At 45.7% G+C, this 280,652-nt stretch overlaps 4 protein-coding genes across 16 annotated transcripts; 2 read left to right on the forward strand and 2 right to left on the reverse strand.

Moving 5' to 3' along the window:
- Window positions 1-1,094: 1,094 nt before the first annotated feature.
- SNX1 (sorting nexin 1) lies at window positions 1,095-34,310 on the reverse strand. 4 transcript variants are annotated; one of them, XR_011258212.1, is made up of 15 exons: window positions 33,865-34,229; window positions 21,294-21,405; window positions 17,345-17,472; window positions 16,737-16,803; window positions 13,268-13,311; window positions 11,410-11,551; window positions 10,480-10,558; window positions 9,946-10,021; window positions 7,581-7,694; window positions 7,285-7,378; window positions 5,986-6,191; window positions 3,389-3,532; window positions 2,716-2,796; window positions 2,157-2,392; window positions 1,095-1,531 (listed from the first exon to the last, which is right to left on the reverse strand). XR_011258212.1 is itself a non-coding variant. In XM_069596216.1 (15 exons), the coding sequence occupies exons 1-15, from the start codon at window positions 34,021-34,023 to the stop codon at window positions 1,481-1,483; spliced, it is 1,569 nt and encodes a 522-aa protein (XP_069452317.1). In that variant the 5' UTR covers window positions 34,024-34,310; the 3' UTR covers window positions 1,095-1,480. The 4 variants fall into 4 exon arrangements, 2 of the variants coding, with proteins under 2 accessions (XP_069452317.1, XP_069452316.1); XR_011258211.1 differs by having other exon boundaries at window positions 2,157-2,314; window positions 33,865-34,147; XM_069596216.1 differs by having other exon boundaries at window positions 2,157-2,228; window positions 33,865-34,310.
- Window positions 34,311-37,387: 3,077 nt separating this feature from the next.
- Window positions 37,388-56,218, forward strand: CIAO2A (cytosolic iron-sulfur assembly component 2A). 3 transcript variants are annotated; one of them, XM_069596244.1, is made up of 5 exons: window positions 37,388-37,798; window positions 41,336-41,500; window positions 52,387-52,436; window positions 54,879-54,924; window positions 55,751-56,218. In XM_069596244.1, the coding sequence occupies exons 1-5, from the start codon at window positions 37,675-37,677 to the stop codon at window positions 55,846-55,848; spliced, it is 483 nt and encodes a 160-aa protein (XP_069452345.1). In that variant the 5' UTR covers window positions 37,388-37,674; the 3' UTR covers window positions 55,849-56,218. The 3 variants fall into 3 exon arrangements, with proteins under 3 accessions (XP_069452345.1, XP_069452347.1, XP_069452346.1); XM_069596246.1 differs by lacking the exon at window positions 52,387-52,436 and having other exon boundaries at window positions 37,416-37,798; XM_069596245.1 differs by lacking the exons at window positions 52,387-52,436; window positions 54,879-54,924; window positions 55,751-56,218 and adding an exon at window positions 44,579-44,709 and having other exon boundaries at window positions 37,416-37,798.
- A 4,770-nt stretch (window positions 56,219-60,988) lies between these two features.
- Window positions 60,989-61,561, reverse strand: LOC138444397 (glycine cleavage system H protein, mitochondrial). The gene has a single exon (XM_069597891.1). It carries the CDS (start codon window positions 61,542-61,544, stop codon window positions 61,023-61,025), a length of 522 nt encoding a protein of 173 aa, XP_069453992.1. The 5' UTR covers window positions 61,545-61,561; the 3' UTR covers window positions 60,989-61,022.
- A 25,773-nt stretch (window positions 61,562-87,334) lies between these two features.
- DAPK2 (death associated protein kinase 2) lies at window positions 87,335-221,323 on the forward strand. Of its 8 annotated transcripts, none has more exons than XM_069596235.1 (12): window positions 87,335-87,708; window positions 97,344-97,441; window positions 167,868-168,089; window positions 175,439-175,577; window positions 192,344-192,473; window positions 197,904-197,952; window positions 198,636-198,662; window positions 202,555-202,707; window positions 203,727-203,772; window positions 217,144-217,233; window positions 217,354-217,443; window positions 220,640-221,323. In XM_069596235.1, the coding sequence occupies exons 2-12, from the start codon at window positions 97,365-97,367 to the stop codon at window positions 220,718-220,720; spliced, it is 1,104 nt and encodes a 367-aa protein (XP_069452336.1). In that variant the 5' UTR covers window positions 87,335-87,708; window positions 97,344-97,364; the 3' UTR covers window positions 220,721-221,323. The 8 variants fall into 8 exon arrangements, with proteins under 8 accessions (XP_069452336.1, XP_069452333.1, XP_069452339.1 ...); XM_069596232.1 differs by having other exon boundaries at window positions 87,390-87,708; window positions 202,528-202,707; XM_069596238.1 differs by having other exon boundaries at window positions 87,503-87,708; window positions 192,348-192,473.
- The last annotated feature ends 59,329 nt before the right edge of the window (window positions 221,324-280,652 follow it).

A 280,652-nucleotide genomic window follows, 5' to 3' on the forward strand; every position in this document is an offset into this window, starting at 1 on the left:
GCATATAAGTAAGATTGGAAGGGTAATATCAAAGGTGGTAATAAGGATATTAGGGGGAAGGGAGAGATTGAGTGACTTTTCCTTAAAAAAAAAAAAAAAATCAGCATATTGAAAAAAATACTTGCCAGCATAGGCACTCCCGTCAGGCAGGTATGCTGGAGAATACTGGAGATCAGTGCTACTGACTGCCTTCTCTTGCCTCAGGCTGCCCCACTCAAACCTTGACACCTATCCCTCACCCCAAGAACAGATAGATACTGTGGGTTTGGAGCGCCCTCAGCAAGGGCATCTGAGGGTGGTGGGGCTAGGAGTATGAGGCTCCCCTGCAGGCAGTCTGCCAGCCCTGCCCCACACAGCAGCTTCGCAGTCTGCTCTGAGCAGCGAGCTTAGCAGCTGCGGACACAGCTGAGGGGAAGCCCAGCAAGGGCACATCTGAGACTGGGCCTCCCTGGCCAGGCCAGCACAGAGACCCCTTTGAATGCCCTTGGCTTGTGCTTATAACACCAGGGCCTCTTGCCGACATGCTCTCTCCTGGGCATAGACCGTAAAGCTTCTCGGAACTCAGAAGGTTTAGGAACCCTGGGATGACTTTTATCTCAAGGCAGAGTGCCTGGTTCTGTTATCAGTGGGGTGAAGTGTTAAGTCCTTATCAGTTCTTTACATTTTTAACATAAACCAGTCTACTGAGCACCTGCTTTGATGGGTGGCAAAAAGAAGTTCGGAACACAAGCCTTTGCTATCAGAAGGCAAACTCTCAGAGAGCCCTGGGCAGCTGAGAGAAACAGGGCAGGAATAAAAATGAAAGTCTGCCTCCTTTCCGGGAGAACTGGTTTTGTTCCTCTTATTAGAAGAAACGTGTCTAAAACTCCTTCCCTAAAGAAGCAGGAGTAAGAGTTAGTAAGAGACCCTCAGAACAGGCAGCTGGGGTAGAGAGAGCAAAGGAAACCCCAGTCCTGCGGGGAAGCAGCAGCCAAGGCCCACGAGCTCCGGTGGAGAGGAACTCATTGCATGACTCTACCGGGCACTTCTTGTTTACAGCTGCTTCCCAACTGTTCCCCAGCCTAGAGCAAAAAGCACCACCATTCTCAGTCATGTGACCCGATTTTAAAGTATTTTATTACATAATCTTTTCATGGCACCATCAGGAGTAACAGAAAACGTTATCCTCAGTTCCTAACCACATCCTGAAAAATATACATTTGTATTTATATATTTATATCAATACTCCACCCCATCCCCTAATTCCACCACCTAGTATAGGACTTTTGCTTAAAGCAAGAAACTATTCTTTCAGGTAAGAAAATATATATGGAAGCTAAGTGAAGTAACGGTTAGAGGGACTGGGGACAGCTCGGTCGTGGGGGCAGGAGGGAAGGGGTGAAGTCCAGGCTGGGCAGGATGCATCGCTGGGCCCGGCAGAGGTGGAGGACAGTGTATAAAAAGGCAGCGTCAGGCAGGCGGCTCTGGTGTCCTCGGTCCATTAGGAGATGGCCTTTGCCTCAGGAAGGAAGGCTTCCCAGTACTTAGCCAGCTGCAAAGAAGTGGGCTCAGTAAGCAAGTGCTCCCATCGAGTGGCAGAGCCTGAGCCTGGAAGGGGAGTAAGCCAAGGCACTTCCCCAAGTGCCCTTGGCCAGCACAGGGAGGCCTAGGCTGACGCCAAGCTGAGGAAATGGGTATGCTGAGAGGAGACCCTGGGACAGACCGGCTGGCCAGCCACACTACCCTTACCTCTCTAAACTGAAGGAAGCATCAAGGGCAAGGTCTGAAGACAGTCCTGGTTCTGCCCCAGAGGAAGTACCCCCGTGGGGGCCACAGCTTGGCTCAGGTCAGTCAGCTCCTCACAACAGGGTCACTGTTCCACATACCGATTGGGACCTCAGCCTCAAGAGGGCCAGGTGGTATCAGGGGGTTACAGGGAGAGGAGAGTTGGGGTTTGTCCTTAAAAACTAACTCACTGTAGGATTAAGGCTATCCTGCTTATTAGCAAAAGACCCTACTGGATGCTCCACATTAGAGAAACAGGACTTATGTTCAATTATTGATTAAGCAGGGCCCAGACCCCTGATGTATGCCAGACCACCCTGTCACCAAAATCTCAAGTATGCAGCTGGCCCAAGCAAGCAGGAGAGGAAGAAAGCCATGCACAAGTTACATACCTGCTGCTGTGAATACAGGAGTGTCTCGAGGTACTTGATCACGTGGTTTCTGAAGTCCTTGGATTTCTCTTTCTAAAGGAGACAGGATTCTACACTGACCATCCGGACAGTTGCTCCTTCCCTTCTTGACAGGATGGTGATGTTTTTGCTGACCAAGGCTGAACACAGCCTCAGAAAGGAGAGGCGGCAGCTGGATTAGCTACAATTTCCAGCCCAATAACCTCTTGCAAGGCTTTCTTGAATGGTGGCAGGGTGGGAAAGCGAGGAAAAAGGACAGGGGAGTAGAGGGGTTATGACAGGGCAAGCTTTGTTTTGTGTCTAACTGCTCTGGTCCAGCAACCAGTGGAGGACAGCCACTTTGCCTCAGGAACAAACACACAAACGTGAGCGCGGGTGCACACACACACACAGACACATACACAGCCATGCTTGGTCATAATAACTGCCAGGTCGCTGGCACTGCCGTCTATCTCCCTACTCAGTAGAGATGTGGACAGAACCAGTACTACCACTAAACCAGGCACTGCACACTGGTGAGGAGGAGGATCTTCTACCTTACCTCAAACCGTATCACTTCTTTTCGGACCACAGTTGAAATCCTTTCAAAGTCCCTTTCATACTGAGTCACCCGAGACTCCCACTGGGAAGAAAGAGGAAAGAAAGGATCCTTTAACATATTATGGAGTTACTATTAAGTCTTTACCTCTGAACAGCAACTGTGTATCTGAAACCTCAATTGGTCATTTGTTTGTCCCTCTGGGTAAGATTAGATATGGAGATTCCACAGGTAATCCAGACTCCAGTAGAGGTCACCTCTGGAACTGGCTGGGAAAGAGGTGCCATGTGCCTCAGGCCAAGTCTGGTTCCTAAGAAATCTAGTTCCCCAGAGGCTCCAGTTCAGGTACTTGCCAGCAAGGCTGGGAGGCCCAGAGAACTGAATTTAGTTCTCACCAGAAGGGCACATATGAATCACCTTGGAGCTTTTCAAAGACCCAGGCAGGACCGCTCCTGCAGAGATTCTAATTTGGCAAGTGTGGGTGAAACAGGAGAGGAGGAGGAAGGCCCTGTCTCAGGGCAGACCCTGGGCCATTCGCAGAGGCTTTGCCGGCCACTGTCCTTTAGACTCCATTAGTTCTCCTGCCTGCTGAGGGGTTCTAAGCAGCTCAGTGGGGTGGAACCCAGACTCACTCAGGAGCTAGAACGTCCCTGCAGGTCTGCCTCGGGGGGCTCACCTCTACAATCTCATCCTTGGCCTGCTGCAGCTTGTCAGGCTTGTTGGCCCACAGCAGCCGAGCCTCAGCCTCCCGCTTCTTCTGCAGGGTGGCCTGAGCATCCTGCCAGCGCTGCCACGTCTTCATGCGCTGGTCAAAGGCGGCCTGTGAGGGTGAGGTTTGGGGAGAAGCACAACCAGCCCTTCAGGCGCTCTGCTGGCTCTGCCTTGGGAGGAGGGGGCTCTCCCAGCGACTGTGCTGGGGAAGGGCTGAGCAAGGGCAGGTTCCACAATCTCGTGTTAATGCCCAGCTTGAAGTGTAATGTGCTTACAAAAGCACAAGCTTGGGTAAGACTTCTCTCCAAGGCTCCAGTAGACCAGCGTCATGCTGCGTCATGCTGCTCCCAAGGCTGGATGGCCCAGCACAAGCAGGTGGTCTGATGCCCAGGCCCAATCTATGGCTTTCAAACAGACTCCCTGAGATCACTCAGTTCATGAGTCTACACACTTTCCTTAAATGCCTGCGCTGTGCCAAGGGCTAAGAATATAGTGGGAAATGAAACACACAGGCCTGCTTTCATGGAGCTTGAAGTCTAACAGGAAAGCCTGACACTGTATTACTAACTGCCAATAAGTAATTATAAGAATGCAGAGTACAGAAAAAACAAGCAGAGTACTGCAAAAAAACACTTGAGGACCTAGTTGAGCCTGGGAGACACATCAGAGAAGACCAACCTAAGGAAGCAAACTCTATACTGACACCCAAACAATATACAGGGTGAGCTCGACAGATCTCCCCACCCTCCTTCAGCTTAACAGATCTTTATACTAAGTAAACTTCATCTCATCCATACATTCAATTGCTCGCGGCTATCAAGGCCTTCAAGAAGCTCTCTGAAGTCCATTTGCTGGTCTTCCCTGTTTTCAGTTCCTTGATCACAATCAGCATGTCCAGAGGATGCCTGGTGGACTAACCAAACCATCTCGCACCCCCACTGGCTCTGTAGGCTTCAAGAGGCTGGGATGAAAGGGCTCTGCCTGGAGCAGCCTCCCAACACCGCTCCTTCTGCTCCCCCACCCTGTGAGAGAGTTCCCTGGATGTTTTTCAGGCCTCCTTAGTTCAGGCCTTTGCCAAGACTTGAACCTCAAGGAGTGAAAGGACACCAAATTTATCTTCCCCTGCACTGTCACTGGGGCTTATCTGCAATTTCTAAACAGCTGAATAAAGGATCAGGTAAAGTGTGACCTCAAATCCAGCCTAACACCCTCGGCTAACTGCGGTACAGCTGCAGGTTTCCGCAGAGAAGTAACAACTGTTCATCTCTCCAGTCCCACTGCCGGCACATGACCACGAGAAGGGCGGGTGAGGGGTCTCTGAGAAAAGACCAGTTTGCAGTCTGAGCACTAAGGCGAGCTGCCTCAGTAAGGCCTCCCTCACCCCTCTCCATACAGGGTCCCTGGCCTGAGGGTCGTATCCAAATGCTGAGCTCTCCAGAAGCCCCAGACAACACTGCTCTCTGAAAGCATCCCCAGAGAGAACCCTTCCCTGGGGTGGCTTTCTAGTCTAAGCAGTCTGACCTGTTCCAAGCATGCCAGAACAGGTTACTTTTCCAGCCTCTTCTGACTCTGAGTCAGCAGCAAACCAAGCAGCAATGGGAGAGGACAGTGAGCAAGCTTGCAGACTATATTAAGCAACTCTGCCACGGAGAAAATGCGCCCTGGGGGCAGCGTGGCTCCTGACGATGCAGGAGCTCTCAGGCTGGGGAGAGCTCGGGCATGGGGGTGCGGGGGGGAGAGAGAGTGAGAGTGAGTGTGTTTGTGTGGCTCTGTTCCAACTCAGAGGCTCAGATGTTCTGGTCCCAACCTGGATCAGGCAGATTCAGGCCCTATTAGGGCAGGTGCCAGGCTCCCTCTTGACTCCTTCCTCTGTCTCAGAGAGGCCACGCGAGAACTAATCTCACTGCCCAGTGAAGTTTCCTCAGCCACTCTGAAAGATCAGGGAAACCAGAGTGCCTTGGTCACCAGAAGAGAAGGTGAGGTGCCTGACCTGAGGGGCAGGCTGCAGTCTTCTCACCGGTGTGGTCAGCACAGCACAGCTCTGGTGACAAGCTCCCTCAGCCCCCTGGCCACCCTCCTCCATGTAGCAACACACTGGTTGTGTGGAGTTACCTAGTGGCCCACACTGGAGGGAAAAGTGGAAGCCAGCAAGAGCTCTTACCAGGGCCAAGCTGCTGCATACTATTAGGAAGGCAAAGGCCAGAGGGCTGAGGAAGTCACAGCTTCAAGGGGTCCAGACCTAGGCCTGGAACAGCCTTGCTTAAAGAAAGGAATATAGGATGCTGTCCAGCTTCAACAATAAGGAAGGGCCTACTTGGAAATTCAAGAGTGGTCTTTTCTTCAAGCTGATTTAAAATACTGGCTGCGGGCCTCAAAATGACTCAGAGATAACTAAGAGTTTAATGGATGTTTCAGTTCACAAGATACTTTCTCTTTTGAGAGTAGAAAAACTATACCTATTTCAAGCTATAATGGATGAAACCATCTTGGGAAGAAGAAGAGCAAAGGAAAAGACAAAGTAAATCCAGTGGAGGAAAAAGAGGAGAGGGACAAGATGCTTACGCGGACTATGGCCAGGAGGCGAATATAGTCACTCAGGAGCTCTGCGAGGAGGAAGAAGTCATTGTTGGCCTGTTCCTGGTGGAGCTGCTCGATCTTTTCTTCCACCTCAGCCAGCTGGGAGAGTGCCCGTGACAGTGCTGTGTTGTCCTCAGAGCTCCCAAGCATGGCGAGACTCTTGGCAAATTGGGCCGTGTTCAGCGCTAGCTCTGGCAGGAAGAAGACAGCAGAGCCTCTGATCTCCCGAGGAAGAGGGACAAGTCAGCTGGCACTGCCTGGGTGCCTGAGCGACACTGGCCCCTGCGTGTCTGGCAACCATGGGCTCTGCAATCTGGCCATTTACACCAGAGCCAACTGAATTCAGAAAGTGAGGGCGATGTAGCTCGGGCACATGAGCAAAGAGAGGTGCCTGCTGCCCTGTTTCCCTAGGCTAGGCTTGCTTGGATGGAGCAGTTCCGATGCTCCTGGAGAACTGGGGCCAGTTAATAGAAACGGGCCAATGGCACAGTTCTGATTTTCACATTAGAGCTCACAGTAAGCAGCCTGCCTGCCAAGAGAGAGAGTGCATGTACACACTGCAGAGTCTTGTGTGCACCAGAGTAGAACAACTTTTCTGTGAAGAGCCAAGTATTTTAACCTTTGCAGACCACATACGGCTCACTCTCCTTGCTCCCCTCCCCAACCCTTCCATCCCATCATCTCTTCAAAAATGTTAAAAACCACTTACAGCCACAGCAATAGGTCCAAGACCAATAGGTCTATGGCTAGATATGACCCAGCTGGGTCATATTTTGCCAACTCTTATATTGGTCTCCATTCTAATGGTTTTCTGCCTGTTTAGACTTCTGATTATCAGCATGATTAAAGCATTCAAACTTGGCAAATTTGAAGCTCTTAAGCAAATCTCACCAGAGAAAGGTGAAGAAGGGTCAGGAGACATATATGGTTTCCAGCATTTACATATTTCTCATTGGACCATGTAGCTAAGGCATGTAGCATCATTTTGGATATAAGCCACCGACTCAAATGCCATCAACCAAAGCCCACAATCCCAGGTCAAGCTGTAACTGGGACGGCTTCTCTGCACTCCCCCAGGTAGAGTACAGTGCCTTCGGCGGCAGAGGCATGCTTCCTGTCAGGAGATGCGTGGCATTGTTTCTGATCAGAACATCAAGGACCCAGTGGGTTGAGAATTTCAACTTGAACGGCTGAGAGGTTTGGGAACAGCATGCCCTCCCATCTCTAGCTCACTGGAGACATCAGCTTCCCCCCAGCTCCAAGTGTACGTCAGAAGCTTGTTACCTTTCCTGTGGTTGACTAGAGTTTCTACAACGGCATGCAGTTTCCGCAAGCGCTGCTCCTCACACTCTACCTCCTGGAGCTTCTCCTCAAACCACTGAAACACACAGGCCCAAAGCTTTAAAGGAGGCTACTCATCATAGAGCTGTCTTTTCCCTAGCAGTTTTTTCCTTCTTGTTTAAGGGACTGAATTATTGTAAAAAGAAAGTCTCTAATCTCAAAAATTTCAGGACTCCTCAAGGCTTCTGACACATAACCCTGAGGGGGCTGGGGAAGCTGAGAGGCCCAGTGCTACTCACAATGTCGGATTCATTCATCTTGATGGTCATTTTGCTGACTGCATCTGTAGCTTTGTTGAACATCTTGAGGAGACCAGCGCCACTCAATGCCTGGGTACCCACAGCACGTGGCAGCTACAAGAGCAAGAAGGCAGGGTGGCAAGTTATCTGCTGCCCCTATTTTAGGTTCAGAAGAATTAGTATCCATCAGATGGCATGCCCCAAACTTGCCAAATAAATTATCTGAACTGTAGGCTGTTATTTTCAAGGGCAATTAGACAAATCCTTAACTAACAATGTGGAGAGAAAAAAAAAAATCAAAGGACCACATTAAAGAGAATCAGCAAAACTGTCAGCTTTTGATACTGTGTGCAGAAAGACAGGCAGTGTGTGTTATGTGGCCAGGTGACCTCATATTGAGATTATCTGCCTACCCAGGCATAAACTGCTTAAATACCAAATACTTTTGTTTAAAAGTCAAAAGTTCTTTTTGGATGCATACTCACACACAGCTAGACTTAAAATCTTGAGACACTTTGAAGCTATAATTCCACTCGAATTTTCCTCAGGGAACAAAGGAGCATAATAGATTGAGGCTACTTTTATGGACATCTAGTTAAGTCAAGCATGCCAAATACTTAGAAACAATTTGACTAGTTCAGTCTTCCCACTCCTTTCCTAAGGCATGAAAAGGATGCTGAAGAATCCATAGTGTATGTAGTATACCACGCTGAACAATCAGATTTTAGTGCCCAGGACTCTTGAGAGTCTTAACTCAGGGCCATTTTGCCCCCTAAGGGACAGTTGGTCATGTAGGAGATAATTTTGCTTACTAAAACTGGGGACAGGGGACTTCCCTGGTGGTCCAGTGGCTAAGACTCTGTGCTCCCAGTACAGGGGACCCAGATTCGATCCCTGGTCAGGGAACTAGATCTCGCATGCTGCAATTAAGAGTTCACATACCACTACAAACGATTCCACATGCTGCAACAAAGAAAGATACTGCCAAAACTAAGACTCTGGACACAACCAAATTAAAAAAAAACCTGGACAGGAGGTGGGGGAGGGTACTGGCATCTAATGGATAGAGGCCAGGAATGCTGCTAAACCAACAGTGCACAGGACATCCCCACAACAAAGGATGATCCAGCCAAAATGTCCACAGTGCCACTGGAGATAAACCCTGCTCTAGGGGCACCAGGTGGGTATGAGGGCATGAAAAGGAAAAATGGATTTAGGAATCTCAGAGGAGAACTAAGATTTAGAGCAATAGACAGAATTTTTTATTAAAGAAGTTCATTTTGGCGGGGCAACCCATATACTTAGTACCATTTTCTTATTTTGAGTAATATATACAATATGCAAGTTAAAGAAAAATTTAAAAATAAAAAACAAAAAAGAAATACAAAACAACAGTTCTACGCTGTCACTTATTTCCTTCTACTTTTCTTCCCTATGAGACACACCATTGTTGTATTCCAGTGTTTGATTCTTAATGACTAATGTGTTTCTTCAGCTATGTTTCTATGCTGTTTCATGTTTCATTTTATAATTCTTGTTTTAAACTGAAGTACAGTTGATTTATAGTACTGTGTTAGTTCTAGGGGTATAGCAATGTGATTCAGTTGTATATGTGTGTGTGTGTATATATATATATATATTTTTTTTTTTTCAGATTCTTTTCCATGATAAGGTGATTACAAGGTACTGAATAGAGTTCCTTGTGTTATACAGTAAATCCTTGTTGTTTATCTACTTTATATATAGTAGTGTATATCCATTAATCTCATACTCCTCATTTATCCCTCTCCCTCATCATTCTTCAAATGTATGCTCCAATGAATTTCTGTATACTTTCTGTTTATGATGAGAATTAAGTATTTGTTGTATTGATATATTTTACTAACTCTTCAATTATTAGCAACTGGACTATCTCTAATTTTTCTCAGTCATGAATAGCCTATGCATAGCCTGTTAAAAGACTGTCCACTTGAATCAACACTTTTGCTACATGCTGGCAGTTCTGAGGTCCGTGGTTCAGTGGTTTTGAACTAAAACTCCACAGCTCCTGGCACAAAATAAGCATTCAATAGAAGCCAAGTAGTAACCTATGAAGGACATGCCAAGACCTGCCAAACAGATCACTGTGTTGATCCAGTAAGACAAAACTGGGTTGCAGTTTGACTTCTACAACCAGTTACTTTTGACTGCAGGCACAGCTGCTTTTATTTCAGAGGCTGAAAGACACTTGTCACTTTTGAGCACTTATAAACTAGGATACAGTCAGACTAGGCTATATGCATGTGCTCAAATATTTGTTGAAGGAACTAGTTTCATTTCACAGGGGTAGATATGAATTGTGAAATTCAGTTTGTACAATACTAACCTCTTCTTTTTCTAAGAACTCTCTGACATCAGGGTCCTGTAACATGGTAGGATGATTCACAATTCTCTGAAGGTACCTACAGGGTAAGCAGTTATCTGGTTAATTGGCTTGGCCTTACAAAGTTTGGGGTATTATAACATGCTGACAGGGGTACAGTGTCTTTCATTACTTTAAAATATCCTCAGGGCACTTATATGACTCTGCTTATAAGCACATGTAAGTTCATATTCTTCACATTTCCAGAAAGGAAAGAACAATAACTGCTTGGAAAGAGACTGCAGAGCCACTCCTGACTGACTGTTGAAGAAGGAGAATATGATTGCCTGCTCACTCAGGAGAGAAGAAAAGAGGATGCTCTGCTCCTAATGTGGGAAGGAAAGAGACTTAGGAAAGGCTACAGACAACACGGAGGTGGGAATCTTTAACCCATTCAAGTTTCACCACTACTAGCCAATGTCTCATGGTGATTAAGTCTCAGTTTTAGCGCCTCATTTGTTCTCGTGGCACTCAAGAAAATAGCTTTATTGTACTTACCTTTCTAGAGCAGCCCTCCGTTTTTCAAGAAATTCTGCAGAAGAAGAATCTTCTTTCCCAACTTTTACTTTTGTCATTCCTGGAACACAATTTAAAAAGAAAAAAACAAGAAAACTCATCATGAAAACACATCATGAAAAGCTTTAGGCTGCAGGAAAGTCCCAGGAGGAAGGCAATGAGGGAGCTCTACAAAATACAACCAAAGGCCACTTCTATGTCCTGCACAAGCATGAACAAAGTTCTTTATACGAGTCAGTTTTTTTTGAAGGTTCTCAACCTTGGGACTTCCAGAGCACATGTTTTCTAAAAGGGGGCTATGGGACTCTTGAGTAAAGATTAGCAGATATCAACTGATGGTAATGGGAAGATCCCTTGCCTGACCTCCTTCCCCTCATTCAATGAGTACATTTCAATTTGGAGGGAACCGCAACCACTGAAGACTCCAGGATACCAACACACACACACACACACACACACACACACGTACACTGTGGAAACTAAAACCAGAACCACTGAAGATTCTCACACACACACACACACACACGTACACACGTACACTGTGGAAACTAAAACCAGAACCACTGAAGACTCCAGGATACCAACACACACACACACACACACACACATACACATACACACACACACACACACACACACACTCTCTCTCTCTCTCTCTCTCTCTCTCTCTCTCTCTCTTTCTCTCTCTGTGGAAACTAAAACCTAGGCCTCCTACTGCACCCAATGAAAGAGACCATGTCAAAACATGCTGTATCTCTAACCCTCGTGTGATTTATAGGAAAACGTTGGAAATGGTTCCTTTCTAACTGTTGGATTCTACACTGTCATTAGAAGTAATCTCATACACTAAGTAGAAACTATATTGTAGAAAGAATGCAAAGGAAAAAATCTAAGCGGAATTAATAGGCTTACCTATTAGGCTCTTCTCAGGTGGAGGAGGGACAATAAAGCCATTCTGGGAGTGCTTCTCTGAAAGCTTCTCATAAAGACCCAAAAAGTCACTAAATCTTCTTTTCACTGCAAAGTGTTTACTTCTGAACATTGGTAAGCTTGTCTTGGGGACAGAAAAAACACAAGATTTCATTTCCAATAGGGGATGAGTATCTTGAAAAGTCATCCGGCTGACATCAAGGGAATCTTTCCCCAGATCTCTGGTCTTCTAGCCACTTTATAAATAACTTTCTCCAAGGCTGAGATTCTCAGCCCCTTTTCTTTTTTGGAGTTATAATCCTCTCTGGCTGTCTAGAAATCTATGGAGCCCTTCTCAGAATAATGATTTTAAATGCACAAATTAACATACATGGGATTACGAAGGCAACTAATTAAATTCAAATCGAGTTTTATTTGCAGGTTAAGAACCTTTGCTTTAAGGAAAGAGATGCTGTAATCTAGTTTAAAGCTAGAAATCTATGGTAATCTCCAATCCTTTCATCCTGCCCTGACTTATTAAGGGTATTGCTGCCAGAATTAAAGCAGCCAAACAGGAGAAAATGCACAGTAAACACTGCCCCTAAGGGGAGGATCAGACGAAATGTCTACACTGTAGACACTTGAACCTCCAAGCTATCACAGGGTCTAGAACACAGGGGCAGGCCAACAAGTAGTAGAAAGGTAATATAAAGGAAACGTCCAGTAAAAAGAGACAAGGCCTACATTTTATTGAGAGATCATTTAATACTCACCAGACAGGCAAAATTTAAGGAGGTCGGGCCTTGCCAACTGTTGGCAAGGAAGTATGTCAATGGGAACTTTTACATATTGCTGATGGAAGTATAAATTGGTACAAGGACTTAAAAACATAGTTTGTATTTCTTTTCTTCAAAATTTACACTACCTGTGACCCAGGGGAATTGCTTCTGATAATATACCCCAAAGAAACTCTTCTATGTGTAGGCCAGGAGACACGTGCAAAAATGTTCACAGCTCATAATTACAAAAACTGGAAACATGCCAAATATTCACAACAGGAAAATGGATAAATGCATTATGCTATAATCACACAATGGACTAATTAACTACAGCTACGCACATCATGGATGGATCTGAGGAACAATGGTAGTAAAGAAAGCACTATTTTTAGCATGATACCATTTTTATGAAACTCAAAAAAAAAAAGCAAAACAGTGTACTGTTTAGAGATACATATGTGAAGACTTTTTATAAAGGAAATGAGAGACAATTCAGGAGAGTGGTGGCCTCTAAGGTGTGAGGCAGAGGAAAGGAGAGGGAGAAACACGCAGTGGATTCAATGGTACTCATCTTAAGACTGGTGGTAGGTTCGGGGCTTCATTTTTTATGCTTCATAACCTGCATACAACAACGTGTAAGTTTTGTATGCATTAATATTATATAAAAAAGGAAGACCAGACCCAAGGGGCAAAAGGTTAGGGAGAATGTTAAAAGAAGCTCCACATAGGAAACCTCAGAAGAACTGATGATTTTTAGACAGGTGATACAGTTTGGGGTGATCCGCCAAACTAGCTCTAAGCCACATAGCTCTTAAGAGGGATGGCACTATATCAGATACACCACATGTCTTGATAAAACTTACAAAGTTTCACATTGAAGTGTTAGCTCTCTGGAAGAAAAGTGGAAAGGCTCAGATGAGATTTACCAAGGGGATGCAGACTTGTTCCATCTTGAGCAAACTTGAAGGAAGATGTTGACAAAGAAACTAAAGAAATACCCAGAAATAATCTGAATGATGACCTTCTTGGTATGTGCGCCCAAACCTATTAAGGTGGTCATCAGCAGGGTCACTTGGACTCACCTGTGTCGTAACTTTGTAGGCCACATAGGCATTCATACCGTCCCCTGTGGGAGAACAGAAAGCAGGAGAGGATTATTCTGTGAACTAAAGCAGGACCAATCTTGCTAACATTTAACTAGGAATCATAAGGCAGCCACAGGAACCGTGTGTAAGAACTCTTGTTTCAACTCCAAGCTTCAGATCCTATACTATAATCTAGTTCCTACTTTGCCTCGAGGACTCTATGGCACATCGTGGTCCCATGGATGCTGGCTGGGTCCCTGTTTGAGTTAGACAAGAGAGTCAGTTCCCTGTTTCAAAGCCAGGCTCTATTTATACCTTCCACAAAGCAGCACTGGACACTGACAATCCACTGGTTGTTACCATGCCAATATTTGGGCTAGTTACACACATCTGTCTAAATCCAAACAATTCTCTCGCTGTATAAAGCAGGAGGAGGAGAAGGAAGCAAATGATGTAAAAGGATACAAGTAGTTCTACCCTAAACTAGCTCTAGGCTCCCTTTGCTCTTTCAGAAATACTGTCCCAGCCCCTCCACCCACACTGACCCCTCTCATCTAGCATGTTCTCCTAGAGCAAAGGGCCTGGCAGGAAGACACTTGGGCTGCCTGATGTCACACAAACCTCTTTCCTGAAGGAATCATTTATCTGAAAAAGCCTTTGACTGTTACATAATTTGGGCTTCAAGCAATTGTTTTTCTCTGTGGTACTGTCCTAACCTCTACCACTTAGGAACATAAAGGCACCATCGACTCCGTGAGTAGTGAAAAGACACACATGCGACTTGAGACAGACACAGGTCCAGTGCCGGCCTCTGGAGCGCTGGGTTGGTTTCACTCCCTTCCTCTCCGCCCTGACCCTTCCCACACCTTCCAGGAAAATGCAGGTTAACAACGACTAACTGCCAAAGCCTCTGAAATGGTCCTGGGATGAGGGCAAGTTCTACCCCTGCAGGGTCACATATTACAATTTGGCCTGACCAAGATGGCGGGGAATCACTGCTTTTATAAACTACACAGAGAAGTTGGAGGCTGTACAAGAAGCTGGAGGCTGTACAGGAAGAGAGGGCTTATGTTCTCTACCCAGTCAAGCCCTGCCAAAAGAGCAACATATAAAACAAAATGTAAGCTTTAGAAATTACTTTATCTTGATTACTACTGTTAGTTCTCTTCTAAACCACTTAAACTGTATTGCCTAATACTACTAAGGACGTTTATCACTGATAAAACGAAAAATAAAAATCTAAATTTACTTTATAGAAAATGTATTCAGAATTTTATTCACAGTTTGATAGTTACGGTCAAATGTCCAAAAGGTCATTCCCATAATTTAGTGCCTGCATTTATTAAGCAAGACTAAGTGCAAATGCGTGTAAGACACAATAGCAAAGTGAGGTCTTCAGACACTTTGCCTGCTTACCAGCTGTTTTTATTGAGGCAGTGTTTGAGCAGACAGACATACTTGCCAGTCCAGACCTCGTAAGATATGGAAATGTTCTAGAAATGCAGCAGTTTTAAATTTACGTTAATTTCCTAAGTAATTTCAGGAAGCTGAAAATAATACATGCAAATTGCCAAGTCTCTAAAAAGCAATATCCTGGCAGAAGTGAGATTCTAATTAATTTAAATGTTTGTGGGAATGAGAAGTGCATGTTGAATAAACAGCCCACACAAACAGAAGGTGCTGTTATATGAAGATTGATGTGAATCTTGAAATATGAATATGAAAATGCTTTAAGCAGCTGGTTTCTTGACATCGATGTGACTAAGAATCTAGATGATGATGCAAGGGGATGAAGGTTTATCACCAAAAGTGATTTGTTTAAATAAATCTGATCCATGGGACATTTAAATTATTGTTATGGGCTGAACTGTGTCCCCCTAAATAAATTACATTGACGTCCTAACCCCTGGTACATCAGAGTGTGACCTTATTTGAAAATAGGATCTTTATAGAAGTAACTAAGGGAGAAAGAGGTCAGTATAGTAGGCCTTAATTCGGTATGATTGGTGCCACCTAAGAAAGGGAAATTTTGACACGGAGACAGACACACAGAAAGCAAAGATGATGTGAAGACACCCCGGGAGGATGCCCCGTGGCAGTGAAGGCAGAGTTGGAGTGATGAAGCTACCAGCTGAGGAACGCCTGAGGCTCCAAAAGCTAGGAGAGGGTTGAGCAGTTCTTTCCTGGTGCCTCAGAGGGAGCATGGCCTCATGGACATCATGCTTGCAGGTTTTCTAGCCCCCAGAACGCTGAGGGAATACACTTCTGTTGTTTTAAGCCATACTGTTTGTGATACTTCATTACAGAAGTCCTAGGAAACTAACATATTCCCTCCCTCTCCTGGTACAAACATCATGACTTATAAAACGTTAAATCAGTGTTTACTTATGATTTATTTTGTTCTACCAAGGATGTAAAGTAGCTAATAACTAGCCTAAAATCAATGTACTTACAGTAGAATATTCATAAATATTAGAGAGGTAAGAGAGAATTCTAAACATGTAATTCAAAGTTTTGGTCCAGGTTCTACCAAAGGCCATATGTTGTGACCTGACAGGAAAGCTACATTTCACTTATTGGTTCTCAGTTTACTCTGTTGTCGGATGAGGGAACTGTATAGGATGCTCAGAAACACCCTACCAGTGCGCCAGTCTAGGAAAAGTAAAACTCCACAGTTAACAACAAACCATTTTGGCATAAAGTCTAATCAGATTTTTATAAACTCTTGTTCCTAGTTCAGAATAGACAAAGGGTTGGAAACCACACTTTTCCTCTTAACCACACAAATATCACCCCTACTTAATAGGAGGAAAAAGCTCTGTGCAGCCTCTTCTCACAGAGACCACACCCAGAACAAGGAAAGTTGAGGCCTGTTGCTCTCTGCTCACTAAAAGGTCTCACAAACTTGCGACACAGGAAGGATATCCTAAAAATCCATGTTCTGGCCAAAGTTATGAAAATCTAATTTCTATTTGATCAAAATTCAACCTGCATTTTTTAATCTTTACCTATGAGAGAGAGTGGAAGACTTCCTCACTTTATTAGAATATCAAGAGTACATAATAAATGATATGTAACAAGAAATCCAAATGTCCTAAGGGAAAAATAAATCCAGCATCTCCAAATTTTAAAATGTGCTTTTAGGGTGGTTACATGGAGTTTATCTCAAGAGGGAATAAAATGGTCTCCACAACTCGGGGAGAAGGCAACGTGGGGTTTTTAAAAAGGGATTCGAATAGTATTTAATTTTCTGATTTTTCTTCTTAAAGCCAAGAAAAGCCTAAATAAATAGCTTAAATGCTGCTTCTGGCCTTGGAAGCATAGCAAAGAGCATCGTTTCACAGGAAAGATGACGACGAAGTCCTTCACACAGCTGGTTCAGCTCTGGAGGTAACCATTTAGAAATCAGCTAACTGTGCTTCTCACAGCCACATCTGAACATCATAGCAGTCCCAAGTACACTCACCTATCTTCTCAGGATCAGTTATACCGACTGTCAAATCAAATTGGTCTTCCTGTTCTTCTTCCTCTAGCTTTTAAAGAGAAAACAAGCAATGAGAGTAAGATACCCCCAAAAAAGGCTATTCATTTTACTCTGTATCACTATTACATCATCAAGATAATAATACCAGGATATATCCTTCTACACATCAGTCTTCAGCTCTGTCCATTCCCAACAATCTCAATGAAGCAACTCCCACGATTCTAAGTTGGTGCTTGATCCAAGGTCTTCATTACATCTATTCTCTTAAAACGCTATTTTGATCATACTGAATGATTACTAGGTTTTGGAAGACTTGCCTCTTTCAGGCTAAAGAGGGAATGGGGAGAGACTATACTCTTGAATATAGGAGCTTTGGACACTAAATATCACTAGTGATCACTGAAAGCCTCTGTGCTATCCTCTGGGTAACAGACACTTTGCCCAGGAAAGAATCCTTTACTGGATTCTGGCTGTTCATTAACCATAAAGGTCTTCTTCAAGAGTTATAAATATTAACTCAAGCAACTGAACTTCAGACTGGCAGCACAGTCCTAAACACCCAAAAGAAGACCAATAGCACAAATTCTCACCTCCTCATAGCTTGGCTGGGGCTTAGAAGAATTTGTGGCCTCCTGTGGAGGAAGAGAAATGAGTGTTTTGGCTGGCACCTTCTTCTGATTATTTTGTGTGCTGTCCAGGGATAGCTCCACTGTGGCATCTAAAAATAGTTGATATTTTATAATGAAGAAAGAGTCAGAAAAACTGTAAGCTAAAATAAATGGACCTAAGACAAACACAGTAACACTGGGGAAAAGCACTATTTGCCACATCTAACTGTTGTTTTACCATAGTTTATGAATTGCTCACAATTACAATTTTAGATCATCTTGTGAAGATTAAGTTATGTTTAATATACACTGTTCAAGGGGACTAAAAAGACTGTAATATCTAAAAATTTTTTTTGATTAAAATTGTTAAAAAACAAAACAAAACAAAACCACATGCTTAAGAAGTGCCTTTGTCTATCTGGGCAAACAGAACAACTACGTGTTCTAGACAGGATTTTTAAAAGAACACTATGTACCATTTTTAGGCATTAAAATTACTTATACCAATGATAAGAAGGCACTCTCACCTTGAAGCAATGGAGCTAGAAGTTCAAAACCTAAACAGCTCAGATTTTTTTTCTTTTTAATAAAGAAAACTATAAATATCCATTTGGGTTTGGCCTGGTCAGTACGTATCCAATTCTAGCCTTAGGGAATTCAAAGAGAGAAAATTCTTTTTCTTTTCTAGACTTTCATTTGGAGCTAAAAATGAAACCAGAGAGAGGGGTCTATAAGGCATAACCAAGTCCTAGATCAATGTCATAATCATTAAAAGTTAATCATGTCTAAACAAGGTTGCCAAACTGTTGGAATCATATTAGGATTCTTTTACTTATCAGGAAAAAGGCAAACATACATACAAAAATTCATGCAAAATGAACATGTTAAGATGACAGGATATTTGAAGCAAGAAACCAGCTAAAGTATGTTTAAGATAGTCATATCATGCAGGCACCACACAAATAAGTTATGCAATCCAATAAATGTGACTGAAAATGGAACAGAAAACTTAAACATCTAAAACCTTAAGCTTATTAGAGTATGCTACTGAAAGACTTTTGAAGAGCTGTGCATTAAAGAAATGTTTTTATTTCCTTATTTTTGACTGCACTGGGTCTCTGTTGCTCCATGTGGGCTTCTCTGTTGCAGAGAATGAGGGGCTGCTCTCTAGTTGCGGTGCCTGGGCTTCTCACTGCAGCGGCTTTTCTCGCTGCAGAGCAAGGGCTCCAGGTGCACAGGCTCTAGAGCACAGGCTCAGCCGCTGCAGTGCATGGACTTGGCTGCCCTGAGGCATGTGGGATCTTCCCATCAAACAGGTGTCCCCTGCACTGCAAGGCAGATTCTCAACCACGGGACCACCAGGGAAGCCTGAGGTGCCAATTTTTAATTGAAAATCATGTGACAACACATATCAACAATGGTTTTCTCTCTCTCTCTTTTTTTGGCTGTGCAACTTCTGAGATCCTAGTTCTCTGTTCAAGAATAGCACCTGGGTCCTTGCAGTGAAAGCATAGAATCCTAACCACTGGAGCGCCCTTTTCTCTGGACTCTAGGTAAGAGTAATAGCAAAGCCACAGGATTCTACCATAGAGATTCTGATCACCACTAATCAAGTAGAAAATAACAGAGTATTTTATTTAAACTTCCACATCTGAGAAACCACTTGAATCCTCAACTAAATGTATCACTGCAAGTATTTCTTTCCATAGATACCTTATGTTCCTTTCTTAGTAGTGAAGGCAGGCACTGGCCGCTTATGAAAACAGCTGGGAATGAAGTAAATCAGAACCCTCATTAGAAATAAATATGTCTCTAACAAAGATCTTCTACATGGTTGTGTATATAAAACCCAACCATGGGAGTAATTCAGTCAACACCAAGATTTCAGGTCTCCTTAAAGGGCAAATCATACAAATGTTAAGTTCCCAAAGATAAAAAAACCTTCTGTGCAATGTGCCATAACTAGATTATTATTTCCATTTCTTCTCCAGAAATTTTATCTAAAACATAAACATTAGCAGAATAAATAACAGGCACTTAAGTTTCAGAGAGGAAAGCAACGGAAAACTTTTGAAATCTTTATATTTTTTATTCTAAACTCTTCTCATGTCTTAATTTTCCAATGACTTCAAATGTGAGTCTTCCCAAGACCTTACCCTCCGCCCTCTCATCTCTTTCTTTCCTTTGTCATTCTCTCCTTTGAGGGTCTCATTTACATGGCAGCTTTAATCACCACCTCTAGGAGACTGATTTCCATATGTCCAGTTCTACTCCTTTCCCCAGGGACACTACTATAGTTCAAATCACCTCCTGAGCATTTCCCTTTGCATTTAAAACTTGAAAAATCTAAAACCCAAACTCACTCTCCCCACTCTCCAACTCAAAGATACTTTCTTCTGCAAAATGTAGTTCTCAAAATGGTACCATCTTCTTCCCAATCCTTGGGCTTGAAATTTTTGACTTTGTCTTTAATCTTCATTTTTGTACACTTGTTACATGTAATCACCAATACCAGATTTTGTTGATTCCACTTCTTGAAAAGTTTTCATCTTTCCTTTCCTATTTCTATTACCTTTACCATTTCATCCTTGAACTAATTTGTAAGATGCCTTCTGACATCTCTGGGCTTCCCTTGTGGCTCAGCTGGTAAAGAATCCACCTGCAATGCAGGAGACCTGGGTTCAATCCCTGGGTTGGGAAGATCCCCTGGAAAATGGAAAGGCTAACCCACTCCAGTATTCTGGCCTGGAGAATTCCATGGACTAGTCCATGGGGTCACAAAAAGTTGGACATGGAACCACTTTCACTTTCTGACATCTCCAGTCTTTGTCCATCACAATCCGTTTTATATAATAATTCTACCAGGTCAGTCTTTCATCACTCGCCCATTTCACTTTCCTTACTCAAAACTCAATTAAACCAATGGCTCTAAACTAACACTAGGATGAAAATTCAAATTCAAATTATTATTGTTGTCTAAAATCCTCTTAAACATTTCCAGACTTATCTTCCACGGTATCTCTAAGAAGCCCCTGCTTTTGGCCCGCTGAGTTTACTGTCCCTTAAACACACCATATTATCGATTCTCCCTGCCCAAACATCTGCACGCTTTCTTTTTTTCTAACATAAACCCTGCTTCTTTCAAAAAGTCTTACAAGATCATTGTAGACCAGTGCTTATTACTGAGGGCACTACCGACATTCTGGGCTGGTTAATTCTTTTGCTGAACAGCTGTCTGTGTACTACAGGGTGTTTAGAAGCATCCACAGCCTCTACCCAGCAGAAACCAGCAGCACTCCCAGGTGTGACAAACGAAGACGTCTCCAACCATTGCCAAATGTCTTTGAATGTCTTTGAGTGGGATAGGTTGGTGGGGGATGACCATACCTTGTTGAGAACAGGGAGTCCCTCTCAACAAAAAGTTATTGGGCCCAAAACGCTAAGAGTACCAAGACTGAGAAACTCAGTCCTAATGTTTTTCAAACTGCAGCTTGTTGTTCACTGGGGAACCGTGATAGCTATTTAGTGGGTTGCAAACAGTATTTTTAAAAAAGAGAAACAATAGAAAATTTCAGATTGTATGGAAAATAGTAAGGGCAAGTCATGCGTGAAAACTTTTGATTTCATTTTATATGTATATAAATATTTTGAATTATGACAGAAAGTGTATTTCTTACTATGCATCTTTGTCATAAAAGTCTGAAACCACTGCATTCGTCTCCTCTCAGACCCCTCTAAGTCCCCATCACTTAATTAAGTAACTGTATATTTGTTTTACTCACTAAACCTGTAAGTATCTTGATGACAGGTACTGCCTTTGGAATCCTCCACAATAATATCTTACAAAGAGTCTTTCTCATATATACACAACTTTTTACTTTAATTCAGCAAGTTAGAAGATTCCCAGCTTAAGTTTTGAGTCTATACTTGCCTGCAAAGAGATCCTGTGGCTCTTGATCTTGTTCCTCATGAATCCCATTTTCTTTGGAGCCACTGTTGATGGGAAGAAGGGAAGCAATTCTCTTTGGAGACTGGGGCTTACTCTGAAAACAAAGAAATACTTTGAATAAAATAGTACCATTAAAAACAAGCCTAGAGGACTTCCCTGGTGGTCTACTGGTTGAGACTTTGTGCTTCTACTGCAGGGGATGTGGGTTTGATCCCTGACCAGTGAACTAAAATCCTACAAGCTGTTCACCATAGGCGAAAAAACCCCCCAAACAAACAAACCTAGAAAGTGACTTTTGATGTATCCCTCAGTTGCTCTGCCAGGTTTTTAGGGGAAGACAGGATCACTAGTCAGCTAGTTCAATAAGCAGCAGATGGTTACTAGTGATGTAACTGGCCTGAGTGATCACAGCTAAAATAAACTCATAAAATTTTAGTGTTAATTTCTAACACTATAACCCTGCTTAACTGCCCTACCCCAAGACACATGATGCCAATGTGGGTATGTGTATACACAGACAATTTTCAAAAGAACCTCAGTTGATGACTTTTACTCTTTCAAATGCTGATGGGGCACAATCTAGTGTCCAGGATATCACACTAAGGTCCAGAATTCAAGCTCTGATCCTGACTTACTTTGTGGCCTTAGCTGAACCATTCACTGACGCCCAATTGTGTGGACATTACCAACCCTCCTCACAGGCGTATGAAGGTGTAACATTTTACGTCTAATGTTATTTGTAAATATAACTCATCTTTTCATCCTTAACTTATAGAGAAACAATTTTCAACCACTCATGTTAGGCTAGCAGAAGAAAAACCAACCACACTTAGCCAATGAGCACATGGTGAAAATACAGTCAGTCCATGGCTTTTATCAAAAGCTCAGTGATCAGCTACAAACAAGGGTGGGGTGAGGCCCCAGACCGGTACCAGAGTGAACAAAGCTGGATTGTGTAGAAAATGAACAAAAAGCTGGGAATCTGGCTTCAAAAGCCATGGTGTCATACTAGAAAGTTTTGAAGTCAGACCCCAAGGCCAAATCAGTTAAAAGACCTGACTTGAGGGATCTTTTATGAAATACTTCCTTAACAAATCTGAGGGCGTTTGTTCCTTGGAAACAGGCCCTTTCTGACCAGATGAAGTGAAATGACAGATTTATTGGGTGCTCTGAATTTGCCATGCCAACAGCTCTATCCCAGTATTAGTGCCACCCTCAGGGAAAGAAACTGCAACCAATACATAGATCGATACTAGCAAACAACATTTCTACTCAAATTGTTCACAGTAATAAAATTTAATGAGCTTTTAGTTGTATATGCTTAAATGTTACCAATTCTGTTAGAGACACTGATTCTCTCTTCTAGCTGCTTCCACAATCTTAAAGACAACCAAAAAAAATCACTGCAGAGACACAGACATCTACCAAAACCAAATCCCACACTTCCCTTCTGCCTCTTATGTTGCCAACTGCTTTCTTACATACACACTTCTGTCCTATACATGCTCTGGTAGAGTAAAGGGAATCTCATGAAAACCCATCTGACTTCTTTTAATTCAGTTCCACTAATACCAGTTGCCTCAAGATGGAGATCTAGGAGAGGCGAAACCTCAGGATACATTAAGAATATATGTATGTCAATGTAATTTACTAATAGCTCACCAGAGAGACTAAAGCAAGAGGAAAAGCACTGGTTAGACTTTACCCCTTTTAAACAACACCTAGAAGAACCCATTCTTGTGACATGGAGATGAATAAAATCAGCTTTCCATTTCTGATTTACCATCTAAACTTGGAAGTTTAAAGATTAGGAACATTTCTGGAGTAATGGTAGAACAGCTGTCTGGGAGAAAATATTTGCAAATGATTAGACCAACAAGGGCATAATTTCTAAAATATATAAATAGCTCATACAACTCAATAACAACAACAAAAAACAAGCAACCTGGGACTTTCCTGGTGGTCCAGTGGTTAACAGTCTGCCTTCCAGTGCAGGGGATGTGGGTTCGATCCCTGGCTGGGGACCCAAGATCCCACATGCAGCAGGGCAACAAGTCAGCATGCCACAACTAGAGAGAAGCCCGATCACTGCAGCTAAGACTTGATGCAGCCAAAAATTAAAAAAAAAAAAAAATTTTTTTAAAGAAACTCAATCAAAGAGTGGGCAGAAGATCTAAAACGACATACAGATTGCCAACAAGCACGTGAAAAGGTGCTCTACGTCACTAATTTTTAGAAAAATGTGAATCGAAACTATGAGATATTGCCTCACACTACTCACAGGGCCATCACGAAAGAGTCTACAAAGAACAAATCTGGAGCGGTGTAGAGAAAATGGAACCCTCCTACAACGTTGGCGGGAATGTAAATTGATGCAGCAACTATGGAGAACAGTACAGAGATTCCTAGAAAAACTAAAAATAGAGTTGCCATACGATCCAGCAATCCCACTCCTGGGCATAAACCCAAAGAAAACTCTAATTTGAAAATACACCCTCCCCTCAATGTTCATAGCAGCACTATATACAATAGCCAAGACATGGAAGCAACCTAGATGTCCATCAACAAGTAAATGGGTAGACAAGATGAGATAAATATATAAAAAGAATACTTGACCATATTGGATGGACTTACAGATCTTCATACTAAGTGAAGTAAGATAGACAAAGACAAACATAGTATCACTTCTATGTGGAATCTAAAAATATGATACAAATGAACTTATTTACAAAACAGAACAGATTCACAGACTCATTTTGTGGGGCAGAGGCACAATGATTACAGAGTGGCAAAATCAATACTAAAAATAAGGCTTGCTTTATAACCCATAAAATCTCTTAATAGTCAATAAGTCACAAAACTCAGAAGGGGGTTAAATTTCTAGGCAAGAGATAAGACTATTTTCTGTGATGAATATAGTTTGCTTATGATGTAGTTAACAAAGCCAAAGAATGGATGTGCCTACTTACCCTGACCACTCCCCTCTTTTTCTTAATAAAGGAAGCATTCTTTCTTTTAGTGACAGAATCCTAGTCTAGAATATTCAATGGTTGCTGACTCTGTGGCTGTTAACTCCGGTAGGTGGTTCTACTGATAAGTCTGTTTAAAAAAGTTCAAGTGCTTCTGTTTATAATTACAAGACAGCCTAATCCTAATTCTCAGAGAGGCCCTAGAAAGATCTGCCAGCAAGAGAGCACTTCTGTTAAGAGAAAACAGGTATTCCTTGCCAATTACCAGCTTTAAACCATGAGGCTCAGGCTACTAATACAATTTCTTAGTTCAGGGAAGGACAGATGTGGGTTCCTGTCCCTCAGAGCTGACACAGTCATTCATTCCTGCCAAGTACTGCTGTGATTCCAGGTCTCCTCTGTACAGGTTCAGTTCAGTTCAGTCACTCAGTCGTGTCCGACTCTTTGCAACCCCATGAATTGCAGCATGCCAGGCCTCCCTGTCCATCACCATCTCCCGGAGTTCACTCAGACTCACGTCCATCGAGTCAGTGATGCCATCCAGCCATCTCATCCTCTGTCGTCCCCTTCTTCTCCTGCCCCCAATCCCTCCCAGCATCAGAGTCTTTTCCAATGAGTCAACTCTTCGCATGAGGTGGCCAAAGTACTGGAGTTTCAGCTTTAGCATCATTCCTTCCAAAGAACACCCAGGACTGATCTCCTTTAGGATGGACTGGTTGGATCTCCTTGCAGTCCAAGGGACTCTCAAGAGTCTTCTCCAACACCACAGTTCAAAAGCATCAATTCTTCGGCGCTCAGCTTTCTTTACAGTCCAACTCTCACATCCATACATGACCAGTGGAAAAACCATAGCCTTGACTAGACGGATCTTTGTTGGCAAAGTAATGTCTCTATTCTTCAATATGTTAACTAGTTGTAATTCTTCCTCATGTTGCTCAACTGCTCTTTGCTCCAGGAAGAACTGCTGCTTTACATTCCAGGGACTGCAGAAGGGTCATATAGTTGAAATTCTCAATAGCATTTAGTGGATGAATCCATATAATAAAACTCTGGTAACAGCACTTCTGGAGAACAAGGGTATATATTCACTTTCCAATGGAAAAATTAGGATAATTTAGTTAAGGCAAGATGGAGCTACAGAATGGTGTGACAAGGACAACTAGGAATAAGTCAACCTCAGAAACTACGGCAGCCATTAAGTCTTTAAAAATTACCCTGGAATCATGGATACTGTTCCTTTTGCCACATTTACTTCTGGGGAGAAATGAGCTAAGTGGAGGTAGTATATTAGTTTTCTATCATGGCTGTGACAAGTTACTGCACACTGAACAGATTAAACAATGCAAATTTATCCTAGTTCTGTGGAAGTCAATACAGGTCTCACTGGGCTAAAATCAAGGTAGCAGGGCTGTATTCCTTTCTGGAGGTTCGAGGGGACAGTCTGTCTCCTTGCTTTTTCCAGCTTCTAGAAGCTGCCTATATTCCTGGGTTGATGGCTGCTTCCTCCATTTCCAAAGGCAAAAATGCTACAGCTCTCTGTGCCTTTTGCCTGAAGGCAGTCGCTCTCTGTCTCTGCCATTTTTAAAGAATCCTATTGTTGCACTGGGTTTACTCAGATAATCTGGGAAAATTTCCCTTAATGTTAGCCGGGGCTTCCCCGGTGTTCATGTCAGCCAGGGCTTCCCCGGTGTTCATGTCAGCCAGGGCTTCCCCGGTGGAGCATCAGTAAAGAATTCACCAGCAGTGCAGGAGAGATCCCCGGGCTGGGAAGATCCCCTGGAGGGCATGGCAATCCACTCCACTATTCTTGCCTGGAGAATCCCATGGACACAGGAACCTGGCAAGCTATAGTCCACAGAGTCCCAAAGAGTTAGACATGTCTGAAGTAACCAAGCACAAGATCAGCTTATTAGCAACCTTAATTACTTGGTAATATAAAACATTCACAGGTTCTGAGACTAGGAGTAGACATGTTGGGGAGGAGGCAGTTATGATTCCTATCACAAGTAGCGACTCCTTTCCACACCACATTTCAAAAATGGCACAGATACACTAAAAGTGCCTGTGCTTAAGAGAATGGACATTTAGTGTCCACTGGATTTGATGCATCTTATTCTACAAACTGGGTGAATATCCAACTAACCCAAATGATTTCACAGTATTACCCCATCTCATAATTTAAGGAATTAAAGTAGGGAATCTTATCTGGGGTCCCTGAGTCACAGAATTCAGGAGGGGGTCTATGAATTAAAATGAGAATAAAATTACAATTTATTTTTCATTAACCTCTAACTGAAATTCAGCATTTTCTTCAATTATAAAGATAGGCAACAAATTATGAGTAGCAGCAGTACCTGAGCATAACTAACAGAAATTAGATATTTTTATATGATCTTATAGTTATAGACCTCAAAATTTCATTTAAAAATCAGTTATTAGACCTATCCTTAGATATTAATTAAAGCACTTTAAAAAAAGCATATGTCACTAATATAAAATTGTTTTAATGTTTTGATAATTAGATTTCAGTATAATTGGTTTCCTGTGTAATATTATGTATTTTATACGTTTAAAAACATTATTTTGAGATGGGTCCATAGGCTTCCTTGACTGCTGATGAGTCCATGACATACAAAAGATAAAGAACCTCTGAGTTAGTTCCTCTAAGACTAATGAAAATGTAAAAGGGAAGCGAGAAGGGTAACTAAGTCTGAGGCTGGGTACTAAGCTAGTTAAGGAAAACCATGAGCAAGCGCAGTGGAGACCTCAAAGTGAAAGGTTACCCATGAGATAACAAAATATAGCTACAGATATTCTACTGAATCTTCTGGTGTAACTTCCATACCAAATTTTTGGAATCTCAAACTAATATAACTTAGAAGGGCCCAAAATTGCAGAAGGATCAGAGTACTAATGGTACATTAGCTTCTAAACTGAAAAAGCAAAACGAATCCAGTTCAAATCTGCTCTGAAAGCAAAATGAAGCCCCAGCTGTCCATTTGACTAAGCAAAAAAATAAGCCAGAAAAAGTTGAGCAACAGGCTTTTCCCGGAAATGAGATACTTACGGCTACTTGCTCTAGTAACTATAAACAAATCATGATTTACTTATGCCAGCAATTACTAAAGAGGGCTGAGAAGCTTTGATGGCCAAAGGAGAGAAATTAGAGTGCTCTTTTTCCTCTCTCCCCTGCCAACCAACCAAACAGCAAGACGCCAAGACAAGACACTAGAACTACCTTGATATCTGAATAAGCAAAGGGGCAGCAACTCCCTACAGAAACTACAAGTCAGATTGCAACCTTGTTGCTTCTTGCATAAGCCCTAAACTCTTAATTTTAAATAAATTTTAAGTTGGTTTCTTACTCAGTTCGGTGGCTCAGTCCTGTCCAACTCTTTGCAACCCCATGAACTGCAGCACGCCTGGGTTCCCTGTCCATCACCAACTCCCAGAGCTTGCTCAGACTCTTGTTCATCAAGTCAGTGACATTATCCAACCATTTCATCCTCTGCCATCCTGGGTTCTTATTAGTCATTTTCAAAAGTCTTCTCTCATGCTCTTTCCTCCAAAAGTACTTTATAACTACTTTTGTTAGCTTCTCCTCCATAATCTTGAAAGCTAACTGCTAGTACTAGTCTATGATTGAAACCAATGAGTCTATGTACTTCAGAAACCTACTAGAAGTTTACAATTTGAGCATTAAAATGAATCTTTAGCCATAACACCAGTTACTGATTTTCCAAGAGGGGCATCTGTATCAGACCTGTGTGGAAAATGTGTAATTTCGACTTCTGATCTTTTGATCAGAGCTGACCACCTGATGTGATGTCAGTTCCAAAAATAAAGTGTTTGAGACAACATGTTTATAGAAAATACCACACACTAGATGGACACTTACCCATGGCTACTTACTAATATTAGTCATAAATGACTATACCATTAGCTAAAGCAACAAAGCAACAAATCTGTTTTAAAACATACTGTTGTATAGATTAATTTTCAGAAGTCTGATTAGGAATAGAGAAGAGACAGCATCAAGAAACTTACTCAAGACATGTTACACCCTTGGGAATAGCCATCATATACTTTGCAAACGAAGAATTAAAATATTGCCAGCCAAACTATCGATTTCCTTAGGGCTTTTAATGAATCTACCAAAGTACATCCAGATCTAAAAAAGTTATCCTATAAGTACTCTAAAGGAAATAATCTGGTTTTAAAAAAGAGCCAAGATTGTAAAATGGTGCAACTGCGATGGAAAACAGTATGGAGGTTCCTCAAAAGCTTAAAAATAGAACTACTTTATGATCCAACAAACCCACTTCTGAGTACACATATCTGAAAGAACCAAAAGCAGGGTCTCAAAGAGGTATCTGTACACCCACAGCAGCACTACTCACAAGAGCCAAAAGGTAGAAGTAACCCACATGTCCACCAGGGGATGTTTGGATAAACAAAAATGTGTTAAACACATTTGATGGAATATTATTCAGCCTTAAAAAAGGAAGGAAATTACGATACATGTTACAACATGGATGAATCCTGAGGATACTGTGCTAAGTGAAATAAGGCAGTAATAAAAAGACAAATACTGTATGATTCCACTTATATGAGGTTATCTACATCAGTCTAATTCATAGAAACAGAAAGGAGAATGGGGTTACCAGGGGCTGAGGGGAGAGGGGTGAAGGGTGTTGTTACTTAACAGGTACAGAATTTCAGAACTACAGGAGATCTGTTTCACACAGATGTGAGTACACTTAACACTGCTAAAGTATACAATTTTAAATGGTCACAATGATAAATTTTTGTTGTGTTTTATACCATGATTCCCCCAGGGATACATGTATATTGATCATACAGGTAGGACTGGATTCTAAAAACACCATGTCCTATTTTGTCTAAATGTTAATATATAACTTTGGTTTATACAATTCTCTGCAGCCCATAAAACATTGTCAATCAGAAGCTAGCTGTTATCCTTGACTTCTGACTACCAATAAAAGCCAAGTGATACTGTTCTTTAGTCTTAAACACCAGTGGGAATATGTAAATAAGTCTTGATTAGCCAAAAGCAATCTTTTTTAAGATATGACTTTTCGAATCTCTTGCTATTCTGTCTTTATCCTATTTCTTTTTTTTTTTTTTTGGCCATTTCTCTAATTATGAGGGTTTCAATTTAAGAGTAAGAGTGGTGAGGAAAATCTAACTGGTGTAATAAATCATCAAACAAAGAAGTCACCAAATTTGCCAACATTTGAAGGGAGGATATCATTAATCTGTTTTCCTCCATTTTCTCAGTATGAGCAAGGCTGTTCATAGTTCTCTTATTTGGAGGGCAAGTCTAATGGTGATCTTGACATATTGCTAAAAAGAGATGGGCATATCAGAACTTCTGGAAGGGCAGATAAAGAACTTATTTCAATTTTATCATTCAGGTTTCAGTTCAGCCACTCAGTCATGTCCGACTCTTTGCAACCCCATGAATCATAGCACACCAGGCCTCCCTGACCATCACCAACTCCCAGAGTTCACTCAAACTCATGTCCATCGAGTTGGTGATGCCATCCAGCCATCTCATCCTCTGTCGTCCCCTTCTCCTCCTGCCCCAAATCCCTCCCAGCATCAGAGTCTTTTCCAAGGAGTCAACTCTTCGCATCAGGTGGCCAAAGTATTGGAGTTTCAGCTTTAGCATCAGTTCTTTCATTGAATACCCAGGACTGATCTCTTTTAGAATGGACTGGTTGGATCTCCTTGCAGTCCAAGGGACTCTCAACACCATAGTTCAAAAGCATCAATTCTTCGGTGCTCAGCTTTCTTCACAGTCCAACTCTCACATCCATACATGACCACTGGAAAAACCATAGCCTTGACTAGATGGACCTTTGTTGGCAAAACAATGTCTCTGCTTTTGAATATGTTATCTAGGTTGGTCATAACTTTCCTTCCAAGAAGTAAGCGTCTTTTAATTTCATGGCTGCAATCACCATCTGCAGTGATTTTGGAGCCCAAAAAAATAAAGTCTGACACTGTTTCCACTGTTTCCCCATCTATTTCCCATGAAATGATGGGACCAGATGCCGTATGCAAATAAGACCAGTGAGGTCAAATGAGATGTAAAAATATGTATGCCATTTAGTGTTTCCATATAATAATTTTAAGAGTTAGGAGACCCAAAGGGTGGCTCCAATTTAGTCTCTTCTTTTACTAAAGGAAAAATTAACCCTTTTCTAGAACTAAGAAAGTTTTAACTAAATCAATACATATCTAGATTCAGGTCCAAAGACTCAGGTAACATATTTAGAATTTTAGACCATTTTATTCCTAAGACCACAAAGTAAGAGGCATAAAGAAGGTAAGGCCTTAGGTATTCTTAAGAATCAGACCTTCCCCAAGCTGGTTTTCAGGTTTAAGACAATGATTTCAGATTTGTTTTAATAATTCTTTTAACTCCAGTCTATGGGCTTCCCAGATGGCTCAGTGGGTAAAGAATCCTTCTGCAATGCAGGAGACACAGGAGACTCAAGTTCCATCCCTTAGTTGGGACTATCCCCTGGAGGAAGAAACAGATACCCACTCCAGTATTCGCCAAAAAATCCCACGGACAGAGGGGCCTGGCGGGCTACAGTTTGAAGGGTCCCAAAGATGACTGAGCGACTAAGCTTGCACACCTCCCATTCAAATAAATGATTTGGATATCCTAAAATGCATATCATGGGCAGCTCCTTCAGTTATAAATCAAACCATATTTTTATTACTGAATTAACAAAGCCTCTTGGGCTCTAAAAGAGAGCAGATGGGATGATTAACAGCAGCAGCTGTTACATCAATGTCCAGGAAATCACATGCATACCATAAATGAGTTTTAAAATTTACATGCCTCAGCTTCTCAATTCTTCAGTGCTCCTTTCTTTGCCTCCAACATGTAATAAAACACAGTATGAAGATAAACTTAAATCAGCAAGATGCCACTGAAGTCATTATATGCCTACTTTGACGGCTTTTAATCAAATCAATCTTATTACTAGTTTGATACTAATCATTTTTAGGATTAACTTTTCTAATCCATTATTAGATTTTGTGAGTTTTTTAATTCAAGTAATTCCAGTTTACAAAATGCTCAATTGTTCTATGTGTTTTACAGGTATTCTAATTTAATCCTCATAATAATGGTGGAGGTAAAAACTCTGACTATTCACATTTTACACATGAGAAAACTGTACAGAGTAAATAAGTATCCTGTGCAAGTTTAAGCCAGCAAGTAACAGAGTCTGGACTTAAATCAGCCTTCAGGCCCACTTTATTAGTTTATTTTTCAATGATTTTAAGATACAGAAGCACTGCAATCCATCTCCTCACACTGGCTCACAAGTAAAGCCTTTATTATAATATAATCTGTATTAATGACTATTTAACACCCTAACTGGTGAGGAATCTTGGGGTCTTGGATTCCTGAAGATTAACTTCAGGACAGGCTGCTAAAATAAATTATTTATAGGTAGCATTTTAGGTCCCTCAGCAACTCAATTTTCCTGGATCAAAATCTAAATGAAATATAATTTGACTTTCTGTGGTAGAACAAGTTCACCCTGACCCCCTCCTCCTTCCCTTAGATGAAAATTATGCAAAGTATTTTCACTGTGTTAGGAGACAGAACTATCAATAACTCTGGGAAGTAACCTGGTGAGATCAATCAAATAACAATCTCTTGAACTTAGAGAACTTCAGAAAAATAACACTACATCCTTCCAGGGTCTTTTTTGAAAAATAAATATCATTTGCCTATGTGACCAATCACTTTCAAGGCCAGAGTATCAATTTTTAGATGTTCAGTTTATCTACCAGCCCAGCAGTTATCAACAGTGGCTGATATGAAAGAATTCTTCATGGTTTATGACAGAATTACTAAAGGAATAGACTAAAGATTTGTTTTAAATGGGATAGAAAACAACTAAATTAGCAGCAAAGGTTATTTCTTGGAATAACAGAGACTTCATTAGATAGTTTGAGTTGTTATATTAGCATCAGCAAATACTTTTTAGATGGGATTATGAACTTAATTCCTAAATCAGTGCATGTAAGTAAGTAAGTGAAGTCGCTCAGTCGTGTCCGACTCTTTGTGACCCCGCGGACTGTAGCCTACCAGGCTCCTCCGTCCATGGGATTCTCCAGGCAAGAATACTGGAGTAGGGTGCCATTTCCTTCTCCAGGGGGTCTCTCCCACCCAGGGATCAAACCCAGGTCTCCCACATTGGAGGCAGACGTTTTAACCTCTGAGCCACGAGGGAAGCCTCTTAATTATCCCAGAAGGTCCTGCGATGAAACAAACTTTTTCTAACATGAGACAAGCCTCAAATTTCTCAGATGCATGCCTATAAAGAATTTAAAGCTGTTTACTCATTCACATACTGTGTAGCTACTATGAATATAAGAAATATCCAAGATAAAAAAAACACCTAAATTCACTCCTAGCACTGAAGAAGTTTTCAACCTGGATGGAACTAACTGTACCAAACAATATGAGTCAGTATTCTTCATAAAACAGACCCAAACATCTCCACTGGTTCCAGAACTGATTACTGTACTGATTTCCGCATTCCACATATAAAGATTAGTTTTTCCAAATACCTAACACCCAGATACTACTATGAAAAACACCATTTCTTCCTTGCATTTACAGATTTGCTCCCAGTGAGGAACTTAAACACACATCCCTTTACAAGAGACAGAGCTTTCTCTCTCTATGTAGTGATTTACGTGGCAGGACCTTTTTTTCAACCAACATCTGGCAAAATTTTCCTGGAGATCAAAGGAGTCAACCTAATTCTCATAGATAAATATCCAGGAAGGACCTTTAGTAATAACTGGTAACTACTGAGTCAAGGACTGAGCGCAAACACACACAATGAGCTAAAGGGGACTTCCCTGATGCCTCAGGGGTAAAGAATCCACCTGACAATGCAGAAGAGGGTTTGATCCCTGGGTCAGGAAGATCCCCTGGAGAAAGAAATAGTAACTCACTCCAATATTCTTGCCTGGGAAATCCCATGGACAGAGGAGCCTGGCTGGATACAGTTCATAGGGTCTCAAAGAGTCAGACACGACTTGGCGACTAAAGAACAACAAACTGAGCTAAGGAAAGGATTTGTGGACAGGTCACTATCCTGGGCAACTCCAGATAACACCATTCATCCATCCTTGGTACAGTAAGGCAAGGGAAAGAAAAGTCAGCACCCCATTCCCTTATTTTGATCTATTAAATCAGCTGAGCAGGAAACCACCAGCAAAACAGCCCCGTGGGTCCGTGGGGTCACCACACGGCAGGGCCAAATGCCTGCCTTGGCAGCTCTTAGCTGTCCGGGATCTCTGCTGAGAAGCCACCACACCCCTCACTTCTCACTGTCCGCCCAGAAGTGGGGAAGCCAAGGTCCTCCGTCTCCGTGTTCATCTAGAACCCAAGCCACGACTACTGTCACCAACGCAAGGTCTTGCCAGGCCCGCTCTGCCCAGCCTCCCCGACCCTCGCTTAGCCTCTCTTTCCTTTCGGGGCGCTCCCCCACCTGCCCCGAAGGGTGAGAACTCACGACAGCCGCGGCGCGGGTGAAAATATCCTCCCCCTCGGTGTCGCTGTCCCCGGCTTCGGGTTCTGAGCCCCCGACCGCCCCCTTGGACTCCGGCTCCAGGCCGGGGAAGGGCGGAGGGAGTCTCTCCGAAGCGCTACAGCCACCACCACCCGACGCCATCTTCCTCCACCCGCGGCGGAAGCCGCAACAACAACTTTATAGAGAGATAGGACCGCGAGCACAGCGTTCCAGCGGAGCTAAGGGGGATGGCAGCCACTAGCCCCGAGGGACGCGCTGGGAGGAGGTGGGGGGGCGCGGGGGCGAGGCCTTCAGACTGGGGGCGGGGCGAGGCTGGCCGGCGGCTCCTGCCCAGCCAATCCGAGCCCTAGATGATTCTAACCAGGTGGCAGAGGAGCAGGAAAAAAGGACTTAAGTAGGCTGGAATCAAGATTGCCCGGAGAAATATCAATAACCTCAGATATGCAGATGACACCACCCTTTTGGCAGAAAACGCAGAGGAACTAGAGCTTCTTGATGAAAGTGAAAGAGGAGAGTGAAAAAGCTGGCTTAAAACTCCGCATTCAAAAAACTAAGATCATAGCATCCAGGTCCCATCACTTCATGGCAAAGAGATGGGAAAACAATGGAAACAGTCAAAGACTATTTTCTTGGGCTCCAAAAATCATTGTAGATGGCGACCGCAGCCGTGAAACTAAAAGACGCTTCCTCCTTGGAAGAAAAGCTATGACCAACCTAGATAGCATGACCAACCTAGATAGCATATTCAAAAGCAGAGACATTGTTTTGCCAACAAAGGTCCGTCTAGTCAAGGTTATGGTTTTTCCAGTGGTCATGTATGGATGTGAGAGTTGGACTGTGAAGAAAGCTGAGCGCCGAAGAATTGATGCTTTTGAACTGTGGTGTTGAAGACTCTTGAGAGTCCCTTGGACTGCAAGGAGATCCAACCAGTCCATTCTAAAAGAGATCAGTCCTCGGTGTTCAATGGAAGAACTGATGCTAAAGCTGAAACTCCAATACTTTGGCCACCTGATGCGAAGAGTTGACTCCTTGGAAGACTCTGATGCTGGGAGGGATTTGGGGCAGGAGGAGAAGGGGCCGACAGAGGATGAAATGGCTGGATGGCATCACCAACTCGATGGACATGAGTTTGAGTGAACTCCGGGAGTTGGTGATGGACAGGGAGGCCTGGGGTGCTACGATTCATGGGATTGCAAAAAGTCCGACACAACTGAGCGACTGAACTGAACTGAAGGTTTCTCACATCATGTATGGATGTGAGAGTTGGACCATAAAGAAAGCTGAGTGCTGAAGAACTGATGCTTTTGAATTGTGGTGCTGGAGAAGATTCTTGAGAGTCCCCTGGACTGCAAGGAGATCAAACCAGTCAATCCTAAAAGAAATCAGTCGGAACTGTTCATTGGAAGGACTGATGCTGAAGCTGAAGCTCCAATATTTTGGCCACCTGATGTGAAGAACTGACTCATTAAAAAAGACCCTGATGCTGGGAAAGACTGAAGGCAGGAGAAAGGGAGGTCAGAGGATGAGATGGTTAGATGACATCACCGACTGGATGGATATGAATTTGAGCAAGCTCTGGGAGTTGGTGATGGACTGGGAAGCCTGGTGTGCTGCAGTCCATGGGGTCACAAAGAGTCAGATAGGACTGAGGAACTAAACTGAACTGAGGGAACCCGAGGTTCTACAGTCTGTTTGCACTCTGGATCGCTATGGGGTCACAAAGAGTCAGACAGGACTGAGGAGCTAAACTGAACTGACGGAACCAGAAGTTCTAGTCTCTGCACTCTGGATTGCTTTAACTACTGGGTTTTTTAAGTGGAAGAAGCAGCAAGTTTGAAAACCTCCACATGGCACCAACTCATACCAAGCACAGTGACTACATATTCGATATATGTTTTTGATTGTGATCTCTGGACAGATAAACAGAAGTTTTGCTAGTTATTCTTTTGAGAATGTTTAGTTAATTCATTCAAGAAACAGATACTGAGGATCAAAGGATAATCCCATGGACAGATGATCCCGGCAGGCTACAGTCCATGGGGTTGCAAGAGTTGGACACTTAGGGACTAAACCACCACCCCCATTGCGTGTCTGGCACCCTGCTATGCATTTGAGATACAGAGATAAACACGCTTCTGGTTCACTAGGCACTTGAGGGAGATAGGCATGTAAACGGACAGTGCTAAATGTGCAGTGAAGTGACCTGATGTGAGCTCACTCAGTCATGTCCGACTCTTTGCGACCCCATGGACTGTAGCCCACCAGGCTCCTCCATCCATGGGATTCTCCATGGCAAGAATACTGGAGTGGGTTGTCGTTTCCTTCGCCAGGGGAACTTCCCGACCCAGGGATCGAACTCAGGTCTCCTGCATTGCAGGCAGGTGCTTTACCCTCTGAGCCACAGGGGAAGCACAGTAAAAGAGAGCAACTCTGCTTGAAGTCGAGAGACTTCAAAGAGGAAGTGAGACTTGAGAGTCCTAAATTTGGTCGCAAAGCAGTTAGGATTCTCTCAACTGCTGTGGAGTAAATGGAGTGGAACAGATGGTGGGGGACTTATTAAACTCTGAGCAAAAGCTTCCTGGGACCTAAACTATTCACTGGTTGTCTGGTGGGCCTAAAATCTAAAGTAGCTAGACAAGACTTTAAAGATAAATGGGATATGTTATCGTGGGATAATTTAGCAAGATAATCTTTACTTTTCCTCTCAATAGAGATGGTACGAAACTTGGCATCAACTTTGACAAAAGGTTTAGTTTGTTCTTAAGTGCCAATTCCTCACCATCAGAGATCTGCTCACAGACCTGCTTAAGGGTAGGTTCCGTATCCTATCTTTGTACCCTGGGCATCTATAGACCAAGCCTGGCAAATTAAGTATCCAATAAATGTTTGAAATCTGAATGGAGGGATGAATGGATAAAATTAAATTAACATCACCGACTTTGTTACTGGCAACCGTTACAGCCACCAGCACCAGAGGGCTTAAGAGATTCTTTTTAGGATGGCGATCTCCAATGTCACTATTGTACCCATGAGAAAGCTCTCTCGTTCTAAGTTATCTTGAAGGTGATTGGCAGAAATAGACTGTAATGGGAAGTTGTGCTGGCCCTATGAGTTGTGTTTTCCCTACAAGATGGGAAAACCAAAAACTAACTCCTTCTCCGGCCACGCCTAACCATCTTTACTAGGTTCCAAACACATCCCATTTCACTGCAACGGAAACTCACTTCCGGCCTGGCTAGGAAGTAAGAAAACTTCGAGTGGAAGAGGCCCCCTCGAAAAAAAAAATAGTAGGGAATCTCTGTACAGACGCTCCTCCAATATTAGAAATCAAGATCTTCTTTCCCCTACCTCTTCAGGGTTCATCTTTAGCTTATCCAGGCGCTAAGGCAATTAGCGGCGGGTAACAGACCGTTACCTCCCACCATCAACCCCCACCACCCCCGCCTCCACCGTCAGAGACTACAGGTTCCATAATGCAGCTCGCCGTCTTCCAAAGAAAACGCCCATATGTCCCAGCACGCAACGCGCCTCACGTGCCTCCAAGGATTTTTTTTTTCCCCCCCTTCTTGCTCCGCCGAAACCGAGCAAAGCATACTGGGGCTTGTAGTCCTTGCGCCTCCTTTCCCTAGGTCCTCCGCGACAATCCGTCAGGTCCCGCCTATTATCTGCTCCCCTGGACATATAGGCTTCTCTTGGCCCATTTGAAGATCAGGAAGTTGATAACTCGCGAGGCTCGGTACTGAGAGACGGTGGCTCGGATGGGACAGTCGCCAGGGATGGCGGAACGTAAGGATGGAGCGGGTGTCCGGACTACTCTCTTGGACGCTGAGCAGATTCCTGTGGCTCTCGGGCCTCTCTGAGCGGGGAGCTGCCCGGCAGCCCCGGATCATGGAAGAGAAAGCGCTGGAAGTTTATGGTAATTAATTTTGTCCAGGGCACCATTTGATGGTGAACGTGGAGGCTGGGGTAACGAGGGTTTGGAGTGTAGACTCGGGTGTTTTGCTGTATCTCCTTGGCAAGAGTAGACAACTTTTTGTCCCGAGTCTTAAATCACGCGGGCATGTGGGTCTTCCTTAAGACGTAGGCTCTTGATAAATCCGGAGCAAGCCGAGTCTGGGTTATTTTCCTTGTGTGCCCCCCATGTTCTAGTGGCCATCTCAAGACTTCTGGGCAGAGGCGTTTAAGATCCTTGATTAGGAAGCAGAACTGGACTAATTGCCGTACTTGAGCCTCCTTCCTTCTTATCCCTAACCCCGGACACACACTCCTCTTTCCACCATTGAGGATACTGCTGGCCCAAGGTCACAGCCAGTCTCTTCTGCAGAGGCAGTAGGCAAGAGGTCCCCACGAGCCTGGCCATAAAATTATAGTTCTTTAACACGCCCACACCTGGAGTGCAAAAGAATACACACGCACCGAGTTTTATATGTACATATAACACACATAGTTTTTATGTGTATATTGAACATAGAATATTCTCAATTCAACCCCTGGAACCATCTTCATTGTACAGATGAGGAAACAGGTTTAGAGAGGTTAAACAACTACCTGGGGGCCACTCTGCCCATAAGGAAGCAGCAAAAACCAAAGCTCTTCTGTTTCCTAACTTGGTACACTTTTCATCACTTCACGATTGCTTTATGAGTTGCCTTTTTGCACTTATTAGTATTGTTTTTGAGACTACGAAGACTGAATCTAGCGCTCAGAGATTCTCGCTAACCCCAACCTAGGGTAAAAGTCTAACCACAAGAATGCAAATAATGCAGTTAAGAATTATAGACCAGTAGAAGAAGCCAGGGATGTTAAAGGCCTTTGGCACTACTCTTGTTTACCTCTTGCTGGGTTAGGACTTAACCCTAGTCAGGTGACCGGTGTGAGTGGAATGATTTCCCCAAAGCAGTTAGACAGATTCCTGTCCTGTCAGGTCTCCATCTCCAGCATCTAGGGACAACAGGGCACTGGGGCTACAACCTTGGAAGAGGGAGATTTCTTGTCCTCAAACTTACCTTGAAGGGGACCTTTATACACAAAAATAGAATTTTTAAAAATTATGTGCAGTACAAGTACCTGTATGAGAGATACAGGCAGAGCGGAAAGAGAGTCAGTAATCTCTGACTAGGGGATCTGGAAGGACTTTAAGGAGAAGGGGCACTTGAATTGGGCCTTGAAGCATTAGGATCTGGGCCTGTAAAGGGTACATGGGTTACTAAGCCGAGGGAAGAAGCAAGATTATAGAGGTAAGAAAATAACTTGTTTAGGGAGCGGCAGGCAGGGCTACAGGATAGGGTTTGTGGTGAAAGGTGGATTGGATCCTGAAGGTTTAAATAAAATGAAAAATTTAATATCAGTGCAAAACCAGTAGAAGAATTTTAGTCAAGGGAATAATGTGAGGAGAGCACTATTGCTTTCTTTCTAAAGAAATTAATCAACTGTTCCAGATCACTGGAACAGTAGAGAAGTTGGATAAGGGGTGAGATTTAATTTCAGAGTCATTTAACATGTAAACAATATAATACAGCTTGTGTATGTGAGCCTTACAGGGAAAAAGGCCTAGGGTGAGGGGGAACAAACTCCTTTTAAGAAAGCTTGTTTCCCTGAGGCCCAAGTATCACCAGTCTTGCAAAGTTTCTTTTTTCTGCCTCCATTCTCAAATTCTGTTTCTAATCAAATGATAAGCTCAGGAGTTGCTGGGGAGAAAGTAGAGCTTGACTGATTTATTTTTCTCAGCAGGATTTCTGATTACAAGAGTGCTGTAAATAGTAGAAGGAAACCTCAGGCCTGAGAACATCAAACTTGTCCCTTGTGAACTCCTGCTTTTTTTCTACCTCACCATTTCTTATTCTCCTTTTCTATCTTCTTCTACAACCTTAGAGTAAGAAGGAAGCCTTTTCCTCTGCAATGCCAACCCCGCCTCCCACATCTGTGATCTGATTCATTCCTGTTTATTTTACCAGCCTCCTTAAAGTTCAGTGTCCCTTCCTCTATTTGGGTTGTAAAAATATACTCATTTCCCTTATTCTTGTCACTGTTCTAGCTTTTTTAAAACCCACTGCCCTTTGCCCTTTCCTTCTTCTCTTTCAAAGTCCTAGGATTATGTTTTCAGTTCTTTCTCACGTCCCCTTTTGCAAGCTGGCTTCTACCTTCACCCCTCTACTGAAAGTGCTTTCTTTCAGGTGACCTCCTGACTAATAAATCAGAGACCTGGTTTAGCTCTCATTAACCTGAATTTTTCAGCAGCATTTGATGTTAATAATCATCCCCTTTCCTTCTCTACTGCTTTTTGCTTTGCTTCCTTCTGACCCCAAATTAGGTGCTTCCTACAGATCTATCCTTGGGTTTCTTTCCCTTCACATTTGTGGTTCTCCAACCTGGCTGCACATAAGAATAACCTGAGGGATTTTTTTTAAGTCTCAGTGCCCAAGTCCTCCTATGAATCAGTTAAATCAGAATCCTGGGGAGGGCTCAGACACCAGATTTTGTTTTGTTTTGTTTGTTTTTGAAGCATTCCTAGTTACTCCCTTGTTTGGCAAAGGTTAAAAACTATGGTTATGCTCACTGTTGTTTGTGAATCCCATGTGTTCAACAGCCACTCTAGCCTTGGTTCTCTTAAACCTTATGCTACAATTCAGTGTTGCTGGAATGTTCCATTTTTTTGTCCCTTAAGCATCTCAGAATGATTACATGTGGGATTTAATCCACTTGTCTTAGTTCCCACCCAAATTTCTTCCTTGTTTCTTCTCATTTTATCTTGCGTGTTCCAGGCAGTTAGATTTACAATCTGAGTCATCTTCCTTTTCTCTCTTTCTTTGTCTTCTATGTCCAAACAATTGTCAGAGTCTGTCGATTCTGCCTTTGAAATTACTTCAGTGTCTGTCTTCTCCTCTCTTACTGTGGTCATGTCCCTGTTTTAGGCTTGGCTTTTTCATCTAGTATCCCTGGCTCTGCTCTTTAGTGTGAGTCTGCCAACTGGTGAATGAGTTACCAGCTGACAGTGTAACACTGTCTTGAATAGTTATTCTATTGCCTATAGCTGACTTTAAAAGACCCTTGATGGGCTGGCCTAAACTCTTAACTTCTTCACTTAATGCTGAGTTCCTGGCAAACTAAACTTGTTCATTTGGAAATGCTCCAAAATGTTAGCCATTTTTAAAGACAATTCAGATTGCATTTCCATAAATCCTGAAACTAACTTATTTCTTTCTCTTGAGCTTGTGTAACACTTTCCTATTTGCATATTCTCTCTGCAGAATTAGATCCAAGAAACTGGACATGAGGTACTAATAATCCACGAAAATGATTTTCTCAAAAGGAAATTTCTGTCAGAAATCTGGGGAGTGGCTGTATTATTTACTCAAACAAAAAGAAGTCAGTGTTTGGATTAAGACTGGCAAAATCAATTCTATTTAAAATATCCATGTTTTAACATAAGACCTTGTTTCTGATGATTCTTTAGATTTGATTCGAACCATCCGGGATCCAGAGAAGCCCAATACTTTAGAAGAACTGGAAGTGGTAACGGAAAGTTGTGTGGAGGTTCAGGAGATTAATGAAGACGACTATTTGGTTATTATAAGGTTCACGCCAACGGTACCTCATTGCTCTTTGGCGACTCTTATTGGTAAGGTTTTAGATAAAGATATTTATATATTGATACTGAATTATTCTAGCTGATACTGACCCACAGTAACAATTAGCATCATGGATCATACTTTATGGTTTACAGAATGTTTTCGGTAGTTCTCACAATCAACGTATGAGTCAATATTAGGTTTATTTTACAGATAAGAAACCTGAGGCTCAGGGAGTTTAAGGGACTTGCTCAGCATCGTATAGCCAGGAAATGATGAAGCTGAGGCTCAACCCTAGGTCTCCTGACTTGAAGTGTGTTTTTACTTTAGCTACACCATGCTGCTGCTGCTGCTAAGTCGCTTCAGTTGTGTCTGACTCTGTGCGACCCCAGAGACGGCAGCCCACCAGGCTCCCCTGTCCCTGGGATTCTCCAGACAAGAACACTGGAGTGGGTTGCCATTTCTTTCTCCAATGCATGAAAGTGAAAGGGAAGTCGCTCAGTCCAGGGACCCCATGGACTGCAGCCTACCAGGCTCCTCCGCCCTTGGGATATTCCAGGCCAGAGTGCTGGAGTGGGTTGCCTCCAGGCTAAAATTCCAGCTCTGTTAGTTCTGTCACTTTGTGGCCTTGGGCAAGTTACATAACCTTTCTGAGCTTATCACCTTACCTGTAAAAATAGTGATAATAAGGGTAACTGGAACCTGGTAGACTACAGTCCAGAGGGTCGCAAAGAGTCAGCCAGGACTGAAGTAACTTAGTGCATGCGTGCACGCTTGTGCATACACACACTGAGTTGTAGAGGTTAAGTAATAGAAAGCATGAAATAGATGAGAAGTGTTTTTTAGTTCTCCTTAAATATTATTCTTTAGTTATATGGCTATATAGGAACATGCTAATCACATTGATGTATTAGTTTTGTAACCATATGGACTACTTCTAGCCTTCCACAATTATGAATAAGCTATAATGAAAAACTTTACACATAAATATGTTTATTTATCTCTATTGCTTTAGGATAAATTCCTGTAAGTGGAATTATTGGGTCATATGGTCGAAATATTTTTAAGCCTTGGGGAAATATTAGCAAGTCCTTATTAAAAAGTTCATACTAGGAATTCCCTGGCAGTCCACTAAGTTAGGACTCAGTGCTCTCACTGAAGATGACACATTGCAGAGGGTTTGGAACCATTTGCCTCAGATTGGAACTTGAACCCATGTGCCAGGACTCAAACCCGGCCAGAACCCATGGTCTTCCAACTGAGATCACACTCCTGGTTTCAGGACGTGATGAAGCTCAGGTTCTTGATGTCTCACTGCAGAAAGAATTCAGTGAGAAACAAAGTGATAGGTAAGAAGTGGATTTATAGAGAGAAACACACTCAGCAGACAGAGTGTGGGCCATTTCAGAAAGCAGGAGCAGCTGTGGTAGAAACACTCCACAGACAAGAGTGTGGGCTGATGCAGAGGGTGAATGTGGCCTCGAAATGCAGTGTGGTTAGTGTTTATGGGCTGGGTAATTTCATAGGCTAATGAGTGGGAGAATTATTCCAACTATTTTGGGGAAAGAGTGGGAATTTCTAGGAGTTAGGCCACTGCCCACTTCTTGGCCATTTATATGTCAGCCCTGGGGCTGTCATGGCACCTCTGAGTGTGTATCTCCAGTATACAGAGTCATGGGTCTAGTCGAAGTTAGCTTGTCTGCCATCTTGGGCCCATTTGATTCTAATTAATAAACTGATTGTGTCCTCGGGCTATGTCACAACCTCTTTTGAAGGTTGTGCTCTGCCCCTTTCCCTCCTGTTTCAGGTTCTGTCCCTGGTCAGGGAACTAAGATCCCACAATCTGGGCTGTGTAGCCAAAAAAAGAAAAAAGAAAAAGAAAATTCATTCTCTTTGACCTAAGAAGTAAGGAACTAGTTTCCTAGGAGAAGACAGTAGCATTTACAAAACATACAGGGTAAATTTATAATAATAAATCTTGAAAGAAACTATAGTATCTATTAATAAGGATATGATATAATGCAATTTCTTAATTTCTGTTGAAAATGAATATAATCAAGGAATTAAACTATCTGTGTGAGAAGTGTATGAAAAAGCTTGAATGATAAGTTGAATTATTATCATTGCAGTTATTTTAAAACAAATGTTTGTGGATAAAGATTGAGAGAGCACATGAAATAAAAATAACTGTAAAGATGTCAAGATTAGTTTATGGTTGATATTTCAGTTCTGTACACTTCTTGAAAAGAGTTTTGTCACTTTTTTGGCCCTTTTGATATGGGTTTCAGTTGAGACCCTTGGCTTTTCAGTGGTTTGCCTAGTAATGTATCATAGTAACTGTGTTCAAGCAACATGATTGGAAAACTCGATGAAGAGAGTCATCTTTCTGTCTGATGCATTAGAAGGCATTTCGTATGAGCAGGTAATACTCTTGGAAGAAAGAGTGGGTCTTGAGAAGATGGTCATATCCCAGGTCACGTCTGAGTCCCTGGGACAGCCACCAAGTTTGGGTTCTTAGCTTCTCGCAGGAAAGAATTCAAGAGCGAGCAAGCCATTAATAAAGTGAAAGAAGGCTTATTCAGGGAGGAAATGCACTCCATGGGCAGAGTGTGGGCCACCTCCAGAATGCAAGAGAGACACCAAGGGTATAGGGGTAGTCAGTCTTTATAGATGTAGGTAATTTCATAGGCTAATGAATGGGAGGAGTAGTCCAGCTATTTTGGGGGAACCATTGAGGATTTCCATGAATTGGACCACTACCCACTTCTTGACCTTTATGGTTGGCCGTGGAGCTGTTGGGATGCCTGTGGGTGTGTCATATAGCTTGCTGATGGGTTATGATGAGCCAATACTAAGGCTCAAGGTCTGGTGGAAATCAACTTGTCCAGCATCTTGTATCTGTTTGGTTCTAATCAGTTTATGTCACGTCCTCAGGCTAAGTCATTCTTTTAAAGGTTGTGCCTTGCCCTCTTCCTGTCTCAGTACTAAGCAGAGAAAAGCACCTGAGTAGGAGTTCCACTCTGACTACTTAGGTTGTTACCTACTCAGTTACTCTGCAGTCCGTGGGGTCGCAAAGAGTCAGGTACGACTGAGCGACTTCACTTTCACTTTTCACTTTCATGCATTAGAGAAGGAAATGGCAATCCACTCCAGTGTTCTTGCCTGGAGAATCCTAGGGACAGAGGAGCCTGGTGGGCTACCGTCTATGGAGTTGCACAGAGTCGGACATGACTGAAGCGACTTAGCAGCAGCAGCAGTTACCTGGTATGTAATTCCAAAGACAAGGAAGACACAAAGAGGGTGAGTTTGTATGATCTTGAATGGCCTCAGTCTGCAACAGCTTAAAGTGGGGCTTCAGTTCCTGGTCAGGGATTGAAGCCAGCAAAAGCACTGAATTCTAGTCACTGAACCAGTGGTCAGTGACAAGGCCCAAAGCTTTGCAGAGAAGAATTCCCACAAAGACTGAAAGTAGTCAACAAGTAAAGTGTTTATTAGGAAAAAAAGAATACAGTATGTGTGGATAGACACACGGGCAGACTCAGAGTCATGCCCTAGTGGTAGTTTGAATACCTTTACGGGGCATTTCTTCCAGGTTTCCTTTGACCAGTCGTCTTGCTTGCCAGGTTCTGAGTCAATATTTGGTGCGTCTCAGGGTCCTCCCTTTTGTGCCTGTGCATCTTTTAGCCAGGATAGATTCTAGCAAAGAGGCCTCTGAGTAGTTGTATCACTTGCTCTGAGATGATGCCACTTCTCTTCTGACCTCCAAGGAGCCTTTCTGTCCTGTGTAGTCACGGAAGTCTCCTTTAAGAATGAGGAATATGTGGTCTTTTATCTCTTAACTTCCCTGATAGCTCAGTTGGTAAAGAATCTGCCTGCAATGCAGGAGACCCCAGTTCGATTCCTGCTTCAGGAAGATACCCTGAAGAAGGGATAGGCTACCCACTCCAGTATTCTTGGGCTTCCCTTGTGACTCAGTTGGTAAAGAATCACCTGCAACATGGGAGACCTGGGTTCGATCCCTGGGTTGGGAAGATCCCCTGGAGAAGGGAAAGGCTACCCACTCCAGTATTCTGGCCTGGAGAATTCCATGGACTCTATAGTCCATGGGGTCGAAAAGAGTCATAGACAGGACTGAGTGACTTTCACTTTCTTATCTCTTAACTGGGCAGAGCCCACCTCCTCCCCTCCATTGTCCTGCTATTTTTGTCTTAGAGTTTCAGAACAAACTCCAGCTGTTTGCCCCCAGGGCCCATCTATCTCCTGCCTCAGGTTAGGGCAGAAAAACCACTTGATAATCTTTTGCAAGAAGGCAGGAGATGAAGGGCATAGGATTTGCAGTCTAGATTTAACTTCTAGCTCCTTCCGCATGTTAGCTATGTGATGTTGAACAACTCACTTGTCTTGATTCCTGACTGTAAAATGAATATGATAAAATAGTAATAGCTAACATTTATTGGATACTTCATTATGTGTCAACTACTGTTTTAAGCATAAAAATATAGTTACTCCTCATATGTAATAACCTTATATTTAGTGGTACTATTACAATACTTATGAAAACAGACAATGAAACTGAACTTCAGAGAGGTTAAGTAACTTGCCTGGTGTCACATAGCTAGTGGTGCAGTGGAGCCAGTTTTGAACCCAGAGTATCTGTCTCAGTAGTATTCTATACTGCCTATCTTGAGAATACTGATATTCAAAAAAGTGCTTTGTGAATTATAAAACAGTTATTGTTTATGGGTAAAATACTTACCTGAAACCATTCATCTCAGATTGGGACTTCACTGAGACTCCAGCCCAGCCAAAATCCTGCCTGGGACTTAAGGCACATGGCCAGGACTCTAACCTAACCAAAACCCAGTTTGGGACTAGAACCCAAGCAGCCAGGACTTGAACCCAGCCCAAATCCACGGTCTTCCAATTGAGAGCATACCTGGTCTCAGTACCTAATGAAATGCAGGTTCTTGATATCTCATCACAGAAAGAATTCAGTAAGAGACAAAGTGATAGGTAAGAAATGGATTTATTTAGAGAGAAACATATTCCACAAATAGTGTGGGCCATCTCAGAAGGCAAGAGTGGCCTTGGGAGAAGCATGTGCCACAGACAAGAATGTGTGCTGTTGTGGAGGGTGAGTGCGGACTTGAATCTGGTGTGGTTAGCTTTTATAGACAGGGTAAGATTGCTGGGAGAAATATCGATAACCTCAGATATGCAGATGACACCAGCCTAATGGCAGAAAGCAAAGAGGAACTAAAGAGCCTCTTGACGAAGGTGAAAGAGGAGAGCGAAAAACCTGCCTTAAAATTCAACATTCAAAAAACTAAGATCATGGCATCCAGTCCCATCACTTCATGGCAAATAGATGAGGAAAAACTGGAAACGGAGACAGACTTTATTTCCTTGAGCTCCAAAATCACTGTGGATGGTGATTATAGCCATGAAATTAAAAGATACTTGCTCCTTGGAAGAAAAGCTTTGACAAACTAAGATAGCATATTAAAAAGCAGAGATATCACTTTGCCAACAAAAGTCCATATAGTCAAAGCTATGGTTTTTCCAATAGTCATGTATAGATGTGAGAGTTGGACCATCAGGAAGGCTGAGCACCAAAGAATTGATGCTTTCAAACTGTGGTGCTGGAGAAGTTGAGGGTCCCTTGGACAGCAAGATCAAACCAGTCAACCCTAAAGGAAATCAACCCTGAATATTCATTGGAAGGCCTGATGCTGATGAAGCTCCAGTACTTTGGCCATGTGATAGAAAGAGTTGACTCATTGGAAAAGACCCTCATGCTGGGAAAGATTGAGGGCAGAAGGGAGTGACAGGATGAGATGGTTGGATGGCATCACTGACTCATTGGACATGAACTTGAGCAAACTCAGGGAGATCGTGAAGGACAATGAGGCCTGCATGCGACAGTCCATGGGGTCCCAAAGAGTCAGACATGACTTAGCAACTGAACAACAACAGCAACAAAGTTTATGTTGTGTCCTTGGGCTGTTTCATTCTTTCAAAGGTTGTGCCCTGCCACCTTCCCTCCTGTTTGCATTATGCTCAAGTAACAGACAGTGTAGGAGCAGAGTGAGGCGAACCCTCTAGACAAACTTTAAGGCAGATAGATACTCTAAAGGGAGACTCTTCAGCCATGAAATTAAAAGACGCTTAATCCTTGGAAGGAAAGTTATGACCAACCTAGAGAGCATATTCAGAAGCAGAGACGTTACTTTGCCGACTAAGGTCCGTCTAGTCAAGGCTATGGTTTTTCCTGTGGTCATGTATGGATGTGAGAGTTGGACTGTGAAGAAGGCTGAGCGCCGAAGAATTGATGCTTTTGAACTGTGGTGTTGGAGAAGACTCTTGAGAGTCCCTTGGACTGCAAGGAGATCCAACCAGTCCATTCTGAAGGAGATCAGCCCTGGGATTTCTTTGGAAGGAATGATGCTGAAGCTGAAACTCCAGTACTTTGGCTACCTCATGCGAAGAGTTGACTCACTGGAAAGGACTCTGATGCTGGGAGGGATTGGGGGCAGGAGGAGAAGGGGACGACAGAGGATGAGACGGCTGGATGGCATCACTGACTCGATGGACGTGAATCTGAGTGAACTCCAGGAGTTGGTGATGGTCAGGGAGGCCTGGTGTGCTGCGATTCATGGGGTTGCAAAGAGTCGGACACGACTGAGAGACTGAACTGAATATCTATTTTGGAATTAGTATGTTGTAGACTTTAAGGTAGACCCAGGTTCATTGTAGCTCATCTAATCTTTTTTCCTTTCCTGGAATTTTTAAAATGATTCTGTTAGAAAACTGGGTGGTACTTTGTTTGATTTATCTTCTCTATCTAGGGGTTTATGTGCATGCATACTAAGTCACTTCAGTTGTTTCCAACTCTTTGCGACCCTATGGACTGTAGCCCTCCTGGCTCCTCTGTCCATGGGATGCTCCAGGCAAGAATACTATAGTGGGTTGCCATGCCCTCCTTCAGGGGATCTTCCCGACCCAGGGATCAAACCCCAGTCTCTTACGTCTTCTGCATTGGCAGGTGCATTCTTTACCACTAGTGCCACCAGAGAAGCCCATCTAGGGATGTAGGTTTAATTGTATTCCTTATTTTGTGGTGGGGAAGAAGTGAAACATTGCCACTGAGGCTCTGTTGCAAGGTGATTTTTAATTTCTCTTAGAAGACTCAACTAGAAGAAAAAAAAATTATTGAAATATGACTTGGTATTGGGGCAATAAACTGAACTTCAGAGGATCTTGAGGATTCCAAATTTGAGAGTGCTTTAAAAAGTGGCTCTTGAGAAACCTATATGCAGGTCAGGAAGCAACAGTTAGAACTGGACATGGAACAACAGATTAGTCAGTTGAGTCGCTCAGTCGTGTCCGACTCTCTGCGACACCTTGAATCACAGCCCGCCAGGCCTCCCTGACCATCACCAACTCCTGGAGTTCGCTAAGACTCACATCCACCGAGTCAGTGATGCCATCCAGCCATCTCATCCTCGGTCGTCCCCTTCTCCTCCTGCCCCCAATCCCTCCCAGCATCAGAGTCTTTTCCAATAAGTCAACTCTTCACATGAGGTGGCCAAAGTACTGGAGTTTCAGCTTCAGCATCATTCCTTCCAAAGAAATCCCAGGGCTGATCTCCTTCAGAATGGACTGGTTGGATCTCCTTGCAGTCCAAGGGACTCTCAAGAGTCTTCTCCAACACCACAGTTCAAAAGCATCAATTCTTCGGCGCTCAGCCTTCTTCACAGTTCAACTCTCACATCCATACATGACCACAGGAAAAACCATAGCCTTGACTAGACGGACCTTAGTCAGCAAAGTAATGTCTCTGCTTTTGAATATGCTATCTAGGTTGGTCATAACTTTTCTTCCAATGAGTAAGTGTCTTTTAATTTCATGGCTGCAGTCACCATCTGCAGTGATTTTGCAGCCCAGAAAAATAAAGTCTGACACTGTTTCCACTGTTTCCCCAGTTTCCCCATCTATTTCCCATGAAGTGATGGGACCAGATGCCATGATTTTCGTTTTCTGAATGTTAAGCTTTAAGCCAACTTTTTCACTCTCCTCCTTCACTTTCATCAAGAGGCTTTTTAGTTCCTCTTCACTTTTTGCCATAAGGGTGGTGTCATCTGCAGTTATTGATATTTCTCCCAGCAATCTTGATTCTAGCTTGTGTTTCTTCCAGTCCGGCGTTTCTCATGATGTACTCTGCATATAAGTTAAATAAGCAGGGTGACAATATACAGCCTTGACGTACTCCTTTTCCTATTTGGAACCAGTCTGTTGTTCCATGTCCAGTTCTAACTGTTGCTTCCTGACCTGCATACAGATTTCTCAAGAGGCAGGTCAGGTGGTCTGGTATTCCCATCTCCTTCAGAATTTTCCACAGTTTATTGTGATCCACGGAGTCAAAGGCTTTGGGATAGTCAATAAAGCAGAAATAGATGTTTTTCTGGAACTCTCTTCCTTTTTCCATGATCCAGTAGATGTTGGCAATTTGATCTCTGGTTCCTCTGCCTTTTCTAAAACCAGCTTGAACATCAGGGAGTTTGCGGTTCACGTATTGCTGAAGCCTGGCTTGGAGAATTTTGAGCATTCCTTTACTAGCGTGTGAGATGAGTGCAATTGTACGGTAGTTTGAGCATTCTTTGGCATTGCCTTTCTTTGGGATTGGAATGAAAACTGACCTTTTCCAGTCCTGTGGCCACTGCTGAGTTTTCCAAATTTGCTGGCATATTGAGTGCAGCACTTTCACAACATCATCTTGCAGGATTTGAAACAGCTCCACTGGAATTCCATCACCTCCACTAGCCTTGTTCGTAGTGATGCTTTCTAAGGCCCACTTGACTTCACATTCCAGGATGTCTGGCTCTAGATGAGTGATCACACCATCATGATTATCTGGGTCGTGAAGATCCTTTTTGTACAGTTCTTCCGTGTATTCTTGCCACCTCTTCTTAATATCTTCTGCTTCTGTAGCTCTATACATTCAACAAAAACAAGACCAGGAGCTGACTGTGGCTCAGATCACGAACTTCTTATTACCAAATTCAGACTCAAATTGAAGAAAGTAGGGAAAACCGCTAGAGCATTCAGGTATGACATGAATCAAATCCCTTATGATTATACAGTGGAAGTGAGAAATAGATTTAAGGGACTAGATCTGATAGATAGAGTGCCTGATGAACTATGGAATGAGGTTCGTGACATTGTACAGGAGACAGGGATTAAGACCATCCCCATGGAAAAGAAATGCAAAAAAGCAAAGTGGCTGTCTGGGGAGGCCTTACAAATAGCTGTGAAAAGAAGAGAGGTGAAAAGCAAAGGAGAAAAGGAAAGATATAAGCATCTGAATGCAGAGTTCCAGAGAATAGCAACAAGAGATAAGAAAGCCTTCTTCAGCGATCAATGCAAAGAAATAGAGGAAAAGAACAGAATGGGAAAGACTAGAGATCTCTTCAAGAAAATTAGAGATACCAAGGGAACATTTCATGCAAAGATGGGCTTGATAAAGGGCAGCAATAGCATGGAACAACAGACTGGTTCCAAATAGGAAAAGGAGTACGTCAAGGCTGTATATTGTCACCCTGCTTATTTAACTTACATGCAGAATACATCATGAGAAATGCTGGGCTGGAAGAAGCACAAGCTGGAATCAAGATTGCCGGGAGAAATATCAATAACCTCAGATATGCAGAAATAACCTTATGGCAGAAAGTGAAGAGGAACTAAAAAGCCTCTTGATGAAAGTGAAGGAGGAGAGTGAAAAAGTTGGCTTAAAGCTCAACATTGAGAAAACGAAGATGATGGCCCATCACTTCATGGGAAACAGATGGGGAAACAGTGGAAACAGTGTCATACTTTATTTCTGGGGGCTCCAAAAACTGCAGATGGTGATTGCAGCCATGAAAGTAAAAGACGCTTACTCCTAAAAAGAAAAAAAAAAAAAGACGCTTACTCCTTGGGAGAAAAGTTATGACCAACCTAGATAGCATATTGAACAGCAGAGACATTACTTTGCCAACTAAGGTCCGTCTAGTCAAGGTTATGGTTTTTCCAGTGATCATGTATGGATGGAAGAGTTGGACTGTGAAGAAAGCTGAGCTCTGAAGAATTGATGCTTTTGAACTGTGGTGTTGGAAAATACTCTTGAGAGTCCCTTGGACTGCAAGGAGATCCAACCAGTCCATTCTGAAGATCAGCCCTGGGATTTCTTCGGAGGGATTGATGCTGAAGCTGAAACTCCAGTACTTTGGCCACCTCATGCAAAGAGTTGACTTATTGGAAAAGACTCTGATGCTGGGAGGGATTGGGGGCAGGAGGAGCAGGGGATGACAGAGGATGAGGTGGCTGGATGGCATCACTGACTCGGTGGATGTGAGTCTGAGTGAACTCCGGGAGTTGGTGATGGACAGCGAGGCCTGGCGTGCTGCGATTCATGGGGTTGCAAAGAGTTGGACACGACTGAGCGACTGAACTGAACTGAACTTAGTTTTAAGTTTTTGCGTGGCCTGACCTGTTGTAAGCATTCCAAAGTTTAATGAATCAGTTGATCTTTGATGGAAGGTGAATTGATGTAGCAGAAAGGATCTGGGGTTTTGCAGTGTTTTGGGTTCTAATCCCAGCTCGGTCACTGTACTAGCTCTTTGATCTTCAGCAAGTTACATTGTGACCTTGGTTTCATGATTTGTAGAATGAGGTTGATAAAGCTGACTCAGTGGATTATCATGAAGAATTTTTAAGGTTGTGCTTATATGTTAAAGATGCTAGCTAAAGGTGCCAGCCTCAAAGGAGGCCTACAATGGATTGAGTCTAAGCGGTTTTCAGCTACTGTTTTGTATAGAGATGCCTACACATAGCTGTATCCTTTTTGAAAAACCAATAAAAGAGATAATTGATGCATTTTTTTTGCCCCCCTCCACAGGGCTGTGCTTAAGAGTAAAACTTCAGCGGTGTTTACCGTTTAAACATAAGGTAAGGAATGTATTTGTTGTTGTTGTTTTATAACAGCATTGTTGAGATTTGATGCACATATCATACAACCACCTATTTAAAGTATAGAATTTAGTGGTTTTTGGTATATTCACAGAATTGTGCAGCCATCACTACTGTACTTTAGAACATTTTCATTATCCCAGTAAAAACCCTATATCAATTAGTAGTCACTACCCATTTTTCCCAAACCTTCTCCCATCCCTGGAAGTGGAATGTTAGTCCCTCAGTCGTGTCTGATTCTTTGACCCCATGGACTGTAGCTCACTAGGCTCCTCTGTCCATGGAATTCTCTAGGCAAGAATACTGGAGTGGATTGCCATTCCCTTCTCCAGGGGATCTTTCCAACCCAGGGTTTGAACTCGGGTCTCTGCATTGCAGGCAGATTCTTTACCATCTGAGCTACCTGGGAAGCCTGTCCCTTAGTTCAGTTCAGTCGCTTAGACTCTTTGCGACCCCATGAATCGCAACCACTAATGTACTTTTGTTTGTATAGATCTGACTATTCTGGATGTTTCATTTAAATGGAATCATACAATCCGTGAGCATCAGGATCTTTTCCAGTGAGTCAGTTCTTTGCATCAGGTGACCAAAGTGTCGGAGCTTCAGCTTCAGCATCAGTCCTTCCAGTGAATATTCAGGACTGATTTCCTTTAGGATTGACTGGTTGGATCTCCTTTCAGTCCAAGGGACTCTCAAGAGTCTTCTCTAGCACCACAGTTTAAAAGCATCAATTCTTCGCCTCTCAGCTTTCTTTATGGTCCAACTTTCACATCTGTACGTGACTACCGGAAAGACCATAGCTTTGACTAGACAGACCTTTGTCAGTAAAGTAATGTCTCTGCTTTTTAATGTGCTGTCTAGGTTTGTCATAACTTTTTTTCCAGGGAGCAGATGTCTTTTAAGTTCATGGCTGCAGTTACCATCTGCAGTGATTTTGGAGCCCAAGAAAATAAAATCTGTGACTGTTTCCATTGTTTCCCCATCTATTTGCCATGGAGTGATGGGACTGGATGCCATGATCTTAGTTTATTTAATGTTGAATTTTAAGGCAGGTGTTTAGCGCTCCTCTTTCACTTTCATCAAGAGGCTCTTTAGTGCTCTTCGCTTTCTGCCATTAGGCTGGTGTCATCTGCCTATCTGAGGTTATTGATATTTTTCCTGGCAATCTTGGTTCCAGCTTGTGCTTCATCCAGCCCGGCATTTCACAAATTTCCCTAAATTACCAAAGTAATGAGTATATGGGGTCTTCCAGGTGGCTCAGTGGTAAAGAATCCACCTGCCAATGCAGGAGATGTGGGTTTGATCCTTGGGTCGGGAAGATCTCCTGGAGAAGGAAATGGCAACCCACTCTTGCCTGGGAAGTCCCTTGGACAGAGGAGCCTGGTGGGCTATGACTCTACAGTCTATGACATCATAAAAGTCAAACATGACTTAGTGACTAAACAACACCACCAACAAATGAATATAGATTGGTTTTATATCACCCTCTCTGTTGTTCACAATAAGAGTTACTGTAAATGACATTGACGGAATTTATATGCTGTTTTGTATTTTAAAGAAAACTGAACAAGATGGTCTCTAAGGTCTCTTATAGCCATAATAGGTTATGATTTTTTCCCCATCATGAAAAACATTTATCTCAGTAGTGAATAAGTATATGAGAATTAGATCATGTGCTCCAATGTTCCCTGAAGAATAGACATGCTATCTTCAGGGTAACTAAATCATGCTATCTTTATCATATAGCATAATTCAGTTACCACAGGATTTGCAATAATTTTGTGGGTTTGTCTCAAAAACTTTGGTTCTTGGAGATTAGCTCATTTGAGCAAGTGAGTGCAGCGGGACCCAGAGGGATAGCTTAACCAGTGGTGTACTTGAAAATAAATTTATCAAGATAATAGTAGATGAGAAAATGACGATACTGAAAACTGTATATCGTGACCCTGTTTAAATAAAATAATGCAATAAAAATAAACTTCTGGCCTTGGTGGGTGTGTGTGTTGTGAAAAATTACGTGGGTATAGAGAAAAGTATGGAAGAAAGTACACTAGGTTAATGTGACTTTCTTTTGGGGTGGGTCAGGGAGTAAGTTTAGATACCAATTTGGGAAGAAAAGGCAGAGTACAGGGGAGAGATATTCTGGAGCAAAACATATATGAGATCTCATCTGTGTAAAATCGTAGATTTGTGTTTATAAAAAAATAATGGGAATACCTCCTGTGGACTTTCCCCATGTGACCAAAAAAAAAAAAAAAAAATCCTTGTAACTTCAGCCTTCATTTTAGCGAAGAGTGTGAAGATGTGTCCCAAGTCTTTGATGCTGGAAACAGGATTGGGCTTTCATCCCTAGGCTCTGGAGTTTGTATATTCCACCTCACTCATCTAAATATTTTGCTTTCAATGTATTTTTTTTCCTAGTTGGAAATCTACATTTCTGAAGGAACCCACTCAACAGAGGAAGATAGTAAGTGAATTTGGAACCATTATTAGAAAACAACTTTATATAGTACTTTATCTTGGATATGGGGTTCTTCTGCCAGCCAAGTGTCTAAAACTGGGTCATTTGCAAAAGAGTACAAAATCAGCTACTAGCTTTTCCTTGAGAAGAAAGTAATTTTTTCAGTGGAACTCTGGGTGAACTAGAATTAAGCCCTGTGGATATTTACTGGTTTAGTCCAGGGGCCACACATCTGTAAAGAATATGCAGCTCTGGAAACCTTGACTTACAGACTCTAAGGAGAGCTTGACTCTTTTCTTTGGTGGCAGGATAGAGAGCTGTATATTTGAAACTGAAATCAAAGGTCCAGAAAACAAAGTGTTCGGGAATCTCGGGGTAGGGGTTGTCTTTGTGAGTTTGGATTAATGTATTATATTGAAATTTTTTTTTGCCATATTCTGTGGCATGTGGGATCTTAGTTCCCTGACCAGGGGTTGAATTGCAGCGTCGTCCCCTGCAGTGGAGTCTTCCTGGGTTAATGTATTAAAGTGGGAGTAAAGAACCTTTTTTTTTTTTTGAGAACCTTTTTTATATAAAGACTCTCTGGCCTACAGAGAGAAACAAAGTGGCAACCACTTAAAAACAGCAGAGACAGAATTCAGGAAAAGCAAAACTGGAATTACAGGAAATTTTTTTTTCTCTTTAAGTCTTCCTTTCAAAACTTACAAATATTTAGCCAAAACCTGCATCAAGTTTTCAAGGAATTAAATTCTATTTTAACAAACTAATAAAAATATTATCTGTTGCTGTATATTGACAGAGTTACACTAACTTGTGTGTGTGTGTTTTGCAGTCAACAAGCAGATAAATGACAAAGAGCGAGTGGCGGCTGCCATGGAGAACCCCAACTTACGGGAAATCGTGGAACAGTGTGTCCTGGAACCTGACTGATAGCTGTTTTAGAGCCACTGAAGTATAATCGTTTGATATATTTGTTTAAAGTCTTTGTAAAATGTAAAAGATTCATGTTTAATACATAGGTGATTTGTACCTCAGAGCATTTTTTTAAATGATGATTTCCAAGCAAGATTTAATTATCAGGTAGTACTTAGTTTGTTCAATGTCTAACATTCTCAGGATTTGTAACCCTTAAATGATCAGACAAAAATATTTTCTAGTTATTGTGTGTAAGATGAGTTGCTATTTTTCTGATGCCCATTCTGATGCTTTTCATGTCAAAATATTTACTGTGCCCAAGTGTATTCATTTTAAACCATTACTCTGTAAAATAAATAAAACAGAGATGATTCTTGTACACACATTAGAATGTTTTTATTTAATTGTAAATTTCAGTGTAAACACTCAAAGATACTTCCAAACCTTTATTTTCTGATTATTATGTAGAATCAGAGATAGGAGAGCTAAGGCTTCCCTGGTGGTCTAATGGTAAAGAATTCTCCTGCCAACACAAGGGACCCAGGTTCGATCCCTGAGATTCCTCATGCCATGGAACAACTAAGCCAGTGTTCTGCAACTACTGAAGCCCACACGCCTAGAGCCAGTGCTCCATAACATGCAAAGCCAGGGCAATGAGAAGCCTGCACACTGCAATGAAGAGTGGCCTCCGCGTGCGGCAACTAGAGAAAGCCCATGTGCAGCAACAAAGACCCAGCACAGCCATGAATGAATGAATGAATCAATCAATCAATCAATATTTTTAAAATCTATTTTTAAAAAAGAACTAAAAAGAGCCCTTAAGATCAAGCCTGGGCCCTGCTTTCCTTCAAGAAGAATCCTGGATCCATTTATAAATAAGGAACAAATGGAAAGAGGGCCAGAACTGCTTGAGGTTTCAAGCCTGAAGCAAGCTCAAGTTAGCAAAGAGTTGATGCCAAGTTTGTTTTTTTTTTTTTAAAGACTTGATTTTTTTGATGTGGACATGTTTAAAGTCTTTATTGAATTTGTCGCAGTATTGCTTCAGTTTTATGTTTTGGGTTTTCAGTTACAAAGCATGTGGGATCTTAGCTCGCTGACCAGTGATCGAACCTGCACCCCCTGTATTGGAAGCTGCTGTTGCTGCTGCTAAGTCGCTTCAGTCCGACTCTGTGCGACCCCATGGACTGCAGCCTACCAGGCTCCTCCGTCCATGGGATTTTCCAGGCAAGAGTACTGGAGTGGGTTGCCACTGCCTTCCCCGTGTATTGGAAGACAAAGTCGTAACCCATGGACCACCAGGGAAGTCCCAAGTTTGTAGTTTTGACTATTAGATGTGACTAGATACTTCAGTGCTATGAGATTGTATGGTTAAAAGTGATAGGACAGCATGCTCAGAAATAATGTGTCTGTCCAAGTCTTCACCATGGGCAGAGAAAGATCATGCCTTCTCAACAAAGTTTCAAAGGATTGTTGTTGTTTAGTCTCCAAGTTGTGTTGAACTCTTTTGCAACCCCATGGACTGTAGCTCACCAGGCTCCTCTGTCCATGGGATATTCCAGGCAAGCATATTGGAGTGGGCTGCCACTTCCTCCTCCAGAAGATCTTCCCGACCCAGGGATTGAACCCTTGTCTCTTGCATCAATGGGCAGAATCTTTACCACTGAGCCTGCAAGGAATCCTTCAAAGGATTAATGGGGGTGGGGGACAAAAATAAAACCAGTTCTGACACAATATCCTTTACAGAAATCCTGTTGAAACAATCTTGGCTTCTGCCGAGGCTCTGCACTGTGGGACGGTCACAACAGAGCTTCAACCCCATGATCTTGAGATGATTAAAAGTTGCTGCTGTCAGAGAAACCACTGACATTGTGGCATCAGTGCACCAGATTTGTGGAAATTTCACTGTCGATTCTTATCTTTTGCTGTGAAAGTTCTCACTGGCTCCTCTCTTCCAGATCTTTAAAAATCTGTCACCCAGCATACATAAGTATTAGTAATATTGCTGATTTTTAGTCATTATTGTAATCACTTCTTTCCAAATTACAGAGCCAAAGACTTCCCTGTTGGTCCAGTGATTAAGACTCTGCACTGCCACTGCAAGGGGTGCAGGTTCGATTCCTGGTCAGGGAACTAGCTCCCACGTGCCTCAGGGTATGGTCAAATAAATAAATAAATCACAAATCCACCAGGAAAGGTCCTTAGGACCAACACTAAGTTTCCAGTTTCATGGACTTCTGGGATCCAGGGCAAGAGCTAATAGTACCTAGTGTACACTCTGTCCCATATTCTCCCACCAGCTGCATACATGTGCACACAAACATGCTTCTTGACCAGCTGTCAGCTTCTGAAAGAAGTGACAGGCATCTAAGTGGGCTCTGGGGCTCACGGACCAGAGTCAAATACATGTTGATCCCCAAGTACTTGATGGTCTGGGAAAGCCAGGAAGCCTTATCTAGAGCTCCCAGAGTAGGGCTCTTTCTGTCTACTAATGAGACCCTGATACATAAACCTCTCATTGTCAGTTTCAGGTGGCTGGGGTTGATTGAAATCGGAGGTCCCTAGTGTATGCTCTTATCAGTTCAAGCGCTTACTCACAGGTGCTCTCATCCACAGATACTTAGTGAGCGCTTTTTAAGTTTCAGGCACTGTCCTGAGTGCTAAGGATTAAGAGGTGGATCAGCCACTATCTGTCCTCCTAGATTTCGTACTATTGACTTCTGCCTTTGACCCCTCTCCCTCGTAGGCAGTGAGTGAGGCAAGCTGTCTTGCTAGTGTCTGACCTTGTCCTAGCTAGGTAGGCGTGGAAGCTGATCAACCAGAACCAAAGACAAGATCATTCCCCTAAGGAACTACCTGACAAGGAAACCACTGATGGTACAGCCAGAAGTGAGTCTCTGCTGCAGGCACCCCGATCCTGCTGCCCTGCTGCTCTTCAAAGTTAGCTGTAACTCTCTGCTACTGCCAGATGTGATCTTTTTTATCTGTGCTATTTTATGTGACTCACTCCAACTACAGAGTCTGAGACGGGGTCTCTAGCGGTCCCAAGTCCCATGTCCAAACCCTGGCTGCCAGGGAGGTGAGAGAGTGGAGCATATGACCTATATGAGGATTCTGGCTATCTCCAGCAAGACTCACATGGTAGGAATTGCCCAAATACATCAAGAATATTAATTTAGTCCAATAACATGTCCACTTCAGTTCAATCGCTCAGTCGTGTCCGACTCTTTGCGACCCCATGAACCGCAGCACACCAGGCCTCCCTATCCGTCACCAACTGCCGGAGTCTACCCAAACCTGTGTTCATTGAGTCGGTAATGCCGTCCAACCATCTCATCCTCTGTCGTCCCCTTCTCCTTCTGCCCTCAATCCTTCCTAGCACCAGGGTCTTTGCAAATGAGTCAGCTCTTTGCATCAGGTGGCCAAAATATTGAAGTTTCAGCTTCAACATCAGTCCTTCCAATGAACACTCAGGACTGATCTCCTGTTGTATCTCTTTGCAGTCCAAAGGACTCTCAAGAGTCTTCTCCCACACCACAGTTCAAAAGCATCAATTCTTCTGCGCTCAGCTTTCTTCACAGTCCAACTCTCACATCCATACATGACTACTGGAAAAACCATAGCCTTGACTAGATGGACCTTTGCTGACAAAGCAATGTCTCGCTTTTTAATATGCTGTCTAGGTTGGTCATAACTTTCCTTCTAAGGAGTAAGTGTCTTTTAATTTCATGGCTGCAGTCACCATCTGCAGTGATTTTGGAGCCTAAAAAAATGAAGTCAGCCACTGTTTCCACTGTTTCCCCATCTATTTCCCATGAAGTGACGGGACCAGATGCCATGATCTTGGTTTTCTGAATGTTGAGCTTTAAGCCAACTTTTCCACTCTCCTCTTTCACTTTCATCAAGAGGCTCTTTAGTTCTTCTTCACTTTCTGCCATAAGGGTGGTATCATCTGCATATCTGAGGTTATTGATATTTCTCCCGGCAATCTTGATTCTAGCTTGTGTTTCTTCCAGTCCAGTGTTTCTCATGATGTACTCTGCATATAAGTTAAATAAGCAGGGTGACAATATACAGCCTTGACGTACTCCTTTTCCTATTTGGAACCAGTCTGTTGTTCCATGTCCAGTTCTAACTGTTGCTTCCTGACCTGCATACAGATTTCTCAAGAGGCAGGTCAGGGGGTCTGATATTCCCATCTCCTCCAGAATTTTCCACAGTTTATTGTGATCCACACAGTCAAAGGCTTTGGGATAGTCAATAAAGCAGAAATGTTTTTCTGGAACTCTCTTCCCTTTTCTATGATCCAGCAGATGTTGGCAATTTGATCTCTGGTTCCTCTGCCTTTTCTAAAACAAGCTTAAACATCTGGAAGTTCACAGTTCACGTATTGCTGAAGTCTGGCTTGGAGAATTTTGAGCATTACTTTACTAGCGTGTGAGATGAGTGCAATTGTGTGGTAGTTTGAGCATTCTTTGGCATTGCTTTTCTTTGGGATTGGAATGAAAACTGACCTTTTCCAGTCCTGTGGCCCCTGCTGAGTTTTTCAAATTTGCTGGCATATTGAGTGCAGCACTTCCACAGCACCATCTTTCAGGATTTGAAATAACTCAACTGGAATTCAGTCACCTCCACTAGCTTTGTTCGTAGTGATGCTTTCTTTTTTTTTTTTTTTTATTATTAAATTGTTTATTCTTGTGCAAGGCTGTTACTTCACTGTATAAAAATAGCACCAGCAAACACAGTATATTGCAAAATTAAGATAGTAATATTCTTCACTGGACACTATACAACTAACAAACTTTTCTCCACTGGCAGTTATTTCTAGTGGGAAGATAATTTTGACCCAAATCCAAGGATAGCTGTAAGCAAGTTACAGTGTCATATAAGGTTTAAGATAACCATGTTATCCTTGAATTACATAATTTTTGTAATTAGTTTTACCAGAGATAATTTCAGGAATTCTGAATATTATAACTGGAGCCTAGCCTAAAATTCACAGGATGCTGTGGAAAAGATGCACCATGTTTATCTGAAGTCATTAGAAAGGTAAGCGGTATTTTCTTCAGGAAACATTGTTACAAGTAGTTTCTTTTGCTAAAAGTTGCTTTTTAAATATCTATCCACCACTAATTTAAGACAACTATGCTAGATTAAGTTGTTTCAAAGTAGTTTATTTAGGGGTTCCATTTTCACTCCTCAATAGATTTTATGTATTTCTCATATGCTTCTTCACTCATTAGTTCATCTAGTTCTGAAGGGTTACTGAATGTCATCTTGATCAGCCAACCATCTTCATAACACGACTTGTTGACAAGTCCTGGATTTTCTGCTAGAGCTTTATTAATTTCAGTTACTTCTCCTGATAGAGGAGAATAGAGTTCACTAGCAGCTTTCACACTTTCCAAAGCACCAAACTCCTCTTGTTTGTTCAACTTTGTCCCAACTTCAGGCAGACTACAGTAAACAACATCTCCCAAAGCTTCCTGTGCAAAATTGCTGATTCCCACTGTTCCAACACCATTTTCTGTTGTTACCCATTCGTGTTTTTCTGTGAATTTCCGCACCGACAGCAGAGCAGGGCCGGTGCGCAGCGCCCGGACGGCACCCGCTCGCAGTCCCCAGGGCCGCAGCGAGCAGGGCGCGCTGGGTGCCGAGATGGCGCGCAGGCTGCCGACCGCGGCCCGCACGCTCCGCACCGCGCGCAGCGCCATGTTCGCACGGGTGCAGAGGGTCCCGTAGTGATGCTTTCTAAGGCCCACTTGACTTCACATTCCAGGATGTCTGGCTCTAGGTGAGTGATCACACAATTGTGATTATCTTGGTCGTGAAGATCTTTTTGTGTACAGTTCTGTGTATTCTTGCCACCTTTTCTTAATATCTTCTGCTTCTGTTAGGTCCATACCATTTCTGTCCTTTATTGAGCCCATGTTTGGATGAAATATTCCCTTGGTAGCTCTAATTTTCTTGAAGAGATCTCTAGTCTTTCCCATTCTGTTCTTTTCCTCTATTTCTTTGCATTGATCGCTGAGGAAGGCTTTCTTATCTCTCCTTGCTATTCTTTGGAACTCTGCACTCAGATGCTTGTATCTTTCCTTTTCTCCTTTGCTTTTTGCTTCTTTTTTTGACAGCCATTTGTAAGGCCTCCCCAGACAGCCATTTTTCTTTTTTGCATTCCTTTTCCACGGGGATGGTCTTGATCCCTGTCTCCTGTACAATGTCACGAACCTTCGTCCATAGTTCATCAGGCACTCTATCTATCAGATCTAGTCCCTTAAATCTATTTCTCACTTCCACTGTATAATCGTAAGGGATTACCCTTCAGGTCATACCTGAATGGTCTAGTGATTCTCCCTACTTTCTTCAATTTAAGTCTGAATTTGGCAATAAGGAGTTCGTGATCTGAGCCACAGTCAGCTCCCAGTCTTGTTTTTGCTGACTGTATAGAGCTTCTCCATCTTTGGCTGCACAGAATATAATCAATCTGATTTCGGTGTTGACCATCTGGTGATGTCCATGTGTAGAGTCTTCTCTTGTGTTGTTGGAAGAGGGTTTTTGCTATGACCAGTGCATTCTGTTGGCAAAACTCTATTAGCCTTTGCCCTGCTTCATCTCGTATTCCAAGGTCAAATTTGCCTGTTACCCCAGGTGTTTCTTGACTTCCTACTTTTGCATTCTAGTCCCCTATAATGAAAAGGACATCTTTTTTGGGTGTGAGTTCTAAAAGGTCTTGGAAGTCTTCACAGAACCATTCAACTTCAGCTTCTTCAGCATTACTGGTTGGGGCATAGACTTGGATTACTGTGATATTGAATAGTTTGCCTTGGAAATGAACAGAGATCATTCTGTCGTTTTTGAGATTGGATCCAAGTACTGCATTTCAGACTCTTTTGTTGACCATGGGGGCTACTCCATTTCTTCTAAGGGATTCCTGCCCGCAGTAGTAGATATAATGGTCATCTGAGTTAAATTCATCCATTTCAGTCCATTTTAGTTCACTGATTCCTAGAATGTCCATGTTCACTCTTGCCATCTCCTGTTTGACCACTTCCAATTTGCCTTGATCCATGGACCTGATATTCCAGGTTCCTATGCAATATTGCTCTTTACAGCATCAGACCTTGCTTCCATCACAAGTCACATCCAAAACTGGGTATTGTTTTTGCTTTGGCTTCATCTCTTCATTCTTTCTGGAGTTATTTTTCCACTGATCTCCAGCAGCATATTGGGCACCTACTGACCTGGGGAGTTCCTCTTTCAGTATCCTATCATTTTGCCTTTTCATACTGTTCATGGGGTTCTCAAGGCAAGAATACTGAAGTGGTTTGCCATTCCCTTCTCCAGTGGACCACATTCTGTCAGACCTCTCCACCATGACCCATCTGTCTTGGGTGGCCCCACAAGGCATGGCTTAGTTTCATTGAGTTAGACAAGGCTGTGGTCCATGTGATTAGATTGACTAGTTTTCTGTGATTATAGTTTCAGTGTGTCTGTCCTCTGATGCCCTCTCGCAACACCCACTGTCTTACTTGGGTTTCTCTTACCTTGGACGTGGGGTATCTCTTCGTGGCTGCTACAGCAAAGCACAGCCGCTGCTCCTTACCTTGGATGAGGTGTATCTCCTCATGGCCGCCCCTCTTGACCTTGAATGTGGAGTAGCTCCTCTTGGCCCTCCTGTGCCCGCAAGTGAAAAATAGAGGTCCATAAATTCACAAGATGAGTTGTCCAGTCACATCTCTGGCAAAGTCAGCAAATTCTTTCAGAAAAGGGCCAGATAGTAAATTTTTAGGTGTCGCCTCTCTGTTGCAAGGATTCAACTCTGCTTTTCTAGCACAAAAGCAGCCAGTACTATGTAAATGAATGAGTGTAGCTGTGTTCCAATAAATTTTATCTGTGGACACATTGAAGTTCTTTTAATTTCCATGTCATGAAATATTCTTTTGATTTTTTTAACCATTTAAAAATATATATTTTTTAAATCAGCTGATTTCTCAACAGAAACTCTACAAGCCAGAAAAGAATGGCACAATATATTCCAAGTGATGAAAGGGAAGAATCTACAACCAAGAATAACTCTACCCAGCAAGACTCTCGTTCAGATTTGATGGGGAAATCAAAAGCTTTCCAGACAAGCAAAGTCAAGAGAATTCAGCACCACTAAACCAGTTTTACAACAAATGCTAAAGGAACTTTTCTTTAGGCAGGAAGCACAAGAAAAGGAAAAGACCTACAAAAATAAACCCTAAAAATAAAAAACCCCTAGCTTCTGTGTTGGGCAAAAACAAGCACTGAACTGGATTTGGCCTGTGGGCCATTTGTTAACCCTTGATCTGTAAGGATGACTCTTAATCTTTTTGGAAGGGCTCAGACTTCTTTAAAAATCTTATAAAACATATGGAATAGACCCTTTCCCTAGAGGGAAAAGGCACACACTGAAAACTTTGCAAATGGCTCCAGGACTTTCATGAACCTGACATTCCATGGACCTGACAATAGTAGTCAATAACCCTGGTCTCTAATTCATGCTAGCTGAGCCCTTGAGCTTCCCATTCCTTTAAGATCTTGGAGCCACAGCCATCTATGACTGGAAGTCACTATCTACTTAGACTGTAACAAACAATCAGAAGCTTTCTCAGCTCCACCTGAAGCGACTGCTATGTGACCCAAACTGCAGACATCTCCAGCAGGATATAATTAACTGTAATTGGGGGGGGGGGGGGGACTTTGTTAGGAAGGGGAAGGATTGCTGTAACCGTGGCCTTACATTCATGGCCCAGTTGGTAACCGTCCCATGTTAAATACAACGACAGTAAATAAGTCAGTGAACTGTAAGGAGTGAGCCTCATCACTGGCGCAGAACTGCTAGAAACACTATATTTTAAGCTGCAGGTGGGTGCTGAGTGTATGTTACTGTTTTTTCTTGAATTTTTGTTAATTTTGGCTCTGCTGGGTCTCCGTTGCTGTGAGGACTTTTCTCTAGTTGCAGAGAGCAGAGGCTTCTCTCTAGTTGTGGTGCGTGGGCTTCTGGGTGCAGTAGCTTCTCTTCTAGAGCACGTGCTCTAGGGCACAGGCTCAACAGTCATGGTGCATGGGGCTTACTTGCTCCAAGGCATGTGGAATCTTCCTGGATCAGGGATCAAACTGGTGTCTCCTGGGTTGGCAGGCAGATTCTTCACTGCTGAGGCACTGGGGAAGCCCTGTTATTTAATTTTTTACATCTAAATATATGGAATATTTTGTTAATAAAATTTAAAAACCCGCTGGATCTTGCTTGGGCCAGTGGATGTCTTTGGTTCAGGTTAGGTGGCCTACAGAGGTGAACTCAGTCCTTGTGTGAACTTGCTTGGGAGAGATGAGCTAAGGGGAGGGGGAAGGTAGCAGCTGCAGTGTGTCCTATGATGTTCTCTCTGAGGGTTATTAGTATCACACAGACCTTTGATCCTTACAGTGGAAGGGGTTCAGAGCACAGACCCTGCTACCAACAAGATGTTCTAATCCTGAGCTTAGCCACTGTGTGTCCTTGGCCAAGTAACCTAATCTCTCTGTTCTTCAGTTACCTCATCTATGAAATGAGGATGATGAAAGTACCTATTTCATAGGACTGTTACGAGAATTACGAGGGAGCGCTTGTAAGTGCTGACACAATGCCTAGAACACAGTGAATGCTTTACTGTTTATTTTAGTCGCTAAGTCGTGTCCGACTCTTTGTGACCCCATGTACTGTAGCCCCCTTCTGTCTTGGGATTTCCTTGGCAAGAATACTGGAGAGGGTTGCCATTTCCTTCTCCAGGGGATATTCCTGACCCGGGGATTGAACTTGCGTCCCTTGTGTCTCCTGCACTGGCAGGCGGATTCTTTACCACTGGGCCACCAAGGATTAGCCGAAACGCTTTACTAGTGTTTGTTAAATAAAAACAGATAAGAGGGGAAATTCCTGGCAGTCCAGTGTTTAAAACTTGGCGCTTTCACTGCCGTGAAAGCGAATTCAGTCCCTGGTTGGGGAACTAAGATTCCACAAGCCGCTAAAAACAAACAGCCTAAAGGAGAGGGCCCCTTGGCTCTAAGTTACTTGATTGAGACATTTTTCCTCCCCGGCTGGGTGCTGTTACCTGAGAACCACTAGATGGCAGCAGAGCACAGGCTTCCAGGTTTCCAGCTGCTGATTCAACAGAACTTGAAGAGCCCTGATCGGCCGCCCTGGGTGTTCTCTGCCTTCACCAGGGATCTATCCGCCTAGGGACTCCCTACAGCACACTCGCCCTCTGACTGGACTGCACCATACTGCGGGAATGGCGGTCTGCGCCTTTGTTCTGACAAAGGTGATTATCACAGAAGTCTTTCTCGGATGTGGAATTACTTTGTCAAAGATTATAAGTAATTTTGAGGCTTTTGACACACATTAGCTGCTGAATTGCCTTTCTTGTACCAACTGACACCCATCAAGAATGGGGGTTTGTGTCTCTGCCCTTGCACTAATTAATACTGCATTGGGTATTATTATTTTATTTTTATATTTTCCCTTGCTGCTTATTTTTTTAATTGGAATATATTGATAGTTGATTAACAATGTTGCATTAGTTTTGCTGTAAAAATCTTTGTCCAACATGGAGGATTTTAAAATGTGATGTTTTATTTGCATTTGTTTGCTAAGATTAACTGTTAAAAAATATTTCTATTGACATAAAAAAATCATCTGTTTATAGCCTTTAGTTTTCTAAGATGTTCATTAAAAAAATCTCTTTATATAATATGGATATGAGCAGTTTCTGTCATACATCCAAGTGTTTCCCAGTTTTTTGGTTGCATGGACACATTTAACGATTATTTATTTTGTTTTTGAAGGAGTAATACCTTAAAGTGGTTCAAACATCAAAAAGCATTGAAAAATCAGTAAAAAGATACCTTCCCAACAATCTACCAAGTTCTCACCCTTCCCGATAGGTTTCATGGGTAATAATTTCTTACTTTTTGTTCCAGAGAATTTTTATGCCTGTAAAATCCCATATATATCCCTTTGTACAAATGTTAGCATATATCATGCCAGATTCCATTGTTTTATGACTTACTGTATTATTATTTTTTACTTAATATATTTTTATATATTCCCATAGAAATCTACAAAGAGCTTCCTCATGTTTTTTACAGTGTTATAGTGTTTCATGTATATATCGTATTTTATTTAACAAGCCTCCTATTGATGGGCATTGAGGTTTTTTACATTATTTCACTCTTACAAACACTGCTACAGTGAACAACCTTATACATACCTTTTATCATACATGTACAAGTGGATCTCTAGGGTAAATCTCTGAAAATAAGATTGCGGGGTAAAGGATCTAAGTGTTTATAATTAAATGGATACTGACCAATTGCCCTCAACAGAGACTGTGCTGATTTACATTCCTACCACTAGCGTATTAATGTGCCTAAGGCATCATCAAACTTTTAGATTTTTGTTAAGCTAATATGTGAACACTTTTACCTCAGTGGGGTTTTAGTTAGTATTTCTCTCATTATGAGTGAGTTTGAGCATCCTTTTTATATGAGTAGAGACGTTTGTGTTTCCTTTTCTGTGAACTATTTTTGTTCATATCATTTGTCCGTTTTTCTGATTAGTCTCTTCCTTAATGACTTGTAGGAAGTCTCTACATATTAGAGAGAAAGTAACCCTTTGTGATGTGTTACAAGCTTTTTGTTTGCTTGTTTCAGTCTCCCACTTATTTTTTTTTTCCCACTTATTTTTTACTTTTCTCTCTTTTTAGTGCCCTAAAGAGTTTTTCATATTTTTGCATACTTGCATTTATCAACCGTTAATTTTTTGTATCCTGAATTTTTTGTCATAATTAGGAAAGTATTCTCTCCAAGGCTAGAAAACATTTTTCCTGTGGTTCTCTTTAATATTTTAACATTTCAATCTTTGAGCCATTTGGAATTTACGCTGGTTTATAATGAGGAATAAAGCCAACTCAGTTTTTTTTTTTTTTTGTCAGCTCAGTTTTTATCTAGATGGTTCATTATTGTCTTAATATTCGTTGTTGAATCTTATCCATGACCATTATTTTCAAATCGTATTTATGAATCATATGATTACAGGGTTATTTTTTATAATGACAAAGTACAACTTAATGTTTAACAATATATAAAGTATAAAATAATTTATATTACACTCATTGAATGGAATCTCAGTGTTTTCAAGGCTCTTCAATTACATGTTAGAATTCTCAAGATAAATTAAGAAAAGCAAAATCAAAACAATAAATGCCAAGTGATCCCAATTAAAAGCAAAAGAGTACTGTCTTGGCCAACAGGTACAAAAGAGTATCTGTCTTATTAAAACAGATGGAAGGAAGTACATTAAAATTTAAGAGTAGTTATCTCTGCCCTCAAACAAAGTTTATTTGAAATGAAGATGTTTCTCTTTAATAATATGACAACCCCTGACAAGTGCTACTGAAAACATATACACGCAAAAAAAAAACCTTATGGTATACATGTCCTTTGTAAAATCATTTTATTTACTTATTTAAAAAAATACTTATTCTTGTTTTATTTATTTGGCTGTACCGAGTCCCGGTTGCAGCATGTGGGATTTAGTTCCCTGACCAGGGATAGAACCCAGGCCACCTCCATTAAGAGCACAGAGATTTAGCTACTGGACCGCCAGGGAAGTCCCTCACACCATTTAAAAAATATTTAAAGGTGGGAGATAAATAAAATGTATTTTTCCCCTTGGGAAAATTTCCTTTGATTCTATCCAAACTCCTGAGACTTGAGCTGCGGCACACTGTTCACATTCTTGGATTCAAGAATGTGTTTTCTATTTCCTTGCTTCTTAGATGTTTCCTGTCTCTCCCTCAGCTCAGGGGACAATGTTTTCTTGTTATTTCAGGCTCACCTTGGTCATAATGAAGGGATTTAGCTTTACCAAGGGCCTCAGTCTTTGGCATTTCCTATGATCATTTCTTTGATCATAGAAGCAATATAGAAACATAGCAAAACCAAAAAAAAGTTCAAAAAATACAAAATGGAAACTAGAGGTCTCCTTTCCTCCCCACTCCAGTGTTACTCCTCAATGAAAACCACTTTGAACAATTTTTAGTTTTAACTTTTCTGCTAATTATCATAATAAATATTATGTTTTACTTTAAAAAATATATTTACTTTTGGTTGTGGTAGGTCTTTGCTGCTGCACGTGGGCTTTCTCTAGTTGCGGCGGGTAGGGGCTACTCTTTGCTGCGGTGCAGGAGCTTCTCACTGCGGTGCTTCTCTTGTTGTGGAGCACCGGCTCTGGAGCACCGGCTCCGGAGCACAGGCTCAGTAGTTGAGGTGCACAGGGCTGAGCTGCTCCAGGGCATATGGGATCTTCCTGGACCAGGGATAGGACCTGTGTCCCCTGCTTGGCAGGTGGATTTTTATCTACTAGACCACCAGGGAAGTCCTTTAAATTTTGAAAAATTTCAGACTTACAGAGAAGTTGCAAGAGTTCACCCAGATTTTTCAACTGTTAACAGCTTTTTCTCACTCTACATATATACATATTCCTTTTGCTGAACCATTTGAGGAACAGTTATAGGCATGATGCCATTTCTCCCCAAAATACTACAACATGCAGTATTGTCCTTCCTGAAGAGGAAGGACATTCTCCTCCATAACCACGATACAGTCCTCTCAGAAAACACAGCTCTGATTTGTTGTTGTTCAGCAGCTCATTCGTGTCCGACTCTGTGACCCCATGCACTACAGCATGCCAGGATTTCCTGTCCTTCACTATCTTCCAGAGCTTGCTCGGATTCATGTCCAATGAATCAGTGATACCATCCAACCATCGCATCCTCTCTTGCCCCCTGCTCCGCCTGTCTTCAGTCTTTCCAGGAGGAGATGATTATGTAATAAAATGTCCATATTCAAATTTCTGCAATTGTCCAATAATGTCCTGCTAACTATTTAAAAATCCAGGATCCAATCACTCATCACATATTGATGTGAGTTGCTGTGTAGTCAGCTTCTTTAATGTAGAATAGTCTGGTTTTTCTTTCATGACACTGGTCTTTCAAAGAGGTGTGGTGTTTTGCAGAATGTGTCTCCATCTGGATTTGTCTGATACTTTCCTCATGCTTCGTTTCAGCTTCTATATTTTTGGAAGGAGTACTACATAGATGCTGCATAGTACTACATAGATCTTTCTCAGTGCCACATATCAGTGGGCACATGGGGTCAGTTTGTCCCATTATTATTATTATTATTATTATTATTGGCTGCGTCCCCTGGAATCCTAGTCCCCTGACCAGGGACTGAACCCATGACCTCTGAGTTGGAGGCAAAGAGTCTTAACCATTGGACCACCAGGGAACTGCTGCTCCTGTTATTATTGATGCTAAATGTGGACATTTTATTAAGGTGCTATCTGCCAGATTCCTGCATTGTCAAAGTACCTTTTCCCCTCTGTCATTAATGAGTAGTAATCTGTGGGGTGATACTTAGAAACCCTGTGAGCATCCTGTTTTCTAACAGTCTTTCACTCAGTGGTTGTAATATCCAGTGATGAATTCTGCCTGAATCACTCATTACATGTGGTGGTAAAGCGCTGGCTTTTCTAATTCCATTATTTCTTCTACACTTAGGAGTTGGCATTTTTCTATGAGAAATAGCTTTCCCTTCTTTCCCTCTGTTTGCTTTAATTTTTATTTTTAAATATCAGATTAGGGACTTCCCAGGTGGTCCAGTGGGCTTCCTGGTAGCTCAGTTGGTAAAGAATCAGCCTGCAACGCAGGAGACCCCAGTTCAATTCCTGGGTTGGGAAGATCCACTGGAGAAGGGATAGGCTATCCACTCTATTATTCTTGGGTTTCCCTTGTGGCCCGTCTGGTAAAGAATCTGCCTGCAATGTGGGAGACCTAGGTTCGATCCCTGGGTTGGGAAGATCCCCTAGAGAAGGGAAAAGTTACCCACTCCAGTATTCTGGCCTAGAGAATTCCATGGACTGTATAGTCCATGAGGTCGCAAAAAGTTGGACACAACTGGGTGACTTTCACTTTCACTTGTTTGTCCAATGGCTAAGACTCCATGCTTCCAATGCAGGGACACAGGTTCAACCCCTAGTAGGGAACTAGATCATGTATGCTGCAACTAAAGATTCCTCAGGCCGCAACTAAGACCTGGCAGAGCCAAATACATAAATTAAAAAAAAAAAAGTTTTATGGAATGTAAAATTACACATCAATAAAGTTGCTTTTTTAAAAGCTATCAGATCAGAACACATGCATAGCATATTCATGCTATGATATTCAATATGCTATCTTCTATTCCCATCATTATTTATTTCAATACCCAAATTATTCCAAATCTGGCCAGTAAGAGACCCTTCCATCTGGTTCCCTTTTTCTCCATACAGTAATTCCCATCCATTTTGGAGCATTTTCTCACTTTCCAGCACAGGATGTTCTAGGTTCATCTTGTCTTCTCCCTGCCCTGACCCCAGTATCAGCTATTTCTCTTAGGAGTCTTCCATTGTAAACATCGTATAAACTAGAGCAAATTCCCTTCCTTCTACCTTAACTCCCCTTGCCATTTCCCAGATTCGATGGGTATTTACTTTTTGTGTTGTCAAGATGTATACCATTACATTTTGATCTGTACTTTATAGTTAAGCTAATTCATTCTTATTTTAAAAGCATTAATTTTCTTAAACTTTTTATTTTCTATTGGGGGATGGTAGATTAACAGTGTTGTGACAGTTTCAGGTGAACAGCGAAGGAACTCAGCCGTACCTATACACGTATCCATTCTCCCCCAAACTCTTCTCCCGTCTAGCCTGCCCTATAACACTGAGCAGATTTCCTCGTGCTTCACGGTAGGTCCTTCTTGGCTATCCATTTTAAACATAGCAATGTGTACATGTCCATCCCAGACTCCCCAAGTATCCCTTCCCCCCATCTCTCTTCCCTGGCAACCATAGTCTGTGAGTCTCTTTCTGTTTTGTAAGTAATAAACTATTTCCTTCTTTGCTTATAGGTTGCTTCTGAAAATTTAAAACCAATAATTGAGTTGTATTTTATGACTATATATAATTCCTATTGGAAATAATTATGCATTTGATCTTACATTTTTGTGTAGATATGAGTCTTTTAGAGGGGCTTGTTAAAGATTCCCATTCCTCAGCCCCATCCCCGGAGTTCTGAATCAATACATTTAAGGGGTCTTTTCTGGTGAATCTAAGATATTCTGAAGAAACAGGATTAGGTGCATAAAGAAGGAAATATAATCCTATATCATTAAAATTTGGCTACTTGATTGAGAATTCTTTGTCAGCCCCTAAAGAATTAAGAATTATTTTCTTTCCAGCTGTATTCCATTTTTCTGGATCATACATAGCCCAGGCTATTCCTTGTATCCCATATCATGCTCTTTCTGGATACTTTAAACATTTCTATACTTTCTAGAGTAATTTTTTCACATTGGATATATGTAGTAAAATTTCTAAGCTATTTTGCAAGAATAGCTTCATTTTACTTTCATACTTAGTGGACAGTTTGGTTTGATAAGTGGAAAGTTTGCTGTTGTTCGGATTGATGTTCTTCTTGAGACAAGGTGTTTTCATCCTCTGGATTCGTTTAGGATTTTTTTCTTTATTATTAGGATTCTGAAATTTCAGTTTGATGTGCCTTGGTATAGATATTCTCTTAGTCTGAAGATTTTTATTTATTTTTTGTTGTTCAGCTGCTGAGCCAAGTCTGACACTAGGAGTTAGGAGTTAGACCTCCTTTATGTATTCTTTCGGATATATGATAATTATCACGGTTGGGTTTTCTTGTCACAGTCTCTTCCAGCAGACTTAAAAGATCAACAAGAGAAGATGGAATATCTTTTCAGAACTCTGGATTCTTAATCTCTAGCACAGTGCCTGGTCAATGGTCAGTAAATGCTTGTTGAATGTGTGGTTATGCAATATTGTGAGCAATAAAGTCTTAGATTAGGAGATAATTTGCCCCATGGTTCATATAGTACACTGGTTAACAAACTAAGAAGCCTTTCAACAGATTGAACAAAGATAGCAAGATTGTAAAGCTGCGGCAGATTCCTCCTAGACCAGACAGACTGCCTTCTCCCTAAGCCTGGGTTTTATTGTTGTTTAGTTGTTCAGTCATGTCGGACTCTTGCAACCCCATGGACTATAGTCCGCGAGGCTCCTCCGTCCATGGGATTTCCAGGCAAGACTCCTGGAGTGGGCTGCCATTTCCTTCTTCAGGAGATCTTCTTGACCCAGGGATTGAACCTGCATCTCCTAAACTGGCAGGTGGATTCTTCTATCACTGAGCCCCGAGGAAAGCCCATTTATTTATTTAGCCAAAGATAATTTTCTTCTTCTTTTTATTTATTTTTTAATTTTTAGATAAAAATTTATTGAAGGGCATCTTTTTGCCAATTTCACTTATAGGGAAGGTATTCCAGACTTGATATACTGTTGAATATACAATTGAATGTTTGTGTATTTCCAGGGTTATACATTATTTTTTTGAAGAAGACATATTTTCTGCTTTACTAATCAGTTATGGAATTCTGATAAGATGACTTAGGTTTGGTCAATCTTTTTCTTTTTTTTAATATAAATTTATTTATTTTAATTGGATGCTAATTACTTTACAATATTGTATTGGTTTTGCTATACATCAACATGAATCTGCCAGGGGTATACACGTGTTCCCCATCCTGAACCCCCCTCCCACCTCCCTCCCCATACCATCCCTCTGGGTCATCCCAGTGCACCAGCCCCAAGCATCCTTATTATTCTTTTTAAATTATTTCTCCCTTTTAATTTTGTCTCTTCTCTTCTAATACTAATTTTAAACCAATGTTGACTTCTTAGGTCTATTTTCTGAATATTTCTCCATATTTCCCATCTTTTTGCCTTTTTGTTCTGTTTGGGAGACTGCTTTATTTTCATTTCTAAACTGTGTAAGTGGGTTGTGTGTGTTGTTAGTCTAGCTTTCCTGTTGGGGACAGGGTGTGAAACATGCAGGTTGGGGTCACACTGCCAAAAAGTAGAGTTTGACTCTGAGCATAGTGTATGATTGTGTGTTTCACCTCCAGATGACGTTGTCTTTCTTTCCCTGCCCTCTGTCCCTCAGAGAGGGCCAGAGCTGCCTCTGCTCTGCTTCTCACGAGGGCCCCACTGCCCTCACCAGGATGTTTCCCTAGGCAGGTGGTTCCTCACAGAGACGTTCTCCTTCATTATCCCAAATCCAAAGCTGTATCCTCCAGCCAGTGTTAGGTGGAACAATAGGGGAGGAGCCTGCCGGTCTTGCTGTGTCTGCTGGGACGCTGCTTGAATTATTCTGGCCACTCTACCCCAACCTCTACCACTTTTGCTCTTCCTGAAGTTAATGCAGAGCTTGGAGTTTTACGGTATGGCATACTTGGGGCTCGAGTCAGACGACCTGGGTTCAAATCCCTTCCCTGTTGCAAGTCAGCCATGTGAATCTCACTGTCTGATCTGTAAAGTGGGGATTATAATATATGCAGGCATCGTGCAGGAAGTGCTCAGTTATTCTTAGTCCGGAGAAAACGAAGAACTCTGATATGCTGAACTGTGATTTTATCTGCTTTTTTCCTATCAATCTCATCCCACCTATTTTCTTTTTAGATTTTTTTTTTTTACCAAAGTAGCAAATGTACATTATTTTAAAGAACACTTTGTAAGTCTTATAACTGGAAATCACCACCCCTTGCTCCATCCTGCCCCTCTCTCAAGCATCATTCCCTAGAAGCCACCAGCTGCAACCCTTGAAAGTTTTTTTCATTATTCACCATCCAGTTTCCAAGAAACATTATTATAATGTCTTTCACTACTTCTCAGTTTTACTTATCTATTGACTTCCCACTGTGAAACATGGGTTAATGCTCATACTTTTCCCCACACCTCATTCCACTCTTCACTGAGATGATACACGTTTATTCCCATTATTATTACATGTAAATCTTATTCCATAGCTTGAAGCTGAGCTCTAGTGTCTTGGGATGAACATTTCTTTACTTATACACCCCTCTGGTTCTTTCTAGGATTAGTAATCATTTTGTAATTTATTCGTTAATATTTTTTTCTATTTTTTGGCCACGCAGCATAAAGGATCAAACCTGTTCCCCCTGCAGTGGAAGCACACAGACTTAACCACTGGACCACCAGGGAAGTCCTTCATTTAATGTTTCTTAGAGAGAGAGTGCATGCTCAGTCATGTCTGACTCTTTGTGACCCCATGGACTGTAGCCCACCAGGCTCCTCTGTCCATGGAATTTTCCAGGCAAGAATACTGGAGATGGTTGCTATTTTCTTCTCCAGGGATCTTCCTGACCCAGGGATTGAAACCACTTCTCTTTTGTCTTCTGCATTGGAGGCAGACTCTTTACCACTAGTGTCACTGGGGAACGTTTCTACATGCCTATAATAAATCCATCCCCAAACTTTCCTCTCAAAAGTCACCACCCAGTAGGTTAGAACATACTGCCTGATGTATCGGTTTTGCTTTTTTTTGGCGTCATCACCCCTGGAGTCCTCTGCTCCCCTGTGGATTGCTCTGCTTGCATCTGGACTGATTGCTCTCGGGGCCTGCTGCACGCTGTCATCCTTGGACGTCTCTTCACCATCATCCCAGGGATCCCACCACTCGTCTCCCCTGTTAGAAGCTCTGTGACAAACTGGAAAACGGGATGTGAAGAAAAACATCTCCATTTGATTCCTGGCCCTTCAGTGTTAAGCACATTCCTGCATCTCTCAGTATCAGTCAGGTTCTTGCCAGCTTGGCAAAGGATTCGCTGGAAGGCCAGAGGGACTCAGGATGGATGAGAGGCCTCAGTAGTAGGAACCAGAGTTTCCAGAGGCTGGAACAATCTGTCCAGGATGCCCCCACCCACTCTGATGCCCGTTGTGAACAGCTTGGCCTTACTCACTCGGATTCAAAGCGCTGATTGACCAAGCCAAGGGTCTTGTGGATACATTACTTACATCCTAACAATCCCCTTACACGCTAACACTGCCACCACAGCTGTTTCCTCGCAGATAGGGAGGGGGCATTGGGAACTGGACAGCCAAAACAAATGGACATGTCTACTATACTCTTTGAGTCTGTCTCCCCATCTACACAATAATAATAATATCAGTTTATCAAAGGTATGTAGCTTGGAGATTAGATGAGATGATAGGAAAACAGTACAGTGCCTGGCTCATGATAGATTTTTTATAAATGTTGGTTTGATCTGGGCAGGAGGATGAAAATATTCTATGTGGATGGAGTGATAGAAGCCAAGACTGAGAGGCCAGAAAATCTGAAAGGAAAGAGCTGAGGGGTGTGGGGTTCCCCAGCATGGAAAGCAGATTTGGAGAGGAGGGACAGGGCCCTGTCATGTTTGGGCAGCAGCCGCCGAGAATGGTAGCACTTAGCCTCTTGGGCCTTTGTTCTCCTGGATGCAGCTGCTCGGAACTGGGTTAGGACCTGGGCTCAGCTGAGATGGAGTCAGCATGCAGACCAGGAAAGGAAGAGCAGGGGCCCCGAGAAGGAAAGCCAGGTACATGGAGGTCAGGGACCAACCAGGCATGTGGAAACAGCCACTTGCGGACTGATCACGTCTGGCCCTTACGGTTCTCTTCAAGAGAAAGAGGGGAAGAAATGCTCTCCTCCCACCTTTCCCTGCTGGGTCCAACCGCATTAAGAAGAAGGAGGAGTAGAATGTGGAGAAGGAGGGCAGGGCAGGTTAGCAAACACAGGAAAGTGAGGTCCTAGCTTCAGCTCAGCAGCTGTGACTGCTGAGCCATCTAGCAAGAGTTCTCTCCTTGGAGGAGCCTCCCTGCCTTCCTCTGGGCTCTCAGGGTCCATCCCTGCACCTCTGGGCTCCCGTGGGGCTCTGTCCAGGCTCTGGCATTTGTTCCCAGGACATCTCTGCTTGGCTGTGAGGCCCCTGGAAAGGCAGGGCTTCTGCCTCCTTCCTCTCAGCACCTGCTCGGGATGTTCACCAGGAAATGTTTTGTTGTTGTTGTTGTTTGGCCACGCCACACGGCATGCGGGACCTCAGGTCCCTGTGAAAGTTGTTCAGTCGTGTCTGACTCTTTGCAACCCCCATGGACTACACAGTCCATGGAATTCTCCAGGTCACAATATTGGAGTGGGCAAACTATCCCTTCTCCAGTGGATCTTCCCGACCCAGGAATCGAACCGGGGTCTCATGCATTGCAGGCGGATTCTTTACCAACTGAGATATGAGGGAGGCCCTGATCAGGGATCACCCTTGTTCAGTAGTTCCCTGATCAGTCTCCCAATCAAACCCTTGACCCCTGCAGTGGAAGCATGGAGTCCTAACCACTACATCACCAGGGAATGCCAGGAAATTTTAAAACATATTTGCTTATTTGAGTGCACTGGGTTGTAGTTGTGGCATGTGGGATCTAGTTCCCTAACTAGGGATCAAATGTGGGTTCCCTATGTCGAGAGTGTTGTAGCCACGCGTTCTGGGAAACAAGCTCACTCAGAAGGACAGTGCAGATAGCGGAGTGCAGTTTGTTACACTGGCGGGCCCAAGGCAGAGTCTCCTCTTAGCCAAGGACCCCAACCAGTTTTTCCGAAAACCTTATATACTCTAAGTGTACGTGCCCAAACCCACCTCCCCAAATTCCCTGAAACTAACTAGTCTGAACACAGGAAAAGAAAGATACAATCAAAGTTAACCCATGATTCATATGCTTTAAGCCTAGGTAGTTTTCAGTGGACATTTATCAATAAGCCTGTGGTCATACCCCAATAAGCATAATAGAATTTATGATTCTGTTCGGTGACACAGATAATTCAGGTATTCTTTTAGGCAACAGAGAGTCTAGGTATGAGCCCTGGGGCTCTTCCATCCAGGGGGCCTGGTATTCCAGTTGGTATGTCGTTTCCATAGATACTGGGCATATAGCTCAAAGTCCACAGGCTGGTCCAAGATGGAGTCCTGCTTTCAAGATGGAGCCTGTTCTGTCTGTTTCCTCCTTCATTCCCCCTCTTGATGCTCTTAACTCATAGTATGAGCATCATTCATAGGGATAGATTGCACTCTCCGATCTCCAATTTGGGAGAAAGACATCAACCTTTGGGTTACAAAGTTCTTAACACATTGTAAAAATAAAGGGTCCACAAAGCAGAACTATCAAGGCAACTATAACAATGGTAAATACCGTTTTCCACCAATCACCCTTCACCCAAGATACGACCGAAGTCCAAAAAGGAATATTATCATCAGTCATAGCTTTTACCTGACCTTTCATGTCGTCTAGGGTGGTTGACATACTGCCAGGTAAATCAGGAATATCTACACAACGTTCACCTTAATTATAGTGCAGGTCCCTCTTTGTACTGGAACTATGGTTAGTCTCGAGATGATGCCAGCAAGTCCTTGTAGCAGCAGCTGGCTGTAGAGCTTCACCTCTGTTTCTTCGTTAAGATGATCTTGGTTTCGCGGGGATCAGTGGGTCCCTCTGTGTCGTGCCCTCGGCGTCCTCCAGTCTGCATGGTATGCCCTCTTCACCCTCATGCGGAGGGTCCAGGGGGTGACACCTGCAACTTTCACTGCAGTCGGGCTGGTTAGGACAACAGTATATGGACCCTTCCAATGTGGGGCCAAGGAGTTGTGTTTCCAGTCCTTGACCACACCTGACCCCCGGGCACAAATTTGTGAATCTGTTCCCCAAGGGGGAATGGCACCCTTTCTTGTACAAACTTAGCTACCTGGTTTACTACCTTACCCAGTTGTTCCATCTGCTGTGAAATCTCATCTCCCCTTACCTGAGGCAAATTTGTTGACACCTGTTTCAGTATGGGAGGGGGCCTCCTATACACTATTTTGTACGGAGAAGAGCCATGGGACTGTGGGGTCATCCTGAGTCTGAGCAGAGCCATCAGAAACAAGTCCTCCCAGGAACAGTCAGTCTCTAAGATCCACGTGGAGGGTGTCTCTTTAAGCGTCTGGTTGGTTCCTTCCACTATCCCATAACTCTGGGGCCTATATGCTGTATGTAATTTTCACTTGATGTTTACAGTTTTGCTTACTTGTTACACTAAATCAGCTATGAAAGCCGGGCCATTGTACAATCCAATGCTGGTAGGAAATCCAAATCTGGGAACTATCTCCCTAGGCAGGCCCCAGGCTACTTTGATGCTCTTTCAGTTTGGGTAGGAAAAGCTTCTACCCATCCCGAGAACGTACATACTATGACCAGCAGGTAATTGTAGTGTCGGTGAGGTTTCATTTCAGTGAAGTCCACTTCCAGGTGTTCAAAGGGCAGTGTGCCTTTCACCTGAATCCCTGGAGGTTTCTGTCTGTGCCAAGAGGCAGCACGGACCTGTGAGCAGGCAGTGTAGTTCTGAGATTTTGTCCTGCATAGGGAAGAGAGGCGAGGAACCAAGAAATATTTTCAAATTAGCTCTTCCAGTTTATCAGGCCTAGATGGGTCGCTTGGTATGTTGGCTTACTCGAGTGGGTGTCAGCTCCTCTGGTACCAATAATTTGCCACTTGGCAATTCTCACCATCCCTTTTCAGTCGTGATGGCCCCTTTGGCTTGGGCTACTTTCTTTTGGGCTTCAGTGTATTTCAGAGAGTCTAGCGTTAGCTCAGGTAGCTCTGCCAATATGAGAGCTTTAACAGGGGCTTCACCTGTCACCCCCAAGCCCTTGGCTGCTTGTTTAGAAGTCTTATCTGTCAGTCTGTTCCCTGAGGTTAGGGGTATCCTCTTTTTGACTGCAACCTTTTCTGGCTCCCAGGCAGCATCTAATGGGGTCTTAATCTCTTCCTTATTTTTAATATCTTTTTCACTAGCTGTCAAAGGCCTCTCTTCTTACACAGAGCCCTGTAGAGTGGCAAAAGCATACATGGAGTCTGTGTAAATGTTTGTCTTCTTAACTTCTGACAGCTGGAGGGCTTGGATTAGAGCATATAGTTCGGCGTGTTGAGCAGACCAGTGTGATGTCAGAGAGCTAGCCTCAGTGTTGGGTTCTTCCGTGACTACTGCATATCCCAACAGTCATTGTCCTTGTTTCACCAGGCTGGCGCCATTGGTGTACAGGACCAAATCTGGGTCTGGGATTGGCTGGTCTCTCAAGTCAGGTCTGCTGGCATATTTCCTTACCGTTATGTGAGGGCCCACCTTCTCCCACAAGAAAGAGTGGCCAGATTCAGGGCCTGACAAGGCTCAGTAGTAACATGAGGTTCTCACATAACAGTCCCTGGTATTGAGTAATCTGGGATGTTGACAGCCATTTATGGGGGTCCCCTCACAGGAGAGTGTTGACCTTATGTGGGACTTTTACAAACAAATCTTGGCCCAAAGTGAAGGGCTGCCTCCCGGACCAGCAAGGCAACTGCAGCAACTGCCCGTAAGCATCCCAGCCACCCAGTGGCAACATTGTCCAGCTGATTAGAGATACAGTCACTGGTTTGCCCCATGGTCCCATTGTCTGTGACAACACTCCCATAGCCACCTTGTCCTTTTCAGTCACATCAAGAGTAAACGGCTAAGCAAGGTCTGGCAGGCCCAAGGCAGGTGCCGACATAATTGTACCGGGTTTGAGTTCTATTACCAGTGGGACTTGTTTTGCAAGCCTGGGGGGTTGTCTTCTGCCCAGACCTCAGGGGATTGTTGAACTAACTCTCTCTCTCGACTGTTTAGCCTGTCTGGTTTCCCTTCCAGGAGATCATGCAACCTCCATTCATCTTGAGGGGTTACTGAGAGGAAGAGTAAATAGGTGGTTGAGCCCACTCGAACAGTGGGTCTTTCGTGGGGGGAAAGGTCACTTGTGCCCCCAATTTGGACAGCAAGTCTCTTCCTAACAAAGGTACTGGGCATTCAGGGATGTATAAAAATTCATGAGTCACTTGGTGTCCCCTCATCTGACATTTTCAGGGGAGACTAGAGACACAAAGGCTGCATTTATCGCCATCTGAGACCCAGAAGCCTCTGGCTGGGTCTATTGGGGCATAAAGTCTATAGGCCTCCCACAGTCTTTTGCAGAACTCAGAGGGTGATTTGCTTTCCCTTTGAATCACTTCAGAGGGTTTTGCGATACTCATAGCTTTTCGGGTTGCCCTCTTCAGACCTTGTAAAATAGTCACCCAAAATCTCTCCAGGTGGCCCCTCCCTTCCTCTGTGTTACAGTCCCAGTTGGGCCTCTCATCGGGGACGGCTAGTTCTGCCCACCGCTGTGGGTTTGTAGTACCCGCAGGGGCCATTTCTCTCAGCCATTTTCTGGCCTCAGTTAGGATCCTGTATCTTTCCCTCAGTGCTGAAAAGGGAGACTAGTAGTTGGATTATGTCATCCTATGTAGGGCGGTGGTTTTGAAAAACAGTCTCCGTTAGCCTAACCATGGCTTTTGGCTCCCCCGAGTACGGTGGAGCGAGTCTCTGCCAGTTTCACATATCCGTAGAGGAAAATGGCTGGTAATAATAGGCTACAGGGGGCTGATGGCAGTGCCCCATTCGTCCTGAACTGGAGGCTGTCGTAGCTCTCTGAGGGGCATCTGTAGTGGGGTTCTTTCCCCCTGTTCCTTGGCGGAGCACAGCCTCTGTCTAATTGCTGTGTTTTCTTCCCCCTTCCCATCAGTACTCACCGGAGGAGGTGGATTCAATCGAGGAGGTCCAGCTGAGGTGGAATCCTGGGGCCACTGACCAGAGGTCTCCATTGCTGGGATTGGAGCCTGCCGAAACGGTGGCTCTATGGACTCCGGGAGAGCTGGAGGAAGAGAGTGGCTGCTGCAGGAACTTCACCTGGCCCTGGATTGGGCAGTAAGGCGGCCTCTGGTCCTGGTGGAGCACTGGAGGCAGGCGCGTCATTATCCCGTATGGGGGAGGGGTCAAGTCATCCCCATCCAAATCCTGTAGAATATCCCTGTTTATCATCAGTCAATTTCTTTGCCATTACTATTTTTCCCTTTCCCTTCTGGATACAGAACCTTGTCCAAGTAGGAGGGTCTTGAGCTAACCCCCATCAGTCAATATATGGATATTGATCCGGTGCCCTGGCTCTCCTGTGACTACTGTAGACTGCTTCCACTAGTTTTCAGTTCATGGTGTTCTCTGGTGGCCATCCTATTCCCATCGGGGGCCATTAGAGTATGTCAAGGCGGTTAGGCTTCTTCTTCACCCCATAGTCTCCTCCAAATCTCTTCTTTAAATTTTTAATCCTGCACTCCAATACAGTTGCCTTAGATTCACTTCCCCCATCTTGCTTACCTTCTCAGACCTTCTACTACTTTTCCTTTTCATTCTGTCTACGAAGTTCTCAGGACCCTATGTACTTCTGATATTTCCACTCAATGACACTTAAATAGCCATTCTGCCTCCTTCCTATTGGGGTGAGAAGAGCCTTACCTGCCAGAACCCAGAGGGAGAAGGGGGATCAGCATGCCTTCACCTGCCGGTCAGCACAGCCGAACCAGAACACCACGTGATCCAAGACTGTTTCTCCCTTAACTTTTAAAGTCCTTTCTGCCTTGTTGGGCTTGATCAGGTGTGGATGAAAATACAGATGGGTTAGATATCACTCGTCCCAGGCCATCTCCAGAAAAGCCAATTCATACTCAGTTATGTATCCCCCTCCTTCTACCCTGACAATTCCAAGGGGGTCAAGAGTTTCATAGCAGATGGGACATCTCCTTGTGGAGGGCAGAATACGAGCACACAAAAACCAAGTTTCTTCTCCTAAAAATCCCCTGGCAATTGCTTGGTAATAATTTTCCCCAAGACGGCGTGGACACCACCTCCTAAATGACCATCACAAATTTCCTTCCTAAGCCCTAACACGCTCATCAACCTGTGTACCAAGCAATGTTGCCACCTGCCTATTCCAGGCTCCTGTGGGTCTGTGCCCCTTCTAATCCCTCCCGGGGAGGGGGGTGATCAGGCCCCCCTTCCACCCTACAGAGTGGGTTCCTCCTCACCTGAGCGCTCAGCTCCCCTGCTGCCGTCCACTACCTGCTAACATGAAAGGTCCAGGCATTGAGAAGCAGAATCCTTCGAGAAGGGCGAGGTGCCTTCCCTCTCTAGAAGATTCGAGCCACAAGGCCTCGGAGTAGTCCCAAATGGGACTTGTCTCCTCAAAGTGAGGACTTTCCTGGCCCATGCACCAAATGTTGTAGCCTCACGTTCTGGGAAACAACTCAGAAGGACAATGCAGATAGTGGAGTGCAGTTTGTTACACCGGCGGGCCCAAGGCAGAGTCTCCTCTTAGCCAAGGACCCTGACAAGTTTTTCTGAAAACCTTATATACCCTAAGTGTACATGCCCAAACCCACCTCCTCAAATTCCCTGAAACTAGTCTGAACACAGGAAAAGAAAGATACAATCAAAGTTACCTGTGATTCATATGCTTTAAGCCTTGGTAGTTAACAGTGGACAGTTATCAATAGGCCTGTGGTCATACCTCAATAAACACAATAGAATTTATGATTCTATTCGGTAACACAGATAATTCGGGTATTCTTTTAGGCAATGGAGAGTCTAGGTATGAGCCCTGGGGCTCTTCCATCCAGGGGGCCTGGTTTTCCAGTTGGTATGTCGTTTCCATAGATACTGGGCGTATAGCTCAAAGTCCACAGGCCGGCCCAAGATGGAGTCCTGCTTTCAAGATGGAGCCTGTTCTGTCTGTTTCCTCCTTCAAGAGTACAGAGTCTTAGCCACTGGCCCACCAGGGAAGTCCCCAGAAAATGTTTTTAAAATGATTGCAGCTGGAATTGAACTGAGCCTTGGATAAAAGGAGGGGTAAGAAAAAAAGTATTTCAGAGACTGTGGCAGGAACAATATGGCTGGAGAGATAGGGCACAAGTGACAGACTGCCTGGAGCGAGGGAACCGTCTGATTTTGTTGGTTTTTTTTTCTTTTTTCTTTTTGGGTATACTGCATGGCATTCAGGATCTTAGTTCTCAGTTCCCTGACCAGGGAGGGATCCAACCCACACCCTCTGCGGTGTAAGTGCGGAGTCTTGACCACTGGACCACCAGTGAAGTCCTGTAACCAGCTGTTTTGGGAGGGAAGTGGACATTCGCGCTTTCTCAAATATTTTGTCTGGTCTGGAGAGAAAGGTATAATTATTCTCATTTTACAGATGAGGCAGCTGAGGCTCAGAGAGGGGAAGTGACCTGCCCAGAATGTGGCTGAATAAGAATATAATTAGACCTGTCTAATTCCTGAGCCTAGAGAAGAAGATGATGGAATAAGATGGGCATAGTTTGGGGTCCCTGGCCAAGCACCCAATACCCATGCCACCAACCTCTTGCCTAAACAGAAGGAGATAGCATGCGCCTCGATGCTGATTCCACAGTGTGACCCCTGTGCTGGCTCAGGAGGGAGTCGAGGCAGTAAATGGTAGGTGGTTTCAGGCCCCCAGCCCTTGACACACACAGCTACTCCCAGTTAATGTGCTGTCCTTCCCTCCTACCTCCTGCTTTCCTGATCCTCTTCTTTCAAGTTTCAATCAAGGCTCTTCTACCCTCAGGCCCCTCAGAATGCCTGCTGGAGTTGGCTTGACACTTGGCTGGGCATTAAACCTCTCCTTCCTCTACCAGCACCTGGCCCCAAGTGGGTGCCTTTGAATGTTTGCAGAGTGAATGGGTGTGCGCATGTGCCTGGGGAATCCATATTCTCCAGTCTTCCAGAGAAAGGCAAAAGCATCTGATGCCCCAACCCTTTTCTGTCTCTCCTCCCCTGCCCTGCTCTATCCCACTGATGAGGTCAAGGCCTTGCTAGGTCCAGCCAGCCTAGAGGTCAAAGCAGCCACTTCTGTCTGCAGAAACCAGTGGGCCTCCCGGGCCGGGTGGCCAAGTCTGCCCCATCCTCTGACCCTGCCGGGCTGAGTGTGGGAAAGCAGAGGGCACAGGGCACAGGGCAGGGTGGGCAGGGCTGAGAAGGGCTGAGGAACCAGGCCACAGGCCACCTTTGAGAGGAAGAGGCTACCTGCCTGCTGTCTACCCAAGGGGGAAGCCAGCTGGGGAGGACCCACCTGTGCCCTCTCCTGACCTGCCATGAGAGCATAAGAAAGCAGTCAGCCCTGGACCCACTGTCAGTTGCCTGCAGTCCAATCTTCACTGGACACTTGCTTAGAGCCAGGCTGGGAGTGGGTGGGTTGTAAAGATGATTAAGATCCATTTCCTCCTCTAAGGAAGCTCACACCAGATATTTAAGGGACACTAAAATATAGCAATACTCACTGAGCACTTAAGCGCCAGACACTGATCTAAGTGCACAGATACCTATAACTGATGGGGTGGTCACAACAACGCATGGGAATAATGAGGCACAGAGAGATTGAGAAGGTTGCCTGGGGTGGTTCCCTGGCCATCCAGTGGTTAAAACTCTGCTTCCGCTGCAGGGGCCATGGGTTCCATCCCTGGTTGGGGGACTAAAATACTGCATGACCCGTGACATGGCCAAAAAAGTAAAAAGAAGATTGTCCAGGATCACACAGTAGGTTGCGTGTTGGGATCCAGAGTAGGCATCTGGAAATGGGGTCCCTGCATTTAGCCCTCACACCACATTCTCTATGCCAACCCCAGTGCTGGCTACGCCAGCCCACACACGCAGCATCTAAATCCTGGGCCTGCCTCCTCATCAGCAGGTTGGTAGGCTCTGTAAACTTGTTGGTTAGCTACTAAGTCATGTCCAATTCTTTTGTGACCCCAGGGACTGTAGTCTGTCAGTCTTCCCAACCCAGGGGTCAAACCTGTGTCTCTTGCAACTCCTGCATTGGCAGGCAGATTCTTTACCACTGAGCCGCCTGGGAATTTGCCTGTCTGTAAACGTTCAAGGCACCAAAGTATGTTTTAGGTCCTTTAGGGTATCACTACTTTTGTTGCCCTTTACCACCCCCCATGATTACATCTGTCCTGTGGGCTTGTTTTCTCATCCTGTGGAAGCTTCAGGCTCCCGGGACTCACCAGTCTCACAGGCTCGTGGAGGGTTTTGCACAACACAAGTGCTCAGGTGTGGCTGTGGTTTGAAGGACTGATGGAGGGTGCTTTCTTTTCCCTGGGTCTCTGGGACATGAACAAAGTCATGCTCAGCCTGTACAGTGGAACCACCTGGGGAGTTTTAACCACTGCTGAAGCCCAGCTCCCACTCCCAGAGGTTCTGCTGTAAGTGGTGTGGGGTGCAGCCTGAGTGTTAGGATTTTAAAACTTTCCTGGGGTAATTCTGATGTGCATTCAGGGCTGAGAACTCCTTTAATGTAATGTGCCAGTTATTAACATTAATTGTACATCTCTCCATCTGACAGTAAGTGCTAGGCACTTGGGTACCCTTGGGAGACAATAGGCAATGAGACAGTTATGGTCCCTTACCTTGTGGCACTCACATTCTAGTAATTCAATTTAACAGACTTCGCTGGGTTGGGGATATCAGGAAAAGTATGGGTACAAAGATGAACAAGGCGTTGTCCTTACCCTTAAGGGGAAGAGAAGTGGACACTCATTACAACTAAAATAGAGGAAAGGGAATGTCAAGTGGGTAGAAACCAAGAGTGGTAGGGTTCAGGGGAGGAGCCATCCAGAGGGGAGATCAGGGAAGTTTCCATGAAAGATGTAATACCTGAGAGGGCCCTTGAAGAATGGATAGGATTTTGTAGGATGGAATGAAGGGGTGATGGTGGAAGGGCTTAAACAAAAACATGGAGGCAGGAGTAGTCAATAAGCCAAGCTGGCAAGAGAGCTGATGTGCACACACAAGAGGGAAGAGGACGTGTGTACGCAGTGGGGAAATGCAGGTCAGAACCTGAAATGCCAGGGGAGGCATCTGGATCCATGCAGGAACTGAGGCTGCACACATAATTCTTAGCTGTTTATACCTGGACCTCCTCCGACTTCATTCTGGAGTAGGTATCCTTGCTGCCGCCACCCTCAGGCTCTCCCCTTCTCTGCCACTGTGGCCTTGGTCCCATGTTCAGTGCTCAGTCGCTGCCCTCAGTGTCTGATGAAGTCACACCACCCCAAGCACAAAATGCATTTCCAGGTGGCACCTCCCTAGGCAATGCATTTGGCAGGCAGAGAGGAAAGAGCACCAAACTGAGAATCAGGAGGGGGCCTGGGTCTAGTCCTAGTTCTGTCTCTTACCAGCTGCGTGACCTTGGGCAAGTCACTTCTCTTCTCTGAGCCTCAGTTTCCTCATTTGAAAAATGACTAGGCTGGATGGAATGATTGATAGTGACCCTTACCACTGCAGCATTTTTTGACTAGTTTGCTACGTGTTAATCCAAGAATGTTCACTTTGCCTTGGACAAGGACATTGTTGCTGCAAAATAGATATTAAGCATGAGACTCAGAGCGGGAAGGGATGGCAAGGTGACATGTAGGTGCTTGGGCAACACAGCTGAGCCTGGCCTTGGATTCATCGTAGTGCAGGGTCTGGCCATGTGAATGAAGACTCTTCCAGATGATTCCAGCCTCCAGCCATTCAAGTCACTCCCACCCACTCGTCTCCTTAGCTGAAGCACCGGACATCCTAGAGCAGAGATAAGCCAAATATGCTGTGCATTGTCAGTGTTTCCAGCCCTCAAAACATGAGTTGAACAAAATTGCTTCATGCCACAAGGCTGGGGTGGTTTGTTACACAGCAGTAGATAACAGGAAATGGGGGAGGAGGTGTCTGAAGGGTGGTCTGAGGATGAAGGTTTCACCTTATGCTGGAGAAACTTTACCAGTGGGTATCCTCCTGAGCCCATTGACTTGGAGAGCCACCTCTGGTCTTGGATAATACTCCGCTCAAGGTAGCCTGGTGCTCTCGGGAGAGTTGGCTCAAAGCCTGTGCTGTCCTGGAATGTTGTCAAGTTTATGGACAAGGAAGCCTGGGCATCTTTCTAGAGGCTGTCACAGACTCTGAGGTACCAGTCAGTTGGGGGGTGGGGGAGGGTTGGTTCATCTGTACATCTCTGCACCTCAGTATCTAGGAAGGCTAAACTGGGGACGGGAGCTGCTCATGTGAGTAGAGGTCCTCTGTGTGTGTGTGTGTGTGTGTGTGTGTGCTCAGTCATTAAATAGTGTCAGACTCTTTTCAACCCCATGGACTGTAGCTTGCCAGGATCCTCTGTCCATGGGATTTCCCAGGTAAGAATACTGGTGTGGGTTGCCATTTCCTCCTCCAGGGGATCTTCCCAACCCAGGGATCCAACCTGAAGCTCCTAAGTCTCCTGCATTGGTAGGCGGGTTCTTTACTGCTGAGCCCCAGAGAGATCCTCTAGGTGCATCTTATACACTCTGTCTCATTTCAGCCCCACATAAGTTCTGTTAGATGCTATAAGGAGTGTTTGCCTACTTTACTTATGAAGAACAAGGGACTTCCCTGGAACTCCAGTGGTTAAGACTTCCCACTTCCACTGCAGAGGGTGGGGGTTCCATCCCTGGTGGGTGAACCTGCATGGCCAAAAAAAAAAAAAAAAAGAAAGAAAGAAAGAAAGAAAAAAAAACATTAATTAAAAAAAAAAAGAATAAGTTCAAGTGCCATGACCAAGACTGGGAATGGCAGAGCTTTGAACCAAATAAAAGACTGAATCTGTAGCTTTGTCGTCTGGGACTATCTTAAGGAGCCGCCTGGATGGCCTAGGAGGGAGGTTCTGGGAAGGGGCCTTCATTTATTTAAACAGCCTCTTGTCTTGAAATAAGACCACTGAACTTGATTTATATTCTGTTTCCATTTCTTTCCATCACCCCCTCCACTCTCATTCCTTTTTCCTCCCGGGATTTTTGGCAGGAGGAAGAGAGGAACACTCCATTCCCCAGTTTTTCACTCGGGAAGGCGGGAGGGTGATGGGGGCTGCACTCACCAACGTGCCAGGCAGGGCTGGGGGCACTGAGGCCAGGCTGCTCCCAAACGCGGGTGGGGGTGAGCAGATGGGGAGGTGAGGAGAGAAGTGTTCCTCCACCTCCATCACGGCCCCCACCCCCCTGTGGACCGTGGATGGTAAGGTTTCCACTCCGGCTGGGAGGAAGGAAGAGGCCTGCTCCTTGGTGGGATTTCTCTTACGGTGCGTGCGTGGAAGCGGGGGACAAGGAAATACCACTTTCTGAGTAATCTTGCCAGGCTATATCGACTGTGTCAGCTCATGTACACCAATCTCCAGGTTAGGCCTGAAGAGGTTAGCTGACTTGTTCAAAGCCACAAGTAAGCGGCGGAGTCCGTGAAAACGCCAGGTCTTGCTACTGGCTTTAGCCCCCCTCTCCTGGGAACCTCGGCTTTTGGAGGTGCGGATCCGACCCGGCGGGGAGGCTTGCAGCCCTCACTCCAGGGTGTCCCGAGGGGACTCCCGGCAGGGGGCGCTCCGAGCCGGGTCTCGATCCTCCGGGCGCGCCTCCAGCCGGCGCCTGGGACGGGACCCGCCGCTCCGCCTCCTCGGCGGCTCTGCGGGCGGGCGGGCGCGCAGGGAGGAGAGCAGATCCGAGAGCGGCGCGCCCCGCCGGGCCCCCGGTGCCCACCGCGCCCCCACGCCTGCCGCCGCGCAGCCTCCCTCCGTGAGTAGCGCCCGTCTGCGGGCTCGACCGGCAGGACGGGGTGCCCGGCCCGGGGCTGGGTTGGAGGGGACAAATTGCTCCCGGGCGTTAGCCGCCAGTTCCCTGTCGCCGCCCCCCCGGGTATGGCCAGTCTTGGCCTTGGGCGCTCTGGCCGGTCCTCGACCTCCGGGACCTGACTGCTGGGCCCCTAGGGCCGGCTTCAAAGTCTGGCCTTTTGACCAGAAGGATCGCGTGGGAGCGGCGAGCAGACCGGGAGCCTAGGGGGGAGATGGGAGAGAGACTTCCATCAAGTTAGGACTCCTTGACGGGGGAGAACACCCCAAATTTCTGGGAGGAGAGGGGATCTGGGCTTCTCAGCATCCTGCACTTCACTTACCTCCTTCTGCTCCTGGTGCGAGGAGCTGGTGCGAGGAGGCTGCTCCAGCCTAGCCAGTCAGCTTTCTCAGTGGCAGAGAAAGCTGTGGTCCCCGACTTCTGGAGTCTGGGATGGGGCATGGTTAGGGTGGGCAGGGGGCCAGCCAGTAGATCTGCAGCAGGCTGGGGTTTTGACCCTGGGCTGTTGTCAACAGTTGACCTGACTCTGGGCTAGGCATTGTGGATGGCTCATGGCATGTGTGGATCTGGCTGATCCTCACTGTAACTCTGCAAGGTGGAGGTTAGTCTTCTCTTTGGGGAGGAGAGGTATCCCAGAGCAGTGAGCACGGAGGCCATACAGGTGGTGGTAGGTTAGGAGGGCGGGCTGGAAGAGAGGATGCCTAACTGCTGCCTCACTGGCAGGTGGGAAGGTCCTAGGGGCAGGTGAAGAGAGCACATGCCCTGGTATTTGAGAATCCAGTGGGGGTGGCAGGGGGGCAGCTGGAGGTTGCTGCTGTTTTCTGACATTGTGTTTCTCAACTGCTTTGTATATGGCATTCCATGGGAGAGTCCTGGTGACCGAGGGATGCTGGCACGTTGGCCTCTTCACTGTTGCTTCCAGAGTCCTGTTCTTCCCCAAACCAACCATCTCCCAAGATGTGTTTTTAGCTTCTAAGTGGTTCCATTCAGCAGCCTTGAGAGAGGCTTGGGCAGGGGCACAGGGGTGTGTGGATATGAGTGGGTGTGGGACAAGGTTTCCACTGGTAGGAAGGAGACCTGAACTAACCCCGACCCACTCCCTGTCCAGTTCAGTCGCTCAGTCGTGTCTGCCTCTTTGCGACCCCATGGACGCCAGGCCTCCCTGTCCATCACCAACTCCCGAAGCTTGCTCAAACTCATGTCCATCTAGTCGGTGATGCCATCCAACCATTTCATCCTCTCTCGTCCCCTTCTCCTCCTGCCTTCAGTCTTTCCCAGCATCAGGGTCTTTTCCAAAGAGTCAGTTCTCCACATCAGGTGGCCAAAGTATTGGAGTTTTAGCTTCAGCATCAGTCCTTCCAGTGAATATTCAGGACTGATCTCCTTTAGGATGGACTGGTTGGATCTCCTTGCAGTCCAAGGGACTCTCAAATGTGTGCAGGGGTGTGTGGATGTGAGTGGGTGTGGGACAAGTTTCCCACTGGCAGGATGGAGACCTGAACTGACCCTGACACTCTCCCCCTCAAGTTGTTAGATGTGGGAATGAGCAAGCAGGCTGCCCAGCAGAGCTGGACCTTCACCAGGAAGATAGTTTCCTTGTGTCCACTCAGGCAGGCGGCTGAGCTTCTCTGAGTCCAAGCTTCCTCATCAGAGATTGGGGTGTGTCACAGCAGATTGGGGTGTGTCACAGCCTCCAAAGCGTGGAGGTGCGCTGTAATGCCGGACGGCCCTCCCCTCTGTGGACAGCTTCCTCAGAGGCTGATTGTGATGATTCTTCATGGGAGGGGGTGTAAGGGGACAATCGTGGTCCCATTTTACTCGTGCTGAGTGAGGATCTCTGAGAGTTCAGCAGGGTGGGCTGGGTCCCGTGAGGGAGGGACTTAGTGAGGTTGAGATTTCCTCATGAGATAATCCTTCAGCCTTGGAGGCCCTCTCCTAGGTTGTTCCTCAGGGGGCCGCTGGCCTCCCAACCCTGCAGCCACTGTTGGAGGATTGAGGTGCTATTGACGAAAGCCAGGGGAGGAGCAGCTGGCGTGGGCGGTGTGACTTTTAGCAAGTCCCTTCTCCTGTCTGGACCTCAGTTTCCTCCTCTTGCAAAACAAGTGGGCTTGACCAGAGAGCAGTGGGTTTCAAACTCCTCCCACCCCTGAACTCTTACACAGAACCCTAACACGTAGTGTAGATAAAATGGAACTTTTCTAACTTTCCTTCCTGATGCAAGTGGCTCCTGAGTGGAGACTAAAAGTCCTCTAGGTTCCTCGAGGTCCCTTTTCGTGAGGTTCTAGGAAGTCTGTGATATGCAGATGACACCACCTTTATGGCAGAAAGCAAAGAAGAACTAAAGAGCCTCTTGATGAAAGTGAAAGGGGAGAGTGAAACAGTTGGCTTAAAGCTCAACATATAGAAAACTAAGATCATGGCATCCGGTCCCACCACTTTATGGCAAATGGATGGGGAAACAGTGAAAACAGTGTCAGACTTTATTTTTTTGGGCTCCAAAATCACTGCAGATGGTGATTGCAGCCATGAAATTAAAAGACGCTTGCTCCTTGGAAGAAAAGGTATGACCAACCTAGGTAGCATGTAAAAAAGCAGAGACTTTGCCAACAAAGGTCCGTCTAGTCAAGGCTATGGTTTTTCCAGTGGTCATGTATGGATATGAGAGTTGGACTATAAAGAAAGCTGAGCACCAAAGAATTGATGTTTTTGAACTGTGGTGTTGGAGAAGACTCTTGAGAATCCCTTGGACTGTAAGGAGATCCAAGCAGTCCATCCTAAAGGAGATCAGTCCTGAGTGTTCATTGGAAGGACTGATGTTGAAGCTGAAACTCCAATACTTTGGCTACCTTGGAAAAGACCCTGATGCTAGGAAAGATTGAGGGCAGGAGGAGAAGGGGATGAGAGAGGATGAGATGGTTGGATGGCATCACCGACTCAGTGGAGATGAGTTTGGGTTAACTAGGAGTTGGTGGTGGACAGGGAGGCCTGGAGTGCTGTGGTTCATGGGGTTGCAAAGAGTCAGACACAACTGAGTGACTGAACTGAACTGAATTGAGAAAGTCTGTCTTAACTTTTAGAAATGTTGCCTAGTATTAGGGCTGGGGGCAGGTATGTGAACTCTGAAGATTCCACTAAGGAAAATGTGAGCATTAAGATGGACCTTGCCTGTGGAATGCCTGGAGCCAGGGGCCTGAGCCCCTAGCTAAAGGTTGTATCAGCGCCCTCTGCTGGGTGGTTTCATCTTTTGGGGGCCAGAAAGGTCCCTGTGCTTCTGGGTCCTAGATGGTGACTAATTCCACCTCAAAATGTCTCCCCTTTAGTTTCATGTCTCTAAACTGGTAATATGCAGATTCATCTTGGGGAGCAATGTTAGGAAGGGGCTTTAAATTAATAGCTGTTTTTACCTGATGAGCTTTCTGAGCAGCAGCCTTGAGAAGGACAGCTGGGACACTATATTTAAATCAAACATTTTGGAGTGCCTGCTGTGTACAAGCTCCCACAAGGGGATAGAGGTGAGAATGTCACAACTCTTGAAGCTCCCTCATGAAGCTCCAATAGGCAAGAGGGAAGGAACTCATATTTGTTGGAACCATCCAGGGACTATTAAAAACATTTTACATATGTTATCTCATTTGTCCCCTAAAGCAGATATTAGACTCATTTTTAATTATTTAAAATTTTGATTGCACACAAAATAAGGGTATGTATGTACATCAAGAAACAGCATTGGCAGCACTCAGAAAGCTCCTTGTGTCCCCTTTCAGGCACAATCTCTGACCCAGGTGTGACCACTATTCTAACTTCTAGCACCACGGTTTTGTTTTACCCAAAAGAGAATCACACAGTTTGTGGTCTTTTGTGTCTGTTTTCTTTCATTCAACACTATGTTTGTGAGTTTCATCCATATTGTTGCAGGGAGCAGTAGTTTATTTATTCTTATTGTTATATAATCATTTCATTGTATGGGTATAACTCTATCCATTCTTCACTTGATGGCTATTTGGTTGTTTGCAATTTTTAGATATTACTAATAGTGAAGCTGTGAACGTTCTAATGTGGACCATTTTGGAAGCCATCTACATGCGTTTCTGTTGGGTATGTCCGTAGATACTGCCCAAGAGTTTTCCAAAGTAGTTGTCCTAGTGAATATTCTCCTAAGCAGTATTTGAGAGTTCTCCAAATATTCACTAACACTGAGCATTGTCTGGACTCATTCTCTTCCTTTTCTATTAAAAAAAAAAATTTATTTGGCCTTGTTGGGTCTTAGTTGTGGCACTCAAGATCTTTAACTGTGGCATGCAAACTCTTAGTTGCAGCATGTGGGATCTAGTTCCCTGATTAGGGATGGAACGCAGGTCCCCAGCAATGAGAGCGTAGAGTCTTAGCCCCCGGACCACCAGGGAAGTCCCAGACTCATTTTCTATGTAAGTAATTTGGAGCTCAGAAAAGCTGCACCGTGCTGTGTGTGCTAGTAGGTGGCAGAGCTGGGATTCAAACTCAGGCCTGTGTGCCTGTGCAGTCTGTGCTTTCTCCCTTTGGGTTACACATTGACATAGTTTATGATATGAACCAGAACATGGTGAACTCTAACCCGAAAAATTTGTAAAGAGCCCTCTGTGAGAATTTAAAGAGAAGAAGAATTTTTCATCTGTTTTGTAAGGAAAAGAGTCATGGAGGCTCATAGAGATGGTAGCGTTTGAGCCTGGCTTTGCAGGAAGGAAAGAGTTTTACTTGGAGGGTTCTCCAGGTGCCCTCCCCCCGTCCCCATCCCTTCTGCCATGAAAAGGGCCCACCTTGAGCTGGGGTGTAGCAGGGGTGAAAGTATTGGAGGAATAGGAAAAGTCTACTTGGGGCTCTAGTAGAGGATTTGTGAGGGAGGGGGCTATGCTGAAATGGTGAGTTGGGGCCAAACTGGTGGGCCTAGATTGAGCTTAGTTGGCTCCCTTGGCCCCCAACTTCTGGTCACCCAGGATGTGATCACAAGGCAGGGGCTCATGGTTTAGTTGGGGAGGTGGGACAGTTTCAAGTCCAGCTCAACTCCTGACAGCAAATGCAGCTGGCCTCTAGCCAAGGAGGATCTTAGCTGTTCCTGGGACCACTCTCAGGGTATCTGCCAACAAAATTTTTTTGGAGTTTTCTGCTTTCATCTAGCTGTGGGAAATTTGTAGCTACTCATACCTCCACCCCCAGGATCCGGCTCAAATGGTTTGTTTGGAAATATTTTTGCAGCAAAAAGAAGCTGATAGATAGCAGTCCTGCCACCCTCTGCCTAGTCTTAGGAACCTTGCCATGGTGGGGGTGGGGGTGAGGGGAGCCGAGCTTTTGATCTGATCAAGCCAAACTTGCCAGAATCCCAGCTCCTTTTCTTCAGAAGGGAACGGAATTGGTCTCAGTGGCTGTGGGAAACAGAAACACAATGACCTGGGGATGAGTCAAACAATAATAGCAATAATCATCCTTCTTATTTGCTCGGCAGTTTATGTCTTTATCACAGTGGATCCTCACCTGCATGTGTGAAGTAGGTGATACGGATGCTATCACCCCAGATTGCAGAGAAGGGGGACTGAGTCCCAGACAGGGAGCCAGACTGCTATGGGTCTTGTGACTGATGCACACCCAGACTAGCCTAGGACTGGGGATCCTGCTTCTTTCAGGATTCCATACTCGCCAGGCCCTGGCTGAGCAGAGTGAAGACCAAGCCAGTAGGAGGCTCTGTGACGGACAGGCAGGGGAAGACTGGCAGGTGATCCTGAGAGTAATTCCTGGGAGCCAGGCCATTTCCACCTGGAGGCCTTTAGGGATGTGTGTGCCTCGGTGGAAGGGAGGGAGGAAGGTGGCATCTTGCTACCAGAACTCTGGTTGGTAGTGGGCAGAGGAAAGAGGCTGAAATATAGACATCACCTGAGAGTTAGAACAGCTCCCGCCACTTGGCATTGATGAGATGTGCCCTTATGTAATGGTGCCTCCACCCAGAGAGGTGAAAACAGTATTTCGGGGCTCACAGGGCCTGGGCGTGGTTGGTATCTGATTGCCAGGCAGAAGAAAAGCTGCCAGTGCCAGCCAAAATGAGCTCTGAGAGCCCTTTGCTAATGACTCTTGAAAGATGCATCCGCAGGTAGCTGTTTTTTAAATTTTATTCTTATTTTTATTGGTGTATAATTGCTTTGCAATGTTGTGTTAGTTTCCACTGTATGGCAAAGTGAATCGACTATATGTATACACATATCCCCTCTTTTTTGGATTTCCTTCCCATTTAGGTCACCACAGAGCATTTGAGTAGAATTCCCCGTGCTACACAGTCGGTTCTCAGTAGTTAGCTATTTTACATATACTATCAATGATGTATATATGTCAATCCCAGTCTCCCAAATAATCCCATCCCCCTCTTCCACCTTGGTATCCATGTATTTGTTGTTTACTTCTCTGCCTCCATTTCTGCTTTGTAAATAAGATAGTCTGCCATTTTTTTCAGATTCCACATATATGTGTTAATAGACAAAATGTGTTTTTTTTTTACTTCCTTCACTCTGTATGACAGTCTCTAGGTCCATCTATGTCTCTACAAATGACCCAGTTCCATTCCTTTTTATGGCTGAGTGGCTCAGACAGTAAAGCGTCTGCCTACAATGCGGGAGACCCGGGTTCGATCCTTGGGTCGGGAAGATCCTCTGGAGAAGGAAATGGCAACCCACTCCAGTATTCTGGTCTGGAAAATCCCATGGACGGAGGAGCCTGCTTGGCTACTGTCCATGGGGTGGCAAAGAGTCGGACACGACTGAGCAACTTCACTTTCACTAACAGTCCATTGTATATGTGTATTCATGGGTAGCTGGCTTTATCTTTATGTTGTGCTTACTGTATCCTGGGCCCTGCCCTTAGAGTGCTGTCCAGGGTGGCATGTGGCTGTCCCAGGACGAGGGGGCTCCCTGGGGCAGGAGGATCCCAGGGGAGGATGCAGACGGTCTCTTCTGTGGTGATGCTATGCGTGGCTCAGAGTTGTCCTGGGGTTCTCACTAAGGTGCACTGGACAGGCAGAGTTAGTGCCACTTACAGATGAGGAAACAGGCCTCCCACTGACAGGAGATGAAGTCACAGAGCTAGTTGTGGGCAGAATTGCAGCTAGCACCTCAGGTTTCTGACTCCTGGTGCCTATTGTTATTTGCCACACTTCCTCTCCAATCTTTCCCTTAGGGTGATGAGTGAACTGCAGATCAGTTCAGACTTGAAATTGGGTGGCACAGCCTCTGAGGGAGCTGAGGTCATGATAATCCCTTACCTTTCTACTGCAGTTTGTAGTTTATAGAATAATATCCTGATTTGCAGTGGTTTTTACAGTATTAACCCCTTTTACAGATGAGGAAGTTAAGACCCAGCAGTTTAAATGACTTAGGCAAAAGTGGGACTCAAAACGGAAACTTTTTAAAAATAATTTTTTTAGCTTTATTGAATTATAATTGACATATAACATTGTAAGATATTTAAAACGTACATCATGGTGATCTGATACACTTAAAGTATTCCCCTTGTCTAGATAATTAACATGTTTATCACCTCATGCACATTTATCCTTTTTTTTGGTGAGAACATTTGTTTTCCTCTTCCAGGAAGTTTCACTTATTCTGACTCAAAACTGGGTTCTTTTTCCCTGCATCACAGCTGCCTCTTTTCTCAGTAGACCTGGATTTCATGAGAACAAATTGCCCAAGTTGCCCAGGGTTGTTTTCTCGGAACATGTTCAGAGCAGATCTGTCTCCTTAAGAAACTTGAATTAATATAAATCAAGTAAGAACCGTGCATCACTGGTCATAGGTCCTGAGGAAAGGCTTGATCAAGCCTGTTCTTGAGGAGTGAGGGCTGTGAGCTACCCTTCAATTATTAGCCATTTACTTTGGGGCCTAGAGTCAGACTGGTACCAATGGACATATCTGTCCTAACCTCAGGATTTCTCCTGTTTCAGGGCTGTACGCTCCAGGCCTCAATGAGGAGCCCGAACATGGAGACGTTCAGGCAGCAGAAGGTGGAGGACTTTTATGACATCGGGGAGGAGCTGGGGAGGTAAGTGGCTGTGAGAGCTGCACTGATCGGTGGATCTTATAGGTCCCGGGCTCGTCACGGGGCTTGTGGAAATCTTTACCAACAATCCAGAGAGTGATTCATTGTCTTGGGTGCCTCTGCAAGTAATCCTCTCTCTGGAAATAAAGACTTGCCAGCAGAAGGGACTAGAATTGTTGAGTTCCATGTTTTCAGTACAATCCAACTGATAGTTATGGCGGATCTAAATGACTCTTGTTTAATCTGTTACTTTGCTCCCAAAGCCCTCCCCAGGCTCTGGCCTGAGACCTGACCCGTTGGTTCTTTTCTGAAACCCACTTGGGATTCTCCATGGCTCTCAGGGTTTTGTTCTGTAAACTCAGAGCCTGAATGGAAGGTGAAATCATCTTCCTGAAAAAAGCTTTGCATCGAGTGACAAGCCACGCAAACCTGGTCGTGAAGCTTCCTCGGATCTGAGTTACTGGGTACATTTTCAGGTTTGCTAAACCCACGAAACGGACAGGGATAAGCTCAGATCTGAAAGTCGTGACCGTCTGGAGAGAAATGAAGATTTTTCTGAAGCTCTTTCCTTGTCTCTCATTTATAACAAAGCTTGTATTAGGGTGGTGTTTTGATGATTACAGAATACCAGTCCTGGAGTTTGGGTCTCTTAACAATTCATGAAATGGGAATAATTTTTACTCTTGTTTTTCATGAGGAAACTGTGTTCTAAAGAGTGTAAGAAAGTTGCTCCAAGTTGCTCAGCCAGCAAGGGGTGTGGCCGAGGTCTGGCCAGTCCAGTCTGTACCTGCACACCTGTCATGCTCTCTGATGCACACGGTTCTTGCACACTCACATGCACTCACAGTGTACCCAGCCCCGTCCCTCCACACACCCAGCAGAGTGAACACCTGGGGGTTCAGGGCCTTCGCTGTGTCCGTGGTGGGAACAGGAGCCTTTCCCTTTAAAGGGCTCTTGTGTCAGGGCTCATTCTTTTGCTGCTTTTTACCTTTCTTTCTTTATTTTTTTGCAAATATATGTATATATTTACTTCCTTTTATTTTAAGCATTAGGATCATATTGAATATATATTAATGTTTTACCACAGTTTTAAACAAAATTTTGGCCATACCATGTGGCCTTTGAGATCTTAGTTCCCCAACTAGGTATCAAACCCGCGCCCCCTGTAGTGGAAGCACAGAGTCTTAACCCCTGGACCACCAGGGAAGTCCACTACAGCTTTGAATGTTACATCTTTTTTTTTTAGTTTAAATTTATTTATTTTAATTGGAGGCTAATTGCTTTACAATATTGTATTGGTTTTGCCATACATCAACATGAATCTGCCACAAGTGTACATGTGGTTCCCAATCCTGAACCCCCCTCCCACCTCCCTCCCTATAACATCCCTCTGGGTCATCCCAGATCTTAATGTACTATACCGGTTTGCTCATGTCATTAAATATCTTAATGCAATTTTACATTCCCTTGTACAAGCATGCCTCAATTATTCAGCCTTTTCCCCCTACTTTTAAAAATATACAGTTTCCATTTTAAAAAATTTTCATTACTAAAGCTGCAAGGAACATCTCTTAGCAGAAATTTCTGATCCTGTTTTTGATTGTTTCATTAAGATGGATAACTAGAAACTGGGTCCCTGGGTACTTTTATTTTTGAAGAAAAACTCAAAAAAGCTTCAAAGCCAGAGGAGCCTTAGTCAGGGAAGAATGGAAAGTGCACTTACGGCAGTTCCCTGGCGGTCCAGTGGTTAGGACTTGGCACTTTCGCTGTTGGGCCTGGGTTCAGTTCCTGATATGGGAACTAAGAACTAAGATCCTGCAAGACACGTGGCGTGGCCAGAAAAGAAAAAAGAAAGTGCACTTACTTCAGGTTCAGGAAGTGCTTGTCCTGGCTGACTGGCTAGGTCAGGGAGCAAGTATCTACAGAGACCCCCGAAGGGGAGATTCCTCAGCATTCTGTCTGAGCCGCTGCCCCTGGCAGTCCAGAACCTGGGAAGGGCTGGGGAGAGGCTGAAGGGTGGTTACCTGGACTCTGCCTCTGAGTGGAAAGGGAGATTCTCTTTGACTTGGGTGTTTCTCCTGACTTGTGATGTCAGGGAGAAAGTGGCCCCTCAGCAACAGACCCCGGCAGGCCCTACCAGTGGCTTCTTATATTTAATTTTCAAAACTTTTGGGCATGCCACAAGGCATGTGGGATTTTAGTTCCCTGACCAGGGATTGAACCCTCACCCCCTATGTTGGAAACTGAAAGACTTAACCACTGGACCTCGAGGGAAGTCACCTTGTTGTTCGGTTGCCCGGTTGTGTCCGACTCTTTGTAACCCTATGGACTGCAGCACACCAGGCTTCCCTTTCCTTCACCATCTCCCGGAGTTGTTCAAATTCATGTCCATTGAGTCAGTGATGCCATCCAACCATCTCATCCTCTGTCACCCTCTTCTCCTCCTATTTTCAGTCTTAAGCCAGGATCAGTGTCTTTTCCAGTCAGTTGGCTCTTCACATCAGGTGGCCCAAATATTGGAGCTTCAGCCTCAGCATCAGTCCTTGCAGTGAATATTCAGAATTGATTTCCTTTAGGATTGACTGGTTTGATCTCCTTGCAGTCCAAGCGACTCTCAAGAGTCTTCTCCAACACCACTATCTGAAAGTGTCATTTCTTCAGTACTTAGCTTTCTTCATGGTCCAACTCTCATATCCATACATGACTACTGGAAAAACCATACCTTTGACTATACAGATGTTTGTTGGCAAAGTGATGTCTCTGCTTTTTTATATGCAGACATTTTAATATGATGTCTCTGCATATTAAGCTATCTAGGTTTATCATAACTTTTCATACCCCTACATCGGAAGCTCAAAGACTTAAATCACTGGACTACTTCTTAGTTCTGTCTCTCCCCAACTCTGTACATCAGAGATATTAAAGCTGGAAGAGACCTCATGTTTCTGGGTCCTCTACATACAACAGGATGTGAAGGCCACATGTACCTCATGGCCTGGGGAGCCTTGGAGAACCACTGCCCCCTACCTCATACACAACCTGAAACTTTCCTTAGATGCCAGCTGGACACAGGGCAAGTGAAAGACAGCAGAGGCCTAAGGCACTTTTCATGGCTTGCTGTCCTAGGATTTGTGGTCTAGAGGTCAGATGAGATGGAAGGCCTATAGAGGTCTTTCTTCCAAGCCCCTCATCTGACCATTGAGGAAATAGAGGCTCAGAGAGAGGAAGGGTCTTGCCTGGGGCCGTAAACAGGCTGGAACTAGAGCTGCCTTCAGAGAGGGTAGCCTTATCTGCCTTTCTTCCCCTCTTCTTCATGGGCTCACTGTGTGCCAGGCATTGTCTGAAGCAGTGACAAAATAGACATTCCTTTCCCCCAGTGGCTTGTGTTCTGTTGGTGGAGGAAGACATTGAACACATGATGGAGGGGTTTCAAAAGGACACATCACTCCAGAGTGCCTGGTGGGCTATGAAAGGAGAGCGTGGGACACACTGAGAATGGGGGACATAGCTGGGACTGGGTGGTCAGGGGAGGCTGCTCTGAGGAAGTGGCAGAGGATAAGTGTGCAGGCAGGGAAAGCAGCCTGGACACAGGCCCTGAGGTGGGGAGAACCTGGGCCCTGAGTTGCTGGCTGGAGGCCTGTGTGGCCATGGAACATGAGCTGGGGACAGGCAGTGCTAGCTGAGGCTGGATATACAATTAGAGGCCAGTCTGCAAGCTTCCTGCCAACATAGACAGTTTGAGGTTTGTGTGTGTCCTAGCTGTGCAACCTGAGGACAACTTACTTGACCTCTCTGACCCTGAGTTTCTTGGTTTTTGTTTTTTAACCCATAAGGTAGAAATAGTAACAGTAGCTACTTCATGATTGTAGGGATGAATGGGATGCTGAGTCTGCAGGGTTCCTCACAGAGCTGGGTACTAGGTGTTGAGTGAACACCTAGGTGTTGAGTGAACACCTAGTAGAGCCTCTGCCTTTGAACTTAAACTGCCTTTAAGTTTGGGTGTCAAGACCCTGCCTCCCACCTCCGGACCCCCTGGGAGGACAGTGGGGGTCTTCCAGGAGGAATAGCAGTAGGGCTTGTTCTTACATTTGGGAGGAGCAGTGTGTAAACCTTCTTCGGCTCTCTACCCTTGCCTAGATTCAAGGCTGTTTCACTGATTTTTGTTGTTGTTCAGTTTCTCAGTTGTGTCTGACTCTTTGCAGCCCCATGGACTGCAGCATGCCAGGCCTCCCTGTCCCCCATCATATCCCGGAGTTTGCCCACGTTCATGTCCATTGCATCAGGGATGCCATCCAGTCATCTCATCCTCTGATGCCCTCATCTCCCTCTGCCTTCAATCTTTCCCAGCATCAGGGATTTTTCCAGTGAGTCATCCATTTGCATTAGATGACCCAAAACTGGAGCTTCAGCTTCAGCATCAGTCCCTCCAGCGAATATTCAGGGTTAGCTCCTCATTAAGTCCATACTATGCAAAAATGACTTGGAGAAGGCAATGGCAGCCCACTCCAGTACTCTTGCCTGGAAAATCCCATGGACAGAAGAGCCTGGTAGGCTGCAGTCCATGGGGTCGCGAAGAGTCAGACATGACTGAGCAACTTCACTTTCATGCATTGGAGAAGGAAATGGCAACCCACTCCAGTGTTCTTGTCTGGAGAATCCCAGGGACGGGGGAGCCTGGTGGGCTGCCGTCTATGGGGTTGCACAGAGTCGGACACGACTGAAGCGACTTAGCAGCAGCAGCAGCATGCAAAAATGTAAATGAGTGAGAGTTACTTCTCGTTTTTTACCTGTAATGACAGGTGGAGTTCACAAATATCATGTTGAATGAAGGAAGGCAGACTCAGAAGAGTCATACTATATCATCCCATTGGTGTCAAGTTCAAGACGGGCAGAATCAATCCCTGATGCTAGAAATCAGAATAGTGATTCTATTAGTGATTCTAATAGTGAGGGAATAGTGGCTGAAAGGGGGCATGAGAGGGACTTCTGTGGGGAGGACATTGTTGTGTTTCTTGATCCCGGTGCCTATTTCACTGATGTGTTCATTTCATGCACACAGGTCAGGCCATTCTTGTATATGTACATTTTCCCGTACCTATATGTATCTGAACTGAAGCCACGTTTTAACAAGGAATCTTTAACTGCACTCCCTGCCCTCATCTGGCCCCTGAACTGCATGTTTCTGATGCCTTTGGAAGGTTAGTCTGGTTGTGTATCAGCCACGAGACCCATAGCACTCTGGTACCCAGTCTGGAACTCAGTCCTCCTCATCTGTAACCTGGGGTGATAGCATCCGTATCACCTACTTCACACATGCAGGTGAGGATCCACTGTGATAAAGACATAAACTGCTGGGCAAATAAGAAGAATGATTATTGCTATTATTGTTTGATTCATCCCCAGGTCATTGTGTTTCTGCTTCCCACAGCCACTGAGACCAACTCTGTTCCCTTCTGAGGAAAAGGAGCTGGGATTCTGGCAAGTTTGGCTTGACCAGATCAAAAGCTCAGTTCAGTTCAGTTCAGTTCAGTCGCTCAGTCGTGTCCGACTCTTTGCGACCCCATGAATCGCAGCACGCCAGGCCTCCTGTCCATCACCATCTCCCGGAGTTCACTCAGACTCACGTCCATCGAATCCGTGATGCCATCCAGCCATCTTATCCTCGGTCGTCCCCTTCTCCTCCTGCCCCCAATCCCTCCCAGCATCAGAATCTTTTCCAGTGAGGCAACTCTTCGCATCAGGTGGCCAAAGTACTGGAGTTTCAGCTTTAGCATCATTCCTTCCAAAGAAATCCCAGGGCTGATCTCCTTCAGAATGGACTGGTTGGATCTCCTTGCAGTCCAAGGGACTCTCAAGAGTCTTCTCCAACACCACAGTTCAAAAGCATCAATTCTTCAGCGCTCAGCCTTCTTCACAGTCCAACTCTCACATCCGTACATGACCACTGGAAAAACCATAGCCTTGACTAGACGGACCTTAGTCGGCAAAGTAATGTCTCTGCTTTTGAATATACTGTCTAGGTTGGTCATAACTTTCCTTCCAAGGAGTAAGCGTCTTTTAATTTCATGGCTGCAGTCACCATCTGCAGTGATTTTGGAGCCCCCCAAAATAAAAGTCTGCCACTGTTTCCACTGTTTCCCCATCTATTTCCCATGAAGTGATGGAACCGGATGCCATGATCTTCGTTTTCTGAATGTTGAGCTTTAAGCCAACTTTTTCGCTCTCCTCTTTTACTTTCATCAAGAGGCTTTTTAGTTCCTCTTCACTTTCTGCCATAAAGGTGGTGTCATCTGCATATCTGAGGTTATTGATATTTCTCCCAGCAATCTTGATTCCAGCTTGTGTTTCTTCCAGTCCAGCATTTCTCATGATGTAATCTGCATAGAAGTTAAATAAGCAGGCTGACAATATACAGCCTTGACGTACTCCTTTTCCTGTTTGGAACCAGATCAAAAGCTCGGCTCCGCTTATCCCACTCCCATCCTGGCAAAGTTCCTAAGACTAGGCAGAGGTATGCCCTTATCTTAAAAATAAGAGAACATCTGTGAGAAAAGCTGCAGAATCCAGCTTTGGATCTGGGAAGCATGTCCTGGCCTGAGAGTCCTGGGCACAGCTGGGGCCCGCCTGGCCCTGCACACCTCACTTGATTTTCTGGCTCACATTCTGGCACCAGCCTACTGGGGATGCTAGAGGTGGCTGGCTGTTTCTGGGAACAGTTGGAGAAATGCTGGCCTGTAGTTTCTGGCCTCTCCCGGCCTGGGTAGCCACTGTAGGGTGGAGCGGGGCTCATAAAGAGAAACCCATCTAACCCCTTGTCTGATAGATGAGGCTAAGAGTAGAGAGGGGAAGTGGCTTGTCCAAGGTCACATGTTGAACGGGTGATAGACAAGGGTGGGGACTGATGATGTGACTCCTCTAGAGCTCTGGCCACCATACTATAAGGACCCACAAAACACAAACTTATTTTTTCTTTAATTTGAATGCTTTGGGGAAGGGGGGCATTATTTGGTAGGATAGTCTTTTTTGTCTGACCTTGGGGACAGGTAGCAGAGTCAGAAGGGAAAGTATTTGGGAAGGATTGATGTTCCCTGGGAAAGGGCGCTGATGGATAGGGCCAGTGATGACTACTGTGTGTCTAAGGGTACAAGGTAATTTAATGTAACCAGCATAAAATGATCAATGGTTTCTCTTTCCTATGCTCATATTACTTTTCTTGCTTTATTGCATTGAGTTGGCCAAAAAGTTCTTTTGTGTTCTTTGTAAGATGTTACAGAAAAACCCAAATGAACTTTTTTGGCCAACCCATTATTATCGCATGAACATAAAATCATAAAATGTTACTGTTGAACTGAATCTCAACAAGAATTTAGTGCAGATCTCCATTTTATAAACAAGGAAAGTGAGACCCAGAGTGGGGAGGTGATTTGTCCAAAGTCACAGAGCCAGCAGTGCAGGAGGTGAAACTTAGAGAAGATTTTCAATTCCACTGTGCTAGTTTAAACAAAACAGAGGGAAACCTCTCTATGTGTAAATAAATTCAACTTTTATCTACAGCCCTCACCTCTCTCAGGGAGCCTACCTCCCCAGTACTCCGCTCATCCCATCATCCCCTCCCTGACTCCCCTGGTGAAGAGAGTGGCCAGAGCCCTGATATTTACAGGAGGCTCGTGTGTGCCAGGCATGGTGCCAGGCACTTAACCTGCAGGGTGCCCTTTCATAGGGACAGGAGCCTGGGGCTACACAAGGAGCCACTCCTCTGAAGCCTCATCCTTTGTAACAGGCTGAGCAATACCCTAAGATGAGCAGGGAAAGCTGCCTGCCGGACTTGAGTCTCCTGATGAGATCCTCTATGGTTAAGATCACCCACCCCACGTGCATCTTAGCTAGCTAGGGCATCTTCTTTTAGGAGAGAAAGAAAAACCTCCAGGAAATATGTAGAGCTCAGGTGTACCCAGGCTGGGTTCTCAAGCTCAGTCTAGCCAAAAAACTATATATATATGTAAAAAATAATAAGTATTTGTATTTACCTGTCTCTGTCTTTGGGAAAAGGGTTTCCAAGATGAACTTGGAGGCAAAGGGGCTTTTATTATTTCCTCTTTTTTTTTTTTTTTACAAAAGATTTTTTTTCTTGATGTGTACTGTTTTTAAAAATCCTTACTGAATTTGTTACAATGCTGTTTCTATGTTATGTTTTGGTTTTTTGGCCACAATGCCTGTGGGATCTTAGTTCCCTGACCAGGGATGGAAACTTCACCCCACTCATTGAAAGGTGAAGTCTTAACCATTGGACCCCCAGGGAAGTACCTTTTATATCTTTTTAAATTAAAAAAATAATTGTAGAGGTAATGCATGGTATATGTCATAAAGTTGTGGAAAGTTAGAATAAACCTCCATCTACCCTCCCTCCAAGTCTCACATCCACAGGCAGACTTTGATGGTAATTGTCTTCTGCTGTCTTTCCAAACTTTAAGTAAAGCAAGTGTATGTTGACCCGGATGGGGTCATACGACCAGAACAATCTACAGCTTGCCTTTCTCACTTAACGAAATACACTGAGTATCTTTTTATAACAGTGTATATAGATCTATGAGATTTATTTTGGATGAAAGCTTTTTTAAAAACAATAAAACACATAGGGAGACCAGTTTAAGCCCATGCAAGATTAGCAGCCTTAACCAGTAACTATTTTTATTTCTGAGTCTTACCTTCTAATCTGTCCCTGGCTATTTCTCACGCCCACACTTCCTCTCCTCTTTTGTGTCTGCTTGAGGCCCAGAGTTAACATTCCGCCAAGTGCTAAGCTCCTGGGGGCGGGTTGCAGAGACCAAGGGGAGCTGGAGCAGCGCTCAGGCCCTGGGGTCCCAGAGAGGAGATTAGGCATATCTGTCAAGTGTTTGTACTGAGCTATCAACTCTGAAGGCAGGGCCACATCTGCTCTCCTATTCTGAGCGCCCCGACCGTACCGTGCGGAGGCCAGAAGTCCCCACATCTTCTGTGACTTCTTCTGCTCTCGGTCTTCCCTCATTCTTGGAGGAAAAATTAAACTTTTCCTTCAAGGTCAAGATCAGATGGTGTCTCAAATACTGTTTGATTCTACTTATATGAGATACCTATAAAAGTCAAATTCATAGAATCAGAAAGTACTGTGCTCCAGCATAAAATATATATGCCATGCTTTGCATACTTGTGCGGTCGTGTCCGACTCTTTACCATATATATACTCTTTTTCAGGCCCTTTCCATTGTAGGCTATTATAAGGTATTGAATCTACCTCCCTGTGCTATGCAGTAGGACTTTGTCGTTTATCTATGTTGTATATAGAAGTGGATACACATTGTTGTATTTAACCCTCATAGCACCTTGTAAGGTAGCTCCTATTCCCATTTGACAGATGAAGAAATTCAGCCGCCAAAATGTTAGGTAATTGACTCAAGAAATACAGACGACCTACTTTATCAAGGAGAAGCCAAGTGGAAAATTCCACTTCATGCAGCACAGCAAATCTCAGAGAAATTCAGAAATAAAAGCCAGAAATTTCTCTGGCTGGAGCCCCGTCTAAAGCCCTGGCACGGGGTTCTGATGCCTCTGATCACACACATGCTTAGGTTTCCTGCTGCTAGGAAAGTGAAAGAGACCAACCTAAGTTAAGAGTCTAATGCCCTCATGTCAGTTTCTGTGCCAAGTACTTCTCATCTTCCAGAACAGTATGAATTGGATCACACTCCCATCTTATAGATGTGAAAACTGAGGCTCAGAGAACTTTTACAGTGGCAACTGGTCACTCATGCCAAAAAACTTTCTTACTGCTTGCACTGAGCATGCTGTGCTGGGCCCAGGAAACTCTCAGCTTGGTGTTAGCGGTGAGGAAATCTTTTGGGCCATAACAAGCCAGTGGTTTCCAAAAGATGAGTGAGTGTGTGTGGATGAGTACGTGCACATCTGTACTACAGGTCATTGTCATAGTCCAAAGATTCTCCCCAGATACCCACTGTGTGCTGGGCACTGTGATGGGTGGTGGAGATTTAGGGCTCAGGCCGTGCCTCATAAGAGATTAGGGGACACAGAGATACTTTCCTCAAAAGCTAATGAAATGGGAACTTACCTGGTGGTCCAGTGGCTAAGACTCCACACTCCCAATGCAGGGGGCTCAGATTCGATCCCTCATCAGGGAACTAGATCCCATGTGCTACAACTGAAAGATTCCACATGTTGCAACTAAAGATTCCATGGGCGTGCGTGCGTGCTCAGTCACTTAAGTCATGCCTGACTCTGTGTGACCCTATGGACAGTAGCCCACCAGGCTCCTCTGTCCACGGGATTCTCTAGGCAAGAATACTAGAGTGGGTTGCCATCTTCTCCTCAAGGGGATCTTCCCAACCCAGGGACTGAACCTGCATCTCACGCATTTCCTGCATTGCAGGCAGGTTCTTTACAGCTGAGCCACCCTGGAAGCCCAAAGATTCCACATGCCATAACTATGACTTGGTGCAGCCAAATGAATAAATATTAAAAAAAAATTAAAAAGCAAAATGAAAGGTTGGAACAGGCTATGAGCTAATAGAGGGACCCCAACCTTGTGCCAAGTGTTCAGCGAAGGAAGCCGTCACCCTAGGTGGGGCAGCTTTGCATGGTCTCATTCTGGAGATGATGCATAACCACCTCGAGGTCAGGGCTCTGCCAAAGACTGAGAGGCAGCAGGTCAAGGCTTGGGCAGGAAAGGGCTGAAGGGCTGTGGCTGCCAGGAGGACAGGCAACTGCAGGGGCCCTGGATGACAGAGGCCCTGGAGGAGAGAGGGAGGTGCGTTTATCACTCATTGTCAGGCAAACAAAGCACAAAGCCACTCAAACAAAGTGGCTGCATTGCTCGGGCTTCACTCAGAAGCTAGCCCATGGAGGGAGTGCGCTCATTGAGCTGGTCTGCATGGGAAAGCTGTAAGAGCTGGAGGGAGGTTCTGTGTGGAGATAACCGAAACCATCATATACCTGTATCTACGGGATATGCTTTCCTTTCTGCTTATTTATCGTCAGAATGTACATCTTGTGTTGGGTTCTTTTTTGACTCCACATTGATTTATGGATACCTTTCCACGTATCCAGAGTCCATATAGACTAAACATTTCTTTGTTCTGAAATTATTTCAGCTTTGATAGAAACATTTTCAGGATAACAGAACTCCCCTATATCCTTTTTTAACATTTTCTCACCTCCTTTCTCGCTCTCTCCTTTCTCCCCGACCCTCTACTCCTCATCCTGTTCCTCTCCCCTCGTCTCCTTCCTTCCTGCCTCCTTTCCTTCTTCCCTTCTTTCTGTCTGTCTGCCAACCCGCCCGTTGTTTCTGAGCCATTTGAGAATTGAATACAGACATCATACCTCTTTATCTTTTATTCTTCGTTATGCGTCTCTGAAGGACATGGGCCTTCTCTTTAATAACCATAGTACGGCTTTCAGGATCAGAACATTTCACTCCAATATAATGTTTTCATCTAAACTATCATCCTTGTTCCAATGTTGTCAATTTTCCCACTTAGAGCAGTTTTTCTCTCTGTGGAATAAGCTCTGGTGGCAATCATGTATTGCATCTCCTTGCCATTATCACTTTAGCATCCTTTAATCTGGAACAGTTCTTCAGCTTTGCTTTGACTTTTATGACAAGATAATTTGGAAGAATACTGGCTGTTTAGAACAAATAGATACAGTCCACATATTTTCACTAACTTCATATTACTCTACTATATAAACATCCCCCATTTACTTAACTCACCCTATTGTTTTTCACAACTAAAAATAAGTGTTTCTATGAGTGTATTTGCTGAATTTCCTCTCTCTGCATTATTTTTGCCAAGCCTATTCCCAAGGGTAGAATACCAGGTCAAAGGTTGTGGCTGATTGATAGTAGTTAAAACTAGAAATACTGAACCTATTTACTAGGTCACCAGCATATTTCCTTCTGGCTTTGCCAATACTCTTTCATTGTTTCGGGGTATTTTCAGTAGCTTAAGAGTTTTGTGAAGATACGTAATGTTTTCACTGTGGAAGAATTTAAAGTGATTGAAGTCTTCTGTGCTTTTCCCTTCATGCCAGATCTTGTTCTCTTTGCTACTTTAACTTTTTTTATGGTGTTTCTATTTTATTTTCATAGATAATTTGATGTTCTGATAGCAACACAAGGTGGGCAAGGCAAATGTGACTTATAAAATGTGTTTTATAAGTGATGAAAATAGGCCCCATCAAGGCCAGAGACAGAGGTCTCCCCTGGAGGCTGATGGTGTTACCTTCCTTCCCCCAGAAGTAGAGGGGATTCAAGGTCTTTGGGGGGGGGGGCCCAGAACTCCAGGGAAGTGTTCTTCTTCTTTGTCTCTACATTTATTTATTTATTTACTTACTTATTTAGCTAGCTAGCTAACTAGCTGTGCCAAGTCTCAGTTGCAGCATGTGGAATCTTTTAGTTGCACCATGTGGGATCAAGTTCCCTGAGCAGGGATCGAACTTGGGCCCCCTGCATTGGGATCATGAAGTCTTAGCTGCTGGATCACCAGGGAAGTCCCTGTCTCTACTATTAGAAGCCGGCTGCAATGGTTCTGTAAGAAAGCTTTCTGAGAGATGCTGTCGGGAGAGGCAGTGCCTGGGGAGAGGTGTGTTTTGAGGGCAAAGAGAGAGTTTGGTTTCCCTGTACTCTCCGCTGCTGGGGAGATCAAGCTGAGGGGTAAGAGCCGAGGCCAGCAGTAGGAGTTAGGGCCTCAGATAACCATCAGCTCAGTATAGCACCAGGGCTCTGGCAGAGCAGGTGAGAAGTCATGTGAGGGCCTCCCGCAGAGAAGACACAGCAGCCTGAGGGTCTCTCTCGTGGAGATTCCTCCAGCCCCCAGAGCGTCTTCAACAGGTGTTAGAGCCCGCTGTACCCTGCAAGGTCCCCTACCTTGTGGAGTCCAGAGGGTGAATGGCTAGGACAGCCCTACAGCCAAATCTAGTTTGCCACCTATTTTGAGTGGCCCTGGAGCTAAGAATGGGTTTTACAGATGAGCAGTTCCAATAAATTTGTTGGTTGGACGCTAACATTGGACCCTAATTAAACAAAATGTTACCCTCCCACCCCCCACCAATTTTCATTCTTCCCATTGGAAGACCTATATTAGAAAACAAAATTGTATAAACTCAATTCTTACCATATGTTGAGCTTCATCAATTTAAATTTTACGGAAATTTCATTTTCTCCTTTGTTATATAATATCCTTGATTTTCATTCTTGACCCTCAATGCCTAAAATATTTATAGTCAGGCCCGTTGTGGGAAAAGTATGTCTGCTCCTGACCTACTCCAGAGTCGTTTACTATTTACGCAGCAAAACTTTAAAAAAGTGGCTTCTTCTGGGGTAAAGGGCAGAATAGACACACGTCAAAGTGAAGGTGCAGTAACCAGAGAGGAGGAAGAAGAGAACAGAGGTCTGCCTGCCTTCCTTCCCTGCCCTCTGTCTCACAGCCTGAGAGGAGCCTCCTGGAAGCCCAGTTTCAGAACCACTGTCCACGCCCTGGAGTTCTGTCCTGTCCTATCCCGCAGGAAGTGCTGGGGTGGGAGAAGGGAAGAGCGCTCTAGGTACTGGGGACCGTGCATCCTCTCTAGAGCAGGTGCTGCTCTGGTCACGGGACATTACCTAATTTAGCCCTCTTGCAGCCCTGCAGGGTGGCAGGTGTTTCTCCCATTTTGCAGATGAGGAAACTGAAGCGTGGAGAAGCTAATTAGCCTGCTGCGGGAAGTGTCAGAGCTGGGATTCAAGCCCATGACTTCTGACTTCTGGCCCAGTGCTCTCTGTGAGGCACCAAGCTGCCTAGGGTTTTTGCCTGTGACCCTCGGGTCCCCTCCAGAGAACAGGGGAGGAGGTGGTACTGTTGTTTAGTGCTTTTGCTGGTTTTCAGCGGAATCTGCTGAGAGCCCAGCGGTCCCTGTTTCATCCATGTCCATGGCTGGCCCTGCTTCCCTGCCCAACCCCATCCCCTGCTGCCAACATCTAAGCCTCAAAACTGTATTCTTGAATCCTGATGTGCTGGCCCCTGGTGGCCTGGCCACAGGGCCCAGAGGGTGATGAATTATCCTCCCCTCCTGGAGGTGAGGTTCATTTGTCACCCTGGGCTCAGGGCCCACCAGCTAAAGAGGAGAACTTGGCTGCTGAGGGTCTGCAGTCTGGTTCTAGGATGAATTGCTCCCACCCGTTATTTATTTATTTATTTTTATTTATTTCCCTGCTTTGGGTCTTAGTTGTGGCAGGCAGCCTGTGGGATCTAATTTCCTGACCAGAGATTGAACCCAGGCCCTCTGCATTGGGAGCATGGAGTCTTAGCCACTGGACCACCAGGGAATGCACTCCTACTGGTCTTTTGGAGGAGACAGGGCAGGGGCAAGAAGCGTGGCCAAGAGGCAGCGGAGGGCCCCAGTAGGAGGATGGGCCTCGAGCAGGAGGCTGACGAGCCCTAGCCCCCAGGCCCAGGTGTGAGCCTGGCTCTGCTGCTGTGACCCGCTGGACCTTGGGCAGCTTCACTCTGCTGGGCTCCGTTTCTTTGTCCTGAGATGGTCCCTGTTTTATGGGGCTGTTTTCCAGCCTCCTGGGATCATCTCTTTTACTGTCCAAATAAGAATAATAAGCATTCCATTCCAGGGCAACAGGAAATCCTGTTCCTGACCCAGCATTTCTGGGTCTCTCCAGGGAGTGCTCACACCCTCCTTGATGCCTCAGGACCTTGGACTCACAGACCCCTTCCTCCTTCAAGACAAACCAGCACTTCCTCTGTGACCCTGTCTCAGGCATGGGCTCAGGTCAGTTTCCAAGGGCCTGCCTTGTCCCTGAGACTGGTTCCGGGTAAACTGAGTTTCAAGGAAGGTGTAAGGGTAGTGAGAGGCATTTTTGCACAGAAAAGGAAACACCTTAAAAGACGGGTAACAGACACCTCTGCTCCTCTGACTCCTGACCTCTGCCACGATGCTGGGGTCTTCCAGGACCTCAACCCCAAATCTGCTACTGTCCTTTATACTTACCCCTTAAAAGAGACCCCCTGTTCTTTCACATGTAGGAAGTTTAGACTCTTGTTACAACCTCTCCCTGAAAGGGCCTTGGGCATCTCTTTTCTAGAATTGAAGACCCTTTAAAGTTCTTCCCATACAAAAAGCCATCTCTGACCAACCCCCCTCCCCATGATGGAGTCTTTTGTCTTTCTTACTACGGATAACAATTCTGAGCAGCTTTCAAAATGACACTTTTCCTGTTCCCTGGCACAGATATAAGGGGCATATCCTGTCATGTGGGAAGTACCCAGCAAATGGTTGCAGATATGGGCAGGATGATGCTTGAAGCCCAATGGTCCATTGTTTTGAAGAGCTCATAGCGGGGAGCTGGGTCAGGCAGCTTTTCCTCTGTTATGTCATTTGATCATGAGCCACCTCGTTGGGGTAGGTAGGCAGGTGGGCAGGTCACTGTCCTCATTTTAAAGAAAAGGAAACAGAGGCACAAAGGCCCATCCCCTCCTCTTGAGAGCAGGGAGGCCAGTTGGAGTGGAGGTAAGGCTGTGTGTGCACAGGGCTTTGTAAACACAGGTCTAGGTAGCAATCTTAAAAAGATTTTGTAAAGAGATTGTAGAACACACCTTTGGACTCAGCTAAGTCAGCAGTGTTTCCACAGTTTGTGATTATGAAATTGTTTCTGATGTCTCAGCTGAGCCCTGATATGAGTCTTCCTGGGGTCCACACATGTCTCTGAGATTTCAGCTCCCTGCTGGTCAGGAAGCATGTTGAGGCCCTGGCTAAGCCGGTTTGGCTCCACCCTCCCCTCCAGGGAGGGCCTGTGGCTGGACCATCTCCAGGGCAGCTGAACCACCCCCCTCCAGTGCACAGTCAAAAATTTGTTTCTTGGGGGACTTCCTTGGCAGTCAGTGGTTAAGACTCTGTCTTCCAGTGCAAGGGGTGTGGATTTGATCCCTAGTTGAGGAACTATGGTCCCATATGCTGTGTAGTAGCATGCCCCCTCCGCCACCCCCAACCCCCAAAGAAAATTTTAAAAAAAATTTGTGTCTCAGACTCAGAAGTCAAACCTGGGTACAAGTCCCAGTTTTACTATTCACTGCCTGTGTGACCTTGGGCAAGTGGCTTTACCTCTCTGAGCCTTGGTTTTCTCATCTTTCAAGTGGAGAACATACCACCTGCCTTATCAGCCCAGGATTTGAACTTCCATCTCTCCTGACTCTAGAGGATTGAATGAGATTATGACTGAAGTATGTAGTACCATGATTGTCATCTTGGGCAGTACATCTGAATCACGGAGGAGGTTTAAAACAAGCACACACGTGTACATGCCAGGGATTCAGATCTAGAAGGTCTGGGGTGGGGCTCTGTCGATTCATATTTCTTGAAGTGTCCCATGGCACCCCACTCCAGTACTCATGCCTGGAAACTCCCATGGATGGAGGAGCCTGGGGGGCGGCAGCCTGTGGGGTTGCTAGGAGTCAGGCACGACTGAGTGACTTCACTTTCACTTTTCACTTTCATGCATTGGAGAAGGAAATGGCAACCCTCTCCAGTGTCCTTGCCTGGAAAATCCCAGGGATGGGGGAGCCTGGCGGGCTGCCATCTATAGGGTCGCACAGAGTCGGACATGACTGAGGCGACTTAGGAGCAGCAGCAGCAATTTGTGTAGACTGTACACCTGGATCCGAGGTTACTTCTTTCAACTTACTTACAAAACAGAAAAAGACTCACAGACTAGAAAATGAACTTATGGTTGCTGGAGGGAAAGGTATAGTTAGGGAGTTTGGGAAAGTCATGTACATGCTGCTATTTTCAAAATGGATAACAAACAAGGACCTACTGTATAGCACAGGGAACTCTGCTCAATGTTATGTGGCAGCCTGGATGGAAGACGGGTTTGGGGAAGAATGGATACGTGTATATGGATGGCTGAGTCCCTTTACTGTTAGCCTGAAACTATCACAACATTATTAACTGGCTATGTGAAAAGTGAAAGTTAGAGTTGCTCAGTCATGTCCAACTCTTTGTGACCTCATGGACTATACAGTCCAGGGGATTTTCCAGGCCAGAATACTGGAGTGGGTAGCTGTTCCCTTCTCCAGGGGATCTTCCCAACCCAAGGATCAAACCCAGGTCTCCTGCATTGCAGGCAAATTCTTTATCAGCTGAACCACCAGGGAAGCCCATTAATTGGCTTTATCTCAATACAAAATAAAAAGTTTAAAGTTTGAAGGAAATAAAAGAGCATTTCTTTCAGAATGGTACTTGAGAAACATAGTAAGCTATGGAGATGGCTGGGTAAAAAGCTCTGTCTGCCTGAACCAGTGATATATCAGCTGAAAGCCAATTAAAGGGCCCCTGTCTAAGGCTTGATGTAGGTTGAGCAGGGAATGGAAGATGCCGTGGTTCCACTAATTCCTTTCTGGCTTCTAGGTTCCCTTTCTGTTGCAGTGACCACCTTCTGGCATGCCTCCCCTGTGTCGTCTGTGTCTCACGCATAAATGGAGCCCTGCTCCACTTCTACCCATTCCCAAGTTCTGCTTCCTTCCAGAGGCCTATCCTGACGGCTGCAGGCATGTGGACAGCAGGCAAGGTTGGGTGTTCTTATTCTACATTCCTACAGTATGTTATGGATTCTCTAGTTGTCATTATTTGCCTGTGAGTATGCTTCCATCCTCTTTGGCACCACTCCTTAACAAAGAGCTACCCTAAGGCCACTTGAAGTCCAGTGAGCTTTCTGGTCATAGGGTCTGGAAGTCATTCTGTTTCATCTCATAGTGTCTTACCCAGTGATAGGCACATAGTAGGTGCCCAATAAATGTTCAAATGAGTTCTAGTTTCACCTGGTTCCCAGGGTCTCTATTCTGGTTTTATTCTGTGACATTAATCAAATTTCTCTTCTTCTCTAGCTCCTAGTCCCATTTCCACCCCTCCTCAACTTGAAAATGCCACATTTCTATGAAATACCCATTGAAACATCGATTGGGTAGAAAATGCTTTGATGGGCATAGGGAAGGGTGGAGGGGGAGTGAGTGCAGAGATATCGTTTATGCTTTCTAGGGACTTATAGAGAGGTTGTGGAGGCACACACACACAAAACAGCCCATGAGAGTATCTTCCTTGGCAGGAGTTCAAGAGCTGTCAGAACACAGTGCAGTGAAAAGAACTTGCAGACAATCCACATGGTACTGATTTGGAACGTGGCTGCCTCTGTGGGCTGGAACAGCCAGGAAAGATTTTGGGAGGTGGGAGCTTAGCGAAGAGTGGGTGGGATTTGAGTGGGCTGAGCAGTGAGTGTGGACTTGAGCCACCCCAAATAGACAGGAAAAATGAAAGTTGTGTTTGTGGAGGTGGGTCCCCCAGAAACTGGATGGCAGGTTCTGATAGGGAAGCAGTGGGTGAGCCCAGAGTAGCAAGCAGGGGATGGACAAAAGTCTAAGCTGACCATTAAAGTTTTACTAGTAAAAAAATAAAATAAAAAAATAAAGTTTTACTAGTCATTGGTATCGGTCACACTGAGGGGAGATGGTGTTTATCTCTAACGTGTTTTGTTTCCATTTTTGTCACCATCTTCATTTCCTCCTTGCAAGGTAAGAGCTTCAAGGCCAGTGTCTAAGCCACATCTTTCCTGTAGCTGTCTGATACAGGTTCAGGGATAAGTGGCTGAAAGATGAAACTGAAGGGTGTGGCTGACTCAGTCTGTTACTGCCCCATACATAATTGTTCTGAAGTAGATTTCCTGAAGGTTCATTCTGTATTCTGAGCCAGGCGGAGAGCCCCGTTTAGACAGAGGTCAAGGTTTATCCTTCTTAGTGTTCCCACCACCTCTATCTAGCCTAGAGCTGGATCCGTAGCAGGCACTCAACAAATGCAGGGGCTGGTGTAACCGTAGACTGTGCTCAGCCAGCACTGAGCCCTCGAGGGTTTGAGCTTGTGTTTCCAAGCCCAGAAGAAGGTAGAAATGCAGCGGCATTATTTTCATCACAGCCCTGTTCACACGACCTTCTTTGTTTTCTTGCCTGGAGGGGGCGGGGCAGGGGAATAGGGCAAGTGTGCAGAGCTGTTTGACATCCCAGGAGCTGCACAGAAAGCTCGTTTGTTCTCCCCTCTCGTGTGCTGGAGTCGCTGTACATTACAGCTTTCTCCTGCACTGGTGTTAGCCTGTGGCCTCCGTCCTGCTCCTGCTTCTCCAGGAAGTGTCTGAGCCTGGTCCTGCGAACCCCAGCGGGTATCTAGGCCCAGAGAGAGCAGATGCCAGAGTTTCCCCTTGGGGACAGTGACCGATCTCAACTGAGGAGCTGCTGTGGAAGTTCCAAGTTGTGGTTGTTTCTTTCTCGGGACTGAGAATGAGAGAAATGCAAAGATTCACCTGTGACATCTGAGCCATCAGCCATGGACTTAGAGCAAGACACTTGATTCAAGCCCCACTTTAGCTACCACTTTGCTGTTTGACTTTGGACGAGCTACTTACCCTCTCTGGGCCATGCAGCATTTGGGTGGTGCAAGTGGAATGTGAACACAGATCTCCTTGCTCCCAGTACTTTCTCTTTCTGCTACTCCACAGAAATACTCCAGGCATTTGATGTCACACTTTTGCTTTTGACTTCCTCCTGTTAGTGTCTGAGGTGCTCTGAAGAACAGGGACTTCCTTCAGAGGCCTGCTGTCAGCGATCTACCCCCAAACCATAATTCTCCTACATTTCCTTCCTATAGATAATTTCTTTTAAGCCTCAGACTTCTTTGAGGCTACCTGATGAGTCTCTCTATTTTTAAAGTATAGTTGATTTATAATATTATGTTAGCTTTTCTGTACAGCAAAGTGATTCAGTTGTACACACACACATGTGGTAGTGGTTTAGTCACTTAGTTGTGTCCAACTCTTTGTAACCCTGTGGACTGTAGCCTGCCAGGCTCCTCTGTGCATGGGATTTTCTAGGCAAGAATACTGGAGTGGGTTGCCGTTTCCTTCTCTGGGTTCCCAACCCAGGGATCCAACCTGGATATCCAGTATTGTAGGCAGTCCCCTGCATTGCAGGCAGGTTCTTTACCAACTGAGCCACCGGGGAAGACCGCCCCCACCCCACACCCACATATATATATATATATATATATATATATTCTTTTCCATTATGGTTTATTGAAAGTGAAAGTCACTCAACTGTGTCTGACCCTTTGCAGCGCCATGGACTATAGCCTGTCAGGCTCCTCTGTCTATGGAATCTCTGGTGGTTCAGACAGTAAAGAATCTGCCTGCAATGCAGGAGACCCAGGTTTTATCTCTGGATCGGAAAGATTCCCTGGAGAAAGGAGTGGCTACCTATTCCAGTATTCTTGCCTGGAGAATTCCATTCTGTTGGACAATCGTCATGATTTATTACAAGGCAAGGTATTGAATATAGTTCCCTGTGCTATACAGTAGGACCTGACCTTATTGTTTAGTGTGTCTCTTGATAACTGCTAAGAGATCCTTCCAGAAAATGTGGGCCAATGAAACTGCTTTGGTGAAACAAGTAATACTTTCCCAAGACTGGGCACCATAAAATGTTGTCATATGAACAGATGAATGAATGAATGAATTCCAGCAAATGGCAAGAGAATTGATGCCATGGGATCACCTGAATCATCATTGTAAGAGACCAGGTCAGTCCTGGGAAGACTCCTCTGTGAAGCAGACCATCTTAGAGCAGCTCTGGCCCAGTTTCCGGTCCTGATGAATGGGTTCTGTCCCCCACTGCCACTGCAGTTCTTTCTCCATGTTGATGCATTAGATGAGACCGTGCAGAGAGAGCTGGTATAGGAGTGAAGGCATCCCGGGTTTGGTTCTGAAGCTGTAAGTGATTAGGCAAATCCTTTCCCTCCCCAGGGCATCTCAGTTTCCCCGTCTCTAATGTTTAAGTGCCTTCCAGCACTAGCCTCCTGTGACTTTATGATTAAGTGAAGTAACCTTGCTGGGTCAGAGGCTACCTGCCCAACAGGGAAGGAGTCACTCACCAAGTGCCATGGCCCTGGACACAGTAAAGCCTGTGGTGCCACTGAGGCTGCTGCTGCAGAGATTAGACAGGGACGCTTGGCACTGAGGCCATGCCCAGGGCCTGTTTTAGCAACACAGCTAGTAAATATTGACTCTGTGGCACAAAAATGGAAAGCAGAGAAGACTGTGTTAACTCATCCCAAGGGTAGAAGTTCAACAAGCACTGATAAGACAAGATGCATTTATACAATGTGTGGGTTTATCATTGACAAATAAGTTGTTTAGCGATGGGCAGAGCCTACAACAGGAGGAGGGAGGTTTCACTGCCAATTCACAGCTGCTGTCCCTGCTTACTCATGGTTCATTTTTAAATGAATGGATTCATACATTCTTGAAGCATCCAGAAAAAAGACTGGAAGGAAATACATTGAAACATGCACTGCGACGTTCTCTAGAGATGGTGAAATTGCCAATAATTTGATTTTTTTGCTATGCATTTTTTTTCCTGTTTTTCGCACTATCCAAATGATCACATTGCTTTTATAATCAGAAAAAGACAGTGTCTTAGGAATAAAACACCCTTCTTTGAAGAGTCAGAAGTCACTTTCAGAATCATCTAAGTACCTCAGATCTTTGTGTTTTGCCTGCTGGGTGTTGTATGGTAACGTAGCTGTCAAAAAACGAGAGAAGTCCAAATGAGAGAAGTTTATCTTCAGAATAAACCCTAATCTAAGTGTGTTTACTTATTGATTGTACCCATGAAAGTGGAATGTGGTGGGAAAAAATTCCAATCACTTGAGAGAGCAGGATTTTTTTTTTTTCTTCTGTGTCAACAAACACTTACTGCTTTGAGCACTTTCTGTTTGCCAGTCCTGTACTCTGCAGCGACCAGGCCTGCCTTGGCCCAGATCTAGGCAGGTCTGAGAACAGGGCAGTCTTGTAAGTGCTTCCAGTGGTTCTGGTAAGGTCGTAGAAGCCAGGTATAGAGGAGGGCCCAGGCCTTAGAATTTGGAGGGCACAGGTGGGAGTGCCAATACGATAATAATTATCACTGATTAAGCACCAACTGCACCCCAGGAACCGTCTGCATGTTATTACTAATCCTTACAAAACTTTGTGTGATAGGCATTAGCTACCTTTTAGGGATGAGGAAAGCAGGGAGGTGAGAGGTGACACCTGCAACTTCAGAGCAGAATTCCCTGGTGGTACAGTGATTAAGAACCTGCCTGCCAATGCAGGGAACATGGGTTTGAACCCTGGTCTGGGAAGATTCTACATGCTATGTGGCAACTAAGTCCATGAGCCACAACTACTGAGCCTATGTGCCGCAACTGCTGAAGCCTGTGCACCCTGGAACCTGTGCTCTGCAATAAGAGAAGACACTGCAATGAGAAGCCCAGACACCACAACTAGAGAGTAGCCTCCCTCCACCTGCGGCAACTGGAGAAGGCCCCGGTGCAGCAACAAAGACCCAGTGCAGCCAAAAGTAAATAAATAAATAAAAGTATTAAAAACAAACAAAAACTTCAGAGCCCAGCAGATGTTTTCAACCCACATCTGCCTGGCTGCGAAGCATGTGCTCTTCCCGCCCTGCCAGGCTGCCTCTCAAGCAGTTTAGGGTTTTCCACTGGAGAGCAGACACCTGCAGAGAGAGCCTGAGCTAACAGCAAGGTACATGCAGTCTCCATCCGGGACCGAGGGTCTTTGGAGGAGGAGGCAACCCCAAGTGGAAAGCATCAGCTGGTAACCACATGGAGCTTCCCCGGTGGCTCAGTCAGAAAAGAGTGCCTGCAATGCAGGAGACCTGGGTTTGATCCCTGGGTTGGGAAGATCCCCTGGAGAAGGAAATGGCAACCCACTCCAGTATTCTTGTGTGGAAAATCCCATGGCTAGAGGGTGAGCTACAGTTCATGGAGTTGCAGATTTGGGCACGACTGAGTGACTGAGTCCGCAAACACTCACATCACTTATTTTATTTTCTTAGGAGAAAGGATATGTGTTTTTTGGGGGAGGGGCTGAATTGTGGTGGTGTGTGGTGTTTTTAAAAAACTGTGTTTTTGGCCCAAGCAGCTGAGTTGATTGAAGTCCAGCAGCACCCGTAATAGAATGGCTTATTTTCTGGTTCTCCAGAGTTGTGGCTAGAATATATTTGGTCTCCTGGCAAAGCCACATAGGATTTTAAAATTTGATGGAGAAGGCTTCAAAGTTACCAAAACTGAAAGGAGCAGAGGCATCTGTATTCTCCTGGCTCAAGAGTCTGGGTTCCTCTGAGGCTCACACCAATGTGTCCGGTTTTGTTTTTGTTTTGTTTTGGGGGTGCCACACGGGGTCTTTGTTTCTGTATGTGGGCTTTCTCTAGTTGTGGTGGCCGGGGCTACTCTCTAGCTGCAGTGCACAGACTTCTCATTGTGGTGGTTTCTCTTGTTGCAGAGCATGGGCTGCAGGTACAGGGTCTTCAGTAGTTGTGGCCCATGGGCTCTGGAGCACTGGCTCAGTGGGTGTGGCTAATAGGCTTAACCGCCTTGTGGCATGTGAATCTTCCTGAATCAGGGATTAAACCTGTGTCTGCACTGGCAAGAGGATTTTTAACTACTGGACCACCTGGGAAGTCCAGTGTCTGTTTTTTGACATAATGTGATAAACGTAATAATCACCTTCATTTGTATAGTACTCTACAGTTTATGAAGCACATTCACATACATTATCTCGTTCGATTCTTGTGGCTACATTTCTAGATAGGCAGGGGCAATTAACCCTATTTTACAGAAGAGAAAAAAGAGGCTCAGAGAGGTTAAGTGACCTGGTCACACATCTAGGAAGAGGCAGCATCAGAAGTTGAGCCCAGGTTTTCTGACTCCAGAGCAGGAAAGGCAGGGAGGTTTGCACCCAGTTTGCGATGCAGACCTGCCATGCTGCTGGGATGCAGGCTCTCTGGGCACAGGGAGATGTGAGCATCCCAAGACTGTCCTGGGCCCAGCAGAGCCCACCTCGCAGAAGATGGGACAGCCTCTGAGGTGCAGTTTGGGGCTTTGTATGGGCTATGCTTCTGTGGCCTTCTGTGGCTGCTGTTTCTATTTGGTTTTTACAATTGCCTGTGAGGCAGCAGGGTGGGTAGGTGCTGTGAGCCCCATTAGATGAGAAAATTGACATTTCAAGAGGTTAGGTGACTCACTCAATACCATTTATTCCTTATATACAAAACAAATATGAATTGCATGCCTATGGGAGGCACATAGAGGGCTGAGATCATGGCTAGTGACTGGCAAGTGAGGGATATGGAGGTAAGATGAGTAAGAAGAGGGACCACAGCAAGTACTCAGCAACTCTCTGCTGAGTGAGGGCCCTGGAGGACATCACCCCTGTTGCGGATCTCTTTGTGTCCCACCCCAGCAGTGAGGACAAGGTAGGCTCAGGCCAGTGTTCCAGAAAAACTTTGTTATTCGTGTAAATAATGATGATAATTGCTCCCGCTTACTGTGCTCCTGTTGTGCAGCATATCACAGACCAGGCGTTTTACCTGTGCTGTTTCTTATTTATTTGGCTGCCTGGGATCTTAGTTGCAGCACATGCGAGGTCTTTGTTTCATCATGTGGGCTCTTTCGTTGGGGCACACGGCCTTCTTTAGCTGTGGCACTTGAGCTTAGCTGCCTTGGGGCATGTGGGATCTCAGCTCTCCAACCAGGGATCATACCCATTTCCCCTGCATTGGAAGGTGGATTCTTAACCACTGGACCACAAGGGACGTCCCCTACCTGTGCTATTCCCAACTGTCCTCATTACCCCACATTACAGATGAGAAAACTGAGGCTCAGAGAGGCCTAATCACTAGGTACCCCAAATCATCCTAGGATTAAAAGTCAGATCTGTTTGATGCCAAAGCTAGTGTCCTTCCCCCTGAACTACTCTATGTCTCTATGCAAATGAGCTCTGAGAAACTTGCTGGAGAAGAAGGGTGCTTGTCACTTTTGGGGACCTCATGGATAAAGAAGGTCAAGTGCGGAGGGACCTTAGGTGGGTGGACAGGACCACAGCTCTGGATAGAGAATCTTTAACATGATGAGCCCTGCTAGCAGGAGCCATGCCTGATGAGCAAGCAGGGTGGGGTGAGCTGGGTGGGGCCTTGTGTTCACGGCTCCTCCATCCTGCGGATTTGACATCCTCAGAAGCCAGGGGTTGCCTTGTCCCCCTCAGATACCCTCCCGGGAAAGTGCTACTACCACAGGTTTTGTGACCCCTGTTACACAAAGATGAGTGACATTTCCCAGGACTCCTGAAACCCCCAACCTGCTTCCCTGACCCCCTTCCCTGATGTATTAATTTCCTAGGGCTGCATTAATAAATTACCTCAAACTAGGTGATTAAAACAACAGACCTATATTCTGTCACAGATGTGGAGACCGAAAGTCTGAAATCAAGGTATTGCTAGAGCTCATTCCTCCTGGAAGCTCTGAGGGAGGCCGGGTTTCATGCCCCTCACCTGGGTTCCGATCCCAGTGATCCTTGGCATTCCTGGGTTGCAGCTGCATCACTCCAGCCTCTGCCTTGGTCTTCACATGCCCTCCTCCCCGAGTGTCTGTCTCTGTGTGTCCTCCTCTTCTGTCGACTCTCCGTCTGCCTCTTCCCTTCCTTCTGTGCTGGGTCTCCATTGCTGCACGCGGGCTTTCTAGCTGGCAGAGAGCAGGGGCCACTCTCTAGCTGTGGTGTGTGGGCTTCTTGTGAAGTGTGGGCTCTAGAGAGTGGGGCCCACTAGTTGTGGTGTGCCAAATCAGTTGCATGTGGGATCTTTCTGGACCAGGGATCAAACCTGTGTCCCCTGCATTGGCAGGCAGATTCTTAACCACTGGACCACCAGGGAAGTCCTGTTTTATTCTTATAAGGACAACTGTGACTGGATTTAGAGCCCTAACGGGTAATCCAGGGTGATCTCCTCTCAAGATCCTTAAGTCCGTGACATCCCCAGAGACCTCTTTTCCACATAGGTTACATTCACAGGTTCTGGGGATCAGGACACGGATGTATCTTTTTTGAGGGGCCGCTATTTTACCTACCACATCTGCCATCCCATGTACCTCCTGGAGCTGCCTGAGACCTCTGAAGTTAGTGCTCTCACTGAAGGCTGGGCCCTGTGCCAATGCAGCCATCTCCCCTTCCCAAGGAGCCCCCTGAGCCTATGGTCAAGTGGGTCTTGGACTCCCATAGACCAGCAGTGGGATGGCCTCGTAGAAAGAGCTCCCAGAGCCCTGGGGTTAGCTGCTTTGAACTTCAGAGTGGTAATTCCCACCTGGAACACGCTGTCCTTGTCCTGCATGGCATAGCCAGGAGAGAGGGTGTCCTTGGCCAGGCAGAGCGCATGGGTCAGCCAGGCTGTCTGTCTCTGGCCAGACTGCAGCTGGCACGGGTCCCTGACCACACAGTGCCCTCTCCTGCCACCTCAGCACTCTGCAGAGACCTGCCCCTCTCTTCTGCCTGCATCACCCCCATCCTTCCCTGCCTGCCTCCTTTGAGGATGCCTCCTTTCTCTTGCCTGCTGACTTCTCTCTCCTCTCTCAAAGGTGGCACATCTTGTTTCTATTTAATGATACTGATTTTTCTGAGGGAGCACACCTGTTTTTTCAGTTAGATGTCAGCTCCCCTGGGGTACCTTGCCTGTAGTCTTTGGTAGACACCATTGGCTGCTCATCTGGCATAGGAGAGTGTTTGGGGCTCCTGGCCTCGACCGGGACCTGAGTCTTCTTCAGAGACCCCAGAGCTGTTGGGATGGTCACATAATGTGGAACCTGAAAGGGACCTTCCAGAGTATCTAATAATCTAACATGGGTTTTCCAGGAGAACAAATGAAAACCCAGGAATGGGTGATATGTTCCTTTTATTAAAAAAAAACAACAACTATTTTTTACTGTGTTGAGTCTTACCTGTGACAGGATCTTCATTGTGGTGGGCAGGCCTTTCCCTTTTTGAGGCCCCCAAGTCCCCAGCCCCTAGTTGTGGTGTGCAGGCTTAGTTGCCCCTCAGTTTATGGGAACCTTAGTTCCCCGACCAGGGATTGAACTTGTGTCCCCTGCATTGGAAAGTGGAATCTTAACCACTGGACCACCAGGGAAGTCCTCGTTGATTCGTTCCTAAATTACTGGGTGGCTTTGGATATATCAGTCACTTCCTGGGTTCTCATTTCTTCTTCTGGAAACCAGGGTGTTGGGCTGTTAGATACTCTCAGAGTATTCCTTTCAGGCTGAACGTTGGGTGATTGCAGGAAGGTTCTCCCTGTGCTCAAGGAAGGGTTGGAGAAACCCACGCCTCCACCTCCACCCCCAGCACCTTCCTGCCATTATCAGACAGGACCTTTCAGAGACCTGTGGGATGTTGGGACAGTCACCCTGGTGGTCGGATGCTCTGGTTGGGAGAAGGCCATCTTGGAGCCCTTGGTTAGAGGAAAATACAGTCAATGAACACTTAACCCGAGTCACTGCACCCCGGGGGAGGATGCAGGCCGCCAAGCCTCCGACTCAGAACCCTAGCTGGAAGGTGTTTCTTCTTTCTGGCTAAACTGCCAGCCACACCCAGAGGTTGGGATTTGCTAAATGCGATGACTAATTCGTCCTGAGGCAGGAGATCTCTATCCATTCACTATGGCATCATGATTTATTCATGTGAGGCTAGAGCACCTACAGGGACTGGACCTTTGTTTCCTGTGGCTTCCGTGTCACATGCAGCCAGCTGTATTTTCCCAGAATGGATCATTTCTCAATTCTAGCTTGCTTTCCCAGTCAGCGCCAGGAAGCTTATAACTCTGGTCACTTAAGAGACCTCTCTTTCCTGGGTCTTCAGTTTTTTGGAAGGAACACTTGTTTTTGACCGCCCAGCGAGGCTTGTGGGATCTTAATTCCTCTACCAGGGTTCAAACCTGTGCCCCACTGCAGTGGAAGCACGGAGTCTTAACCCCTGGACCGCCAGGAAATTCCCAGGAAGACATTCTTTTCTGGGCCTCAGTTCCTTTCCTAGTAGTACAGGTGCTGGGCTAGCTGGTACCTTAAGATCTTCCAGCCCTTAGGTTCTTTACTTTTAAAATCTCACCCCTTTCCCAGCAAACCCTTCTATTTTCTTAAGGGATTTGCCTCTATAGAGCTGCTGCGAGGAATTCAGAGACGTCTTAGCTGCTGGGAAGACTTTTGCCTGGTTTCACCTTTCTGTCTGTTTCCTAAGTCTTAAAGGCACCTAGTGGCCTTTAGGCTGCCACTTTCTGCCTTTCAAGATCACACTAGATTCAGGGAATTCTCCAGCAGTCCAGCAATTCAGACTTTGCCTCCCAGTGCAGGGGCTGCGGTTGGATCCCCGCTTGAGGAGAGAAGGTCCCACATGCCTCTCGGCCAAAAAAGCCAAAACATAAACAAAAGCAATATTGTAACAAGTTCAATAAAGACTTAAAAAAAATCACACAGATTCACTTGATGTCTAAAGTCTCAGTGAGGAAGAACAAGGTCTCAGCCCTGAAGCAGAGTGAAGGCAGGCTCATCCCACTTCGTTTTTCCTGGGAATGAAGGGAAGGACCTGTCTCACTCCTTGGGGACGTTTGCAGTCACTGTGGCTGCTTCCTGCTCTCGGGCTGTGGAACCGAGTCAGCTGCTCAAGGACCATGTTGCCACCTTGTGGATCGCCTGGGGGCGGGGGTGGCAGGGGCCTCAGGGCTGTTGGGATCTAAAAATGGTTGCTTCCATGCTTTCTTTATGAATGTACGCCATTAGGGTGACACTGGAGATACAGTTTATACCCTGTTTTCCCCAGTTACATTACACTGTAAACATTGCTCTCTGTCCTTTCCTCGGGGAATGTGTTTATTGGCCGTGTGACATCACAGATAGAATTTCTAACCATGATCAGGTTAACTTTTAAAGCCGCAGAAGCAAACTAGTCAATTGAAAAAAAATCAAAGAGTGCACTGAAACGTTTCCTCCTTCATCCTCCTGAATCCCTCTAGCCCTAGTCCTCAGCACCATTGTTAAGTTTCCATGTATCCTTCTGGACATGGTCTGTGCATATACAACTATACATATGCAGATTCTGTTTTTTTTTTTTTTTTATGTAGCTTGGCTCAGATTGTACAGGTAAATGGGATCAGAATGCTGTTTTGCAATTTGTTTTTAGTCTTGTGCGTTTTCACAGATCTGTGTGTGTGTATGTGTGGATGATGTTCTGTTTAATAATTGCATAGACCATCTATTATGGATGGACCATAATGAATTTAACCAGTGACGTTAAGGTTGTGTATCTTCCCTCATGGTTTAACAGGTAAAGAACCTGCCTGCAATACAAGAGATGCAGGTTCAATCCCTGGGTCAGGAAGATCCCCAGGGGGAGGGCATGGCAATCCACTCCAGTTATTCTTGCCAGGAAAATTGCATGGACAGAGGAGCCTGGCGGGCTACGGTTCCTGGGTTGCAAAGAGTCGGGCACGACTGAAGTGACTGGACACAGCATGACATACAGCTGTCAGGCTGTTGGGGCTTCCCTAGTGGCTCAGTGGCAATCCCACTTGCAATGCAGGAGATGCATGTTTGAACCCTGGGTTAGAAAGATCCCCAGAGAAGGAAATGGCAACCCACTCCAGCATTCTTGCCTAGGAAGTCCCATGGGGGCTCCAGTCTATGGGATCTCAAGAGTAGAACAGGACTTAGTGACTAAACCACCACCACCATCGAGGCTGTAACTGCAATGCTCATCCTTACATATACATCTTCATACCTCGTCTACTCACCTTCTATCTGCCAAACATGAGTCTAGATGGAGGATTTTGTAGTAAAAAGGAAAAGCTCCAGTGCCACACTCATACCAGTATGATCGGTAAATTCTGGAAAGTGAATTGTTGGCAGATTGACTTGTCACATTTACTAAATGCATGTAATGCGTGTAAACCATGTAAAATGTTTTGCTGAATGTTTGTGAGGTCAGTGGCTGCCTGAAACTTCCTTCCCTCTCCGTGGCACCTGGTCACATTATCAGTACCCGCTCCCTAGCCTCCCAGGGGTTAAAGGGCCATTATCTGAGACTTCGGGAAGGTCACTACAGCAGTGCTGGGTGGTGACAGCAACATGCGTTGCTGGCACTTTTCTTTCTTGCTTTTTTTTACTGAGGTATAGTTGATTTACAGTATTATGTTAGTCTTAGGTTTGCCATGTAGTAATTCAGTGTTTTTTAGATTATACTCAGTTAAACTTAGTTTAAAGTTATTATGAAATATTGACTATGTTCCCTGTACTGTACCATATATTCTTGTAGCTTATTTTTTTTAATACATAGTAATTTGCACCTCCTAATCCCCTTTTCCTGTTTTATTTCTCCATCCTTCCCTCTCCTCATTGGAAATCACTAGTTTGTTCTCTTCTCAATGTCTGTGAGTCTCTTTATTCACTCATTTGTTTTATTTTTTAGATTCCACATGCAAGTGATGACATAAATATTTGTCTTTCTCTGTCTGACTTATTTCACTAAGCATAATACCTTCCAAGTCCATCCAGGTTTTTGCAAATGGCAAATTTTTTTTTTTTGTATTTTATTGAAGTATAGTTGATTACAAGGTTATGTTAGCTTCCGGTGTATAGCCAAATGATTCAGTTATATATATTTGTGTATATAATTCTTTTTTCAAATTTTTTTCCATTATAGTTTGTTACAGGATATTGAATATATTTCCCTGTGCTATAAGGGTCTTCTTTTTTTTTTTTAGGCTCTTCTTGTTCATCTATTTTATATATAGTAGTTTTTTAATCCAGAACTCTTAATTTATCCCTTCCTTCTTCCCCTTTGGTAACCATAATTTGTTTTCTATATATGTAAATCTGTTCCTGTTTTGTTAATAAGTTCTTCTGTATCATTTTTTAAAATTTCATATATAAGTGATATCATATGATACTTGTATTTTTGTCTGACTTAATCAATATAATTAATTAATATATATTATGATATAATTAATAAATTATAATTAATTAAAAATAACCTCTAGGTCCACCCATGTCACTGCAAATGGCATTATTTCATTCTTTTTTATAGCTGAGTAATATTCCATTGTGTGTGCATATATATATATACATAAATATATATCTTTATCTATTCATCTGTCCACAGACATATAGGTTGCTTCCACATACTGGCTGTTACAAATAGCGTTGCTATGAACTTTGGGATACACGTGTCTTTGTGAATTAGTGTTTTTGTTTTCATTGTATATATACCTAGGAGTAGAATTGCTGGACTGGTCGGGCACGACTGAGCGACTTCACTTTCACTTTTCACTTTCATGCAGTGGAGAAGGAAATGGCAACCCACTCCAGTGTTCTTGCCTGGAGAATCCCAGGGATGGCAGAGCCTGGTGGGCTATGGGGTCACACAGAGTTGGACACGACTGAAGTGACTTAGCAGCAGCAGCAGCTCTGATTTTAGTCTTCTGAGGACCCTCCAGTGGCTGTACCAGTTAAAGCGTCTGTCTACAATGCGGGAGACCTGGGTTCGATCCCTGGGTCGGGAAGATCCGCTGGAGAAGGAAATGGCAGTCCACTCCAGTACTATTGCCTGGAAAATCCCATGAACAGAAGAGCCTGGTAGGCTACAGTCCATGGGGTCGCAAAGAGTCGGACACGACTGAGCGACTTCACTTACTTACTTACTTAGCAGTTATATGAGCACTTGGTTTTCTCCACAACCTCATCAACATTTGTTACTTATAGACTTTTTGATGCTAGCCATTCTGACAGGTGTGAGGTGATAACTCACTGTAGCTTTGATTTGCATTTCTCTGATGATTAGCAATGTTGAGCATATTTTTATGTGCCTATTGGCATCTGTATATCTTCTTTTGAAAAACGTCTATTCAAGTCTTGTGCCCATTTTTAATAGGTTTTTTTTTTGTATTGAGTTATATGAGCCATTTATGTATTTTGGATATTCACTCCTTATCAGTCATATCATTTGTATTTTCTCCCATTCCACAGTTGTCTTTTTTCATTTTGTTGATGGTCTCCTTGCTCTGAAAAGGCTGACACCTCTAAGTTCCTTGTGGTACAGGTTTGCCATATGTCCTCACAACTGTGTGAGGAGGTCAGAGTGGCTGGCTTGTGCTTTATGGAAGGAACTGGGTCACAGAGAGGTTGTTGTTGTTCAGTCACTCAGTCGTGTCTGACCTTTTGCAACCCCATGGACTGCAGCACGCCAGGCTTCCTTGTCCTTCACCGTCTCCCAGAACTTGCTCAATCTCATGTCCATTGAGTCGTTGGTGCCATCCAACCATCTCGTCCTCTGCTGACTCCTTCTCCTCCTGCCTTCAATCTTTCCCAGCATCAGGGTCTTTTCCAATTAGTTGGCTCTTCGCATCAGGTGGCCAAAGCATTGGCACTTCAGCTTCAGCATCAGTCCTTCCAATGAATATTCAGGGTTGATTTCCTTAGGATTGAATGGTTTGATCTCCTTGCTGTCCAAGGGACTTTCAAGAGTGTTGAGTTAAAAATTATGCCCATAGACATTCCTTAAAAATTGAAGGAACTTTCTGGTATACCAAGAAAATTCTCTTGTGTGTTTATGCTGTGTGTATCATCAGTAGTGTCTGACTCTTTGTGACTCCATGGATTGTAGCCTGCAAGGCTCCTCTGTCCATGGAATTTTCCAAGCAAGAATATTGCATTGGTTTGCCGTATCCTTCTCCAGGGGATCTTCCCAACCCAGGGATTGAACACATGTCTTCTTTGTCTCCAGAATTGGCAGGCGGATTCTTTACCACTGAGCCGCCTGAAAGTGAAAGTGAAAGTGAAGTCGCTCAGTCGTGTCCGACTCTTCGCAACCCCGTGGACTGTAGCCCACCAGGCTCCTCTGTCCATGGGATTCTCCAGGCAAGAACACTGGAGTGGGTTGCAATTTCCTTCTCCAGGGGATCTTCCCAACCCAGGGATCCAACCCGGATCTCCCACACATTGCAGGGAGATGCTTTATCCTCTGAGCCACCAGGTGCTGCTGCTGCTAAGTCACTTCAGTCGTGTCCTACTCTGTGCAACCCCATAGACGGCAGCCCACCAGGCTCCCCTGTCCCTGGGATTCTCCAGGCAAGAACACTGGAGTGGGTTGCCATTTCCTTCTCCAATGCATGAAAGTGAAAAGTGAGAGTGAAGTCATTCAGTCGTGTCCTACTCTTCACAATCCCATGGACTGTAGCCCACCAGGCTCCTCCATCCATGGGATTTTCCAGGCAAGAGTACTGGAGTGGGGTGCCATTGCAGGAAACCCACAAATCCTTGTACCCATGCCTCAACTGTGTCATGCCTAGAACCAGCCTTTATACCTCTCAGAAAACACTTTTGTCATCACTAACCATGCTGTGTTTCAGATTTTCAGACCTAGGCACTGGTAAGTCTTGAGGTTCTCATGGTGGGAGTGGTGGGTCACCCTGATGAAGTGGAAGACATTGCCCTGCCCTTAAGAAGATTAATCTATTTTGAGGGTGGGGAAAACAAACATGGGAAAGAAAAGGATACAAAGAGATAATAATCCCTTTGTGTACTCAACTTTGGAAGCTGACACATTCAGATCCCTGAGGGTTGGCATGGTCAGGGAAGGCTTCAGGGAGGAGTTAGAACTTGAATTTAACCAGAGATAGGATTTGAGTAGGCAGAATTTATCTCCGAATAGGCAAGCAGGAGAAGCCCTGAGGTGAGAATGAGTGTGTTGGGCTGATCCTACTGGGAAGCCAGAGTATCCATACAAGGGCTTTGGGACCTGGCCAAGGTGCTCAGGCTTGATGGGAAGGGAGAACAGGTCTTGAGCAGAGGAGAATGTGATGACATAAGTGTTTCAGGAAGATGGACTTGGGAATGTGTGGGGTGGACTGGGAGTGTAGATAGAGGACTGTGACCACGAATGCTGAGCAGGAGGTTGTGCTAAAGGTTGCTGTTTAGTCACTTGAGTCATGTCTGACTCTGTGTGACCCTATGGACTGCAGCCTGCCAGTCTCATCTGTCCATGGGATTCTTTAGGCAAGAGTACTGGAGTGGGTTGCCATGCCCTCCTCCAGGGCATCTTCCCAGCCCAGGGATGAAACCTGGGTCTCCTGCATTGCAGGTAGATTCTTTGCTACTGAGCCACCAGGGAAGCCCAAAGGTAAGGTGTATTCATCTGTAAAAGTCTAGCTCTGCAGGGTGCTGGGCCTAAGGAGTCTAGTCCGTTTCATTCAGAACACATACACTGCAGCTCTGCTGTGTGTCCATCATGTGCCTGGGGATTCAAAGATGAGTGATTCTGGGCTCTGCTGGAGGATCTCACGGTCTAGTGAGGAAGAGAAATATACAAAGAGAGAATTTCGATAAGACTCGCTGAATGTCTTAGGACAGAGGGGTGCACCAGAGATGGGAACAGAGGAGGGCCTTGTGTCCAGGACACAAAGAACATTTCAAAGGAAAGATCAGTAGTGACTAAATAATTTCTGGCTGACTTGCCTGTGCTTTGACAGAGAGGAAGTCTCACGTCTGCAGACTGAGAAAAGGTTCCTGCCCTTTCTTCCCCATTGACTGTCAAGTTCTTGGTGATCTTGTAGCCCAGTGGCATGTGTGATGGGAACTGCTGACCCCTCTCCAAGTTCACTCCTGGTTGGGTGATTACAATTATCGATGAAAGCTAACAGTTGATCTAAGAAAGAAAAGGAAAATTTTATTCGAGCCAAATTGTACTATAATCTAAGAAGAGCATTCCAGAAAACTCCAAGAACTCTTCTGCCCATGAGGAATCAAAACACAGTTATGTAAGTTTTGTGAAACAGAGGGCGTTACAATAAGTGACATATTATTTGCAGTTTACACAATCCAGATCTATGTGTCACTGTGGCCCCTTCTAAGATCAAAAAGGAGTGTTATCTTTTAAGGAGTTGTTGCTGGGAGAATGTTGCTCGTCATGGTTGAGCAGATATTGCTGCTGGTGAAGGAGGTTTGCTGATGTATAACGTGGATTCACAATGCTCATTAGAAGGGGAGAGAGGGGCCAAAGGGCAGAGAAAATTTTTAATGTTTAAATATGCTTTGTCTTGCCATAACACATGAACTTTATTTCACATCGTCTTCTGTGGTACTGGTTGAGGGTATCCACGTGAGTGTTTATTTTCTCTCTCCTGCTTTTCTACTGTTAAATCAACACAGGAAGTTTTAAAAAGGAAATGTTCACTTAACGATTCATCATCCCAGCACATTTGTGCATCTGTATTCTCTACTACTTTTTGGCCACACAAGTATGTTTAAACAAAACGAGAATAGTTATCAAACGGTACATACCATCTGCGCATATTCCCGTAACATTATTGTATAAACATGTCCCACCTGATGCTCCTGTTTATCATCTTGGTGTTTATGCCATCTTCCACTGCCTCCAGAACAGCTAATTACCACCCATTTCCTTCGTGGAAGATTTTTAGTTTGTTTCCAGATTTTCCTGGTCTGTGGAGCTACACTCTTTCTTTTGAGGTCTCTTCGTTGGCTACATTCCCAAAGACCCCTGCACTTGGATTCAGATAATCTGATTTATAATTCCAGATCTGCACCTAGTTAGCTCTGTGGCTTTAACTGTCTGAGCCTCAACTTTCTGGTCTGTGATAATACTGATCATGCAGGGTGTTGAGATATGAGCCAGGGCCAATAAAGGACCTTTCACGAAGGGCCTGCACATTCAGGCACAGCTGGTATCACCCAGTAGAAGCGTGTGAGTATTTTATGGTTCTCGTTTTATCTCTCTATAGAGAGAGATAATTCGCAGACCGTACAATTCACTTATTTAGTGTATGTGCTGCCAAAGTGAATACGCAATTCACTCATTTATAGTGTACAATTCAGTGGCTTTTACTATATTCCCAGAATTGTGCATCATCACCACCATCAATTAAGGACATTTCATTACCCTCAAAAAGAAACTCCATGCCCATTAACAAATTAATAGTCATTCCCCATTTCCCTCAATCCCTCCCAACTCTAGGCAATCGCTAATCTACAGATTTTGTCTCTATGTATTTGCCTATTGTGGTCATTTTTTATAAATGGAATTGTATAATATGTGCTGTTTTATGACTGGCTTTTTTTTCCCTTTTCTTTGTTAATGCAGCTTTTATTTCAGTAGACCAACAAGTTCTTAGTAAGTACGTATTTTATATGTTCTTTTCACTGATTCAGGCATCATATAGACGTAAAGAAATAGTTCCTATTTGAAACGATTTGAGGGTCTCTTGCTTCCCTGGTGGCTCAGAGGGTATGAGGAAGATAGTTATCCAAAAGCAGCAATAGAATACTATGTGATAAGAACTGCAGCAGAAGTGTAAACCAAGTGGAATAAGCGCAAAGAGAAAGGAAGAAAACTGAATTTACCAATTTACCTTAGAACTCTGACATTATAAGGAACACGTTTTATATATATATATATATATGTATATATATATATATATATAAACTCATTGGAAAAGACCCTGATGATGGAAAAATTGAGTGAAGAGGAGACGGGGGCAGCAGAGGATGAGATAGTTGGATGGCATCACTGACTCAATGGACATGAGTTTGAGGAAACCTAGGGAGGTAGTGATGGACAGAGAAGCCGGGCATACTGCAGTCCATGGAGTCATGGAGAGTTGGACACGACTTAGTGACCCAACAACAACAACATCAACAGTATGCCTGCTGCTGCTGCCGCTGCCGCTGCTAAGTCGCTTCAGTCGTGTCCGACTCTGTGCAACCCCATAGACGGCAGCCCACCAGGCTCCCCCATCCCTGGGATTCTCCAGGCAAGAACACTGGAGTGGGTTGCCATTTCCCTCTCCAATGCGTGAAAGGGAAAAGGGAAAGTGAAGTCACTCAGTCGTGTCTGACCCTCGACACCTTGGACTGCAGCCCACCAGGCTCCTCCGCCCATGGGATTTTCCAGGCAAGAGCGCTGGAGCGGGGTACCAGTGCCTCCTCCGAACAATGCATGCATGCATATATGTGTGCATATACGCATGTATACAGGCTTCCCTGGTGGCTCAGTGGTAAAGAAGCTGCCTGCCAATGCAGGAATGGCTGGCTTCTTTCACTTAGCATGTTTTCAAGGCTCCACGTTGTCACATGTATCAACACTTCATTCCTTTGAGTTGCCGAATACTATTCCATTGCATGGATATAGGACCTTTTGTTTATTCATGCATCTGTTGATGGATATGTAGGTTGTGTGGTTCTTGATATGCAGTGCTAACTTTTTGTTGTTCAGTCACTAAGTCGTGTCCGACTCTGCTACCTTGTGGACTGTAGCATGCCAGCCTTCCCTGTCCTCCAGCATCTCCCAGAGTTGGCTCAGACTCATGTTCATTGAGTTGGTGATGCCATCCAACCATCTCATCCTCTGTCGCCCCCTTCTTCTCCTGACTTCCATCTTTCCCAGCGTCAGCGTCTTTTCCAATGAGTCAGCTCTTTGTTTCAGATGGCCAAAGTATTGGAGCTTCAGCTTCAGCATGCAGTGTTAATTGGCATCTATCAAATACTATTGCATGCCGCAAATTCTTGATGTGCCAAAAAACTGATACCTTTTTCATCATAGCAGTCAAACTGTAGAAATTAGGTAACCACTGGGACAACCATTGGAGAGCTGTCCCCATGAGTTATGAGGAATTCCGGGCCAAGTAAGCACACACCCTCTAAGAAGGTACCTTTGCCTTCTTTCCTAGAGCTTTCTCCAGGCCTAGGAGATCAGAGGAAGCAACCCCTTCAGAAGGCAGAGAAGGCTTCCTGGAGGAAGGGCCCTTCAAGGATGGAAAGTCTGACTGGAGCTAGGAGGAGATGGACATTTTGGGCAGGTGTGAGCAGGGGACCGGTTGCCATGATAGGAGAGTGGAGGCAAGAGTTAGGGGTCCTGGAAGCTGCAGGGGCCAGATTATAGGCTAAGGGGATCTTATACCTTCCATCATTTGGAGGGAGGGGGTATATGAGAGGGTTGTGTGCTGACAAGCATGGTGGCGTGAGGATGGCTTGCCACTGACTTGAAGCTTGCCTCCTTCCCTGCAGCTTGCCTCCTTCCCTGCAGCTGGCAGAGGTTTTTCTAAGTGAGGTTCAAGCTTCCCTGCATGTTCAGTGGCTTCCTGGAGCTGGGCTACCCACAAGTAGCCTGTGGGCGGGAGGGAAGAACAGTCTCCACTTCCTTCTTGGCTCCCTGTGAGATGGATGTAATCTGGACGTGGCTTTCTCCTCTCCCAGCTGCCATGTAGGCGCCGCGGCTGAGCTGTCTGAAACATGAGGCAGGGTGGAGGGGGTGAGAACAGGGTTGCCTGTCAGGAGTCCTGTCTGGCCCTGGCTCTGTTACTGCCCAGGAGAACGGAGGACTCCGTCTGGGCCATTCCTTTTGCTGGTCCCTGCTTTCCCCACCTGTAAAGGGAGGGTGATGGTGATAAGTTCCCTTTACTTGCACCATCCCATGAGTTCTGCAGAATTTTATTGTGTACTGGGGGATCTCCAACAGCTTTCCTTGGGGGGGTCTCTGTCCTGCTTTGGAGGGGGTGGGTCGTGGCTTCTCTGGAGGGTCTTGATATAGCTGCTGGGACTGAACATCTTTAGGTATTGGAGGAGTGGGGAATGATGGTGCCAGGGGCTGGTAGATATTATATAGACCAGGACATAACAGGAGGAGAGAATGTTCTGGTGTCTTTCTGCCACCTGACCAGTCACCCTGGAGGGCTGTGGCCTCTGATGGCAAGGGCCAGTTCTCTGACTCTGGCCTGTTTGGGGTAAATTGGCAAAAGCCACATATGTCAGATTCAGTGGCGGTGCCTCTGTGGCAGCAGAGGGGTCAGGGCTGGCCCAGGGAAGCTGGGGCCAAGTGTAGTGGGCAGGGACGACTTGGTGCGGGTTGATCCTGAAGCTGTCATGGGCATGAGGGGTTGCCAGGAGATGACATGAGCAGAGAGATGCTGGGCAGGCTGGTCCTGCCCGCTGACTGACGTTTACGTGGGATGGGTCTGGTTCTGCTCGCATCCAGTGCCTCACTTCCCTCTTTTGTGGGCAAAGATGGTTTCTTTTTTTTTTTCCTTCCTGCCCCCACCTTGGCCATCTCTCTCCCAGTGTTTTCTATCGGCTTCGAGCAGGAGAGACTCTGGGCACGCTGGTCTAAGCCCAGTCCCATTTTGGGAGGTTGTTCCCGCCTTCTGGGTTGTTCCAGGCTTTCCTTTATCCATCTTCTCCAGCACCTGCACATCTTCCCTGACCTGCACCTGGGATTCCTGGACCAGCAGCTGGGATTTAAGTCAAGGGCAGATTATGTTTCTCTTCTTGTTTCCAATATCTGTGGTGACTGTATTTACTAACTCCCTGATCAAAACACATAGCCTCACACACAGAGCCTGAGTGTAGAACAAGATGTTCACTATTGCTGCTAGGCAGGATGATTTGCCATGAGCTGCCTGGATACCTCCCTTACTGACAGCCTCCTGGCTTCTGCAGCACCACAAGTAGGAATATCCCTCAGAGGTAAGTATTGGACCTACTCAGAAGATGTGCTTGTCCCATTAAAGGCAAAAGCTTTACCCTTGTTGTTATTGTTCAGTCACTAAGTCATGTCTGACTCTTTGTGACCCCATGGACTGTGGCATGCCAGGCTTCCCTGTTCTTCACCATCTCCCAGAATTTGCTCAAACTCGTGTCCATTGAGTGGGTGATGCCATCCAACCATCTCCTCCTTTGTTGTCCCCTTGTCCTCTTGCCCTCAATATTTCCTTACATCAAGGTCATTTCCAATGAGTCAGCTCTTCGCATCAGGTGGCCAAAGTACTGGAGCTTCAGTTTCATTATCAGTCCTTCCAGTGACTATTCAGGGTTGATTTCCTTTAGGGTTGACTGGTTTGATCTCCTTGCAATCTAAGGGACTCTCATGAGTCTTCTCCAGCACCACAGTTTGAAAGCATCAGTTCTTCAATGCTCAGCCTTCTTTATGGTCCAACTCTCACATCCATACATGACTACTGGAAAAACCATAGCTTTGACTCTATGGATCTTTGTCAACAAAGTGATGTCTCTGCTTCTTAATATGCTGTCTAAGTTTGTCATAGCTTTCCTTCCAAGGAGCAAGTGTCTTTATTTCAAGGCTGCAGTCACCATCCACAGTGATTCTGTAGCCCAAGAAAATAAAATCTGTCACTGTTTCCACTTTTTCCCCAACTATTTGCTATGAAGTGATAGGACTGGATTCTATGATCTTAGTTTTTTGAATGTTGAGTTTTAAGCCAGCTTTTTCATTTGCACTAACCTTAAGTACTGGCTTTGGGTCAGAGCAGGACAGCAGATAGACCAGCTGAGCAACTGCTTTGGGCTTAGTTTTCTGGCCTGGGGGTGGGGCTTTGCTAGTCACCTTCCTTACTTATGTAAGTACTGGAGGATTAGGTAAGAGTGTTTTGAAGAGCTCGTCTAAAAGGAGCTTTGGGAGGAGATGGAATTAATGTTTCAGATTAGGAAAGAAAGAGAAGCCATCACTAAGTTGGGCCCTAAAGCCAGAAATCTGTGGCTGCTGGGAGGGAGGGTGCAAGTCCCAGAGTGTGGGATCCTTGGGTCGTATCTCTGGCTGACTCAGGAGGTGGTTCTGCATGTGCTCAGTGCATTTGTGTGTGTGTGTGTGTGTGTGTGTGTGTCCCAGGCCTGTGAGAAAGTCCACTGCCAAACCAGCCAGCAGATTCTAGTAAGGCCTGGCAGATGTGGCATGCATATGCGGCAATAACAACTTGCAAAGTCTGTTTCCTGCTGAGATCAAAATCCTCAACACTCTTCTGATCTAAACAAAGCTGTCTCATCCAGGCAAAGGTATCAGCATGAGGCAGGTCATATTTGATGATGATGATTTTAAAAAAGAAAAGAACCCCCTATTGACTTAATGAATCTAGGCATTGATCATCAGAAGCTGTTAATATCACTGAGAGAGAGACAGCCAGACAGCCATATTATGTGCTTCCAACCTCCTGATGGAAGCGCATAATATCACCTGGGGAGTTTTGCCAGAAACTCAAACTTGAATCTGATTTAGCATCTCCATCCAACTACACATTTACAGGATATATAGGGGACAAGGAAATGGCAACCCATTCCAGTATTCTTGCCTGGAGAATCCTGTGGACAGAGGAGCCTGGTGGGCTGCTGTCCGTGGGGTCGCATAGGGTCGGACATGACTAAAGCGACTTAGCATGCATGCATAGGGGACAACAGAGCATGCTAAACAACACCATGGGGACATAATCAACAAACCCCAGACTGTGGGAGGCTCTAGTCACAGTATCTCTAGTATATTCAACAAATGGACTGTGAGAGAAAGAGAAGTGGGGCAGGGAGGAACCTATGGATTAAAAGAGGTTTTAATCTTTTAAGGAATATTTTCGGGCTTCTCGGGTGGTGCTTCAGTTCAGTTCAGTCGCTCAGTCGTGTCCGACTCTTTGCGACCCCATGAATGGCAGCACGCCAGGCCTCCCTGACCATCACCATCTCCCGGAGTTCACTCAGACTCACGTCCATCGAGTCTGTGATGCCATCCAGCCATCTCATCCTTGGTCGTCCCCTTCTCCTCCTGCCCCCAATCCCTCCCAGCATCACAGTCTTTTCCAATGAGTCAACTCTTCTCATGAGGTGGCCAAAGTACTGGAGTTTCAGCTTTAGCATCATTCCTTCCAGAGAAATTCCAGGGCTGATCTCCTTCAGAATGGACTGGTTGGATCTCCTTGCAGTCCAAGGGACTCTCAAGAGTCTTCTCCAACACCACAGTTCAAAAGCATCAATTCTTCGGCACTCAGACTTCTTCACAGTCCAACTCTCACATCCATACATGACCACAGGAAAAACCATAGCCTTGACTAGACGGACCTTAGTCGGCAAAGTAATGTCTCTGCTTTTCAATATGCTATCTAGGTTGGTCATAACTTTTCTTCCAAGGAGTAAGTGTCTTTTAATTTCATGGCTGCAATCACCATCTGCAGTGATTTTGGAGCCCAAAAAATAAAGTCTGCCACTGTTTCCACTGTTTCCCCATCTATTTCCCATGAAGTGATGGGATCGGATGCCATGACCTTCATTTTCTGTATGTTGAGCTTTAAGCCAACTTTTTTACTCTCCTCTTTTACTTTCATCAAGAGGCCTTTCAGTTCCTCTTCACTTTCTGCCATAAGGGTGGTTTCATCTGCATATCTGAGGTTATTGATATTTCTCCCGGCAATCTTGATTCCAGCTTGTGTTTCTTCCAGTCCAGCATTTCTCATGATGTACTCTGCATAGAAGTTAAATAAGCAGGGTGACAATATACAGCCTTGACATACTCCTTTTCCTATTTGGAACCAGTCTGTTGTTCCATGTCCAATTCTAACTGTTGCTTCCAAACCACCTGACCTGCCTCTTGAGAAATCTGTATGCAGATTTCCAGGTTCACCCATGTTGCTGCAAATGGCATTATTTTATTTTTTATGGCTAATATTCCATTGTATATATGTACCTCATCTCTTTTATTCATTTGTTGATGGACATTTATGTTACTTCTGTGTCTTGGCTACTATAAACAGTACTGCAGTGAACATCGTAACCCTGACATTCTTTTTTTCACCCTGACATTCTTAACCAGCATGAATCATGTAGTTCCATGGTCTAGAGAAATGAAGGGAACATAGACTGTATCTGGCCCAGTGATTTTCAAGCTGTATCCCTGAGAACCCAGGTTCCCCAGGGCCACCACTGGGAAAGGCAGGAGAGAAGTTGAGCCTGTGGCTCCCCCACCTCTAGTGTTTCTGTTTTCATCTCTGTTACACGTTGGGCTTTCCTAATTAAGAAGTTAGAAGACTATGGATCTCAGTCATCTCATTTAAAATAGGGGAACTAAGGCCCATCTAGTCAAGGCTATAGTTTTTCCAGTGGTCATGTATGGATGTGAGAGTTGGACTGTGAAGAAAGCTGAGCACCAAAGAATTGATGCTTTAGAACTGTGGTGTTGGAAAAGACTCTTGAGAGTCCTTTGGACTGCAAGGAGGTCCAACCAGTCCATCCTAAAGGAGATCAGTCCTGAGTGTTCATTGGAAGGACTGATGCTAAAGCTGAAACTCCAATACTTTGGCCACCTCATGTGAAGAGTTGACTCATTGGAAAAGACCCTGATGCTGGGAGGGGTTGGGGGCAGGAGGAAAAGGGGATGACAGAGGATGAGATGGCTGGATGGCATCACCGACTCGATGGGCATGAGTTTGAGTGAACTCCGAGAGTTGGTGATGGACAGGGAGTCCTGGTGTGCTGTAGTTCATGGGGCCGCAAGGAGTCGGACACGACTGAGTGACTGAACTGAACTGAACTGAAGGCCCAGAGAGGATGGCTGATTTGTTCTTGATCACTCAGCAGGCTAAACCCAGGTCGTTGAACTCCACCAGGGATCAGTAAGGAAGAATGGGGATCCTGCTGGAAGCGTTGGCTGCCCCAGAAGGACCTTCTTTTGCAGTCTCTGAAGTGTGGTTAGGTCTCTGCTGGGGCAATGGTATTGCCTGGGATGCTGCAGTATTACTAAACCTTCCCACGGATGCGCTCATTCCACACCCTTTGGAGATGGTGCTCTTCCAAGTTTTAACTCAGTCAGTCACTGAAGAGGGACAGAATCTGGATATGTGACCTGGAGGAAGCAGAGAGGAGAGCCAGCAGGATTTGTCTCTACCTTATGCCACCAAATCTGGCAGCCTTTCTCCTGAGGCGAGTTCTTCCCTGCTTCACCTCACTGCACCCACCCAGCCCTCCCCAGACTCCAAGCCTAGGTCCTATTCCTACTAAGTCCTGCTTTGGTGAGTTGTTAAAGGCCTTGGTCATAACCCTGCCCCATCACCTCCCCACCCCCAGCAATACACACACACACTCACACACACACACACACAACACCTCCCTCTGCTGCTAGTGTTATTAACTGATTTTCTCTGTTTAAAAAGCCCCAGAACCGCAAGGAATGACACTTCAGAAGTATGATGTGGTGGGGGAGGTGGGGGAGGCCCCCTCAGCACTAACCAGATAGCTGTCTACAGTGTATGTATATGAGACTGATGGAGCTCATCTCATACACACCCCCTGTGTTTGTGTGGCTTTTTGCAGTTTACAATGTGTATTCACTTTCATCATCATCTTTGGGCCTCACATTGGCATGGATTACTCTCATTTAACAGAAGAGGAAGCTGAGGCTGGGAGAGCTTATGACTTAGCCAAGCGTGATGGCTGATTTGAGGGAGCTGGTTCTGATCCTGGGTCATCTGACTTCTGGGATCACACATCCCTGCGGTAGATGAGTGATTCCAGGGGTCCAGGATAGGGCCTGTGGGTGTGCAGGCCTATCTTAAAGGTCTATAATCACCTGTGACTGTCCTGGGTTGGGAAGATCCCCTATCGAGAAGGGATAGGCTACCCACTCCAGTATTCTTGGGCTTCCCTGGTGGCTCAGACAGTAAAGAATTTCCCTGCAATGTGGGAGATCTGGGTTTGATCCCTGGGTTGGGAAGATCCCCTGGAGGAGGGCATGGCAACCCATTCCAGGGGTTGCCATATTCTGGCCTGGAAAATCTCCATGGACAGAGGAGCCTGGCAGGCTACAATCCATGGGGTCGCACAGAGTCGGACATGACTGAGTGACTAAGCACAGCACAGCGCCTGTGACTGTGGTAGAAAGGAACATGAAGGGATCAGCTGATGACCTGTCTTTGGATGGAATAAATAGTAAGTAGAAACCTAGCTTGATTTCCCTCTTGTGGCCAAGTTCCCAGCAGACTCTGGTGATATTTGAGGATGGGTCAAACTCAACCCTACTTGGCTTTGTAAGTGAATGAGATTCTGACTTTCTATCTCATCATCTCTCTCCAGGCCTCTGAGTCAGTTTTCCACCAGTTTCCCTCCACTCTTAACGAGGAGGTCAACATTTAGAGTAAAGCTCTGGAGCCAGTCCCTCCAGGTTCAAATTCTGGCTTTGCCCCTTTCTGGCTGTGTGACTAGAGAATTGCTTCTCCTCTCTGTGCTCCAGTAGCCTCATCTGTAAACAGGAGGCAGTAATGGTGCCCTCCTTGTAGGGTTGGTAAGACTACTAAGCATGTTAAATACATTTTAGAATTGTGCCTAAAATATAGAAAGAAATACTCATCATTATTTTTGAAAATAGTGAAAAGTCTTAAAAAGCTAAAAATAGAGTTGCTGTATTATCCTGCAATCCCAGTCTTGGGCATATATCCAAAGAAAACTCTGATTTCAAAAGATACATGCACCTCAGTGTTCACAGCAGCACTATTTACAACAGCCAAGATATGGCAGCAACCTAAGTGTCCATTGCCAGATGAATGGATAAATAAGATGTGAGATATATATATATATATATATATATATATATATAAAATATATAAAGTGGAATACTACTCAGCCATAAAAAAACATGCCATTTGCAGCAATATGGATGGACCTAGAGACTATCATAAACGCAGTAAGCCAGACAGAGAAAGACAAATATCTTATGTTGCTTATATGTGGAATCTTAGAAAATGAATATAAATGAACTTGTTTAGAGGACAGAAACAGACTCACAGCCTTAGAAAACAAGTTTATGGTTACCAAAATGGGGGGAGGGATAAAGTAGGAGTTTAGGATTAAAATAGACACACTACTATATATAAAATAGATAACCATCAAGGACCTACTGTATAGCACAGGGAAGTATACTCAGCATTTTATAACCTATAATGGAAAAGAATCTCTAAAAGGACATTTATATATGAGTCATTTTGCTGTACATTTGAAACCAGTACAACATTGTAAATTAACTATACTTCAATTAAAATATAGTGAAAAGTTTTTATAAGTAGACCTGGATATGACTACAAAATAATGAATGATTGGTTGTTGTTGTTTTTAAACAAACTGGAGAATCTTCCAAGGACCCTGTCAAGTCTGGAAAGAGCTCTGAAATTCCTTCCCGAGAATTGCCTTCTGGACCAGACTGCAGACTGTACAAGGCAGGCAGTCACACTGTGGTCTCACTCTATGAAACTTTGGTCAACTCTAATCCTTTGTTAAATGGAGCTGTGTGTGTGTGTGACTTTTTCTATTAATATATATTCTTAAATTTTATCTTACTTTTGGCTGCACAGGCTCTTCGTTGCTGCGTGCTGACTCTCTGCTTATGGCAGCTGGAGCCACTCTCTACTTGCAGTGTGCAGGCTTCTCATTGTGGCAGCTTCTCTAGTTGCAGCACGCAGCCTCTAGGGAACCTGGGCTTCAGTAGTTGCAGTGTGCGGGCTTAGCTGCTCCACAGCATGTGGGATCTTAGTTACCACACAAGGGATTGAACCCATGTCCCCCACATTGGCAGGTGGATTCTTAACCACTAGAACACCAGGAAAGTCCCTGCATGACCTTTTCAACTGGCAGATTAAAAGAAAACAAGATGACATCAGGAATCTAGTTTGTATTTAGACTCAGGATCCCAGTTTCTCATACCCGCAGTTCAGTTTCCAGGCCTGTCCAATGAGAGAAGATCAGTTCAGTTCAGTTCAGTTGCTCAGTCATGTCTGACTCCTTGCGACCCCATGAATTGCAGCACACCAGGCCTCCCTGTCCATCACCAACTCCCGGAGTTCACTCAAACTCATGTCCATCAAGTCGGTGATGCCATCCAACCATCTCATCCTCTGTCTTCCCCTTCTCCTCCAGCCTTCAATCTTTCCCAGCATCAGGGTCTTTTCAAATGAGTCAGTTCTTTGCATCAGGTGGCCAAAGTATCAGAGTTTCAGTTTCAGCATCAGTCCTTCCAGTGAATATTCAGGACTGATTTCCTTTAGGACAGACTGGTTGGATCTCCTTGCAGTCCAAGAGACTCTCTTAAGAGTCTTCTCCAACACCACAGTTCAAAAGCATCAATTCTTCAGCATTCAGCTTTATGGTCCAACTCTTACATCCATACATGACTACTGGAAAATCATAGCCTTGACTAGATGGACCTTTGTTGGCAAAGTAATGTCTCTGCTTTTTAATATGCTGTCTAGGTTGGTCATAACTTTTATTCCAAGGAGTAAGCACGTTTTAACTTCATGGCTGAGTTCTGCTAAATCTGCTAGTTGATCATCCATTCAAAAATGTTTGTTAACCATTATGTACAAATCACTGTGGGAGCTCTGGAAGACACATGATAAATAAGAGAACTTAAGGCCTTTAAAGACCTGTTAATCTTCAAAAACATATTTGGTTAAAACATGAATACAGGATATTGTTCATTTTTAGGGAAGATAAAGCAGATTCATATTCCCAACAAGAAGGCCCCGATCAAAAACAAATTTCTGATGAACTCTGTTATTAAACATTTAAAATATCAGATTGCCCTTTTCTGTATACACTGCAGTTAATCCATGTTGAGCTGCAACATTTCCACCACTTGTGGATCCTAAGTGCCACGTTGTAGGTTGTATATGCCACTTTCTTCCAGGACCCTAAGCTTGGCTCTTCCTCTGTAATGAAAGCGAAAGTGAAGTAGCTCAGTCACGTCCCACTCTTTGTGACACCGTGGACTGTAGCCTACCATGCTCCTCCATCCATGGGATTTTCCAGACAAGAGTACTGGAGTGGTTTGTCATTTCCTTCTCCAGAGGATCTTCCCAAGCCAGGGATCAAACCTGAGTCTCCCGCGTTGTAGGCAGAAGGCAATGGCACCCCACTCCAGTACTCTTGCCTCGCAAATCCTATGGACAGAAGAGCCTGGTAGGCTGCAGTCCATGGGGTTGCTAGGAGTTGGACACAACTGAGAGACTTCACTTTCACTTTTCACTTTTATGCACTGGAGAAGGAAATGGCAACCCATTCCAGTGTTCTTGCTTGGAGAATCCCAGGGACGGGGGAGTCTGGTGGGCTGCCGTCTATGGGGTCGAACAGAGTCGGACAGGACTGAAGCGACTTAGCAAAGTGTTGTAGGGAAATCCTCTGTAATAGGAGTCAGTAATACCTGTCCCCAGGGCATCCTGGGGATTTGGTGAGTATTAAATAAAAGAATGCACATAAAACCACTTTGTAAATCATAATCCTACTCTTCAAGGGTTACTTACTGTTCACAGAAGGAGTCATTCAACATATTTTTATTCATTTGCATCTGCTCATTATACTGCCTTTTCCAAGGTATGAAAACAGTGCCATAGGTCCAGATTTCCAGCAAGAAGGACCAGAACCAAAGAGGATTTGAAGGGAATTTGCAGTACCCAGGATTCCATTAAGTAGTGGATTGAGGGTTTGCTGTAATATTTACTAAATCAGCACTTCTCAAACTTTAGTACACACGTGAATCACCTGGGAGTCACGTTCACATACAGATTCTGAATCAGTGGTGCTGGGGTCGGGTCTGAGATTCTGCTCTTCTGCCAGACTCCCCAGTAAAATCAATGCTGCTGGTTCAAGGACCGCACTTGGAGGAACAATGTTCCAAGGTTCATAATCAGCAGAGGAGAGAAGGTGCAACCCCGGGCTCCAGGAGGTAGATCTCCAGGAAGTCTGTGTCGGGAGCTGTGGCTGCAACTCTGTGCCCTCACTTCCTTTCCATCCCCTCTTGGAAGAGGCTGTTGTCTTCCTGAGCTGTGCATTTGCTCTGAATGTTGGAGGGAGAAAATGTGCATTGTGAGTACTTGGGGAAAGGAGGAGGAAAGAGGGAGATTACCCCATCATGTATAGTAACTGTTCTTGCAGGTGACACGCTACGTTTCTCCCTGGTGGGATGGTGATCCAGAGATAGCGCAGTGAGCCAGTTCCTGCCTCCAGTATCTGATGAGGCAGCACAGCAGAATCCAGTGTAGACCAGAACATTTTTTTGTGGGTGGGTGGGGCTACCAGTGGAGGTAGCTGAAGAGTATTGACTTAGGTGTTTCAAAGAACTGAGGAGTAAGCAATCAGAGGGTGCTCCCACCACCAACCCCCCATTTTCTGCCAGCTTGCTGGCACTGGCAAAGCACTTGCTAGCACTTTGCCATCATGCTGCCTGCTAGCAGCCCCAAAACTTCCCCTGCAGGGTCTGTCTTGTTCTGCATCTAAGTACCTTAGCTCTCCTCACCCCAACATTATTCCTTCTTCTCCTATTACATCAAAATTCCCTCTTTTTTTCTCCCAGCGTAGCTGAATTCTGTCAGTTGCTGGGAAGGCAATCTAATCCAACTAATTCATATTAAGGTATTTTGTTGTTGTTGTTTTAATCACTAAGTCATGTCCGACTCTTTTGCAATCCCTGGTGGACTGTAGCCCGCCAGGCTCCTCTGTCCATGGGATTCTCCAGGCAAGAATACTGGAGTGAGTTGCCATTTCCTTCTCCAGGGGATCTTCCTGACCCAGGGACCGAACCTGTGTCTCCTACATTGCAGACAGATTCTTTACCACTGAGACACCTGGGAAGCCCCTGTATTAAGGCAAACATGACTGTTAATCCAACTAACTGTAAATTACTTGAGTTTTGATGAGCTGTGATACACTTCTCCCCCTGCAGGTTGACAGAGCCAAAGCCCTAGGGAGACCTGAAGCCTTGCAGAGATCTCTTTTGCTATACATGATGATACCTCAGGAGTCTTAAGTATGAGGACAAAATCTAGGTATACCTGGTACAGGTGTGTTTGTTCAGGAGGAAAGCTTTCCCTTCCTCCCCTACAGGCCACCAGTAAAAGCAGGAGGCTGTGATATAAAGGGAAGTTTGCTGTAGTGGTGTAACTTTCACACTGAGTCCTGTGGTGCATTCTTAGGGGCTGTCACGCATATGTCTGTGTGTATGTGTGTGTGTGTGTGTGTGTGTATAGTGACCAAGAAATGCTTTGTGCTGCTCCCTTTTGATCTGTCTTGTATTTTAAACTTCTGTGTGAAGTTTATTTGAAAAAAAAAAGTGATCTTAAATCTGAGAAGGCTTATAAGCAATTGCTTCAGGTGAGCAGAGCTGAAATGGGGCAGGGGGCTATTGATTCCACTCTAGGACTTTCTGTGCAATTTCATTTCTATTTATCCATGTTTGTGTGTAGTCCTTTGCTTCAGATTTTAAAAAATGAATAATGAAAGGAAAAAGCTTTGCTACTAGAAAAAATTTGGAACTCCTTGCCAAGTAAAAAGACAGAATAGGTTTTGGGAGACCTGGGGTCTCTGACTGCTGTGCTGTAAGCTTCTCTGTGACCCTGGGCAAGCTCTGAATTTCCTCAACTGTGAAACGTGTCCTTCCTCTCCCCTGTTTGACCCTGAGATTCTGTGAGAAACAGCTGTTGGCAGCTGTGGGAGCAGGACTGTCCCTCCTAGACCCCACTGTGCCCTGGAAAGGCCTGGGTCTGACACCCAGCCTGTGGGTTGACCTGACCCCCAGCCCCAGCCTGGCAGATGATTTATCGGCTGGAGAGGAAGGGAAATTTTGACCAAATTGTTCCATGCTTTACTTACCTCAGGGATCTGTGGGGAGAGTTCTCACAGAACAAAGAGTGATTGGGCAGGTTTCCAGCAGAGTGGATGGGCAGTGCTCCTGAGCTGAGTTTAGTCTGTGTATTGGATGTGAGAGTTGGATCATAAAGAAGGGTGAGTGCCAAAGAATTGATGCTTTCAACCGATGGTGTTGGAGAAGACTCTTGAGAGTCCCTTGGACAGCAAGGAGATCAACCCAGTCCATCCTAAAGGAAATCAACCCTGACTATTCATTGGAAGGATTGATGCTGAAGCTGAAGCACCAATACTTTGGCCACCTGATGTGAAGAACTGACTCATTTGAAAAGACCCTGATGTTGGGAAAGATTGAGGGCAGAAGAAGAAGGGGGTGACAGAGGATATGATGGTTGGATGCCATCACTGACTCAGTGGACGTGAGTGTGAACAAACTCCGGGAGACGGTGAAGGACAGGGAAGCCTGGCATGCTGCAAGCAGTCCATGAGTTAGCAAAGAATCAGATACAACTTAGGGATCAAACAACAACAACAAAAGTGCTTACTGTGTACTGTTTGGAGGCTTGGGTTTCCTGTGGGTAAAGAGAAGTTCCACAGGACAGCTCTGCCTTTAAAGAGCCAGAGAGAAAAGACACACCAAATGTTTAGTTTAGAAAAGAGGTTTGCGGGGGAGTACCTTCTGCAAATACTTGCTGGTTCTTACATGAGTGAGGAAGTGCATCTTGCTCATCTCTGTGTTCTCAGTGTCTGCACGCAAGACTCCAGTAGTCAACTCATTTACTGAGCACTTCTAGATGCCCAAAGACAGAACCATCCCTGTTTTTCAGGCATTTTCAACCCTGGGGGCAAGTGTGGGGCAGTGGGGATTCAGGGGAGTAGACAGAATAACCCAGGGCAGTTAGAGCCGTGGTGGACGACGAATCATCCACACAGAGACATCTGTTGTTATGGTCAAGGCAACCTCAGCGCTCCTGGCTGGGCTTCCTGGCACTTCGCCTGGGTCCATTCTGGGGGTGGGCCCACCCAGAAGAGACCTAGGGACCCAGGCACAGAGCTCTGCCTATGTGGAGACCCGTCTCTGTGCATACATGAGCCTCATCATCCAGACCCAGCCTCTGGTAGGAGACCCCGAAGCATGTCTGTCCTAGGGTGAACAGCGGGCTGGCAGGAGGGCTGAGGGACACCGTCCATCTCCTGGCTGACCGGGGGCGTGCTGTGTTGAGACACTCTGCCCTGAGGGAGCACCGGGACCTGCCTGCTCTCAAGATTGAAGCAGGAATGTGCCTGTCTCACCAGTCCAGGCCCCATCTAGGGGCCCTGGGTGCTCTGTGGGTCTGTGTCTCTGAGTAAGGAGGTGGTTTCTGGGATACTCTGGAGCAGGAAGGGGCAGCCTGTGGCCAGGGTGAAAACATCTGTTCTGAACCTTGATACCTATTGTCTGATTTATTGCTCCTTCACCTTTCAGAAACTGTTTATCAAGCACCAAGGATATGCCAGGTTTATGCTGTTTTCACATTTCTCTAATTAAAATTTCTCAACCGTTCTATAAGTTAGTGTATTATTTTCATTTGACAGGTGAGGAAACTGAAGCGTGACGAGCTAAAATTAAACTCATATTTATCAGTGTTACCATGTGCCAGATACCGTTCTGGGCATTTGCAGGTAGCAGGGCATTTAATCTGCATCACAGCCTCTGAGGTGGTTGTCATCCCCGTCTGCTGATGTGGGAACAGAGGCACAGAGAAGCTAAGAAACTCACCCAAGTTTCCAGAGCCTGCTGGAAACAGAGCTGGCTTAGGGTTATCCTGGTGTCCTTCCCAGATCTGAGCCCCCAGCTTTCAGAGCCCTCCAGCGTGGGCTGTGTGGGCGACGACAACAACACCCTGCAGCAGCTGGTGAGGCAGGCCTGACTGGTGCTTCTAGAGGGAAGTGGCCAGGTTAGATGCCAGGATCTGTTCTAGGCTGCAGTCTGGGTAGAAAAACAGGTCATGTCAGAGGTGACACATACCTTCCTGATGACGTCTTGACAATTATGCTTGAATTAGGTGCCAAATCCTGTAATGACTTAGAGTGGACTTGGAGGAACCAGGAAGGATTGGCAGCCTCCAGGGCACCTGGTGCTGCTAACTGGGGCTGGTGATGACAGTGGTGGGAGGAGGGTGGCCCAAGCTGTGACTCGGAGAAGCTTGCCCAACAGAGGCTTTGGCTTCTGCAGGGAAGATGGGGCTGGGTGGAGGAGAGTTTGGACAGATATCTGCTTCTAAGAGGGCTTGGACCTGTTCTCTTTACCTGGTCCCACTCTCCAGGGTTGTGGGCATAGGGAGGATAGTGAGTGAACTGAGAGTTGCTGTCATGTCCAACTCTTTGCAACCCCATGGACTATAGAGTCCATGGAATTCTCCAGGCCAGAATACTGGGGTGGGTAGCCTTTCCCTTCTCCAGGGGATCTTTGCAACCCAGGGATCGAACCCAGGTCTCCTGCATTTCAGGCGGATTCTTTACCAGCTGGGCCACGAGGGAAGCCCAAGAATACTGGAGTGGGTAGCCTATCCCTTCTCCAGCGGATCTTCCCGACCCAGGAATTGAACTGGGGTCTCCTGCATTGCAGGCAGATTCTTTACCAACTGAGTTATGATATGGATCTAAAGTCAAATCCATTTGAGGGCACGGATGAGGAAGTAAGCCCCCTGTGAGCATGGGGCCCAAGGGGCATGGGAGTTGGCATCATTTTCTTCCTATGGGAAATGCCTTCTGCTCTGCAGCTGATCAAATTGGCCATTGGGATGGACTGCGTAAATGGCTGTATGGGTAGTCCTGCCTGGGACAAGCCTCTTTAACAGTTTGGGGCCCCCTTTAGCCAACTGTGAAATAGCCAAGTTCTGCTTCTGCAGGCGTGCTCGACAGCTCCCTATCTTTCTCCATGCCACAGTAATGGCAACACAGGACCACTTATAGTTAGTTCCTCCTGCCCATGTATGGTAAGAACTTGAGGCAACCTACAGCACAAGGCACACAGAATTTGAAAATAAAGGTGGAGATCAAAAGACACATGACCTCTAGAAGATTACGATTTATCAATTCTGTGGCAAAGCTTGGACATCTCATTTCTACCAAGCTCTCCCTGATTCTGTTCCTCCCTCAAGTGTGAGAACCACTGGTGCAAAGGAAAGAGGAAGGAAACACACCCAAGATCTAGGTCATTATCGTTGACCATTATCACTGACCACCAAGGCAACAAAAGGGAAATAAGATAGATTATGTCATTTTCATTATCTGAAATGAGGAAGGCTATAGGTTTTTCAGGGTAGACAGACGTGTTCATGGTACTAATTTCTGAAAGAAAGCCACTGCCTGCTGCATCCTGTTCCAAAGGACACTAAACAACATAATGGATAACTGGGGGGGCAGGGAAGATGCTTTGCATCCCTAAAGGGGATTTGTTGTGCTGGTCACCCCAGGAGCTGCAGTCTATCCTGGGGATGCCAGGCCCACTCTGTAGCAGGAACTGATCACATTCTGATGCCATCTTTTCCTGAAATCAGCCAGTAGAATGGTCATCACCAGGAGGAAGAGTGGGGTGACTCTGAGTAAAGGGCCATGTGTAGGGGATGAGGGGTTGCCTCTGTGGTGACTTTGAAGGTATTGCCTGAATTGAATGCCTGTGTGACCGAAGGGGCACACGGCACTCCCCTTTAGTGTACCCTTAAGTCACAGCTTAGTAACAGGCAGAGGAGAGGTAAGGAAAAAACTGGTTAACACTGTCTGATGCTACAAAAGATCTAAAGTTCCTTTTGGACGATACAATCAGGGCAGATGTTTGCAACATACATGACAAAGGGTTCAGGTCACAAATATGTAAAGAGCTTTTATAAACAATAAGAAAAAGGCAAACACCCCAGTGGAAAAATAAGCAAGGAGGCATGTATAAGGCAGTTCAGATTACCAACATGCATAGGAAAAAGATGTTCATTCTTACTAGTAATCAACTATAAGTTAATAATAAATTTAATTCATCAGATATAATCAGATGTCATCTTTCAGATAGGAAAATGGTAAAGCTGAAAAACACAGTGAACAAGTTCAAGGGGTTATTTAGGACTGTTAGGAGTATTATTGAGACAATCTTCCTGGGAGATAATTAAACCTTAAAAATGTAAGTAACTTTTGACCAAGGGTTCTACCTGGAACTTACCTTCAGAAAAGATAATCAGGGATGTACACAAATAATTATATATAGTAGTATCTATAACAGTCTTAATTATAGTAAAAATTAGAAGTAATATAAATGTCCAGGGACTTCCCTAGTGGTCCAGTGATTAAGACATTGGAAATAGCCTTCCAATGCAGGGGGCATGGGTTCTATCCCTGATTAGGGAACTAAGATCCCACATGCCATGTGGTGTGCCAAGAAAAGGATACTATAAATATCCAAAATTAAGAATTTGCTTTAAAAATCATGGTTTATTTGTAAGGTGGCATATTATTTAAAATCAGGAGTGAAACGCAGTTTTCAGTAATGTGAGTAATATTCATGATCTATTGTTAAGTAGAAAAAATTTTTAAAGCAGTTTCCAAAATAGTACATACGACATCATCCCAGTCCCATTAAAAAAATGAACAAACAAAAAAGACTATAGTATGTGCTGAAAAAAAATCTAAGAGAGCAGATACCGAAATGATAACAATGGTTATCTCAGGAAGCTTCCTCCTTGTGCTTTTTAAAAATAATGAGCATGCTCCTTTTGTAATAAACAACTATCAAGAACGTGTTCTTTTCCTAGTGAGTCTGCCTGTGAGGTGCTCTGACTGCACAGAGGGCTGGCTGTGAGTGACAAGTCCTTCACTCACTTCCTGTTGCCTCAGTTTAGCTTTTCTTTTCTGCAAGTAGGCAGAATACCTACTTCATGCTCAGTGTTCAGCAGACCCCATCAGATGAGTAGGACAGTTCTTACTCCCCAGGCTCCGATGGGCTGGTTGCTGATTAAAGTGAATGCCTTGGTCATTTGTCATGGAAGTATCTCTGCCATGTGATGTGTTCAGCATTTTGCTGGATATGAAGGTGGTACCGGGGCATCTTGCTGAGAGCCTGAGATCTGTTCTTTTTTTTTTAAAGAAAAATCTTGGCTGTGCTGAGTCTGTGTTGCGATGCGCAGGCTCTTCACTGCTGCATGCGGGCTTTCTCCAGCTGCAGCGAGCAGGGTCTACTTTCTACTCGCAGTGGCTTCTCTTGTTTCGGAACATAGGCTCTGAGACACGTGGCTTCAGTAGCTGCAGGATCCTCGGGGCATGTGGACTGTGGGGATGCGCAGAGTTCACAGGAGAGGGGCTGGAACAGAACTCTTGGCACTAGGGAGGTCTGGCAAGTTGGGAGGGAGCCATTATAGAAGATATGAGGGCCGACCCTGCCCCTACATGGTAATAACAGAACCCCAACCTGCCTGGATCTTCCCATCTTCCTGTTTTAGTCCCTTTCTTGCTCTGCAGCATGAGCTCATGCCAGAGATCACATCCCTGATGGTCCAATCTCCTGGGCTTTGCTCAGGCTGTGAAGGCCAACTGGCTGGTGTTTCTGGGATCAAGTGAGCTGACCTGTGTTGCTGAAGTTCTTTTCATTAATCAAACGTACATCTGATTGTCAGGAACTTGGGTGGTGAGAGGGGAACTCTACCCAAGTGAATGTTGTTGGCTGCTGGCCACTTGTCCTTTTCCACCACCCCTACAAAGAGGAGAGGAAAGGCCAAGCTCAGCTTCCTGATAGACTTCCTCGAGAAAGTGGCCACTTGACGGGGAGGAAGTGAGGAAGTAATGTGTTGACTCAGGGCCTTCCCAGAATAAAGCATTTGTGTTTCACTCCAGCTTTAGCCAGCTGATTCCTTTTGCCTGTCTGAATTCAGCTTTCTCTGTCTATTGGGCTGCACCCTGTAGGCCTGCAAACCCTGTACTTGCCCAGCTTCAAGACCAAAGAAAGAGCCTGGAGTCAGCAACAGAGACATCAGTGGCTTAATGGATCGGGTGGGATGAATCTTACGTGGCGGAAACGAGGTCCTGGAGCAACATCTCCACATGTACAACAGATAGCAAGCAGGACAGGGCAGCAGTCTTCACTCCTGATGGGAGGTGGAGGGTTACCAGTTAAGAGGGAATTGATGTCAGGTTGGCTCATCAGTTACCAGGGAAACCAGCAGTGGCCCATGCCCCTCACTGCTCCTTTCATCAGCTATCATGGTGGAGATGTTCTGATTTAAAGATTAGAACAATCACAAGCTGAGACTAGCGGCAACTATGTAGGCATTCACTGATTAGGCTCTAAGATTAAGAGAGAAATTCAGTGAGGTGAGTAGGGCGTAGGTGAGGCAGGGACTGGTGGAGCAGGGGATGTGCACAGAGCAAGAGAACAGCCATCTTGAGTGGCCTGATCATACGCTGTCAACCTGGTTCAAATCCCACCTGCTCCTTAAGACTTCCCCTGACTCCCCTTGGCCAATACTTCTCCCTCTGCTGAACTGCTGCAGGACTTGCCGTTGCCCATGCCCTTGACCCTATGGCAGCTATTTCTAGACATCCGTGCCATATTTCTTTTTCCATGAGCATTTGTCTGATCTCTCCAGTTGACTATGAGTCCTTCAAGTTATGGGGGTATGTCTGGTCTGTAGCATTTGGGGCACTGATCCGTACATGTGGGATGGAGGAGGAAATTAGTAAATAGATGGATTGGTGAATGGACAGTTAGGTAGATGGGTGGATGGGTAGTTAGGTGACTAGATGGGCAGGTGGGTGGATGGTGGGTGATGGGTGGTACCTTCCATGGCTAACACTTCAAGCCATAGTAGCCTACCTCATGTCTGTGTCGAGAATCTAGACTCCAGACTAAGGGAAATACCAGAGGACACTGAGCTATATTTTCAGTGAAAACCTTCCTCCAAAAAGCCAAGTCCAAGTTGAACTGAGCTTAATTAATTTCAGGCCTTGGGCCTGTGCGCTCCTGTTCATTTGACAACACCATCAAAACGTGCTTAGACTTAAAAATAGATTCCAAAATGTAATCATAGCTCAGCTTGACTTGGCTCTGCTCAACAATTCCTTCCTTTTTGTGCTTTAGGAATTTTTTCTGTGTGCCTCCCAGCCCCCAAATAAAGAGTCAAAGGAAGGAAGTTAGTCTGAGGGACAGGGAACTGAATGAGTTAAGCTGTGCAGGCAGCTGCCACTAGCCAGCACAGGCAGACACCTGTGACGTGATGGATAGGGGCTATTTGTAGGTCAGGGTTTAGCTCCCTGGAAACTTCTGGTTCCTGATACTTAATCCCAAAGTGTGTTCCTTACTGTTGATCCTGAGTTTGGTGTGGTCAGAGTAACTTTTTTTTTTTAACATTTACTTATGTGTTTATTTTGGCTGCACTAGCTCTTAGTTGTGGCAGCAGCATCTTTAGTGAGCACTTAGTTGCAGCAGGCGGGCTCTGATTCCCTGACCAGGGATCAAACGTGGGTCCCCTGCATTGGGAGCTAACCACTGGACCACAGAAAAGTCCCAGAGTAACTCTTGAAAAGAATAGATATAATTTTGAGAATTATCTCATCAGTGTTTTATGTTTCTCCTTTTTTTTCCCTCCCTTTTTCCTTACAGTTTGAAATTGCTTTGGGATCATCAAAGAGCATGCTTCCATGCTCTTGAGTAGACTTCTCAAATCATGTTCCCTGAAACCCTTGGGTTCCAGAAAGCCCCTTTGGGCATCATGTGGTTGGGTTCTGAGTAGGTAGCCTGTGAGTTGTTGTTGTTTAGTCGCTAAGTTGTGTCTCTTTGCAACCTCATGCATTGCAGCACTCTAGGCTTTCCTGTCCTTCAGTGTCTCCCAGAGTTTGTTCAGATTCATGTCTATTGAGTTGGTGATGCTGTCTAACCATCTCATCCTCTGCCACCTTCTTCTCCTTTGGCCTTTGATCTTTCCCAGCATAAGGGCCTTTTCCAGTGAGTCGATTCTTTGTATCAGGTGGCCAAAGTATTGGAGCTTCAGCTTCAGCATCAGTCCTCCCAATGAATATTCAGAGTTGATTTCCTTTAGGATTGACTGGTTTGATCTTCTTGCAGTCCAAGGGACTCTCAAGAGTCTTCTCCACCACCACAATTCAAAGGCATCAATTCTTCAGTGCTCAGCCTTCTTTATGGTCCAACTCTTAGTATCTCTCTCCAAAAAGAAGCACTGCTTTTTCTATGTTTTACATAGTGAGCTTCTTTGCACAGTTTGTTAGAGAGAGGGTTCCACACCTCAAATAAATCTTAAAACCATCATCATGAGACTAGAAAGTTATGGGCAACATGGTCAGGGATGGGAAGTGGGCTCATAGACAGTGGTTTGGCTCATATGCTGGGAGCAAAGGCCCTTTGAACAGCCCTGGGCCTCTTGTGTTTGCCGCTCTTGTGCTGGTATTTCTGTCTGCTGCAGCTCCACATGCCACATGGCTGGGCTGCTGATCCCACGGGTCTCTCATTCCTTGCTTGCACACCTAGTTCCTGACATGCTGTCCCCCTGGCATCTCGTAAACTTTTGCTCCTTATTCTCATCTCCTGGGCCTGGAATCTTGACTTGCCATGTGTTCCTCCTTCTGGGAACCTTATATTTCTTCACCCTATTTTGGCTTCCTGAATATCTGATCCCTTGTTTACCCTGACCTCAGATGACTGTGTCCAGAAGTGTTTTCTGCCTTCCTGGATCCTGGCACCACTCAGGGACCCTGCCTTTCAGCTGCCTCAGTTTTCCCCCACACAGTCTTTTTAAGCTGGGATCTGAGGATGGGGTTCACAGGTGCTAAATCAGGTTCAAGGCTGGGACTGGAAATGGAGACCATGATCCAGATGTGTCAATCCACTGGCTGGAAGGAATAATTCACATTCACAGAGAGAGAGTTTCCTTAGTGCTTTCACATAGCTATCTCATTTCTTTCTCATTATAACATGGTGAGATTGGAATATTCTTTTGGCGGGCATATAAATATACATTTGCTAAATGAGAGAGGAGACTAACTTCTTGCTATAGAATTTCAATTAACTGATGTAAATCTTTCACCCTTAAAAATACCACAGCTCCACACTATTGTATATAAAATAGACAACCAACAATCACCCACTGTATAGCACAGGGAACTCTACTCAGCAGTCTGCATGACCTAAATGGGAACAGAATCTTAAAAAGAGTGGTGGTGGTTTAGTCGCTAAGTCGTCTCTGATTCTTGTGACCGCCCCCCCCCGCCCCGCCCCCGCCCACCGACTGTAGCCTTCCAGGCTCCTCTGTCCATGGGATTCTTCAGGCAAGAATACTGGGGTGAGTTGCCATTTCCTTCTCTAGGGGATCTTCCTGACCCAGGAATCAAACCCAGGTCTCCTTCAATGCAGGCAGATTCAGAAAGAGCAGATACATGCATATATATAACTGATTCACTCTGCTGTATAGCAGAAACTAATGCAACATTGTGAATCAACTATAGTTCAATAATATGTATATATATGTATGTATATATATTATAAAAGAAAGAATACTACAACTGCCTCTTCTTAAGTGTGGGCAGCACACAGTGACTTCATTCCAAAGAGTGGAGTGTCAGGGAGCAGGATAACTTTACAGTGGAAAAAGCCTGCAAATAAGACCTCAGCCAGGTGATCAAGGTTAACATCAACAGTAATAAGTCATATTGATAGTGTGTATCTTAATATGACATGAGAATAGTCCTTTACCTCTGTGGTTTTCCTTTCAAAATCCCTTAAGATTTTAAATCCCCAAATCCTAATTATGAGAAAACTCAATCAAACTGAGAAACTTCCTACAAAATGCCTTACTCAAAATGTGAAGGCATCAAAAACAAGGAAAGTCAAGGAAGCTGTCACAGCCAAGAGAAGCCTAAGGAGACAATGATGACTAAATGTAGTATCCTCAGTGGGATCCAGATAGTTTTCCTTTGTGTGAATTCCTAGGCACCGAGCCACCGTCTCATGTCTCTTTGGGGCCTGCAGAATTCATTCCTCTGGAGTTCTGTTTTCTCAATTAAAATTTGATGTATCATCCAAAATCTTAATGCAAAAGTTCACTTTGCATTTAATAATATTTATTTCAACTATTACTTATCTTGGTGTCACAGAGGGCTGTCTGACCTCCATGGTCCCAGTGGGGGAGGGTTTCTCACTCAGGTAAAGGCGTCGGATAACTGCAAAACAGACTGTCCACCTGCTGCTAGTTTCCTTTCTTCAGGAGGGCCAAGGATGCCCTTGGCCAAGACCCCATCCTGGAGCTACATCTGCCCTGAATTCACAGCTGGCCCCCATGCACATGTTCAGGGCTTGGCAGGGACACTGCAGCCTGGGCAGAGACTGCAGATGAAAGGTGAGATTGGAATATTCTTATATCTGTGTTGCACACAAGGAAACTGAGGGTCAGAGTCACATGATTTACTAAAAGTAATAGAGCTAGAAATAGAACCTCAGTCTATTGACTGTAAATCCTGGAATTACGTCTAGGAGACCAGAAACAGATTTTTTGCTATGGTGATGGGAGGAATATCTTTGTTCATGGGAGTGGCTGACTGGAGATGGGATGTATTGAAAAGGATGGTGTGTTTGTGTGCGGTGTCTGTGTGTGTGTGTGTGTGTGTGTGTGTGTGTAAGGTGAGGGTGGGGGGCACGCTAAGAGGCCGGGTCAGTCAAGTTTGGCCAGGCAGAGGAGTGGGGAGGTGGCTGGTGACACCATCCCCAGACAGGCTCTTGCCCTGGGATCAGGGGGGGGTCCTCTGGGATTGGGCTGATCTGGTTCCTGTGGACTGTGGATTTGAGCTCCTCCTGCTCACGCCTTTGACACATGCTGGCTGAAGGTTCCATTCCCCCACTTCCCGGGCTGCACCTGGGGTGGCCTTGACTGGAAACTTCTAAGCACTGTCCGGCCCTGTGGCACTGCACACCTGCAGGGTAATTCCAGAGTAGTCGTGGCCCATTGTTCTCCAGTGTGGGAAGAGGAACTGCAGTGACTGCTTGGGGGAAGCGGGAGGAGGAACCTGGGCCCCACACCCCTCTGACCTGGAGCACTTCCCACTTGATACCTCTCACCTCCCATGACATCTCCTCCCTGGTCTGTATTTTGCGCAGCTATGCCTCACCTCCACTTTGATCAACTGGGGACTTTGGGGCGAGTTACTAGATTCATGGACACTTTAGAGTTGACTGAGAGAGAGAATGAGTTAGACCCACTCTATCCATAAACCTTAAAAACGCCTTTGGCAGTCAGCCCTGGGGCGTTGTAAGAACAAGTCTAGTTGGCCATAGCCAACCTGGTGGGAGTGGGTGGACTGTAGGAGTAGTCTGTCTCAATTCTGGCCATGAGAGGTACATTGTCTTTTAGGAATTCAAAACCAATGATAAAAATCAAATAAAACTTATTCTACTTTTTTAAAAAAAATGATTTTCTTTTCATAAGTAATTGATTTATTTTTGGTTGGCCATAGCCAATCTGGTGGGAGTGGGTGGACCGTGGGAGTGGTCTGTCTCAACTCTGGCCATGAGAGGTGCATTGTCTTTTGAGAATTCAAAACCAATGATAAAAATCGAATAAAACTTATTCTACTTTTTTTTTTTAAAATGATTTTCTTTTCAAAAGTAGTTGATTTATTTTTGGCTTCGTTGCAGCACGAGGGCTTTATTTAGTTGTGGCAAGCAGGGGCTACTCTCTGGTTGTGGTGAATGGGCTTCTTACTGCAGTGGCTTCTCTTGTTGCAGAGCATGGCTCTAGAGTCGGGCTTCAGTAGTTACAGCTCATGAACTCAGTAGTTATGGTGCAAAGGCTCCACGGCATGTGGGATCTTCCTAGACCAGGGATCAAACTAGTGTCCCCTGCATTGGCAGGTGGATTCTGAACCACTGGACCACCAGGAAAGTCCCCAGTCTACTTTAAAAAAAACAACAACTGTTTATTTACTTGACTGTATCGAGTCTTAGTTGAGGTACATGGTGTCTTTGTTGAGTCACACAGGATCTTTCATTGCAGCGCATAGAGGGTTCCATGGGGCTCCACGAGAGCCTGATAGCATGTGGGATCTTAATTCCCTGAGCAGGGATCAAACCTAATTCCCCTTCATTGCAAGGTGGATTCTTAACCACTGGACCACCCAGGAAGTCTCCTCAAATCAGTCTACTTTTTATTATCACCATGCATTGGCAATTGTTAGTAATATCAGTGATAAAATTCTCCTCTGTTCTGGGGTGGGCCCCTTCCTTACTGCTTGGTACATCACTGCTGGCTAGTTACCTCGAGAGTCTCACTGAAGCTGGAGTTGGTTGACATGACTTTATGTCCTAGTCCCTCTATCAGGGCCTGCTACCTGGTCCAACTCGCAAGTCACTTAACCTTCCTAAGCCTCTGTTTTCTGATCTGTAAAATGGAGCTAAGAATGATGCTAGCAATATTTAAGAGAGGATAAAAGTAAAATTAGCTTGAAGAGAGAAAAGCTGGATGTAAATGTTGTGATGTCCACATTGCTATAAAAAATCTATCCCAGGTGTGAGATTTGGCTCACACCCAGATTACTCTTCTTTGGTGGTAAAGAATTCAGGGACAGTTGAGCCGGGCTCTTCCCTGGAACTTAGGAGCTGGTTTTGAAAAATATTGTTTATTTATTTTATTTTGGCTGTACTGGGTCTTCCTCGAGGTACATGGGTTTCCCTAGTTCTGGCACAGGCTTAGCTGCCCCATGGCATTTGGGATCTTAGTTCCCCAACCAGGGATTGAACCTACGTCCCTGAATTTTTTTGAAAATAATTTAATTAATTAATTTATATTTATTTTTGGCTGTTCTGGGTCTTCACTGCTGTGTGGGCTACTCTCTAGTTGTAATGCACAGGCTTCTTATTGTGGTGGCTTATCTTGGGCAAACAGGCTTCAGTAGTTGCAGTACGTGAGCTCAGTGGTTGCAGTTTTTGAGCTCAAGAGCACAAGCTCAATAATTGTGGCTCACAGGCTCAGTTGCTCTGCGGCATGTAGGATCTTCCTGGATCAGGGATCAAACTCGTGTCTCCTGCACTGGCAGGTGGATTCTTAAACACTGAGCCACCAGCGAAGCCCCTGGAAGGCAGATTCTTAACCACTGTACCACCAGGAAGGTCCCAAACCATTTTTGAGTTCTGAGAAGCAGTTTTAGGTTTACTCCTCCTCATCTGATTCCTGGACAGACAACAGGAGACCCTGATGGGGTGGCCCTGCTTCCCCGGGGCCCTGCCAAGTCCTGTCTGTGACACTAATCTTCACACAGCCTGCTCTGTCCTCCAGGGACACTGAATAAGGGAGGAGCTGGGTCCTCTGTCGGGAAGAGGGGCGTGTTCCTGATATAATTGCAGGAGAGCTGTTGGGAGGAGCAGGGAAACTAGGTCCTGTGTCTTGCGGATTTTCTGTCCTTCGTGAAACTCTCCTGCGTGACTTTTGCAAACCAGCCTCAGGCACAGCGTTCCACCCAGTCCTGCCTCCTGCCTTTCTACTAGTCGGATGGCTTAGTCCTTTCTGGAGAGTTATCTCTGATTTCCCCTGTGAGGTGGTCAGGCTGGGTTTTCTCATTCTCATTTGACAAGGGAGGACCTTGAGGCCCAGGGAGGTGAACAGACTACCCAGGCTCATGACCAGTTAGCAGCTGGGATCTGGCCAGAACCCAAGACTCCAGACATCAGCCCAGAGATGGAATTTGGAGAGTGAAGGGAAAACACTGCTCAGAGTTGTCGTGGACTCTCGGGAACCTTCTTTCTTTTGGCTGTGCCACACGCTTATGGGAACCTGGGGGTTGAATCCAGGCCATGGCAGTGACACCAAGTCCTAACCACTGGACTGTCAGGGAATTCCCCTCAGAAGCTTTCTGGCAGGTGAAGGAAAATGGACTGAAAAGGCAGCTCCTTGTCCAAGCCCACAAAGCTTTGGGGGCAGGTCAGGGTCAGAAATTGGACCTCGTGACTACCCTCCCTTTGCTGCGTTAGAGTTAGGAACCGACTGTTGGAGGGATAGGCTCTGCGTATGTGCATTGTGTTTCAGTATTCCTAGGATTTTTAAATCTGTGTTGACAGTCACTTCCCTTATGATTGGCTGGCTCCCCTCTGCTCTGTCTTAACCTAGAGGGGTTCTCCCTGTCTACCCCTGGTCCTATAGCATAGCTGAGCAACTCCTGCACCCTTGGGGCTGAATTTCTGGCTTCAGAGCCTTCCTAATGGGCAGAAAAAGGCCCATAACCATCACTGCTTCCATCTGCCTATGGGTCTGCCAGTGCCTTCTGATGGGTGTGACAGAGCCATCTCAGGTCTGGCTTTTGTGTCTCTACTGTGGGTACAGGGACCAGGGGATGTCCCACAGCAAACTTCCGTTCCTGTTACTCCCCAGAGTCCAGGGTCCTCTTCTGTCTTGATTTGCAAATCAAGCAAAACCTGTCCTGGTGAAACAGACAACACTCCCATCTCCCTTTTCTCTCCTCTCTCCCTCCTTCTCATGGTCAGATCAAAGATCTAAGGGAGAGGGTAATATATCAATACTGAGAAGGACAAGGAATAACATGAGTTACAGTGGTGTACTTTTTTTCATCTGGGAAAATGGAGATAGTCAGAGGACTGTTGTAACTAGGTGGTTCTCAGCCCTGGCTACACATCGGGGTCACCCAGAAAGCTGATTTATTTATGTTTGGCTGCACTGGGTCTTTGTTGCTTTGTGCAGGCTTTCCCTAGTTGTGGCGAGTAGAGGGCTGCCCTTCATTGCAGTGCTTTGGCTTTTTACTGAGGTGGTGTCTCTTGCTGTGGAGCACAGACTCTAGGTGCGTGGGTTCCAGTGGTTACAACTTGAAGGCTCTAGAGTACAAGCTAAGTAATTGTGCCGCACGGGCTTCATTGTTCTGCTGCATGTGGAATCTTCCTGGACCAGGAATCAAACCTGTGTCCCCTGGATTGGAAGGTGGATTCTTATCCACTGCACCACCAGGAAAGTCCCAGAAAGTTTTAAAAAAATATCTTGATTCCCAGTCTGAGTAAATCAGAAGCTTTGGAGGTGGATCCAGGCAGCAGTAACTTTAAGATTTCCCAGTGATTCTGGTGTGCCACCAGGGTTGAGAACCACTGCTCTAAGGATGAATAGAGTTGGTGAATTGCTTAAAATGAAGATAAACCCAAAATTGAGAGTGCACTGGAATCATCAGAGAGTAGAGTGGGGTGGGGATGTGTGTTAAAATTGCACTGATGCCCTGGCCACACATTGCAGTCCATGTGAATCAGTGACTTACTTCTGCCTTCACATGAGCAACAAATTAATAACAGCAATACTGCTGCTGCTGCTGCTAAGTCACTTTAGTCGTATTTGACTCTGTGAGACCCCATAGACGGCAGCCCACCAGGCTCCCCTGTCCCTGGGATTTTCTAGGCAAGAACACTGGAGTGGGTTGCCATTGCCTTCTCCAGTGCATGAAAGTGAAAAGTGAAAGTGAAGTCACTCAGTCGTGTTCGACTCTTCCCGACCCCATGGAATGCAGCCCACCAGGCTCCTCCGTCCATGGGATTTTCCAGGCAAGAGTACTGGAGTAGGTTGCCATTGCCTTCTCCAACAGTAATACTAGTCACTGTTTATTAGATTTGCCTGCAGGCCAATGTGATGTATTTTTTTTTAATTAAAAAAGTATTTATTTATTTACTTGACCGTGCTGGGTCTTAGTGGCAGCGTGTGGGATCTTTTAGTTGTGGCCTGTGGGATCTAGTTCCCTGACCAAGGATCAAACCTGGGCCTCCTGCATTGGGAGCGTTGAGTCTTAGCCATTGGACCGTCAGGGAAGTACCCCCTGACATATTCCCAGTCCTCACAGTTTCTTGGCAGGCAATCACAGTTCCCATTTTACAGATGAGGAAACTGATGCACAGAGAGGGTGACCACTGGCCCCAGGTGACAGTGTAAGTCTCCTGAGACCAGGCCTGTCTGACCTGGAAGCCTGCTCCTTGTGCCCAGGGCTGGCCTAGTGGAGCATATACTCCACACATTCCAGTACTTGTTCAAGGAGAGAGGAAACCAGCGAGTGGCCTTGGCTCCCTTTGAGGCTCCCCAAGGCAATGGACCCCACTCCAGTACTCTTGCCTGGAAACTCCCATGGATGGAGGAGCCTGGTAGGCTGCAGTCCTTGGGGTCGCTAGTCGGCACGACTGAGCAGCTTCACTTTCCCTTTTCCCTTTCATACATTGGAGAAGGAAATGGCAACCCATTCCAGTGTTCTTGCCTGGAGAATCCCAGGGACGGGGGAGCCTGGTGGGCTCCCGTCTGTGGGGTCGCACAGAGTCGGACACGACTGAAGTGACTTAGCAGCAGCAGCAGCAGGGCAAGTTGAGTGGAGGACCCTTGTCTCACAAAGAGAGGGAAGATGAGTGGCATTGGCTGGCATTTGGCTCTGTGTTAGTCATCCACTCTCAAAATACCTCCTTTTGGCGGGAGGAGGATGCCTGCTCATGTTAGGCCTGACCCCAGTCACCTCTAGTTGCCTCAGCTGCTCTCACAGAGAGAACACTCAAAAGCAAACACTCATTTGCTTTTTGAGAGTTAGAGGAATTTTTCAGGCATGTGATACAGAAAAATGCCTCTGTTTCCCTCTAAGGAGAAAGGAAAGCTTTTTTGTCAAGGTGATCTGAAATATTTAGCTCTGCTTTATAAAAATCCTCTGCCTCCACCTCTCTGCTCCATGAACTTAAACAAATAGTTTTAAATCCTTACACTTTGGCTTTCCCATCCCTCAGGGCTGCTGATGCCAGACTCCTTGAGGTGTCAGGGAGGAGAGGAGCGTGGCCACCCTGACTCAGAGATGCATAGCTGCCTGGGACTCGAGGCTTTGTCCAGTGTTTGCAGGCACCTGCTAAGGGACCTGATGTCCCACGGCCCAGAGCTGCTCCCAGGGACCAGAGATCTTGCTGAATGTGTTCCCTCTGACTTTGGGAGGCCTGATTTAACCCCACTTACATCAGCCCCTTGTGTGTAGCCACCCCAGAACCAGTATTTGGGGCATAAATAGCTGAAATTTTAGAGTTAGCAGACAGTGTGCTATATACCTGGCTCCACGAAGCCTTCCCAGCCCAGCCACTGGAGCCCTCTCCCTCCCCAGAGCTCCATCTGTACCTGATGTCTGCGTCTTTGGTCCCTGCCCCTTGCTGTGCAGGCAGAGCCTGGCACAGAGTACATGCTCAGGTAGCGCTGGGTAAAGGCGGAAGAGGGGATGGAGGGATGTGTGAACAGGTGTTTGGTGACATCTCTACGATGGTTGCCATAGAAAGCTGTTTAAGGGTTGGCATCTCTTATTCCTTACTTGCTCTATTTGAGGGTCTGTTTTTTTGATCACTTGAATTTATTCTGAAGCTGTCTCACTGAGGATTATTCTAGTAATGGAGTGATTCAGATGTACTACTAGTTTCTGAGGCTGAGGCAAACATAGTAAGTCCCCTACATATGAACCTTCAAGTTGCAAACTTTCGAAGATACAAACGTGCGTCGCATCAGTGTCAGGTGTGAGTGAAATTGCAGCTTGCACTCCATCTCCTGTTGCTGATGACCCTTCAGCTCTACCCTCTCCCACCTCCTCTCTCTCTTCTAGTCAGTAACTCTTCTTGCCAGTTCATGCAATGCCAGCCCCTGTATACCAGCTATTGTACTGCACTACTGTACTTTTCTAGGTACTATACTGTAAGACTAAAAATGTTTCCTTTGCTATGTTTTTTAATGTATTACTTGTGTGAAAAGTATTATAAACCTATTACAGTACAGTACTATATAGCTGATTGTGTTAGTCAGGTACCTAGGCTAACTTTGTTAGACTTACAGACAAAATGCGTTTACAAACAGGCTTTTGAAATGGAACTGTTTCTTATGTAGGGGACTTACTGTATCCAGAGCACTTTTTTGTGTGTAACTTTTACCCCAGCACTACTAAGAAGAGTACATCCAAAGTGTGGAGTCTGGCAGCCCCTTGTTAAGCCATTAAGCTGAACCTTAAATTTTTTATGATTTCTGTCTCAAGCAGTAGGTATTGTGGGTTTCAGGCAAACCTGGGACATTGGTGGAAGGGAAATGGGAGGATCCCCAGGAGGGTGGCCATTGGGTAGTCTCCAAAGACTGAGAGTGGTCCCCAATGATTGCCTTAACCTCACCCCCAGTGATGGTGAAGGCCGCTGCCCTTCCCTGGGTGTGTGTGTGGAGGGGGCTGCCTTTAGAGCACTCAGAAAGGCTGGCCTGGGAATACCTGCCACTTTGGCAGGTTTCTGCATACAGGTTTCTCAGGAGGCAGGTAAGGTGGTCTAGTATTCCCGTCTCTTTAAGAATTTTTCATTTTGTTGTGATCTACATAGTCAAAGGCTTAGGCATAGTCAGTGAAGCATAAGTAGATGTTTTTCTGGAGTTCTCTGGCTTTTTCTATGATCCAACAGATATTGACAATTTAATCTCTGGTTCCTCTGCCTTTTCTAAATCCAGCTTGTGCATCTGGAAGTTCTTGGTTCACATACTGCTAAAGCCTAGCTTGAAGGATTTTGAACATTACCTTGCTAGCATGTGAAATAAGCACAATTGTACAGTAGTTTGAACATTCTTTGGTGTTTCCTTTCTTTGAGGTCAGAATGAAAACTGACCTTCTCCAGTCCTGTGGCCACTGCTGAGTTTTCCAAGTTTGCACCATTTCATGGATGCTGTCTAGGTCCCTGAAGTGAAGGATTCAGGCTCAGCCCTGAAGAGCACTAAGCATAGTCTTGACTCCTTCACCTGTCTTAGCAGCTTTGTGAACAGTGGGCAGGGTCCTCGGCTCTTTGGCCTGGCTTTGCCATTAACTCTGTGATGACCTTGGGTGAGTCACTTGATGTCTCCTGTGCCTCAGTTTCCTAATGTTTTATAATTCTCTGGTGCTATCTGGGCCTCCCTGGCAATTCAGCTGGTAAAGAATCCACCTGCAATGCAGGAGACCCTGGTTCGATTCCCAGGTTGGGAAGATCCACTGGAGAAGGGATAGGCTACCCACTCTAGTATTCTTGGGCTTGCCTGGTGGCTCAGCTAGTAAAGAATCTGCCTGCAATGCAGGAAACCTGGATTTGATCCCTGGGTTGATAAGATCCCCTGGAGAAGAGAATGGCTGCCTACTCCAGTATTCTGGCCTGGAAAATTCCATGGACCATCTGTCTTCTAACCATGACAAACACCCACCGTGGTTACTAACAAAGTTAGGGTGCCTCTACCCCATTCCCACTTCCATTGGGATGCCCCCAGCCCCGCTGGCATAGCCTCTGGCCTTGTCTTTGAGTGCTTTAGCCTGGTGTTTGCTCTGTCCTCTTATTGTCTGAGCCGCTACCTGGCTCGAGTTAGGAAATTGAGGTTTTATTTGTTGGGAAGGGTTGGAAACCAAGGTGCAAACGTGAGACTAGAGAGGTGCTGTCTCCTTACAATTCTAAACAGATGAGTGTGTACTTGCTTCCAGACAAGGGAGGCCCAAACAGATGATTGCTACTATTAGCAGTTTGACTGTGCTGACCGTTTTTACTGTTCATTCATTCCATACCTTGTGGCTTGTAGGATCTTAGTTCCTTGACCAGGGATCAAATCTGAACCCCCTGTAGTGGAAGTTCAGAGTCTTAACCACTGGACCATGAGGGAAGTCCTGCTTTTCCTTTAAAATCTTTCCATTAAGTAGTATAAACCTCTGGACCTTGTGATTTCATCTTGTGAATACAAGACAGAGGTTCTAGCTGAAGCTGTGTCATCTGGATCAAACCAGTAGCCTTGCAGGGCCTCATGTTCCCATCTGTACGCTGGGAATGACAACACTACCATTCCTTCCTAGTACAAGGTAAAGGATTCATAGGAACAGAAAGGGAGCCCAGAACTTTCTCTGTCTCCGTCTCTGGATGATGGCCAGGTGGGGATCCTGGCTGATGACATGACTTGTCCTGCCCTGGAGGAAGGAGTTGCTGTAGCTGGGGGGTCAGGTCGCTTCTCCCATGACCGCAGTGATGACCTCATTGTGTGTGTCTGTGTTCCTGCAGCGGCCAGTTCGCCATTGTGAAGAAGTGCCGAGAGAAGAGCACGGGGCTGGAGTACGCAGCCAAGTTCATCAAGAAGCGGCAGAGCCCGGCCAGCCGGCGGGGCGTGTGTCGGGTGGAGATTGAGCGGGAGGTGAGCATCCTGCGGAAGGTCCTGCACCCCAACGTCATCACGCTGCACGACGTCTTCGAGAACCGCACCGACGTGGTACTCATCCTCGAGCTGTGAGTGGGAGCCTGGGACCCGGTGGGTAGCAGGCTTGGGGCTGGGGGGACAGAGGAGGTGCGGTCCAGCCACAGGCCCCAGAGGGAGCAGCAACCTGCCGGCCAGAAGCTCCACCCGGAGGAGATGAAGTCAGTAGGGGACGGTTACCCTCAGTTACCCGCTCCTCCGGAACCCGGGCAGCAGAGACTGAGGGCCAGGGTCTAGGTCTGGCTTTCACTGGACCCTGGAGATCAAAGGGAAGAAGTGGCGAGTGCTGGGGTCCTTTCCTGGCTGGTGAGCGTGTTAGAGGGTGGACGAGGGGAGCAGGAGGGCCATTAAAGAGAGTCTGTTTTTCAGAGAACAAGCACCCTCCCAGCTCTGCGAAGCCCTTCCCCAGCCCCTCCCCAGGAAAGCCCCTGCCATTGTACTGTGTCTGATGCCTTTATTATTATTGTGCATACGGACTTAGTCGCTCAGTTGTGTCCCACTCTGTGCAACCCCATGAACTATATATAGCCCACCAGGCTCCTCTGTCCCTGGGATTGTCCAGGCAAGAATAATGGTTATCGTAGTAACAATTATTTAGAGAGCTCCCATGGATGGAGGAGCCTAGTAGGCTGCAGTCCATGGGGTGGCTAAGAGTCGGACATGACTGAGCGACTTGACTTTTCACTTTCATGTGTTGGAGAAGGAAATGGCAACCCACTCCAGTGTTCTTGCCTGGAGAATCCCAGGGACAGGGGAGCCTGGTGGGCTGCCGTCTATGGGGTCACACAGAGTCGGACACCACTGAAGTGACTTAGCAGCAGCAGCAGCTGTAAGCCCAGGTCCTTTATGTGAGTCATCTTGTTCAACTTCCTAAGAAGCTGTATTGAGGGAAGTGTTCTACTTACCCTGAGAGGACTTTGTATCCACTTTGCCAAGAATGTCTATTATCTCATTTAATCCTCATAACAATCCTATCACACAGAGACTTATTATCTCCATGTTACAGACAAGAACACTAAAGTGCAGGTCACTTATTAGATCCTACAGCCGAAGTAGCGGGACCAGGGCTGGGGCCACACTGCTTGTGTGTGTGAGGTGGGATGGCCTCGGGCTGGGCCTGCTGGAGAAGCCTTCATTCCAAGTCTGGTGGAATTTGGATGGGTAATTCCACGACTCCAGGGTTTGGTCGGGCACCTGATGTCCCTCCTGGAGACAATTCCACGGACTGGGGATGTGGGGCTCCAGCGGCCCATAGAGTCTGAGCTGGACTGTGGCACAAGTGGCAATGGCTGTGTCCAGCCAAGCAGCAAGACCCCGTGTTGGGAGTGTTCTGAGCCTCATAGGTGTGAGGCATCTCCCAGTGAGCAGAGGAGTAGTGTCATTTGTCTCAGCAGCCCCTGACTTTGTGACCTGAGGCAAGTTACCGCACACCTCTGAGCTTCAGCTCTCATCTGTCAAGCTGGCAGCCATCCTTAACCCACCTGCAGGTTGGGTGGGCCACCTGATTTTGGAGACCATTCTAATTTGAGAACATGCTCTGGTGTTGCCAGCTATAGATCTGTGTAGCAGATGGACATTTGCATACTCTTGCATTGGATTCTTAAATTATCCAACTCAACATTCCAGTGCACAGAATCACCCATGCTTTTCCCTCCTCTAACTTCCACAGTCCTCCATGTGTCTCCCAGGGACCTCTCAGCCAGTTGGACTAGTCATTGTACACACCTGCTTGGCTCAGACAAGCCTGAGGGCGTTCCTCCAGGATGGCCCGAGGTGTGACACGTCCCAAGGCTAAGGGTCAGCAGATGGCACGCTGGTTCCCAGCAGAGAGTGACAAGCCCACCTTTGCTGGGAAAGCCAGGCCGTTTCTTTAAGTCTATTGCCCAAAAAAACCTTATAGCAACTAAAAAAGAAGTTATATTCAGAAGCCAACCACCCAAACACCGCCGTTTATGTGTCCCTGTGGCTCCTCTCAGTCTTTACCTGTTTGTGAACAATCTCTGTACTAGTACGTTTTCCTGCTCTACTTGCCTTCCACCATTAAGTTCACATAATGCCGTGAACACTTTTTTCCTTTTCACTGACTGTATCATGTTTCCTTGAATTATATACATGTATCTCCTTGTTGTAGGACACTTGATTTTTCAGTTTCTAACCATTATAGATTTTATTGCCATAAAGTAACTTTCTTCCCATATTTTCCCATTTTCTTTTGAATTAGTTTTTTTAAGATACATTCTCAGGAATGGAGTGACCAAGCTGACATTTTTAGGCTCTTGGTGTCCTCACCAAGGACAGTCTTGGTTGACCAGTACCACCTGCAACATGGGAATATCCCATCTCCCTGCAGCCTTGCCAACCCTGGGGCATTTGTTTTAAAGCAGGGTTCATTATTTATTGTCTTTCTCTCTATATATATTGAATATGTATATATATTTGTTTTATGTACATACTTATATTGTGTGTATATATATTTTTGGGGGTGGGGGAGCCATCTTAGTTCCCAGACCAGGGATCCAACCCATGGCCCCTACAGTGAAAGTGTGGAGCCCTAACCCCAGGGAGTTCCCAAGCCCTTTATAGTTACTAAATGATATTTGCTGGTTTTTTTGTGTGTTTTTTGGTCATTTTAATTGGCATTTCTGTCATTGCTGGAGAAGTTTTCTGTTACTATCTGTTTGTAGAACCCTAAGAGTTGGGCTCTAGGGTGTTCTTGAGCTGTCCCTGTTTCTCCAAGCAGGTCACGGTCATTTCTCCAGCCACGGTTAGCAAGCAGTTACGTGCCCTCTTGTTGTGAGCCATCACCACCTAGAACGTCAGTCGTCACGCTGGTCCTCCTGTGATCTGCTTGAGCTGCTCTGTTTGTGAAGCTCTGTCTGTTCATAGTTTCTCTATCTCCTCCTTTACTCTCAAGCTGTCTCACTATCTCAGGGTGCCAATCCGTGGTGCTAGGGATTGCTAAAACAGCCTTGTGTGAGCAGGGTCTGAGAGAAGGACTTTCCAGGAGAAAAGGGCTTTTCATGGGCTTTAAAAATATAGTTATTTATTTGGCTGCATTGGGTCTTCGTTGCAGCATTTGGGATCTTCATTGTGGCATGCGGGGTCTCTCATTGCAGAGCATGAACTCTCTAGATGTGGCTCACAGGCTTTAGTTGCTCTACCACATGTGGAATCTTAGTTCCCTGACCAGGGATCGAACCCGTGTCCCCTGCATTGCAAGGCAGATTCTTAAAACTGGACCACCAGGGAAGTCCCTTTCCGTGGGCTTCTGTGTGACCTTGGTGACCACTGTTGAGCTACTCAGGAGCCTTCAGCCTTCTGGTCCTCACTGTGCCCTACTAGGTTCATGGGTTTGCCTGATACTTAAACACAGGTGTCAGAGCCCATCTGCTCAGTTGATGTTTGCAGATTTCATGGATGGAGTTACCTCTCAGCACTGTTTTCTGGTGCAGGGTTTCCTCCTGCTTCCTGCTGAAGTGGCCAGTGCTCGGAGGGCATCCAAGCCCTGATCTAAGTCCCCTTCAACTGTTATTACCCCGTCCATGATGGCCAGTGCTGCAGCCACCTCTCATAGGACTGATGAAAGCAGGGGTGGGAAGGATTTACCTATCCATATAAATTGGCTTCCCCTGAAGGAGGGCATGGCAACCCACTCCAGTATTCTTGCCTGAAGAATCCCATGGAGAGAGGAGCCTGGCGGGCTGCAGTCCATGGGGGTCACGAAGAGTTGGACACAGCTGAGTGACTTAGCACAGTACAGCACATGAGTTGACTTCTGTAGGGTATGAAGAATATTTTCAAACTCTCAAGAAATTAACTCATGTCACTTGTGGAGCTGGCTTTGAAAAATGTAGATCTGCTCTGGGAGGTTTGGGCAGCCCTCCCGTCCCAGGCTCCTGACCCCTCTGGGGCCCTATTGACTCCAGGCTGGTGGAAAGTGATACCTCAGTGGGTGCATTGAGTCCTGGGGACTGGGAGCAGAGCAGAGGCCAGGCTGTTAGGTTTTTCTTTTCCTTTCTAAGTTAAATTGTTTAGGGATGTGAGAGGAGAGAAGCTTGGGTGGAGGGGGGTGACTCCAGGGCAGAGGCCTTGGAGCTGAGAAGCTCTGGGGACAAACTACATTGCAAGGGTAACAGCTGGGTTGAAACAAAACCCAGGCTTCTTGATACCCTTGAGAAGACACGCTTGAGAATTGATGCAAGTGTTCCCACCCTGGGTGTCAGGGCTGGTACCATCACCCCAGCAGGCTCATCAGCCTCCCACTTTCCAAGTCTCTAAGGGCAATTCTATCAATAACCTCAGACATGCAGATGACACCACCCTTATGGCAGAAAGTGAAGAGTAACTAAAACGCCTCTTGATGAAAGTGAAATGGAGAGTGAAAAAGTTGGCTTAAAGCTCAACATTCAGAAAACGAAGATCATGGCATCTGGTCCCATCACTTCATGGGAAATAGATGGGGAAACAGTGGAAACAGTGTCAGACTTTATTTTTTTGGCCTCCAAAATCACTGCAGATGGTGACTGCAGCCATGAAATTAAAAGACGCTTACTCCTTAGAAGGAAAGTTATGACCAACCTAGACAGTATATTCAAAAGCAGAGACATTACTTTTCCAACAAAGGTCCATCTAGTCAAGGGTATGCTTTTTCCAGTAGTCATGTATGGATGTGAGAGTTGGACTGTGAAGAAAGCTGAGCGATGAAGAATTGATGCTTTTGAACTGTGGTGTTGGAGAAGACTCTTGAGAGTCCCTTGGACTGCAAGGAGATCCAACCAGTCCATCTTAAAGAAGATCAGTCCTAGGTGTTCTTTGGATGGAATGATGCTAAAGCTGAAACTCCAATACTTTGGCCACCTCATGCGAAGAGTTGACTCATTGGAAAAGACTCTGATGCTGGGAGGGATTGGTGGCAGGAGGAGAAGGGGACGCCGGAGGATGAGATTGTTGGAAGGCATCACTGACTCAATGGACGAGAGTCTGAGTGAACTCCGGGAGTTGGTGATGAACAGGGAGGCCTGGCGTGCTGCAATTCATGGGGTTGCAGAGTCAGACACGACTGAGCGACTGAACTGAACTGAACTGAGGGGCAATTCTAAGGGCCACCATAGCTGTTCCTCTCTTTATCCAAAGGAGACCATGTCTGTCCAGGTCTCTTGCCCAGATCACACTTTCAGGTAGAGCAGCTAATTACTGACCCCCCACCCCAAGTCCTCACCCAGCCAGGGCCTTTACATCAGTAACTTTGGGTGAAGGACACATCTCCATTATCATGATATTCTTTTACCTTTATGCAGCATTCAGTTTAAGGTAGGAAGGGCAGTATATGCCCGAGGTCCCAGCCTCCCATGACTCAGCAAGGCTGCAAGTATGAGAGAACAAAGCTTGGGCTGGGTCCTATGTGTTCCCAAGGGACACTGTGGATTGGAAAATTTGCAAAGGACTCCGACAGGTCTCTTGCAAATGCCAAGGTTTCACTTCTCTATTATATAGGATATTCTGTGCCATATTAATGTTTTCTTTTATTTTTAAGTTTTCTTTTATTTTATTTCTTGGCCGCACCTTGAAGCTTGTGGGGATGGAATCCATGCCCCCTTCACTGGGAGCACAGAGGTCTTGCTGTGTTGCTATTTTAAATGTCTTGTTTCTTTCCTTTGTTCTTTTATTCATCCACCTTGTCTTGAATGTCTTTCTTGCACACAGTGCTGTGAGAGCAAAAGGTAATGTAGCTGGGGAGAGAACCAGCCAGACACTGACAGCCCAGGGTGAGAGGGCACTGATGCAGCTGGACGGGGATGTCAGAGGATAGCCCAGGGCTTGGGGTGGCTTTGAGTTTTCCTTTTCTCATCAGCAGTGATTTTATAACAAGATGCTTAAGCTAAGGTTTAGTTTCAGTTTTCAAGTTGTAATACTTTGTAGGTGTTGCTGTGTATTCCCTATTACACCATGGCATGTCTGGTTGTTCTGTTTTTCATGATGCTAAGATTGATGAGTGGGTCCATATAGGGATATTTTTAAAGAAAGGAAAAAAGATTTTGAGGCTCTTTAATTGGATGGACTAGGTGACAGGGCATGAATGATTCCCAAAATGGACAGAAGCCATTCGAAAATCATTAGAGGTCTCTTACGGTATAATGGTTGAGAGTCATTCTGCTTGGGTTTGAATCTTGATTCTGCCACTTACTGACTGACCTTGGACACGTGACTTAACCTCTCTGAGCCTGTCTCTTCAACTGTGAGATAGCAAAATAATAGTCCTTTAGCTCATAGGGTGTTGTGATGATTAAATGAGATAATGTGCAAGAAGTATACATAAGGCTCCAAGTATTCATTAACTATCAGTTACCATTATTATGTTGCTATTATTATATTACCATTATTCTGCTAAAATACAGGTTCTGAGGCCTTGCTGCTGGGGAATCTAATTTGGTAGGGTCTGTGGTGGGACCTGAAAGTGTGCATGTTAAACAAGTTTTCAGGTGATCCTGAGTTCCCGGATCGCCTGGCCCTCATCCCTTCCTGAGATCTTTTCCTGGGGTGAGCATTGACTATGTCCCAGATCCTGAGATGTGCATGCCGGCTGGATACCTCAGCATGTGGCAGGGGGCAAACAAGCCCAGTAGGACTGCCAGATTTAGCAAATAAAAATCTCCCATTTTGTCTGGCAACCCTAAATCCTGAATTCAGGTAAAACTGTAAACTAGGCTTTACAAGGGAGATTCTTTTTGCTCTGTTGGTCTCTCTTCCTGTCACATCAACCATAACGTACTGGAAAGTGGAGTGTGAGCCCAAAAGCAGTATTTTAGAGTTTTTAAGATGAATGTAAAGGATGGATCTTGATGGTTAAGGTAGGGACAGGCCTTTGAAGAGGTCATGCCTTCTATAAAGTCACAGAAAGGGGCTTTGGGAACAATCATCGTCAGTCTGCCCATTTTTCAGGTGAGGAAACTGAGGCCGCCTCGAGGAGGTGGGGCGGTTGTCCAAAGCCAGTAGCAAGGCTGGACTGGAAACTAAGCCTCCATTTTCTGGCCCAGCATATGTTGCTCTTTGTCATCGGACATAGCACTTGTTTCTGTTCTTGGTCACCTCTGTTGTATGGCGGGAGGGGAGCACCCAGGGTAACCAGGAACCTGAGCCTAGAGTGTTAGCAGAGGCCCTTTTGCTGTCACCTGAGGGTTCCGTCTCTTGTGGTCTGAAGGGAGGAACACAGCAAATAGAAGTAGTAGCAAAGTCAGTCCCTGTGCTGGCTGGACTGAGCCCGAGAGGTGGGTGAGGGGGTTCTGCCCCGCAGGGTGCCTGAGGGCAGGGCCAGGAGCATGGACATAGGCTTCTGGCACATGGGGCTGACTGGGCCTGGGCCCTCCCTACCGGTGTCTTGCAGAGTGTCCGGAGGAGAGCTCTTCGACTTCTTGGCCCAGAAGGAATCCCTGAGTGAGGAGGAGGCCACCAGCTTCATTAAGCAGATCCTGGAAGGGGTGAACTACCTTCATGCCAAGAAAATCGCTCACTTTGATCTCAAGGTCAGTGATGGGGGGAAGGGAAAAGAGTCAGTTCAGGAAGAATGGACCCAGTCTCTCCAAATATCATTGCCAGGAGGGGTCAGCACTCACTTGACCTTCCTCCCTCATCTTACAGTTGAAGACTCTGAGCTCCTGGAAAAGAAATAATGGCCCAGGAGTGTCCCTGTCCTTAGTTTCATTCCACAGATCAGGTTTTATTCACGTAGGGGCTGATGGCAAGAAGCTTCTGAATCAGACTACAGGTACCTTATCTCTTGCAGGGAGCATTTGGGATGTAACTTTTAAATAAGTGAGCCAAGGACAGGAAATGTGAAACCAAACCCATTTCACAAGACTGAACTTTTCAGCAACCAAGAATTCACTCCCGAGCCAGCAGAGCTAGATGCATTCAGATGAGTACTGCTGAGGTTGCCTGGCGCCCTGGACCCAGAACAGTGACAAGCATCCCTTGACCAGAGGTTGGAAATCTTAGAGCCCAGTGACCACTGGCTGCGTTCCCCCACCTCACCCCTTCCTGTAGCCATGAAACTGTTTCCTGGGGCCACTGATCATTTGTGGTCACTGGCGTTCAGGGTCGAGAAAGTTCACTGTGACCACATAGAACTTCACAAAGCAAGAGTGTGGTCAGAGTCAAAGGACTGGTTCCCGTAGTAGCTGAGCTCAGTTTCATAGACTGTTGAGCCTTTACAGACAGGTGAAGCATAAAGATCCTCCAACCTGTGATCAGGGGGGCCCAATTACCAGGGAGGAGACCCACTCATTTTGCTATGTAGAAATTCCTGTGGTGTTTCAACCATTGTGCTGAGTGCCTGGGTGTTGCTACAGGTACAAAATCAACTCAGGACTTCTCTGAGCTTAGTTCCTCTTTTCCAGGAACTTGTGCAGGAATCAGAAAAGAGAGATCAATAACTCTAAGTGCTATGATAGGGGGAAGTACATGGAGGCTGGGCGTCTAAATAAGAAAGCATCTAAGTCAGACTCTGGTATCTAAGAGGACTTCTTGGAAGAGGTGCTATTTGAGTTGAATTTTGAAGGATTATCAGGCATTATCAGAGGGAAGGGCCTTATAAGGAAGAGAGGTCAGCAGGTACATGGTCCTGAAATAGCATTCAGGGTAGTTCAGACAAAGGTTGAATATGCTGAATGGAGAACCTGGGGGAGAGCAGGAGGCAGACTCAGGGTAGGAGAGCTAAGCCAAGGAATTTGAACTTTATTCTTAGCAATATGGGACCAGGTGAGCAGGGAGGTGAAGAGAGCAGATGTGTATTTCAGAAAGATCCCTCTGAATGCGAGCACAGATAGAATGGGGACAGTAATCTGGGTGAGATGTGGCAAGTGCCAAATTAATTTGAGGAGGGATGGATTCAAGATCTTTTAAGGTTGCTCTGAAGATTGATTAGGTACCTAATTAGATGTGGGAGATGAGGGGGAGGGCAGAGTCCAGGATGACACACAAGCGCTGGCTGCAGGTCTGGCCCAGAGAGGGTTTGGCGTGCCTGGGGTCTCAGCAGCTACACCAGGGCATGGGCTCTCATCCCACACGTGGATTCCAGCCCAATTCTCACTCTGCCCTGTGGGGTGACCTGCTGTGAGCCTCCCCTCCTTAGTCTAATTGTCACAGTATTTTGAATTCCTCCAACAGAAGACATCTTGCAGAGTCTCGCTTGGGTGTCACAGAGTACAAGTCAGGGTCAAAAGGAGTGTGTGGCCTGGGCTGGCCTTTGGACCCCAGGATGATAATACACCAAGCAGGAAATGGGCTACCTGGATTCACCTGTGATTTCTTCCTGATAATACTGTGGACAGTTGACTTATTTTCTGTGTTTTTCCTGGCTCCAGGAGGTCCAGATGGGATCCTTTAACATAAATGATAATATTTAGCTGTCAGAGTTGTAGAAATGAGACAGAAGCAGGATTAAGTGCTGGATACTAGATAGGTGCTCTGTAATAGTAGCTGGTATTGCTACTTCCCTTCCCATAACAGAGGAAGAGAAAACACAGCTCTTGTTTTGGGCCCTGCTAGAGTAGGAAAACAAAGCCTGCTAGTGCAGTTCGAAGTTGCCCAGCAGAGAGCTGAGCTTATTGTTAGGTGGGATTGCTGGTGGGGTATCTTGTCTGGCTCCTGGGCTCAATCTGGATGTTTTCCACAACCTGGAGACAGTCTGGGTTTCTCCTGGGTGCATGTAGGGTGAGGATGCTGGTAACCCCATATCCCTGCCTCATATCCTTAGCATTATGTGGACTCTGAGCCTTCTAACTCCCTACCCATGGGTCCCTTGGCCCAGGCCCAGCTGGGCAACTTCAGAAGTAATGAATAGCTGGAACTCAGTGGGATTACCTCATGATTGGCTAGACACTTCCTGGAGCCAGAATGTGAGTATGTGTTGGCTGGAACTTCCTGCCTGCTAGAGGGGCTCGTGCAGAAGTTCCAGCTGGTGGCTTAGAGGGGACTTCGTGATTCCGTGTTGTTTCTCAGCATATACAATTCATTCTATATGAACACATTTCTCCTGCTGGTTTTCCTTCTCCATGAGGGCTCTCGGCCTTCCCCTCCTCTTGTATTCTGTTACTTCTTGCCAAGTGAGTCAGGCTAGCTTAGCCACCCCATGAATTCAGTCACCATGTTATCTCCACGCCCCTGCTCATGAGCTGTTCTCCACGTTTACCTTCCAGCTAAAAGGAGCAGCTGATGGAGGAGGGTCAGCTCTCTGGCCAGCCTTTGGAATAGGAATGACCTCTCCTCCCATCTCGGCCATTGTGCTAGTGCCGGGGACGGTGAGACTCTATTCCTGCTTAAGATACACTCCCAGCCTTGTGGCAGAGAGCAGATGAATGGAAAGATTGATGTACAGTAATCAGTCTAGGTGAAAATAGATCATGGCATGTTATTGCCTGGAAATCTGTGATGGATCCTTGTCACCCACAGGACAAATGAACCCATTCTCAGCATGACAGTCAGGCCTGTCTTGTACTGCCTGAGCCCCAGTTCTGACCTCATTCCCCTTTCCCCTTTCCAAAGCGTGAGCCCTAGGCACCAAGATGACAGATAAATGTCCTCTTCCCCCTCCCCCGCTCTGTTCATGCTGTTCACATCCAGGAGGCTACTAGTCTTCCTTTCCTGTGCCCGCGGACTTCCTGCTTGTCCTCCAGGCCCAACAGAAATGCCATTTCCTCTGGGAAGCCTTTCCCATGCCTTGCCACCTCCCAGAGCGTAATGAAGAGCTAATGCTTCCTTGCTTCTTTCTCCCCTTGTACAGAACGCTTCTGCTGGGAGCATTTCTCCCCGTGCGTGGCTTTCTGCTCTTGTCTCTAGTGCAGCGCCTGACACGTGAGTTACTCAGTGTTGGATGAGTGAGTAAATTAAGAAATGAGTGCTGAGTAAGACAGGTGCACACATGGAGAGCACCTGGAAAAGGCAGAAGAGGTTGTGGGCAGTTTTCAATTCCATGATGTGACATTTATTGAGGGACTGTTTATTCTTCATTAGGGCAGGGTGGCAAACATCAATAAGATATGGCACCTGCCTTACAAGAACCTACCCTCTACGGGGAGATGGCCACAATGAGACTGGTGGAGAGGCCATCTGAAATAAAAGCTAACCATGACTCTCACCAAGAGACACTCACTTCCAAGGGGTAAGCTCTCTGCCTATGCAGAATGAACACCACCTTGACGTGTGTTATAAATCCACCGTGGACAGGCCTCCTGGCCTGAGTAGGTAGAGGGGTACAGGTGGATGATATTGCCCTGGACGTGACACTGGGCTGACTACCAGAAGATGTGGCTTAACACCACCCAGGAACCTCACCCTGGTACGTGACCCCATACCAATAAAGGCCTTGCAGAGGGCGTTTCTATGTGGTTTTCTGTGTATTTTGGATTTGGGAGTTTCCCCTCTGAGTATGGGTGTGTCTCCCCCATATGTACCCATAGCCAACCTCAGAATTCAGAAATGGAAGGTGGTTCTCAGATCTGATGGGTATTTTAAGCAAGAACACACCATGAGAACTGAATGAAATTGTTTGTGAACCAGGAACCCAGAACTCAGAAGGGACTTTTTGATTTACATAAACAGTGTTAGGAGGAGGGAATTCCTGAGCAAGATACTCCAACAATCTAAATTCCTCTATGCCCTGATCATCCTTTGAACTGTTTGTATGTTCATGATGTGTTGGTTCTGTTCATCAAGGTTTCATAACAATGATACTATGTGTGTGTGTGTGCAAAGTTACTTTGGTCACATCCGACTCTTTGCGACCCTATGGACTATAGCCCACCAGGCTCCTCTGTCCATGGGATTCTCCAGGCAGGAATACTGGAGTGGGTGCCAGGAGCTCCTCCAAACTCAGGGACTGAACCCATGTCTCTTAAGTCTCTTAAATTGGCAGGAGGGTTCTTTATCACTAGTGCCACCTGGGAAGCTAGTGATACTAGCTTAATAGAACTTATTTATTAGAATTTCACCAATGTGCTTTTATTTTATTTATTTATTTTGGCCATGTTGTTTGGCTTGTGGGATCTTAGTTCCCTGACCAGAGATTGAACCTGGGCCCCTATGGTGAAAGCGGTAAGTCCTAACCACTGGACCACCAGGGAATTTCCACTAATAATGCTTAGTACTTTCTAGAATACAGCATGCTTACACATCTCTCCTTTCATTTGATTCTCATGGCTACCCACTGAGGTACAAGGTATTTTTACTTTTTATACATAAAGCACTTGAGATTAAAAGAGGTTAAATTACTTGTCCAAGACCACACAGGTATTAAATGGCAGGGCTGGTACTTGAACATCTGGAGAAGAGACTAGCAACCCACTCCAGTATTCTTGCCTGGAGGATTCCATGGACAGAGGACCATGGTGGGCTCTATGGGGTCTCAGAGTCTGGGACATGACTTGAGTGATTAACACACACTACTTGAACTTAGCCAGTGAGGAGACACTAAGCAAAGCTGAGTGTCACCAGCTTTTGTTTCACCAGATTCTAACAGCAAATTTTATACTTGCTTGCATCATGCCTTTTACACATAGTTAATCCAAAGGTCTATGCTGTGCCATAAGTTTATCCTTTGCACAGTTAATTTTTCTTCTGTTTACATTGATTTTTCTTTCTAATAGATTATTCCTCATACTTAAAAAATCAATCTGTGCTCTATTAACTGCTATAAAATGTGCATGCATTGGAAAGTAGATCTTACAAGAGTAAGATGATTTCCATACTAAAACCTTGGAGCATAAAACAGAGGTGAGACCTGGCAGTTTTTTAAACCATTTTTATTTATTTGTTTTGACTGTGCTGGGCCTCTGTTGCTGTGCATGGGCTTTTTCTAGCTGCAGCGAGCAGGGTCTGCTCTCTAGTAGTGGTGCATGAGCTGCTTCTCATTTCAGTGGCTTCTCTTGTTTGGAGCACAGGCTCTAGGCATGTGGACTTCGGTAGTTGCAACTTGTGGGCTCATTAGTTGTGGCGCGTAGGCTTAGTTGCTCTGTGGGATCTTGCCACACCAGTGATCGAATCTGTGTCCCCTGCAATGGACTGGTTGTATCTCCTTGCAGTCCAAGGTAGTCTCAAGAGTCTTTTCCAACACCACAGTTCAAAAGCATCAATTCTTTGGCACTCAGCTTTCTTCACAGTCCATCTCTCACATCCATACATGACTACTGGAAAAACCATACCCTTGACTAGACGGACCTTTGTTGGCAAAGTAATGTCTCTGCTTTTGAATATGCTATCTAGGTTGGTCATAACTTTCCTTCCAAGGAGTAAGCATCTTTTAATTTCATGGCTGCAATCACCATCTGCAGTGATTTTGAAGCCCAAAAAAATAAAGTCTGACACTGTTTCCACTGTTTCCCCATCTATTTCCCATGAAATGATGGGACCGAATGCCATGATCTTCATTTTCTGAATGTTGAGCTTTAAGCCAACTTTTTCACTCTCCATTTCACTTTCATCAAGACGCTTTTTAGTTCCTCTTCACTTTCTGCCATAAGGGTGGTATCATCTGCATATCTGAGGTTATTGATATTTCTCCCAGCAATCTTGATTCCAGCTTATGCTTCTTCCAGCCCAGCATTTCTCATGATGTACTCTGCATATAAGTTAAATAAGCAGAGTGACAATATACAGTCTTGACGTACTCCTTTTCCTATTTGGAACCAGTCTGTTGCTCCATGTCCACTTCTAACTGTTGCTTCCTGACCTGCCTGCATACAGGTTTCTCAAGAGGCAGGTCAAGTGGTCTGGTATTCCCATCTCTTTCAGAATTTTCCACAGTTTATTGTGATCCACACAGTCAAAGGCTTTGGCATAGTCAATAAGGCAGAAATATGTTTTTATGTATGTCTAAAATATCTTTAATAAAAATTTAAAATTAAGTATTAAAATATATGTAATTTTTAAAATTATGGTATAACTTGAAAGAAAATTCTAGCTATATTGACCCTTTCCTCTAAACACTTCAATAAGCACCTCTCAAGATTAAATTTAGTCTCCTACCAACCCATAATGCCGTTATCACACTTAAAAAAAAGTAACAGTAATTTGTGGAAGACCTTTAATTGGTAGAGAAACATTATTCTATTTCTGATTTAGAAAGAAAACTCGTCTGACAGAGGAGAGAGAATAAATAGGAGAGAGCGAGCCAGTTGGAGGTAATGATAAGAATGTGGGAAAGAGATGAACCAAAGGTACTCCGTAAGCATCTTTTCAATGAAATTGATGGTTGTTTATGCTCTTATAAAAAGTAATAAGTCATAGAAAATACAGAAGCATACAAAGAAGTTACCTACAGACTCCCTACTCCAAAATAATCACTATTGACTTTGGTGTATCTTCTCCAGCTTTTTATGAACAGTGTGTGTGTGTGTATGTGCGGGAGAAATGTGCAGCCTTTACCATTTTCTCTCCTGCTTTTTTCAGTCTACATTCAACTCAAGCAGCACACGTTTGCTCTGTAATGATTTACTTTCCTCCTGAGGCTTCTAAGTCTCCCCTGATTTCCTTAACCATTGGGTGTGTTCTGAGGGCGGACCTTGTTTCCTGGTCCTCATACCCAAAGCTTAGTTTGTGCCCCAGCCTCAGCATGTGCCCCCATGAGCTCTACATCTCATGAAGCCCCAGGTATCAGCCTGGGGACCTGGGCCCTTAGGAATGCATGTTGGCTGCTTCATCAGCTGCTATGAGGCCATCCTAGAGTGATCTGAGAAGTGAAGTGAGGACACTGAGCTCCTAAATGACTGGGGAAGGAAACAAAATGTGGCAAAAATTCAACTATGGAGAGCCGTTATTGAAAGAGTTGAAATTTGGTGGTAAATGGGGAGCATTAAACCAACCAACTGCTTCTTATAAGATACAGCAAGAGGCCACATGGGAAGCAGAAAGAGAAGGGGATTGTGGGTAGAGCCTGCATCTGAGTCTCAGCTCTGCTAGGGGATATTGGGCAGGTCATGGACTGACCTTTCCTGGCCTTGAAAGTGGAGATAATATTGCCCCTCACTTCCTCACCCCGGAGAGGAGTGAGGGGCCAGGGAAAGGTCAGTATTTCTGAAAGGGTCCTGTAAACTCCAAGACTCGTTACAAGTGCTGGCTGTGAATTTTAACTAGCCTCTGTATGAGGCCACATTTCTCCCTATTCCTCTCTTTCCTCCAAAGGGATTCATAAAAGGAGAGGGGCCTAGAGACACCCAAAAGGGGAATAAATAAGGTGGTGTGTTCCATCCAGTAGGCTGGGCAGATTCCCAGGGCAGGCAGGACACTGGGTGTGAAGCTGATCTGACTTGGAGTAAATACCATGATCCCTGCTTTACAGATGAGGACACTAAGAGAAAAATGCAGTGCCTTCCTCCTCTTTTGTCCTTATTACCTTTGCCACTGTTAGGTGCTCAGAGACCCCTGCTGCTGCCAGCTGCCCATAGCCCTCCACTCTGGACCCCTGCCCAGGCCTGACCTGCACTGAGGTATCATGTGTTCAAATAGTACCTTTTAGGTTCCATTCACATCTCTACCATCAGCCCTCCTCTGAGCTGATCTCCCTAGGAGTGAAAGAATCTGATGCTGGAAGTGGTGAAGGGTGGTGCAGACAGCAGGTATCTTGTCACTAAAATACCTGAGTGAAAACCTAGCAGCACCACTTATTAGTCATGTGGCCTTGAGTCAGTTACTTAACCTCTCTGATCCTCAGTTTCGTCACCTGGGAAACACAAAACAGTAATTTAGTCTATTCAGATTCTGTGCAGTGGTTTTCCAGTAATAGCTGGACTCCAGTAAACTAGATTTATAGTAATCTAGTGTACTAGATTACTATAAATTCTACTGATATAAAGGTTTCTAATATAATTTACAAGTATAAAATATATAACATTTTATTTTATTAATTTCACAAAATAAATTGATTCTCATAGAACACTTTTCATTAGTTGTATCTGTAGCCAACCTATGGATGCAGTAGACAGATGAGTGTAGTTTTCAACAGGATTGTTGGTTGGTATTTTTGTTTATGTTAATAGGCAAAGTGAAAATGAAGCAATGAATATTGCTTGTGCATTGGAACTTCATAACTTCAGTGATGTGAGTGGCTTCTTTGCTGAATTGGATAATAATTTCTGAATATTGAAAAATATTTCCTCAGTTTTCTCTGAGAGCACAAAATAATAGCTATAGACACAGCACAATAAATTTAATCTCTGTTATTTAGTGATCTTTAGCACTTCCTAAGTCTAGAGTCAAGAATTCAAGTCCTGATTTGTAGTATCTGCCAATTTCTGTGGTGTAAATACACCCGCTGTGGCCAATTTCAAGGTACCAATATTGCTGACACTGACTAGAGCTGGGGAGAGGGGTGCAGTAACATATCATGACGTAGTAACATGCCATGATTTATACTCAGAGATAAAAGGCATTAAATAACTTCAAAAACATAAAAGATAATAAAACATAGTAGAAATTAGAAGCAATAAGTTTTAAGTGTTTTAAATATAACATATTTCCATAATTTAATTTTTAATATTATAATATTCTTACATGGTTCAGTTTAATACCTGATTCATAAAATTCCTGCAAATTTAACAGCAGTCTCTCATAAGCCAGTAGGCACCAGCTTTAGCCCACCCCAAGCTTTCTGAGGTCCTGGAGGTAAAAGCATTTTGTAAATAGGACAGTGCTAGATGCAGGCTGATTGTTGTGGTAACAGCAGTGGTGTAACAGTAATAGTGGCAGCCAACATTTATTAAGGGCTGTAGTAAAGACGCAGGCTCACCTCTGAGTGCTCTGCTTGTGTCTACTCCTTTAATCCACATGACAGACCCTATGAGGAAGGGTCCATGGTCATGGCCATTGTATAGGAAAGGGAGGTTGCTCAAGGGCTCTTAGGGCTTTCTTGTGCCTCCTGAGAACCCATTACCATGTCAATATTCCTGTTTTGCAGATAAGGGGCCCAAGATCAGAGAGATGAGTCTATTGCTAAGGTCACACAGCTAACCTGGGGCAGAAGTGGAGTTCAAACCCAATTCTGTCTCAGACAGGGCCTTCTCAAGTGTTGGTTCCCCAAACACGGGGCACTCTGATTTTGACTCCCTTGCAGAACTCGCTTTAGAAAACCAATTCTGGAGCCTCACTCCCAGTGAGCTGATTTAATTGATTTGGTCTTTTTAACACAGTCTCCAGTAGATTCCAGTGGGTAACTAGCTCAGATGGGGCCCCCAAAGCACAGCTTGGGGCTCAGAATGCCTGAATTGAGACCCAGGTTCCTCACTGGCTAGATGGAGGCACTGGGCATCCATAGCTTGGTGGCCTTGAGAATCTAATAAGGTGATGTATGGGGACAACTCATGGCAAATGCTAGTTGTCATATGGCACAGACCAGAGAACCAGAGGTCAAATTGCCAGCATCTGCTGGATCATAGATAAAGCAAGGGAATTCCAAAAAAATATCTACTTGTGCTTCATTGGCTGTGCTAAAGCCTTTGTGTGGATCACAACAAACTGTGGAAATTTCTTAAAGAGAAGGAAATGCCAGACCACCTTACCTGCCACCTGAGAAGCCTGTATGCAGGACAAGAAGCAACAGTTAGAACTCGACATGGAACAACAGGCTGGTTCTAAATCGGGAAAGGAGTACGTCAAGGCTGTATATTGTCACCCTGCTTATTTAACTTATATGCAGAGTACATCATGAGAAATATCAGGCTGGATGAAGCACAAGCTGGAATCAAGAATGCTGGGAGAAATATCAGTAACCTCAGATATGCAGATGATACCACCCTAATGGCAGAAGAGAAACTAAAGAGCTTCTTGATGAAGGTGAAAGAGGAGAGTGAAAAAGGTGGCTTAAAACTCAACATTCAAAAAACTAAGATCATGGCACCTGGTCCCATCACTTCATGGCAAATAGATGGAGAAAAAGTTGAAACAGTGACAGATTTCATTTTCTTGGTCTCCAAAGTCACTGCGGACAGTGACTGCAGCCATGAAATTAAAAGACACTTGCTCCTTGGCGGAAAGACTATGACAAACCGAGACAGTGTATTAAAAAGCAGAGACATCACTTTGCTGACAAAGGTCTGTATAGTCAAAGCTATAGTTTTTCCAGTAGTCGTGTACAGATGTGAGAGTTGGACCATAAATAAGGCTGAGGACTGAAGAATTGATGCTTTTCAACTGTGGTGCTGGAGAAGACTCTTGAGAGTCCCTTGTATAGCAAGGCGATCAAGCCAGTCAATCCTAAAGGAAATCAACCCTGAATATTCATTGGAAGGACCAATGCTGGAGCTGAAGCTCCAGTTCCTCAGCCACCTGATGCAAAGAGCTGACTCTTTGGAAAAGACCCTGATGCTGGGAAAGGTTGAAGGCAAGAGGAGAAGGGGGCAAAAGAGGATGAGATGGTTGGATGGCATCACCAACTCAGTGGACATGAGTTTGAGCAAACTCCAGGAGATAGTGAAGGACAGGGAAGCCCAGTGTGCTGCAGTCTATGGGGTCATAAAGAGTCAGACATGACTTAGTGACTGAACAACAACAGCAACAGGCCATTTTATATGCCCTGTTTGATCCTGTTAGTAACCCTCTTGAGGTAGGTTTTTGGTTATTCCTAATTTACAAGTGAAAAGTCTGAGGCTGATAGAGCTTAAGTAACTTGCCCGGTGTTAGACTGCTGGTAAATACCAAAACTGGCATTCAAACCCAGGGTCTCTATCTATGTTGATTCCCTAAAAGCAGGTTGTGCAAGAGACGTGCATGTGACTGCATTGGTTCATTCATCCCTGCATCCCATCAGCTATTCCTGAGCACCTACTCCATGGCAGGTGGAGTGGAGTGATGGAAAAGAGAGACAAAGCCCCCGTCCTCCCTGTGGGGCCTCAGGATACTGGGGAGAGGAAATGGAAGGGGCAATTGTAGTGTAGTTGGTTCTCTGCTAGAGGCATGTCCACATACCATGCAGGCCCTTGGGGGGATCAACTAGCTGTGTATATTGACGGGGGTTGGGGGTGGGGGTTATCACAGGAGAGGTTCCAGCAGGGAAATGTTGGAGCTGGGTGGTGAGCAGGCGAGAAGAAGCTTGTCAGAAAGGCATTCTCGCCGAGTGAACTGCAGGTTGAGGTGGGGGTGATGAAAGTCAGCCAGGATGTAGCAGAGGGTATGCTGGCCAGAGGTGGGAGGGCCTTGAATGCCAGATGAAGACAGACTTGGGCCTAGGGTGCGTTGGAGCCTGGTGGGGAGGGGCTATCTGTGGTCTCATCGACAGTGTGCCAGGAGTGGGGCAGGTGTCGGGGCAGAGAATTTGCTGCAGTGCCATGGAAACCTGCTCACAGAGGCCTAGCAGCAAACGGCCTTGCTTTCTCAGGTTGCCCAGCACTTCCTGGGTAACCTGGGACCGTGCTTGACATTTCTGATGAAGGTTCCTTGGCAGCTTCCTCGTCTCCCAACCAGACCTGGCTTGGCTCCTGCTCTGCTGAGCTGAGCACCTCGCCTGATGATGGGCAGACCATGTGGGCACCTGAAGAGGGCAGCAGCCTGGGGGTCAGCTGACTTGGGCTCTGTTCTTTGCTCGGTGTCCTGGCAGTTTCTTGACCTCTCTGGGTAGCTCTGCAGCAGGCAGGGACTAAATGGTGTCTGAGGTCCCTTAGGGCCCCAGCATTGTAAGTGTGGGGGTGAAATAGGATGTGGGGAGGGAAGCAGAAGATGAGTGGGAGAGGGGGAAGGTCTGCGATGGGCATGTTTTTCAGATTCAGCAGATTCAGTAAAGTCCCCAGGGGTGACTGTTGTCACTGCTGCAGCCCAAGAGAGAAAGAACATAGTCCTGCTCTAAAATCTCACTGGGCACCGCTCCTTGCGTGGACCGTCTCTCTGAATCCTCAGAGCAACACTGTGTCACAGTAGGTGTTCCCATTTTACAGATGAGAAACCAAGGCTCCAAGAGATCCAGAGACTTTGCCCAGGTTTCACTGTGAGTAGAATTTGACCCCGGACCTGCCTGACTCTAAGCTCTGGTCTTTGGCATCTTACTACATAGCCCCCTCTACCTCCCCGAGGCTGCCTTCATCCTTCAGGGACTCTTAGACATGCTGTACCAGGCTGGTAGGGATCCCCTGACATGGGTCCCCCTGGAGGATAAGCTTCCAGTTGGCACCAGACCAGGCACCTCTGGCCAGATCCACTGGGTTGCTAAAGGGCACATTGGCTGGCAGCTGCTCGTCTGGTGGGCTGAGCTGGTGGGTTTGTTTTAATGGAGGGGGAAGATTTCACCTCCCGGTGGCTGCTCCATGGGCCCTGGGCTTGGCAGTGGCAGCACCTATGGGAATGTGATCCTTTCCTCCAGACATGCTTTGGAAGTTACGTCAGGTGTGTGGGTGAGGTGTTTGGTTGAAGTAAATAAAGCTGGAGAATGACAGGAGTGAGGGAGTAGAGATAGCTTTGTACTGCCCCAGAGGGCAGTCTGGCTGGGCTGTCTGCTCTTCCTTCCTGACCTGGGGCCAGGAGACCTGAACCTTTGCAGGTCCTGTCTTGGGGTCCAGAGGAGTGGGAATTGGCTCAGCCAGCGTGGAAGGTTGTGTCACCGTGCAGTCACAGAGCCTAGAGCCCGAAGGAGCTTCAGGTATCATCCAGAGAGGAAAAGCGTGCTTATGCTCACACAGCCTTTGGTGGTGGAGCTGAGCTGGAATTTCCCAATACCTAAGCCTAGGCTCTTTCCCACTATCCTACACAGTTTGGGGAGGGTAGACTTGAAGAAGCTTAGACCATAGTGCCTTTTTGCTGCCCTCTGACTCGCCCTGGGACCCTTCTTGAGTCCGTCTCTTTTCCCTCCTGACTCAGCCCTGTAGCTGTCCTGAGGGGAGGTGTGCTCTCGGGCACCCCTAGTGGTGAAGAGCCTCCATGGCGAAGAAAGGGAAGAGCTACAGGGTCCCAGTTCCTTCACTTCCCATAAGCAGAATTTTATGAAACATCCACAATGCAAGACATCAGAGGGGGTGCCAGGAACCTTAAAACCGACTTGAATTTTCCCAGAGGGGCTACCACCCAGGAAAGGTGCATCACAATACAAAAGAGTCTGCAGCTAGGGCTACTCGCTCGTAAGCATGATCAGCTCTGAGGGCTTAGAGCACAAGGTCAGGGTGTGCGTGACTGCAAAGTAAGGAAATAAAAGGAGGCAGAGATGGGGGCCTGGCTCTGAAGGTGTGATGGAGGGTAGGAAAGGCATTCGCACGAAAGGAAGAGCCCAGAGTAAAGGATGGGGTAGAGATGGTGTTCTGGACCTGGTAATGCACACCCTGAGGGTACCAAACGGCCCTGTCTTCACTCGGAGAACATTCACTGAGCACCTGGTGGGTCCAGGCTCTAGGGCAAGCTTTGGGTAGTTGGTAGGACTGAGACTCTCAGGAAGCTCTGAGCGCAGTGGAGAAGACCGGTCAGTAAACGGACAAGCTTGAGGCAGTGGGAGAACCACTAAAGTAGAGGAAGTGCAGGCTGGATGGAAACTGGGGAGGTGGTGAGGGGAGGCTTTCTGGAGGAGGTACTATTTTTACTGAAATGTGAGTAGGAATTAGTCAGATTTGGGGTCGGGACTATGCAGGGAGTATCCCAAGCAGGGGAGCTGTGTGTGAGGTTCTTGAGACAGGACAGGGGACAGATAGGGCTTGGGTAAGAAAACATGGCCTTGCTTGAAGGTTCTCACAAGCCAGCAGAGAGGCTGTTTTCCCCTGAATGTGGGCCACAGAGGGGAGAGGATGTGAGGCAAAGATTCTTTTCACCGCTCAGGGTGCTGCCTGGGAGAATTTCACCTCTGATTGTTGCTCCTTCCTTCCTGTGGGTCCCGGTGCCCATCCCTACTGCTCCCCAGTCTTGGGACCAGCAGGGCTCTGTGTCTGCTGTGTCCACGGCAGCTCTCAGCTCCTTTCAGCGTGTTTTGTGGTGGTGCTGGGCTTTAAGCACACCGTGGTGGTCAGGAGTACCTGGGCTGGGCCCCTCAGCTCCAGGAAGAAGCCTCAGGGCTGTTCCCTGGAAGAGCGATGTTCCCAAAAGGTGGCTCAGGAGTACTTTGGAATGAGAGGAGGAGAACCCCCCAGTTCAGGAGATGGTGGGCTGTGGGGAGTGCTTAACTCACTTCCCAGGTGCCAGGACACTTGGGGTCCCTGAGAAGCCACCAGAGGGCCAGATCGGCACACTGGCGTGGGACCCCTAGTTTGTGTCCCATGTCCTGACCACCCGCTGCCCTTGCTTGCCTTTCTGCAGAGCCCAAGAAGCTGCCCTGCCTTGGAAAAGGACTTTGACACAGTTTCAAAATAAAGTGGAGAAAAATCTCTGGAGGGGAAAAAGAATAAACACACTTTAAAGATGCAAAAGGAAACTTTTTTTTTTTTAAAGGGAAAAAAAGTGGAAGGGTTTCTCATCCAACTCACTTGAGTGAAAGTTTCAAGCCACTGAGATGTGAGGTCAGAGACTTCAGGGAGCGGGAAGTTGCGGATGCAAACACCTGGGGTGTCTTCAGTGCAGATTCAGGATCAGTCTAACCAATAGCGAGGGCCACTGTCCACCTGTCACCCTCTGTGTTCTGTGTGGTGGCGGAGATGCAAAGACCTGGCTCCTCCCTCCAGCCGAGGGTCCAGTAGGGCAGTGAGGACTGTTGGAGAGTGTGACAACTGACATGGCAGAAGGGTTCCGGTGAGCATGAAGGAGTCCACATCTGCGGGCTGGAGAGAAGGCTCAGTGCCGGTGAGGGCAGATTTCAAGGAAGAGCTGGATTAACTCAGACTTTGAAGCCTGACTGGGGTTTCAGTGGACAGGGACTGAGCAGAGGCTTTCCGGGTAGAGCAGAAGGGCAAGGTGGGAAATTCCCTAGTGCTCTGAGAAACAGGGCCATTCTGTTTTCTCAAACATTTCTTTATTTGCTTATCTACTTCTTTAAAACTACTTTATTGAGAGTTATATGTCATGTATAATTCACCCATTTGAAGTGTACAATTTACAGAGTCGTATAACTCACACTGCAATCAATTTTGGATGATTTTCATCACCTGAAAGAAACCCTGTACCTGTTAGTAGTCACTCCCCATTCCCCAGGCCCTAGGCAACTCCCTGTCTACTCTCTGTCTCTGTGGATCTGCCTATATCCATATCTTATATTAATGGAGTCATATAATCTGCGATTTTTGATGACTGATTTTCACTTAGCAAGATGTTGTCAAGGTTCACCCGTGGTATATAGCATGTATCAGTACGTCATTCCTTTTCATGTTTTTCTCTGCCTCCATTCCTTTTTATGGCTGAATAGCACTCCACTGTATGGATATACCACGCTTCATGCATCTACTCTTCAGTGCTGGCCATTTGTGTTGCTCCTACTTTGAGACTGTTATGAATATGCTGCTGAGAACATCTGTGTACCAGTTTTTGTGGGCATGTATGTTTTCAAGGCTTTTCTTTTCGAATGGGATCCAGGATAGTCCTGGTGAGGAGCAGGAGGAGAGAAGATGAATCAGAGGGACCTGCTCACCTACCAGCTGCTCTGAGCGGTTGGGTGGGAGTGCAAAGGGTCAGCTCAGGATCCTGTTCTGACCTCACTGGGAACTGGGGCTGTGTGAGGCCAGGGCAGGGCTGGTCTCCCACCAGCAGACACCCTCAGTGTTGTGTCCAATCTGGCAGCTGTTTGCTGGGCTGGAAATAGTCTAGGCAGCTGGTATTTTCCCTGGAAATCAGGTGCTCTTTCCTGTGTCTCACTGAAGGCCAAAATTAGTTAAACACGCAGAGAATTGTGAGCTACACGTTAGTCTAGGGGAGGGGAGTGTTGTCAACAGGAAGCTGACCAGCCAGGGGAAAGGGGCGGTCAGGAAGGTGCAGGTCAATAAGCCAAGTGTAAATTGGGGTTAAGTTGTAGTGCCCCTCCCCCATCACATATAGAGAGGCCATGGTTTTGTTTACAGGAAATGCTGCAAGTATCTCCCTGGCCCCATCTGACAGATGGGGAGACAAAGGCACAACATGGCAGGGATCTCCCATTCAGAAACAGAAGGGCTAAAGCCACAGTCTGGTTCTCTGTCAGCAGCAGGTTTGGTAAAACCCAGGCCTTGCCCTCAGCATGGTGGCTATTCTTGGTTTCACAGGAAAAGACCAAGGACACAAGAGTAAGAAAGGGTTTGTGCAGTTTTGGTCTCCTAAAAAAGAACACTAAACCCCACCTTAAACCCAAAGCAAAAACATAAAATAGGGCTTTAATTACCATCTTTCTTTTATCCTCTTTTCTTCCTTGTTTTTTTTTTTTGTTGTTGTTGTTCCCCAGCCAGAAAACATTATGTTGTTGGACAAGAATATTCCCATTCCACACATCAAGCTGATTGACTTTGGCCTGGCTCATGAAATAGAAGATGGAGTTGAATTTAAGAACATTTTTGGGACACCAGAATTTGTTGGTGAGTTTTAGGCCTGTTTTTCTCCCAGCTGAGAATCTGGGATCAACAGAGAGAGAAATCCCAGGAGCGAACCGTGTGTCTGGGGCTGTAGCCTCTGGGCCGAGAGATGATGCCTTGCATGCGTGCGTGTGTGCCAAGTGGCTTCAGTCATCTCCGACTCTTTGCGACCCTGTGGCCCATAACCTGCCATGCTCCTTTGTCCACAGGAAATGTCTTGCTGGCCTCTGGGTGAGGGTTGAGCGCCAGCAGGGCAGTGGGAGGCCAGGTGGGGCTGGGGCCCTTTGCAGAGTTAAATCTTCCCAGAGCTGGCCCCACTTCCTGCTCTTAGACGAACTGATTGTGAAGATTTAAAATTACCTCACCCTGTTGCATTCCCATAAACTCAGTCTTTTCTGGAGTAGCTTTTGATTTCCCAAAAAAGAAAAGGGAAATTATCTGCCAGATGCCAGATCCACACACTTGCCTGTCCCATACATCTGGCCTTTATTCATGCACAGGGTGCCCAGCCAGCAGGGCTCTGCCGGCTCTGTCTTCCCTCTGTGTCTCTCAGCCTTGGCCCAGGCCACAGAAACCCCCTTTTAGGACTTGTGCCACAGGCCAGGGGGTCATAAAGGAACAGCTTTGCAGAGGAGAAAGGAGTGAGAATTGAGAACCACCATCTCACTGCTCGGGGAGTTGAAATGCTCTTAGAGATGGAAGGAGGGCATGGTTTCCTCAAAATCTGGGGACTGAAACTTCTGACCATAGTCTAAACAAAAAGAAAGATGAACCAGATCATCCACCATGATGGAGTTTCAGGCCACATATACCAACTCTGCAGCCACTAGGGAATGAAACTGTAGAAGCCCCAGCAGGAGAATCTTGGCGTGTGTCAGGCACTAGGCCTGGTGTTCTGTATACAGACATTGTCAAATTAATACCCATACAATCTTATGAAGCAGGTTCAAAATATTTTCTCCATCAAGTGCCTTATTCAAGGTCAAACAACCAGTGCATGATAGAGCAGAGATTCAAATACAGATACATCCAACATTAAAGCCTATGCTTTTTTGTGTGTGTGACTGCACTGCGCGGCATGTGGAATCTTAGTTCCCTGACCAGGGATTGAACCTGTGCCCCCTGCAGTGGACACGCAGAGTCCTATACACTGGACCACTAGGGAAGTCCCAAAGCCTATACTCTTTCCATTATACCAGGTTATCTCTCGAAGGAGCCTTTAAGGGGCTTATAATTTAGCTGTAGAAATAAGACATCAAACCGTCAAACAAGAGTGCTAGAGGGATCTTTTCAGATCATCTGGTCTAGTTTAACAGATATGGAATTGGAGAGCTAGGGGATTTTAGTTAAGGCCAACCAGTGGTTATTCTCTATCTACTATAGACATCAGATGCTGGAGACACAGGGATGGTAAGGAGCCACACTCAGAATGACATACCCAGGGCCACACAGTCAGTTAGTGGTAGAACCAACTTGAACCTAGGGTACAGGTATACAGCCTCAAACTTTGTCCAAGATAGCAGTTACTGCCCACCATTCACATATGTGATAAAAATGCATGTTTTATTTAAGTTCATACCAAGGGTTGAATAATAATAGATGGTTCAACTAGAAATTCAGGGCAGTAATGGAAGAGTTGTCATGAGAGAGGATGTGGTTAATTGTGAGGTGAGTGATATAGACAGCTCTGAAAGACTGTTACACAACGTAGCCACTCTCACAAGGTCAGTGGGCTCAGTCCTGGCCTTGAGCGACAGACAAAGTGCTGGTGTTGTGGGTGGAGGAGAATCTAAAGGGGGGTGGGTGGGGAAGAAGCCGGGGTAGAGGAGGCGCATATCCGAGGCGCCCCATAGCGGGGGTGGAGGGCCAGAATGAGGATGTTTATCAGGGGCAGTTCACTGTCCTCTCTAGATGGATCAGAGGGTTCACACAGGGTGCCAATGTGAGTGGGACATTGATGGGCGGAGCCAGACAAACTGTGGAGGGATTTTCCCAGTGATATGCTGTAAATGTCTAACAGTCAGGTCTCAGGACAAAACAAAATATAGCCCTAATTTATAGCATTTACCAGTTTCAAGCTACCAACCTGTTTCACTGAATTCAGAGTTGGGAAGAGATGCCCACGGTTGACTCTAGTGAGCCAGTATGATACAGCTCCAGTCCAGAACTGGTCTTATTTGCTCCTTACAGATATATAGGATGGTTTCTCTAAGCCCCTGCCCAAATTATGATGACTTCCTTTTCATCATAGACCCCTGAACAGGTTATAACCACTGTTCCCTATTCCCTCTTTGAAATTTTAACGTGAGACCAGAGTTTAAGACTGTCAGCTTCTGGGAATGTGGTGGAAGACTTCTTCCAAAAGGTCCTCTCACTACAAAATTGGATTCTTGAGAAAAATATTGTTTTTAATGTGACTCTGGACTTAGGAAATAAGGTAAATCTTTAAATATAGTAACTCCTTCAGCATCACCTGTCCTGTCCTACCCTAAATGAACTTTGAGCTGGAGCTGTGAGCTGCAAGAATATTCGATAAGAGGATCTCTCCTAAAGACAAGTGTGCATGTCAGCATTTATCAGAGACTAGCAAGATTTAGATGTTCCAGGAAGTAGGATATTAAAACGATCAGATGTTGACTATAAAATAAATGGAATGTATATAGAAATAACAGGTAAACTCATAAGAATGAGCAAGCAACAAGAGACTCAAAAATGACCAGGTAAATTTTTAAAAGAACTAGATAGAACTTTAAGAAATTCATACGCTCGTTGAAATTTTAAACTCAGTGGATGGGCCAAACAGCAGATTATACACAGCTGAGGAGACAATTAAAGAATTGGAAGACTGAGTTGGAAAAAATTAGCTAGACTATCACACAGTGGCAAAGATATAGAAACATTAAAGAGAGGATAAGTGAAATAAGGTTAAAATAAAAAGTTTAACATAAGTCTATTTGGATTCCTGGAGGAGGGAATTAAGACAATAGAGTCAGTATCTGAATAAAACTGCTGAGAATTTTCAGAACTGATGTAAAAACATGCATCCCCAGACACAGAAAGGACAGTGTATTTCAATCAGAAAGAAGTCCATACCTATAAAGTCCATGCATTATACTTAAACTATAGGGCATCAGAGACAAAGAGAAGATCTTGAAAATTAACCAGAGAGAAAAGATAAATTGCCTACAAAAACCAACAATAAACAAAAACCAATAATTGGACTGACAGCATACTTCTGAAAACACCAGTGTCCAATAGAATATAATATTCAAAGAACTGAGGAAAAATAAAGACTCCATAGTTGTGAAGAAATTGTATTTCAAGAATGAAAGTAAGAGATTTTTAAAAAAGCAAAATAAAAACAACAACAACAACAACAAAGATAAAACAATAAAAACAATGTCCAATAGACCTTTGTTAGTGGAACTTCTAAAAGGTGTACTTGGGGTTCTAAATGCCAGAAGTAATAGGAGCAAAGAAATCAGTGAACATTAGGCAAATATAATTATTTTCTTTCCTAAATAATGATGATGATGATAAAGCTTAAATATGGGATTGAAAAAAAAGATAGAAACTGAAGAAAATAATGTTAGATAGGACAGAGTACTTGAAATTAGTGTTCTAAAATTCTTGTATTGTTAGAGGAGGGCCCAAATATTGATTTATGTTAGAATTTGTTTCATGTCCATAGTAAAATCTCAGGGGTAACCATTACAAAATTAGAAGTTAGGAAAAGTCAGTAAGAAAACTAACAAGAAGTGATTTTTTTTAAAAAAGGCAAGAAAGAAAAGCCCAGATGAAAGTGGACAAACAAAAGCACCTGGAGGACAGAAATGAGTATGTGTTTACATCAAGCAGATGAGCACCGGAAAGCGAGTTGTGCTTCTCAAACTCTCTATGAGGAACGACTTGGGGGAAAATAGTGTATCCTGTACAGCTTCTTCAATAAGATAAATACAAATAAATTCCCTGAAAAGTGATCATGGTGTGAGTGCCACGACAATGTCAAATTGCTATACAAGCCTCTAAATACATACTCTCAACTTCTGTACATATCTTGCCTGCAGACTGCACTTTGAATAACACTGTCCTAGAGAAAGCCTTTCGTGTGTTTCTCAGGAGATGAGTACAGAAAAGCTCATAGCAATATTTTTCTAATAAAAGATGATAATATAATAAAATAATATAAGTAGAGACCATCCAAATGGTCACTAAGGAAATGACTGGAAGATAGTCTGTATTCACAAAGTGGACTACTATATGGCAGTGAAGAGGAAAGACCATGGGTGAACATTCAGTGAATAATAGGAGCGTCAGTTGAGTGGGAAAAAAAGGTCTATTGACGGTAGATGAGATGCAGTATGCCATCATTTTTAGGAAGCTAACAAAGAGCAAAGCCAGGAGAGTGGTTCCTGCATCTGAGAGGGTGGAATGGTGGGCTTATCCTATAGATGCAGAGGTTTTGATATTGTTCTAGGGACAGAGGAGCCTAGTGGGCTACAGTCCATGGGGTCGCAAAGAGTCGGACACGACTGAGCGACTAACACACACACTAACAAACAGACTTAGCCTTCCCCTCTCCACCTTCTCCCATTCGTGATTAAACAAAACAGCCCCTTCTTTCTAGTTATCGCCCCCTCTTTCTTTTCTATTTCATCACCAAACTTTTTAAAAGAGTCATCTGCACTCTTACCTCACCGTCCACATTCAGCACTCTCTGGTCACTGCAGTGGGTGTGAAATTCAACACTCGCTTTCCAGGCCATCCCGGGCTACGGGCTTGATCTCCAGGCAGCATTTGGCTCTCTTCTGTCCTGGGTAGAGTCTTCTTTCCTAGACTCTGCACCTTCTTGCAGTCCTGGCAGCATTCACATGGCTCCTGTTTCTACCTGTGTGATGACGCCTATGTGATGACCTCACTCCCACCCCAGGTACCCAGCCTGTTCCTGGCATCTTCTTTTGGATGCCCCTTGGACATCACCCCTTGCTCCTCACCTCAGTGGCCACCAGAATGTCCTCCTGCCCCTGCTCAGGTGGGAGGTGGCCTCTTTAGACACCCGCAGAGGAGTGTGGATTCTCTCTCTGCCTCCTTTTCTCCCCCATCACCTTCCAGCGCTGGCTGACTGGTTTCCAGCTGAGAGTTCTAAAGCAGTCTTTGTCATGGGCCCCACTGTCCGTCCTGCACCCTCCTCTCTCCACCCTCCTCTTCCTTTTCCAGGGGTCCCCTTGTGCTTTCTGTCTTTGTCACTATCAGAATAACAGGAAACTTCCTCCCGCAAAATCCTTAGACCCAGGTTATCTCCATCCGCCTCTCTAATTTTCCTTAGGGAGGGTTCAGGATGGAGACATTTGGCATCTAATTCCCTAAAACTCCTTAAGATCATCTCTTCTCCTTTTCATACTCCTGCTGACTCTTCAACATGGCTTCTTTCAGCTCCAGAAATTGTGAACTATGAGCCCCTGGGACTGGAGGCTGACATGTGGTAAGTGGGACAGGCCACCCAGGTGGCCCCAGATCCTGGCTCTGGCTGACACCCTGCTGGATGAAAACCTCTTCCTCCACACTCACCTTTAAGAGCCTCTGGCTGCTCCTGGGGTGCTGGCATGTGGCCAGTTAGCACATGGCCAAGGCAGAGAACAAGGGGCTGGAAGCTAGAGGTACGGGCTCACCCTGAGACCTGCCATAGCTGTGATAAACATACTAATGACTATAATTCATTCTGTTGGTCAACCATGTGATCACTGGGGGCCTCATGTATTCTAGCTACTGTGCTGGGCCGGGCATACCGCAGCGATTGACTGCACAGACGGGGCTCGTTTCATGTGAACTGTGCTATCCAGTTGGCTGAGTACCTTGATCACTTGGTTTTCTAAAATCCTCCCAGTGGTCCTGTAAGATAGTTATTATCATCCTCATTTTATGAGGAGAAAGAGGCTCAGAGGTGGTCATTACAGCTGTAAGTGGGTCCTCGGACTCAACGTCCAGAGCTGGTTGACTCTGAGCGAGTCCTAGGCTGCTGCTGAAGTGTGGGGTGGGGAGGCGTGTGGGGCTTGAGGCAGTGCGTGGGGGCTGCCATGAAAAGACCCTCAGAGCCATGTGGGGAGTCGCTTGCTGGTCTGGGAGGAGAGCCAAGAGGCTCTGACTTGACTGTTCTTTGTTTTGCAGGAGCATTGGTGTCATCACCTACATCCTGTGAGTACAACTGATCCCGGGGCTCTGACCCAGCTCAGATCCAGGGGGAACAGGAGGAATGAGAGAGGAGCAGGCAGACAGACAGACTGACGTTTCCGGAGCACCCACCATGACCAGATGAGTTAGATCCACACAGTGAACCTGAGGCTCAGTGCACTCAGCTCGATTTCATACATTTGAGCCTGGGCTTGGGGCTGGGCAGGAACCCGGGAGAGCAGCCCGGAGCCCTCCATTCAGCACTGCTTGTGTTTGCGTCCCTCCTGTGGCCAGGATCCACCCACGGTCTCACCTGGACCCAGGTCTCCGGTGAGAATGTCAGTTTTCACTCAGAAACCTGGGACGGCCGTCAAGCCCCCATGCCCTTCCTGATCCTGCTTCGTCTTTCTCTGCCTTTCCTCTCCCTTCCCCAGGACCCCTTTTCCTCTCACATGCTGTCTCTTCTCTTTTTCCTAGTCTCTTTCTTGACTCTGAAGTATTAAGTGCTTAAGCAGAGATTTCCTGCATTGTGTAGTGAAACTATCACTTTCCATCCCTATGGCCTTCGGCAGAAAAACAACTTCTGGGCTTGTTTTTCTCATCAGAAAAATAGGAATCATAAACTTCCTGCCACGGTTGCGTTGAGGATTAAATAAGCCGACGTGCAAACTTCCTAGCACTGCTCAAACAGACATTGCTGATTAGTTGGTGTTCATTACATCAGTACTTGCCAACTGTTTCCACTCACAGCACTCCTGGAAAATGCTGTTTTTATGGCACTCTGGGTAAGAGGCAGCCCACAGCCAGAGGGCATGAAGGATGGGGAGGTCAACACTCAGCTCTCTCAACACCCCTGTAATCCCTCCTTATGACTCGTCCTTGGACTGGGAGCTCTGCCGATGTGGTAGATGCCGTCCCCCCTGCCCCACCCCTGCCCCTTGAGTTGCAACAGAGGGTGTCAACCCAGGCAGCACGTCAGACCTTTTTTTCTTTTTCTTCACATCAGACCTTTTAATATCTGCTATGGCCCAGGCCCCACTCCTTATCTATGAAATCAGAATCACTAGGAGTAAGATCTGGGCATTAGTATTTTTTAAAAGCCATAGAGGAATTTGATGCAGAGAGAATTTGACGCATGGCTGCATAATTCCAGATTAGAGCCAGGATATTCAGATATGACTTCCATATTGAAATAGTAAGGAATTCCAGCATCTCCAGGGCACACAATCTTCCTGTAGCCCACTGAATTCCGTACAGTTTATTGACCACCTGATCCTCAGTGAACACAGTGCCAGGCACTCGGGGTACCAAATGGAGAGTCTGTCCTGCTTGCCTGGAACTTTTTTTGTGTGGGAGGGAGATACCAGACCGCTAACTCTCACCCAGTAGGACCAAGGTTGTGCTTTAGGTATGAACATGGCTTTGTGAGACAAATGGGAGAGCCACTGGTTTGCTGGGACTGCAGAAAGTTTAATGGGAGAGAGGGAGCGAGAGAGGGAGATAGGAGAGAAAGATTGATTTGAACTGGGCTGGAAGGAATGAGATGAATTTTCCTGGTAGAAAGGAAAGGAAGTGCCATCCTGGATGAGGAAGGGGACAGCAAGAGTGATAAGTGCAGTGAAAATACAGAACATGTGGTGGAGACCAACTTTTGATGCCTTCCTGAGAAGTTTAGATGTGATTCTGTAGAAAACAGGAGGGAGGGTAGGGCCCAAGGATTCCTGGGACAATGGCATATTTTGAACATTAGGCAGGAGACAGTAGATTAAGGAGTCACTGTTTGAATGGCACATTTTTTTAAATGTAAAAAATGTAAAAGAATGAAACTAGAACACTTTCTATTACCATACACAAAAATAAACTCAAAATACATTAACAATCTAAACGTAAGACCAGAAACTATAAAACTCCTAGAGGAAAACATAGGCAACACTCTCCAACATAAATCACAGCAGGATCCTCTATGACCCACCTCCCAGAATATTGGAAATAAAAGCAAAAATAAACAAATGGGACCTAATTAAACTTAACAGCTTTTGCACAACAAAAGAAACTATAAGCAAGGTAAAAAGACAGCCTTCAGAATGGGAGAAAGTAATAGCAAATGAAGCAACTGACAAAGAGTTAATGTCAAAAATATATAAACAACTCCTGCAGCTCAATTCCAGAAAAATAAACAACCCAATCAAAAAAATGGGCCAAAGAATTAAACAGACATTTCTCCAAAGAAGACATACAGAGGGCTAACAAACACATGAAAAGATGCTCAACATCACTCATTATCAGAGAAATGCAAATCAAAACCACAATGAGGTACCATTTCACGCCAGTCAGAGTGGCTGCGATCCAAAAGTCTACAAGCAATAAATGCTGGAGAGGGTGTGGAGAAAAGGGAACCCTCCTACACTGTTGGTGGGAATGCAAACTAGTACAGCCACTATGGAGAACAGTGTGGAGATTTCTTAAAAAACTGGAAATAGAACTGCCTTATGACCCAGCAATCCCACTGCTGGGCATACACACCAAGGAAACCAGAATTGGAAGAGACACATGTACCCCAATGTTTATCGCAGCACTGTTTATAATAGCCAGGACATGGAAGCAACCTAGATGTCCATCAGCAGATGAATGGATAAGATAGCTGTGGTACATACACACAATGGAGTATTACTCAGCCATTAAAAGGAATACATTTGAATCAGTTCTAATGAGGTGGATGAAACTAGAGACTATTATACAGAGTGAAGTAAGCCAGAAGGAAGAACACCAATATAGTATATTAACACATATATATGGAATTTAGGAAGATGGTAACGATAACCCTGTAAGCAAGACAGCAAAAGAGACACAGATGTATAGAACAGTCTTTTGGACTCTGTGGGAGAGGGTGAGGGTGGGATGATTTGGGAGAATGGCATTGAAACATATATATTATCATATGTGAAACGGATCACCAGTCCAGGTCGATGCAGGATACAGGATGCTCTGGGCTGGTGCACTGGGATGACCCAGAGGGGTGGTAAGGGGAGGGAGGTGGGAGGGGGATTCAGGATGGGGAACACGTGTACACTCGTGGCGGATTCATGTTAATGTATGGCAAAACCAATACAATATTGTAAAGTAATTAGCTTCCAATTAAAATAAATAAATTTATATTAAAATTTATAAATTTATAAATTTATAAATTTATATTTATTTGTTTGGCTGCACCAGGTCTTAGTTGTGGCACACAGGATTTTCCATCTGTTGTGGGATCTTTAGCTGCAGCAAGGGAACTCTTAGTTGCAGCATGTGGGATCTAGTTCCCTGACCAGGGATTGAACCCAGGCCCCTTTCACTGGGAGCACAGAATCTTAGCCACTGGACCACCAGGGAAGTCCCTGAATGACACCTTCTTGACAAACCCTGCAGGGAACCTCATACACCCCTCTAGCCTCTAATGGCCCATCTATTGCCACACTTATCAGGCTTTGCTCAGGATGCTCGTTAGCCTAGAAGACCTTCCATCTCCTTCTCTGACTGCTGACAGCCCCTTCAGGACAAAACTGGTGCAAATGTCGGCTCTTCCATGAGGCCTGCGCTGGGCCTCCCCTCTGTCCTGGGCTTCTCCAGCCCTTCGTCTGTTCTTTATTTTATTCTGTGTTCTACTGGAGATGATGAAGAGCCAGGTCTCTGTTTCTCTCCCCTCCTCTTTCAAGTCCCTTGAAGACACAATTCTCTCTTTCAAGCCCTTAGTAGGCACTCCATTAAGTGTATTGAATTGGACTCGTTTGAAAAGCTGTTGACTGGAACCCCCACAAAGGACTGCGGGGAGCCTCCCACCCCCGTGCAGCAGTACGAGTCCAGGCCCCTGAGTCCATCACCCCCACTTGCGTCTCCTTTCTTACAGTCACGTATTCCCTCTCTGTGTGCCCAGCCTTAGTGGAGCATCCCCTTTCCTGGGAGACACGAAGCAGGAAACGCTAGCAAATATCACAGCAGTGAGTTACGACTTTGACGAGGAATTCTTCAGCCAGACCAGCGAGCTGGCCAAGGACTTCATTCGGAAGCTTCTGGTTAAAGAGACCCGGTAAGGGGACAAAGAAGAGAAGGGCACTGGCCTCTCAGGTCCTGACTCTCTCCTGCCACTTCTCCCGTAGACATGCCAGCCTGTGCCTGCTTTGCCACAGGCTGTCAGCGACCATTAGGGTCTAATCTGGGCAGGTGCTGAGGAGTGTGAACTGGCCAAGACTTGGCTTTCATCTTGTTTACTCAAGTCTTTCTCATTTCTTTTCCCGCTGAAATGCAAATAACCATGCGTGTGTGTACGTAAGTCAGCCTGGATTTTTTTTAGAGCTCTTTGTTTTTTGCAGTTTGTCTCAAAGGTACCTGGAACTAGAATTCGTTAATGGAAAGGGGCAGGGTTTTCAAGACGATTCAGGATGGGAGTGGGGAGGGTGTCCAGCCCAGAGGAGTCAGAACAGTGGGACCATAGGAGACCTGCTAATCCCACCCCTTCCTCAGGGCTCAGGGTAAGCCCCATGGGTGTGTGATCAAAGGAGATGGGCAGGGAGTTGGAGGGTGCTGGCTACCCAGAGGATGGATGAGCTGAGGTGGGGGTAAGTCCTCACATTCTGGAAGGCCATGTCCTCTTGATCCCATAGACTTCAGAGAGACTTAGAGTGGGGTCCTCTAAAGTGCAGTGCCTGGTTTCTCTGTTGAAGGGCAATGGTAGGAGGGATTGCCCCACCTGGGTACAGAGCAGGGAAGGGCAGAGAAGAGATCTGGAAGGCAAACAGAAAAACAGAGATCAAAGTTTTCCCAATGGAGAGCATTTAGGACTCTCCAATAGTGTGGGGTTGGGCCCTGCAACTATGGGAGCAAAGATGAGGGTTTATATAAGGTCATTCTATTGAGAGGCCTGCCTGGACTGCTTTCTCTAGTATGCAGGAGATGTAGCCAGTCCCCCATCCACCTCTGCATTCCTTATGATTCTAGTTTGATGGCAGTGGTTGAAGGATGCCAAAAAGCAGGTCTGAGAAGAGTGAGAATGGAGACTGCTGCTCTCAGCTTCTCATGGATCATTACTGTTTTCTCATCTTCATTTAGGAAGCGGCTCACGATCCAAGAGGCTCTCAGACATCCCTGGATCACGGTAAGCGCTTGGTGACGAGTTTCAGCAAGCAGGTTCCTGCTCTGTTGCCAGGGATTCCTGGGCCAGATTCAGGAGACCTGTGACAAGGCCTTTGCTTGAAACACTGACCCCTAAGCACAGATGGAAGCTAGCTGGGGGTCTCCAAGGGTCTGGGCTTGTTCAAATAGGTCTGCGAGTTTAAGTTTCCATGTCATATGTTCAGGTGACTAATGAAAAGAAACTTCCACAAACCTCAACTGAAATCTTTGCTCTTTGAGTGATCTTAAAAACTGTTCTTTGTCGCAAGACACATGAGCGTGCTAAGTTGCTTCGATTGTGTCCAACTCTTTGCAACCTCATGGACTGTAGCCTGCCAGGCTTCTCTGCCCATGGGATTCTCCAGGCATGAAAACTGGAGTGGGTTGCCATGCCCTCCTCCAGGGGATTTCCTGACCCAGAGATAGAACCTGAGTCTGTTATATCTCCTGCATTGGCAGAGGGGTTCTGTACCAAACCAGTAGCACCACCTGGGAAGCCCCTGTCAGAAGACATGTCACAGTTATTCTCAAAAAAGAAATCAGGACTCCTCGGCTATAGAGATCAGTGACAGTTGAAAACCTCAGATGTGTTACCAGGGCACCTTGTTTCTGACTTTCAAAACTCTGAGTTAAGGATGACTCAAACCGGGTCAGTGCCTTCCTTAGGCACCTGGCAACCTCAGAGAATGGGCTGCCCAGCTGGAGGCCTGCTGGGGGAGAGGCAGCCACCCCTCAGGGCAGTTCTGTTCTCTCTGGGGAGGGTGGGGCACAAAGGTGACTTCCTGCCTAACCCACTTTGTAACTGGGCTTCTGGCTGCTGGGTGTTCAGAGGGCCTGGCAGTCTGGTCTCAGTAAAGTGCATGTGATAAGCACTTTGGTAGAATGGGAATCAGGGGAGCGGGACTCTGACCCTTGCTCTGCTGATGGATGAGATGTGCCCTTCTAGGAACATCAGCAGACCTCACTTTCACTGAAATTGTCAAATGGGAGAGCTGGCGAGGGTGATCTGAGGGTGCAGATGAGAACAGGCAGAGGTCCACAGGAGATGAGAGAGCAGAGAGGGCCGGAGTGCCCTGGAGAAGGCCGGGTTCATTGACTCAGTGAAGGATGGGGAAGGCTGAGGGCCTTCTAGGCTTGAGTGCAGAGCTGGGGAGTCTGGTGGGCTGCCTCCTTGCTCAGCATGCTGAGTATTGCCGAGGCCCAGGGAGCCCACAGGCCCTGATGGAGAGAAGCCCCAGTTTCCCCCATCAGCCATGGCCTTGTGCGCTTCCTCTTTGGAGTGGATGCTTGCAGAATCCTGGCTGTAGCCTGCTTGTCTGTGCAAGCACCCTTAAACGCTATGCATGCAGAGACCCTCTCTAATGACTGTGGACCACTCTGCCTGGAAATGCGTGTGCAGGCAACACCCCATCCTCCTGACCTTTCTGATGGTCTATGGGGGTGCTCAGCCCACCCTGGTCTTCCCATGGCCTGGAGCATGCTGTGAATGCAGAGGCAGCTCGAGTGCCTTCCGCCTGCACCTTGGAGCAGACGTCAAATTAACTCTGGCCCTTCTGTCTAAACACCCACCAGTCCAAAGGAGAGATCAGAGCCCCAGAACAGCACAAGGCAGAGCCCAACCAGCTGAAGACCAAGCGCCTGAGAGAGTACACCCTCAAATGCCACTCAAGCATGCCCCCCAACAACACCTACGTCAACTTTGAGCGCTTTGCCCGTGTGGTCGAGGATGTGGCTCAGGTGGAGCAGGGCTGCCGGGCCCTGACAGGGACCCATGACACCATCCAGGACGATGTGGAGACCCTGATCTCCATCTACAATGAGAAGGAGGCTTGGTACCGGGAGGAGAGCGAGAGAGCCCGGCACGACCTGTCTCAGCTCAGGTACGAGTTCCGCAAGGTGAAGTCCTCGAAGAAGCTCCTTCGAGAGGACATCCGGGCCACAGGGTCCCGCCTTGGGGGCGCAGCCAGGAAGCTGGACCACCTGCAGACGCAGTTTGAGACCCTGAGGCAGGAGCTCTCAGCAGACCTCCGGTGGCTCCAGGAACTGGTGGGCAGCTTCCAGATGGAGAGTGGGAGCGTGGACAGCCCAGGTTCCATGTTCTGCCAGGACGCCAGTGAGTCCCTTGGAGAGCTGCTCAACAGATCATGTGGCGAGGGAGTCTTGGCCGGCTTGAAACTCTGAGCACCAGCATCGGGTCATTAATGCATCCTGGATGGTTTGCTGAAGCCTGCTCCCAGCTTCCCTGCCAGGCATCAACTCAAATTCTCCTGCAGGGGTGTGTGTCTGTAGCATAGCCTTCCACCTCCTCCCAGAATCCAGAAGCACGGAGGGACTAGCTAGTTATCCATTCTGTGCCTCCTCTCACCTGCCTGGTTTGTTGGGTGACTTGCTGGGCAGCCAGGCTGTTAAAACAGTTGCTGTTGAATACCCCTCAGCATTCCCTTCTCCAGAGGGAGACAGCTGGCCCTGGGGAGACACTCAGGGAGACACTCAGTAACTGATTTGTGATAATGGACTTGTTCACATCTCACTTCCTGCTTTATGGACTACAGGTCTTGGGTACCATTTGAGTTACCTAGGGCTAATAGTCAGCTTGGTGTTTTCCTGCTGCTGATGGCAGAATTTTAAATTCACAGAGAAAAGATTACTTTTCATTCACATTGACATTTAACTTACCAAGCATTTATGTCTGTGATCCTTAAAAGAACTCTGTGAGACAGGAAGGTAGGTGGTATTATTGTTGTTGTTACTGTTATTTCCATGTAACTGATGAGGAAACTGACCTCCAGGGGGAAATGACTTACACAGGGTCATTCATAGCTAGTTGATACAGATGAAACATGAACCCAGGATGCCTGAGTCTAAGATGGGGTATTTAGGAACAGATAGCTTTTGATGTAAAAAATGCACTTTAATATTAAAGTTCAGATCCCAGAGGTAAAATAAGCAACTTCATGTGTTTTGCCAGGTAATGTGGAAGCCTCATACCCTCTAAGCAATTGTCCTAAGAAGTGTGTCCCAGAAGGCAGGCAGTTTATTGTTCCCATCCAGCCCTTCCGTGTCTGAAGATCAGCCTGAGGATTAGGAGGGAAGGGGCAGCATCTTGCCCTTCTCCACCTTCCCGCCTGTGGCTCAGGGCTCCAACCTTCTGTTGGGAATGAGAACCCTTTTCTCATGTCCCTAAGGTCTGAAGAGGGTGGACATTAAGATTGGGAAGCATGAGGCCCAGTGGTCCCTTCCTGACCGCAGGCTGTGTGCGCCTCTCCCTAAACACTGGATCATCTTGTCTCCCTTTTCCCAGAGGAGGAGACAGCCAGCCAGCTCAGAGAGGCAGAGTGTGGAGAGTGGGCCCAGCGCTGTGCTAGAAGCGTGGGGGTGACAGAACAGATAGTATCGTTCCAAGATGCCTGCACAGACTCGCAAACCCCCTTGTCAGAGAGGAAGGGGTAGGTGTTATTCTGAATTTGGTGCTGAGGAAACAGAGAGGGTGTGATTTGCCCAAGGGCACAGTAGTGGCAAAAGTGGACGCCTTCCGACGGGGTCTTCTGCTTCCTTCCCCTAGCTGCCCCAGGAGCCAGGGGTTCACTCTGCTGTGGGGCAGGTTCTACCCAGACATACCCATCTATCCACTTACAAAGAATTGTTCGGCACCTGTCAACTGCTGGGCACTTATCCTGTCCCCAGGAATACAATGTTGAGTGAAAACAGGTATGTTTCCTGCCTTCATGGAGTTTGCAGTAAACGACTCCACGTTGATCTAGAACATTCTGAAGAGATAGAGCTGCAGCTATGAGAAGACTGCAGCACTGCAGGAGGCTGCAGGGGCAGGTGACCTAGTCAGAAAGGGGGTCCCTGAGGTGGTGACCTAGAGCTGAGGTCAGCGAAGCAAACCAGGGAGGAGGTAGTTTTCCCCACAAAACTGTCATGCCAGGGCTCTGTGCTGGGAGGGGGCCTGAAGCTGAAATTGCTCAGGCAGAAGGAAAGCTGGAGAGGAAAGAAGAGGAGTACGATGTAGATGCGGCTGGAAAGAAGGCAGGACCAGTAGGGCTTTGCCGTACTGAAGAGCTCTGTCTCCATCCCAAGGGCCATGGGACTGAAATGGGTGCCCAGCAGTAAGCAGCCCGATGTCATGGCAGGGGTGGGGCTGCCCAGGGAATAGCGCAGATGGGGCATGGTTTAGAATGATCCCATGAAACCATGTCTTTCGAATCCTACCTCCCTTTCTATTACATGCTGCTGCTGCTGCTGCTAAGTCACTTCAGTCGTGTCCAACTCTGTGTGACCCCATAGACGGCAGCCCACCAGGCTCCCCCATCCCTGGGATTCTCCAGGCAAGAACACTGGAGTGGGTTGCCATTTCCTTCTCCAGTGCATGAAAGTGAAAAGTGAAAGGGAAGTCGCTCAGTCGTGTCCGACTCTTAGCGACCCCATGGGCTGGATCACTTCAAATATTATATATAATATTTGTAACAAACAGTTTTCATCAAGTCGAAGAAACCATATTTTCACCAAATGTAAGATGCATCATTATTTTATGACCCCAAAATAAATTTAAAAAGAAGCCCAAGATGGGAAGTCTAAGAGAAAATACCAAATACAAAGCTGGGACACCCTCACTGAGAGGGGAGGTGAGAAATAAAGCCACCAGGTGGGAGGGGAAGGCAAGGGAATGTGTGCATTTCAGGCTTGACACTGGGTCGCTCAGTTGCTCAGTCACATCTGACTCTTTGCAACCCCGTGGACTGTAGCTCACCAGGCTCCTCTGCCCATGGAATTCACCAGGCAAGAATACTGGAGTGGGTAGCCACTCCTTTCTCTAAAGGATCTTCCCGACCCAGGGACCAAACCCGGGTCTCCCGCATTGCAGGTGGATTCTTTACTGTCTGAACCACCAGGAAAGTCCTGACACTGGGTAGAAGGGTGGAAGAATCCTCCCCTGAGAACAGGAGCCTCGGGCTGGTGGTACTCAGACAGAATTCCTTTCTGCATTTACACAATTTCCTTTCTTCATTTACACAATTAGTGGAATCCAAAAGAACCTCAAGCAAGAAATCTAATGTTAAACAGTCTGAGGCTGGGTGGCCCCAATGGCTAGCAGAAGCAGTGTGATCATCTCCTGGAGCACCTGCCTTCACTTCAGACCCACCATAAAGATATGATGCCATTGTTTGAGAGAGAAGTCCTGATTTCAGAGATCCAAAAATGTGCATCTTGGAATCAATGAAAGATAGCAAAGCCCTGTTTTCTATGCCCTGTCTGGGAGAAATGATACAAACAGTCCATCTACAATCTCTCCAAGAACTTTTCTGCCCTGTCACAGGACAGGATATAATCATTTGGCATAAGACACCGCAAAGATTAATGGTCCCTTTGGCCAGGTCAACCAAGTCAAGGGCTTTCCTGGTGGCTCAGGCGGTAAAGAATCCACCTGCAATGCAGGAGACCTGGGTTCGATCCCTGGGTTGGGAAGAGTCCCTGGAGAAGGGAATAGCTACCTACTCTAATATTCTTGCCTGGAGAATCCCATGGACAGAGGGGTCTGGTGGGCTACTGTCCATGGGGGCACAAAGAGTCAGACCCAACTGAATGACTAACTCTTTAACTTGACCAAGTCAACAGGTTTCCTAAGGCAAGGAAGCCCCTGATTGAGCAACTCAGGGCAAACTTTCTTGTAAGGGTCGAAATAAAATGCAATAAAGGAGTAAGCTGTGGATGATGATTTGAATTAGGGAGACTGGGAAAAGAGCGGGAGAAGTGGTTACTTTAGAATCCTAGCATCAGCTACATGCTCTCTGTGCTGGAGGTTCTCAGGGGTGAGCCATCTGACAGCCTCCTTTTACAGCATTTTACAGGACAGGGTTTGTCTAGAGTCTCCCAGCCAGTCAGCCCCGGAGCTGACTGGAGTCAGAATCATAAGTGGATTTCTTCTCTGTAGTGCAGTTGTCCTCTCCATGTTCATGTCCAGTCATGGGTAACAGCTTGTCATTTAGATGTTTTATGAACAGACTCTTTTATTTAAGAGTTTCCAAAGACAAAGTGAAGTGAACTGAAAACTGCCCTCCAAGTTTTTCAGGGAAGTCAGAAGGGACCATGACCTTCCCCTGCCCCCTGACTAGTCCAACGCCCATCACCCTTTGGCAGCAGAATCTGATGCCAAGGGGAGTCCAAGGAGGCTGGTGGAATGCCCAGCCAGAGGACCCGCTTGACTCTCCTCCACATGCCCACAGATAGCATTTTAACAGTGACATCAAGAACAGGGCAGAACAGGGCAGATGAGGCAGAATCGGGTGTTTCATTGGCATCTAGACAGACAAAGGCCTGGTGGGGGTTGCCGCTCTGTGGGCCAGCCCGTGTGCCATCACAGAGGATCTTTTCATTCATCAGGCTGTGAATGAGAGGTCAGCTTCTGTGCTCTCTGCTGATGCCATCGCAGAGAGGGCAGGGTGAGCCTGTAACATCTTCCTGAACAGCGGTTCCCAAGAGGCTGGAGAGTTGGCACCTGGGGAAGCTCTGGAGCAGACGCATGAGGCACACAGTCACCCAGCTTTGTGCTGGGAAGGGTGGGGAAGGTGTGATGGTGAGCCGTGCTCCTGCAGAATCGGGATGATGGTAGCGAAGGGCGGGAGCAGAGTCATAATGGTGGGAGAAGCCAGAGTCTCCTCCGTGAGCTTCTCTCCCCACACCACCCACCCACCTCTCCAGGTGTTTATGAAGGCGGTGGCGACCCACATCACTTCTTCAGGCAGCACGGTGGTCCCACGCCAGGGAGAGCTGGCTCTGTGCTCAGCTATCACGCCTGCTCTCAGCCTCTGTACACGTCTGTGGAACTGAATGACCCTTTCTTCTTTGTCTGTGAAAACTCTTGGCCCGTGGAGATTTTTTGCCGCGGAGAGGAGACCCAGCAGTGGGCATATTTGAGGAGTGAAAGCGGCCAGTTCTGTGAATAAACACTGATTGTGCCCTGGCTCTGGAGGGAGGTGACAGATAAGGACAAGACAACCCTTGAATAAAAGACTCAGTGTCTGGCACTGAGGTAGGGCCCCAACCAACTGCGGAGAGAAAGGCCATGGTGAGTGATGAAAGCAGAGGTACCTAATATTCCAGAAAACAGGAGGCAGATGAACTCTGAGGAGAGGTAAGGAGATGGCAGGGGTTTCTCAGGTGGCACTCATGGTAAAGGACCCGCCTGCCAATGCAGGAGACAAGAGATCAAGGTTCAATCCCCGGGTTGGGAAGATCCCCTGGAGGAGGGCATGGGAACCCATTCCAGTATTCTTGCCTGCAGAATCCCATGAACAGAGGCGCCCCGTGGGTGGGCTACAAGTCCATAGGGTCACAAAAGAATTGGATATGAATAAAGCACTTAACATTCTCAAAAGGAGGTGGCAGAGGGCATAAACATTCTCGGGGCCGGTGGGGGGGGGGGTGTCTTCCGCCAACACTCCCCTCCCTCTATAACCTTGGGAAGGTACCAGGCAGAACTTGGAGGGATGGGATGAGTTCGGATTGTGGTCTGGAACCTAGAGCTGTTAAACGGAAATTAAAGGAGATTACAGAGATTCAAAAGAAGGAGAGTTTGTGTTTTTAGCTTTTCATTATGGGAGATTTTCAAAACTTGCATGGAAGGGTTAGGAATGGCTGAGTGAATTCCAATTATCTATTACCCAGCTTCAAAGTATTTTAAAGCAAACTTCAGACTCACTTAACTGATAAATTTTCCAGCAGGAATCTTTTATAAAGCGTGTTTTGTTTGTTTGTTTTACCATGACCACTGCTCCATGATTGCGCGTGACAAACTCAGGACTAATTGCTTATCACCATCTGTGTGCACAAGCCGGACTGGCGTGCCCCGCTCTTCTCGAGGGCCTCCTGCTATACTCAGTCTGTTCAAATCAGGATCCAAACACAGTTCACACATGGCAGGTGGATATAATGTCTCTCAAGTCTCTTGTCTTCAGTGCTAGAGGGAGAGCTTTTGAAGCTTTTCTTGGGAATGAAAAAGTGGCTCAGAAAACTGAACGTCCCGGAGAGAAGACGAAAAGGAAGAGTGTATGCATGCTGAGACCTGACTCAGAGAAGTAAGGTCGGTTCAGGCAAAGAAAGGGGCATTCTACCTCTTTCCATTGGCATGCTCTGTCGCGGGACAACCTGCAGGCACACAGCCTCGCTGAAGCTCCCCCGACTCAGCCATAGGGAGGCAGACTCAGGCCTCCTTTCTTGGGTAAACAGGGAGGTAAGGCCAGCAGGGCTCCAGCCAGCAAAACAGTCAGCAAAAGGGAGAGGTGGAGATGCCACCTACAGACGAAGGAGCAAGGCCCAGAGTGATAGTCCTGGGCGAACCAAGAAACTGGGTGCTCAGCTGTCCTTGGCTTTCAGTGGAGGATGGGGCTGGAGGAGTAACTCAGATGGAGGTTTGAAAAGTTGCAATCTGTTTGCAGTTTCTCGAGGAGACTGGAAAACCAGGATTCTGGTCTTTATGCCTGGAAGGATGGCTGCTGCTTCATCTCCCTGCCCTGTGGATGTTGGTGCTGGCCTAGCTCTCCACAACAGACATTCTTTTAAACTGGAGGATAATTGCTTTACAATGTTGTGCTGACTTCTGCTGTACAGCAAAGTGAATCAGCCATAAGTGTACATATATCCCCTCCCTCTAGAGCCTCCCTCCCACCCCACCCCTATTCCCACTCCTCTAGATCATCATAGAGCACCAGGTTGAGCTCCCTGTGTGATAGAGCAGCTTCCCATTCGCTGTCTATATTACACATGGTAATAATTACAGTTGGAGGAGGTTGGTCGTCTGTACTTAGTTGTGTCTGACTCTTTGTGACCCCATGGACACAAAGGGGTCCCTCCAAGCTCCAATGTCTGGGATTTCCCAGGCAAGAATACCAGAGTGGGTTGCCATTTCCTACTCCAGGTAGTGTGTATATTTCAAATTACATTCTCTCAGTTTATTTCACCCAGTTCTTGCCCCCACCATCCACGTCCACAAGACCGTTTTCTACATCTGCGTCTCTATTACTGCTCTGCAAATATGTTTATCAGTACCATTTTTCTAGATTCCATATACATGCATTAATATGAAATATTTATTTTTCTCTTTCTGACTTACTTCACTCTGTAAAACGGCTCCCTGAAGGACTTTTTCAGAGGCGTTTGTGTCCGCATAAACAAAACCTGACTTTAGCCACAGAGTTCTGTCTTCTTTTCTCCCTTCTCAGCATTTTTCTATGACACTAAACATACTCCTAGGAGCCTGGTCAAAGCCGCCCACACTGGCGTCACTGAAGGACCACGAGGCTGAGGGCTTTGTTTGCAGAAAGGGAAGGGTCAGGAGAAGGTGGAACAAACTCCATCTCCCCTCACACCCTCAGTTTAATCCAAAGTGTTGGTATCACATTCCTTCTGGAACTTATGTCACTGCAGAATTCACATCTCTCTGACTTCAAGACCTAGAGACAATGTCAGCGTTTGGTGAGCCTCTTAGCCACCGACAAGGCCCATTGATTGGGAAAGGCCAGCCTGACAGGTTTATATACTCTTCCTGGGAGTTCATGCTGTTTTGTGTAGAACACAGACAGGGTCCTTGAAGTGACTACGTCACCTCCCAGGAGCAGCCTGTGGGAACAGTCCCACGTGATACTGCTGTTGGGCATCTCCGCTTAGTGGCTGACACTGCTGGACCAGTTGGAATGTGGGATTCTCACTAACGGGATTCCCCTGGCCTGCATGTCGACCTTCCAACCATGGGGTTTAGTTAACTCTCTCCTGGCAAGGGAGCCAATCAGTAAGTAGACAAGAAGAGGTCCCTTTGGTCCCAGAGTCCACTAATTCCAGCTCATCAAACTCTCCAAGTGCAAGATGTTCCCTGCCGGGATTAGACTGCAAGGTGAATAGCATATATTTGTAAAGTTAGAGGTAGAAATGTTCTGTGGGTGGCAAGATGGCAATGACCTTGGGAAGGAGATACTAGTTGCTGAGAGGTACAGAGCAGGGGGGTTAACAACAACTGAATAAACACAGAATAAAAGGTCAGGTAGTGACAGGTCCTGTGAAGAACTCGGGCAGAGGCACAGTGACTTGCATAGGGCAACCAATGTGCTATCTTATATAGGGTGACCCTGCGGAGGTGACCCTGGAGCACACACCTGCCTGAGATGACAAAGTTTATCCAGCAAGATCCTGAGACCTTGGGTTCCTGGACTAGCAAGCAGACCCGTGCAATGAAAGCCACGGGGATAGGAAGGAGATGGGGAGAAAATCAGATGAGAGAAAGACCCAGATGGTACAGGCCTTGGGGTTCTTGGTGAGCTTCTTGGGTTCTTTTGAGAGTACCTGGAAGCTGCTGGAAGGCTTTGATGCCAGGGAAAGGCAGGATCAGAACAGACCAGTTGTCCCCTGCCCTCTTTCATGGCTGTCTTGCAGTGAGGACCTTAACCCAGGGCAGGGCTTGCGTGGGGGAAGAGACAGTTAAGGAAAGAGTTGAGAGAGCAGGACATGAGCTGGTGGTGCCCTCAGCACCCCCATCCTTTGCTCTTCTCTCTCCTCTCCACCTCCCTCCTTTCCCTCCTCTCTTCCTTCCAGTACTCTTTGGACCAAACCACTGGGTCCCAGTTTGGGAGGATGAATAGCCTCTGGCTCTCTCGTCTCCCCTGTGTCAAGGTGGCGTGGACTCTCCTCCATGCTCCCTGACCTCCCTAGGACTCTGTGTCTCACCTCACTGCCCCCCACCCCCAGGCAGTGTGTCGTGACACCCTTCCGCGGTCTCACAGCCGGGTGGACCCAGGTGCCTGGGCCTCTCATGGGCGGGAATGAGTAGGTCCCAGGTCCTGGGGCTTTGTTCTGGTTTGATTCTGCTGCAGATCACCCATACAGCGCTTCCGCACCCACTGTCTTAAGCTCTGGATCAGGAGTAGGTGGTGAGGAAACACTGGCAGAAACGTGAAGAGAATCATTCCTGTTATTGGCCACTGGTGGGAGATGACTGTACTGCGGAGCTGACCAAGAGAGGTGCTGTGTATGATAAAGGAGCACCATGTGTTTGGGTCATGTTGGGAGAGACATTGTTTCTTGGAGGTTATCTTGGAAGAGGTCATAACTGAATTGGGGTTTGAAACACACAGAGGCCTTTCTGGAGGAGGGACGTTGGGTGAACGTGAAAAGAGCCTCCTGCCAGAAGATGTCAGGTCCGGAGCAGTGTGCCCCAGCCATATGCACCGGCTTCCACGGACATCTGGCACCATGATGACAGATAAGCAGGCGTGGAGGTGTGCTCACAGTGTGGGTAGGAGACAAGACCAGCATCAGGAGTCCATGAGCGGCCTCACTCACTGAGGTCACCGAGGTGCAAAAGGTGACACTGCTTTGAGGAGGCTGTCAGAGCAGAGAGAAAAAATAGAGCTGGATGGGACCTTATGGACGAACGTGGGTGGTTCATTTTCTTGAGGTCCCAGAGTCCTTTAAGAATCAATGGAAGCTCCTGACTCTTCTCAGAGGAAAAATATGTCTGTACCTATACACTAAGTTTTTAAAAATTGAGATATAATTCACATACTACAAAATTCACTACTTGAAAGTATACAATTCAGTGCTTGTTAGTGTATTCACAAGGTTATGCAACCATCATCACTGTCTAATTCCAGGACATTTTCATCACCCTAGAAAGAAACTTCTTTCATGTCATTCTCCATCTCCCCCTCTCTCCAGCCCTGGCAACTACTAATCTACTTTCTTCCTCTGTGGATTTGCCCATTCTGGATATTTGGGGCATTTTATGTGACTCAGTTCAGTTCAGTCGCTCGCTCAGTCGTGTCTGACTCTTTGTGACCCCATGGATTGCAGCACACCAGGCTTGTTTATGTGATTAGAATTATACAACATGTGACCTCCTGTGTCTGGCATCTTTCACTTACTATTTTGTTTTCAAGGCTTATTCATGTCGTAGTATGTATTAGTACTTCATTCTTTTCATGAATGGATTTTCCACTTAGTTCTTCCATTGTATGGATAAAGTAGGCTTCCCTGGTGGCTCAATGGTAGAGAACCTGCCTGCCAATGCAGGAGACACGGGTTTGATCCCTGGGTTGGGAGGATCCCCTGGAGAAGGGAATGGCTACGCACTCCAGTATTCTTGCCTGCAAAATCCCATAGACAGAGGAGCCTGGTGGGCTACAGTCCATGGGATCACTAAAGAGTCAGACACAACTCAATGACTAAAGCAACAACCTGGGTAGGCCACATTTTTTTTTGTCCATGTGTCAGTTGATGTACATTTAGGTTGCTTCCACTTTTTGTCTGTTATAAATGATGCTACTGTGAACATCCATGTGCAAGTTTATGCACTAAAATCTGCAGATCATTTCAGGAGGTTCATAGAATCCCTGAAACTCATCTCTTGAATTCTCGAATTAGGAAAATCTTGTTTATGAAGAGGCAGGAATTCATGAGGGAATGAGCTCCTTACACTGGAGTCCATTAAATATGCCCACTTTTTAATATCAATTAACTCTAGTATTCTTGCCTGGAAAATCCTGTGGACGGAGGAGCTTGGCAGTCTGTAGTCCATGGGGTCACAAAGAGTCAGACACGACCAAACGACTTCACTTTCTTTCTTTTTTTCTTAAATCAAAATAAAGCTATTTTAAAAATAAAATAATTTTTAAAAAGATGGACTGGAGAAGACAGGAAGGCTATCAGTAATTTATTACTATTTATTGAGCAACTCTAAGTTAAGCACTTCACATCCCACAGTCATTTAATCCTAAATAACCCTGTGACACAATGTTATTCATTATCCCCATATTACAGATGAGAAAATTGAGACTCCGAGAAGCCAGAAACTTTTTTAAGTTTCTTAAAAAAGTCAGAGCTTAAGCTGAGCCTTGACTGCCAGGCAATGAAAGGAAATACATATCCCATCTCCTCTCGATCCCCATCAAAGCCCTATTTCCTTCCATTTATCTTTAAATGGAATATTAATGCCCCATCTGCCAGCAAGTCATCCATTTTGCTAAGCCCAGAACTGACCCAGTTTACAGTGGGTATCCTGGACTGCTGCAGGATGACCCTTCCCCGGAGGGACCCCCTGCCTCCTGGTCTTTCCCTTTATGGGGGGGCAAGCCTCCAGTCCAGCCAGTGTGCCCATCTGGCTGTGGTAAGAATAGCTCAGGGGTGCCCTGGGCATCTCTGGAACAGCTGAGATTCATCTGGAGCCGTGCCCTCAGTGTGAGGTCCTTCTGTGTGTCGTGTCCAGCAGGCAGATCCCAGGGTCAGGCTGAGGGTGGCGTGTGGTCAGGGGTTTAGCTGCTGCCCGAAGCCCAGTGTCAGCCACCATGCTCTCTGCTTTGTCTCCCAGCCGGTGGACAGCCAGCAAGCCCTGATGCGCAGGGAGTCTGCGGTCAATCTGGAGAACTTCAAGAAGCAGTATGTCCGCAGGCGGTGGAAGGTGGGTCAGGGCTTAGGGTGGGGCGCAGGGGGCTGAGGTGGGCTCCTGGCTCCTTCCAGACTCCTCCAGGGTCTCTGTGCACATTCTCACCTGGCGGCTCCCCTCTGCTCCCTCCCTCAGCTCTCCTTCAGCATCGTCTCCTTGTGCAACCACCTCACCCGCTCCCTGATGAAGAAGGTGCACCCGAGGCCGAGGCCGAACAAGGACCTGGTGGGTAAACACAGTGCTCTCGGAGTGTGTAGCCTTGACCTGGGAGGGGCTGTGGGAAGCAGATGGGGCTCAACTGCTTCCAGCAGGCTCTGCACTGTGTGATCAGCAGAGGCTGTGTTCATGGGCGACCACTGGGGTGGTGCTGGAAGATGGGTGCTCCAAGGGAGTTGGTACATGAGCCTCTAGAGGCTCTTGAATCCTTTCCTCATGGGCTTTTGGAGGGACTGCTGCTGCCATTCCACAGCCCCAGCTTCCCCGGAGGACCTGTAGCCTGTTAGGGGCTGCAGGAACTCTGGTCAATGAGACTACCACAGGCGGGCGATCCAAAGTCAGTTCCTGATAATCCAGATATCTGCTTTAGAAGGAGAGGTTTACATTCATTTGCCAATTTTCCCACTTCTGCTTTGCTTTAGATTACCAATAATAATAACATAATAATATTTAGATGATATATTTGATTAGCTTGTTGCAACTTTACGTACATTTTAAATGGGAGACTCATAATGTCAAGAGCATGGCTTCTGGAGCAAGACTGCCAGGATTCAAATGTGCCACTCCCTAGCTGTGTGACCTTCAGGAAATGACTTAACCTCTCTGTGCTAAATGAAATCATTTGTAAAAAGGGGTTAGCAACAGTTCTTACCTCACAGGGCAGTCATGAGGATTAAATGATGACATATACTTAGAGTCTGGCATTTTAAGTGCTCAATACTTATTAGCACCTATTATTGTTTAAAATCCTCCTGTAGACTCTGAAATGCAGGGCTGGTACTACCAAGTGCAGTGTTAGTATTGTGGCTGGTCAAGGGTCCCTGACAGACCCTCCTCACAGCTTACCGTGTGTGGTGACGGCCTCTCGATGGCACAGGTCGGGAGAGAAGGTGACTCCCTACTCAGGAAGAGGCCGTAGGGCAGCAGCCTGCCTGTCAGCCCTGGGCAGCCTCGGGCACACAGCACTTAGGCTACATCCCAGGTCTTGGCACTGCCCCTGTGTGCCCCACACCAGCCTGAGCTCTTCTTGAGCTCGGGGCCCTGCAGGACTCATGGCTTAGAGGCCCATAAACGGTGGGCTTTGGCCAGGCTGTGTTCCTTCTCTGGCCACGTTCCTCATCTGCTATAAAAGGGGACAGCTTCAGCTGCTTGCAACAAATTGTGGTAAATGCTCTTTTCATTTTATTCTGTTACAAATATTTTCTAATTTTCCTTGTTCGATATAACCATCATTTAAAAGTGGACATTTACTTTCTAAATACGTAGAGTTCTTAACGTTAAAAAAGAAGTGGGGAGGGGGACTGGACTTGCTCCCTCTGAGAATCCCTGTTAATCACAAGCAGATTGTCACCCAGCTTACTTTGTTATTGTTTGGCTCTGACTCATGCTAAAAAGTTGCGATTCAGCAGAGCTTGCATTATTTTTATTGTTATAGCCAGGCTAGGTCCAGGATGTATTTGGCAAAGTTGATCTTGACCTTGAATTTCGAGCTGGTTCAGGCCAAGGGAAGGAGAGGGGCCCCTGAGTAGGCACACGGCTGACAGCGGGCACACCTCTCAGGCTGAGTTGGCCTGATACAATGCTGGCCATTGGGAAAGAGGAACAGAGAGTAATTGAAAAGAATGTAAAATTCTTTCCTAATTTTTGTCTATTTGTGAACTTTAAAATAGTTCTCTTTTTACTCAAACACACAGCACCTGATATCAACCCAATGGCTCATCCTCTAAGTAGAAAAGAAATGGGTCCCAGACATCTATTATACTGCTTTCCCTAAGACATTTTCCTTTTAAAAAAAAAGAAATAAATAAAAAGAAAAATAGACACATCCTTTTGTTTCAGTTCAGTTCAGTCGCTCAGTCGTGTCCGACTCTTTGCGACCCCATGAATGGCAGCACGCCAGGCCTCCCTGTCCATCACCATCTCCCGGAGTTCACTCAAATTCATGTCCATCGAGTCGGTGATGCCATCCAGCCATCTCATCCTCTGTCGTCCCCTTCTCCTCCTGCCCCCAATCCCTCCCAGCATCAGGGGCTTTTCCAATGAGTCAACTCTTCGCATGAGGTGGCCAAAATACTGGAGTTTCAGTTTTAGCATCATTCCTTCCAAAGAAATCCCAGGGCTGATCTCCTTCAGAATGGACTGGTTGGATCTCCTTGCAGTCCAAGGGACCCTCAAGAATCTTCTCCAACACCACAGTTCAAAAGCATCAATTCTTTGGCGCTCAGCCTTCTTCACAGTCCAACTCTCACATCCATACATGACCACAGGAAAAACCATAGGAAGCATTAAAATTTAAAATCTGAGGACTTCTGTAGTAGTCCAGTGGTTAAGACTCCACACTTCCCCTGCAGGGGGCATGGGTTCGACCCCCAGTTAGGGAATTAAGTTCATGCATGCCACAAGTTGTGGCCAAAAAATAGGGGGAAAAAATGCAAAAAGAAAAGCTTTAAAAAAATAAGAATAAATAAAACTGTACATCTGACAACAGATTTTTCTATGATTTGCATAATTCTTTATTAATACTTCTTTCAATAGTTTTAATTATTTAATAGATGCACGTGGAATGAATGAAAAAGGCACAATGACTTCCAGGGTGGCTGCCTCTGCTCTGGCTTAGCTATGTAGGAGCTGATAGAATCTGCTTTACTCTTTTTCCCTTTCATAAAAACGGGGGACAGAAGCCATTGGCCTGGAAAGACTACATGGCAGGCCTGGCTAAAGGTGCAGCCTAAGCCAGTCAAAGCAGAGGGGGTGAGGTGGCCATCAGAGCTTGGAGAGGTCGTGCTAGCCCTCCTCATTCTCTCTAGGCTGAGGTCAGGAGACCCATCACCCCACTAGCCAACTAGCCAAGTGGTCTTAATTATGTGGCAGCCACAAAGGACACCAGATATAATTTTCATGATGATCGTTTGGCCTCTTCTGGTGCCTGGCTTCCCCTAGAGGCTCTGCCTGCTTTCCTTCCTCCTGGGAAGGAGGCCGCCAGGCAGTTGGTTTGGCCCTGCTTCAGGGCCCTCCCCATTCCTATCTCTTCCACCCCTGGTCTCTGGACAGAGCAACAGGATTCCCCTCCATGTCCACCTCCCTGGTTTACAGGCTCCTGACTCAGGTGCATCAGCCTAGGTTGCCCAGCATGACCCCATTTTTAGCATCTTCTGACCGTCTTGCTCTGGGTCTCTCTCTCTTTTTCTTTTTTTTTTTTTCCCAGAGGAATTGTGAGAGTGACACAGAGGAGGACATCGCCAAAAGGAAAGCCCTCCACCCCCGGAGGAGGAGCAGTACCTCCTAACTGACCAGGCTCTAGGTGGCCACCAGGGAAGCCCAGCCCAGCAAGTCTCCTTTCTCTGCAGACTCTTGGACCCCGCTTGTTACCAGCGCCTGAGCATTCTGCAACCCTGAGCACTTTGCAAGAGAGATGGGCATGCAGGATTCAGAAGGATTTTCGGGGGATCCAGGAGATCCTGGGAGCTGTGGCTATCTCCTAAGGAGGAGATTCCAACATTCCCAAAGCCCTTAATTCTCCATAAAATGGGCTTTCACCTGTCTGCCCACCTCAGAACCTGGGATGGGATATAGCCCTAGGAAAATGATGTAGACGACCATCATCACCATCATCATGGGTAAAGGTCAGATTTGGGCAGCTTTCCTTACAGGATGAGGGAGTTCAGAACCAGCCTGGTCAAAAATGATACCAGGAAGACAGATACCTCACCCCTGGGCAGAAGATACAGAGTGAATGTTGGGGTATGAGGGACCAATCCTGTGACCTCCCAGAACCCACACGGAGTCAGCGTGTCATGCCGGCCAACTTATCAAACCTCCTAAAGCAGCCCATTGCCAGCCCACTGTGTTGTCATTTTTTTCACTTTTATTAAACTTCTTGTTTATCTGATGCTCAGCTTCTTTTTGAGCTATCTGCATCTGATTTTCTTTAGCTCAGGTGCCTATGTCTCTGGGGAGCACCCAGAATTGGGGTGCTGAGTGGATAGCACCTCAGAAGGTCATATTGAACCACCTGTCCTGGGCTGCAGGGTGCCTGACTTCTACATCTTTCCCTAAAGGTGTGCAGCCCAAGAAAACCAACCTGGATGCCAGCATAGAATGCCTGTATTCCCTCTGCCACGGGGACCATCACCTCTGCTGGTACCACAGAATATTTGGGGATAGATATTCAAAGAGATTAGTTAAAGAAAATGAGGTCATCGAGGTGGCCCCAGATCCAATATGACTGGCGTCCTTATAAGAAGAGAGATCAGAGGAAGAATGTATGAAGAGACAGTGAGAAGGCAGCTGTCTGCAAGCCGAGGAGAGAGGCCTCAGGAAAACGAACCCTGCCACGACCTCGATCTCAGACTTCTGGCCCCTGAAACTTTGAGGAAGTCAGTTTCTGTTGTTTAAGCCACCCAGACTGTGCTGCTCTGTGAAGGCGGCTCTAGAGAACTAATCCACCTGCCCAGTGATGGCCAAGATAGGGGCAGGGGGCTTTCTGAGGATATGATTGGAGAAGGTCAAAGAAGGACCTACAGGGAGAAAGGAGAGGAGAAAGAGATGGGTTACCTGGGCCCTGGAGTGAATATGGCTGAGAACCTTAGCCACAGGAGTTTGGGCCCCACTTTCCAAGCCAAAAGAATGGTGGTGCTGAGCAGAAACCCAAGCCGGAAGCAAAAGGGGTCAAGGTGAGGCACCAAGACTGGGAAAGTGCATGGGAGAGGTGGAAGAAAAGGAGAGAGGTTCCGGAAGGTGAGTGAGGGGCAGTGCGCCAGGAAGAAGAGAGGGACAGAAAAGAAAGGCAGACAGGGAAGGGCTAGGGGAAGGGGAGGCCATCCTTTCCCGCTGTCAGCAGCAGCTTTCAAGAACATTGTATGAGAGCATGGACAGAGCAGCCCTCATCCAGTGGACAGATCTGGGGCAAAATGGCCCCACAGGATCAGAAAGTCAGTCCGACTTCAGAAAAGCTTCCAGCCAGAAATGGAGTGACCTGCAAGCTTGTTGAAGAAAGCCCTGCTGTTGCCCTGTTGTTCCTAGACACCCCAGGTCTCAGGAGGATCCAGCTCTGTGCCTCCTTCTAGCCCCTGGAGGACAGCCAAGGCCAAGAACCACTGGCTGTGTTCAGGGGCCCTTGGTCCTTGCTGTGGCTGGACACACAGATCAGCAGGGAGTGCTCTAGAACAAGGGCTCCCAGGAGCTCCCGAGAAGTGATAATGTGGTCGTGGGGAGGGGACTGCCCACCTGCTGGGAAGAAGAGGAGGGAGTGGCTTTTACAAATCCAGTCGAGTTTCCAATCAGGATCAAAGGGCAAGCCTTTGGAACTTGTCTGGCCCAACCACTGCATTGTACTGAAGAGGACGCAGAAGCTGAGAGGAAGTGACTAGTTCTGCTTCACACAGCAAATTTGTGAAAGTGCCTGATGAAAGCCCAGACTTCCTGGTTCCTAGTACAGTGCTCATTTCTACAACGTGATGAACTGTGGGAGACTTTTCAGGAAATGGATGGACGCTTTGCTTTGCGTCATCTTAAAACGCTCTCATCTGTTCTTTACTGTTGCCTGTCTTGTCGTTCATTTCTTTGAAATAGACGGAATGGTCACACTTGCTTCTTTGCAAAGGGCATTGCCCCTGAGTAGGAACAGCTTGGTAGCCAGCCTGCATGGGCTGCAAGTCAGTCAGTGAACTGTTGTTTTTGGACTCACTCTGTATGCCTGGGACTGTGCTAAATGGGGGATTAGAACAATTAATAACACGGCGGTGATACCTCCCCTACAGGGGTCAACATTCTGTAAGTCCTGGGAATCCAGGCCTCCATCCTGCCCATAGGCTGCTCCTCCCACCTCCTTCCCATCCAGGTTATATAAAGCCCTGTTGCCTGAGTCCTCCCCAACCCCTTCCGCCCACACCAGCTCTCTGGGGTTCAGTGGCACTTGCTGGGTTTCCTGAATCCCTCAGGAAGCACAGGAGCAGGCAGTGGGCCTTTGAGAATATGCACATCCTTTGAGGATGACTTTGATACCCAGTAGTCTGAAGCCACACACCTGTGCCAATCCCATCCAGGGGTCTAGTCCCTGTGGCCTCTGGGCCAGCAGATGGCTGGTGCCCTCCAGGTGTGAGGAGGGGTGGAGCAGCTGGCCCAGGGGAATCGAGTGTGCTGGCTTCATTCTGAAGAAGGCTTCACCGACTAGTTGATACTTCAAGAGACCACAGCGTGCCCTGAGGCAGATGGAACATTTCTAGAGACATTTCTGAGAGCTGCGCTCAGTTAAAAGGCAGTCTTCAAAGAGTCTGAGGGTACCCTGTCCCTGTGCCTGCAAGATGCTGCATTAATATTTCACAAATGCACCTATAAATATTTCAGCGCTCTGCATTTTAATGTCAGTCTCACTGGTTTTCCTGACTCCAGATCTTAGATTTCATTTGCCTTTTCCACTAGCCTTTTCATTTGCTGATAACCTTATTTTGGAAGGAGATGAAGGCCATATCAGAAGAAATGAAGCACAGAATCTCTATGAAAGGAAAGTAGGTAGGTACATACAAAAAGACCTAAACTGAGGACTGGGATAGTGAAAGGTAGTTCGTCTGGCACGGGCTTATAGAACTTTTCATCTGGTGCCCCAGTTGATGTCATCCTGACGATGTTGCTGCACCCCAAAGAATAATTGTCCCTTGGTGGTCTGCTAAGAAGGTCCCATTCTAAGGAGACCTTAATAGGCTTTGGTATTGGATCAATTGAAGAACTATAAACAATGGTTATTTCACATTTCGAAAATCAGAAACACAGTTGGTGACCTCTCATTAATTGTTTCTGTTTTCAACCTTTTTCCTACTAGTTCCCTCTTTCTCTTCCCCTCTATCCATTAGCAAGTCATAAATATATAGCTGAAGTATATGTTTTAGTAATGTCTTTACTTTTTGAATAAAGTTTGTGTTCTCAGTTCTTACTCTAAAAAAAAATAGTTGATTATATTATCTGGGGAGAAATAATTTTTTAAGCATTTCCTCCCACACTGATCTACAGATCAGAGATCCTTTACCACTGAGCTAGAAACACACACACACACACACACACACACAGAAAGGAAATAAAGAAAGAAAAGCTCACAATAATTTTTTTAAAAACCTGTTCTGCGGTAGGAGCACTTATATACAACATTTTAACATTTTATTTAATCTTTGTAATCTTGTAAGATAGAGGAGAACTCCATTTCTATAGATGAGGAAGCTGAGACTCAATGGAGTTAAGAAATTTGCATGCGATCGAACAGCTGCAGCACTTGGAATCTGGATTCCAGCCCAGTTTCGCCTATCTCCAATTCTACATCCTTCTCTACTTTTCTTGGGGAGGCAGTGTTGAGTGAACAAAACATCCCAGAGAACCAGAGACAGCATGGTACTGTTTTTATAAAGCTCAAAATCTGTACTATACTTTGTTTGGGAGTACATGCCAATGTGATAAAACAGTATTTTAAAGGCAAGGCAATAATTACACACAAAATTCAAGATGAAGCTTACCTCTGACAGCCGAGATGGGAAAGAGGTCAGCAGTGGTGCTAAGCTGTTGGCAGAGAAGTTCTGGAAAAATTCATGATGGGCTCATAGGACTTCATTTTATTACTTTGCCTTATCAATTACACAGGAATTATCTACATTTTTTCATCAAATGTTATATTAAAATAAAGGGAGAAGGATTTCCCTGGTGGTCCAGTGGTAAAGACCCTGACCCTCTAATGCAAGGGATGTGGGTTTGATCCCTGGTTGGGGAACCAAGATCCCACATGCCTCACAGTATGGCCAAAAAATTCTTAAAAATTAAATTAAATGGTTTGTACTTTAATAATAATAAAAGGAGAAAGTGAGGTGAAAATAATCAGCCCAAATGGTCATGAAGCTGAACCTCCAATATTTTGGCCACCTGATGGTAACAGCCAACTCATTGGAAAAGACTGATGCTGGGATAGACTGAAAAAGGAAAAGAGGAAAAGAGGGCAACAGAGGATGAAATGGTTGGATGACATCACCAATTCAATGGACATGAACTTGGGCAAACTCTGGGAGATAGTGAGAAACGAGGATGCATGGCATGCCACAGTCCATGGGTTCACAAAGAATCGGATGTGACTTAACAACTGAACAACACTCATGAGATGCCATAGTGGGCTGATTGGCAATGATAGGAGGCACGCATAAGAGGCTGCATGGCAACAATCCCTGAATGTGCCTTTGCCCTCAAGACTTGATGCCGGGCATTGCTCTGTGTCCTTTTACCTTGATCCAAGGTCATTGTGCCACCCCGTGTGAATGCCTTGACTGAATTATTATATTTCCATTTTATAGAGAAGAAGCAGAATATCCCTCCTGCATCCCAGGTCACCTCCCCAGCCAATCCCTTCCCTTGGAATATGCCTAAAGATTGTGGTCTGAGGACATCTTCTGAGCTCAGCTACATTGTTGGTCAGCTCACACTCTGGTGCCTTCCTGTCTCTCTGAGCTTAATCCCAGAGGCTGGACAGGGTTTAAAAAGCCATCTGGGCCATTCCCCTGCTCATTTCAAATTGAGAAGAGGCAATCCAGTTCTGTGTCTTCCCTCAGTTTCCTTTCTTAACTCTTAACCAAAAGTGTTAGTCACTTCATGTCCAACTCTTTGTGACCCCATGGACAATAGCTCACCAGGCTTCTCTGTCCATGGAATTCCTCAGGCAAGAATACTGGAGTGAGTAGCCATTGCCTTCCATAAGAGATCTTCCTGACCCAGGGGTTGAACCCAGGTCTCCTGCATTATAGGCAGATTCTTTACCTGCTGAGCCACCAGGGAAGCCCCTCTTAACTGAAATGCCTGGGTTAATTCCCTGACACTTTTCAGCTTTTGGATCTTGGCCTTGTCTTTTACCATTTCTGGGCCTCTGTTTTCTCATCTGTGCCCTGGTGATAATTATATCAATGTTATTTGTCATGAATGCCTCATTGAGACCCATTTTGTAAGGGAGGTTTGACAATTTTGAAGAACTTGGTAAACATAGGGACTTGTTATTTACATAACTTAGTTGCACTCTGAGACCATTGGCATAAGGAGCAGCTCTGAGAAATGTAAGAGCAGAACCCCCGTGGCGACAGTGGAACTCAACACTGGTGCCCTGGGCTCTGGGTGGTGGGTCCTGGGGTCCTGCTCACCTCCTGCTCACTTCTGCCCCGACGCCCCTGGGTGATGCCTGGTCCTGCACAGATACTCAGCAGTGGTTTATTAAACAGAGGAGGAAGCAGGAAGGGCTCCTGTGTGTGGGCCCAGGGCTCTCAGCTGGCCATCTTCTGCCCACCCTGCCAGAGGGTGCCTGCCAGGGGGGCCGGAGGCAGGAACAGAGCCCTGCTGGAGGCAGGGTGCTGAGAGCGAGGCCTACTGCTGCTTCACCTTTTCAGCCAAGGCTTGTGTAGCTCACCTCAAAGGACGTAACAACTCTTTGAAAAAGTAAACACGGGGCTCAGACTATTTGGTGCCCACTTTGTTTACTTGTTTTGTTGTTTTTGATGCTGTTTTAATTTGCTAGGGTGGCCATTACAAGATAGTAGCCTGGGTGGCTTAAACAACAGAAATTTCTTTTCTCACAGCTTGAGAGGCTGGAAGTCCCTTATCAAGGTGTCAGCAGGGTTGGTTTCCTCTGGGGCCTCTGTCCTCAGCCCGCAGACAGCTGCCCTTTCTCTTCACATGGTTGTTCCTCTGGGCACAAGCATCCCTGGTCTCTACGTGTTGGTATTTCCCCTTCTTGTAAGGCCACCAGTCGTACTGGGGTAGGGCCCACCCTCCTGGGTCAGTTTAACTTGATCACCTCTTCGAAGGCATGCGTGCGTGCTCAGCCACTTCAGTTGTGTCTGACTCTTTGCAACCCCACGGACTGTAGCCTGCCAGGCTCCTCTGTCCATGGGATTCTCCAGGCAAGAACACTGGAGTGGGTTGCCATTTCCATCTCCAGAGGATCTTCCCAACCTGCATGGCAAGTCTCTTGCATTGGCAGAACAGGTTCTTTACCACTAGTGCCACCTGAAGGCCCTACTTCCAAATACAGTCCCATTCTGAGGTCCTGGGGGTTAGGACATATGAGTTTGTAGGGGAGGTGGAAGACACAATTCAGCCTATAACAAGTATATTCTTTAAGAATTATTTGAGCTTTTTATGTCTGCCTCCTCCTGTGGGCCGTAAGCTCTATGAGAGCAGTATGGTCTGTCTGTCTGCTATTCTGTGTATAGTGCATGTGGGTGTTCATAAGTATTTATGGACTGAATTAATGAATGGCTTGTTTTTCCTTGGTTGATCCAAGATGGCAAGGAAAGCTGCAGGACCTCACATTGGCAAGAAGCCAAAACAGAGCCCTGAGAACCAGGCACCCAGCAGCCACCCTCTCCCCACATTCTGTCCCGTAGAACATACTGGTTTAATACAAATTGGTGCCAAATCGGCCCAGGGACGGCGGAGCCTGGTGGGCTGCCGTCTATGGGGTCGCACAGAGTCAGACATGACTGAAGCGACATAGCAGCAGCAGCAGGCATACTACAGGTCAGATGTTCGTCTGGCCATAAGGATGAGTAAGCTTCTGCTAAGATGAGGGGAAAGAAAGCAGTGGTTAGCGTTCTGTTTGTTCATCCTTATGTCTTCCCCCGATGATGGGAAAGATTGAAGGCAAAAGGAGAAGAGGGCAACAGAGGGTGAGATGGTTAGATAGCATCACTGACTCAGTGAACATGAATTTGAGCAGACTCTGGGAGATAGTGGAGGACAGAGGAGCTGGCATGCTGCAGTCCATGGGGTCACAGGGAGTCAGACACAACTTAGCGACTGAATAACAGCAACAACAATGCCTTCCCATGGGTGAACTTTGGTAAGTCACCAAATGAAGGGATAAAACGTCCCTGGGTGTTGAATTGGTCGTGTGATGAATTAAGAGTTTACCATTTTTCCCCACCTCTAGACATCATAACCCTGATTCCAGGTCAGAGACCCAGAGGCCCCTGCTGGAGAGCCAGCGGCCACCTGTTGGAATTGGAGGAGGTGTTCAAGGTCAAGTGTAGACAACATATCGAACTCTGGCTGAGTGTTTGGGAAGAGAGAGAGAGTGTGTGTGTGTGTGTGTGTGCTCTGGGTGTTTCAAGGTATCTGTGTGTGTACATCTGTCTCTGGGATATTTGGATGTATGTGTGTGCATCTCTGGGTGTATCTGAGTTTTCCCTTTGTTTCTGTGTGTGTGTGTGTGTGTGTCTGACTGGGTGTCTGGGTGTGCACCTGTTTCTGTGTGTGTGTGTATCTGACTGGGTGTCTAGGTGTGCACCTGTCTCTGTGTGGGTGGATCTGGGTGTCTGGGTGTTGTCAAAAAGGACTCAGGGTGAAGTGCCTCTGCCCCAGGCTTTGTAGCATCTGTCCTAATGCTGTCAGACCTCCAAGGCTAGTCTATTTGCTGTTCCAGGGGACAGAGTTGAGGACAGCCACGTCTGCTGAGTCATAAGGATGTGGGCTCTGTGTGTCCACAGTTGGATGTATCTCCTTTCACACACACGGAGGGGAAATTTCAGATGGGTTGGCTGACCCTGTACTCTCTCAGAAGGTCCTGACCTCAGCCAGCCCCAGGAAGGAGCGGAAATGAGAATGCTCAGAAGACCTAGAGGTTGGCAGGAGGTGAGCTGAGACTTGGGTGTTCCCCAACTGGGTACCCTGGGTCACGGCTTTCTCAGGATCTTCCAATAACCAACCTGCCAGCTTTGCAACTGATTGATGACCACTTCCTGATGGAGGAGGAAGCCAGGGCAGATGGTCCTGACCGATACAAACTCCAGACCTCACCAAACTCCTAGTGCTAACCCTGGAAGATCCCCCCAGGCCACGAGTCTGGACTCTGGGAAATCCTTCTCTTCCCTCCCCAGTCCACCCAACCAACAAATAAACAAAGAACACCGCAATAGTATTCCTAGCCACAATGCAATCAAGTGAGTCTTTCAAGCCTGTCTGATATAAACAGTAAAATTTCCCCAGGGTTGGCAGGGACCGGAAGCCTCCGTTACTGACTCCTTGATTAGAAATTATTTCATAGGTTCTTTTCCAAGAGCAGATGAAGGGCAAAAAGGTCTTTGTAGGGTGTACCTGGCAGGGCATGGGAAGTAAACACACCTTCTGAGAATTGACACAGGCCTGGTGTGGAGCTGGGCACTGTTTCCTGGGAGCCCAGACTGGGGGTGAACCTATAGATATCCAGCTTATCCAGAAATAGGGTGCCTCCTGTCCATGAGGCTGCAGGTACAGGTGGGTGAGGTAAGGCAAGGGGGTATGGGTGCATCAAGGAGGGGCTGGTTCTTCTGTACCTGTGCACATGCTAAGTCCCTCCCGCCGTGGACTGTAGCCCGCCAGGCTCTGCTGTCCACAGGATTCTCCAGGCAAGTATACTGGAGCAGATCGCCGTCTCCTACTCCTGGATCTTCCCAACCCAGGGATCGAACCCAAGTCTCCTGCATTGCAAGCAGGTTCTTTACCGCTGAGCCACCAGGGAAGCCCTGGTCCTTCTGAGGAGGTCACTTCTTGTATTTAAACTGTGAAGGCCACTGACAACCATCATGTCTCTCTACCATCCCTCACTTCCGGCAAGGTCCAGCGGACCCGTGAGACTTTGTGGGTCTGGACTTCAGGGCAGTGAGTTTAGTGGGCATCTGCTTCTCCTGTGGAGAGAGGGGCCTGAGAAGGAGGTTGAGTGGTCAGTACTGCCTAATCAGGGACTTCACGACTGTAAATGCCTATCCAACCCCACTGAAGATGATCATAAGCCAAGGAGTTCACGATCTCCAGGCAGGACCCTCAAGAATGGTGTCAAACTATTCACGGTGTTATAAGATCTCAGGGTGAGTTCAAATCTGCCTCTCTGAAGTTCCAAGTGGTGTTCTGGTTCTATCTTCTGGGGTCCCATCCATTTAACAAATATGTAGATAAAGATGAAAGAGGCAGTCTGTGTCCTCAAGGTATCCACAGACCAGTGACAAGAACAGCTGTTACACAGGGCAGGATGAAACAGGGGCTAAGCTGCAAGCTGAGGGATGAGTCCTTCGTCCTGACTGATGGGGGGCCTAAGAGGCATCCAGAGGAGGTGACCCTGGAAATAGGCTTAAAGGATAAGGGGGTTGGTGTATGTGGAGGGGCTGTGGAGTCCAGGCCAGGAGAAGCTTGAGAGAAGACTCAGAGGCAGGAGAGAGCAGAGCATCTCCTGAGGATATGGGGTAGCCTGGCAGGGTAGCAGCCTCGAATGGTGGGAAGATGTGGGGGAGATGGGGGATGAATCACAGAGGGGTTTGAATCCAGGCCTGGGTCTTTGTTCAATGTGCCATGGAGAGGCTCAGAGGTTTTGTGAGACTTTATCAGAGCTGAGGTTTACATCAGTGATTCTCAAAGGGTGTTCCCTGGCCCACAGCGTCATCTTGTTAGAAATGCAGATTACCAAGCCCCGCCCAGACCTGCTGAATCAGAAACTCTGAGGGTGGGACCTCACTGACTGCTTGCCCAGGGCCTCCAGGTGATTCTGATGCACTGCTTAGGAAAACAACCCTGAGAGCCAGGTGAGGTGGGTGGAGTCTGGAGGAGAGAGAGCGTTGAAGGGCTTTTCAAACCACCTGAGTGGGGGCCAGGAGGCCACCTGCTCTGGGAAGGGGGCAGGAAGATGTAGGCAGATTTGGTTTCCAGTGCCAGCCCCTCACCTCTAGCTTTTCATGAACCTGAGCCAGGGACTTCCCTTTCCTGGGCTTCAGTTTCTGCATTCAGAGAGGAGTTCCAGCTGGAGGAAGGTAGGGGACCATCAACAACCACGGGATTCAGGGCTTTCAGTGCTGAAACCAGGGGCATCTAGGGCAAACGGGGATGGTTTATCCACCACCACCCCCGCCCCCACAAACAGTGCCCAGAAGGAAGCACTGCTCAGGATGCTTCCAGAGTGAATACTGAGGGTGGGGTTGCTGAGGGGCCCAAAGCCCATTCTTGAGCACTTTGGTGGTAACTGAAGCTCCCAATTCCTCTTGCTACCATTTGGTGCCCATGTACCAGGAGCCTGTCTCCCAGGCCTCTGCCCCGTCTGGCTCCAGCAGAAAGGGAGACAGGGCCCTGGGCACAAGGCAAGGGCGCAAGGGCACAAGGCTGGCTCCCCTAGGTCATGTTGCTGGCCAGGTGCCTCGGTCACAGGAAATACAATATGGCTCAGGCCTCTGCTGATGCTGCTGGAGGCTGAAAATACCCAGCGCCCTGGCCTGGGCGCCTGGCTGACTCTTCTGGGTCAGGAGTCGGGGGAGCGGCTGTGGTGCCTGTTACTGTACTAGTCTGATCTCAACTCGGTTTTCACCACTTTGGCCAGGGGCCTCTGGGGGTGGGGGTGAGGAACTGCAGCCCTCTTTTCCTACAGTTGGATTTTTTTTTTTAAATCAAAGTGTAGTAGATTTAGGATGTGGTGTTAATTTCTGTTGTATAGTAAAGTGATTCACATACATGTACTATATATACACACATTCTTTTTTGTATTATTTCCCATTATGGCTTGTCACAGAGGTGAGTATAGTTTCCTGTGCTTTAGAGTAGGGCCTTGTTCTTTGCCATTCTCTGTGTAATAGTTCCACTTGCTAGTCCTGGGCTCCCAGTCTCTCCCTCCCCCACGCCCCTCCCCCTCCCCCTCGGCAACCGCAAGTTGTTCTGTGTGTCCGTGGTCTGTTTCTGTTACCTAGACAGGTTCGCTGGTGTCATATTTTAGACTCCACATGGGAGTGAAATCATATGGTATTTGTCCTTCTCTTTTGGACTTATTTCACTTCGTATGATAATCTCTAGTTGCACCCATGTTGCTGCAAAATGGCATCACTTCGTTCTTTTGTATGGCTGAGTTGTATCCCACTCAGTTGTGTATATACATACCACATTTTTTTTTTAATCCATTCATCTGTTGACGGACATTTGGGTTGTTTCCATGTCTTGGCTATTGTAAATAGTGCTGCTATGAACATTGGGGTGCATGTATCTTTTTGAATTCGTTTTTTTTTTGGATAGATGCCCAGGGTAGATAATATGGCAGCTCTATTTTTAGCTTTTTGAGGAACCCCTACACTGTTTTCCATAGTCACTGTACAAGCTTATATTTCTACCAATAGTGTAAGGGGGTTTCCTTTTCTCCACACCCTCTCCAGCATTTGTATTTGTAGACTTATTAATGATGGCCGTTCTGACTGTTGTGAGGTGGTACCTCATTATAGTTTCAATTTGCGTTTCTCTAATAATTAGCAATGTTAGGTGCCTTTCATTTGCCTGTTGGTCATCTGTATGTCTTCTTTGGAGAAATATGTATTTAGGCCTTCTGCCCATTTTTCAGCTGGGTTGTTCATTTTTGGTTGTTGAGTTGTATGAGCTGTTTGTGTATCTTGGAAATTAAGCCCTTGTCAGTTGCATCATTTGCAAATATTTTCTCCCACTCTGTAGATGTTTTTTCATTTCATGTTGATGGTTTCTTTTGCTGACAAAAGCTTGTAAGTTTGATTCAGGCCCATTTGTTTAGTTTTGCTTTTATTTCTATTGCCTTGGGTGACTGACCTAAGAAAACATTGGTATGATTTATGTCAGAATGCTTTGCCTATGTTCTCTTCTAGGAGTTTTATGGTGTCACATCTTGCATTCAAGTCTTCAAGCCATTTTGAGTTTATTTTTGTGCATGGTGTGAGGATGTGTTCTAACCTCACTCACTTATGTGCAGCTCTCCAATTTTCCCAGTACAGCTTGCTGATGAGACTTTTACCCATTATACATTCTTGCCTCATTTGGTGAAGCTTACTTGACAGTAAGTGTGTGGGTCCATTTCTGGACTCTGTTCTGCTCCAGTGATCCATATGTCTGTCTTTTGTGCCAATGCCATGCTGTTTTGATGGCTGTAGCTTTGCAGTCTAGGAGAGTTATGCCCCCTGCTTTGTTCTTTTTTCCTCCGAATTGCTTTTCTGAGGCAACTCTGAGTCTTTTTATGGTTCCATATAAACTTTAGGATTTGTTCTAGTTCTGTGAAAAACGTCATGGGTAATTTGATAGGGATCGCATTAAATCCCTACAGCTGAGTTTTTAAAAACAGGGACCTGAGGTGGAAACATCAGATGGAAAGGTTACCCGTGGCTCAGAAAAGTGGGTCAGTTTTTCCCGAAGATCTCAAGGAACCTCTCCATGTGTCTTGCTGGTCCTCGTGTTCATCCATGGACCAGTAATGCAGACTGGGAGCGATTAGGGCATTTGTTTTGACCTGAGACCCAGGGCCTCAGAGCTTGGGGCAGAGATAGATTCCTGCAAAACTGGTAGGGGGAGCTGAGGCCATTGCCAAGAGAAGGCGAACAGATGTTGGGAGGGACCCGATGTCTCCCTCCAGCTCTTACCCTTTCCTGCTGGACGGTGCTCTTCACCTAGTTCCCCTGCTAGGGTGCCCTCCGCACGTTCAGGGTTGCCTCCTGAGCAAACTCCGGAGTTCAAATGGGTCTCGCACTCCCAACATGCACTCACACCTGCCCAGGAGCCAGGCCTGATGCAGCCTCCAAAATCTGCAGTCCTTTCTCATATCTACCCCTCTTCTCTGAAAAGAACTTCAAACCTGGGCAGGTTCAGGTGTGAAAATACTGGATTGGGAGTCAGGCCAGGCCTCCAGGTTTGAATCCCAGCTCATCCCAGCTTGGTTGAGTGACTTTCAGCAAGAAATTGAGCCTCAGTTTTGCCTCTTATAAAATGGGAATAATGCTATATTCCTTGAAGCGGTGCCATGAGGATGAAATTGAGTGAACAAATGTGTGAAAGCTAATAGCGTAGGAACTTCCCTGGTGGTCCAGTGGCTAAGACTGTGCTGTCAATGCAGGGAGCCCAGGTTTGATCCCTGGTCAGGGAGTTAGACCCCACATGCCACAACTAAGAGTTCGCATGCTGAACTAAAAGATTCCAAGTGCACAACTAAGACCCTTATTTACTTATTTATTAAATAAGAAGAGCTAATGGGAGAGGTGCCCAGTATATCATGCTCAAAAAGTGGTTACTGCTACAACAGTCATGCCTTTTCTTGATGTCATACAGTAAAAGAATAAGAACAAATACATAAATGAGGAAACTGGAGCAAAAGAGAAAGGTGAAGACTCTTTGGAGTTCATCTGCCCCTGACACCCACTCTGGTTAAATCTGTGGTTGGCAGGTGCCTTAAAGTGAATGAGAGGCCATGCCTCCCAGGCCTCTCAGCACTGTGGTGGGTACACTCCACAAGCTGGGGTTAGTTAGGAAACCTCTCTGCCCAGCCACAGGGTACAATCTGATTTCCACCCAACCAGAACCCCACACCATCACATGACCATCAGCAAGCACAAAGCCAGCCCAACCTCTTCCTACCTGTCTGTGCTGGGGGCAGTTTGAGTTAGAGAAGTAATGATAATAGTGGTCCCATTTGTCATGTGCCTGCAATGTGCCAGATGACTTGCATATATTATCTTCAGTCTTCACAACAATCCTGAAAAAGAGGTATTGGTTCCATTTTACAGATGAGGAAAACCGAGGCTCAGAGAGGCAAATGACTTTTCTAAGACTGCATAGCTAAGCATAGACTAACAGGACAGTTTAGGTTCCAATCCAGTTTTATCTGGCTCTGAAGTCCTAGTGCTTTGGACCCCAGAGTGAGAAGAAGGCTCAAGCTCCAGGTCACTAATTCCCGTGGGATGGGCCAAGTTCCTCTGCTTGCTGGTCCTCAGTTTCCTCACCTGTGAGTCATGTGACACTTAAGATCAGGATTTTACTCTCCTGGCATCTGACTTCTTGGAGGCCCGTTACTGCCATGGGTACAGAGCGCAGCCAAGGCGGAACCGTGACACAGGTGACCTCAGTATGTCCCCTTTTCTCTTGTGAGGCTCTCCCTCCAGCCAGGGTGGTGTCTTTCAACTGCCAGACAGCTGTGAACCCAGGTGTCACCCATTCAGGCTGCTTTACCCTGTTCTCTGGACATTGCTGCTCACAGCCTCAAATAGGACATTTTCAGCCTGGTGTCTTCCCTTTGCTGGGTTCTGCCATCTTTGAGAAGACTGAGCAGGAAAGCTGAGATGCATGTCTGAATTAGAGGGTGAAAGATTAATGGGCTCTTTAGTTGCATTTAATCAGAAGCTTCTGGAAACAGTGTCATAACCCCAAAGAGCAAGTGGTCAGCTTAGTAACTCCATCAGTGCCTCTCTGAGTTCCCTTAAGGCCCTGCACATTCACTGTGATTTGGCTGTATTTAGCTCTCCTCCAGACCTATGCATTTCCTGAGGGCAGGGGCTGGGCTTTGCTCCCTGGATAGAAGAAGTGCTCCATGGAGCACCAAGGCCACCATACCCCAGGGGGTGACTGGACCTGGATCTGACCCTGCCTGTGGAAGCATTAGCCACTTTCCGAGCTCCCGCACTGCCTCAGCTAAGCCTGGAATTTACTCTTTAGTAGTTAAGAAGAGGTGGCTCAGGGGTAAAGTATCTACCCACCAATGCAAGAGACTTAGGTTCAGTCCTTGGGCCAGAAAGATCTCCTGTCAAAGGAAATGGCAACCCACCCCAGTTTTCTTTCCTGGAGAATTCCATGGGCAGAAGAGCCTGGCAGGCTACAGTCCATGAGCTCACAAAACAGCTGGAAACAACTTAGTGACTAAACAACAGTAAAAGAAGCAATACGCTCAAAGGAGGGAGGGAGAGTGTTAAGAAATAGTGGAAGCATACAGATTTCTCAGTCATTCCAGCCCTGAGCCCTCCCAGTTCTGTGGCCACAGAAAGCTCCTAGGAGCCAGGCTACTCTCTTTGGGGCAGGAGAGTAAATTTATCAAGAAATAACTGAAGGGAAGATAATTAACATTTATTAGTATCAAGTTCTTGCTACGTGCAGGCGTTGTTCTAGATGTGCGTGTAGATGCTATCTGACTTGTACCAGTACCCATTTGATAGATGAGAAAACTGAAGACCTGAGAGATTAATCCGTATGAGATAACAAAGCTAGTGGGATTCCCTGGCAGTCCAGTGGTTTAGACTCCTCACTTCTACTGTAGGATAGAAGGTTCCATAGCTGGCTGGGGAACTAAGATCCTGCATGCCGCACAGTGCAACCAAAACAGAGACAGAGATAGCAAGGCTAGTAGGGGGTGGAGCCAGGGTTTGAACCCAGGTCTAACTTTAGTCCATATGCTCTGTGCTCCTGCAGGCTGCCTCTGGGTGGCTCCTTGGGACGCAGAGGCCATGGAACTCTGAAAGCTGTGCCTTATTCCAAACCAGGACCCAGACAACTAGTCCTGGAGGCTGACTATATGCCCACTGGAGCCGCCCTCGCCCCGCCTGTGGGCACAGAGTGCTGTTACCGCGTATCCTCATCCGCATCTGCTGAGCATCCCCAGAGATTTTTTTCCAAAGGATGCTTGGAATCGTGTCTGACTAAGACCACCAGGTGGCGCAGTGTAGGCCGCAGGCCCTTGATTCTTGGCTCTAAGGCTCAGTTTTTGGGGATCTTCTGTGACAGACCAGGATTCCCCTAAGAGGTTCCTGGGAACCTTTGAAAATACAGGTCCAATCCCTGAGAGTCTGGTTTGATACTCTTGATTGAGTTCCTGGAATCTTCCATTATTTAAAAGTTATGTCTTTTGGTTTTCTGAATTGGTAAATTTGAATTCTCATGGTTCAAAAATTTTAAAGTGTGGAAGGACATATAGAGAAAAATCCTCTACTCCCCAGCAAGTATTCACTATTATTACTAACTTGTGAATCTATCTAGAGATTATACATGTGTATATAATGTTATGTATGTAACATCTCTATATAAGATCATATGTAAGAGCACACATATATCATAAGAAATAAGATATATATTCTTATATACCATATGATATATATTCTTTTTCCCTTTTTACACAATAGTAGCATTATCTTTTTACTAAATGATTTTTATTTTGTCATATACAATTTCAAAATTTTATGTCTAATGGCCCAGCAGGTAAAGAATCTGCCTGCAGTGCAGGAAACAAGTTCAGTCTCTGGCTCAGGAAGAGGCAATGGCAACCCACTCCAGTATTCTTGCCTGAAAAATCCCATGGACAGAGGAGCCTGGTGGGCTACAGTTCAAAGGGTTGCAAACAGTCACATATGACTGAGCTTCTAAGCATACGCATATGTCTAATCATAAATTTTACAAGAAGAAAAGGTATTTGCAGTCTTCTATTAGATAAGGCTATTGCCATTTAAAGCAATAAAATGACTGATCTAAGCCATATTTTATTTGCTAACATACAGATAAGACATGCCATGTATACATGCAACGAAAGAAGCAGAATGAATAGATTTTAATTAAAGTAACAAAGTAAATTATATGTTCCTTGTTGTCTAGCAAATGCTAGACAAGTTAATCACAAGTAAAAATATTAACAAGAAATAACTGTTGATTTAATAGGAATATAAATATCTCAGCCGCAATCCTTACTGTAAAACTTCATTTGATTTTTGATGGCCAATCTCAAATTGTCATCCCACGACTATCTCATACTCTAGTTCACCAGGTTTGTGAATGTCACTTATTTTGTCTTTTATCAGTGTTAATGATGAACACTTTCATGGCATTCTTAATTTGTACAAATCTGTAAAAAAAATTCTTTCCGGGTATTATGCTACTTGATTTTCAAGTAATGTTGCTCATTTGACTTAACAGAAGCTAGAATAACATGATGCTTCTGATGGCTGTGCTGGGTTCTTTCCAAACGTTGCTCAGTCTCTTGGCTTTGGGGAGATGTGGCTCTCGTAATCTCTGCTTTGGAAGTTGGGTTCTTAACCTCCCAATGTATGACGATGCCAAACCACTGGCCATACACTTTCAAGTACTCTTGGGATGGGGTAGCATCTGCCCAGTGTCCCAGCCACAATAACCTCCGTTTGCAACATGGAAGTCTGGTTGCCTTTAGAGGTGAAAGTATTGCTTATAATATATACTACTTGGCACCTTGCTTTTTTTAACATAATAATATTGAGAATTTATTCCATATCAGTTCATAAAAAGCTTTCTTCATTATAGTTGTATCAGTTCAGTCACTCAGTCATGTCCGACTCTTTGTGACTCCATGGACTGCAGCACACCAGGCTTCCCTGTCCATCACCAGCTCCCTGATTTTACCCAAACCCATGTCCATTGAGTCGGTGATGCCATCCAGCTATCTCATCCTCTATCGTCCCCTTCTCCTCCCGCCTTCAATCTTTCCCAACTAAAGTGTCTTTTCAAATGAGTCAGTTCTTCACATCAGGTGGCCAAAGTATTGGAGTTTCAGCTTCAAAATCAGTCCTTCCAGTGAACACTCAGGACTGATTTCCTTTAGGATGGACTGGTTGGATCTCCTTGCAGTCCAAGGGACTCTCAAGAGTCTTCTCCAACACCACAGTTCAAAAGCATCAATTCTTCGGTGCTCAGCTTTCTTTATAGTCCAACTCTCACATCCATACATGACTACTGAAAAAACCATAGCCTTGACTAGATGGACCTTTGTTGACAAAGTAATGTCTCTGCTTTTTAATATACTGTCTAGGTTGGTCATAATTTTCCTTCCAAGGAATAAGCGTCTTTTAATTACATGGCTTCAGTCACCATCTGCAGTGAATTTGGAGCCCCCAAAAATAAAGTCAGCCACAGTTTCCATTGTTTCCCCATCTATTTCCCATGAAGTGATGGGACCAAATGCCATGATCTTAGTTTTCTGAATGTTGAGCTTTAAGCCAACTTTTTCACTCTCCTCTTTCACTTTCATCAAGAGGCTTTTTAGTTCTTCACTTTCTCCCATAAGGGTGGTGTCATCTGCATATCTGAGGTTATTGATATTTCTCCCAGCAATCTTGATTCCAGCTTGTGCTTTCTCCAGCCCAGCATTTCTCATGATGTGCTCTGCATATAAGTTAAATAAGCAGGGTGATGTATATAGCCTTGATGTACTCCTTTTCCTATTTGGAACCAGTCTGTTGTTCCATGTCCAGTTCTAACTGTTGCTTCCTGACCTGTATACAGATTTTTCAAGAGGCAGGTCAGGTGATCTGGTATGCACATCTCTTTAAGAATTTTCCACAGTGTATTGTGAGCCACACAGTCAAAGGCTTTGGGATAGTCAATAAAGCAGAAATAGATGTTTTTCTGGAACTCTCTTGCTTTTTTAATGATTCATCGGATGTTGGTAATTTGATCTCTGGTTCCTCTGCCTTTTCTAAAACCAGCTTAAACATCTGGAAGTTCACAGTTCATGTATTGCTGAAGCCTGGCTTGGAGAATTTTGAGCATTACTTTACTAGCATGTGAGATGAGTGCAATTGTGTGGTAGTTTGAACATTCTTTGGCATTGCCTTTCTTTGGGATTGGAATGAAAACTGATCTTTTCCAGTCCTGTAGCCACTGCTGAGTTTTCCAAATTTGCTGGCATATTGAGTGCAGCACTTTCACAGCATCATCTTTTAGGATTTGAAATAGCTCAACTGGAATTCCATCACCTCCACTAGCTTTGTTTGTAGTGGTGTTTCCTAAGGCCTACTTGACTTCACATTCCAGGATGTCTGGCTGCAGATGTCTAGTGATCACACCATTGTGGTTATCTGGGTCATGAAGATCTTTTTTGTACAGTTCTTCTGTGTATTCTTGCCACCTCTTCTTAATATCTTCTGCTTCTGTTAGGTCCGTACCATTTTTGTCCTTTATCGAGCCCATCTTTGCATGAAATGTTCCTTTTGTATCTCTGATTTTCTTGAAGAGATCTCTAGTCTTCCCCATTCTATTGTTTTCCTCTATTTCTTTGTACTGATCACTGAAGAAGGCTTTCTTATCTCTCCTTGCTATTCCTTGGAACTCTGCATTCAGATGCTTATACCTTTCCTTTTCTCCTTTGCTTTTCACTTCTTTTCTTTTCACAGCTATTTGTAAGGCCTCCTCAGACAGCCATTTTGCTTTTCATTTCTTTTTCTTGGGAATGGTCTTGATCCCTGTCTCCTGTATAATGTCAGGAATCTCCATCCATAGTTCATCAGGCACTCTATCAGATCTAGTCTCTTAAATCTATTTCCCACTTCCACTGTATAATCGTAAGGGATTTGATTTAGGTCATACTTGAATGGTCTAGTGGTTTTCCCTACTTTCTTCAATTTAAGTCTGAATTTGGCAATAAGGAGTTCATGATCTAAGCCACAGTCAGCTCCTGGTCTTGTTTTTGCTGGCTGTGTAGAGTGTCTCCATCTTTGGCTGCAAAGAACATAATCAATCTGATTTCAGTGTTGACCATCTGGTGATGTCCATGTATAGAGTCTTGTGTTGTTGGAAGATGTTGCATAATAGTCTGCTATATGAATTAAACAGATTTTTATCAGTTCCCTAACTGGAGCTGTTGAATTCAGCTTCACTACAGTTATTTGAGATTAAGTAACGGATGCTAATATGCAGGAAACGTGGATTGGATACCTGGATCGGGAAGATCCCCTGGAGTAGGAAATTTCAACCTTCTTCAGTATTCTTGCCAGGAAATCTCATGGACAGAGGAGCCTGGCAGGCTGCAATCCATGGGGCCACAAAAGAGTTGGACAAGACTTAGCGACTGAACGATAATGATGATATTTAGGTTGTTTCCTTTGCTGTTGCAACCAAGGCTATAATGAATAACCTTGTACATAGGTCATTTCAAGCGTGTAATATCTGAGGATAAGTTACTAGAAGTGCTAGATCAAACGGTCTGTGTATTAAAAATTTTTACAAATACTGCAAAATTACCCTCTGTAAGGGCTGTACCAATTTATACTTCTCCCTTTAAAGTATGTGGTAGTGTGGCCAAGCAGTCTAAGGCCCTGGATATAGGCTCCAGTCTCTTCGGGGGTGTGGATTCAAAATCACCACTGTCAACAGTGTGTTTGGGCTTCCCTGGTTGCTCAGCTTGTTAAGAATCTGCCTGCAAAGGAGGAGACCCCGGTTTGATTCCTGCATCTGGAAGATCCCCTGGAGAAGAGATTGGCTACCCACTCCAGTATTCTTGGGCTGCCCTGGTGGCTCAGAGGGTAAAGAATCTGCCTGCAATGTGGGAGACGTGGGTTCAGTCCCTGGGTTGGGAAGATCCCCTGGAGATGGGAACAAGTACCCAGTCCAGTATTCTGGAGAATTGTATGGACTGTATAGTCCATGGGGTTGCAAAGAGTAGAACACGACTGTGCAACTATCACTCAGGAAAGTATAAGAGTACTTGCTTCTCATCAGCTTACCCAACACAATGTGTTGCCAAGCTTTAGGATTTTTGCTAATCTGATAATGTAAAAGATGGCATCTCAGCATTTCTTTTATTCTGAGAGAATTTATGGGATTTCCCCCCTATTTTAAAGTCTATTTATCCTTCCTTTACTGTGATTTGTCTGGGGAATCTGTCATTTATTAATGTTTCTCGATTTTAACCTTAGGCAAAACACAAAAGGATTGACACAGTTAACTACATTCAAATTATAAACTTCTATGTAATAATCAAGACCATTAATAAAAGTTAAAAGATATAAGAGGAAAAAATATTCACAGTGTTTGCAATATAACTTGCAGATGAAATTTCTAAAAAGAGGAAAAGGCCAGAGTTCTGCCTGGCCACCACCCCTCACCATTTTTATAGCTTTTGAAGGAAATGCTCATATCACATGACTCCTCAAAAAAAAGAAAAAAGAATACAAAAACCCCGCTGAAGTGGATATTATCATTTCGCAGATGAGGACTCTAGGCTCAGAGAGTTTAAGAGAGCTACCCAAGATCATTCAGCTGGTGAGGAGATGAGGTGGTGTTTCTCTACCACTCACAGCTGCTTGAACCACATGGAGATCTGAGCTCTGCTTCGGCTTGGTCCCTACACCTAGTTCTCAAGCAGGTCTCTCTTCTCTCCACCTTAGTCTTCCTGTCTATAAAATAGCTGGATTCTTGAGGTCTTTGCTAGCTCTAGACTTTTTTGTGTGGTGGGGATGGTGGAGGAGGGTAGGAGTAAAATGTGGGGGTGCATTATGGAATGGGACCAAAAGGAGAGAAAAAGAGGGAGGAAGAAGGAGGAGGGGAGGGAGGGAAAAGAGAGAGAAAAAAAAGAGAAGGAAAAAAGCAATGGTTTAATGAACCTTCAAAGTTAAAATTTAAAACAAACATGATAACAAATTAAGGTGATATCCATAAATACAACCTAACATTCCAGAGTTTTCAGCAGGTTTAGAAAGTCTCTGCTATTGGCATTAATCCCAGGTTCTGTTGGGGAGAAGGAGGCTCCACCTCCTGGGGCCTCGTGTGGACAGGTGGTTAGAGGAAGCCCTACAGGGATCTGCCCCTGGTTTTGTGGCTTTCTGGATGACAAGAGCTGACCCTAGAGCTGGCAAGTACAGGGCCTGACTGTGCACCTTCCTGGAGGCCTTCTCCTCTCAAATACTTGAGACCAACCTCAGAGCAGAATGCCCAGGCTGGCCCCAGTGTCACGGAAAACAGCTGGGGGCAGCTTTCCCAGGGCCCCCTGCCCAGGGCCTGGCCCTCAGAGGAGGTTAACGAGGGTTAACGAGGCCTGGCCCAAGAGGGAGGAAGTCCTCCAAGGGAAGAAAGTGGAGCAGGGGTCAAAAAAAGAGAGAAAAGGGGGGATGTATCCTTTGGGAAACCACAGCAGCTGGGTTGGGTGGGGAGTTGCATTACCACTGAGTAAAGACTTGTTTTTTTCTCAGCATGGATGGGGCCCAGAAAAATCCACCAAAAAACTTGGACCTCCTGCCTTCTCTGTCCGATTAACCCTATGAGCAGCCCTGAGAGTCAGAAGGAAAATAAGGTTCCACCCCTGCCTCTGGGAGCCCACGGACAGACTGTGTCACACTTCAGGCTGAGGCTTAGAAACGTTCTCTGAGAGCTGGAGGTGGGGGAGGCTCCTGAAAAGTAAGGGTAAACATGATGTTGGATCCCATTTATATAAAGCCCCAAACAGACTACCCTCATCTGTGGTGTCAGAAGTCAGGGAGGAGACGGTGGTGACCGGAAGGAACTTGAGAGGACTTTGGGGGATTGATCTGGGGCTAATTACACAGGTGTGTTCTGATTTTGAATATTAGATCAAACCATATACTTATGATTTGGATATTTTTAGACGCATATTTCCGGAGAAGGCAATGGCACCCCGCTCCAGTACTCTTGCCTGGAAAATCCCATGGACAGAGGAGCCTGTTAGGCTACAGACCATGGGGTCACTAAGAGTCGGACTTGACTGAAGGACTTCACTTTCACTTTTCACTTTCACGCATTGGAGAAGGAAATGGCAACCCACTCCAGTGTTCTTGCCTGGAGAATCCCAGGGACGGCGGAGCCTGGTGGGCTGCCGTCTATGGGGTCACACAGAGTCGGACACGACTGAAGGAACATAGCAGCAGCAGCAGACACATATTTCAAAAAAAAAATTTTTTTTTTAATAAGGGCAGCTTAGATGTTTCCTTAGAGGAGCTCACATCTGACAGGCGAAGAGTGAAAACCACTGTATACCTACCAGTTTGAGCACTTCACATATGTCAGCTCCAGGGCTTGGTAAAAGCCATGTGACGTAGCTACTGGTAGCTTCGCTTTATGGAGAAGGATGCAGAGACACAAAGAAATTTAAAAATTTGTCTAAGGTGTCAGCTACTAAACAACTGAGTCAGGAATCAAACCCAGGCAACTATACTTTCTGTGGGCCAAACTTTCTTGCCATCTGGTAGGTCTCCAACAAGACACAGGGAGTGAAGGGGAAGGGTATTCCAGGGAGAGGAGCAGGCTGAGCAGAGGCTCCTTGAGCCAAGGGGAAAATCTCCTGTGACTGAAAGGTGATTAGACACGATATAAAACTAGGACTCTCACCCTCCTACAAAGTTTTAAAGCCAGGCCAAGAATTGATGCTTTTGAAGTGTTGCTGAAGAAGACTCTTGAGAGTTCCTTGGACTGCAAGGAGATCAAACTAGTCAATTCTAAAGGAAATCAATCCTGAACATTCATTGTAGAAACTGGTGCTGAAACTGAAGCTCCAATACTTTGACCACCTGATGCAAAGAACTGACTCACTGCAAAAGACCCCAATGCTGGGAAAGATTGAAGGCAGGAGAAGGGGATGACAGAGGATGAGATAGTTGGATGGCACCACCAACCCGATGGACATGAGTTTGAGCAAGCTCCGGGAGTTGGTGAAGGATGAGGAAGACTGGTGTGCTGCAGTCCATGGGGTTGCAAAGAGTCAGACATGACTTAGGGACTGAACAACAACAAGAATTTTAGGTCAATCCTGTTTGGGGCTTTATTGAAGCCACTGAAGCCACAATGAGCCATTAAAGGTTGTGGGGCAGGAGGTAACTAGCTTCTTGGATGCTAAAGACCCTATTTCTGGCAAACCTGGTGTAGATTTGAACTGTCCCCTTGCCCACTCACTGTCATGGCCCAGAGAGGACAACAAAATCAGACCCCCTAAAGCAATTCCCCCAAAGTCTCAGAAGAGACTGGGTTTGAGTGCCTAACACTGTCCTGGGTACTGGTTTAGGGGCAGGAGAAAAGCAACACGGTGGCCCTGACCTCAAGGTGTTACAGTGTAGCCCAAGAAAGAAGACACATTCACATGCATAAAAGAGATTTTTGCAACATGGGTGAACTTGGAAAAGTGATGCTAAGTAAAGTTAGGCACAAAAGATCACAGGTTATATGATTCTGCTTATATGATATATGCAGGATAGACAAATCTGTAGAGAAAAAAGTGATGGCTTATGGCCTGTGGGGAGTGAGTGGGATGGGGGCAGTGATAGCTAAAGTGTGCAGTGTTTCTCTTTGCTGTGGCAAAAATGTAAAATCATGACTGGTCATGATTACACATATCATTGAATACACTAAAACCCATTGAATTGTACATGTAAAATGAGTGAATTTATATAAATTGCATTTCATAAAGCTGTTAAGAGAGAGATTTTGGTGGGCAGTGGAAGGTCATCAGGAGCAGCTTCAGCAGGCCTTATTGGGGGGAAGGGGAAGAGGTAGAGAAAGTCTAGTTGGGGGCAGGAAAGGCTGAAAGAAGAAAGGGGACTTGAATTAGGTTTAGAGGATGGGCAGGATTTCCAATGCCTTCCCAAGAGGAAGCAGAAGCCTTCTTCTTTCCCCAGCCCCTCAGTCAATGGATACACTGCCAGCAGAGCCATAAATCCAAGATTTTGGAGAAAAATCCAGAAGCCCATTTCAGAGGATGGTAGGAGCCCAGGGACCTCACTCTGGCAAGAGTGGAGGGGCAACACTTCCTGCAGCCACGTGGATCTGGGTGTGACTGGCAGCTCTCTGGCTGGTGGCCTCAAAGGCAGGTCCTTGCAAGCCCAAGTGATTGACAGACTCTTATCAAATGTTTACCAAACATCCACCCTCCTCTGCCTGTCAAACACAAGATACAGGAAGACATGGGCCATAGTCATAAGGAACTTCGAAGCTGAGCCTGCCATGAGGCCTGAAATTTACCACAAACAACTTCTTTTAGAGAGGTAAAGGTCACTAACAGAATCATAGAATCTTAGGTGTTGAGCACAGCCTCTATTTTATGAGAATTAAGTTCAAGTTCTACGAGCTGTTCGACCTTGAGCTGGTCATGTGACCTGTCTCTCAATAAAATGTGAAAAGGAAATCTACTCTGCCTGCATCAAATTATCCCATGTAAATTGATATGCTTTGTAACTTTGAAAGTGCTATGCACATTTTGGTTATAAAGCTAATGAAGGCACAGCATTATTCACAATAGCCAAATACTGGAAACAACCCAAATGGGTAAACAGAATGTAATAAATACATACAATGAAATATGATTCAGCCTAAAAAAGGAATGGAATTCTGATGCATAAACGAACCTTGAAAATGTTATGCTAAGTGAAATAGGCCAGAAACAGAAAGACAAAGGTATGATTCTACCTATATGAGGTTCCTAGAATAGTCAAATTCATAGAGACCAAGTACAATAGTGGTTACCAGGAGGGAAGGGGATACTATTTAATGGGTAAAGAGCTTCAGACAGGAGACCTTGGCACTGCTGACGAGTCCACCTCCCCTCCCCACCACCGCACCAAGAGCAAAACAGCAGCCTAGTGGGTCTTCATTCCCATTTTTCATTTCAATTAAAATGATTTAAAAAGTTGTGGAAATGGATGTTGGTAATGGTTGCATAACAATGTGAATGTATTTAATGCCACTGAAATACACTTAAAAATGGTTAAAATGGTAAATATTATGTGTGAAAGTGGAACCCACTCAGCTGTGTCCAACTCTTTGTGACCCCATGGACTGTACAGGCCAGTATTCTCCTGGCCAGAATACTGGAGTGAGTAGCTGTTCCCTTCTCGAGGGGATCCTCCTAACAGAGAAGGGATCCAACCCAGGTCTCCCGTATTACAGGCAGATTCTTTACCAGCTGAGTCACAAGGGAAGCCAAAAAAAACTGAAGTGGGCAGCCTATCCCTTCTCCAGCAGATCTTCCAGACCCAGGAATCAAACTGGGGTCTCCTGCTTCACAGGCCGATTCTTTACCAGCTGAGCTACTTGGAAGCTCAAGCATTATGTATATTTTACCACAATTAAAAAAAATAATGAGCTAAGACCTCAAATAGATTAGGATGATATATCCTAGCTTGTGGCCTGGGTAGGATCAGAAGAATAATAGTAAATGTTTATTCATCCGTACTGTGTGCTATGCATTTTGCATTGTTATTTCATTTAATCCCCAATAAACCTACATTCAGAAAACTAAGATCATGGCATCCGGTCCCATCACTTCATGGCAAATAGATGGGGGAACAGTGGAAACAGTATCAGACTTTATTTTTCTGTGCTCCAAAATCACTGCAGATAGTGATTGCAGCCATGAAATTAAAAGATGTTTACTCCTTGGAAGGAAAGTTATGACCAACCTAGACAGCATATTAAAAAGCAGAGATATTACTTTGCCAACAAAGGTCCATCTAGTCAAGACTATGGTTTTTCCAGTAGTCATATATGGATGTGAGAGTGGACTATAAAGAAAGCTGAGCACAGAAAAATTGATGCTTTTGAACTGTGGTGTTGGAGAAGACTCTTGAGAGTCCCTTGGACTGCAAGGAGATCCAACCAGTCCATCCTAAAGGAGATGAGTCCTGAGTGTTCATTGGAAGGACTGATGTTGAAGCTGAAACTCCAATCCTTTGGCCACCTGATGTAAAGAGCTGACTCATTGGAAAAGACCCTGATGCTGGGAAAGATTGAGAGCAGGAGGAGAAGGGGATGACAGAGGATGAGATGGTTGGATGGCATCACCAACTGGATAGACATGGGTTTGGGTGGACTCCACGAGTTGGTGATGGACAGGGAGGCCTGGCATGCTGCAGTTCATGGGGTCGCAGAGTCAGACACGACTGAGCGACTGAATGGAACTGAACTGAAACCTACAAAGGCTTCATTATTATTCCCACTTTGCAAATGATTAAACTGAAGCGCTGCTGCTGCTGCTAAGTCGCTTCAGTCGTCTCCAACTCTTTCAACCCCAGAGATGGCAGCCTACAGGCTCCCCCATCCCTGGGATTCTCCAGGCAAGAACACTGGAGTGGGTTGCCATTTCCTTCTCCAATGCATGAAGCTCAGCAAGTTTAAATGTCCATACCCTTTAGGCCTTGCTTTAGGCAGCAAGTAAGAGATTTAATTCAAAATAATTAGAAGACTTGTAATCTGTCTTCTGTCTTAAGTTAAAATGGAGCATAGCATTCCCTGGTGATCCAGTGGTTAGGACTGGGTGCTTTCACTTTCAAGAGCCTGGGTTCAGTCCCATGCAGCACAGTATGTAGTGGGTTAATTTTGCATCTTTTGATGAGGACTCATTTTCTTTCTTTTTATAAATTAAATTTATTTTTTATTATTAGGAGAAGGTGATGGCACCCCACTCCAGTACTCTTGCCTGGAAATTCCCATGGATGGAGAAGCCTGGTAGGCTGCAGTCCATGGGGTCGTGAAGAGTCAGACACGACTGAGCAACTTCACTTTCCCTTTTCACTTTCATGCATTGGAGAAGGAAATGGCAACCCACTCCAGTGTTCTGGCCTGGAGAATCCCAGGGACAGGGGAGCCTCGTGGGCTGCCATCTATGGGGTCACACAGAGTCTTGGACATGACTGAAGCGACTTAGCAGCAGCAGCAGCACATAAGAAAGGAAAATAAAATGAAGAGTTATATACTTACCACCCAGTTCAATAACATCTTACTATTATCGTATTTATTCCAGATGCTTTCCTCTTCCATTAAAAAAAATTGCAGATACAGTTAAGGCCTCTTGTGGACCCTCCCAAACCCCCTCCTCACCCTCCCACCTTCCCCATAGGAACCACTGTCACAAATATCGTGCATATCAATCCATACATAGCTGTATGCTTTTGCTAACATATTTATGTATCCATAAACATTATATTGTTTTGCAGATTTCTCAACTTTTTGGTGCATTATCATATATTTCCTTTTGCAATTTGTTTTTTTAAATTCAATCTTATATTTTTGGGTTAACTCATATGGATACATGTGGCTCTCGTTCATTGATATCAATTTCTTTATAGTGTTCCAATACCTGAACTTAACCACAATTCAGCCCTTCTCCTGTTGATGGATGCTTTTTATTATTACAAATACTGCTACACTGTACGTTCTGGGTTATGACGTCTCCCTGTACTCATGTATGGATGTGTCTCTAGTGTATTTTCTCAGACATGGAATTTGTAGGCCCAAGGATGTGACTATCTTCAACTTCCTAGACATTGCTGCATTGCTCTCCCAGCCAAGTCTGCCACTTAAGCTCTTACCAAGCAATCCTGAGCATACCATTAACACCCTAGTGTGAATTAGTACAGGACTTCCCTTGTGGCTCAGACGGTAAAGTGTCTGCCTACAATGCAGGAGACCCAGGTTTGATCCCTGGTCTGGAAGATCCCCTGGAGAAGGAAATGGCAACCCACTCCAGTACTCTTGCCTGGAAAATCCCATGGATGGAGGAGCCTGGTAGGCTACAGTCCATGGGGTCGCAAAGAGTCAGACACGACTGAGCAACTTCACCTGGTCTTGGTCTTGTGAATTAGTACATTAAGTCACTTTCCTTTGGTGTCAGCTGCGAGCTGAGCAATTTTAATTGGCTCTAAAATGCTTTTGTCCTGTAGAATTTTGTGGGCCAGGAGAGCCAGGCACTGGGGATCTTGGCAATGCAGCACATTCCACGCCCTCCCTATCACACCGAGAGCAAAACAGCAGCCTAGTAGCCCTTCATTCCCATTTTCCATTTTATTATTTTCTTGACCCCTCCGAAAGGCATGTAGGAATCTTAGTTCCCCAATCAGGGATTGAACCTGTGTCCCCTGCATTGGAATCACAGGGTGTTTACTGCTAGACTGCCAGGGAAGTCCTCCACTTTCCACTTTAATTCAGCAAACATTTATCAGGTGCCTGCTGTGAGCAAGCACTGGAAGAACTCAATGCCAAAAAAGATTTTGCTTCTGATCCTCAAGGGGATTACAGTCTAGTGAGCAAGAAAGACCCAAGTATGTAAACCATTATCCGAATGTTGTGAAATCATCCCCAAGTAACAGACAAGTTTCTGTGGGTGCTTTATAGCAGAAATGAGTATTTTCTTGTAAGTGAAGATTTTTTTTTTGATTGTAAAAGTTGAGTCTTTTTAAAATTTTTATTTATTTTAATTGGAGTATAATTGCAATATTGTGATGGTTTTTGCCATACATCAACATGAATTGGCCTGAGGTATACACATGTCCCCTCCATCCTGAACCCCACTCCCTCCTTCCTCTCCAGCCACCCCTTTAGGTTGTCCCAGAGCACCAGCTTTGGGTGCCCTGCATCAAACTCACACTGGTTATCTACTTTACATATAGTAATGTGTATATTTCAATGATACTCTCTCAAATCATCCCATCCTCTCCTTCTCCCTGAGTCCAAAAGTCTGTTCCTTACATCTGTGTCTCCCTGCTGCCATGTATGTCATCTTTCTAGATTCCATATATATATGCATTAATATACAGTATTTGTCTTTCTCTTTCTTACTTCAGTCTGTATAATAGGCTCTAGGTTCATCTACCTCATTAGAACTGACTCAAATGCATTCCTTTTTATTGCTGAGAAATATTCCACTGTGTATATGTACCATAACATCCTTGTCCATTCATCTGCTGATGGACATCTAGGTTGCTTCCATGTCCTAGCTACTGAAAATAGTGCTGCAATGAATATTGGGGTTCTGTTCAGTTCAGTCGTTCAGTCGTGTCCAACTCTTTGTGACCCCATGGACTGCAGCTCTCCTGGATTCCCTGTCCATCAGCAATTTCTAGAGCGTGCTCAAACTCATGTCCATCAAGTTGGTGATGCCATCTAACCATCTCATCCTCTGCCATCCCCTTCTCCTCCCACCTTCAATCTTTCCCAGTATCAGGGCTTTTTCCAGTGAGTCAGTTCTTTGCATCAGGGGGACAGTGTATTGGAGTTTCAGCATCCATCCTTCCAATGAATATTTAGGACTGATTTTCTTTAGGATTGACTGGCTTGATCTCCTGCAGTCCAAGCGACTCTCAAGAGTCTTCTCCAACACCACAGTTCAAAAACATCAATTCTTCAGCATTCAACTTTCTTTATAGTCCAAGTCTCACATTCATACATGACTACTTGAAAAACCTTATCTTTGACCAGATGGACCTTTGTCAGCAAAGTAATGTCTCTGCTTTTTATATACTGTCTAGGTTGGTCATAGCTTTTCTTCTAAGGAGCAAGCATCTTTTAATTTCATGTCTTCAGTCACCATCTGCAGTGATTTTGGAGCCCACCAAAATAAAGTCTGTCACTGTTTCCATTGTTTCTCCATCTATTTGCCATGAAGTGATGGGACTGGATGCCATGATCTTAGTTTTTTGAATGTTGAATTTTAAGCTAGCTTTTTCACTCTCCTCTTTCACGTTCATCAAGAGGCTCTTTAAAAATTTTTTTTTAATTTTTATTATTTTTTTAATTTTTAAAATTTATTTATTTTAATTGGATGCTAATCATTTTACAATATTGTGTTGGTTTTTGCCCTACATTCACATGAGTCAGCCATGGGTCTACATGTGTTCCCCATCCTGAAGCCCCCTCCCACCTCCCTCCCCATCCCGTCCCTCAGGATCATCCAGTGCACCAGCCCTGAGCACCCTGTGTCATGCATCAAACCTGGACTGGTGATCTATTCCACATATGATAATATACATCTTTCAATGCTATTCTCTCATATCATCCCACTCTCACTTTCTCTTATCGAGTCCAAAATTCTGTTCTTTACATCCATCAAGAGGCTCTTTAGTTCTTCTTTGCTTTCTGCTACAAGGGTGGTGTCATCTGCATATCTGAGGTTATTGATGTTTCTCCCAGCATTCTTGATTCCAGCTTGTGCTTCATCCAGCCTGGCATTTCTCATGATGTACTCTGCATATAAATTAAATAAGCAGGATGACAATTTACAGCCTTGACGTACTCCTTTCCCAATTTGGAACCAGTCTGTTGTTCCATGTCTGGTTCTAACTGTTGCTTCTTGACCTGCATACAGATTCCTCAGGAGGCAAGTAAGGTGGTCGGGTATTCCCATCTCTTTCATAATTTTCCACAGTTTTTTGTGATCAACACAGTGAAAGGCTTTGGTGTAGTCAATAAAGCAGAAGTAGATGTTTTTCTTGAACTCTCTTCTTTTTTCAATGATCCAACAGATATTGGCAATTTGATCTCTGGTTCCTCTGCCTTTTCTAAATCTAGCTTGAACATCTGAAAGTTCATGGTTCACATACCACTGAAGCCCTTGCTTGAAGAATTTTGAGCATTACTTTGTCAGCGGGTGAGATGAGTGCAATTGTGCAGTAGTTTGAACATTCTTTGGCATTGCCTTTGGGATTCGAATGAAAACTGACCTTTTCCAGTCCTGTGGCCACTGCTGAGTTTTCCAAATTTGCTGGCATATTGAGTGCAGCACTTTCACAGCATCATCTTTTAGATTTGAAATAGCTCAACTGAAATTCCATCACCGCCACTAGCTTTGTTCATAGTGATGCTTTCTAAGGCCCACTTGACTTTGCATTCTAGGCTCTAGGTGTTTAGTGATCACACCATCATGATTATCTGGGTCATGAAGATCTTTTTGTGTAGTTCTGTGTATTCTTGCCACCTCTTCTTAATATCTTCAGCTTCTGTTAGGTCCATACCATTTCTGTCCTTTATCGTGGCCATCTTTGCATGAAATGTTCCCTTTGTATCTCTAATTTTCATGAAGAGATCTCTAGTCTTTCCCATTCTATTGTTTTCCTCTATTTCTTTGCACTGATCACTGAGGAAGGGTTTATCTCTCCTTGCTGTTCTTTGGAACTCTGCATTCAAATGGGCATATCTTTCCTTTTCTTCTTTGCCTTTAGCTTCTCTTCTTTTCTCAGCTATTTGTAAGGCCTCCTCAGACAACCATTTCACCTTCTTACATTTCTTTTTCTTGGGGATGGTTTTGATCCCTGCCTTCTAAACCATGTCACAAACCTCCATCCAGAGTTCATCAGGCACTCTATCAGATTTAATCCCTTGAATCTATTTGTCACTTCCACTATATAATCATAAGGGATTTGATTTATGTCATACCTGAATGGTCTAGTGGTTTTCCCTACTTTTCTTCAATTTAAGCCTGAATTTTGCAATAAGGATTTCAGGATCTGAGCCACAGTCAGCTCCCAGTCTTGTTTTTGCTGACTGTATAGAGCTTCTCCATCTTTGGCTGCAAAGAATATAATCAATCTGATTTCAGCATTGAGCATCTGGTGATATCCATGTGTAGAGTCTTCTCTTGTGTTGTTGGAAGAGGATGTTTGCTATGACCAGTGAGTTCTCCTGGCAAAACTCTATTAGCCTTTACCCTGCTTCATTCTGTACTCCAAGGCCAAATTTGCCTGTTACTACAGATATTTCTTGACTTCTTACTTTTGCATTCCTGTCCCCTATGGTAAAAAGGACATCTTTTTTGGGTGTTAGTTCTAGAAGGTCTTGTAGGTCTTCATAGAACCATTCCACTTCAGCTACTTCAGCATAACTGATTGGAGAATAGACTTGGATTACTGTGATATTGAATGGCTTGCCTTGGAAATGAACAGAGATCATTCTGTCATTTTTGAGATTGCATCCAAGTACTGCATTTCAAACTCTTTTGTTGACTATGATGGCTATTCCATTTCTTATAAGAGATTCTTGCCCACAGTAGTAGATATAATGGTTATCTGAAATAAATTTTCCCATTCCAGTCCATTTTAGTTCATTGATTCCTAAAATGTCAATGTTGACTCTTGCCATCTCCTGTTTGACCACTTCCAATTTACCTTGATTCATGGACTAACATTCCAGGTTCCTATGCAATATCATTCTTTACAGCATCGGACTTTACTTCCATCACCAGTCACATTCACAACTGGGTGTTGTTTTTGCTTTGTCTCCATCTCTTCATTCTTTCATTTCTCTACTCTTCTCCAGTGGCATATTGGGCACCTAACGACCTGGGCAGTTCATCTTTCAGTGTCCTATCTTTTTGCCTTTTCATACTGTTCATGGGGTTCTCAAGGCAAAAATACTGAAGTGGTTTGCCATTCCCTTCTCCAGTACATGTGTACTGTGAGATGAGTGCAATTGTGTGGTAGTTTGAATATTCTTTGGCATTGCCTTTCTTTGTGATTGGAACGAAAAAAGGATTTCCAAATTTGCTGGAATATTGAGTGCAGCACTTTCACAGCATCATCTTTTAGGATATTGGGGTACATGTATCTTTTTCAATTCTGGTTTTCTTGGGATATATACCCAATAGTGGTATTGCTGGGTCATATGGCAGTTCTAGGCCCAGTTTTTAAAGGAATCTCCACACGGTTCTCCATAGTGGCTGTACTAGTTCACATTCCCACCAACAGTGTAAGAGGGTTCCCTTTTTTCCACGCCCCCTCGAGCATTTATTGTTTGTAGACTTTTTGACGATGGTCACGCTGATCAGTGTGAAATGATACCTCATTGTGGTTCTGACTTGCATTTCTCTAATAAAGAGTGAATGGACATAAACTTGGACAGATTCCAGGAGATGGTGAGGGACAGAGAAGGCTGGCATGCTACAGTCCATGGGGTTGCGAAGAGTCAGACATGACTTGACAAGTGAACAACAACAATAATAATGAATGATGCTGAGCATCTTTTCGTGTGTTTATTAGCCATCTGTATGTCTTTTTTGGAGTAATGTCTGTTTAGGTCTTTTGCCCACTTTGATTGGGTTGTTTGTTTTTCTGTTATTGAGGTGCATGAGCGGTTTGTATATTTTGAAGATTAAGTATTTGTCAGCTGTTTTGTTTGCTATTATTTTCTTCCATTCTGAGGGCTGTCTTTTCACCTTGCTTTTCCTTCATTGCGCAAAAGCTTTCAAGTTTAATTAGGTCCCATTTGTTTATTTTTGTTTTTGTTTGCATTACTCTGGGAGGTGGGTCATAGAGGATCTTGCTGTGATTTATGTCAGAGAGTGTTCTACCTGTGTTTTCCTCTAAGAGTTTTTGGAAACGAGGGAAGGCTGGCCATCCTAACACCCAGAGGCAATAGATACATTTGGTATCAATGCTGGGGTAACTTGTTGTAATGAGGAGTGTGGTTAGGAGGTGGCCCATGGAGGTGTCCCCTGGCTGTGAGGAGGGGGAAGGCTGGGGCCTGTCACCTGAATCTGACCCCCCTTCCTTCCAGGGGTGAAAGCTACAATGCATGGGAAGTGGGGACACCTGTACTTCAGCCCTGGGCCAGTAAGTGAAGCCTGCCCTGTTGCCTCTGCGAGCCTCCGTTTCTTTCAGAAGAAGAATCTCAAGGTTTATTTTTGGTTTTCCACTTGGACAGTCTGGCCTACAGCTGACACACTGCATTTGTTTGTTCAAAGTCAGATTATTCTGTAATGTTTTCTTGGTTTTTGTTTGTTTCGGCCACATCATGTGGCTTGTAGAATCTTAGATCCCTGACCAGGGATCGAACCCATGCACCCTGTATTGTAAGTGCAGAATTTTAACCACTGGACCACCAAAAAAGTCCTGTGATGTTTTATCTAATAACAAATGGAGGGAAGCAAAACCCAGCCCCTGTCCCTCTCTGACAACATTCCCTACTCTCCCCACCTTCCTCCTCCACCCTCAGGCTCTGGGTTGTCCTGGGTGATGGGGAGTTCCACCTGAAATTTTCTCCCATAATCTCAGGCCAAATGACTCTGACACTGGAGGTGCATCTGCCTCTGGGGACCCACAGAACATGCCGGGTAGTGCTGAGCAAGGCTGGCACACAGCAGGACTCAGTGGAGAGTAGCAGCTATTATGATCATCCTACCAACCCTCCTGTTCCTGAATGTCGGGTTGCTTTCTGGAGACCTCAGGGCTCTGGTCACTACTGCCCTTTCCTCATTCCCAGGGGTCTCCAAAAGGGTATGTAGTAGTCCCATAGGGGAGTAACTTATCCAAGGGTAGCAAAGCTGGGGCAAAGCCCCCAGATTCCAGACCCCTGGCTGTCTCCAATTCCACCCTGCCCAGCCCTCTCCTTGCCTTGGCCAGAGCACAAGCCTCTCCTCACAGGATCAGGCCTCACACCTCGTGATTCACTCCACAGTCGCACTCCTTGTCTTGACCCCTCATGGCTGAGTGCTGTGAGGGAGTCTTTGGAGGTTGATTTAAGGGGACCCTTGTCCTCTAACTAGCTCCTTGCCTGCTTATGGACAGCTACCACCCAGACTTAGGAACTCTTCACTTTGATACTTCCTGTGTAGGAAAATGCTTTGTCTTCTCAGTCCAAGGGGGTAAGATGGGGTTAGATTCAGGAAGGCCCTTTCCCAAGAGAAGCTTCTGTGGTTGAGGGGGGAGGAAAAGGGGAAGGTATGTGCCGAGAAGTACCCAGAACGAGTGGGAATGGGGCTCAGAAGGAACAGAGGGCCCAGGAAGGGCTTCCCAGGCCCCTTCTGCCTCACAGTGTGTGGTCTTCAGACTTTGAGAAAGATAACTTACACTGCAGTGCTTCTCCTTCGTCAGCTGAAAGAATGAGCACTGTGCCAGGGGAAGGTGCCTCACATAGACGTTGTGATGAGGCGCATTCCGATCTGACCCTGATTTTGTTACCAACTCAATATGTGACGCTGGCAAGTGACTTCACTCCACTAAGCCTCAGTTTCCCCCTCTATTAGAATGGGCCTAAAACACTCACCTCCAAAGGCTGACGTAGTAGTAGTAGTGAAAGTCACTCAGTTGTGTCCTAATCTGGTGACCCCATGGACTGGAGCCTGCTGGGCTCCTCTGTCCGTGGGATTCTCCAGGCAAGAATACTGGAGTGGATTGCCATTTCCTTCTCCGGGGGGTCTTCCCAACCCAGGAATCGAACCCGTCTCCTGCATGGCTGGCAAATTCTTTACCGACTAAGCTATAAGGGAAGCCCCCAAAAGCTGTGATCAGAGTCAAACGAAAGAATGTGGACTTGCCTCATGCTCCAGTGGTTAAGACTTTGCCTTCCAATGTGTAGGGTGTGGGTTCAATCCTTTGGGGAGCTAAGAACCTACATATCTTGCAGCCAAAACTCCGAAACTTAAAACAGAAGCAATATTGTAATGAATTCAATAAGGACTTTAGAAATGGTCTATATTGAAAAAACTTTAAAACATAAAGGATGTTTCAGAGCCTGTTGCCTGCACACAATAGATCTATACTAAAAGCAGGCTCTGTTCTTCCTTCCCTCTTTCCTGTTCCCCAATCTGTATGGATGTTAAACCAATGGTTCTTTGGTTGAAAACAACAGAAGTTGACTCAGTTCAGTTCAGTCGCTCAGTTGTGTCTGACTGTTTGTGACCCCATGAACTGTAGCATGCCAGGCCTCCCTGTCCATCACCAGCTCCTGGAGTCCACCCAAACCCATGTCCATCAGGTTGGTGATGCCATCCAACTATCTCATCCTCTGTCATCCCCTTCTCCTCCTGCTCTCAATCTTTCCCAGCATCAGGGTCTTTTCCAATGAGTCAGCTCTTTGCATCAGGTGGCCAAAGGATTGGAGTTTCAGCTTCAACATCAGTCCTTCCAATGAACACCCAGGAGTAATCTCCTTTAGGATGGACTGGTTGGATCTCCTTGCAGTCCAAGGGACTCTCAAGAGTCTTCTCCAACACCACAGTTCAAAAGCATCAATTCTTCGGTGCTCAGCTTTCTTCATAGTTCAACTCTCATATCCATACATGACTACTGGAAAAACCATAGCCTTGACTAGATGGACCTTTGTTGGCAAATTAATATCTCTGCTTTTGAATGTGCTCTCTAAGTTGATCATAACTTTCTGTCCAAGGAGTAAACATCTTTTAATTTCATGGCTGCAATCACCATCTGCAGTGATTTTGGAGCCCCCCAAAATAAAGTCTAATACTGTTTCCACTGTTTCCCCATCTATTTGCCATGAAGTGATGGGACCGGATGCCATGATCTTGGTTTTCTGAATGTTGAGCTTTAAGGCAACTTTTTCAATCTCCTCTTTCACTTTAATCAAGAGGCTCTTTAGTTCTTTTTCACTTTCTGCCATAAGGGTGGTGTCATCTGCATATAAATTATTGATATTTCTCCCGGCAATCTTGATTCCAGCTTATGCTTCCTCCAGCCCAGGATTTCTCTTGATGTGCTCTGCATATAAGTTAAATAAGCAGGGTGACAATATACAGCCTTGACATACTCCTTTTCCTGTTTGGAACCAGTCTGTTGTTCCATGTCCAGTTCTAACTGTTGCTTCCTGACCTGCATACAGGTTTCTCAAGAGGCAGGTCAGGTGGTCTGGTATGCCCATCTCTTTCAGAATTTTCCATAGTTTATTGTGATCCACACAGTCAAAGGCTTTGGCATAGTCAATAAAGCAGAAATTTTCCGGAACTCTCTTGCTTTTTCGATGATCCAGCGGATGTTGGCAATTTGATCTCTGGTTCCTCTGCCTTTTCTAAAACCAGCTTGAACATCAGGAAGTTCACGGTTCATGTATTGCTGAAGCCTGGCTTGGAGAATTTTAAGCATTACTTTACTAGCATGTGAGATGAATGCAATCGTGCAGTAGTTTGAGCGTTCTTTGGCATTGCCTTTCTTTGGGATTGGAATGAAAACTGACATTTTCCAGTCCTTGTGCTAACTTAAAGGGGAAAAGGCATTGGGAGTTTACTGTGTAATTAAAGCAAAAGAAAATAATGAAATCAGCCTTGAGAAGAATCGGAACCAGAGATCACAGGGGTGATCTGGAGCTCAGTGGTTTGGGGTGCTGGCCTCGGAATGGTCATCAGCTTCCCATCAGTTAGTCCCCCTGCACAAGATTCCCCAGAGAGATCATCTGATTGGCCACGCTTGGGTCAGACGCCCATCCTTGGCTGTAGGGCATTGAGATGGACAATTTCTCTGGGACGTGTGGAATGGGAAGACGCAGTTCCCCAAAGAAATGAGAGAAGAGAGGCTGGCTGGGAAAAACAGCAGGTATTAAAGTCCACAGATGGAATTTCTGACACAGATGAAGACCAACTCTAGAATGTCCTTTGAATTTAAAGTAGAGGCAGGGCTTCAACCTTGGAAAGGCCAAGACAAAGCCAGAGCTTACATTTGCTATAGTCATGAATCCCAAGGTATGGGTAGAGTGAGATGAGAGCAAAAGAACTAGAGGGCTGCTGGATATGGAGTAAAAAAGTTTAGGGTCAAATCCCAGCTCTGCTACTTACTAAATGAGAACTGGGCATGTCACTTTACCTCTTTGGACCTCACTCTTTTCCTCTACAAAATGGGGCTTATCCTCACAAGGATAAGACAGACAGACAGACAGACACACACACACACACACACACGCACGCACACACACACGTGCACACACACACACATGCTCACTCTCTGGAACCTGACCTATATTTGCAGCATCTTGAATTATATCATTATTGCTGATTTTACTTATTGTTGAGAATGTCACCCGGGAATGAGGGATACTCACCTTCAGTCTGGGCTATTTGGGAAAGTGTTTTATAGGGGTTCAAGGTCAATCAGTAGCAGATCACAGTGTTCTATTGGAACTATTAGAAGCCTGGCTGCCTTTGTGAGCCAGTGAGGGGGAGTAGGAAGAATCAGTCTGACTAGAAGAGTCTCCCTTCCTTCTGTCTCTAAGCCATGGGCTTATAGCAGGGGATCGTCACCTTTCCTGTGGCACAGCCCCTTTGGTAGTCCAGTGAAGATTATGGCCCCTTCTCAGAATGAAGTTTTTAAAGAGGTAAACTAAAATACAGAGGATTATAAAGGAAATCAATTATACCAATATGATTATAAAAGTTATTTTTAATGCATGTAATATAATCCATGTTTCCTTATTCAAACTTTTAATAACAAAATCTAGCATAATATCTGCAAGAATTTTGAAATGAATGATGAGTGTAGATTGTATCTTGCAACACTTGCAAGGAATAGCAATGTACTAAGAAAATATCTATGGCCTGTATTAATGACAAGCCACAGATCTTGTTAGCACTGCTGAGGTTTATTGCCTGCACTCATAATCAAACAAGATGTTAGATTTCAGACAGAGGTTAGTGGTAATCAAGATGTAATTTTAAAGAATCTCATTGAAATTCAAATCCCAATTTCCACCCACAGATCCAGTGAAAGAATTTCCTGGGCTTATAGAGACATAGGATGAGTCAGCAGCCAGCCCCTCTCCAGTCAGCAGCTTTGGGCCACAGGGCTGGTTCCCATTCAGAGTGTACAGCAGAGCTGGTACCTGCTCTTCCTGAAGGCTTGTCTTCTCCAGCTCTCCAAGCTCTTGCTACGTCCCCAAGAACTTGGGCTTGAAGACCCTCTGGGATGCAAAGGGCCTTGACCAGTCTTGGGCTGACCCCAGTTTCCAGCCCAGGACTCTGACCACTGTTGAACAGCCACATACTAATTCATCCTGAAGGGTAACAGTATGAGAGGCTGGAATAGGACTTTTTCTTAAAATGTTCTATTAATTTTTTTAAATTAATTACTTTATTTTAATTGGAGGCTAATTGCTTTACAATATTGTAGTGATTTTTGCCATACATTGACATGAATCAGCCATGGGTGAACATGTATCCCCCATCCTGAAACCCCCTCCAACCTCCCTCCCCATCCCATCCCTCAGGGTCATCCCAGTACACCGGCCCTGAGTGCCCTGTCTCATGCATCGAACCTGGACTGGCGATCTATTTCATATATGGTAATTATGCTCTCAAATCATCCCACCCTCACCTTCTCCCACAGAGTCCAAAAGTCTGTTCTTTCCATCTGTGTCTCTTTTGCTGTCTCTCATATAGGGTCATCATTACGATCTTTTTAAATTCCATATATATGCATTAATATACTGTATTAGTGTTTTTCTTTCTGACTGACTTCACTCTGTATAATAGGCTCCAGTTTCATCCATCTCATTAGAACTGATTCAAAGGCATTCTTCTTAATAGCTGAGTAATACTCCATTGTGTGTATGTACCACAGCTTTCTCATCCATTTGTCTGCCGATGGACGTCTAGGTTGCTTCTGTGTCCTGGCTATTGTAAACAGTGCTCAATCAACACTGGGGTACACGTGTCTCTTTCAGTTCTGGTTTCCTCGGAGTGTATGCCCAGCGGTGGGATGCCGGGTCGTATGGCAGTTCTTTTCCAGTTTTTAAGGAATTTCCACTCTGTTCTCCATAGTGGCTATACTAGTTTGCATTCCCACCAACAGTGTAAGAGGGTTCCCTTTTCTCAGCACCCTCTCCAGAATTTATTGTTTGTAGACTTTTTGATAGCAGCCATTCTGACTGGCGTGAAATGGTACCTCATTATGGATTTGATTTGCATTTCTCTGATAATAAGTGATGTTGAGCATCTTTTCATGTGTTTGTTAGCCATCTGTATGTCTTTGGAGAAATGTCTGTTTAGTTCTTTGACCTATTTTTTGATTGGGTTGTTTATTTTTCTCGACTTGAGCTGCATGAGCTGCTTGTATATTTTCAAGATTAATTCTTTGTCAGTTGCTTCATTTGCTATTATTTTTTCCCATTCTGAAGGCTCTCTTTTGACCTTGTTTATAGCTTTCTTCATTGTGCAAAAGCTGTTAAGTTTAATTAGGTCCCATTTGTTTATTTTTGCTTTTATTTCCATTACTCTGGGAGGTGGGTCATAGAGGATCCTGCTGTGGTTTATGTCAGAGAGTGTTTTGCCTATGTTTTCCTCTAGGAGTTTTATAGTTTGGGGTTAATTTTTTTTAATTGGGAAGATTTTTCTTATTTTAAAAGTCAGGATACTCAAGAAAGAAAATTTGGAAAACAGGAAAGCCAACAAAATCCCCCCAGCTCCTCACAATAGCTCTACTCAGATCTAGACACTAGGAATATTTTAGAATTTTTAACAGATAACAAAAATAAGCTCACGCTGTCATAATGTTTTATTATATTTTTAAAATGCAATAATACACATACTTTCCCACATCAACAAACACTCTTTGCTGATATAACTTTTAAAAAAATTTTATTTGGCTACTCCAGGTCTTAGTTGTGGCACACAGAATCTTTTAGTTGCACCACGTGGGATCCAATTGCCTGACTAGGGATTGAACTTGGGTCTCCTGACTTGGGAGCACAGAGTCCTAGCCACTGAACCACCAGGGGAGCTCCTGACATAAACTTTAATGCCTGAAAAATGCTTCATTGTTTGGAAATAACATAATGTTATTTATCATATTCTATCAATATTTAACATTAAAATTAAAACGCCTAAGTTTTTAACTCTTAAAGCTGGCACTATTGTGAAAATTCTTTTACATCTTGGATTTCTTTTTGAATTGTTTCCCCAGATAAATTCTTGGGTAATATTTCTGAGTCAAAGTGAAGAAAGAATTTTGCAATAAACTGCCCATCTGCTCTTCTAAAGTGTATTCTAATTTATATTCCCATCCAGGAGTATGTTTCTGCACATCCATGCCCACCCTAGGCATTTAAAGACTTTTTCATCTTAGCTAATAAGAAAATTCAAAAAATATTATCTCTCTTTAGTTTAAATTGTTGATTGATTATGAGGTTGAGTGTATATTCATATGTTTGTTGGTAATTTTAACTTCTTGTGTGAATTGTCTATTCAATTCTGTCTCTTATCTACTTGGATACTCACCTTCTAACGGGTTTGAAAAGTCAGTAAAAAGGATATTACCTCCTCATCTGTCACATGCAAATATCTTTCCCTGATATCTGATTTGCCTTTTAGGCTTCCCTAATGGGCTTCCCTAATGGGCTTCCCTGGTGGCTCAGAGGGTAAAGCATCTGCCTGCAATGCAGGAGACCTGGGTTTGATCCCTGGGTTAAGAAAATCCCCTGGAGAAGGAAATGGCAACCCACTCCAGTATTCTTGCCTGGAGAATTCCATGGACGGAGGAGCCTGGTGGGCTACAGTCCACAGGGTCCCAAAGAGTTGGACACAACTGAGCGACTTCTCTTTCACTTTCTTTTTCAATGGCTTAGCAGCAGCAGCAACAATGGCTCAGCGGGTAAAAAAAATCTGCCTACCATGCAGGAGACATAGGAGATGTGGGTTCAATCCCTGGGTCAGGAAGATTCCCTAGAAGAGGGCATGGCAACCCACTCCAGTATTCTTGCCTGGAAAATCCCCAGGGACAGAGGAGCCTGGCGGGCTACAGTTCATGGGGTAGCAGAGTCAGACATGACTGAGTGACTGACACTTTCACACAGAAGCTGGAAAGGCAAGGAAATGGATTTTCCTAAATAAACGTCATTTGACTGAACTGTTTCTTTGGGAAATTTCCTTTAAAGCTGAGGTATTTCCCTCTAGGTATCACTGGAAAGTTCCCAAGGGCCTCCTTCCCTACCTTCTCAGGCTGATTGGCTCCAGGCCAGGCAAGAGGTCAAGAAAAAGATGTGGCGGCTCTGGAATAGGTCTGCCCCTCCCATCCCCAGCTTGTCTGTGGTTTCTGCACAGCTTCCTGATCCTTCAGGGTAGGAGGCGGGCAGACAGTAGTGATGGGGGTGGGAGAGACTCCTTGGCAGCTTCAGTGTGAGGAGCATGACTTACAGATGCCTGACTTCCCAGGGCTAGGCCTGGGGATAATCGAGGGGTATAGGAATGGATACCAGGAATGGGGTTTCTCTGGGAGCTCAGTCGGTAAAGAATCTGTCTGAAATGCAGGAGACCTGGGTTCTATCCCTGGGTCAGAAAGATCCTCTAGAGAAGGAAAGGGCAACCCACTCCAGTACCCTTGTCTGGAAATTCACATGGGCAGAGGAGCCTGGTGGGTTACAGTCCATGGGGTTGCAAGAGCCAGACACAACTTAGCAACTAGACCACAGCCACATAGGAACAGAAGGAAGGGGATCTTGCCAAAGCACCCTGGAGCTCCCAGGAAACTGCGCTGCTGGAGGTGTCCAGACCTGAGGAGAGATGAGGGGGTTCTGGCTTGGATTCTGATAGGCTGCGTTTGAATTTTGGCTCTACACTTTTATCCCAAATGCTTTGGGGGAAGTGACCTAATCACTCTGAGCCTTGACTTCCTCACGGTAAAATGGGAACACCACTTTAATAATGGGCTGCTGTGAGCACTGAAAGAGGCAATACACTGAAAGAGTCTGGCAACTCAGGTGTCAACTGTAATAACCAGCAGTGTCTGCTCAGAGCTCTGTGTTGACAGGGTCAGTTAGAAAGGTGCTGGGACCAACCAACAGTCTGAACGAGGTGAGATGTGAGGAAAGGGGATGGAGGGGCAGGGCTGGCGCATATATGGTGTTAAATAAATAACTAAGAACTCCCTTTCCTCCTTTCTGGGAGGCCATCTTCCCTACTTGTCGCTCCCTTACCTATAGGTGCCTGGATGTCCCCTGTCCTCTGACCCCAGCCACAAACCCATGGAGCTGCTGTAGGTCTGCAGTTCGAAACTCAAAGGAAGCTGGATTCCTAACTGCAGAAATCTCCCTCCTGTTTTTGCTCCAGGAGGTGCATAACTAAGAACCTTGGAGGGCTGACTTCAGATTAGGAAATGTGTCTAAATGTACAATTTTGGAAAAAAAAAACACAACAAACAACCTCTCTACTTAGCAAATGACTGTGAGTCTACATGCTGAAATATTAACGGTGACATTATATGCATATTTTGCCTAAATAAGCACTGTCTGTGTTCATTATATACGTATATACATAAGCAGAACTTATATGAATGAAGCAGAACTTCATTTCCTTTTTGTATATTTTGTACTTTTTGTATATTTTGTGAAATATATTTCACATTGAACGTTTATTATATTTATAATGAAAAACAGAATCCCATTTAACAATAGACTTTTCCTTGAATAATTGCATCCATGTTGCTTTTTCTTTAAAGTACTGAAATCTATATGAGCAGGTGGATCAAAGTATAGCTTGAAGAGCTCAAATGTCTTGCACTCTCTCCTTATTCATTTTGATCCTTACTCATTTGGGTGCCTTTGAGAATCCCTAGTCCCTGAGTAGGGAAGATCCCCTGGAGGAGGGCATGGCAACCCACTCCAGTATTCTTGTCTGGAGACTCTCATGGACAGAGGAGCCTAGTGGGCGACAGGCAATAGGGTCACAAAGAGACAGGACAGAAGCAACTGAGCATGCTCACACTAGAACCCCCAAAGAATTCAACTCAACGTCTCTCCCCTCAACTCAATACCATGTTCAGAGCTCCGTGAGTCCTAGCCCTGTGCCAGGGGCCGCTGATCACACTAAAGATGGATGATCTCCATCCTCTAGTGGTTGGGCAAATGAAGGAAGGAGATAAATGCCTCTCAGTGGCTTGCATTCAGAGATGAAAGAATTATACACAGGCAGGAGAGGTAGAAGAAGGCTTCCCAGCAGGCAGTGGGGTCACCTCCAGCTGTAACTTGGGCCCCTGCAGGATCCTCTCAAACTTGGCCGAGGCTTGGGGTCCCCAGGTGGAGCTCTCTGAAAGAGGCCCTCTTCCGTGCTGATTCTGAGGGCAGAGCTGTTGAGAGCTGGGTCTGTGGGGTGGTGGTTCTGGGGAGTAGCCACTAAGACAGGCTCCTGTTGGCATATTCCCCACAGCTTCCTGGGGCCTAGCGGGAGCACTGCCCCTGGGGAGCCCTCCCCTGCAGATTGAGAGCTGCTCCCAGCCCAGAGGAAGACTGAAGTCACTGTCTTTAGACCTCAGAGAGAGGCAGGCTTGTTAAGCTGACTCCCAAAGGTGGAGAGTATTCCTGGCAGTTCCCCTGTGGACTCAGGCTGCAGCAGTCCTCGCTGCTACTGGCGAGGAGATCAGAGAGGCAAGGCTAGGGCATGGAGTGGGTTCAGGGATTGGGCTCTAGGCCTGAGTCTGCCACTAATTCTCTGGGCAAGCCTTGCTACTTGGTACATGCCAGACACTGTGTGAGATATTTTATGCATATTTTTCAAAGTATTTTCATTCTTTTACTACTAAAGAAATTGAGACCCAGAGAGGCTCCATAAATTACCCAAAGTCACACAGGTGGACTTTGTCTCCAGTTCTCTCTGGCTCCAAAACTGGTGCTTTTCCTCCTGCACTGCGTCTGGCTCTGGACTCCCCATCTCTTCCTTATCCTATAAAGAGGCTGGACTTGATGAAGGGAGGGGGCAGGAAGGGGCCCTTTGCTAAACAAGCTGATCTGTACCCCTCACCCACCCAGGGGCTTACTGTCATTGCCATCAGAGCCACTGTGCCCAGGGGTTTCCCTACCAAGGCTGGGTTTGCACCAAGGCTTCTGATCTCTGGGGTCTGAGTCCAGAGCGGCCCTGATCTCAGTAAGGTAGCAGAGAATGGTGGCATGAAGCAAGATCTTAATTCCCTACCCAGGAATTGAACCTGTGTAACCTGCCTGAAAACTAGGAATCCTAGCCACCGAACCAGCAAGGGCTAGAGGCTAGAAGCTAACTTTTCCTGGCTCTTTGTCCTCAGTGAAAAATGCATTTATCACAGGTGCAGAAACTGTCAATGCAGGTACAAAGTTTATCATTAGAGACATAGCACAGCGACAAGTGGGAGAGCACGTAGAGAAACAGTCCGTTTAGTTGAGATAGAAGCAAGGCAGAGATGCACGCCCAGAGAGAAAGGCTGTGGGCGGCCCCCCTGGTGAGGAAGAGTGCAGTAAAGAGGGGTAAGTCATTTACACAGGTCTGCCGGCGACGGAATGACACACCAACACTGCAGAGTGGTTTAAATCTTTATATTTTTTAACACTTGCTTCTTCCAGCTGCTTAATTTTATATCTTTTGTACAACCCCCTACAGGGCAAGCTGCCAAGCACTATGATTCAGAGACTATACAGTGCGCAGGCGCAGGGCGAGATAACCTTTACCTTGGCTTATTTACTGCAGCTAAGACTTTGTTTGGGGGAACTTCCTTATCAACTTAGAATCCGTTTTGTCCCAAGGTCTGTTCCTATTGAGGAATCAGAGAAACATCCTTGTGTGCAAGCAATGTTCTTTTCCCATGGGAACAAACAGGATTTTTAGCTGAGCATCTCGTTAGCAAGCACTTCTCAATCTTCTTTAAACCTAGTTCCCTACACTGGGCAGAACATCTCGTTTGCAAGAATGTCCAGCCCTGGTTGAGAGTCTCGTTTGCAAGCACTTCTCAACCTTCTTTAAACCTAGTTCCCTACACTGGGCAGAACATCTCGTTTGCAAGAATGTCCAGCCCTGGTTGAGAGTCTCGTTTGCAAGCACTTCTCAACCTTCTTTAAACCTAGTTCCCTACACTGGGCAGAACATCTCGTTTGCAAGAATGTCCAGCCCTGGTTGAGAGTCTCGTTTGCAAGCACTTCTCAACCTTCTTTAAACCTAGTTCCCTACACAGGTCAGTTCTTCCAGGTCTTTGTCTTCCTTGAGGCCAATTATCTGGTTTCTTTTTCCACACTTGACTTACCTGGGACCCTCCCATGAGGTGCGCACACCCCTCAGCCAAGATGGATCTTAAAGTGCATGCTTCTGGGAGGAGCAAGACTCATTATGGCCTTGCATCATCTCCTTTTTACTTCAAGGAGCTTTTCTGCACATGTGTAGTGTCTCCCTTATCCTTTACTCAGACATGGTTTTTGCCTCTCTTTGTCCTTGCCATGATTATTCCCTTGAGATCTTTACAAGAGAAAAACACTGGCTATCTACCCTGTTTCTGTGGTTATTTCCATTTCCAAGAGCAAACTGTGGAAAATTCTGAAAGAGATGGGAATACCAGACCACCTGACCTGCCCCTTGAGAAATCTGTATGCAGGTCAGGAAGCAACAGTTAGAACTGGACATGGAACAACAGACTGGTTCCAAATAGGAAAAGGAGTACGTCAAGGCTGTATATTGTCACCTGCTTATTTAACTTCCATGCAGAGTACATCATGAGAAATGCTGGACTGGAAGAAACACAAGCTGGAATCAAGATTGCTGGGAGAAATATCAATAACCTCAGATATGCAGATGACACCACCCTTATGGCAGAAAGTGAAGAGGAAGTAAAAAGCCTCTTGAAAGTGAAAGAGGAGAGCGAAAAAGTTGGCTTAAAGCTCAACATTCAGAAAACGAAGATCATGGCATCTGGTCCCATCACTTCATGGGAAATAGATGGGGAAACAGTAAAAACAGCGTCAGACTTTATTTTTTGGGACTCCCAAATCACGGCAGATGGTGATTGCAGCCATGAAATTAAAAGACGTTTACTCCTTGGAAGAAAAGTTATGGCCAACCTAGATAGTATATTCAAAAGCAGAGACATTACTTTGCTGACTAAGGTCCGTCTAGTCAAGGCTATGGTTTTTCCAGTAGTCATGTGTGGATGTGAGAGTTGGGCTGTGAAGAAGGCAGAGCGCCGAAGAATTGATGCTTTTGAACTGTGGTGTTGGAGAAGACTCTTGAGAGTCCCTTGGACTGCAAGGAGATCCAACCAGTCCATTCTGAAGGAGATCAGCCCTGGGATTTCTTTGGAAGGAATGGTGCTAAAGCTGAAGCTCCAGTACTTTGGCCACCTCATGCGAAGAGTTGACTCATTGGAAAAGACTGTGATGCTGGGAGGGATTGGGGGCAGGAGGAGAAGGGGACGACAGAGGACGAGATGGCTGGATGGCATCACGGACTTGATGGACGCGAGTCTGAGTGCACTCCGGGAGTTGGTGATGGACAGGGAGGCCTGGCGTACTGCGATTCATGGGGTCGCAAAGAGTCGGACACGACTGAGCAACTGAACTGAACTCAACTGAACTGAGGAGCACACCTGGCCGGTTGTAAATTCCTCAGCTGGAGCCCACCTATCTCTTGCCCCAGGAAATGCAAACAGGAGGCTGGCTGATTGTAAATGTCCAACCTGGAGCCTGTCTATCTCCTACCTCAGCCCCGTCTGACGACTTCAGATACCCCTTCCCATCCCCCCACAGTGGCCCCAGTCCACAAAATGGAAGCTGCTTTTCTTTCCTTTCCTTTTCCCTTCCTTTCTTCCTTCTCTTTGCACAGCTGCAGCCTGAAAATCAACTTGAGGAAAATACAAATTGAGATATTTCTCCAGAGAAGACCCTGATCTCAGGAGAAGCTAAGGCTGGGGCCTACTTTCTGCAAACCTTCAGGGAATCTGTAGGATCAACCTTTCTCCATCTTAAGCTCCTCAAATCCAGGCTCCTTCTCTTCCTGCTGCCCTTTGCTGAGTGAAGACCCCAGTGCCGAGTGAAGACCCCAGTGCCCTGTCTCCTCTGCTTGGCTGGTGGACGCTGCCCCTTAGGATTCTGAGCTCAAGCCCCCCTCTGTGGTTCCACAGCCCTTTCCTATTCGTGACTTCAACCACAGCCCGGCTTCATGGGGGCAGGAGAAAGTGGTCAGTAGGCACATAATTCCATGACCATTTGACAGATGAGAAAACTGAGACCATACAAGTAGGAGGCAGGCCTTTCACCTCCAAGTTCCGGCTCTTCACTCCTGATTCAGTCATTCTATGCTCCTTTCTTCACCCTCTATGGAGTTTTTCTGATGAAGCTGGAGTGCAGAGTTTGGAACACAGGCTGTCTCCCTGATTTTCCTAGGTTTGTGCAAATAGCTCCCAGGCTGGCCCTTCTACAGGAGTTGGACTTATCCTCTGTTTCATTCCTGCTGACAAGAACCCCCCAAGAGCTTTGTTTACCGCCTAGAAGAAACTGGAAAACTGCTGGCCTGCTAAAGCCTCCATCAGAAAATACTTCCCGACCACATGCCCTGGTCTCTGTCCACCCAAAAGCGGAAATGACACCCCACTACCACCCAGGATCAGACATGGGAGGCTGGCAGCAGGACTCTGCAGCAGCCCCGGGGTCATGTGAATCAGGGGAACCAAACACCTGTGTTCTCCTTCCAGATAAGATAAAAGTTTCTTTTTGTTCTCGTTGGGAGGGAGCTGATCTTGCCAGGTGCCAAAAATGCTAATGAGGTCCCAAGAGAGAGCCTGCATGGAGGAAAGAGCGCTGAGCCTGGAGTTGCACAGGGCTTGGCTGATTCCCTTGAGATGTTTACAAGAGACAAACACTGGGTATCTACCCTGTTTCTGTTGTTACTTCTGACTTCCCTGTTGGCTCAGACAGTAAAGCATCTATCTATAATGTGGGAGACCTGGGTTCGATCCCTGGGTTGGGAAGTTCCCTAGAGAAGGAAATGGCAACCCTCTCCAGTACTCTTGCCTAGAAAATCCCATGGACGGAGGAGCCTGGTGTCCATGGGGTCGCAAAGAGTTGGACACGACTGAGCGACTTCACTTTCCTTTCACTTGGCTGATTCCCAGACGTGTGACTTTCACTTGGCTGATTCCCAGAGGTGTGACTTTGGGCAAATCAAGTTGCCTCTCTGAGCCTGCCTTAGAGGGTTGTTTGGAAGGAGTGATAAAGCAACACTGCAGTACATATGGCCTTACAAAGATGCTCATGACATACTGGTATGAAAAAGCAGGTTACCAAAAGATGTATACAGTAGACCCTCATTACTGTAAAACACAGAAAAACAGAGGAGCGCTGTATACAATGCTGGTAATGCTTGTTCTGGGTGATGGGACCATGGATGTTTTATAATTTCCCCTATTTATGTCTTCTCATTCTTTTCCTAGAGTGGGCATGCGTTATATATCTACCAGCTATTGCCACAATCATACTGCAAAAGAGATCAGTCCCAAAACTCAGTAGGCTTATAGAAAACAAGGATTCATTCTCACACTCACAGGCCAGCAGGTCAACTTCAATTTGGCTGATGGAGATTGGGTTTGGCAGGGCTGCCCTGTCTCAGGCTGCAGGTCACCTGGGCCTGCTTCTCACTGCAGGTTGGATTGAGGACTGCTCCACCTGTCCTCACTTTGGGACTCTGGCTTAAGGGACAGCAGTTATTCTGGACTTGCCTCTCCCTCCAAATCACCAGCGCCTATGACACAAGACAAACCATAGAGCATATACAAACTCTCTGCTTACATAATTTCAACAACATGTCATTGGCTAAAGCAGGCCAGACAGAAAAGCCCAACATCAGTGGGGAAGGAAAGTATACGCCACCACAGCAGGAATGGGAGGGGAATGAACATATGCTCAATTTTGTTTTTGTTTAGTTGCTTAGTTGTGTCTGACTCTTTGTGACCCCATGGACTACAGCACACCAGGATTCCCTGTCCTTCACCATCTCCCAGAGCTTGCTAGAACTCATGTCCATTAAGTCGATGATGCCATCCAGTTACATCATCCTCTGTCATCCCCTTCTCCTCCTGCCTTCAATCTTTCCCAGCATCAGGGTCTTCTCCAATGAGTTGACTTTTTGCATCAGGTGGCCAAAGTATTAGAGCTTCAGCATCAGTCCTTCCAACGAACACTCAGGACTGATCTCCTTTAGGATGGACTGGCTGGATCTCTTTGCAGTCCAAGGGACTCTCAAGAGTCTTTTCCAACACCACAGTTCAAAAGCATCAACTTTTCACTGCTCAGCCTTCTTTATGGTCCAACTCTCACATCCCTACATGACTACTGGAAAAATCATAGTTTTGACTCTACGGACCTTTGTCAGCAAACTGATGTCTCTGCTTTTTAATATGCTGTCTAGGTTTTAATATGCTGTCTACCTTTTTTCCCAAGGAGCAGGCGTCTTTCAATTCCATGGCTACAGTCTCTGACCGCAGTGATTTTGGAGCCCAAGAAAATAAAATCTGTTATCATTTCCATTGTTTCCTCATCTATTTGCCATGAAGTGATGGGTCCAGATTCCATGATCCTCATTTTTTGGATGTTGAGTTTTAAGCCAACTTTATCACTCTCTTCTTTCACTTTCATCAAGAGGCTCTTTAATTCCTCTTCGTTTTCTGCCATAAGGGTGGTGTCATCTGCATATCTGAGGTTACTGATATTTCTCCCAGTGATCTTGATTCCAGCTTGTGCTTCATCCAGCTGAATAGTAATCTAAATATAATACTTATATAATAAAACAAGAATGATGTGCCTTGTGAGATGTATTCATATTATCCACTAGAAAGAATCCTAAGGGGCTTGCCAAGAATAAGACCAGGGAGTCATGTTATAATCTTATTGTTGGAAGGTAGAACAAATGTTCAGTCCTCTAACAATCCTAAAGGAAATCAGTCCTAAACATTCATTAGAAGGATTGATGCTAACGCTAAAGATCCAATACTTTGGCCACTTTTTGCAAAGAGCTGATGCATTGGAAAAGACCCTGATGCTGGGAAAGATTGAAGACAGGAAGAGAAGGAATCAATAGAGGATGAGGTTTGTTGGCATCATTGACTCAATGGACATGAGTTTGGACAAGCTCCAGGAGACGGTGAGGGACAGAGGAGCCTAGTGTGCTGCAGTCCATGGGGTCACAAAGAGTTGGACACAACAGAGGCTGAACAAGACAAGAACAAAAGTTAAACAGACAGGCTGACCTTTTCTGCTTTCACCCTCTCTGATCCTTTAAGTGGCCACTACCGTTTCAGGCTTCTACAGTGCCACACAAGAAGGTGGCAACATAGATTCATGGGCACTTATAGCCAAAGGCCATCTTTGATTGTTCTCACCCAGATCTGCCTGAATCCACTTCTAGTTGAATTCCTTTCTTTTGGTTTCTCTCAGTTCATTTAGTCATTAATTCAGTTCAGTTCAGTTCAGTCTTTCAGTCATTCATTCAAGGTATATTTATTTATTGAGTACCTACTATGTGCTGGCGCTCCTCTAGCAGTGGGGTTGTGTTTTTTTTTAACTCTTTATTTCATAATGGAGCATATCTGATTAAAAATACTGTGATAGTTTCAGGTGGACAGCAAAGGGACTCAACCATGCATATGAACAAGGCAAGTATTGATAAACAAGGAAATCTCTCTAGGGTTTCCTTTCTAGTGGGGAGGTGGGACAGACACCAAGTGTGTGTGGGGGGAAATGCTAGTGAAGTTGACAATACCAAGTAGTGTGAATGCTCAGCAGTAAAGAAATAGGGCAGTGAACTAGAAATGGGTAGGACAGGGGACGGCTGTTGCAGATGGTGTGGTCAGGGAAGTCTTTCTTGGGGAGGTGCTGTTGGAAATTATTGAAAGATGCCCTTTGGGACCTGACCTTTTTACCTGGGCTCTTCAGGCCTTGACTCTGAGTCCCATTCAAGAACTTAGCTTGGCTTCTTCCCACAGCTCACTCTTCACTTTGGCCTACCTCAAGGAGCTCTCTTGTCCTAGTTGAATTTCAAAACTCAACCCAGTTTCCTAGAGTTGGCTGGTATCCCAGTCAGCTTAACTAGTCCTTAACAAAGAAGAGACCCACAAAATCCTATTAGATAAAGCCAACTACTGTTGGCTATTGTGCACCAAACTAGTAGGCATTTATTTCATATTTTCTATAAACCAATAGGCATTTGTGGAGTACCTATTGTATGCCAAATCAAGTCATTTACTAAGTTCTTGCTGCATAACCAAGCCAACAAGTATTTATTTACTGTATGCCTGGAACTGAGGAGAACACAAAGGTTCTAGCTACTTCTAAGAAGCTGTAATTGAGTTATAGAGACAGATGTTACACAAATGTAGCTGTAAAAGGCAGGGCTTCATGGAATAAGCACTCTGCTGCACGGGAATTCCCTGGTGGTCCAGTGGTGAGGACTCTTTGCATATAACAAGCTCAAAGCCCTTTGGGACCCAAGAGGTGGGCCTAGAGATCAGCATGGAATGAGGCAGCCACAGAAGGCTTCACGGAGGAGGTGGGCTTTATAGGATAGATAGGACTGAGATAGAAAAGACAGGTGGGGATTGGGCCTGGGCAGCATGGTTCCTAGGGAGTCCGTGAATAGGAACCGTGGAATATGATTCTGGGTGTTGATTATGCAGGCCTGATGCCCTCTCCTTTCTGGTTTGTCAGCATTCTGGTAACAGCCAGCTCCTCCATGTCCCCTGTTTCTTCTAGGTCACAGCTGGATTCCTTAGAATAGATAATAATTTGCCTGGGCGATCAAGGGCTGATGTCATCTGTCAGAATCGGCAGCCCTGCAGAAAAGTATTTGTGATACTCTGGGGAGATAAGAGCATAAGCCCAAAAAGGCTGGGCTCAGGATGTCCACGTACAATGCAGTTCTAGTCCAGACGTCCTCCCACCTCTTAACACCGACGTCTTTAAACATGATCACATTTCTTTCCTCAGCCTGGAGCCTTGAGACAGCAGCCAGGGCCATCTAGAATTGATGAGATTTGAGGCATGGGCTCAATGACCTTTTACTAGGTTTCTGGAAGCAGGAAGAATAGCCTCTTATCATTTTTACTACTGTGATGGCTAATAACGTAGTCTACTTTCCAAAAACCAGTCAGGAGAAAATCTGAACTTATAAAATGACCCCACTAAGGATAATCACTTTTTTTTTTTCACACTAAAAATATTTTCATGGCACCCACTCTGAATAGACTGGGACTGGGGGAAAAGGGGGACTTCCCTGGTGGCTCAGAGGGTAAGCATCTGTCTACAATATGAGAGACCTGGGTTCGATCCCTGGGTTGGGAAGATTCCCTGGAGAAGGAAATGGCAACCCACTCCAGTACTTCTTGCCTTGAAAATCCCATGGATGGAGGAGCTTGGTGCAGGTTACTATCCATGGAGTTGTAAGCCACAGATTCAGGATCCCTGTAGATAAGGAGCCCCTCCATCTCTTGACTGTAAGACTTGACTCAGTTTATGAAATAATCTATTTATACAGCTGCTCAGGAAACTTGCTCTTCTTTTTACATAGGGTGCTTATTCCATCTGCAGAATTACTTCATATTTCATTTATTTGCAGGTTACAAGGACTATGTAAAGCTCAAAAGCCTTTGAACACTGTTGTTATAGAGAGAATTATTTAGACCTTGGGCAAGATGAGAACTGAAACTGAGGAGCAGATGGAGAACAGACTGGAAGATTCATTCTGAGGAGGAAATAAACCCGCACAGGCTTTCTCCTCCACCGGAGTCCCTGGGAAAGTGAGAAGCAGCAGGCAGGCTCTCAGAGTTTCCGGCAATTGCAGAATCAGCCCCGCTAGAAGGAAGTGAGAGGCAGCAGCAGGAGGGCTGAGGAGCCCTGTCATGTGCATGGTTAAAGAAAACCACGCAGCCGGCTCTGGGTTCATCCCGGACACTTGTAAGTGTGTCATAGCAGGTGGCAGAGGAATGAATATGAGCTGGCCTGAATCCAGCCAGCCACTCACCACTCAGCAGCTGTGGGGCCGTGCCAACCTAGCCCTTTTGAGGCTTATTTATGTGTGTAGAGGTTTATTAGGCCAACGCCTGTGTGCAAAATGGGGAGGAGCTAGGGAGGCTGGGAGAGCCATCAGACCTCAAAGCAGACCTGACCCCTGAGGGAAGGCAGGCAGGCCTGGTGGCAGAGTTTATTTTTATTTAAATATGTATATTAATTTATGTTAATATTCAGAACATGGAACAACAGGCTGGTTCCAAATTGGGAAAGGAGTACGTCAAAGCTGTATACTCTTACCCTGCTTATTTAACTTATATGTAGAGTATATAATGTGAAATGCCAGGCTGGATGAAGCACAAGCCGGAATTAAGATTGCCGGGAGAAATATCAATAACCACAGATATACAGGTGACACCACCCTTATGGCAGAAACCGAAGAGGAACTAAAGAGCCTCCTGATGAAAGTGAAAGAGGAGAGTGAAAATGTTGGCTTAAAACTCAACATTCAAAAAATGAAATGGCATCCGGTCCCGTCACTTCATGGCAAATAGATGGGGAAACAGTGGAAACAGTGACAGACTTTATTTTCTTGGGGTCCCAAATCACTGCAGATGGTAACTGCAGCCATGAAATTAAAAGATGCTTGCTCTTTGGAAGAAAAGCTATGACCAACCTAGACAGCATATTAAAAAGCAGAGACATTACTTTGCCAACAAAGGTCCATCTAGTCAAAGCTGTGGTTTTTCCAGTAGTCATGTATGGATGTGAAAGTTGGACTATAAAGAAAGCTGAGCATAGATGAATTGATGCTTTTGAACTGTGGTGTTGGAGAAGACTCTTGAGAGTCCCTTGGACTGCAAGGAGATCAAATCAGTCCATCCTAAAGGAAATCAGTCCTGAATATTCATTGGAAGGACTGATGCTGAAGCTGAACCTCCAGTACTTTGGCCACCTGATGCAAAGAACTGACTCATTGGAAAAGACCCTGATGCTGTGAAAAATTGAAGGACAGAGGATAAGATGGTTGGATGGCATCACCGACTCGATGGACATGAGTTTGAGCAAGTTCTGGGGGTTGGTGATGGACAAGGAAGCCTGATGTTCTGCAGTCCATGGGGTCACAAAGAGTCAGACACGACTGAGTGACTGAACTGACTGATATATTAATTTAATTATTTGGCTGTGTCAAATCTTGGTTGTGGCATGAGGGGTCTTTGATCTCCATTACAGCACACAGGATCTTCAGTTGCAGCATGCAAGCTTTTGGTTGCAGCATGTGGGATCTAGTTCCCAGACTAGGGATCAGATTCAGGCCCCCTGCATTGGGAGCATGGTTTCTTAGCCACTGAACCACCAGGGAAGTCCCATGGTGGGAGAGTTAGGCTGCAGTGCAGGTCTAAGGAAGGTCAACGAGGCTGATTGGGGTCCTCAAGTCAAAGCCCCACTTCAGAGGAGTCTCCCAACTTGCGGCTCTGCCTTGGTATCCCCACAGGGAGCAGTTTATGGGAAGTGTGCAATCTCAGAGCAAACACCTTGGGCCTAGGATTCCTCAGCCGCAAAAAGAGAGTTGTTGAGAGATTTAAATAAAATAACATATTTAAAATGGGATGGAATCAGGTGCCCAGTAAATGTTCAATGAACATCAACTCCCTCCACTCCCTTGTCATACCCCAGGCAAGTTTAGCACAGCTTCTTCCCACAGCCCTTCCATCAACCGTCCTTCGTCCCCTCCCCTCACAGGAAGGCAGATGTGTGTGTCCCAAAGCCAGGGCCTGAGGTCTTGTGCTTGAGCAATCAGGCCCTTGAGCCTTTCTTATCACTAACATGGGCCACCGCCCTGATCAGGCCCTGGGGTGGGGAGGAGGGAGACTCTGAAAGCCAAATGGCATTCTTACTTAGGGGAGCTTACAGCGGGTTTTGGAGCCGTGAGTCACACCACCTCAGGAACACCCTCAGGGAAGACTCTCGGAGGAGCTCTGCTATCAAGTACACTGGGCTGAGGTCCACACCATCTGCCTCCCCAGGACTACTGGGTGTCTCCCCTCAAAGGGAGATGGGGGTGGCTGCAAGGCAGTCCCCAGCCCCTGCCTTGCCTGCAGCTGCCACCTCACCCTCGTGATCCCGCCATGTCAGTCCCTGTCTCTGTTTGTCTCCCCCACACCTCTGCCATGAAAAATTCCAGGCCTTTGTCCCTGTTGGCCCCTCTACCCATGGGGTCCTTCCCCTTGCCTCACCCTCCTAATGAAAGCCTTCCTCCCAGTCCTGTTCAGTTGTCTTTTCTTCCAGGCAGCCTTATGAGACCTACTCCTTTGGCTACCAGCTCCAGTCCCCCAGGCATGTAGCTCTGTGTTTCGCTTTCTGTCTCTGAAACCAGGGGTAATGGTAATAGCACCACTCCAGCTAATTATGGTGTAGTAGTAAAAATTAAATGAGGTAAGGATAAATGCAATTTATAAAGAGCTGTATAAGTGAGCCTTGTTGCTAATGATAGGTGTGTCCAACAGACACTAGTCTATGAATGCATAATACAGTAGAGTGGGGGTGGGGTGTGAGCCCACAGTGTGACAACATGGAAGGAGTGTGGGACTTAGGCACAAAAGACCTGTTTTCTGTCTTTGCTGCAGGGCTGCACATTCCTGAGCTAATCCTTGTCCCCTCTGAGCCTCCATTTCCTCCTCTGTACATAGATGTGGCCTCCAAGGGCCCTCCTGGCTACCCTAGCTGGGCTCAGAGTTCCCTGTACTCTTCAGATGTTGCCTGAGCTCCAAGATGCTGCCCAGCTCCCAGGCTGGACAGCTCCCATGGTATTTCAGGAGGCAGCAGAGGCTCTCAGCTCTCAGCATCTGGACAGCACCTCAGCTGGGAGGATGAAGGCCCTGGTGGGCCTCAGGCCATGAGCTTCCAGGTGGGGTTGAGGAGAATGGGAAGCCCCCTTCTAGAGGAAGAGAGTAGACACCAGCAGCAGTGAGGAGTGCCAAGGCCTCAGAGGACAGGTGGGAGGGATCTGCATACACCGTAGCCCTTGAGTAGAGGAAGGAAGAGACCGAAAATTTGGGGGATTTGCCTATAGTCTTTGAGGGCCAAAATCACCGAAATCAGAGTGTGGTATCTTGACTGGCCCCAATCCAGATACAAGATATAGGAATCTCATTTGATGCTATGAAAAAGAACATTTTTATGCTCTGATTGTTCAGAATCTAATTAGCAATCAAGGGCTCTATCCCACACACAGCAACTCTGGCATATCCTAGATGATTTTTTTTTTTAAGTCCTTTGGTGTGTCTTTGATGCTAGATCCAGTAATTGGCTCTTAGGTTTTAAACGTCTGGCATTTCCACTGTGAGTCATAATTGTTCACTGACATACCTCATTTACTGCTTAATGCCATTTGTAGACCCAGAAGATAAAAGGCATTGCATGAAATTTTTAAAAACTGCACTCCTTTAAACAGATTCTATATTGTATACTTCCCCCCCAGGTCTTTCGTTCATTTGTTTTTTAAGTGTTCATCTAGTGTCCCCTGCACGTTGGCTGGCGTTCTCTTTTTCACACTTACAGTTTCATTTAATCCTCATAATCACCCCATGAGGCAAAGATTGCTATTCTTTTTGCACAAATGAAGAAAATGCAACTGAGAAAGGTTAAGTGATTTGCCCGAGGCCACATCTGCCTACAATACAGGAAACTTGGGTTCGATCCCTGGGTCAGGAAGATCACCTGGAGAAGGGAATGGGTACCCACTCCAGTATTCTTGTCTGGAGAATTCCATGCACAGAGGAGCCTGGCAGGCTACAGTCCATGGAGTTGCAAAGAGTCGAACACAACTGAAGGACTATCACTCATACTTCCTATGGGCTTCCCAGGTGGCACTAATGGTATAGAATCTGCCTGCCAGTGCAGGAGATGTAAGAGATGTGGATCTGACCCCTGGGTCAGGAAGATCCCCTAGAGGAGGCCACGGCAATCCACACCAGGATTCTTGCCTGGAGAATCCCACGGACAGAGGAGTCTTGCCAGTTACAGTCCATGCCGTCCCAAAGAACTGGACACAGATGAGCGACTAACACTTTCATAGAGTAAGTGAATGCATGAGGATTTCAACTTTGACCTTGAACTTCTAACTGTATCTTACCTGCCTCTTCACACCTCCTTAGCTCCCTCCCCTCTGATAGTTCCCATAGCCTGCCGCCTCCTACTTTGAAGTGGAGAATAATGAGAAGAGCCATGACTTGGCAGATGAGACACAAAAGGATATTGTTGACTATCAACTTCATCTTCCATGTATCTGTTCATTCTTTCAACACAGATCAGTGAGAGCCAGCTAAAAACAGAGACTTGATCTTAGCCCAGAAACCTAAAGTTCTTGGTCACCTATGAGATGCCAGGGCACATAGGGGCTCAACAGAATCCCACTCCTACCCTGAATAAGATAGGGGACTAAAAATGGACACAAATAACTAGGATTCAAACAGGGGATGGTTGGTCCTGTAGAAGGCCTAAGGGAATGAGAGAAAAATTCTACCAGAGAGAAATCAAGTCTGAACTTGAGGCAGCAAAAGAGAAAAAAAGGTCACTGATTTAGAAAACAAAACAACTGTTTCCACTAATCTCATAAACTTTAGTTTAAGATGTTTTATATGTGACAAGATAGGGTATAAAACTATACACTTGGAAAGGACGTAGGTGGGTAGGGAAACAGAGGCCCTGGTGTTGGTGTCCATCAAATCTTAGGCACTCTTTCAGGCAAGGAGCTTGATGTCTTTTGGCCTTTGTTTCTTTAATCTGGAGAAGGGATATATTTCCCGTCTCTCAGGACATTGTAAATAGAGGACATGGGAGAGTACGTGCAAAGCCCTTGGGGCAGTTCCTGGCATAGGGCAGCTGCTTGAAAATTGTTATTTCAATTCTGTGAGTTATGTTGGAGTAGTTGGTCTGGAGCAGAGAGGGCCCAAAATTTGGATCAAAAGAAGGCCCCCTGGGACTTGAAAGTTACTATAACATAGGCATGAACCTTTGCAAAGACATACTCTTTTTTTTGTCAGTTTTTTAAAAAGTTATTTTTAATTGGAGGGTAATTGCTTTACAATGTTGTGTTGGCTTCTGCCATACACCTTCATGAATCAGCCACAGGTATACATATGTCCCCTCCTTCTTGAATCTCCCTCCCACCTCCCACACACATCCCACCCCTCTAGGTTGTTATAGAGCACTAGGTTGAGCTTCCTGTGTTATACAGCAACTTCCCACTGGCTGTCTGTTTTACATATGGTAATATATATGCTACAGTGCTACTCTCAATTCACCCCACCCTTTCCTTCCTCCACTGTGTCTACAAGCCTGTTCTCTATGTTTGCAACTCTATTCCTTCCCTGCAAATAGGTTCATCAGTACCATTATCCTAGATTCCATATACATGTGTTAATATGATACTTGCTTTTCTCTTTCTAACTTACTTTACTCTGTATAACAGGGTCTAGGTTCATCTACCTCCCTTC

The sequence above is a fragment of the Ovis canadensis genome, chromosome 7 (genome assembly GCF_042477335.2).
Source record: "Ovis canadensis isolate MfBH-ARS-UI-01 breed Bighorn chromosome 7, ARS-UI_OviCan_v2, whole genome shotgun sequence".
NCBI lineage: Eukaryota > Metazoa > Chordata > Mammalia > Artiodactyla > Bovidae > Ovis > Ovis canadensis.

What these genes read in the sequence shown, in the direction of transcription:
- SNX1 (XM_069596215.1), bottom strand. Translation starts at nt 34,023, where the DNA reads ATGGCGTCGGGTGGTGGTGGCTGTAGCGCTTCGGAGAGACTCCCTCCG. An exon ending in CGGAGGGCTGCTCTAGAAAG is followed by an intron (nt 10,022 to 10,479) that starts GTAAGTACAATA and finishes CTTACCCTGTAG; the next exon opens with GTACCTTCAGAGAATTGTGA. An exon ending in CCAAGGATGAGATTGTAGAG is followed by an intron (nt 2,797 to 3,388) that starts GTGAGCCCCCCG and finishes CTTTCTTCCCAG; the next exon opens with TGGGAGTCTCGGGTGACTCA.
- CIAO2A (XM_069596244.1), top strand. Translation starts at nt 37,675, where the DNA reads ATGGAGCGGGTGTCCGGACTACTCTCTTGGACGCTGAGCAGATTCCTG. An exon ending in GAAAGCGCTGGAAGTTTATG is followed by an intron (nt 37,799 to 41,335) that starts GTAATTAATTTT and finishes ATGATTCTTTAG; the next exon opens with ATTTGATTCGAACCATCCGG. An exon ending in GTTTACCGTTTAAACATAAG is followed by an intron (nt 52,437 to 54,878) that starts GTAAGGAATGTA and finishes TTTTTTTCCTAG; the next exon opens with TTGGAAATCTACATTTCTGA.
- LOC138444397 (XM_069597891.1), bottom strand. Translation starts at nt 61,544, where the DNA reads ATGGCGCTGCGCGCGGTGCGGAGCGTGCGGGCCGCGGTCGGCAGCCTG.
- DAPK2 (XM_069596232.1), top strand. Translation starts at nt 97,365, where the DNA reads ATGAGGAGCCCGAACATGGAGACGTTCAGGCAGCAGAAGGTGGAGGAC. An exon ending in TCGCTCACTTTGATCTCAAG is followed by an intron (nt 175,578 to 192,343) that starts GTCAGTGATGGG and finishes GTTGTTCCCCAG; the next exon opens with CCAGAAAACATTATGTTGTT. An exon ending in CTTCTGGTTAAAGAGACCCG is followed by an intron (nt 202,708 to 203,726) that starts GTAAGGGGACAA and finishes ATCTTCATTTAG; the next exon opens with GAAGCGGCTCACGATCCAAG.